The sequence below is a fragment of the Mauremys mutica genome, chromosome 1 (genome assembly GCF_020497125.1).
Source record: "Mauremys mutica isolate MM-2020 ecotype Southern chromosome 1, ASM2049712v1, whole genome shotgun sequence".
Lineage (NCBI taxonomy): Eukaryota > Metazoa > Chordata > Testudines > Geoemydidae > Mauremys > Mauremys mutica.
Window position 1 is genome coordinate 242,186,576 of NC_059072.1, and position 287,020 is coordinate 242,473,595.

Sequence of the window (287,020 nt, forward strand, 5' to 3'; positions counted from 1 at the left end):
GCTAGGGTTAGGGTTCCCATGGGAAGGTAACTTGGAGCTAGTGTTAGGGTTCCTATGAGTAGCGCTTCTCGCCCTAAGGTTAGGGTTCCTATGAGAAGGGCTTCCCGCCCTAGCGTTAGGGTTCCTATGGGTAGGGCTTCGCGCCCTAGGGTTAGGGTTGCTATGGGTAGGGCACTTGGAGCTAGGGTTAGGGTTCCTGTGGGTAGGGCACTTGGAGCTAGTGTTAGGGTTCTATGGGTAGGGGTTCCCGCCCTATGTTTAGGGCTCCTATGGCTAGGGCTTACCGACTTAAGGATAGGGTTCCAATGAGTAGGGCACTTAGAGCTAAGATTAGGGTTACTATGTGTACGGCTTCCCGCCCTAGGGTTAGGGTTGCTATGTGTAGGGCACTTAGAGCTAGGGTTAGGTTCCTATGGGTAGGGCTTCCTGCCCTAGGAAAGGGGTTCCTTTGGGTAGGGCTTCCTGCCCTAGGGTTAGGGTTCCTTAGGTAGGATACTTGGAGCTAGGGTTAGGGTTCCTATTGGTACGGCTTCCCACCATAGGGTTAGGGTTGTTATGGCTAGGGCACTTGGAGCTAGGGTTAGGGTTCCCATGGGTAGGTAACTTGGAGCTAGTGTTAGGGTTCCTATGGGTAGCGCTTCTCGCCCTAGGGTTAGGGTTCCTATGAGAAGGGCTTCCCGCCCTAGCGTTAGGGTTCCTATGGGTAGGGCTTCCCGCCATAAGGTTAGGGTTCCTATGAGTAGGGCACTTGGAGCTAGGGTTAGGGTTCCTATGATTAGGGCTTCCAGCTCTAGGGTTAGGGTTGCTATGTGCAGAGCACAAGGAGCTAGGCTTAGGGTTCCTATGGGTAGGGCTTCCCGCTCTAGGGTTAGGGTTCCTATCGGTAGGGCACTTTGAGCTAGGGTTAGGGTGCCTATGGGTACGACTTCCCGCCCTGAGGTTAGGGTTCCTATGGGTAGGGCTTCACGACCTACGTGTAGAGCTCCGATGGGTACGGCTTATTGCCTTAAGGTTAGGGTTCCTATGGGTAGCGCACATGGACCTAGTGTTAGGGTTCCTATGGGTAGGGCTTCCCTCCCTAAGGTTAGGGTTGCTCTGGGTAGGGCACTTGGAGCTAAGGTTTGGGTTCCTATTGGTAGGGCACTTGGACCTAGGGTTAGAGTTCCTATGGGTAGGGTATATGGAGCTAGGGTTAGGTTTCCTATGGGTAGGGCACTTGAAGCTAGGGTTAGGGTTCCTATGCGTAGGGCACTTGGAGCTAGGCTTAGGGTTCCTATGGGTAGGGCTTCCCGCTCTAGGGTTAGGGTTCTTATGGGTAGGGCACTTGGACCTAGGGTTACGGTTCCTATGGGTAGGTCTTCCTGCCCTGGGGTTAGGGTTCCTATGGGTAGGGCACTTGGAGCTAGGGTTAGGGTTCCTTTGGGTAGCGCTTCCCGCCCTAGGGTTAGGGTTCCTATGGGTAGGGCACTTTGAGCTAGGGTTAGGGTTCCTATTGGTATGGCTTCCCGCCCTAGGGTTAGGGTTCCTATGGGTAGGGCTTCCCGCCATAGGGTTAGGGTTCCTATGAGTAGTGCACTTGGACCTCGGATTATGGTTGCTATGGGTAGGGCACTTAAAGCTAGAGTTAGGGTTGCTATGGGTAGGGCACTTAGAGCTAGCGTTAGGGTTCCTATGGGTAGGGCACTTGAAGCTAGGGTTAGGCTTGCTATGGGTAGGAAACTTGGAGCTAGGTTTAGGGTTCCTATGGGTAGGGCTTCCCAACATAGGGTTAGGGTTCCTACGAGTAGGGCACTTGGAACTCGGGTTATGGTTGCTATGGGTAGGGCACTTGAAGCTAGGGTTAGGTTTCCTATGGGTAGGGCAGCTGGAGCTAGAGTTAGGGTTCCTAATGGTAAGGCTTCCCGCCCTAGGGTTAGAGTTCCTATGGGTAGGGCTTCCTGCCATAGGGTTAGGGTTCCTATGAGTAGTGCACTTGGTGCTAGGGTTAGGGTTCCTATGGGTAGGACTTCTAGCCCTAGGGTTAGAGTTCCTAGGGGTAGGGCACTAGGAACTAGGCTTAGGGTTCCTATGGATAGGTCATCCCGCGCTAGGGTTAGGGTTCCTATGGGTGGGACTTCCAGCCCTAGGTTTAGGGTTCCTAGGGGTAGGGCACTTGGAGACAGCGTTAGGGTTGCTATGGGTAGGGCACTTGGAGGTAGGGTTAGGGTTGCTATTGGTAGGGCACTTGTAGCTAGGGTTAGGGTTGCTATGGGTCGGGCACTTGGAGCTAGGGTTAGGGTTGCTATGGGTAGGGCACTTGGAACCAGTTTAGGGTTGCTATGGGTAGGGCATCACTCCCTAGGATTAGGTTTCCTATGTGTAGGGCACTTGGAACTAGGGTTAGGGTTCCTATGGATAGCTCATTCCGCCCTATGGTTAGGGTTGCTAAGGGTAGGGTACTTGGAGCTAGCGTTAGGGTAGCTATGGGTAGGGCACTTGGAGCTAGGGTTAGGGTTCCTATGGGTAGGGCTTCCCGCCCTAGGGTGAGGGTTGCTATGGGTAGGGCACTTGCAGACAGAGGTAGGGTTACTATGGGTAGGGCACTTGGAGCTAGGGTTAGGGTTTCTATGGGTATGGCACTTGGAGCTAGTGTTAGGGTTGCTATGGTTAGGGCACTTAGAGCTAGGCTTAGGGTTGCTATAGGTAGGGCACTTGGACTTAGGGTTAGGGTTGCTATGGTTAGGGCACTTGGAGTTAGAGTTAGGGTTGCTATGGGTAGAGCACTTGGAGTTAGAGTTAGGGCTCCTATAGGTAGGGCTTCCCGCCCTAGGGTTAGGGTTGCTATGGGTAGGGCACTTGGAGCTAGGGTTAGGGTTCCTATGGGAAGGGCTTCCCCCCTTAGAGTTAGGGTTCCTATGTGTAGGGCTTCCAGGCCTAGGCTTAGGGTTCCTATCGGTAGGGCTTCCCGCCTAAGTTTAGGCCGCCTATGAGTAGGGCACTTGGAGCTAGGCTTATGGATCCTATGTTTAGGGCTCCCGCCCTAGGGTTAGGGTTCCTATGGGTAGGGCAGTTGTATGTAGTGTTAGGGTTCCTATGTGTAGAGCTTCACGCCCTAGTGTTAGGGTTGTTATGGGTAGGGAACTTGGAGCTAGGGTTAGGGTTCCTATGGGTAGGGCACTTGGAATTAGGGTTAGGATTCCTAAGGGTAGGTCTTCCCGCCCTAGGCTTAGGGTTCCTATGGGTAGGGCATTTGGAGGTAGGTTTAGGATTCCTAAGGGTAGGGCTTCCCGCCCTAGGGATAGGGTTCCTATGGGTAGGGATTCCCGACCTAGGGTTAGGGTTTTTTTGGGTAGGGCACTTGGATCTAGTGTTAGGGTTCCTATGGGTAGGGCATTTGGAGTTAGGGTTAGAGTTTCTATGGGTAGGGCACTTGGAGTTAGGGTTAGAGTTCCTATGTGTAGGGCTTCCTGCCCTAGGGTTAGGGTTTCTATGGGTAGGGCACTTGGAGTTAGGGTTAGAGTTCCTATGTGTAGGGCTTCCTGCCCTAGGGTTAGGGTTCCTATGGGTAGGGCACTTGGAGCTAGGGTTAGGGTTCCTATGGGTAGGGCTTCCCGCCCCAGGGTTAGGGTTCCTATGGGTAGGGCACTTGGAGCTCGGGTTATGGTTTCTATGGGTAGGGCACTTGGAGCTAGGGTTAGGGTTCCTATGGGTAGGGTACATGGAGCTAGGGTTAGGGTTCCTATGGGTAGGGCTTCCCGCCCTAGGGTGAGGGTTTCTATGGGTAGGGAACTTGGAGCTCGGGTTATGGTTTCTATGGGTAGAGCACTTGGAGCTAGGGTTAGGGTTCCTATGGGTAGGGCAGTTGGAGTTAGGGTTAGAGTTTCTATGGGTAGGGCACTTGGAGTTAGGCTTACAGTTCCTATGTGTAGGGATTCCCGACCTAGGGCTAGGGTTTTTTTGGGTAGGGCACTTGGATCTAGTGTTAGGGTTCCTATGTGTAGAGCTTCACGCCCTAGTGTTAGGGTTGTTATGGGTAGGGAACTTGGAGCTAGGGTTAGTGTTCCTATGGGTAGGGCATTTGGAGTTAGGGTTAGAGTTTCTATGGGTAGGGCACTTGGAGTTAGGGTTAGAGTTCCTATGTGTAGGGCTTCCTGCCCTAGGGTTAGGGTTCCTATGGGTAGGGTACTTGGAGCTAGGGTTAGGGTTCCTATGGGTAGGGCTTCCCAACTGAGGGGTAGGGTTGCTATGGGTAGGGCACTTGGAGCTAGGGTTAGGGTTCCTATGGGTAGGGCTTCCCGCCCTAGGGTGAGGGTTCCTATGGGTAGGGCACTTGGAGTTAGGGTTAGGGTTCCTATAGGTAGCGCTTCCCGCCCTAGGGTTAGGGTTCCTATGGGTAGGGCACTTGGAGCTCGGGTTATGGTTTCTATGGGTAGGGCACTTGGAGCTAGGGTTAGGGTTCCTATGGGTAGGGCTTCCCGCCCTAGGGTGAGGGTTCCTATGGGTAGGGCACTTGGAGTTAGGGTTAGGGTTCCTATAGGTAGCGCTTCCCGCCCTAGGGTTAGGGTTCCTATGGGTAGGGCACTTGGAGCTCGGGTTATGGTTTCTATGGGTAGGGCACTTGGAGCTATGGTTAGGGTTCCTATGGGTAGGGCTTCCCGCCCTAGGGTGAGGGTTCCTATGGGTAGGGCACTTGGAGCTCGGGTTATGGTTTCTATGGGTAGGGCACTTGGAGCTAGGGTTAGGGTTCCTATGGGTAGGGATTTCCGACCTAGGGTTAGGGTTTTTTTGGGTAGGGCACTTGGATCTAGTGTTAGGGTTCCTATGTGTAGAGCTTCACGCCCTAGTGTTAGGGTTGTTATGGGTAGGGAACTTGGAGCTAGGGTTAGGGTTCCTATGGGTAGGGCATTTGGAGTTAGGGTTAGAGTTTCTATGGGTAGGGCACTTGGAGTTAGAGTTAGAGTTCCTATGTGTAGGGCTTCCTGCCCTAGGGTTAGGGTTCCTATGGGTAGGGTACTTGGAGCTAGGGTTAGGGTTCCTATGGGTAGGGCTTCCCAACTGAGGGGTAGGGTTGCTATGGGTAGGGCACTTGGAGCTAGGGTTAGGGTTCCTATGGGTAGGACTTCCCGCCCTAGGGTGAGGGTTCCTATGGGTAGGGCACTTGGAGTTAGGGTTAGGGTTCCTATAGGTAGCGCTTCCCGCCCTAGGGTTAGGGTTCCTATGGGTAGGGCACTTGGAGCTCGGGTTATGGTTTCTATGGGTAGGGCACTTGGAGCTAGGGTTAGGGTTCCTATGGGTAGGGTACATGGAGCTAGGGTTAGGGTTCCTATGGGTAGGGCTTCCCGCCCTAGGGTGAGGGTTTCTATGGGTAGGGAACTTGGAGCTCGGGTTATGGTTTCTATGGGTAGAGCACTTGGAGCTAGGGTTAGGGTTCCTATGGGTAGGGCAGTTGGAGTTAGGGTTAGAGTTTCTATGGGTAGGGCACTTGGAGTTAGGGTTAGAGTTCCTATGTGTAGGGCTTCCTGCCCTAGGGTTAGGGTTCCTATGGGTAGGGCACTTGGAACTCGGGTTATGATTTCTATGGGTAGGGCACTTGGAGCTAGTGTTAGGTTTCCTATTGGTAGGGTACATGGAGCTAGGGTTAGGGTTCCTATGGGTAGGGCTTCCCGCCCTAGGGAAAAGGTTCCTGGAGTAGGGCACTTTTAACTAGTGTTAGGGTTCCTATTGGTAGGTCATTCCGCCCTAGGGTAAGGGTTGCTATGGGCAGGGCAGTTGTAGCTAGGGTTAGAGTTGCTATGGGTAGGGCTTCCAGCCCTAGGGTTAGGGTTCCTATGGGTAGGTCATCCCGCGCTAGGGTTAGGGTTGCTATAGGTAGGGCACTTGGAGCCAGCGTTAGGGTTGCTTTGGGTAGGGCACTTGGAGGTAGGGTTAGGGTTGCTATTGGTAGGGCACTTGTAGCTAGGGTTAGGGTTTCTATGGGTAGGGATTCCCGCCCTAGGTTTAGGGTCGCTATGGGTAGGGCACTTGCAGCAAGAGTTAAGGTTGCTATGGTTAGGGCACTTGGAGCTAGGGTTAGGGTTGCTATGGGTAGGGCACTTGGAGCTAGGGTTACCATTTCTATGGGTAGGTCTTCCCGCCCTGGTGTTAGGGTTCCTATGGGTAGGGCACTTGGAGCAAGGGTTAGGGTTCCTATGGGTAGGGCTTCACAACCTAGGGTTAGGGTCGCTATGGGTAGGGCACTTGGAGCCAGAGTTAGGGTTGCTATGGGTAGGGCACTTGGAGCTAGGGTTAGGGTTGCTATGGGTCGGACACTTGGAGCTAGGGTTAGGGTTGCTATGGGTAGGGCACTTGGAACCAGTTTAGGGTTGCTATGGGTAGGGCATCACTCCCTAGGATTAGGTTTCCTATGTGTAGGGCACTTGGAACTAGGGTTAGGGTTCCTATGGGTAGCTCATTCCGCCCTAGGGTTAGGGTTGCTAAGGTAGGGTACTTGGAGCTAGCGTTAGGGTAGCTATGGGTAGGGCACTTGGAGCTAGGGTTAGGGTTCCTATGGGTAGGGCTTCCCGCCCTAGGGTGAGGGTTGCTATGGGTAGGGCACTTGGAGACAGAAGTAGGGTTACTATGGGTAGGGCACTTGGAGCTAGGGTTAGGGTTTCTATGGGAATGGCACTTGGAGCTAGTGTTAGGGTTGCTATGGTTAGGGCACTTGGAGCTAGGCTTAGGGTTGCTATGGGTAGGGCACTTAGAGTTAGGCTTAGGCTTGTTATGGGTAGGGCACTTGGACTTAGGGTTAGGGTTGCTATGGGTAGGGCACTTGGAGCTAGGGTTAGGGTTTCTATGGGTAGGGGTTCCCGCCCTAGAGTGAGGGTTCCTATGGGTAGGGCACTTGGAGCTAGGGTTAGGGTTCCTATGGGTAGGGCTTCCCCCCTTAGAGTTAGGGTTCCTATGCGTAGGGCTTCCAGGCCTAAGCTTAGGGTTCCTATGGGTAGGGCTTCCCGCCTAAGTTTAGGCTGCTTATGAGTAGGGCACTTGGAGCTAGGCTTATGGTTCCTATGGTTAGGGCTCCCGCCCTAGGGTTAGGGTTCCTATAGGTAGGGCACTTGGAGCTAGGCTTATGGTTTCTATGGGTAGAGCTTCCCTCCCTAGGGTTATGGTTCCTATAGGTAGGGCACTTGGAGCTAGGGTTAGGGTTCCTATGGGTAGGTCTTCCTGCCCTAGGCTTAGGGTTCCTATAGGTAGGGCACTTGGAGCTAGGGTTAGGGTTCCTATGGGTAGGGCTTCCCAACCGAGGGGTAGGGTTGCTATGGGTATGGCACTTGGAGTTAGGGTTAGGGTTCCTATAGGTAGCGCTTCCCGCCCTAGGGTTAGGGTTCCTATGGGTAGGGCACTTGGAGCTCGGGTTATGGTTTCTATGGGTAGGGCACTTGGAGCTAGGGTTAGGGTTCCTATGGGTAAGGTACATGGAGCTAGGGTTAGGGTCCCTATGGGTAGGGCTTCCCGCCCTAGGGTGAGGGTTTCTATGGGTAGGGAACTTGGAGCTAGGGTTAGGGTTGCTATGGGTAGGGCTTCCTGCCCTAGGGAAAAGGTTCCTGGAGTAGGGCACTTTTAACTAGGGTTAGGGTTCCTATTGGTAGGTCATTCCGCCCTAGGGTAAGGGTTGCTATGGGCAGGGCAGTTGTACCTAGGGTTAGAGTTGCTATGGGTAGGGCTTCCAGCCCTAGGGTTAGGGTTCCTATGGGCAGGGCATTTGGAGGTAGGGTTAGGATTCCTGCCCTAGGGTTAGGGTTCCTATGGGTAGGGATTCCCGATCTAGGGTTAGGGTTGTTTTGGGTAGGGCACTTGGAGCTAGGGTTAGGGTTCCTATGGGTAGGGCTTCCCAACTGAGGGGTAGGGTTGCTATGGGTAGGGCACTTGGAGCTAGGGTTAGGGTTCCTATGGGTAGGGCTTCCCGCCCTGGGGTTAGGTTTCCTATGGGTAGGGCACTTGGAGCTCGGGTTATGGTTTCTATGGGTAGGGCACTTGGAGCTAGGGTTAGGGTTCCTATGGGTAGAGTACATGGAGCTAGCGTTAGGGTTCCTATGGGTAGGGCTTCCCGGCCAAGGTTGATGGTTTCTATGGGTAGGGAACTTGGAGCTTGGGTTAGGGTTGCTCTGGGTAGGGCTTCCCTCCCTAGGGAAAAGGTTCCTGGGGTAGGGCATTTGTAACTAGGGTTAGGGTTCCTATTGGTAGGTCATTCCGCCCTAGGGTAAGGGTTGCTATGGGCAGGGCAGTTGTAGCTAGGGTTAGAGTTGCTATGGGTCGGGCTTCCCGCCCTACGGTTAGGGTTGCTACGGGTAGGGCACTTGGAGCTACGGTTAGGGTTCCTATGGGTAGAGCACTTGGAGTTAGGGTTAAGGTTCCTATGGGTAGGGCTTCCCGCCCTAGGGTTAGGTTTGCTATTGGTAGGGCTTCCCCCGCTAGGGTTAGGATTACTATAGGTAGGTCACTTGGAGCTAGGGTTAGGGTTCCTACGGGTAGGGCACTTGGAGCTAGCGTTAGGGTTCCTATGGGTAGGGCACTTCGAGCTAGGGTTAGGGTTCCGATGGTTAGGGTTTCCCGCCCTAGGGTTAGGGTTCCTTTGGGTAGGGCACTTGGAGTTAGAGTTAGGGTTGCTATGGGTAAGGCTTCCCGCCCTAGGGTTAGGGTTGCTATGGGTAGGGCACTTGGAGATAGGGTTAGGGTTCCTATGGGTAGGGGTTCCCGCCCTAGGGTTAGGGTTCCTATGGGTAGGGCACTTGGAGCTAGGGTTAGGGTTCCTATGGGTAGGGCTTCCCCCCTTAGAGTTAGGGTTCCTATGCGTAGGGCTTCCAGGCCTAGGCTTAGGGTTCCTATGGGTAGGGGTTCCCACCCTAGGGTTAGGCCGTCTATGAGTAGGGCACTTGGAGCTAGGCTTCTGGTTCCTATGGTTAGTGCTCCCGCCCTAGGGTTAGGGTTCCTATGGGTAGGGCAGTTGTATCTAGTGTTAGGGTTCCTATGTGTAGAGCTTCATGCCCTGGTGTTAGGGTTGTTATGGGTAGGGTACTTGGAGTTAGGATTAGAGTTCCTATGGGTAGGGCTTCCTGCCCTAGGGTTAGGGTTCCTATAGGTAGGGCACTTGGTGCTAGGGTTAGGGTTTCTATGGGTAGAGCTTCCCTCCCTAGGGTTATGGTTCCTATAGGTAGGGCACTTGGTGCTAGGGTTAGGGTTCCTATGGGTAGGTCTTCCCGCCCTAGGCTTAGGGTTCCTATGGGTAGGGAATTTGGAGGTAGGGTTAGGGTTCCTAAGGGTAGGGCTTCCCCACCTAGACTTAGGGTTGTTTTGGGTAGGGCACTTGGAGCTAGGGTTAGGGTTTCTATGGGTAGGGCACTTGGAGCTAGGGTTAGGGTTCCCATGGGTAGGGCTTCCCAACCCAGGAGTATGGTTGCTATGGGTCGGGCACTTGGAGCTAAGGTTAGGGTTCCTATGGGTTGGGTTTCCCGCCCGAGGGAAAAGGTTCCTAGGGGTAAGGCACTTGTAACTAGGGTTAGGGTTGCTATAGGCAGGTCATTCCGCCCTAGGGTAAGGGTTGCTATAGGCAGGGGAGTTGTAGCTAGGGTTAGAGTTGCTATGGGTAGGGCTTCCAGCCCTAGGGTTAGGGTTGCTATGGGTAGGGCATTTGGAGCTAGGGGTAGGGTTCCTATGGGTAGGGCTTCCCGCCCTAGGGTGAGGGATCCTATAGGTAGGGCACTTGAAGCTAGGGTTAGGACCTATGGGTAGATCACTTGGAGGTAGGGTAAGGGTTCCTAATGGTAACGCTTCCCGCCCTAGGGTTAGGTTTCCTATGGATAGGGCTTCCCGCCCTAGGGTTAGGTTTCCTATGAGTAGGGCACTTGGAGCTAAGGTTAGGGTTCCTATGGGTAGGGTACATGGAGCTAGGGTTAGGTTTCCTATGGGTAGGTCACTTGGAGCTAGGGTTAGGGTTCCTAATGGTAACGCTTCCCGCCCTAGGGTTAGGGTTCCTATGAATAGGGCACTTGGAGCTAAGGTTAGGGTTGCTATGGGTAGGGCACTTGAAGTTAGGGTTAGGGTTTCTATGTGTAGAGCTTCACGCCCTAGGGTTAGGGTAGTTGTGGATAGGGCACTTGGAGCTAGGCTTAGGGTTCCTATGGGTAGGGCACTTGGAGTTAGGGTTAGTGTTCTTATGGTTAGGGCACTTGGAGTTAGGGTTAGGGTTTTCTATGGGTAGGGCTTCCCGCCCTAGGGTGAGGGTTCCTATCGGTAGGGCACTTGGTGTTAGGGATATGGTTCCTATGGGTATTGCTTTCCGCCCTAGGGTTAGGGTTCCTATGGGTAGGGCTCTTGGTACTAGGGTTAGGGTTCCTATGGGCAGGGCACTTGGAGCTAGGGTTAGGGTTCCTATGGGTAGGGCTTCCCGTCCCAGGGTTAGGGTTGCTATGGGTAGGGCACTTGGAGCTAGGGTTAGGGTTGCTATGTGTAGGGCTTCCAGCCCTAGGGTTAGGGTTTCTATGGGTAGGGCACTTGGAGCTAGGGTTAGGGTTGCTATGGGTAGGGCACTTGGAGCTAGGATTAGGGTTGCTGTGGGTAGGGCTTCCAGCCCTAGGGTTAGGGTTGCTATGGGTAGGGCACTTGGAAGCTAGGGTTAGGGTTGCTATGGGTAGGGCACTTGGAGCTAGGGTTAGGATTGGTATGGGTAGGGCACTTGGAGCTAGGGTTAGGGTTGCTATGGGTAGGGCACTTGGAGCTAGGGTTAGGGTTGCTATGGGTAGGGCACTTGGAGCTAGGGTTAGGGTTGCTATGGGTAGGGCACTTGGAGCTAGGATTAGGGTTGCTGTGGGTAGGGCTTCCAGCCCTAGGGTTAGGGTTGCTATGGGTAGGGCACTTGGAAGCTAGGTTTAGGGTTGCTATGGGTAGGGCACTTGGAGCTAGGGTTAGGATTGCTATGGGTAGGGCACTTGGAGCTAGGGTTAGGGTTGCTATGGGTAGGGCACTTGGAGCTAGGGTTAGGGTTGCTATGGGTAGGGCACATGGAGGTAGGGATAGGGTTCCTATGGGTAGGTCTTTATGCCCTAGGGTTAGGTTTGCTACAGGTAGGCCTTCCCTCCCTAGGGTTAGGGTTGCTATGTGTAGGGCACTTGGAGCTAGGGTTAGGGTTCGTATGGGTAGCGCTTGCCGCCCTAGGGTTTGGGTTCCTATGGGTAGGTCTTCCCGCCCTAGTGTGAGGGTTCCTATGGGTAGGGCACTTGGAGTTAGGGTTAGGGTTCCCATGGGTAGCGCTTCCCGCCCTAGGGTTAGGGTTCCTATGGTTAGGGCACTTGGAGCTTGGGTTAGGCTTGCTATGGGTAGGGCACTTGGAGCTAAGGTTAGGGTCGCTATGGGTAGGGCACTTGAAGTTAGGGTTAGGGTTCCTATGTGTAGAGCTTCACGCCCTAGGGTTAGGGTTGTTGTGGGTAGGGCACTTGGAGCTAGGGGTAGGGTTCGTATGGGTAGGGTACTTGGAGTTAGGGTTAGAGTTACTAAGGGTTGGGCACTTGGAGTTAGGGTTAGGATTCCTATGGGTAGGGGTTCCCGCCTTAGGGTTAGGGTTCCTATGGGTAGGGCACTTGGAGCTCGGGTTAGGGTTCCTATGGGTAGGGTACATGGAGCTAGGGTTAGGTTTCCTATGGGTAGGGTTCATGGAGCTAAGTTTAGGGTTGCTATGGGTAGGGCTTCCCGCCCTAGGGTTAGGGTTCCTATGGGTAGGGCTTCCCGCACCAGGATTAGGGTTCCTATGGGTAGGGCAGTTGGAGCTAGGGTTAGGGTTCCTATTGGCAGGGTTTTCTGCCCTAGGGTTAGGGTTCCTAAGGGCATAGGCGTAGGTTTGCATAACTTTTGGTGGTGTCCAAAATAGTGGTGCCCCCAACCCCCGGCTCCCGCCCTGTAAGCCAATATAAAATGAAGCTACAATGCATCGGCACCTCGTGATTACAAGAGTCAGTTAAAAGTGGAAAGTCAGAAGCAGCACTTGCCTGCTTCAGTATACGGTATTATATTTTGGTGCACCAGTTCTGACAGAGTGAGAATGTTCTTAATGTTTTCTCTGAATACTGTGTTGGTGCCTCAGTTTCCCCTGCAAGGTGCCAACTGAAGGTGTTAGGGACAAAGAGATCAGGTGGCCTCCTTGTCCAGAAGAGACACAAAGGCTAGAGGAGGGAGTGTCAATTTGGAGCTGGCTGGGGAAATGGGGTGAGGCCCAGAATTTAAGTCTAGTCTCCCCACCCTCCAAGATAGACCTGGCTGAGGGGTCCTGTTTTCTGTACCTACAAGCTCTGTTTTAGACTATGATCCTGTCGTCTAATAAACTTTCTGTTTTACTAGCTGGCTGAGAGTCACGTCTGACTGCAGAGTTGGGGTGCAGGGACCTCTGCTTGTCCCAGGACCTGCCTGGGCACACTTGCTGCGGAAAGCGCACAGTGTGGAAGGGCATGCTGAATGCTCTGAGGTCAGACCCAGGAAGGTGTAAGCTTCTTGCCCTGGAGACAGTATGCTCAGTGAGAGGAGGGTCCCCCAAAGTCCTGACTGGCTTTGTATGGAATAGTTCCAAAGAATCCCAGCATCCCCTTCCACACCATGCGCTTCCCAGAAGTCCGCACAGGCACTGACACTCTCTCCTCTGGCTTTTGTCTCTTTTCCAGGCATTAGGAGGCCACCTGATCTCTTTGTTCTCCAACACCTTCAGTTGGCACCTTGCAGGAGAGCGACCCAGGCCATCAGTTGCCCGGAGACAGGGTTTCGGCCATTTTCTGTGCAGACAGCATCACACTGACACTCTAGGGCTCTACAACAATCACACATCCTTATCCCAACATCTAGATCCTTGAGAAATGCATAGGGGAAACTGAGGCACCCACACAGTATTCAGAGAAAACATTAAGAACATTCCTACTTTGTAACACCTGTAAAATAATCAAGTATTGTGCTAAACACAATGATACTCCAAACTGACCACCAAATTTAAGTTGCAAGTTTTCCCCCTCAAGTGAGGGCTCTGGGGTGGCGCTGGGGACGAGGGGTTCACAGTGCAGGAGGGTGCTCAGGGTTGGGGTGCTGGGGGTGCAGGCTCTGGGGTGAAGTAGGGCTGGGGATAAGGAACTTGGGATGCAGACAGGCTGCCCCAGGGCTAGGGCCAGAGAGGACTCCCCCGCTTACTGGTAGCAGCAAGCTCTAGGGGACGGACCCCTCCTCTCCCCTCTCTCCCCCGCAGCACACTCACTCTTCACCACGGTCACTGCATATGCTCCTAGGGACTCTCTCAGGTCCAGAAAGCCCACTCACCTTCCCTATGGTAGGTACCGGGGGGGGCGGGTTTGCCATTACGTGTCCTCCCCCGCTGCTGCCCCTCACCATAGCCTCACTGGGGTTGGGGGATGGGACTGCCCCTTGCCCAGCATGGGGCAGGAGTGGGGACTGCAGGGTGGTGGCTGGTGGGGGGTAGGGTGTCACAAAATTCACCCAAGCCCTAGCTGCTCAGGTCTAGGAAGCTCCCCTCCTCCATCTCCCCTGTGGTGGGTGGGTGCTGGGGAGCAGGGGGGAAGGGGCGGAACTGCCAGCAATGTGGCTTCCTTCCTCCCCTGCTGCAGCCTGCTGCCCCTCACCCTTGTCTCACTGGGGATGGGGCTGCCACTTGCCCAGCATTGGGCAGGAGTGGGGGCTGTTGGGGGAGGGGGTGGATCACAGGGTCAACCTCACCGAAGCCCCAGCAGCTGTTCAGGCGACTGAAGTCCACCACAGATGTCCATCTCCTGGCCGGAAGTCCCCTTGGCATCTCCTCCATGTGGTGCCGGGGGGCGGGGGAGAGAGCTCCGAAGCGCGTGTGTGCCTCCCCTGCCGCCTCCTCTCTCCCTCTTCCTCTCCAGCGGTGCTCCAAGAGGCTGCCAGCGGCTGATCTCTATAGCCTTAGGCAGAAGCAGCACAAGCAAGGGAGAGAGGCACCGGCTGTTTTCTTTCAGGCAGGGAAGCTCCGAGGCGGGGGAGGGCCTGCTCCAGGCAGGGCCAGGGGAGAAACCCAGCTCCAAATATTGGTGAGCACAGCCCTCAACCTTGAATATTCCTGGTGCTTGAGCACCTTGAGCCCATATAACCTGCCGCCCCTGCTGTGAGGCAAAGGAGAAAAGTTGCCACCTGGGTGGAGAATGGAGGTGAAGCAGCTGTGTGTTGAATTCAAACAGGCAGACACAAGGGCTATTATAAGAACTCACCATGGAGCTATGTGGCTGAGAGAGGCCTAGAAAGAGCACTTTAAGTCAGCCACAGAAATGTAGCATGGTGGACTATGCTCTACCTGAAGTTTTGGGAACTATTAGGAATTGTGTGGTATTTGATATACGTTTATGAATATAACACTGTTACTGCACCTATTAATTTCCCAGCGATTGCTGTACATTTATAATTATTACACTGTGTCTGTCACTGATTCTATGAGTTCTGTTCCCCTGCACAATGACAAATAGTAGGCACTTTCAGTAGCGGTAGGCATTCTTTAGCATATGTTGTGAAGTAATAAAGTAGAATTATTTACCAAAAAAAAAAAAAGTTTATTGCACTCCAAAACCAGTGCAAACCAACTCCCCCCCCCGAAACAAAAAATCCAATCATGTGCAATTAAAAACAAATACACCTCTACCCTGCTATAACGAGGTCGTGGGGAGCCAAAAATCCCTACCGTTATAGCTGAAACCCCGTTATATCAGGGTAGTGGTGGCAGGGCTCTGGCGGTGATTTAAAGAGCTGCAGGCTCCAGCCACTGCGGGGAGCCCTTTAAATCGCCGGCGAGCCCCGCTGCTGCAGCCCCGGGGTAGCAGCGGCAGGGCTCCAGCGAGATTTAAAGGGCCTGGGGCTCCCCACATCAGCCGGAGCCCCGGACCCTTTAAAGCGCCGCCAGAGCCCCGCTGCTACCGCGCTATACGCGAACCCGTGTTATATCGGGTCACGTTATAGCGGGGTAGAGGTGTACAATACAAACTAATGAAATAAATTAACGGAACAGAACTTAACAAGGGGAAAGAACATTAATGTCCACTTTGGCTGTACATACAGCAACCAATGGCTCTTAAAGGTCAGTGTATGTGAAGCTGTGGTTCTCATTATCCCTGGAGTGGAGTGGTAGAGGTAGGGATGTGGCTCCTGATGCCATATGGAATGTTGGGGGGTGCTGCCAGAGAAGCCCCATTAGGTCCTGGTGAATCTCCCTCTCCTTTTCCTGCTTGGACTCCTGAGCCTCTCTCTTGTCTGCTCCTTCCTTCTCCATACCGTCTGAAATATTAACTCTCCAGGCACTCTGTTCATGATCTGATGCAGTGGTGGCTTGCAGGATTGCGCTGATCACATCATCTTGTTTTCTCTTCTTTCTCCTCCTTATCGTGGTCAGGCATTCTGTGGGTATGGAGGGGGAATGCTCCAGTGCCACAACAGCAGCAGCTAGAGATAAAACACATAGAGGTATCATTTGACTTGGAACTTCATGACATTTTGATGAAAAAACTAGAATGATATAAAATTAACATGGTGCACATGAAGTGGATTGAAAACTGGCTAACTGATAGAGCTCAAAATGGAACTGTAAATAGGAAACTGTCATTGAGCAGGTCTGTTTGCACTGTTTGCAGGAATAGTTTCTTAAATGCTATTTAACATTTTTATCAGTGACCTGGAAGAAAACATAAAATCATCATTGATAAAGTTTGCAAATGAAACAAAAATTGGGCAGAGGTAAATAACAAAGAAGATCTGGATTACATGGTAAACTGGGTGCAAGCTAAAAATATGCATCTTTATATGGCTAAAGGTAAATGTTTACTTCTAGGAACAAAGCATGTCAGACATACTTACGATGGGGACTCTATCTTGGAAAGCAGTGATTGTGAAAAAAAATTGGAGGTTGTGGTGGATAATCAGCTGAACAAGAGCTCCCAGTGTGAAGCTGTGGCCAAGAGAAGTAATGAGATCCTGGGATGAAGAAATAAGAGAATCTTGAGTAGTAGTAGAGAGGTTGTTTTACCTCTGTATTTGGCACTGGTGCATTCCCAGCTAGAATACTGTGTCCAGTTCTGGTGCCAACAATTCAAGAAGGATGTTGATAAATTGGAGAGGATTGAAAGAAGAGCCACGAGAATGATTAAAGGATTAGAAAAAAATGCCATATAGTTATAGACCAGGGTTTCTCAAACAGGGCTTGTGTAGGGAAAGCCCCTGGTGGGCCAGGCCGGGCCGGTGTGTTTACCTGCCCCTTCTGCAGGTCCGGCCGATTGTGGCTCCCACTGGCTGCGGATCGCTGCTCCGGGCCAATGGGAGCTGCTGGAAGAGGTGGCCAGTATGTCCCTCGGCTACCACCTAGCAGTAGCTGTAACCACGCTCCACTCCACATAAACTGCTGTGGACACAGACCATGGGAAGTTCCACCTCAAGCATTTGACAGGCAGCAGCCCCAATAGTGCCTGATTGGCTCCCTGCTGTATATAAACCCAAGGGGCATTCTAGGGAGTGTCCAAGCAACAGTCTTCTGTAGCTGCCAGGACTGTTCCTGTTCTATGCTTGTGAACTCTTGGCTTGATTTGGACTCTCCTGACTTGAACCCTAAAACCTGACTTGGACTTTGACCATTGGTATTGACCCTGGCTTGGAACTGACTATGAACTCCTTGGCTACTCCTGGCCACAGGTTTTCCCCTTGTTCCTGACTGTTCTTGTTGGGATCCTGACACTTGCTTGTATAAACTGGGGTCCAAGAAAGAGACCAGCAAAGAAGGAACAGAAGAATAAGAAGGAAAGACCTGGAAGAAGAACTCACCTCCAAAACACAGCCTAAGATGAGAACTGTTAAGAATCCTCTGCACAACTGTGACATGCAGCAACCAGAATCCAGATGAGACTGACCTTGACAGGCCAACAGGAAAAGTTTGCCTGCCTGATCAGGCTTGGTGAGCATAGCACTGTATGCTTAGCACGCGTATTCTGCTTGGTAATTAGAAATAAATAGAGGATAAGGCTATTACTGTGTAAGGTTGTTTCACTGGTAAAAGGTTCTGCAAACCTGCAGAAAATTACACCGAGACCTAGGAATTTGGTGGTACTTAAATTGACAGGGTTACACCTGAGCCCAAGGAACAGGGTAAAGGTGGGTGCCCCTAAAGTGTGTGAGTAACTGAGAATTTTGTGTGGGTAACAGTATTGGGAAGGCCTAGCTACCCCAAGAATGATCCTGTCTGAAACCACAGGTACATATTTGGGTGACTGCTCCTCCTGTAATTCATACTGCTGTGGCTATACTTATTTTTAAGTGTGATAGCTTGATCAGAGCTAGCACGGGTATATCTACTTGAGCTGGAAACTACATCTTCCACCTCTAGTATAGAAATACCCTGAGAATAGAACCCAGCTAGCTACACCTCTTGCATTGATTAGAAGAATTGTAATTGTAGTCTAACTTTTTTATAAGTGCTGCAAGTCAGGTGTTTCTGCTATTTAATTTTTATCCTTTTCCCAGACTCCATTTTGGAGTCCTGCCCACTACGAATAGCTCCTGTGCCCTCCTCTGCTGTTGTACATAGCTTACCCATGCTGTCACCACTGAACCTGAATTAGGATCACTAATGACCACAGTTATAAAGATCAACAGTCTTAGTGGACCTGAGAATGCAGCTCTCTTGTTTTTAGCATGTCTGACTTCCATTGGTCTCATACATTGAAATTTCTTCTTGATTTAGTATAAATCAAAGTGCCACAATCACTACCACTCTGAGACTGAGCCAGCACTGAGACAATGTGTTTCAAATTCAAGTAAACATTCTCCATCTGGTTTGAAATCCAGGTCTGACCATGATTATACTAGTCCTACACTAGTGCTGTTGAATGTTCACTATGACCGTGTCCACATTTTGTTTCTAGTCACCTTTCAAGCTCGTGATGGATTGCTAGTTAGGCTGGTGTAGCATAGCCTGAGGGTTCTGGTCTGAGTAAGCACCACTCATACCTGTTGGATACTCTTGATCCAGTTGTCTCAGGAGTATCAGCTAGACCTTCATTTGATCCATAAAACTAGAAAATGTCTTTAAAAATAAATTCAAACTTTCTAATTGAAGGACAATCTTTTTGGAGAGCCAGAATAAAAATAACAAAGTTGGTGGTAGACACACTCTGTAGTATCTTGTCTAATCCTGGCTTGTACAACATTTGAACAAACTATGTTGACTCCTGTACCAAGTAAATGTCAGCAACCAACTTTGTCTTCTGTCTTGTTCCCTATAACTCTTAAATGTGTCTTTGTTTCAAATGATACCATAAGTTGTCCTCTGTTCCAAGTCTACCTTGTCAGCAAAGAGTATATGAAATTTCCCATCCTGATGTACAACAACTATTGCTCAGCTACATAACTGTCAGTGAATCCATCAGCCATCATAGGAATAAACTTAAGCCAAAATTTTCAATACTAGGTGCATAAAATTAGGCTTTTAAATTATACATAGTCACCTAAATGGAGGTGACTGATTTTCAAAAGTTCTGAGCAGCTCCGGTACACACACATGTATTTAGGAACCTAACTTTGCTTCCTAAAGTTTACCAACTTTGACCCTAGCTCTGTGTATATTTTTTTAGAAATTTCTCTAAGGGACTTTGCAATTCCCTTTATAAAATCTTTTACTCCATGAGTATTAATATAGTTTGATCCAAGATTTAGGCCATTTTTAGCCTCCAAGTTGCAGCACATTTCAAAACTCAAATCATGTTTAGTGATTGTGTAAGCAATGTTCAAGAAGGTGGCACACTTTTGGACAACTTCCTGTTCACTTTTAAAGAGCCATCTAGTAATTTCTGTAGACAAGTCTTTTAGACAATGACATATATTCTGTTTTTATGCATATTGCATGAGCAGTGGAGTGGGCATGTACATGTAGGGAATTAATGATAAAGGTCTTATACTTAGGCCTGGTCTACACTACGGGTTTATACCGAATTTAGCAGCGTTAAACCGAATTAACTCTGCAACCCTCCACACAACGAAGCCCTTTATATTGATATAAAGAGCTCTTAATATTGATATCTGTACTCCTCCCCGACGAGGGGAGTAGCGCTCAAATCGGTATTGCCATTTCGGAATAGGGTTAGTGTGGCCGCAATTCGACGGTAATGGCCTCCGGGAGCTATCCCACAGTGCACCATTGTGACCGCTCTGGACAGCAATCTGGAGTCGGATGCACTGGCCAGGTACACAGGAAAAGCCCCATGAACTTTTGAATTTCATTTCCTGTTTGCCCAGCGTGGAGAGCTGATCAGCACAGGTGACCACTCAGAGCTCATCAGCACAGGTAACTATGCAGTCTGAGAATCGAAAAAGAGCTCCAGCATGGACTGCATGGGAGGTACTGGATCTGATCGCTATATGGGGAGAGGATTCTGTGCTAACAGAACTCCGTTCCAAAAGACAAAATGAAAAAACATTTGAAAAAATCTCCAAGGCCATGATGGAGAGAGGCCATACCAGGGACTCAGTACAGTGCCGTGTGAAAGTTAAGGAGCTCAGACAAGCCTACCAGAAAACCAAAGAAGCAAACGGAAGGTCCGGGACAGAGCCACAAACATGCCGCTTCTATGCTGAGCTGCATGCAATTCTAGGGGGGGTCCGCCATCACTACCCCACCCCTGTCCGTGGATTCCGAGATGGGGGTAATCTTAGCCTTGCTTGAGGATTCTGCGGATGGGGAAGATGAGGAGGAGGAAGAGGAGGACGAGCTTGCAGAGAGCACACAGCACTCCGTTCTCCCCAACAGCCAGGAGCTTTTTCTCAGCCTGACAGAAGTACCCTCCCAGCCTTCCCAAGCCACTATCCCAGACAATGAAGCCATGGAAGGGACCTCTGGTGAGTGTACCTTTGTAAATATAAAACATGGTTTAAAAGCAAGCGTTTTTTAATGATTAATTTGCCCTGAGGACTTGGGATGCATTCGCGGCCAGTACAGTTACTGGAAAAGTCTGTTAACATGTCTGGGGATGGAGCGGAAATCCTCCAGGGACATCTCCATGAAGCTCTCCTGGAGGTACTCCAAAAGCCTTTGCAGAAGGTTTCTGGGCAGGGCAGCCTTATTCCATCCTCCATGGTAGGACACTTGACCACGCCATGCATGTAGCAAGTAATCTGGTATCATTGCATGACAAAGCCTAGCTGCGTATAGTCCCGGTGTTTGCTGGCATTCAAGCAACATCCGTTCCTTATCTCGCTGTGTTATCCTCAGGAGAGTGATATCGTTCATGGTAACCTGGTTGAAATACGGGAATTTAATTAAGGGGAGAGACAGAGATCGCTGGGCTGTTTGCCTGTGGCTTAAAAGAAATCCTTCCCTGCATTTAGCCAAGCAGGGGGAGGGAGGGTGATTGGCGCTGAGCTTTTTCGCGTTTGGCTAGCAGCGATCTTCCATGATACCAGCCACGCGGTGGGGGGGAGGGGTAAAGCGATCATCCCAGAGAATTGGATGGGGGTGGTTCTGGTGCTGCACGTTAACAGGAAAGAAGCAGCACTCAACGGGCTTTGCTTGCTATTTGGGAAAGGAGGGCGCTGGATATATGAAGGCTGCAGAAGCCGAAAGACAATGGCTTACCATGGCCGTATGCAAGACAAATTCTGATGCCTGGACCTGTGTCTGTGATCTCTAACACCAAAGCCGCAGGCACTCAATATTAAGATGCAAAATGCGACCTTGTAGTGAGATCACATGTGCTATGTAAGGTGAATAGTGTTGTTCACTGTGAAAGAGTATAACCATTGTTCTGTAAAATGTATCTTTTTAAATACTTCTCTCCCTTCCTCCTGCAGCTGCAAATTTTTCAAGTCTCCCTCCTCCGTCCCAAAGGCTATCTCAGATAAGGCGGCGGAAAAAAAAGACACGAGACGAAATGTTTTCGGAAATCATGGAAGTGACCCGCAATGAAAGAGCTCATCTGAATGAGTGGAAGGACGTGGTATCAAAGTACAGGAAAGATGCCAGTGAACGTGAGGAGAGGAGAGACGCTCGAGATGAGAGGTGTCGGCAGGAAGATCAGAGGTGTCGGCAGGAAGATCAGCGGTGGCGGGATGCAACTCTGGGGCTGCTGTGTGATCAAACTGACATGCTCCGGCGTCTGGTGGAGCTTCAGGAACGGCAGCAGGATCACAGAGTGCCGCTGCAGCCCCTGTATAACCATCCTCCCCCCTCACCATGTTCCTTAGCCTACTCACCCACCAGATGACTAAGAATGCGTGGGGGGAAGCTCCGTGCACCCGCCCATTCCATCCCAGTGGACAGCCCAACCAAAAGGCTGTCATTATTTTGAAAAATTTTTAGTGGCCTTTTCCTTCCCTCCTATCCTCCTCCCAAACCCCACCTGGGCTATCTTGTCAGTTCTCTCCCTCTTTTTATAATTAATAAATAATACATGATTTTTAAACGAGAATGACTTTATTTCCTTAAGAAGCAAGCGGTAATCAAAGGGGGAGGGTGGGTGGCTTACAGGGAATGAGTCAATTGGGGGGGGGGTCATCAAGGAGAAACAAACAGTCACACCATACCCTGGCCCGTAATGAAACTGGTTTTCAAAGCCTCTCTGATGTGCACCGCTTCCTGGTGTGCTCCTCTAATCGCCCTGGTGTCTGGCTGCGCGTAATCAGCAGCCAGGTGATTTGCCTCAGCATCCCATCCCGTCATAAAAGTCTCCCACTTACTCTCACAGAGATTGTGCAGCACACAGCAAGCAGCAATAACAAAGGGGACATTGGTTTGGCTGAGGTCTGAGCGAGTCAGTAAAGTGCACCAGCGCGCCTTTAAACGGCCAAATGCACATTCTACCACCATTCTGCACTTGCTCAGCCTGTAGTTGAACAACTCCTGACTACTGTCCAGGCTGCCTGTGTATGGCTTCATGAGCCATGGCATCAAGGGATAGGCTGGGTCCCCTAGGATAACTACAGGCATTTCAACATCCCCAACTGTTAATTTCTGGTCTGGGAAGTAATTCCCTTGCTGCAGCCGTTTAAACAGAGTAGTGTTCCTGAAGACGCGAGCGTCATGAACCCTTCCCGGCCATCCCACGTGGACGTTGGTGAAACGTCCCTTGTGATCCACCAGTGCTTGCAGCACCATGGAAAAGTACCCCTTGCGGTTTATGTACTGGGTGCCCAGGTGTTCCGGTGCCAAGATAGATGGAACCCATATCCCTAGCGCCCCACCACAGTTAGGGAATCCCATTGCACCAAAGCCATCCACTATGACCTGCACATTTCCCAGAGTCACTACCCTTGATATCAGCAGCTCTTTAATTGCGTTGGCTACTTGGATCACAGCAGCCCCCACAGTAGATTTGCCCACTCCAAACTGATGCCTGACTGACCAGTAGCTGTCTGGCGTTGTAAGCTTCCACAGGGCTATCACCACTTGCTTCTCAACTGTGAGGGCTACTCTCATCTTGGTATTCTGGCGCTTCAGGGCAGGGGAAAGCAAGTCACAATGTTCCATAAAAGTGCCCTTATGCATACAAAAGTTTTGCAGACCCTGGGAATCATCCCAGACCTGCAACACTATGTGGTCCCACCAGTCTGTGCTTGTTTCTCGGGCCCAAAATCGGCGTTCCGTGGCTGGAACCTGCCCCATTACCAGCATGATCTCCAAAATGCAGGGGCCTGCGGTTTGAGAGAATTCTGCGTCCACATCCTCATCACTCTCGTCGTCACGCTGCTGTAGTTTTGCAAGTCCTGGTTCAGCATAGACTGCACGAGAATCCGCGAGGTGTTTACAACATCCATGACTGCTGTCTTGAGCGGAGCAGGGTCCATGCTTGCCGTGCTATGGCGTCTGCACAGTTCACCCAGGAAAAAAGGCATGAAATGGTTGTCTGCTACTTGCACGGAGGGAGGGGTGAGGCTGTACCCAGAACCACCCGCGACAATGTTTAGTCTATAAGGTGCCACAGGATTCTTTGCTGCTTCTACAGAACCAGACTAACACGGCTACCCCTCTGATATTTGTCCCATCAGGCACTGCGATCTCAATCCAGAATTCCAATGGGCAGGGGAGACTGCGGGAACTATGGGATAACTACCCACAGTGCAACGCTCCGGAAATCGACACTAGCCTTGGTACATGGACGCACACTGCCGAATTAATGTGCTTAGTGTGGCCACGTGCACTCGACTTTATACAATCTGTTTTTAAAAAACGGTTTCTGTAAAATCGGAATAATCCCGTAGTGTAGACAAACCTTTACATACAAAGACTGATTTTATCCAAAAGCTTTTCACGCATTCTCAAATTATACATAACATTTCATCTTTTTGATATCAAAGCAATGGATATTTAGCTTTCAATGAGTTCTGGAAATTCATTTGCTTCTCATATTTCTTAACATATTCATCTGTGCCATATACCTTGTTTACTTAGCCTAAGGCCTTTGGTATTACCCTCTGTGGATTCAGGAGGAGGATTTGATATATTACAGGCATTTTTCAAATATATTGTTTAAATCAACAAAGTCTGTGTGTATACAGTTTTTAAACAATTGTGTTTTAAAATAGTGTGTAAATCAAGGTCTAGCTTACAAATTAAATTGCTTGGCTCTGGCAGAGGCAGCACCTAAGTTTGCAATTGTAAAAGTCTGTAAGAAGTATTAGAGCAAGGGTCGGCAACCTTTCGGAAGTGGTGTGCCGAGTCTTCATTTATTCACTTTAATTTAAGGTTTCATGTTCCAGTAATACATTTTACCGTTTTTTAGAAGGTCTCTATCTATAAGTCTATATATTATATAACTAAACTATTGTCGTATGTAAAGTAAACAAGGTTTTCAAAATGTTTAAGCAGCTTCATTTAAAATTAAATTAAAATGCTGATATTACGCCGCTGGCCTGGGATTCCATTCACCTAGGCTGGCAGTGGGCTGAGCGGGGCATGCGACCGGGACCCCGGCTGGCAAGGGGCCGGCAGCCAGAACCCCAGACCGGCGGCGGGCTGAGCGGGAGCAGCGGCCAGGACTCCAGTGGGCTGAGTGGCTCAGCCCGCCGCTGGTCTGGGGTTCCATCCGCCAGCTCCTGCCAGCCAAGGTCCCGGCTGCCGGCCCTGCTCAGCCCACTGCCGGTCTGGGGTCCTGGCCCTGCCCACATACAGTGGGTACCTACCTTCTCCCTGGTTTTAGCCCATTCTCTTCCTCTCTCTCTGCACTGAGCTGAGGGTGGGAGTGCACTGAGCACAGGGGTGGGGGTGAAGGAGCAGGCTGGGGGTTGGGATGTAGGGTCTGGCTGGTAGCTAGAATGAGGGAGGGGGTTCAGGCTTGGGGCAGCTCCCATTTGGTGTGAAGGGTGCAGGTGGGAATGGGGTGGTGGTGCAGGAGCTTCCATTTGGTGCTCAGGGTGGGGATGTGGGAGGTGCAAGAGTCAGGGCATGGGGTGTGTGTGGGGGACCGGGTATGTGTGGGGGATGCAGGAGTCAGGGCAGGGGGATGGAGGTGTGTGGGAAGGGTGCAGAAGTCAGGGCAGAGGGCTGGGACATGTGACAGGGTGGAGTCAGGGCATGGAGTGTGGGGGAGCTGGGTACGTGTGGGGGGTGCTGGAGTCAGGGCTGGGGTCGTGGGGGATGCAAGGGTCAGGGCAGGGGCCTGGGTGGTGTGGGAGGTGCAGGACTCAAGGCAGAGGGGTGGGGGTGAGGGGGTTCAGGAGTCAGGGCAGGGGGTGTGGGTTGGAGTCGTGGGGATGCCCCCAGCCCCCTGCCCTGAGCGGCTCACGGCAGGGGGCTGGAGGTGATATGCCCTAATTCCACCCTCCTTCCCCAAGGCCCCATCCCCACCTCTTATCTGGATCAGCGAGCATGCTGCAGCTGCGGTTCCACTTCTCCCGCTCCCTCTCCAGGGCCATCAGCTATCCGGCCACAGGGAGAGAGGAGGAGGAGGAGGGGCAGGAATCCATCACGCTGGAGGAGGAGGCGGGGGAGGAGGGAGCTTGGCTGCCGGTGGAGGCTGCCCTGCAGCAGCAGTTGGCAGGACCAAGCTCCTGCCTCCGCAGGAGAGAGCGGTGGGTGCGGGCAGAGAAGAGCAGGTTGGGCTGGGCAGGATTTTTAATGGCACGCTGCTGCCTGCCGGTGCCAGGGTCCCGGCTGCAGGCTGGGCAGGGCCGGTGGCCGGGACCCCGGCAGACAGCAGCGTGCCATTAAAAATCGGCTCGTGTGCAGTCTTTGGCACGTGTGCCATAGGTTGCAGACCCCTGTATTGGAGAAAGAGATCAGGGCAATGAAGAATCAGGCCTGCAGCTTGCGTAATTGTTTACATCTGTGCAGTGTATGTAAAACTACCAAATCAGAAAGGTAAGTGTTTTACATCCTCTTTGCAAATGACTCCACAATGCAAAAGGCATTGGAGAATCAAGTATATTGTGTTTTTGCAACAGCAAGTAATCAGCCTATGATTTAGTTTATTACAAAGGCTACTTAAAATTGGTTGGCAGATTAATTAAATTATTGCTTACCTTTGCCTAACTGCCTTTTAGCTATTTGACTGTAATCTCTCTTCTCCCTCGTCAACACAGGCCTCTGATTAGAATACTGTTGAACACATACAAACTGATGCTCAACTTCAGGTATCCTTGGTAGTGCACTTCTTTCTGGTCCAACCCTTTTTTCCAAAGCATTACTTGTGTGGCTGACATGAACAAGTCTTATTCCACTGGAAGCACAATAGTTCTGACCATCTTTTCTTTGTTCTGCTCTCACTCAGGTCCCCAGGCTGCATGCTCCTCTGACTGGCAGCTCAATACTTCTATGCCTGAGGTCATTCAAGTCCACCTCTAGCGTCCTCCATTTTCCTTCTTTGGCAAACAGGCAACTGGATACTTTTACTTCTCCCGATACCATGTCTATACCTTGGGCTTCTGGGCAACAGATTTTTATTCCCACTTTGATCTTTTCTACTTTATTGTTCTGAGGACTGTTGTATTTTAAAACAAACAAATCAAACCCTATCCTACTCCCATCCCCCTTCTCCAATGTCCAAATTACTCCTACATTCCTAACATTTTTCCTTCTTTCTATTTCTCTTCCCCCAAAACTTCTCTTCCCCACCTTCAAGGTAACATACAGTCTGTTCCTGGCTGCAATTGTCTCCTGTTGTGAGCCATCATGTCTCAGTGAAGGCCTCGTCTACAAGAGAAAACTGCAGAGATTTAGAAGCTGATTTAGTTGAACTGGCATAAACCCAGGTACAGATACTCTTAAGCCAAACCAAACACGTTTGCACAAGGCACTTGCACTGATTTAACTAAGTCTGTGCTAAACTGACAATGAAATGTGTTGTGTTTTTTTTCCTCTCACATAGACACTCTGCTTCTTCTACTTGCCTCCATGCTCCTTTTGTTTCCTCCAACTCATGCAAAAAAGTGCATGGCTTTCTTTCTCAGCATCCCTCTTCAGAATAACCTCCTTCTTCCTGGGCATTTGGTTACCTCAGTTTTCTACTTCAAATCCCTGTTTCAAACCAACCCCTTCTTGTTAATTTTCCATGAAATGTGAAATAATTAGGGAGATTTATTGAGGCTGCAAAAGCAGAAAACACAACAATGGAAGATTTTGACTACTCTCATATTAACCAGGTATATCACCTCAGGAAAGGTTGCAGAGATACATTTCTTGACACTACAAAGGACTACTCCAAGAATCAGTTTGTCCTGGAACCAAGAAGGGGAAAGGCAATTCTTGATTTAGTCTTAACGAGAGCACAAGATCTGGTCCAAGAAGTGAATCTAGCTGAATTGCTTGGTAATAGCGACCATAATGTAATTAAATTTAGCACTCTAATATGAAATTGCAGAACTACTGGGATATATAACCTGTTACTTAAATCAGCCTCTATACCAGATGATTGGAGGGTAGCTAATATAAAACGTAACAACAACAACAACAACAAAAAGGCTCCAGAGGCAATCCCAGTAATTACAGGCTGGTAAGCCTAACTTCAGTACCAAGCACATCGGTTGAAACTACAGGAAAAAACAAAATTATCAGACACACAAACGAACACAATAAGTTGGGGAAGAGTTAACATGGCTTTGAGGCATGATTCCTTTTTACAACTATTATATTTTGAGGGCGTCAATAAGTATGTGTACAAGTCAACATAGTGTACTGGACTTTCAGAGAGCCTTTGACAAGGTCCCTCACCAAAGGCTCTTAAGCAAAGTAAACAGTCATGGAATAGGAGGTCCTCCCATAGATCAGTAACAGACTAAAGGTAGGTTGAGAATCACTGCTTTATTCCTATTTACCATTGTGGGCCACAACCAGTGCTATCTGTATGGCCCTGAGGATGTCACATGGGCCACAGCTGCATGCTGAATAAGCTGCAAGCAGCCTGTGGGCCGGAGGTTGAGAACTATTGGAATAAAGGGTTTTCACAATGGAGAGCAGTAAATAGTGGGGTCTCTCAAGGCTCTGCACGGGGACCTATGCTGTTCAACATAATCATAAATGATCAGGTAAAGGGAGTAAACAATGAGGTGGCAAAATTTACAGACAATTTCAAAATTACTCAACATAGTTAAGTCCAAAGCTAACTGCAAAGAGTTACAAAGGGATCTCACTAAAGTGGATGACTTGGTGACAAAATGGCAGATGAAATTCAATGTTGATTAGTGCAAAGTAATGCACGTTGGAAAATGTAATCCCAACTATATACAAAATGATGGGGTCTAAATCAGCTGTTGCCACTCAAGGAGATGTTGGAGTCTTAGCGGATAGTTCTGTAATATCTGCCCAAGGTGCAGTGGTAGTCAAAAAAGCTAACAATGTTAGAAACCATTAGGAAAGGGCTAGATAATAAAACAGAAAATATCATAATGCCCCTGTATAAATCCATGGTACACCCATACCTTGAATACTGTGTGCAGTTCTGGTGACCCCATCTCAAAAAAGATATATTAGAATAGGAAAAAGTACAGAGAAGGAGAAAAAATCATGTGGGATATGGAATAGTTTCCATATTAGGTAAGATAAAAAACACTGGGATGACTTAATTTAGAAAAAAATATGACTAAAAGGGGATATGAAAGCGATGTCTATAAAATCATGAATGGTATGGAGAATGTGAATAAGAAAGTGTTATTTACCCATTCACATAACATAAGAATCAGGAGTCACTCAATGAAATTAATAGGCAGCAAGTTTAAAACAAACATGGGGATGTATGTGGTCATACAACACACAGTCAACCTGTGGAATTTGCTAGCAGAGGATGTTGTGAAAGTTCAAAAAAGGTTTAGATAAATTCATGCAGGATAGGGCCATCAATGGCTACTAGCCAAGCTGATCAGGGTGTCCCTACTGGCTGACACCTACTTGCTTCTGGCCCTGGCCACTGTCACAGCAAGATAACTGGTCTGACCCAGGACAACCGTTCTCATGGTCCATCACTAACCTGCTCTTACCATGACAACTGACCATTTAAAAATACCTCACCAGACATTACTAGGGTTGCCAACTTTCTAATCACAGAAAACCAAACACCCCTGCCCCTTCCCAGAGCGGTGTCCCTTCTCTGGGTTCAGAGTGTGGGAGGGGGCTCTGGGCTGAGGCAGGGGTTTGGGGGGGTTTGGGGAGGGGATCCAGGCTCCGGGGTGGGGCAAGAAATGAGGGGTTTGGCATGTGGGAGGGGGCTCGCAGTTGGGGCAGGGGTGGTGGGGGCTCTAGCTCAGGATGCAGGCTCTGCTGTGGAGCTGGGGATGCGGGTTTGGGACACAGGAGGGGCTGGGGCCGAGGGGTTCGGAGGGTGGGAGGGGGTGTGGGGTGCCATCTCCGGAAGGGAGTCTGGGTACAGGAGGGGGCGTGGGCCCCAGGCGGGCTCACCTCACGTAGCTCCTGGAAGCGGCCCGTATGTCCCTGCGGTCCCTAGGCACAGGGGCAGCCAGGGAGGCTCCGCTTAGCTGCCCCTGCAGCTCCCATTGCCCCCGGTTCCCAGGCAATGGGCGCTGCGGAGCCCGGGGAGGGGGCAGCGCGTGGGGGCCCAGGACACGCCGCTGCTTGTGACGGAGCCAGGGCCGGGCGGCCCCACCAGGCTCCCCCTTTGCCCTGGGACCCCGCTACTGCCCCGCCCCCAGGTCACGTCACACGGCAGGTTCCAGGACACGCCCCCGCCCCGCTCACAGGGGCTGTAACTCGGCGCCCCGCGAGGCTGCTCAGCGCCTAAGCGGCTTTACGGTGGGGCCCACACAGACCCGGCGGGAGTGGGGGGGCGGGCGCTACAGAAACAGCCTTTCCCCCTGCAGCCAAGGCTTCCCCCCTTCTCTCCTCCCGCTCTATGGCTCCGCCCGCTTCGAGACAGGATGTCCCGCCTCCTGTCTACACGCTGATTGGTGGACGGGCTCCGGCTGCCGGCCCCGGGATTGGCCGCGGAGGGCCAGGCTCCTCCTGCTTCCGGTAGGGGGATTGGGTGGGGGCGGGGCGAGGAGTCGGGTTAGAAGAATAGCCCGAGCGGAGGACGGTGGCGGCTGCGCGAGGAGCCGGCGCCGAGGGTCAGTGCTGCCCGCGCGGGGGAGCGAAGCGAAGCGAAGCGGGTGGCCGGGCCTGGGCGCCCCGCCTGGCGGGGGCGAGAAGTCGGACCCGTCCCGGTCCCCGCACTGGGGCGGTGGGTCTCCGCTGTTGAGCGCGGGGGGAGCCGAGCCGACCCCCCCGCCCTCGGGAGCTGCTGGGGCTGGCCCGAGCCCTGCCCTGCCCTGCCCTGCGTGGGCGCCTGTCTAGGCGGCTGTGAGTGGCGGCGGGGGAGCGTTGTAACGCGGGTGGGGGGCGGACGGGTGGACAGGCCCGGCCCGGCCCGGCGGGGGTTAATGGGGGGCGGGAGAGGGAAGGCGCGGGGGGCACCGGCAGAGCCGTGGTGCGGCTGCTGCACAGGAGCCGGGGTCCCCCGGGGCGCCCGGGCAGCGTTTCTAGCTAACTGGGTTGCGAGGTGCGCGGCCAGATGCCCGCAGGCCGTGTGACGGTACCAATCCGAGCAGCACCGTAGGGGATGGTGGTAACGGGCCTTGACTGAGCTTGAAGGAGACGAGACGAGGGAAAGGGGATCCTGTTTTTGGAGAGGAGCATCATAGAAGGCCCCCCCCCCCCGCTGTCCAACTGTGTGTGTAAAAATGGTCATAGCTTTGGGTTTGTCTGCTGCTTGCGTAATCTGGATCAATTATTTATTTCATGCACCATTTACGGGTCTGAGGGGCAGAGGCAGCAGCCCAGGCCTCTGAGGGTGTCCTTTTGGTGCATCAGAAAGGATGTTTTCACCATCAGCGGGAGTGGAAGGTGGTGTTACTTTTTCTTTCCTCCCCCTTTATGCATTGTCAGGGTGTCAGCTCCCATGTGAGATCGGGAAATTCATATTCATATGAATACAACTTTAGAGGAAATGGGAATTCTTCTGGTATTACCAAGAATAACTTCGCATAGCTTGTTTTATCTACTAGATTATTATTTTTCCCCCCCACTGACAGGTCTGGCCACTCTGCCAGCCTGGAGAGGGCTGGAGACTGAAAATGTCTTCTGAACCTTTTTGTCTGGCTGCTCAAACTAGGTTTGATTCCAAATGGCTGAAGACAGATTTACAGGTAAGAACTTTCCTTGTCGTTTTTTATGATAGTATTTTGTATCATGACATTTGGTGTGCACATCAGCAATGTTTTTAAATGTCAGTTGCTAACAAACTGAAGAATCTAACTATGCTGTTGAAAATGGCATGCAGTTTCTGAGCATGCCCTGAGAACTGATCTCAAAGAAGCAATAAAAGCACAGTTTTAATTCCAGTGTAGTCTATATTTTGTTTAAAACCAAGCTGAAGTATATTTTTTTGCTTTTTAATGTCTTTATTCACTGATTCATGTTTAATTATGTAATGCTCTGTGATCTTAAAAAGTACTGTAAATATTTTTAGTCTGTTTACTCTGTGACTATCTATAGTGGATAGCTATAACATGGAAGAAAAACTGTGGTTAAGGAAAACTGAAATCTGATAAAATTAAATTACTTGCACTTTGAAGAGTAGGAACAACTAATTTAAATTTGCAGATGAATTTCTTGGCAATTCTGCTTGGATTATTTATAGAGACTTAAATCGTGGTGTGTGTGGGTTGTCCCCCTCCCCTTTTAAAAAAGCTTCCTACAAGGAGTGCTAATAAGTTTTTCCTGAATCTTTGTACTGTTTTTGACCTGTGGAAAAACATTGTACCTTGTTCAGAGACTTATTATGAAAATGGAATATATAACACTTATCTGTGATGATTGACTGAAAACCAAAACATATGCACTCATGATAAGGCCATGGAAAATGGGAATAAAGATTTATTATAATGTTATAGTTTCTAGTTTTCAAATCCACAGTGTCATTAGTGGTGGTATGTAGAGGTTCGGGTCAGTAAAGCATGTATTTGGGATGGAATGTTCAGTCAATCAAATATGTATATTTTTTCCAGTACTTTACATTTTCAAAGTAATACATAAGAACTGAATCTCAAAATGGGATTGAAATAGGTCCGTCAGTATTATCCTTCAATTACAGATGAGGAAACAGAGAGAATGGGAAAGGTCATTTGACTATGCCAAGATTACGCGGAGTGGCTGAATGGCAGAGCTGAGCCTAGAATTTAGCTATTTGTGTGCTTAAATAAATGAGACTGTCCTGAGGAGCCTGCAATCTGATGAAATTTTGTCGCCAATATTTTCCATCTAAAGTTTAACAAAACCAGATTCACTAGTAGCATGCAACTTTTAGTGGGTTGGTATTTTCACATTGCATTCATTGGAGAAACCTTGTATGTGTAATTCTGTGAGATGACTCGGCTGATGTTGGATATTGGTAGAGTAATTCTCCTCTTTCCCCCTCCCAATAGCCTGCATTGCTACCTGCAAAAACAAACCAACAACTTTTAGCTAAGTTAATCAGTAACAGTGTCATGAATGATATCTAAGATGCTTTTTATTTTTTAAAGAAATAACATGGATGCTTTTAAATGGCCAAGTTACATATATTTCATACCTGAGCTCAAATTTTGAGCTAAGCATCTTGCAGAAAAATTATAGGTTGCAAACATGCATTGTCAGATACAAGAGAATAGTGGAAGTTTGCAGTTGAGAGTGATGGCCTTTCTTTCTGGCCAAATGTGTAATGTCCTTTTGTCCTTGTTTTTTATTTTGTTTTTTGTTTCAACTGTTTGTTTTTTCCTCTGTGAATTGGGAGCTTAGAAATTTCTCTGCTCATGTGATTGATACTGTCTCTTGGTTAATATTCTGAACCTCTTGTGATTGCTGGAGAACATTATCAACAAAATGGTCTTAGGATCTTGAATTTAATTTGAGGTTGTTTTTCAATTGGATGAATTATAACTGTAGTAAGTACTTTTGCTTATTGTGGGAATCCATGTAATGGTTAACTCTTTAATGAGGTATATTAAGAGGAACTCCTAATATTAAGGAACTTAATTTTCGTAAATAAAAGGTAAATCTTTTCATGACAAGAAACCAATTACATCCAAAGTTGTCAAAACAAATTTGTCTTACCTGAAACATAAGAGTAACTGAGAGCAGAGCTACCATTTGTGATGTCCAGATGCTAAACTTGAAAATCAGTCCTTTGTTTCCTCTGCAATCCACTGAAGACTAGTCAGTTGTTGTCTCCAACTATTATCAGACATTACCCCGAACCGTTTGTTAGAAAAGTAATGTACTGATTTGGTCTTTTTAAATTTAGCTATTTTTTTGCTGGCATTACACTGGCTCTGTTCTTGGTGTAATGCCAGCAAAAAATATATCTACATCTCTATATAAAAAAAACTGTGTATTTTTTCTAATTTAAAAAAAATCCTGTATATGGGTCCTTGAAATAGCTTAAGTTCTTTACCTAATAGATCCTGTGTGGCTTTGTCTCTTTCTTAGTGCATGCTGGACTGTACCGGCTATTGAGTGGAATAATCCGATTACTCAAGGGCTTTTATATTGGTTTATTTGGTATAATACTTTTTTCTAACTGACATGATTTATATCACTTTTTTTTAAGGTGAGAGATCATACTCATTTAATGTGCTGGACTCTTGTTGACATCCTTTGTCTCCTGTACATGAAACGATTGTAGAATGGCTTTATGGCAGGGACTCCCAAACTTTTTCGCTTTCCCACTCCCAGGAGCTGGGGTCAAGGGCAGAGCAGGGCTGGGTGGCACTCCCTCCCGTCACCCTGTGGAGGTTGACCTGAACGTTCCTCTGTGCCTCCTTGGAGGGCGGGGGGAAGCATACCACAGTTTGGGGACCATTGCTTTATGGAGTCTTATATGCAGTGTAATAATAGTAATGTCTGACCCAGGATAGTAGAGAGACAAGATTAGTGAGGTAATATCTTTTACTGGACCAACTTCTGTTTGAGAGAGACAGACAAGTGTTCGAGCCACACACAGCTCTTTTTCCGGTCTGGGAAAGGTACTCCTAGCATCACAGCAAAATGCAAGTTGGACAGATTATCTAGAAAAAGTAGTTAGAGGCTCAAAGGGCTGCAAGCAGTCCCATGTTCCATTGCAGGGCTTGAGGATTGCAGGTAGCCTAGTGTAGTTTCCTCTGAGCCTTGAAAGAAGGAGGGGGGATGTCTTCTGAGACCTGTCTTGTTCTATCTGCTGATAATTTACTCTAGCTGTATGGGTTCTTTCTTAAAGCTTGACAACTCTGGCAGGTATTGTGGATTGAAGTCAATTAACCCCATTCTTTGTGGAGATCATTACTTCTTTTTTGCTCTGGCCTGGTGTGAAGTTTGTGCCACTGCATTAAAATAGCCCATATAAACATAACTATGGAACAAATAATTAGTTTAAAATGGGTCGTGTGCAGCCATTTTTTTCCATGCCATAGGACTTCAGGCATGTACAGAACAGAAGGTCCAATATGAATTAGTGAAATTTGGAAAGATGTCAGTGAGATCAGTGTGGATGATACTGCACAGAGTCTAGTTGAAAGTGCCCTATTGTGATTATTTCTCTTAGCCTTCTGTGTGTACAGCCAGGTGCCTCGGTGCGCAAAACTGTGTATATATCTCCAAGGGAGAGAAATAAAAACTTACGTTATTTTTAGACACCTTAGATTCTCATCAGGATATACAAATTGTCATAACGCCAAAGTTTTCATGTACCTTGTAGAACTAGAAGTGAGTTCTGGGTCCCGTTCGAAAGGGGAAAAACGCCTCAGTTGTGTGTTGCTCCTTTTTCTAGCTCTACAGGACAAGAAGAAATTAAACATTAAAACAGTCCAGGAAAACTATCAGCTCAGGTCTTATTCTTACTGTTCCTGGGTCATCATGAATTGTACTTCTGAAGGAGAAGTGCCACATGTGGCATTAGAAGGATGAAAGGCATATGGGCTTTATTTTATTTCTTTTGTAGATAGGCTTTTGAAACTGCTCAATGTTAGACTAAGTGCTGGGTAGATGGAGTAATTTGCAGGTGATGTCTTACGTGCGTGCAACACTGGTCACACCTGTGCAACTTACACACAGAGGAGATATCCACATGCTGTGTGTGTGTGTGTGTGTGTATTGTGACAAAGTTCTGTCCTTGACTCTGTGGGTCCTGCATTTCCTGGCAGATGTTTGCTAGCCTCAGAGGCTCCCTGTGACCCTCCACGTAGCCCTTCTCTCTCTCTAGAGGCAAGGGTCACAGCTTACTGAGCCATTTTCATCATAAGCCAACAATGGAGGTGAGGAGAAGCAATCCTCCCTCGCACAGTCTCTGTTGTCTCCCAATCTCAGTAATTAATCGGGGGGGGGAAAGCCCGGGCCTGCCCTTTACTCTGAGCTCCAGCCCAGGGACCCTAAAATTAGCAGCTATGGTAGCTGACATCTTGGAAATAGGACATGTACAATTCCCTGGGCCACTTCCCCACAGCAGCTCCCCACTCAATATCTCCTTCACCGTTACCTCAGGGCCTCTTTCCTTACACTTGATATGGATTTGTACTGCTTCATTCCTCCAGCAGCACTGCTCCTGACACCTGCATGTCACTGACTAACTGGGAGGCTTTTAACTAGTTCCAGCCAGCCCTTGATTGGCTTCAGGTGTCCCAATCAATGTAGCTATCTCCACTGCCTTCTGGAAGGATCTTAATTGGTCCCAAGTGTGTTGATTAACCTGGAGCAACTGCCATTTGGTTACCATGGTACCAGGGATTTGTTTAGCCTGGGGCTAACATACCTGTTCCTCACTACTTTCCTATAGCCATCTGGCCTTGCCCCGTCACAGTATGTAGAATTTTCAAAGCACTGTTTAGAAATTCCTGTTGTTTGAATATCTGTGGGTGAATGATCTGTTGTCTCTCAGTGGAGGCTGCCATTTAGATGAAACCCTGTCACCCCCCCCAGCAGAAGCCAGGTTTGATGCCAAGTGCGACTGAAAGAACTAGTGTTGCTATTGGCAGTCTAAATAATAGGCTTTCATTGGTAGTATAAGCCTGACTTCCAAGGCAAAGTGATTCTGGCTTACTTGTCATTATCAAGTTGTTAAGATGATGACTGTCTTTGTTTACTAATGTTTTAATTAGATTGTTGAAGTTTCTTAAATATAATATTTTGTAATTAGACAAATAGAATATTCTCTCTTACTACATTCTAGTTTTTCCTTTAACATGTGGGGAATCACATTTGGTAGAGTATTTGCCAGTATTGGGAGATATACAGGTATGTGGAAAAAACTATAAACAGTAACAGGTCATTCACGTTTACTTCAGTCATATGCTTTTAGATATATTTCAAAATATTTGTCCCCTTCTCCCTTAAATTTGAGCCAAGTGTGAAAAGTTGTGACAAAATAAATTGTATCGCCAGGGCTTAAAAAATTTACTTAAGGCTTTGTAGCCCAAGAACTAGTCTTGTTGTCAAGTGTGTTAAGGGTATGTCCACACTGCATCTGGGAGTGAGCCTCCCAGCCTGGGTCCACAGACTTGAGCTAGCGCTTTAAGAATCGCTGTGTAGACATTGCATCTCAGGCTGGAGCGTGGGCTCTGAAAACAGGGTGATGGGATGTGGGGTTGAGAGCCCAAGCTGCCACGTCTGCATAGCTATTTTTAGAGGGCTATTGTGAGCCCTTCTAGCATGAGTCTGTGAACCCAGGCTGGGAGGCTCGCACCCTGATGCAGTGTATTCTTGTGTACCTGTGCTGGCACCCCCTACCAATTAAAGGAATAAAACTGTTATATAGTGTATCTAATAACACTGTCAATTGCCTTTCTATTTAATGTATTTTAAAAATGTTTTAAACATGCCATATCTCTTACATTTGTCATACCTTTTTTCCCTTGACTTCACTCCCATCTCTTTTAAAACCACTATAGAACATGCCTTGTTTCCCCTACAACATTTTCTGGTTTTTCTTTTGCCTCCACGTTCTTATGACAGTCTTTTGCTCTCTTGTCTCACCTTACTTCCCTGCTTTCCTCTCTTGTCCATATCTACCTCATGCATAGAACTTAAACAATTTTAGTAGAAACCCAGTGCCTAGGGGACTAAAACTACTAGTCAAAGCCAGATAAGGATACAGTTGGGAAAGTCTCACATGCCAGCTAGTGGAAAGGGGAACATATAGTGCTTCCTATACTGATACTGTTTTTAGATCCTGCTCTGTTAACTGAATAGCAGTAGTAAAAAGAGTTTTCAGTCTGCTGTAGCTTGGGAAAGCAATGGGCGGCAGCCAAGGTAATAGAGCTGTCTCTTCTTAAGAAGACAGCTTTGCTTCAGCTTACATTCATTTCATATTTGGAAGGCTATTTTTGCAACCATATGGGTGAGAGGTAACTTTTTCAAAGGGGTAACGAACTTTAAGAATTATACTCGTGTCTGAAATCTTTGTACCTGCTATAAATTATGCCTAAAATCATGCTCTTACATTGAGTTCTGTATGGGAAGGCTCCTTTGTCAGCCTGGAACTCCATTGGATTTGGTGAGGCTTCCCTACATCTTTGTCATCCACCTATGAGGATCTTATTGTAGGTATTTGACTTTGCAATCACCAATAACAATTTAAGAGTCTCCTGTGGCAGGATTTTTCAAATTCTGTAGAATACTAGTCTTAGTATGTCTTCCTGTTTAAATCAAAGCTTGGAAAAAGTACTTTCTGGTGTCCAGTGGGAAGACTGCCAATATCATTTAGGTTTCAGAGCAGTAGCCATATTAGTCTGTATCAGCAATATCATTTAGGACTCTAGTAGCATAGTATGAACTGATGCTGTTCTAGTAAGCTTCATGCTTACTCCTCAAGCTAAATAGTAAAATTCAAACATTACAAGTAATTCACTTCGCTGTGGCTTTTCACAGTAAGTGGGGTATGATCCCATGGAGACTGGGAAAAGGAAACAGAAGAAGGGACGAAAAAAACCCCAAAACCAACCATAGAAGAGAGAGACGACAACAAGGGTGAGAAATACAAAAATCAGACTTCAAGAGGCAAAGACAGAGTGTATTGGGAATATCAATGTTGCTTCGCTACCCTTCTCTTTAAAAGAAGGAAAAAAGGTCCTGTTTTTTTCCTCTTCTCCCCCCCCCCCCTTTTTTTTTTTTAAAAGGGTTGATACAAAATATGGTACAGCTGCAAGGAAGAAGCAGGATACTCTTTTTTTCTCTCCGCTTTGCACTGCTGGGGATTTTGGAGTGCTTCCCAGTGAGTAGTTCCTGTCTTTCATAACTGGCCCTTGTTAGCAGGTTTCTGATAATTTTTTCAGGGTGCAATATAAATAGTTCTTTGAGGGTTATGTCTTAATTAAGTTCTTGGATGGGAATGGTTTTGCTGCCTGCTTTGTTTTACTTGCACTACCTACTTCAGTGAAGTTCATAAAAGTAACTTCAGACTTTCATTCTGCCTACAGGGCAGTTTGCTCTTGTGACATGGATTGTTAATCAGCTAGGCCATGTTCAGAGAATCTTGGCAAACAAATCTCTAATCATTGGATTCCAAAACAATTTACCCAACTCCTGTTTATTTCTAAAATAATCCAATTTTTAAAAAAACGTCAATTGAGGTTTTGCATGGGAAAAAATATGGTAAGGATTTCAAGGTCTTATGCAGGTGATGTAGCAGTGTGTCTTCCACTGGGATTAGAAAGGAGCATAATAATTGGCATAAATGATTTGATCTATGGAGTTTATGAAAAGTTAGATCTCCTAAATGTTGCTGCCTTCCTGCTGGAGGACATCTGCCCAAGAGGGGATTCAGGACTTCTCTCAAGACTTGAGAGTTGGAATAGGAGTTTGCACAGAGGGAGAGTAGGCTTCTATATTAGATTTTTAAATTAGTTGTTGTTTGGGCTAAAGAAAATCTATTAAACTAAATAAACATTTTACCTTCTAACTTAAAAAGTAAACCTAGTGCCAGTTAGAGTAAAAGCCTCAGTTTAATTGTGCAGGTTAGATTACCAATAGGTTACAGTGGGGGCTGCTGAGTGTGTAGTGCATTAATGTAGTGCTTCCTAATTCCATATTTCGACTATGGTTGGCAGGTGTGTCCAATCTGGTAGGCTGCGTTTCTGCATTTGCTCCCCCTATCAGTTGCACGTAAATGTTTTGGAAAATGTGGTCCTGAACTCACTTTAAGTATCTTCAGAAACCTCTTTATTCCTAAATGTTCTGTTAATAGAATCATAGAAATGTAGGACTAGAAGGGACCTCCATTAGATCATCTATCCAGTCCCCTGCACTGAGGCAGGACTTAGTGTTATTTAGATCATCCCTGATAGGTGTGTGTCTAACCTGTTCTTAAAAACCTGTAATGATGGAGATTCCACAACCTGCCTAGGTAATTTGTTTCAGTGCTTAACTACTCTTACAGTTAGGAAGCTTTTTGTAATGTCTAACCTAAATCTTTCTCGCTGCAATTTAAGCCCATTACGTCTTATCCTGTCCTCGGTGGTTAAGATGAACACCTTGTCACCCTTCTCTTTGTAACACTTATGTACTTGAAGACTGTTATGTCCACCCTCTATGTTCTTTATTCCAGACTAAAAAAACTGGGTTTGTTTAATCTTGCCCTATAGATAATGTTTTCTAGACCTTTAATCATTTTTGTTGCTCTCCTCTGGACTCCCTCCAATTTGCCCACATCTTTCAAAAGTGTGGTGCCCAGAGCTGGCCAGAGTGCTCCAGCGGAGGCCTTATCAGTGCTGAGTAGTAGTAGAATTATTTCTCGTGTCTAAGGCTACATTTTAGTCACAGGTGGTTTTTTTAGTAAAAGTTTATGGACCCCCTCCCGCACCCAAACCCTGAGCCCCTTCCCACACCCAAACTCCTGCTGCTGTTACTTGGGGGGGGGGTGTGGGGGGTGGGCATGCGTGCGTGCTGGTGGCCCAAGACTGCCCTAGCAGCAGCAGGCCCTGGGCCAGCCACCGCAGAAGTCACAGAGTTCCTGAAAAGTTAGGGAATGCATGACTTCTGTGACAAACTCACAGCCTTACTCATGTCTTTTTCTTACAACACTCGTGCTAGTACGTTCCAGAATGGTGGCTTTTTTTTTTTTTTGGCAACAGTATTGTTTTCTATTTACATTGTGATCCACTATAACCTCAAGATGCTTTTCAGCAGTGCTCCTTCCTAGGCAGTCATTTTCCATTTGGTATCTGTGCAATTGATTGTTCTTTCCTAAGTAGAGTACTTTGCATCTGTCCATATTGAATTGTATCCTATTGATTTCAGACCATTTCTCCAGTTTGTCAAGGTAATTTTGAATTCTAATCCTGTCCTCCAAAGCTCTTGCAACCCCTGTCAACTTGGTATCATCTGCTAACTTTAAGTGTACTCTCTTTGCCATTATCTAAATCATTTATGAAGGTATTGAATAGAACCGGACCCACAACAGGACCCCACTCAATATGCTTTTCCAGCTTAACTGTGAACAAGAGAACTGCTGAGTACAGTTTTTCAACCAGTTGTGCACCCACCTTATAGTAGGTTTGTCTATGCTATATTTCCCTAGTCTACTTATGAGTAGGGTGACCATATGTCCCGTTTAGGCTGGGATAGTCCTTTTTTTTTTTTTTTTAAAGCCCTGTACTGGCCGTCACGATTTTTTTGGCAAAACTCTGCATTTTGCCAGAAAGGTGGGGTGTGACCCCCCCCCAGTGGGACACAGAGGAATGTGCGGGGTGGGGGGAGGGGAGCAGCATTGGGAAAATGTGGTCACCCTAGTTGTGAGAAGATCATGTGAGACCATATCAAAAGCCTTATTAAAGTTGAGATATATCACATCTACTGCTTCCCCCATCCACGAGGTTTGTTTCTCTGTCAGAGGAGGATATTAGGTTGACTTGATGCAGGGGTGTGTGCAAGAATTAAAAATTTGACAGCTTTTGGAGGGGCATGTTCTATGCCCCCGCCGTGGCCATGGGGCTAGAAGAAGTGTATATCTCGCTGCTGAGGGTAAGCAGGGAAGCAAGGGTACGTCTACTACATGCTTGTGGCTTCTACCCTGGTCCCTATGCTACTTGCCTGTGTGCTGCTTTGGTCCCTTCACAAGTGATTGCCGAATGGCACAGGAAAGTTTCCTACAATGGGGGAAGGAACAAAGCAGCTCTGCCAAAGAACCTTCGGCTGAGGATTGTCGAGTACCTCCAGGAAACTTTCCTAGAGATCTCTGGAGGATTCCCGTGAGATCTTGGTGTGCATCAATACCCTTCTCTGTGCAGCTAATCAGTACAGCAGAACAATGTACAGTACACAGAAACACAGCCAGCCTTGTACGTTTCTATACCCTGAACCCACCTCTGCACCACACAAACCCAGGGCCGGTGCAAGGAAGTTTTGCGCCCTAGGCGAAACTGGCACCTTGCGCCCCCTCCGCCCTCCCAGCCCTGCAGCAGCTCTCCCCTGAGGCGCCCCCCTGCGGCAGATTCCCCCCCCCCCCCCGGGGAGCCATCCGGCACCTCCCCATCCCAGCTCACCTCTGCTCCAGAAGTCCTGCTGTTGCGCCCATTGCCGGGCTTGTGCCACGTGCGCTAAGTAGAGCTGCGGAGCTCTGCCCAGCCGCCGGCGCCATCGCCAGCAATGAGAAGAATCGCCTGGGATGGAGTGGCCGCTGCGCTGGAAGGGAGAGGGAGTCTGAGCCGCCGGCAGGCAGCGCAAGGGTTCCCCATGGTCAGTGTGCCGCCGGCAGCCCGAACTCCTGGGCTGGCTGCCGGCGGCTCAGACTCCCTTTCCCTCCCAGTGCAGCGGCTGCAGAAAGGCTTTAAAAAAAAATAATTGGGAGCTTCGCTTTTTAGTGCCCCCAAATGTTGGTGCTCTAGGCAACCGCTTAGTTGGCCTAAATGGTAGCACCGGCCCTGCACAAACCACTTACGAGGCGTCTCCTTTCCTGGTTCTTGCTCACCGGAGAGCAACTGCTGAGACTAGCTAGACACCTTCAGAGTGGTGAAGAGTTCCTGGCTGACTGCCTCACCGGGCGACCCGGCCAGGAGCTCCTCTTCATCAATGCAGGGATACTGTTCAAAGGCAACGGGTAACTTGGATTAGAAAAGGGAAATGTAAAGGCTGAGGTTGTCTGTTTTTCTGTATATCTTGTATGTTTGCTTTTCCTTGATGTATCATCTTTGAAAATGGACTTTATAAACTTTATTTTTGCCACAAGCAGGTCTCTGGTGTGCAAGCTATGAAATGTGAGCGCCCAAGCACACTGATAACTGTGGGGGCTGGTTTCACACATTTTGGGGTGATGAACTAGAGGTGAATGATCTGAGTGTCTTTGTACTTAAGAACTCAGGGAGGACACATTTGGGAAAATTTGGGACTAGAAGGGCTGTTTGTCACACTGCAAGGAGTGACTAGGCTGGTGAGAGTCGGGGCAAAACCTTGTGCTTGTGGGCTGGCTATTGGTGCCAGAGATTGGAACCATAGTTGCACAGCATTAAGGCCACAAGGAGGAGCAGGAGGTGACATAGCCACTTACTGTCTGGGTAGTTCCCAGGACATCAGTCATTGCCACAAACAGTGACACAAAAGAGCATCCTCATCTTTCTGATACACTGCAACCAAAAGATTTTTGAACAGAACTCCAGTTTTTGTGTCTCAGCACTTGGATGTCAGGTGGATAGGCACTTTGGAAATGTTTGGATATAGCAAATGTTCAGGAGAGAATGCTTGTTTCTCTGTGCTGGCTAACCTCATTTCCAAGCCAATTTATGGGAACAATGGTCCTGGGGCTCAAAAACAGATCTGTAGCTGTTCTGTTCTCTGCAACTGACTTGCTATGACTTTGGGCAAATCACTTATCCACTTGGTTGGTTATAATTAGGTTAATACTTCTCTTACAGATGTTGAAAAGCTTAATTATTGATAAAATGCTTTGAGATTCTGAAATGGGGAAGGTAAAGTTTGGCTAGTAGTTTTATTCACCACACTTTAAGAAACTGTTTAACCATGTTTGGTTTTGAGTATTGTAGTAGCAAAACATTGCTGATGTTTGTTGTTTACTGTCCATGGAGTGAACTAGAATTCCAGTGTTAAATTGCTCTGGTTAAATTGAAGGAGTATATCTGGTGTTTGCATTCGTTGTAAACACTTTATCTGTAGTTTTTAAAACACTGTGTCAGCAGTCCTCCTTTCAGTCAGCTGCTTTGTTTATTGCCACACACTATCATATGTCTGTTACACTTAAGTGTTTTTTTTAAATTTCATTTTTTTCAGATAATGAAGCAAGATAATAACTTAAATGCTACTAAAACAACAGCAAAAGCTGTCTTTCTAAAAGCTATCTATGCCTATCTCATAGAGCTGGAAGGGACCTTGAAAGGTCATCAAGTCCAGCCCTCTGCCTTCACTAGCAGGACCAAGTACTGATTTTGCCCCAGATCCCTAAGTGGCCCCCTCAAGGATTGAACTCACAACCCTGGGTTTAGCAGGCCAATGCTCAAACCACTGAGCTATCACTCCCATACAATACCAGCTTTGAAATCAGAGCTTTGGAGCAGACCCCGGAGCTGGAGCGCAGAGCAGTGGAGCTGCAGGTTTTTGCCTGGAGCTGGAGTGGAGCCAGAGCACAACTCCAGAGCCCTGTTTGAAATAAATAAATAAATAACCCAAAACTGACTGTATATACCAAAGAGAGAATTATTCTTTCTGAGCGGGAAAGAATGGGCTATACAGTCCTGTGAGCAGTGTTTTCTTTATGTAGCATATCAAGGAAGTGACTTGAATAAAACTTAACAAGGAAAGTCAAGCGCAGTTGGCCTGTTTTCAGTTTTTTAGCTGAGTTGACAGGATTTTTTTTTTCCAGTACCAATTTTGGATTTCATTTTTTAAAAGAGGATTAGACACTGATATTGGGGGAAACAAATGTTTTGATTGTAAGCAACACCTATAAATGTGTAGTAGAACTTAGTCTTCTGAAATACAGGCTTGCTGTGTTATGAAGAAACTCACAGAATTACTGAAGATATGCATAATGGCATCTAAAGTTTAGAATAAGTATAAATTTAAGGGGGTGAAATTGCACATACTTACAATCCAGAATGATATAAAAATTTAAGTGAAATCTGCATAAAGAGATTGGCAGACCAGAAGTCTTGACCTATAAACAAATAGAAGATAAATATCAGTTTTTGCAACCCATTATATGTGGGTGCCCAATGCCACTGTTTCCTCAAACTAATGTCCTACCCTACATTGTTTTTCAGAAGATTAAAATCCTTCTTTGAAATAACTAAACTGGTCTTTTTTAGGGCTGTCAAGTGATTAAAAAAAATTAATAGTGATCAATCGCACGATTAAACAATAATAGGATACAATTTATTTAAATTTTTGGATTTTTTACATTTTTCAAATATATTTCAGCTACAACACAGAATACATGTACAGTGCTTACTTTATATTTTTATTACAAATATTTCCACTGTTAAAATATTTTTTTTCAATTCAATGTTAGTGCAATGTCTTTATCATGGGAGTTGAACTTAAAAATGTACACTTATGTACCAAAAAAACCCCTGCACTCAAAACCAAAACAATTGTAAAACTTTAGAGCCTACAAGTCCATTCAGTCCTACTTCTTGTTCAGCCAATCACTCAGACAAACAAGTTTGTTCATATTTGCAGGAGATATGCTGCCTGCTTTTTGTTTACAATGTTGCCTGAAAGTAAGAACAGATGTTTCCATGGCACTGTTTTCTAGCCAGCATTACAAGATATTTGTGTCAGATGCACTAAAGATTCATATGTCCCTTCAGGCTTCAACCACCATTCTAGAGGACACTCGTCAATGCCGATGACAGGTTCTGCTTGATAACGATCCAGAGCGGTGTGGACTGATGCATATTCATATTCATTATCCAAGTCAGATGCCACAAACGGAAGGTTGATTTTTCTTTTTTGGTGGGTCAGGTTCTGTAGTTTTCGCATCAGAGTATTGCTCTTATAACTCTTCTGAAAGCATGTCTCCCCCCACCTCCTTCTCAGATTTTGGAAGGCACTTCAGATAATTAAACCTTGGGTTGAATGCTGTAGCTATCTTTAGAAATCTCACATTGGTACCTTCTTTGAGTTTTGTGAAATTTGCAGCGAAAGTGTTCTTAAAATGAACATCATGTGCTGGCTCATCATTTGAGGGTAAAATAGAGCAAGAGACGTGCAATTCTCCGCCAAGGAATTCAGTCACAAATTTAATATACACATTTGTTTTTAATGAGCATCATCAGCATGGAAGCATGTCCTCTGGAATGGTGGCCGAAGCATGAAGGGGCATATGAATGTTTAGCATATCTGGCGTGTAAATACCTTGCAATGCTGGCTACAAAAGTGCCATGCGAATTCCTGTTCTCACTTTCAGGTGACATTGTAAATAGTAAGTGGGCAGCATTATCTCCTGTAAAAGTAAACAAACTTGTTTGTCTTCACGAAGTAGGACTGAGTGGACTTGTAGGCTCTAAAGTTTTACATTGTTTTGTATGTTTGAGTGCAGTTATGTAACAAATCTACATTTGTAAGTTGCACTTTCATGATAGAGATTGCACTACAGCATTTGTATGAAGTGAATTGAAAAATACTATTTCATTTATCATTTTTACAGTGCAAATATTTGTAATAAAAATATGAAGTGAGTACTGTATACTTTGTATTCTGTGTTGTAATTGAAATCAATACATTTGAAAATGTAGAAAAACATCTAAAATATTTAATACATTTCAATTAGTATTGTATTTAATAGGGTGTTTAATAGTGATTTTATTTTTAGGTTAATCGCGTGAATTAACAGTGATTAATTGACAGCTCTAATCTTTATTTAAAAAAAGACTGCAAAAATCACATGACAAAGTTATGTCTTCTGCTTCAGTGAGGGATGTCTGCCCCACCCAGCCCTTACCCACCTGATGCTGCCTGTGGCGGAGGAGCCCCCAACTTCTCCAACCTGCTGCTTCTGCAGAGCAGTAGGGAGAGGCAGGCCCCACGCCAGGGAGCCCGAAGCGGATGGTCACCGGTCTGGAGCGGCAGCAGCTGAGGGCTCCTCTCCACCCCCAGTGGCTGCCTGCCAGTGATGGGGGCAGAGAGGAGCCCTAAGCCATCTACTGGCCAAAATGAGCAAGCAGTGGGCTGGGGGGAGAAGTCAGGGGGTGGAGGGGAGCTGGCAGGCGGGGCCAGGGGCAGAGAGAAGACCTTTCCTCTTATCCCATGGCATCTTATCTTACCGAGTTACTGTGGTTGATGTATTGAGGTCAGCGGAGTGCAAATGTACATAAGAACGACCATACTGGGTCAGACCAAATGTTCATCTAGTCCAGTATCCTGTCTTCTGGCAGTGGCCACTGCCAGATGCCCTAGAGGGAGTGAACAGAACTGGTACTCACCAAGTGATCCATTCCCTGTTGCCCATTCCCAGCTTCTGGCAAACAAAGGCTAGGGACACTATCCCTGCCCATCCTGGCTAATAGCTATTGATGGACTTATCCTGAAGGAACTTACCTAGTTCTTTTTTGAACCCTCTTATAATCTCGGCCTTCGCAACATCCTCTGGCAGAGTTCCACAGGTTGACTGTACATGGTGTGAGAAAATGCTTCCTTTATTTGTTTTAAACCTACTGCCTACTAATTTAATTTGTTCTTGTTAAGAGAAGGAGTAAGTAACACTTCCTTATTTACTTTCTCCATATGAGTCATGATTTTATAGACCTCAATCATATCTCCCCTTAGTCATCTCTTTTCCAAGCTGAAAAGTTCCAGTCTTATTTATCCCTCCTCATATGGAAGCTGTTCCATACCCCTAATCATTGTTGTTGCCTTTTTCTGAACCTTTTCCAATTCCAATACAGCTTTTAAAATTTAATTATATTATGGTCACTATGGTCCAGATATTCACCTCTTGGACCAGATCCTATGCTCCACTTTGGACTAAATCAAGAATTGCCTCTCCTCTTTTGGATTCCAGGACTAGCTGCTTCAAGAAGCAGTCATTTAAGGTGTCAAGAAACTTTATCTCTGCATCCCGTCCTGAGGTAACATGTACCCAGTTGTCATAAACATACAGCTAAGGGTCGCATAAAATCCCTCCTTTACCTGTAAAGGGTTAAGAAGCTCAAATAACCTGGTTGGCACCTTGACCAAAAGGACCAATGAGGGGAGACGATACTTTCAAATCTGTGAGGGAAGGTTTTCTGTTTTGTCTCGTTTTCTCTGGTCAGCAAGGAACCATACCTGAACTAAGCATCTAGGATTACAAATTTTAAGTAATAGGAAGGAAATGCATTAGATTATCTTTTATTTTAGCTTGTGAATTTTCCCTATGCTAAGAGGGAGATTTATTCCTGTTTTTTTTTGTAACTTTAAAGTTTTGCCTAGAAGGGAATCCTCTGTTATAAATCTTATTACCCTGTAAAATTACCTTCCATACTGATTTTACAGAGGTGCTTCTTTTACTTTTTTCTTTATTATAAAGTTCTCTTTTTAAGAATCTGCTTGGGTTTTTAAAAACCCAAGTGTCTGGTCTGTGCTCAACTTGGTTACCTATTTGGTTGGTATATTATTCTCAAGCCTCCCCAGGAAAGGGGGTGAAGAAGCTTGGGGGGGATATTCTGGGGAAACAGGAACTCCAAGTGGTCCTTTTCCTGGATCTTTGTCTAACTCACTTGATGGTGGCAGCATACTGTCCAAGGGCAAGGAAGAATTTGTGCCTTGTGGAAGTTTTTAACCTGAGCTGGTGGAGTGTAAGATTAAAGGGTCTTTCATGTGGCTCTCCACATCTGTACCTCAGAGTGGGGAGGGAACCCTGAAACCAGTCGATATGGGGATAGTTGAAATCCCTCATTGAGTTTATTTTTATAGTCTCTCTAATCTTCCTGATCATTTCAGTTACTATCACCATCCTGGTTGAGTGGTCAGTAATATATCTCTACTGCTATATTCATATTTTTCAAGCATGGAATTACAATCCATAGAGATTCTATGGTACAGTTTGGTTCATTTTAAGATTTTTACTTCATTTGATTCTATGCTTTCTTTCACATATAGTGCTACTCCCCCACCAGCACGACCTGTTCTGTCCTTCCAATATATTTTGTACACTTGTATTACTGTGTCCCATGGATTATCCTCATTCCACCAAGTTTCTGTGATGCCTGTCAGGTAACAGTGTCTACATGAACAACCCTACAGCAGCAGTCCCACAATGTTCCTTCCTCCTCTTTAACTCTGTTCCATAAATTTATTAAGGTTTTAATGTATTTACTTTTCACTTGCACAAAATTGTTTTGAAGATGTTTTTTTAACTCACTAAAACAGTATTGTTTGGAAAATAATTAATGTTTATTAGTTCCCAACATATACTGCAGAATGCTTGGCAGTAGTGAAAGCAACTGCTTACTTGTTGTTGAACACTGACACAACTCATAGGATCAGTCACAAAGTAATAATCATAAATCTACAGCAAGCACCATAAAATGAATAGATGCATTGTCTGTATTGTATTCATTGTAGCTTGGTACACATCTTACAATTCCTAATAGGCCCCCAAACTTCAGGGCCAGGTAGAACACAGTCCACTACAATGCTGTGTATTGTGGTTCACTGTCAAAGTGCTCTCTCAAAGCCACTTGTGCTGTATAGCTCCGCATTGATGTCTTCTGATAGCCCTTATATTTGGCTGTTTAAACTCACCAGACAACTGCTCCACCTCCACCTTTCATCTCGGTGGCTACTTTTTCCTCACAGTTATGCAGGACACAACAGGCTGCTACAACCATTGGGATAGTTTCTCACTGAGATCCAGTCTTATTAGTTAAAATCATCAGTGCCCTTTTATCTACCAAAAGCACATTCAACTGTTGTTTTGCACCTGCTGAGTTGGTAATTGAATCTTTCCTTGGTGCTCAGTTTGATGAGCCAGGAGTGTAAGGAATAGGCTTGGTCCCTCAGGATCACAACTGGCATTTCACCTTCAGTAATGGTAATTTGCTGGTCAGGAAAAAAACATCCCTGCTTGCAGCGTTCTGAAAAGTCCTGTGTTCTTAAAGATGCGGAAGTCTTGCACCTTCCTTCACCAGCCCACATTCATTTTGGGGAAGAGTCCCTGATGATCCGCTAGCACTTGAATAACTATAGAAAAAAGCCCTTTCTGTTGATGGACTCAGTGGCAAGTTGGCCTGTTGCCAAAACTGGGATGTGTATACTGTCTATTGCCTCACTGCAGTTTGGGAACCCTATCGATGCAGAGCCATCCACTATATACTGCATGTTGCCAAGAGTCTCAGTCCTGCATAGCAGGTGATTGATTGATTAATGGCCCTGGACACAGTGGCCTCCACAGTGAATTTTCCAACTCCAAAATTATTTCCTGCTGACTGGTAACAGTCCAGCACTGCAAATTTCTGCAATGCAATTGCCACTTGCTTCTCCACTCTTAGTGCAGCTCTCATTCTGGTGTCCCTACACTGGAAAGCTGTGGTGAGCTTGGCACACAGATCTAGGAATGTGGCCTTTCCCATCCAAAGATTCTGCAGCCACTGCTCGTCATCCCAAGCCCATGTTACAATGTGATCCCATCAGTCAGTGCTCGTTTCTCAGGCCCAGAAGTGGCACGCCACCATTTGCAGCTGCTCTTTGAATGCCAACAACTTTGAGTTGGTCCTCGTTACGTCCCACAGCAATCTGCCCACCAGCAAATTGTCATCTTTTCCTGCGGTTCTTCTTGCAGCCCTGCAAATACTGGAGGATGATATGTCCTGTGCTTGCAACACTCATGATGATGGTTTAGAATTGTGCAGGCTCCATGCTTCTGTCAGAGATGGTGAACAGTGACAAGCCCGGCATTGGTTGGTGAGATTTTCAACATAGATCTGAAAATTATGGGATAGAGAAGGTTGCATGGTGGGAACTTGCCCTCCCAGTCACCCAGAGTGTGACTCATTTCTGGCCACCATGCATTGCCAAAACTTCCCGAAAGCCAGTGCACTGGACAGTGGTGATACCTAGGATACCCCACTGGGATACCTACCCATGGTGCACTCCTGATGAGTATGTGCAGTGGTGATGCAAGGAGCCAAGCGATATGCTAACTGCGGTGGTATTAGGCCGTTGTAACTTGCATCGGCAAAACTTTGTAGTATAGACATGCCCTAGTCAGGGCTTATGCTGAGGCCAGTACTAAACTGAGTCTTGCTTAGTTAATACAAAGCTTGAGAATTCCCTTGAATGTGTTTTGCTGTTGACAGCCGTGGATTCTGCTCTTTCATGCTTCGGTGCTCACAATTCTACTGGGCAGGGAGGAGGTCAGGTGGGGAGGAACAAAACTATCAAATGTAAGAAGTATTGCCCTCTTTTCAGTATTGTAGATGTGCCAGATTGCTTCCTTTTTTTCCCCCTCCAGGTTGGGTGTTAACACAAACATCTTCAAATTAACTGTTAGGGATATTTTGACTTAAATGATCTGCAATGCTTTTTCCAGTATAAAATTCTTAGCTATAACCTCATGTTGAAGTATTCTCTTCTTATAATTCTTCAGAATCCTATTGCCTAGTTGATAAGTTTTGTTTCATGTTCTGGTTGGTTAAAGTGTAATGCTAGAATTTATTTGAAGTCAATATTATAATGCATTTTGAAGCTTTTCCTTCAAAATGAAGAGAGCAGACCCTAGCAGGGTGGTTGAAAGCAAATTCTGTAATGCTGTTAGAAGTCATCTGAAAGTTATTTGTGTGGTGTGCAAACCTTGTATTTGCTTTAAGATTTCAAAGACTGTACCTCTAGGACAACTAAATTGTCTAAACTAAGTGTGTGTTGTGATATTCTTTCTTTTTTTGCTTTGATGAAAGTACTGACCGTGATTTCAAAAGCTTTGTTTGAGATGGTGTGGGCAAGTCTGAAGAATGCTGTACATAACTTACTTTCTAAAATTATTGTTAACAGCTTGCTTTTACACGAGATGGACTCTGTGGCTTGTGGAATGAAATGGTGAAAGATGGAGAAATTGTATACACTGGAACAGAATTAGCACAAAGTGGTGAACTACCTCTAAGAAAAGGTAAGATTTCCCCCCCACTTTTTAAAAATTCATCTTGATGTGTCCAACCCTCAGTTTTAATCAACTGTAACTAACTTTCCTTTATAGTGTTACTGCTCTTGAATAAATAGGAGGGATCTACTTACTAGGATTTATAGGTTACTGCTTCCTCCAATCTGTTCCATTGATTTCTTTTTTGGCTTTTTAGGAATGCGGCCATTCTCTGTTGGCCTAAGAGGAGGCCTTAATTTTCAGAAATGATGACTTGTCATAGTAAAATAATCTTTTTAAAAAAAAAACCCTCATCTGCAGGGTGCAAGGCAGACATGATGTGTGTGGGGTTCCCCCCCTCCCGCCCGGGCGCAGGGCAGAGGCTGGGGGCTGGCTGCTGTTGAGACTTGCCGCCAACTTCTCTCCTTACACAGGTCTGGGCTCGACAAAACCACCACGGAGCTTCTCCTGGGCATGCAGGCAGGGCATATGCCAGCAAAGCGCCCAGGCTCCTTCGCCATGCTGCAGAGTAGACTCTGCGTACACCTGCTATCGGCAGTGTCCACAGTGCTTCTCCACCACGCACCTCCCCTATCTTGAGCCCTCAGTGCCCAGCATCTGCCCCCTCCCCTGCACACAGCTGGCTCCTGCCCCCTCCAGCAGTGCACTTTCGTGCTGTAAAGGATTACATATTGCTCATGTTTGACAATACGTGTACTTTTTTGTATTAAAATAATTCATATCTGAAATTTCTGGAATATACAGCCTTGAAAACTTTTGAAATCACTCTGTTTTTATTGCTGAAAAACACTGCCCATAACTATAATGTCTGGTTTCACTTCCTGCACCAGCAGTTCTAGTTCCTCCATTTTGTTAAGGGACTAATGTCTGCTTATTATTTAAAGAAGTTATCCAGACTCTTGAGTTTAAACACATTGGATTAGCTAAAACAAGTTTATTAACGACAAAGATTTTGAGTGAGTATGAGTGAATAGGCATAAAAGTCAGAAATGGTTACCAGAAAAATAAAGATAAAATGTTTACTAGTATCTACTTAAGAAACTATCTTAGGCCTGGTCTACACTAAGAAGGGGGGTTGAACTAGGGTACGCAAATTCAGCTATGTGAATAGCGTAGCTGAATTCGAAGTACCCTAGTTCGACCTACTCACCCGTCCAGACGCGGCGGTGTTGAACTCCGCAGCTCCCCTGTCGACTCCGCCACTGCCGTTTGCAGTGGTGGAGTACCGGAGTTGACCGCAGCGCTTCTGGAGTTCGAACTACCGCGTCTAGATCAGACGTGATAGTTCGAACTCACCGCGTTGACCCGGAAGGTAAGTGTAAACCTACCCTTAGTTGCAAAGCAAACTCCCACCACATGCTCTAGCAGATTACTGACCAAATTGTCAGGTCAGGACTCCTCTCCTAGAATCCAATGGCTGTTTCCTTTGGTCTTCTCAGGTGCAGAGAATGATGTGAGCAGTGGGAGAGAGGGGTGTCTTGGGGTGTTTGCTACTGCTTTTTATAGTTTGTCTTCCTCTTGAAAACATTTCCAGGTGGGAGGAAGGCAACAAGCGGTCATTGTGAAACGAAACTCCATATTGTTTGCTAAAAAGTGGATTTTTTTGCCCCTGCCCCCTTTCTTGCCAAAGAATGGGTGCTTCGCAGGTAATGGTCCATCAGCCGTATTTACATCTGGCTGAGGCATCTGCTTGCCCTTTGTCTCTGAGGAACTAGTTTGGTCACTCCCCAGACTTATCTGGAAAGCATACTTTAGTCATGATCTCAGTTCATGTTCATAAACCCTTCCCACTGGAAAGCTCTATAAACTATCATTTCTGATATTAATTGAAAGTCCGGTTTATAGTTCAGTTGGTGCGAGGCCAGCAGGCTTCTTACCTGGCTCCCCGGAAGCTGTGACATGTCCCTGCCATTCCTATGTGGAGGAACAGCCTTGAGGGGTTTGGAGTGCGGAAGGTGGTATGGGGCGCAGGCTCTGGGAGGGAGTTTGGTGCAGGAGGTGATAGGTAGTAGGGGCGTGGGAGGCGTTCTGAGGTGCCAGATCTGTGCGGTGCTCATCTTTGGCGTCTCCCCGCAAATGGCGATCTGTCTCTGCTGCTCTTGGTGGGGGGGCACGGCTAGGTGGCTATGTCTGCTGCCCTCACTCCGAGCGCTGGCTCTGCAGCTCCTATTGGCTGAGAACTGCAGCCAGTGGGAGCTGCGGGGGTGGCGCCTGGGGGCAGAGGCAGTGCGCAGAGCTGCCTTGCTGAGCCTCTACCGAGAAGCAGCAGGGACAGGTCGCCACTTGCGGGGAGATGCCCAAGGTGAGCACCGCCCAGATCTGGCACCTCAGAACGCCTCCTACACCCCTGCTACCTATCCCCTCCTGCACCAAACTCCCTCCCAGAGCTCATGCCCCGCACCCCCTTCTGAGCCCCCATTCCCTTCTTAATTAACCAGAATTTTTGATTTACCGGCATCCCTCATTCCCCCAACATGCCGGATAAGAGAGCTTTCACTGTATATCCATATATTTGAATAATGCTGGGTTTCTGTCTGTGTAAGTCTCTGCAGTAAGGCCTGCATAGATCAGGAAGGCGGCTTCCTGGTTTTCATATATTCTAGCCACCTTTGGTCACTTAAGCATTCTATTGTAAAGCTGGGCAGAGCAAGCAGGACTGTCTGTCAGCGCCTCCCTGGGCAACAGTAATATGTCTGTATATTCACCTCTCAAAATTTTATCCTTAGTAGTATTGAGAAGGTGAATTTCCATCCGCCACCTCAGCATACCTGGAGCAGCAATTCTGTCCCATGAATTCACATTCCCTATCAGTGTGAGACTTGTAGGCTACTCAGCTACCTTCTCCTGCCAGGGCTGGCTCCAGGCACCAGCTTAGTAAGCAGGTGCTTGGGGCGGCCACTCTGGAGAGGGGCAGCACGTCCAGCTATTCTACAGAAATTCAGCGGAGGGTCCCTCACTCCTGCTCAGAACGAAGGATCTCCCGCTGAATTGCTGCAGATTGCGATTGCGGCTTTTTTTTGGCTGCTTGGAGCGGCAACACCCCTGGAGCCAGCCCTGCCTCCTGCTCCTGATGAAAGGTTCCTGCCCCATGGCGAGGGGTCTGCCCTGACTGACTATTGCCTGTCTCCCATTATTACCATCTCCAGCCAGGCGCCCGCGCGGCCCCCCCCCTCCCCCCCGGAAAAGCTCCCAGCTGCTCCAGTAACTGAAGGTTAGTTTGCAACAGCTGTGTAATGTCACTGATTTCTGTAAGTGGGTTTACCCCAGACATCCCTGACACAGCTCCTAGGACACTAGATCTCTTTTCCCCCTGCCCCCCCCCCCTCCTCCACCCACCAATCTTAGTTCTGTTACCCCACTCGGTTTGGTGTCTCCTGATTTTCAGGGGGAAGGGTAAGTGACCATTCTCCCCTCACCCACTTCTCCTCTCAGGGGATATATAGGGGAAGTTCCCCAAACCCTGCCGAGGTCCCTCCCACAGTCACGATTTGCAGCGTGGGATGGAAAAGGACTCCCTTTCACACCCCGCCCCTGCAACCTCCCACTGGTGCTGATTAGTCATCCCTGCGAGCCATGTAGCTCTTCTGTCCTGCAATCTGTTCAAATGTCCTGGCTCTAGGTGATCCACTACACCTTGTAAGTCTTGTGGTGGCCCCTCTGCCTGTTTGGCAGGCTTCCTGCTTCTGATATACTTAAAAATGTTTTTTACTATTACTTTCTTTGTGTTTAGCAAGCTGCTTCTCAAATTCTTTCTTGGCTTTACTTATATTTTTCTGTTTTACTTGCCAGAGTTTTTGCTCCTTATTTTCTTCATTAGGATTTGACTTCCAAATTTTAAAGGATGCTTTTTTGCCTCCAGTGACCTCCATCACTCTATTTAGCCATGGTGGGATTCTTTTGGTCCTCCTACTGTCTAATTTTGGTTATACATTTAGTACAATGAATGTGTATATAATTACATATAGACATAATGCATAAAATTAGAATAACCACCACTTGTATGGGTTTACTTTTGACATTAAAACAGAGGCAGTTGTTGCCTGTTAAATTGTTTGTCATGTTGTCCATAGAATATGAAAGCAAGTAATCAATGTAGACTGACGTGAAATACAAATAATTGGAAACAAAATATATACCAGTAAAAAGCGATCTGTAGTAGGCTTACCATCTGTTACTATTATGTTGAAAAATCCTTACCCTTCACTGCAGTTTTTAACAGTGATTTATGGATTTCTAGTTAAAAAGGGTCACCATGTTGTCTAGTGAAATGTGAAACCTAGCACCTGTGGCAGCTTAATCAGTACTTTGTTTCTTTCTCATCTCACTCTTTATGACAGTAGTGCTGTGAATTTGAGGACAGAGTTTGACCTTGGTTCTAGGTTAGAAAGGTACTCTAAAGCAAATAAATGGATGGATCCCTTTTTCAAAAATAGCTTAACTGGTTGAATTTTTTATTTCTTTAGATGATAGCACTGAATGCCAGACTGGATCAAAGAAGGAAGAACAAAATGACAAAGAAAAAAAAGATGAAGAGGAAACTCCACTACCTACTTATAGGGCCAAATCGATTGTTGAGAGTTGGGTGTGGGGTAAACAACCAGGTATTATGAATGTTTCAGTAATTATTTTTATGGCATTAAGTACTTTACATTGATGGCTAATTGGAACAATTAGAACTATTTGGATCAAATGCATATGTTGATTGCATTTGTCACATTAGCTGAATACTTTTGCTATGCTAAATGATCAGTACCAAAATAGTTAATGATGTTAACATTTAAATTTGTCATCTTTACGTTTTGGTGTTAACTTCATTAACATGAACAAGGAGAGTTCACACCTCTCTGAGCTTTTGTTTCAGGTGTGTCCAGAGATTTGGACAGACTTTACTACATCAGTATAGTATTGTACCTTGCACTATGAAGTTAGGTTGTCTCATGTCAACCTATTTGTGCAAGTATCTACATTTAAATTAGTCTCCAACAGACGTAAGCAACCTGTTACGGCGATTGCAGTAAAATCGGCCCCTGAACGGTGGAGAGCCATGGCTGACCTACTGAGGTCAATGCAGTGGAAGTATAGATGCTGTATGATCTGTGTTAACCCCAGTAGTCCTCCAGGAGCTGTCCCACATGCCCCATTCCATTTAAATGCTACTGCCCAGGGATCATGGAGACTAGAGGCTACCACCTTCTTTAATCTCCTCCACATATATTTTGAAATGCCTTTTCCTGATTGCCCACCTCACAGCTCTCCCTTGCGGTTTGTAACTGACCATGCTAGTTGCACGCACTAGATGCGTTCCCCTGCCTGGAGTAAACAGGAGGTGTTAGATCTCTTTGGCTTGTGGGGAGAAGATGCCGTGCAGGCACAGCTACTGATGAGCTGTAGAAGTGTGGATATCTATGAGCAGATTGCATAGAGGATGCTGGCAAAGGGGTATGAGAAGTTTCAGCAGCAGTACCTCATGAAAGCGAAGGAACTATGGCAGGAAGACCAATGTTTAACCTCGTGCTGAGTTGTAGACCTGCTGCTTTTACAATGAACTGCATGCCATTCTTGGTGGAGACTCTACCAGCGCCCCACAGACTGCTCTGGATATTTCAGAAGAGCCCAATATGTAGACCTCTGCCATGAACAGCGGGAAGGACGAGGAAGAAAAGGAGGGGAGGAGACTCACCAGTATGTCCAGTGATGTCACAAGCCATGACCTCTTTGAAACTTCACCACTATGTAGCTAAACCCATCAGCCCAACGCTGATGATGCTGATGAAGAGAAAGAGACCTTGGGTAAGTTTGTGTATGCATTTTCCCTTACAATCTTTAAATTTAAAGATGGCACTGGGCACATGGCCACTTGTGTCATGACACAGGTGTTGATTTTTTTCATTGCTTTACTCATATGGGAAGAGGTAGCATTACAGCAAACAGAGGTGGATGTGGTATGTGCTTTTCACTCCCCTGTTGGGTTATGCAGGGGGCAACGGGGAGCAGATTGTTTATGTACATAAGGATGCCCCTTATAGCCTCCTGAGAGAGCTCGATGAAACTTTCATGGAGATACCCTTCCTTTCCCAAAGGTTTCAACGGATGGCTGATTTGCTTTCTTTCTCTGTGGTAGGCTACTTTCCCTGGCCACCCTGTGATGAGTTTGGCTGGCCCTATTGCAGTAAACAGGCTAGCAGCAGCTGAACCCTTTGCTGTTGTAACCCACAGGAATGAGATCTGCTAAAATCACCATCGTCTGGAACATTCATGCCAATATTCAGTGCCATTTCCCTATATCTAGGGCCCTACCAAATTCACAGCCATGAAAAACATGTTACGGACCTTGAAATCTGGTCAACCCCTGTGAAATCTGGTCTTTTGGGTGCTTTTACCCTATACTATACTGATTTCACAGCGGAGACCAGTATTTCTCAAATTGTGGGTCCTGACCGAAAAGGGAATTGCAGGGGGTTACAGAGTTATTTTAGGAGGGTTGTGGTATTGCCACCCTTCTGTGCTGCCTTCAGAGCTGGGCAGCCAGAGGGGCGGCAGCTGTTGGCCGGGCGCCCAGCTTTGAATACCATGCTGCCCTTACTTCTGCGCTGCTGTCTTCAGAGCTGGGCAGCTGGAGAGTGACAGCTGCTGACTGAGGGCTTGCTTTTGCTTCTGCGCTGCTGCTGGCGGTGGCTCTGCCTTCAGAGCTGGGATCCCGGCTAGCAGCCGCCGCTCTCCAGCTTCCCAGCTCTGAAGGCAGTGCCGCTGCTAGCAGCAGCTCAGAAGTAAGGGAAAGACTCCTTTCCCCCACAACTCCTTTTTGGGTCAGGATCCCTACAATTATAGCACCATGACATTTCAGATTTGAATAGATGAAATCGCAAAATTTATTATTTTAAAAATTCTATGATCGTGAAATTGACCAAAATGGACCATGAATTTGATAGGACCCTACCTATACCCATAGAATAGAGACCAAAATTTTGTTTAATTCAACCAGAATTTCTTGTTTCTGGTGGGCTGTACTCACTGTAGCTGGAACTGGAGAGCAGTGCTGTGCAGAGGTGCTTCAAAGCTGATGTGTCAATAAGTATATCTTACTAAATGTTGTTACGGGAATAAAGGAAGGGAGTTTTGAAGCTGATCTTTCCCTTTCTGTTGTGAATGTAAGTCCAATGATGCCTCCTTTTTTTTTTAAATCAGCAGCAACTGCTTTTTCAGCCTTGTGGGATGCCCCCTGATGAGGAGACAGAGGAGGACTAAGGAGGACATGTTTAGTGAAATCCTGCAAGCCAGTGCTGCATCTGACTGAGCAAAAGACCTTGAGAGCCCTCATGGCAGACAACAGGGAAAAGGACAGAGCAGACAGAAGAGAGGCCCAAGAAAAGGAGAGGAAGATGTACCAGGACATTATGGATCTTCTCAATCGGCAAACACAAATGCTGTAGGTCCGAGTTGACCTACAAGTCCAAATACCCAGACTCCTCACCCTTTGCAGTCCTTAGAGAACTCCTGTGGTAGCAGCTCCTTACTCCCCCTGCGTTCTTCACTCCTCCCTCTCTAAGCCTGGGGAAAACGACAGCTTCACATACACTGATGTGTGAGAACCATGGTTGGTGTATGTTAAGCTACAACAGATTATGTGCACTGAAATGGATAGAAGTGTTTGCTCCCTTTCCAATTTCATTCTCCCATTAATTTATGTTTACAGTTTATATTATATTGCTGCTTGTTTTGCACGTTGTTTTTCTCCAGTTTTTGCTATTCAATAAATTTTCATTTTTTGAAAATAAAATGATCTTTATTATTTCACACCATTTATTGTTGAAGGCACAACGGTATTCAGAGCACCCAGTACTTATGAATTCTGTGGTGCTCTACATTTACAGGTTCAAGAAAACACCCAGTCATATTTATAAATGTAAAGCAAGCACCACATAATTCAAAGCTTTAGTAACAAATATCATCTAAAATGTTTATAAATGTACAGCAAGTGCTATACAATTTCTAGTACAACCCAAAACTTCAGGCCCGGAGAATAATCCAGCACAGAACCCTATTACAGCTGACTATTAAAGTTTTCTTTCAAAACCACCCTCAACTGCTCAGCCCCATGTTGAACTCATGTGTTTGGTTGTTCAGTCAGCAGAGAGCTGCTCCACCTCCGCCCTCCCATGATATACAAACTTTGGCATCTGTACACCGATGTAGCTTGTGTTGACCAAAGTTTGTAGACCATGGTCTTTGTAATCTAAAATGAGGCTAGGATCCTAAAGCAAGGAGAGAGAGGCAGAGGGGTGTGTGTTTAAAATTTTCTTGGTGCGGTAGTGAACTAATCCATGCTTTAGTTCTCATTATAGCAGAGTGAGAACTCTGCTGTAGTTAATGTTAATATGTTAAGGCTTGTCTACAAAATGGAGCTTTGCTAGAATAGCTGTTGTGCTTTAAAATCATACTCTACTTTAATGCAATTCAGCGTTTCAAGTGTAGACAAGTCTTTAGACTGTACCTACTCCTTGTTATGCACATTATTATTGAGCTGTAGTATCGGTGGCTCCAAAGTGAATTAAAACGTATTTTTAGCTTTGTGTGTATTAGATAAAAGTAACAGCTACCTTTCAGGAGTCCTGCCAATTTCTGTGGCTTTACAATTGCTTTTTTTTTTTTTTAAAATTACTTTGCTATTGTTACTGTGTGGTAAACCCTACAGAAATGGGAGAAACTGACTACGTTTTCAAATAGCTAGCCTTCGACCACACAGTTGTCAAGTGCACAGGCACCCAAACTGAAAAGTAGAACTTTTTTCCCTCTGCTCTATTTTATAGTGGTTAGGACACTAGCTTAGGACTTTGGAATTTAGTTCCCTGCTCTGCCACAAACTTCCTGATGACCTTGGACAAGGCATGTAGTGCCTCAGTTCCTCATCTGTAAAATGGGGATAATAGCACTTAAAGATTGCAAAGTGCTTAGAAATCTAGTAATGAAAAGATTTATTTAAGAAATAAGTGGTATTCTGTGCAACAGTAGCCAAAATTTCAAAAAAAAAATTTCAACTGCTAATATGCAGTGGGAAACTTGGAGTTCGGAGCCTGTTTCAAGCGTGGAGATATTTAACGATTGTTATTAAAGAGGGGTTTAAGGTCAGTCTCTTCACTTCTCACAAAATCAGTCAAGTTTACTATGTTGTCAGTGAGCCTTTGCCAATAGTTACTCAATTTTACGATGCACCATTTACATTATAAAACCATTTGTAAGCATTTACAACTGGTGCAATAATATAGCCCCTCCCCCGCCCCCCGCAATCCTGCCAAAGATGTGCACAGGTAGACCCGGTGAACCCGTGCAAAGCCAGTCAGTGCTGATGCAGGGGACGCCTATATGTGTAACTTCACAGGACTGAGACCATATTTACTAAGAGTATAGATAGAAAATGCCTTTTTATGAATGTCTTAGGGGAGTAGTGCTCTTGGCTTCGATCTTACTGGCACAGGCCTGAGTAGGGGAGAAACAGTTTGTGCTTGTTTGTCATTTACATTAAAGCCCTTTACTCTGCCAGAACAGCAGGTAAATTAGAATGAGCCCTTTTGTCAGGTTTTTGGGGCAGCATGATAGATACATATTCGTACAGAACAGTGAGGCCCTTCTGATTAGGGTTTTTGGTTGTTACCATAGTATAAATCTTAAACATTTGTGGTAATGACATGCAAATTTGACTACTCAGTGGCTTCTTACTCTGTTTCCATTTTTCATTCAGTCCTTACTAATCTATGGCCATGGCTACACTTGCAAATTTGCAGCGCTGCAGCAGGGTGTGAAAACACACCCTCTCCAGCGCTGCAAATTGCGGCGCTGCAAAGCGCCAGTGTGGTCAAAGCCCCAGAGCTGGGAGCGCGGCTCCCAGCGCTGTACGTTATTCCCCACAGGGAGGTGGAGTACGGACAGCGCTGGGAGAGCTCTCTCCCAGCGCTGGTGCTTTGACTACACTTAGCACTTGAAAGTGCAAGTGTAGCCATAGCCTAAGTTTGAGAGAGAGCATTTCTAGCTGCCTTTTGCCTTGTTTTCCCTTGGAAAAAATCCTAATTTTATGATATACTAACCCACCCTAATTTTTGTATCGCTTCTCCTTAAAACCTTAGCTTTCATTTATTTTCTAAATTACACTTTTTTTTTGTAATGTTTGTTGAGGTTCCGGTGATGCAAAGGTGTGTATATATAAGTGCAGCTTCTCTCTTTCCTGGACATGAAATAGGAAAATAACATGCTCTACAGTGGTACAAAACCTCTTTTGGGTTGGAGAAGTAGCCTTTTAATCTTGTATTGCTTTATTTATACATTGTCCTCTTTCATTCTTGGTACCCTTACTTTTCTTCAGTCTATTTTGTGCGAGAGCGTGGTGATGGTGGTGTCCCCTTAGTGATAGCATTAATCTGCAGAGTCCTGCAGTGCTGTTAGTTATTAAAGGAGTTGGAAAAACTACAGTGGTTATAGTGCCTTAAAGTCACTAAATGAATCCTGAATAAGGGCACGGCTACGCTTGCAGATGTAGGGCGCTTTGAGTTAAACCAGCCTTCGTAGAGCGCAGTAGGAAAAGCGCTGCAGTCCAAACTGACAGCTTCAAGCACACTGGCGTGGCCACATTTGCAGCACTTCCAGCGGCATTGGGAGCGGTGCATTATGGGCAGCTATCCCAGCATGCAAGTGACTGCAACGTGCTTTTCAAATGGGGTGGGGTGAAGTGTGACAGGGAGTGTGTTGTGTGTTTTGAGGGGGGAAAGAGAGTGGGTTTAGGGGTCTTGTAAGTTCAGACAGCAGCAGACACCCCCCACACCTCTTTCTTTCACACACAGCATTCCACACTAATGGTTGCTTTGTCTCAGCCGGCTGTCAGAAACGGAGCTTTCAAACAGCATATCTATCTTCCTATAGCGAGTTCAAAACAATGAGAAGAGTGGCCACTTGACTTAATGGGATTATGGGACCTCCCCGGAGGCTGATCAGAATGCAGTAATGCAACACCTCGTCCTCATTGGTGCTGCGGGGGTGCAGCAAACATTATTCCACTCGCCGAGGTGGAGTACCAGCAGTGCTGTAGCCGTGGAGTCAGAGCGCTCTACGTGACTTGCCAGTGTGGACGGGTAGTGAGCTCCTTTATTGCGATGTAACTCACAAGTGTAGCCAAGCCCTAAGAATACATATAATACACTGAAAAATGCATTATCTAAACAATTTTTTAGAAATACTGTCAGTTTTCAGTGTTTCCATCCAGCAAATGATGGTAATGTCTGAATTCAATTAGAGGCTTTATATGGCCTTAACTCACAATTCATGTATCTAACCTAAACTTTAACTTAAATTGCCCAGCTGCCTACATAGTGGTGCTCACAAGAGTGTGGCTGTGTTTAATAAACTTTTTAGCACACTTGATATATATTAGCCTATTGCTAACTTACTGTTCTTAAATGGATGTAGTGAACAGAGTACCGTAGCTGCAGTTTTTTGCCCTCTGCTTGTCCTTGTCTTCGTAAGAATATTTATATTTTAATTTTAGAAAAATGTGATGAAGAGCTACATAGTCAAATTAATTAGACACTGTTTACCTTCAAACCTGTTTTCAGGTACTTACATAATACTTGAATAATAATAGGTTATATAGCTCATTACTTTTCTAAGTCCAAAAGTTCAACTTTTCTCCTGAAGTTAAATGCCATTTCAATTTGTAGAAAAAAGCATAAAGCATGCTTTAAGAAAAAGGTTGAAGAAATAAAGCTACAGTCAGTAAGCTAAACTAAGCTATTTTTATTTGCTTTAAATGTAGTTCTCGTTCTGTACATTTACTTGATGTCATCTGACATTAGTCAGTGTTTTCTCTTGTAAAACAAAAGCAAAAATTTTGATACAACACTTTTTCATGTAAAAGCTCAGTTATAAAAGTCAGGAAGAAAGTCCCTAATTCAGTCACGTTACATTTTATTAAATCATGAAATGCTACATATACACAAGGATGGAATTACTTTATTCCAGTTCCATTCAGTTTTTGAAATCGGACGTATAGTTCACATTTTAAATGATTTGAAGCAGAAATACTACTCTTCTATTTGACTTTATTTTTTTAACATCCTTCAGTAGCATAAAATAGAAAAGATAGGAATAAGCAGTAGCATATTAACTTTAAATGAACAAGAAATGTATAAATAAAATAAAACTGATAGCTTCCTTGTGTAGTCAAAACTGGTTTGTACCAGCAGTGACTTAAGTCAAGTGTTTGTAAGCCATTGTTTTCTCCACAGGACTCCAGGGGATTTAAGGTGTATGGGGGCAAGTTTGCTGTTTTTAGATACTAATGTGTCTTGTTTTCTGGTACTGCTAGTAAAGCTAATTGCGTCAGGAAGTCACTTTAGAGGCAGTGCCCACTGGGGAAGATGAGAATTACCAGAATGGATTCAGTGAGATATTGTAGATACACATGTTGTAGCAACAGTTTGCAAATCTGTCTGGATTATGAGGAAAATTTTGTGGAAGTTCCACGCTTTATGGGTTGTTAGTACTGAGTTAATGGACTAAGTCAGAATACCTTATCTACATACAAAATTGTTACAAAAAAATCTGTAATTAAATAATATATCCTTTTATAACCACCTTTAAAATTATAGTAAAAAGGATTAATTAATAGGAAAAATATTGCTCACTTAATATTCCTTCTTTAGGAGAATGAATTTTGTTAGGCTAAGATTCAGAAATACAGATGAGTGGAAGGATGAAGGTCTGTGAGTGCCCACTCTTTCCTTTCCTCACTTATACTCTTACCCCCTGAAGCAAACAAAAACACCCTACCATATTATTGCGGGAAACTAGTAATGCCTTGCAGTCCACTTTATCCTCATGGATGATAATTGCTCAGTGTTCCTGAAGAAGTTAAAAGAAAATGTTCTGTGGAAAATGTTAACATGAACAAGACTTGTCTTATTTAAGCATTTAATCCCATTTATATCTCAAGACAACTGGTATCCAAGTACCTGTCCAGTTTTTCTTGAATTCCAGTAAGGGAAACTCAGCCATTACCTATAAGAATGGAAAATCCGAAGCTTGGTTACCCTTGAGAAAAAATGTCCCTGTTCTGTTTAATTTAAACTTATTATTTAATATGTATTTGCAAACGTAGTCAGATGTTGCTGCTACATTTTTAAAATAGATCTTTGCCAAGGTTTGTCTGATCTTTTGGATACGTGTAGGTTGAAATGTACCCCCGTCATATACGCTGTAGGTTCCTTTGCTAAACTTGGCAATTCAACAAAAGTTCTCAAACCTCTTCATATCAGATCAAACTGAAAGCAGAGATGATCTTATGGTCTACCTGACCTCCCGTTCACAATTGCGCAACATGTTCATGGCAACTGCTTATATGAAAAAGTACTGTTAGAAATGCATTTAATGCCTTGGCAGTCTTTTAAAAGCAATAAAGCTATTGGAAATGAGGAGTATGTATCCTTGAAAAACAGCCACCTATCTGCAGAGAATCAGCAAGTGTTCCGTTGACCACAGTTTGAGAACTTAACTCTTCAGGCTACCATTGTATCTCTCACCTTGCATGTAGTAGTCTAGTTAAGTAGCACAGCTCCAGGATTTGTGAAATAATTGCAGAAGTAAAATGTACTAGAGCGGTCTCTGTATCATGGTCTTGTATGTTTGTGTAATAACTTTTTGTTTGTTCTTCCCTTTCATTCAACGTAAGTTCTTTGTTCTTCTCAGCTGAAATTGAATCATATGTTACTATTAATACAGTATATTTAGTTCTTCAACAGTAATATTGTACATGTTGATATGTAGACTTGAAATAATTTGGTAATAGTAAAATTAATTGCCACTTCCCTGATCATATCCCTAATGTATTTAAATCTTTTTGATGATGAATGCAAGTCACCTAAATGGGAACTGCAGAATAAGTGGAAGATTACACATACACATTTTTACCCATTTCTAATCTTTAAAAAAATTATGCTATTATTAAAACAGAGATAATCACTATTTCCCTCAGTTCTATGGTATCTGAACTTCCTGCAATCTCTGCCAGAATGACATTACAGCTACCATTAGCAGTCTAAAATAGCTGTTTCACTCTTTGCTCAATTTTCATTGCTTTCAAAACTACTGTTGGACTGAAATACTTCATGTATAATCTCTATTTGAAGGTGAATTTTTCTGTAGAAGGCTTCCACAAAATTGAAGCCTTATGAGGCTATGGAAGTATAGTATCATGGGAAGAAATAAAATGTTCTTAAAATTTTGTATTTTAAGTCATATGGATTCACTTTAAAGATCTTGAATCTCAGTGAGGTCAAATGCCTTAAGTTAACTTTACATAAAATAGAATAGAACCTTCACGGTACTTAAAACCTAGACTGGTAACAGTTTCTGCCTAATTAGTTGCTGGCTGTTATCAAAATATCTCAGTATCTAATTTTTTTTTATACATATAGGTTATACCCTGTATGTGGTGCTTTAACATTTAGGAACGAACAGTTGCCATTGTAGTAACAATAGCCTGTGTGTACACAATGGGCACATTGAGAGTAGCACGGCACTTCCTACCATAGTTGCACCTTTAGTCACAGTTTGTGTAGTCATGAGTATTCCAGATTTAGAGTGCTAACTGCAGTAAAGGCTACTTGGGGTTAAATCTGACTTTGTAAAAGCCTTACATTTTAGTGTTGTTTTTTTTTTTAAGAGAAACTGCCCCTGTGATACTTGTTGTGGTGGGATCTGGTCTTCCTCTTGGTGCTTGGGGAACGGAAGTGACCTCCAGCTCTCCTCTGTGGTCACTTCCATGAATTTATCACTTATATACTTTCATTGTTTTTGTGTGTCATTTGGAATAGAAGGACTTCTTTCCTCTGACAACTTATATCTATTTTTTTGCTCTTGGAGGTCGCTTTAAGGGCTGCCCCAATTTATTTAATTTTTGTCAATTGCTAGGAATTATGAATGACCCATTAATTGAATATTACTCTGTAGACCTGCTGAGTCCGGCACTCGATGCCATATTTATATAGATCCTATGTCCCAGGTCAAGAATCATAAAGTAGTGGCTATTCCCTAAGTATATGGCAGAGGGGACAGGCTTCAGAAGTGCTTAACACTTATATTGAAAGAATAAATGGATTTTCCCAAATGTAGGAGTCATCTACTGATGCTTACAAGGAAATCTAAATGAGTTCCCTTCCATGTTGTATCACAACCAGAACTCCTTTGAGCATGTGCTTTATTCTTCTTCCATGACCGTTAAAGGAAGGGTAGGTGGGTTGTAGTTAACAGTATATGGGAAAGTTAGGTCAGGGCATGATTAAATCTGCATATTTAAATCAGCTGTCAAAAAGGCCACGGTTAATAAAATCATCTTAGTAAAATGCAGAAGGGTTATTCTTGGATGGCTATTTTTAATTCACTGCTGCATCTGAGTTAGCCTTTGGAAGCTGATAGGATTTTCTGTTGGGGAGGGTAAGGAGAATACTGATTTTACCTCTTCAGATTGTTTACGAGAGGCAGCAAGTAAAGCTGACATGCCAATCTCAAACAAGAAGTTCTGTTATGATACTCTGAAATACAGAAGGCCATGCACTACAAGATGTTCCCTCTTTGTTTTTGTTTACAAAATAAAGGTTGGGATGCTATGGTTACATCAGTAAGTAGCCAGGCACACAGTCTGTGCATCTAACTTCACAATATTTTTACACTTCCTGTGTTTTGCAGCAGCTTTTATTTTGGTTTTCTTGATTAATGTAGAAGTTTCACATCTTGTAAATCGCCTGCAGTATATGGTATATTTCATGAAAGAAAATTTGTAGAGCACATTTCTAAGGGGACATTTGACAAGGTGTGAGTTGCATAATGGTTAGTATTTAAAGAAGATGGGGTATTTTCCCTTATTTTTCTTTAGTTGTAAGATCTAATTATAGGTGATTATAATTCAGGTTGCTTCTGGTTTTTTGGTTTACTTGTAATTTTAAAAAGGTATTAAAGATGCCAGGATCCAGGGCTAGGAGCATTTTCATGTCTAAATAAATAATGGAGATGAATACATGCAAAATAATTTTTGGGGGGTGGGAGGGAGGAAGAGTGAGGGAATTGAATATACCCACAATGGAAAGGAGAAACCTGAATAGATAATGCTGAAAATGAGGATGGGGTGATAGCGGACAGAAAATTAGACATGATTTTGCAATGTGATATGGCTGCAGAAATGATCATTTGAATTTGCTGCTACGTGTGCAAAGACATCTCACAAAAGAGAGGCAGTCCATAAAATGTACTGTATTGCAAAGACCTGAATTTACAGGGCGATGATACTGAATGAGTGTCATGTAACTGTTACGACTGTAATGTGAGGGGTGTGCTAGATGTATATTGGAAAAGGGCAACAAACTAATTAGGGGTATGGAATGGCTTCCGTATGAGGAGAGATTAATAAAACTGGAACTTTTCAGCCTGGACAAGACACGATTAAGGGGGGATATGATAGAGGTCTATAAAATCATGACTAATGTGGAGAAAGTAAATAAGGAAGTGTTACTTACTCCTCATAACAAGAACTAGGGGTCACTAATTGTAATAGGCAGCAGATTTAAAACAAACAAAAGTATTTCTTCACACAATGCACAGTCAACCTCTGGAACTCTTTGCCAGAGGATGTTATAAAGGCCAAGACTATAACAGGGTTCAAAAAAGAACTAGATATGTTCCTTCAGGATAGGTCCACCGATGACTAATAGGCAGGATGGGCAGGAATGGTGTCCCTAGCTCTGTTTGCCAGAAGCTGGGAATGGGCGAAAGGATTACCTGTTTTGTTCATTCCCTCTGGGGCATTTGGCATTGACCACTGTCGGAAGACAGGATACTGGGCTAGATGGACCTTTGGTCTGACTCAGTAAAGCCGTTCTTATGAATGTTTTGTGAAATGGGGTTCCCCAAACTGCAGATGTAGTTCTGTTAGCACTGTTGTTCACGGCTGTTCACAAACACCATTGCACTGTGGGTGAGGAGTTCTTCTGTGTTATAAGCTGGATTCAGATACTCATAAATTTGTTAAACCAAAATACTTATGTTTGTTACTATGAGCTAGGTAACTGGCCAGGCTGGAGAATATTGCGGGTGCTGTAATTTAGAGAAAAGCAGTGTGAGATGGCCTTTAGTGATCAGACAGTTGATAGAAAGGAAGCCTGCTAAGAAACTTTTTATAACCTTTACTGAAATTTGCCATAGTAATTAAGCATGCTTATACTTGTATTTAAAATATATTTACAGTATGCGTGTTCCTTTCCCCTACTCCCTTGTCATTAGATTGTGAGCTCCTTGAGCCATTGACCCTGCCTTTTCTGTTTGGACAGCTCCGAACTCTTTGTGTGTGTTACAGCATAGCACATATTCAGTCTCTAAACATGTTTTGTTTGGCAGTGTTCTCAAGATATGCTTTAATTTCTAACACGTCTTGTTTTGTAAGCTCAGCAGCCCTTGGCAGTGATCCTGGAGCTTCTGAGAGTTGCTTTATAAATACTAAGAAACATAAGATAACGTATATCAGGACATAAAATGCAAGCAACAGACCTTATATAAGGCTTTTGGCTGCACATAAGAGCACTGTCCACAAGGTCTGCTAGATGATAGAAATTTGCTGTCAAAGTGGTTTATTTAGAACACTTAAATACTTTATACCACACATTGAGACTACATTACTGAACTATTAAGATTCAGATTTATTTACACAAGTAAGAAAATAGTTTTCCATAATAACCTTATCTTTGCTGTTCTACATATCTGTTACTGAAGTGTGTGTATGTAAGAAGACAAGTGAGTTTTATGGAGTAAAGTCAGATTTAGCTGTAATAACAGTAGTAGTAGTATATTCTTAGAATATACTTGCATAGGGCACAGGACATACTTTAAACGGTGCTGTTTTTTGCATTTTTTTAAAATTGCAAACTGAAAAATAGTTGTCTTTGTCGTACTAACTTTTGAGATTTAGAATGCCTGGTCGCCTCAGATTGTTCAGTTTACCTGTTTTCATATTTGTGAACTCGGTTACATGTTGTGTTCATCTTTCTGTCTCACAGTAGTAATACTTTCTGCCATGTTTCTTTTAGATGTGAATGAGTTGAAAGAGTGCCTGTATGTGCTGGTGAAGGAACAGCAAGTTCTGGCCACACAAACTGCCACGACAACTCTTTCGGCTCTGCGGCTGAAGCAGAGGCTAGTTGTCCTGGAACGATATTTCATTGCATTGAACAGAACCGTTCTTCAGGAGAACGTCAAGGTTAAGTGGAAAAGCAGTAGTATTCCTCTGCCTGCTGCGGACAAGAAAAGGTAATGAGATCAGGACAAGCAGGTTGCTCTAGTGCTAGCTCAATTTAAAACAGATGTTAGTCATCTTTTTGTGACTTCACTAATGTGGGAGACCTTAGAACTGGTTTATTTTTCCTTCTGGACTTACATTCAATACCTCTGGTGCTTGTATTATCTCTGAGGCAGTGGCTTTGGTCCTTGGTTGACAGTTAAATATTGCCCCATGTTTCCAATACACCATGTTCCTATGGCAGAAACTTCCTATAAGCTGTAATGCTATTTTCACCAAGATGTTTCTTGTATGTCATTCTAGCTAGCTATGGTCAGGCCTGCTTCAGAATGTACGTCAAGGGAGATCATATGACTGTAATGACATTAGTAGCTGTGTTGTTAGAATATACTTACATACACAGGGCACAGGACACACTTTAAACAGTGCCTGAAAAATAGTTTTCCTTGTCATGCATTATCTTGATACGGGCAAAAAATGTTAAAAGGGAGTAGCTGCAGATATGGCAAAGAAAACAATAACTGAACAAGAAATAGTGGGTAGATATAAATGTACATGAATTCCTAATATGCTTCTCCATTTGTAAGTTTTTGTACTTACAATGCAGTTACTTTCCTGCTGTAAATAAACTTGCTAATTCTAGTTCACAGGCAAGGTGCAAGTGAAGGGAAGGGGCATGCTGTATTTGATCAAGAGTGTGAGGCAGTTCAGGTTGAAATTCCTTTGTTAGTGCTGAAAGCCTTTATTTGATTAATTTCTATATACTCCTCTGCAAGAATGTCTTTAAAGGAAAGAGTACTTATGAGTGATCTAGCAATGATGATGCGCCAATGTCTGGCTGTTTCTATTCCTTGGAAGAAATATTTTGGCCTCAGACATGACTTAAGTAGACCAACACTTTTTAAAAAATCATTCTGTTGAAATTTCAGTATAAAAAATGTAACCTTTTTATTGGGGCAGCAAACCAAAGCAGTCCAAATCCCTGATGTGCAACCAAAAGAAGGACAAGATTGTCATTCTTTCTAAGAGAAACAGTGGGGTAGGGGGTGGTTGCTCATTCTGCAAGTAGAAGGTGAAACTTCTTTATTTTAATGTGATTTCACAAATAAAAATAAAAAGGTTAGTGAATGCTATTAAGAAAAATTAAATGTATGCTTCCTCTTTCTGCAACCAATTATTGAACTTGCAAATAAAAGCATTGTTAATATATGACCCTCATTAAAAAAGTTAATTGGAAAAGAGATTACAAAACTGTTAGAGCTTAGAGGGAGAGACTCCCTAGGAGAAAGAGCTGTTGGGTACAGATTAACACAGGTGTATCAGAGCCAGGTTGAATACAGTGCTGGACAGAAGATATCCCAGATGCAACATCATAGCTGCAGCACTGAACATGACTGCAGGAGGACCATTCAAAAGCTTGTGCTGTTGTAGAAAGCTTATTTTAATAGCTGTCTTTCAGTGGCATTCTTAAGATGGGAACAGTCATGTCAAAATATGTACGAATCCTGGTATTAAAAGTGTAAAACAAAAGTTACAGCTGGGTTTGCAAGAAAACGAAAACTGTTTGGAAAATAGATTGAAGCACACTATAAATGCAACACCATACACTTAGCAGAAAGATATGATTGTGTACATAGAATTACAAAATCACTAAAGGATATTTAACACATTAAAATATTTTAATCTGTAATGCTTTAGGGATTTAAAAATGAACGTATACAATTTTTACTTACTTTTCATCATTTATGCTGTTACCTTTATTGAATTAACTGGGATAATAACCCTAGTCACTTTCATTTATTGTATCAATTTCAACTTGTAGTTCTCTTTCATGAGTACAGTAGTGTTGAGCTTCTGATTTTTTTTATAAAAAGAACCAAAACACTTAATATTTGTATTCATAGTGGCTTTTGAAAATCACCTTGATAATAAGAGCCCACATTTGGGGCCTAAGGTAAATTTTTTTGAAAGATGTTTTGTCATAGAACATACCAGCTCTGAGAGAATCTTCAGGATAATGACAGTTTCATATGACTGGAGTCTTCTCACTAGTTGGTTAACACTAACTCTACATTGGTCACAAAACTGAACAAGTACAACTTTTTAGCCTCAGTAAGGAGGCCTAAAACTAGAGCTTTCTTATCAACCATAGTGGTAAGATTTAGGAACAGGCAACACACGAGATATCAGTCTTGCTTCTGACTTATTTTAAACCAAGGTTCTTGGTGGATGGAGTTGATCTTTTTGGACAATGGAAACGAATCTTGGCTGTTAACATTTAAGAGCATTAACTTTCTCTCTCCAAGAAAGGATTTTGAATTTTTTAATTTTCTTGTCTTAGTCCCAGACCGATAGGCAAAGGTGTAGAAGGACTTGCACGAGTGGGATCCAGAGCAGCACTTTCATTTGCATTTGCATTCCTTCGCAGAGCTTGGAGGTCAGGTAAAGTCCATTTTGCAATCTTATGTTTACCTTATTTTGTATAATTACATGCACAAACTAGGTTTAAAAGAACATTCTTAAGGTCACAAAGCTGAGCCAGAGAGAGATTGAGGTAAAAAGTCCATTAATGTTGGGTGCCCAATTTGAGACATCTAGGACCTGATTTTTCAGAGTAATTAGCATTATGCAGCACTTCATATGTGCAAGGGATAGATCCCATTTAATTCAGTTGCAATTATGAGTAGTCAGCACTTCTACAAATCAGGCTCCAGGGTCTTGAGTCAGCACTCAGAAAATGAAGAACACCCAATTAATAACTATGGTTTAAGTGACTTTGTCCAGCATACCATAGAATTCTGTGGCAGAGGAAGAGATAGAATCCAGTTCTCCAGGGCAGCATTCAACTGCCTTAATAATAATCCATTATTTTCCTTCAAAAAGGTGTAGTGATGTCCTTCTGCTCTGCTTTCTGCTTCTCTGCCCACCTCCAGAGAGGGAGCTAGTAGCTCTGAACCTATATGCAGCCCACTAGCCTGGACATTATCTTTACTCAGCTTGATTAAAAGTAACTGTTTTTAGGGAGCAGGCGATGAGTGAAAGTTAAATGCTAAAACTTTGTCTAGAATAAAAAATAATGGGACAGGCTGGCAGGAAAACTGATGAGACTCCTATTGATGCCTATGATTTAGGAATAATTAGTCCTCCTGTGTGGTTGTGATGGTTAGCTATACAGCTCCTTAAAATTCCAGTCAACATTATTCTGTGAAAATTAATCCATAATATATATATACTTTATACACTTACCAGTTTTGGCGGTTTGTAGTTGCTTTTTCTAAAGTTCATACTCGGAATCATTTTGAGAAAATACTGATGTACCCTTAGCTATCTAGTACATACTGTAAGGTAACTGATATGTTGTCTTGGCTGGTAGGTGAGGATGCAGACCTTTGCAGTGAATTGTTACAAGAATCTCTTGATGCACTACGAGCACTACCAGAAGCATCCCTTTTCGATGAAGGGACTGTATCATCTGTATGGTTGGAAGTTGTGGAGAGAGCTACTAAATTCCTAAGGTCTGTTGTGACTGGGTAAGTGGTTTTTTTGGTTGGTTTGTTTGAATTGACATTGAAGGGCGAGTCTGAATTTTTAACAACTGATGGCCAAGCAAAAATAGTTTCTGGTAAATTGAGCGCTACATAGAGCAGTTTCCTTTTCTGATACCCTGGCATCAAGCAAGTAGTAGACAGACAGGTGTGTGTGTGTGTGTGTGTGTGTGGAGAGAGAGAGAGAGAGAGCGAACGTACCACTTGCTTGATGTGGGCTGTCTCTCTAGAGTATCGCTATCTCAAAATGACCTTGTTTTTCATAATTTTCAAAGAAAATTGCTCAGATGTACCGTGCTTAGGTAACTTAAATGGACTATGTTTAATGTTCAGACTTGGCATAGATATATAATCTTTAATGAGATGTTATGTAAAAGTGAATGAGAATTGCATACTGAACAATACGTTCTCCTTTTTAGTTTAAATTGTACAAAAATATTGAGTTTAAATTGCACTTGAACACACATTCAAATGAACACACATGATCCAGTTTGCATCTTAATTTTATAGAAAATGTTGAAATGGGAAAGCAATGTTAATACAAAACTAATACTACAGACCCGGACTAAAAACTTCTGCCAACACAGCTATGTTGCTCAGGACTGGGATCCTGGGATCCACACAGTAGGTGTGTGGCAGGTCTCCAAAAAGGGCCGTATTTTTGGAGTTGAATGTATCTGACATATACACACCCACATCATATATAATCTGAAAGTTTATTTTATGTACGTTTAGAAGAGGTATGATGTGGCACTGTCAAGTGGTTCTGTAAAGCTATGGTTGAGGTGAAACAGTGGTACCCAAAATGAGTGTTTTTTGCACAGTTTCAGAAATGCTGCAACATGACTGCGACTACAGTTTTTACTGTTTAAATTAATTTGAACACCTTAACGTGGTGGTTATTGGTCAAAGCTACCAAACAACAATGTATTAAGAGTTTTACTGGCTTTGCATGGGCATGTTTTTTCCCAGAAATGAAGCTGTTTAGCATGTGACAAAAATGGTCAATATCACATTTTGCAATATTCTAACATGAAATGTTTTTACATCGCATATTCTCCTGGGCACATCCCACTGGGAAGAGGCCCTGAGGCTGACCCAGGACATGCTGGAGGGATTATATTTCCTGGCTGGCCTGGGAACACTGGGGAATCCCCCAGGAGGAGCTGGAACATGTTGCGGAGGAAAAGGAGGTCTGGTCCTCTTACTCTCTGTGCTGCCGCTGCGACCCTCACTAGGAAAAGCGGCATAAAGGAAAAAAGAAGATATTCTTAATTATCAAAGTATTTCACAAGAGATTATAATAGGTTTCTGTATTTGCAATTGAAATTTGCTGAGCAGATCAGTCTCACTGAAGGTTGTGCACCAGTAGCAGTAGATTGCAGGCCCATAGTTTACACTGCATAGTGGGTAGATATAAATGTACCTGAATTCCTAATATGCTTCTACATTTGTAAGTTTTGTACTTACAATGCAGCATATAGTTTGCCTGATAGAAGGTTTTAATTTGTAAATTGCCTTTGCATGCAGTATTAGCTTCTGAAATGTTCTAGAAACTGGCTTTTTAATTCAGTGACACTTACGCATAGGTCAGCATTAGTGTTAGAGATGAGAATACACAGCTTCATATTATGAATATGGAAAAGCTGTGAGAGAAAGAAGTAGCCTAACAAGAAGTAGTGAAGATTAAGTCCACAAACAAGTCCTTGCCTATGCACTGAAGAGGGATGAAGAGCACGTTACAACTCTTACCAACCACGTCGTCAACAATATGACAAACCCATTTGACCCTGAATCGCATGCTGAGGTGCTTATCAACATATCTGTTGGACTACATGTAATGTCAGGTGTATAGAAGTCTCTGTTGAAAATAGCAGATGTTTATGAAGAACAAATGAAGAAATTTGTGAGAGGTGCACTTGATGTTTCAATGTCAACTGTTCTTAGTCACCCAATAAGACTTATGCTGCCTGTGTCCCTCTTTCATGCTGATGGAACAATGAGAAGAACAGACAAAACTGAACGAGGGCATCAGCTGGAATCTCCATCTGAAAGAATCCATGAGCTAAGAGCATGCAACAAAGGACCTCCAGTGTATATCTGGGATGCCATGGCTGTCATACAAATGATGGCTAGAGACAAATTCCACACATGCGATGAATTGGCTGCTGACTGTTTGAGGCAGGTCCCCAAAGATTTGAAAAGCTAATTCTTTAATCAAAGTTTTTGACAGATATGACAATAGTAACTCTGAAAACTGCAGAAAGAGTGTGCTGGGCAGGGCTGTCCCTAGGGGTTGCGGGGCCTGGGGCGGAAGTGACAGATTCGTCTTTTCTGGGACCGACAGCGCAGGCCAATTGCACCAGCCCATGGGGTCCCCCTAAGCGCAGGGCCTGGAGCGGTTGCCCTGATTTGTCCTACCCAAGGGATGACTCTGGATATGGGAAATATTAGGTGATTGGTGGAGGCCCTGTGCTTCTGTGGAAGAAGTTTCTAAACTTGGCATCCAATAAGCAATCACTTATAAAATTCCTCTGTGAATATATGGTTCAAAATGCAACATAAGCAGTGCTTCTTGCTTTAAGGCTTTTCAAATGGTGAAGGAGCAAAGTGCATCACCAGTAGAAGTGTTAAGTCCAAAACTTATGCAGTACTCAAGAGGAAGTGGACCTAAGAATGCTTCTGGATTCTGTATGTGCCAGTATGGCTTTTGGGTCTCTTGTCAAATGGAATCATAGTAATTAGGTCACCTGATACAGATGTTTTTGGTCTTTGCTGTTCGCTACTTTCCAAAAATGACACATAATGGTGCCTGTTTCAATCCATGTTATCAGCACAGCTGAAAAGTATCGCTTCTGAAATACCCAAGGGAGTTGAGGATGATTATTTTTTTTAAAAAACAAATCTCTGCACTTCCCCAAAAGAGAGTCAATACTTTGCTTCATATTACTCTGCATATTTTCCTAGATATTTTTCTGCCCCAGAAGCTTATAATCATCCTATAAATGTTGACATCATCTAGCACCTTGTAGATACTATAGTTGTGCAGATATGTTTTGTGTTTTCCCGGTGGTTTCTTTGTAAACCTCATGTAATGTGTTAATGCTGCAAACATGAATTTCTGCATCTTCAAGTATTTTTTGTTTTTTAAATAGTGATGTACATGGAGCTCCAAGTTCCAAAGGGCCAGCAAACATTCCATTACAAGACCAGCACTTGGCACTTGCTATATTGTTAGAGTTGGCAGTGCAGAGGGGCACACTAAGGTGAGAAATGTAGCACTTTTCTGCTCTCAAACAAGAGTACCTATTAAAATGTTCTGAGCAATTCTGGGCGTCTAGTTTGCATTAGTTCAGTGTTAACATTTTGATGCAACACCTATGGGGTCCTCTCCGTAATGATTAGAGGTGAAATCCTAGCCCCAGTGAAGTCAATGGCAAACTCGCATTGATGTCAGTGGAACCAGGATTTGACCATAATTTCCTATCATGAAGGGTAATGATGAAGGATGAAATATAGATAGAAAATTAGGGAATACTAAGCACTCATTCTTCAGGGTCTAAGCCAATGTAACTGATGGGGATTAGAAAGAAACATATTTTAGTGAGCAGTCTATTACATAATTTTCTGCTAGAAGACTTCTTTCATATTTCTGTGAATCATCAAGATCTGTCAGTGATGGATTACTGTTCTGAGCCAGAATAGTAATTCCTATGTAGCTAAAATGTTGCAAGAAAGGAGGTGAAGGCACATTAAAACTATATTGAAATACATTTTTGTGGACATTTGGTCCAGATCTTCATCTGGTATAAGTGATATAGTTCCATTGAAGTCAATGGGGCTGTGCTGATTTATACCAGCGAAGGATACTTTTAGTCTGTTCTTACAAAGTTTATCTATAACCACAACTTTTAAACAGATTGCTCAGTTTTCTAAATAACTACTGAATAATCAGAGCTAAAACTTGAACACATACCAAAACTAAAAAAAATCCCAAAATTTCAAAAACTGTACTTCACTTTGACACTTTTTGGGGGGGGAAACCCCTAAACTAAGCAAAACTTCTAAGTGAGCTAGCTTTGAGTAGATTCTGCCTAATACCCTCACACACATACTACTAAACATGCAAAAGCAGCAAAGAGTCCTGTGGCACCTTATAGACTAACAGACATTTTGGAGCATGAGCTTTCGTGGGTGAATACCCACTTCGTCGGATTTAATGAAGTGGGTATTCACCCACGAAATCTTATGCTCCAATATGTCTGTTAGTCTATAAGGTGCCATAGGACTCTTTGCTGCTTTTACAGATCCAGACTCACACGGCTACTCCTCTGATACTTGACTACTAAACATGCACATCTTCTAAAATTTGATTTAATGTAGAACTTCAAATAACTTCTGTAGGAGTGCTTACAACAGGATGATAAACTTACTCTTTCAGCCAAATGTTGTCTGCTGTTATGTTGCTGCTTCAACTCTGGGATAATGGAACAAGGGAAACAGATAATGAGCGATCTGCACAAGGCACAAGTGCACCCCTTCTGCCTTTGCTGCAACGGTTTCAGAGCATAATCTGTAATAAAGACATACCTAACGCCGAGGATGAGATTCAGGTATATGTGTCTTGGTTTATTTATGAGGTATATTCTATCCAGTATCCAATTATTTGTGTCATGTTGCTTAGCAATCAAGTATAGATGCTCATTGTTGCTCTTCTAAAGTTTGTAACTCCACTTTTGTAGTAGTAATTTACACATCAAGATACATATACAGCTGTTGTATTACAGTGTGTACATTTTGCATTTTCTCGGGATGGCAGATTAGAAGTTTGCAGTATGTTTATATAAATATTGCATTTTAGATTTTGTTGTAGAAATAGTTTTTATGTGGTACTACAACTCTGTGTGGATTAATTTTCTTGAACATTTAACTGTTTCCATTAACTTGATTGAAACATCATTTCATTCTTAAATTTTATTGTGAAGTACTGAATAGCACAATTGATACAAAGGTAGCATCAGTTTCTGTTACTGAAATAGTGGCTTACTCAGTGCTAATCAACGTAATTTAACAACGTATTTCTCAGTGTATATGTATACTTGAAATTATTGCTTGCATGAGGAAGGAATATTATATACAGATGCCGAGTCCCTTATTAACTTCAATAGGAATTACAGATGCTGAGTATCCACAAAATATGCCATATCTGTATCTAGAGAAATAAGGGAAAAGAACGTATGGGGCGTGTAAAAAGTACTCTGAACATTTTCCTGTTTTTAACTTTTTTATTTTTAACTGCTTTTCTTTGCTTTCTTAGATGCTGTCCTACTCCCTGAGTCCCAATGAGAGTTTTCTGAGGTACCTGACTTTACCACAGGACAATGAGCTAGCAATTGATCTGCGACAAACGGCAGTTGTGATCATGGCCCACTTAGATCGCCTGGCTACTCCATGTATGCCTCCACAGTGTAGCTCTCCTACATCTCATAAGGTAATCTCATATAATCTCAAATAAAAGGATTCTGTTTGTAGATGGACAATTTGTTTTCTCTTTAAACTATCAAGAAAGACCATTCAATGATTTTAATAAATCATCAGTTTACTTATAAAGAGAAGTGTAACTATTGGTTTTAAAATATTTTCATATAGAGTGTCTAAAGTGAGTTTCCAAAATGCATAGTTGTCTGTTTATAGTAATCTGAGTATTTAACCTCCCTGCCTCTTTTCCTCATGTTTGGCCATAGCCAAACAAGGTATCTGACCAGGGAGGTAAGGTATAATTTAAGACTGAAATCCCTGTGCAGTTAGAAATTTATTCAGAATTTCCGTAATTCAATTTAAAAGAATCCAAAGTTTTATATAAGCAGTTCAGGAGTAATATCTGAACAATCTCCTGTAGTGGATATAAACATGTACAGACTGTACCAAAGAGTTTAATACTTTCATTGGAATGAGGAGACTCTTCTTACTCTTTTTATTTTTGTTTTCCAAGCTACTTTTTGAGCCCTGGGATCTTAGTTTTCTGTTTCCCTTCTTCTTATCCCCTTTTCCCAGTACCACTGGGGTTATCTGAACGTGGCTTATTCTGGAGCCCATTGTTACTGCTCTTTGCATCTGCCAGAGATTTCTACAGAATGACAAGCAAGTCATTCCCCAAAACCTATGGCTGATCCTGCCCCATAAATGTACTATTTCCAGTGCCCATCAAAGTAAATGGTTCAGACCAAATTTCTTAAATGTTTAAGTCAGAGTGCTCTGGTATAGTAGCAATTTAAAGAAACGCCCAAATTTTTATATAACTTCACTGGTTGAAAGATCTTCTCTACATACTTGCTATAAATATTTATGGTATAGTCTGTAGGCCATGTCGGTCACAGGGTATTAGAGAGACAAGGTGGGTGAGGTAATATCTTTTATTGGACCAACTTCCGTTGGTGAGAGAGAGAAGCTTTTGAGCTACCCAAAACTTTTCTTCAGGTCTGGGAAAGGTACTCAGAGTGCCACAGCTAAATACAAGGTCGAACAGATAGTTTAGCATAAGCAATTAGCACAATCTGTTCAACCTTGTATTTAGCTGTGACACTGAGTACCTTTCCCAGACCTGAAGAGAAGTTTTGGGTAGCTTGAAAGCTTGTCTCTTCCACCACCAGAAGTTGGTCCAATAAAAGATACTACCTCACCCACCTATGGTATCTTTTAATTAGATTGTGATGCATGTGAGACTATTTTTAATATCTTATTAATAGGTAAGGTTCATTGATGTCTTACTTTTACAGCTACCATGAATACTGATTGATTGAAGTATTGTTGAAGCAGCATAATTATTAGAAAAAATATCCTGGTGTTTGTGTTTTTAATTAAGTTGTGTAGTGAACTGTAAATTCTTACTTAGCTTTTTGTTGCCGTACAGGGATCTTTGCAAGAAGTCATAGGTTGGGGTTTAATAGGATGGAAATATTATGCTAATGTGAGTGGTCCAATTCAGTGTGAAGGACTTGCCAATCTTGGAGTTATGCAAATTGCCTGTGCAGAGAAACGTTTTTTAATCTTATCTAGAAATGGACGAGTTTACACGCAGGCATACAACAGTGACACACTGGTAGGTGATTTTTACATCCATACTAAGCGTACCGTTTTCTATAAAATATGCTGCTATGAGATTGTTCTTTCTAATCATTCAGATGTGTAATGGAGATATTGTGATGCTGCTAATCTTAAATTCTTTGTTTTTGAACCCTCAGCAGCAATGGTTTATCACCTTTGTTTGCCATCTTAAGAATTTTACCTATGTTATAAATATTCGTTATGGTGCTCGCAACAATCCGGCCTTATGAACAATGCCCTCTTTCTTCTCCAGCGGTATTGCTTTGCCATTTATTTCCATGTAACGTGGCAATTGCTTAGCATGAAGTGCATTTAAACTAATGGATGTTTTGACTACCAGTGCCTAAGCATTAAATTCCCTTTACAAAATTATACTAAAACAGAAAAATATGCAGCTAAGACTATCTGATATGATCAGACAAAAGCCAGTTTAATATATATTACATGCATTATAAGGATGGGACAAAATGGGAGCTCCAGAGCATCCTCTATTTTTCACCAAACCCAAATATTTGATCTGAACTTCTGGCCTGGTTCTCTGTTTTTATTAAATTAATACTGGAATGTATAGTTTTGAAGTAAGGCCTTATTGGGGAAAAATCTAATTATCAAGTTATCTGAGTTTTTTTGACACTCCGAGCAACATAAGTAACTTTTCTTTGTACATTGTCTCTAACTAATTTACAGGGACCACAGCTGGTGCAGAGTCTTGCTTCTAGAAATATTGTGAAGATTGCAGCACATTCAGATGGTCACCACTATCTTGCCTTGGCAGCAACTGGAGAGGTTTTCTCTTGGGGTTGTGGAGATGGTGGAAGACTAGGCCATGGGGACACAGTGTATGTGTAATAAAATACCATTGATTCACCAGCTTAAGCATAGAATGTATTTACAACTATTCTACTTTAATGTTAGAAACTAAGGTAGGATTAAATATGCAGACATTTAATAAGTGTTACTGAAACACAGCCACTTACAGCGAAATGACAACTGGAAAAAGATAACATAGTATGCTATAGTTGTTCAAGTCCTCCAGTACATATGTATCATTCAAAGGTTGATAAGAAATTAAGCAAAGCAAGATGGTTTACAAACATACATTCCTTTAGATTTTGTCTTAATTATGTTGTCATGATTAGACCGGCAAATAGACTACAGTTGTTAATGGCAATGGAAAGGTCTAGCTTTCCTCTAATTTTTTTTAATGGATTTTAGACAACAATGAACATATATGAAGGGAATACCTGCTTAGCTTAGAAAATTCTATTGCATGGCGAGATGATCCAGGAGGTCTTTTAAGGATATTTGTCTTAATTGAATACTGATTTGTGGCTATAGAAAATGATGATAAATGTATCTAATCTGTTACCCAGTGTTAACATAAAGATCTTCAAGAAATCCATCTCCACTTATGAAATCTGACACTGAGTAATCCAAAATGTCTTTTACAACAATCCAACTTCAGGACAACACATGCATGTATTATCAACTGTTAAATTACATCCTTTCTGAATATTTTTTCTCTCCTTTTTAATTAAAAATTCTGACTTCTTCGTGTGCTTGCATATGTTCATTCCACTGTATGTGAGGTGAGTATGCTCCTTGTGCACCGTGGTTGGAGATCTTTTCCCCTTAGCAGTATCCATTGGGCTGGCCCAAGCACTCTCTGTTGCCACACGCCACAAAAGCTGCGCCAATTCTCGGTTCCACCAGTAACAGTTGTCGGAGTGATCTCAAACTTTTGTCATAAGTGCGGCCTTCACGCCTTTATGTATCTATATGCTGTTGTCATTAGGAATTGGTTTGTTAGTTTTAGTGATAGATTTTAGATTTAGGTCTTTTGGGACCAGTTTTTCATCTTTCGATATTGGGATTGGTACTGGAACGATGCTGTGCTCATCAGGTTTTAAGTCCTTCTGGACCTGTGCTGAACGTATGCTGGGCAGTGACCCACACCTGGTTTACTTGAAATGTTTGGGAAAATTCCACGTAAGTGACAAATATTCTTGGCCCAAGTACCTATCACAGATGTTTGCAAAACAGTGACTTGGTCATCAGTCCATACTTTTGCTCTCCTTATGCCATTTCCTGTCAATCCAGGGACCATGCAAATTTCCGACAGGTTGTTCTAGAAACACTGGTCAGATATTCTCCCAGCTCACCTCCACGTTGGTCTGCTTGTGAGTCACCTACAGTGAAATGGACATGTGCAAGCTCTTGAAGAAGAAAAAATGGTTACCTACCTTTCTGTAAGTGGTGTTCTTTGAGATGTGTTGGATATGTCCATTCCATGACTCATCCTCCTTCCCTTCTCTATTGGAGTCTGTCTGGAGTCAACTATGCACGAGGTGCGTGCACACCTACAGTGGAATGGATGTTTTGCAACAAATCTCTAACAATAGTTGCAGAAAGGTAGGTAATCATTTTTTATATTTTTGATAATTTCTGTGCTTATTTCTGGAATATTTATAGTTTCAGAAGGGCACCTATCCTCCCATTTTTCCCAGGCCTCATATGTCTGATCCCAGGAGTCCCTCTTCCCTTCTTATTTACTTGCCAAATCAATTTCAGAATGGTTCAGTGCAAGTGCAAACTGTTGTGTGTTCCCCATTCCTTTTTTTCCTGTGTTAAACAGTAACGTTGCAATGCTCTGTCTTGGCCCAGAAAGTAGGAGTGAGTGTCTTGTTCTGTAGCTGAACTAGTGTTTTCCATGCAGTATAGGGGTGTACTTAAATAGTTCTGTGTTGAATTTGTATCCCAGAGGTGATAAGCACCACTGCGGTGACAAATCCGTACAGGATAAGGGAGTGCTTCTGTCTTGGGGTTGAGATTGGAGGGAAGGAGTTGTTCAGATACAGCAATTGGAGCTCAGTTTTTTTCACAGTGAAGTATAGTGCCTGTGAAAACCACTGGACTGACTTACTTGGAGGTAAAAATACTAGTGATCAGACTTTAGTATGTCACAGGCAGTGGTAGTGTAAACTTCTCCAAGGTGCTTTGCATATTGTGTTTATTATTGATCAAGCTCAACCTTAATTTGCTTTACAGGTCCATTTATATCTTGCTGCCTATGGCAGTCAGTAAGGTTTGTAGTTGTGATTGTGATGATCAGTTTATTTTCTAGCAGACAGGTTACCACAGATCTTTTCACATAATTACTGACTCTTGTCTTCTCTCAAAATAGACCCCTAGAGGAACCAAAGATGATATCTGCTTTATCTGGAAAGCAGGCTGGGAAACATGTTGTTCATATTGCATGTGGAAGCACATATAGCGCAGCCATCACTGCTGAGGGAGAGTTGTATACATGGGGACGAGGGAACTATGGCAGGCTGGGGCATGGTATGTTCCTCTAATTTCTTAAAGCCTGGTGTTCTGTTTGTGAAAATTTTAAATGTATATGTCTCGAGTATTTTTGACAAAGCAATTATTTTTTGTTTGGAAGGTTCCAGTGAAGATCAGACCATCCCAATGCTCGTCACAGGGCTGAAAGGACTGAAGGTTATTGATGTGGCCTGTGGAAGTGGAGATGCTCAAACTCTTGCAGTGACTGAAAATGGTTAGTGGCTAAACTTGCCATGGTTAATGTCATTAGAAAGACATTTGTGGTATAGGTCTTATGCTGAACGTTCATGAAACAAATTTTATAAGAGAATCTCAAACTGAAAGTGCTTTTTCAGAATAGTCTCTAGGTGATTATTTATATTTTAATACGTATTTAAAAATTGAAAGTATTAGTAAAGGAGAAAAGTTAAGCATTAAATTTATATAACTTGCTACTCTTTCCAGATGTATAGTTACTCAGACTTTTTCAGACATCTCTTCAGCTCACCAGCTGTTCTGCTGTATATTCCTCCTTTTCACAAAAATATCTCTTACCTACCTAAACTTCCAGTACTGTTTTTGAGATTTAAACTTTTTTGAAGTGGTCAGAGTACAGTTGTAACACACCCCTCTTGAATAGACATAACTCTGTCCTATGCCTTTCACCAGAGCACCGTTGGCTCCTGCCACTGTGCTTCCATCCAGCCTCCCATTTCTCACAACTGTGCATTTCAATGTAGCTTCTTCCTTCTTCTTGCTGCCTGAGCACCAGCAGAGGCACAGCAGCTTGCATCAGCCAGGAAGAGAAATTGCAAAGAAAATCTTGCTCAGCCCCTGTATCCCTGGGCTGCAACATCCTCAGTACAGGCAGAATCTTCAGAGAATTTAGCTGCCAAATTCTAACAAGTGTGTACTGAGCATGCGTGAACTCCACTATTTTTTTTGGAGACTTGTAATGTGGTCATATTTAGGGGACTTCCAAAAGCTCTAATTTGAATAATTTACTAACTTTTGTCAATATATGTAACTTACCTGAAAGTTCAGTGCAATGTCTCCCTTTCTAGGCCAGGTGTGGTCTTGGGGTGATGGAGATTACGGGAAGCTAGGAAGAGGTGGCAGTGATGGTTGCAAAACTCCCAAGTTGATAGAAAAGCTTCAGGACCTGGATGTTGTGAAAGTACGCTGTGGGAGTCAATTTTCTGTTGCTTTAACAAAAGACGGGCAGGTCTATTCCTGGGGGAAAGGTGACAATCAGAGGCTTGGGCATGGAACAGAAGAGCATGTTCGATATCCTAAACTGCTGGAAGGCTTGCAAGGTAAGTGTAACACAAAATTGGCAATCGCAATTCTTTCTCAACCTAGAAAGTTGGAAAATGTCAAAAGTGCTTAATTTTTGATGGAAAAATTTTCTTTTATCATATTGTATCCTAACTTAAAGAATCTCTCACCACTGCTCTCATGATGTCAAATTGTAACTTACTTGTATTAAACAAGTGTATTTGCCCCCCCCTTGTGCATTTTATCTGAGATTTTACTTCTGTTATTCCAACAGACTTGTTATGCTATTCTATTAAAACCTTTTAATACTTGAAAATTCTTGTTTCTATACTCTTGGCTTTCTCTATTCCTACTGCTTTTCTCACTTAGCCTGACTGAAGAATTTTTGCATGTAAACTCATTTAGGCTCCAATCTTGTAAACATGCACATGCTTAACTTTACATACGTGAATAGAAATGTTGAGAACCATGGACTACTCATGTGCTTAAAGTTAAGCATGTGCATAAGTGTTTTGAGTAGCTCAGAAAAGAGCTAAAAGTTGTTGCCTACATTTTTTAAAAACAAACCTGAAATACTGTTAGGGCAGATGAGAAAAGACAGTATTATGAAGTGGGTTTTACAAATCTTTGTAATGGACATATTGATCCATTGCATTTCTACTGTGATGAGGTCACCTAATTGAAAGAAATTCTGAGTTGTGTGGCAGAACCAATTGACTTCAGCATGTGACACTGTCCAATCACTTTTTCATTTAATAGTGGAAATGCCATCAAACTCTTCTAAATCAACAACTAAGCTAAATGGGTGCAAAATAACACAAGATTTTTGCAGTCTTATACACTTCGGCACTTCAGATAGCTTAAGTCTCTTCAACCTTTCTAATTTTTTTTGGGTAGGCTCTTCCAGTCTATTAAGGTGGAAGGTAGAACTACAGTTTGACATATTTACTCTGCTCATTTTTAATTGTGGTTTTAGTAATTGTAGGTGTTGGTGAAACACAAAAGCTATTCCACAAATGGTTTTTCTGTTAAAAAATGTAATCTTTGTAGTAAGCAAAGTTTAATATTTGTTCACTTTTTGCTATCAGGGAAAAAAGTGGTGGATGTGGCGGCTGGATCTACCCATTGCTTGGCACTTACTGAGGATAGTGAAGTGCACAGCTGGGGGAGCAATGATCAGTGCCAGCATTTTGATACTTTGAGGATCACTAAACCAGAGCCTACTGCTCTCCCAGGATTAGACAGAAAGCACATTGTTGGAATTGCTTGTGGGCCTGCCCAGGTAAGCTTTGAATCTGTTACTCAGGATTTGTCTTCAACTTGTCCGTGGAATTACAGGAGTGTAGTACAGTAATTTAAGTCCTACTTCTCCCTATGGTCTAAATCAGTGGTTCGCAAACTTTTCCAGTCGCGTCCCCCCGCTTTACCATTCACAGAATTTGTCGTGCTCCCCTCCCTCCGCATTAATTGTAATCTGAAACTGTTTTTCATTCTGGAAGGTGGAGGGGAAACACATGAGCCCATTCATTCGATTTAGTGTTTGAGCATCTGACTCAAGCGAGAGGTCCTAGGCTCTCAACTATTATTATATACATTGCCAGTTTGTCTTTTAATATCAATTATTAAACATTACATGAGTTTTAAAATGAGAATCAAAATTAATTTTAAAGACATAGTAGGCCTACTGTAGTTATGAAATTTACCAAATTGTTGAAAATGAGCCAAACTGTGCTTTAATTTGTATGATTGTTTTTTAAAGGGGGAAAAGGTTGAAGTTTCTGCACCTCCCCTTTCCCCTAGAGAGAACCTCTTGCGCCCCACTGGTCTAAGTGGTTCCTGTACCAGCTGTGCCACGTGGATATTTCATGCCACCAGCAGACGGAGACACAACTCTTTTCTCCTCCCCCCTCCCCCCCCCCCCCAGTTTGTTTGTAGTTGCTTCTCCAAAAAGGCCTAGCTGGCCTTCCCTCTCAGTAAGACTTCCTGAGCAATAGCATTTAACAACATTAGCAATTGCTAGTATAAGTCTTAAGAATTAATCAGTCCCAACTTTTCCACCAACAAAATTAAAGTAGGATGTCTGGACTGGCATAGAAGGACTCTGAGAAACATGATAGGAAATAGTATTTTTTTGTGATTGTTGGACACCTTTAGCTGTTGGCAAGAGGGGAGTGCTTGCTAATAATGTAAATGAATCGAGCCCACATTCATCCTGCACCTCATCAAAAATCTGAAAGTCACAATATAGCTCCTGAGCCTAGTTCATTAAATAAAGCACTGGTATCTCATAATAGGCCTATCATTGATTAGAAAGAAAGTAACTGTTACGCTTCCTTTCCATACATAGAGTTTTGCCTGGTCATCTTGTTCTGAATGGTCCATTGGTTTGCGTGTACCGTTTGTGGTGGATGTTTGCCCAATGACATTTGAACAGCTAGATCTCCTATTGAGACAAGTGACTGAGGGAATGGATGGCACCTCTGACTGGCCACCACCGCAGGAGAAGGAATGTATGGCTGTTGCAACCTTAAATCTTCTAAGACTTCAGGTACTGTAGCTTTCTTATGTGTCTGAGTTCTCATTCAGATAAAATGCTTTAGTAAATTGGTTGGAAGAAAATAGTGGCTTTTAAGTGTTTAAAACATTTTTGTTCGCTTAAAATTAAATTGGTATAATGAGCAATTCCTGCATCTTAGTTCCAAAAGGGGGAAAGCTAAGGGTGGGTTTTCAGTCCTAACCATGAATTTTCTTGCTCTCTTGGTTTAATGTTTTCTAAACAGTTCTTGCATTTGATTTAAGATGAACTGTAAAATTAAAATGTAAATTGACTAATCTTGGTTTTGTGCTGAATATACCACTTGCTGAAAAGGCTTTGGATGTTCAGTGTTTTAATTTGCCTTTTTAAAAAATGAGTTTCCTGTTTGGGGCAAATCTGGTACGTCTAGCTTCCTAAAGATGTCATTATGTTCATGATAATACAGAGTGATGTGTACAGGGAAGTCTAGGTAATTTCTAAATTGAGGTAATTATTGCTCACTAGGTTTCCTGAGGTACTGGCTGAGATTAGTGTATATATTACTTGGGTGTAATTGTATTTTTACTTTAGCTTTGCAGTTCATTTCTAAACATTTCCTTGTATTTAGACCAGTAGATGTATTTGTATTCAGTGTCTGCATGATTGACTTTGTTCAACTTCATTTCTTATGTTATCCCTAACTGAAACTGATTCTTTTTCTTTCAGCTACATGCTGCCATCAGTCACCAGGTTGATCCAGAGTGCCTTGGCTTGGGTTTAGGCAGCGTCTTGTTGAATAGCCTGAAACAGTCCGTGGTAACTTTAGCAAGTAACGCTGGAGTTCTTAATACTGTGCAGTCAGCTGCTCAAGCAGTGCTGCAGAGTGGGTGGTCTGTGCTGCTGCCAACAGCAGAGGAGCGAGCTAGGGCTCTTTCAGCTCTCCTACCCAGTGCAGGTATGGTTTAATGATGGAAAACTGTTTGGTGTCTGAATATCTATGTGTTTGTTCTGTTCTTAGTTTCAGCAAAATGAAATGAGCATCTGAATTTCTAGCCCATTAAATGTTTGTTCTGTTTTGTTAGTTTCAGGAAATGAAATGAATGTAAGTCCAGGCCGTCGATTTATGATTGACCTCTTGGTGGGCAGTTTGATGGCTGATGGAGGTTTAGAGTCTGCATTAAATGCTGCTATCTCTGCAGAAATTCAGGTACATTTCAACAATATTACCATTTACCATGTAACTAGAATAAGATGCATATAATACAGTCGTTTACAGGACTTGGTATAAATTCTTTGCAAATAAACAGGCTTACATCAGACAGAGGGCAGTTTTCTTGCTCAGCATTGCAAGCCTCTCTTCCCAGCCAGCACTATCCAAAAAGCGCTCTTAGCTTTTGCTTAGGGTCACACTATAAGAGCTTTTCTGGCTGTCTTTAGCTTTCTGCTGCCATCTTGCTTCCTTCTGTCTGTTTGTGTGGTGTTTCTGGCTGCGTCTGCTCAGACACACACACACACACGCTCTGATACAAAACCTAGACCTCTGTATTTTGCATTCAGCCCGAAGTGAAGCCCCTCCATCCACATGGCTCAGCTCCTGACTGGCCTTGCATTTGGCCTGTATTTCTGGCAGTGGGTCCTATTGTTACCTTACTCCAAAAGAAGCTTAACTGCTTCTTTCTTCTATCTTGAATGAAGGGTGGTTATTGCTACCATCATCTTCAATGAGGCTTCACCTAACCCCCAGCATAATAGTAATTTACAGCTTGCATTTTAGATTTACATATACATTTGATAGTTTAAATGAATAGTGAGTATGTTTTACTATTTTTAAGTGAGGTGTACACTACAGAAAACCACCTGTCAGATATACAGCATCTATTGCTGTGACTTCAGCAAAAGAATGCATAAACATGAATGCCACATGCCAGACTTAAAATGGTCTTTGATCTCTGAAGGACTCTTGCAGAGCAGTTCACTTTTAATCAGGCATCTCAGTCCAAAAACTCCATAAATAGTAAGCAGCAATCTCTGAAACTTGAACTTCTCTATTCTTAACGTTTGTTACAAAGTATGAGTCACACTACCAAAATGTGAAAGCCACTGTTACCGGTAACCTTGTTGAGTTGGAATTTCAATCTGAAACCACCAGATCCAGAACAACAGTCTAGTACAGCATTAAAAACATACTCCCTTAGGCCTGGTCTACACTAGGGTGGGGGGGGTAGAACTAAGGTACGCGACTTCAGCTACGCGAATAGCGTAGCTGAAGTCGAACTACCTTAGTTCGAACTTCTTACCTGTCCAGACGCCGCGGGATCGAAGTCCGCGGCTCCCCCGTCGACTCCGCCACCGCCATTCGCGGTGGTGGAGTTCCGGAGTCGACGGGAGCGCGTTCGGAGTTCGAACTATCGTGTCTAGATTAGACGCGATAGTTCGAACTCCGAGAAGTCGAATGCTACCCGTCGACCCGGCCATAAGTATGGACGTACCCTTAATCTTTAAACTACACATGCTAGGATAGTACTACTGGAGATAGATAAGCTATAGATGTTATGTTCCACTGCACCATTAAAATGCAGCTCATGAGCCCAGATTCATTTGAGTTCTTCAGTAATTCCTACTCTTCTCAAAGATCCATTTTGATGAGTTAGACATGTAGTGCTATTCTTGGGATGAGTGAAATCCTGGGATGTTGAAGAGTTTGCCCATTCAGGCTTTAACTGATCTTTTGAATGAAACCCACCAAAATGGAGAACACACTATATGCTGAGAATGACTGAAGGTGCTTAGTCCATGAGCTCAGAGCTGTAAATAGATCTCGCTTAAGCAGCAAGCTACACAGCATCTGTACTTATAGACAGCATGGCAGTGGTCGAATGCATGAACTGTCAGGGAAAGCCTAGGTGCAGGGATCTTTCTTTTGTTCCTGGGAAGAAAGAAACCTGAGGCCTACCAAATATGCATGTCCTGAGGGAGAGAAACTTGCACACTGTTTCTTTTGTGAGGGGAATGAAACTTCTTAGGGTACGTCTACACTACCCGCTGGGTCGGCACGTAGCGATCGATCTATTGGGGATCGATTTATTGTGTGTAGTGTAGACGCGATAAATTGATCCCCGATCGCTCTCCCATCGACTGCTGAACTCCAGCTCGGCGAGAGGCCGAAGCAAAGGTGACGGGGGAGCAGTGGCTGTCAATCCTGCGCTGCCAGGACGCGAAGTAAGTGATTCTAAGTCGATCTAAGATACGTTGACTTCAGCTATGCTATTCTCGTGTATCTTAATCCCCCCCAGTGATCGATTTTTTTCCCCCCCTCCCAGTGTAGACCAGGCCTTAGAGAGTATCTTCTGACTGCTTTGAAACCAGAAGTAGGTACATTCCAAGATTGCCTACAAGTAATGCAGCAATCTCTCTTAGTTCCATGGCATTAACATGTACTTTGTTTTTCCCTGATCCTGCTGCCATGCAAAGTCTTAAGAAAAATAAATCAAGATTAAAGCAGGTTGACGTAATTACAGTGCCCTGGGGTGTTAAAAATCCACTCCCCTGAGCACAATAGCTATGCCAACCTAACCTCCCGTGTAGCCTCAGCTTAGGTCAATGGAAGAATGCTGCCGTTGACCTAGCTGCTGTTGCTTGGGAAGGTGGAGTTACTACAGTGATGGGAAATCCTCCCTTCCCCTCCTCTGCATTGCTATAGGATGCATCTGCCACATGGCGCTATAGTGGCATAGCTATGGCACTATAGCTGAGCCACTGTAGCACCTGTAGTGTAGACCTGGCCATAGTCTCATATATTGAGCCATTGAAGGACTCCTTTATATGGACCATCTTAAGTGTCTTGAGGACACAGTCCCTTTTTTTCAAAATCCCTACTGCAGTAGATGTACTGACCCTTCATGCACCACTTTTTTCTTAGTCTGTTTTCCTGGCTTATGAGAGAAGTTTTTTTTTAAATTGAAAACTTAAAGTCATAGAGATGCTGCTGTCCTATAGGAAGAAAATCTCTGTAGTATACTATAGTTTGGACACTTAGTGGTCTCCAGAATTTTTTTCAGTTACTCTGACCTTCTCACCATTCTTTGTTTTGTACAGATATACTTTAATAAAGGCCTCTCATTTGCCATTAGAAGAAGAGTGAGGCTCTCCCCCTTTAGTCTCCCATTCCCTGTGAGACGTAGCGTGTTTTTGATTTCCTCCTAGGTCTTATATCTCATGCTGGAGATCAGCCCTGTTCTTCATGACCTGTGTCACTCTGCCTTTGAACTCTGTTCTCTCTTTTATCGTGTAGAGTATAAGTGTTGGTGACAATTACTTTGATCAGAATGTTGGGAAAGCCTGACTGCTCCCTTGGATCTGCTTGTATGCTCTTCCATTAGGATAAAATGGTCCTGTTCATGTGCCTTATTTTTCTTTTCAAGTTTGTATCTTGTCACCACAACTACGATACTCTTTGATTAGTTTCTGCTCTGGATTCAGGGCAAAAAAAGGAAACATGGCATAATCTGAGTGTTCACAGGGCATATTTCAATCTATTCTTCCAGGAACTCAGACTACAGACACCTGTTTCTTCTGAAACAAAGAACCAGGGCTTGCTGGTCCTCCAGATCATATGGGCCAGATACTATATGGCTCATTTAGAGTTGATGCCTACAAAAGAGCAGTCATATGCTGCCCATTTACACACAAAAAAATCTTACCTGTCAATTCCTTGGAGTTTCAGTTTCCAGTTCAGATACCTGCCTTTTTCAGACCGAGCTAAAGGTTTAGTATTAGTATCCCTCTATATTAACATATGAGTTTACCTTTAAAAGACAAACTGTTTTCTTCTCTTGGGAAAAGTTTTCAGTTTTCATTCGGAGTAATCTTTGGAGAAGCTGGTAGAAGTGTGTGGAGCCTAACTGCATGCCAAAATGCAAACTTTTCATAGGTGGCTCTCATAAGTGAAACATGTATAGGGCAGGCATTACCCATTAGCCTGTGTTGCTGGAACAGTTTAGCAAGTAAGAAATTCTCTTTTAAAATAGTATTTGTAAAAATGTGCTAGATGTCTCCATAATATGGAATATGAAATAAACTTGTCTGGTACACTTAGGCTTTGTCTACACTGCACACTTCTTGTGGTGGTGTATAGGGTATGTGTAACTACATGCTGCAATTTAAAGCAAGCTACATCCACACTGGTATGTGGCTACTTGTGCCAATGGAATGCTCTGGTAGTGGGAGGCAGTGAGAAAAGGCTTGCTGGTGGGGAGCTGCCAGAGCCTTTCCCCGTTGCTGGAGCCTTTCCTTGCAGTGAGAAAAAACTCCAGCAGCAGGGAGATGTTGGGACACTGCACTGCTAAAAATAGCAGCATAGAAAGGCAAACACTGTTTGGGTGAGAAGAGAGCCCTGTATGGTACATACCCACCAGGTTCAGGAATATGTTTACTTACCTAAGCAGTGCCTCATGGTCTACGCTGCTATTTATCCCCAAGCGAGGGGGTGTGTAGTGTATATATTCTGCACACTGCTGAAAGGAGTGTGCAGAGTAGATATACCCTTAATCTCATTTGTGGCATAGATGACAGCCATTATGCTGTGTTTTCCTACTGAGATAAATGATTGCATCTATTGATGATGTGCTGTTTGCTTTTAACTTTAGTGTTTTTGTATTGTAGGATATTGAGGCAAAAAAAGAAGCCCAGAAAGAAAAAGAAATTGATGAACAGGAAGCAAATGCCTCAACACTTCATCGGAGCAGGACTCCATTAGACAAAGACCTTATTAATACTGGGATCTATGAGTCTGCAGGGAAGCAGAGTTTACCTTTGGTTCAACTGATTCAGCAATTACTGAGGTATTCTTTGTTCTAAATATGTCATGATATTTTTCCTACAAAAGAAGATCCCTTTAGATTCATCCTATTGTGAAGCATGGAGCTAAATAACAGTTAATGATCCTTGGTGACAGAGTATGCTCTCAGTCTTTTCCCATCAGTCCTTCTGCCTCCTGAAACTAGAACTATTGAACATATGCTTATTCTGTTTACCTTAGTGTAGTTTTCTGGTTTTATCTTTGTTTTAATGGGTAGAAAAGATGAAGACTCTGTAGGGGTCCCTCACTTTCCTGTGGGGAGGAAGGCCACTCTGCATTGCTGTATTGGGCAGTAACTGTAGGGCTTGGGTCGTGCTGGCAGGGCCGAGCCGTAAGTAGTCTATAGTTCTGTGTCCTTCTAACAAGCAACAACAGTTTTGTGCTCTTGCCCCCACCCTCGGGTGGGGCAATGCCCTGAGTAGTCTTTAGCTCGCAGCCCCTCAGCTGGGACTGGCAGTACTTAACGGTCTGGCGCTCTAGCCCTTTGGGCGAGGCAGAGCAGGGATCAGGCTGTAGCCTCAGCTTGTAGGCCAAGGCAGCCAGCAAACACACAGTCTAGGGTTCAGGTAGGGATGAGCATCTTCATCGTCTAGGGAAGCACCAACCGAGTCTAGCATCCTAGCTTGAGGGACAGTAGATTCACACAGGCCTCCTGGCCTAGAGTGGGGAGTCTGCTGCCCCCAGGGTGGGGTGGTAAGGGGACGCGGGCCTGCCCAACTCCACCGCGTCCTAGCTCAGGGCCCTAACAGTGGTGGAGTGGTCCACCACTGGGCCAGCGGGGATCCAGCTGCAACATGCTGACCTAGAGTCAGTCAGCAAGGTAGCCGGACAGTCGTTGGCTGCCCCTGGGCTACTTCATACTTCCTCAGGGTTGGGTACCTCTATAATCCACAGGTCCTCTGGCTCCTCGGGGTACACAGCGGATGGCAGTCCCGGCAACTCGTCTTCAGGCCCAGTCTTCTCTCGGGGCAGGGTGCTGCAGAGTGCAGATTCAGCTCTAGGGTACCACAGCAGAGTGGAGGCATCTGTCTCCTTCCCTGGCTCCTCCTCAACAGAGCTGCCGAGCCATCCCTTTATACTTCCAGTCCCATCCTGGTACTTCCAGCAAGGGGGCGGAGCGTAGTCCCTCGCTCTCCAGTCCAGAGGGAGGTCACTTGGCCTCGCTGCACTCTGCAATAGGTATTTTTAGATCTAGGGAGAGCTACTGTTCGTTTGCTCTCAGGCCTTGTGGTACTTCGTCCTCCGCTGCAGAGTTCATAATAGAGAAAGAGCAGAACTAACAGCCAGGTGTTCCACAAAAATGCCAGCAATATCTTTGGAGAAAGATATTAGTAGCCTTACTTCTGATACACGTCAATTCTAGGGCTTGAGGGAGGAAGAAAGTTGGGTGTTCGAGTCTTACCACTATGTGGGAGTCTCAGATAAGCAGGGATCCTAGTTTTCTGTGATTTAAAAAAAATCAATACAATTCTCTGATAAAAAAACAACATAAAAATCTGCATTTTTCAGCAATTAAAATGAAATCTGTCAGCAGGAGCCCTGCTGCCCTGGGCTGAAGCATCGATTTCCCATATTCCTGGGTGTGCGCTGGGGGGAATGGGATTCTACTGTATGTTTTTATTTTTACAGAGAATCTTCAGTTTTTACATAGTGAAAAAATGCAAATTCTGCGTTTTTCCATGTTTTCCTGTGGGAAGCTGATTTCTAGGATCCCTGTAGATAAGTGATCAGTGTAGCAAGCCTGGTCCTTGTTACCTCCTGTGAGCCACACCAGTACTTTGTGGGCTAGCAGAAATAAAGTTTGAGAACTTTTACAACACTCATCACGTTGATGTGATTGTGTAACAAGGAAATCATTCATTCATAACTGGAACTCTTAAAACATATGCCACTCCACAGCTTTCTTCTATATAGCATTCTATTTCACATTGTTCAGATCATTAAATCTTTTGCTTCATAGTAAATTGTGGAAATAAGGGTGGGGTGGTTGAGTCCCATTTACAGAAACAAACTAATATTCTTGGAACATTACCCCAAATAAAATAACATTCTCCAGTGAACCCTCGCATAGGTGTCTTAATTCTCAACAGTTAGAGAAAATCCCAGCAAAAGCTTAATCCTGTTTCTCTAGGCTATTTGAAACACCAGCTGCCCTTTTAAAGTGCTTAATAATGCTTTTATACCAATTAGGAACATCGCTTCGCAGACTATAGCCAAGCTAAAAGATGTGGCTCGTCGCATTTCTTCCTGCCTGGACCACGAACATTACAGTAAAGAGAGGTCTGCTTCTTTGGACTTGTTGCTGCGTTTTCAGCGTTTACTTGTTAGTAAACTTTACCCAGGAGAGAATGTTGGGCAGGTCCCTAATACATATGGTAAGTTATTTAATAAATATAAAAGGCTTATGCGTTGTTTGTAATACCTGTGCTACCAAACAAGTTTGCTATTTACCATTTTCCTGTTTGACAAAGTTTTGTAAATTGAGATACTGTTTCCTTTGCTTCATGGCCCACCTGTTTGAGAGCTGTTTTTTCTAAACAGTTTACCATTTAAGCAGATTGAAACATAAACTGTAAATATAAACAGAGTAGCCAAAACATATGGTACAGGAACATCAGCAGAAAATGGAAGATTCTTTCAGAAAGCTATTAACATTTAATAAATGTAAGTAAAATTTTTGTCAAAGAAAATTTAAAAGGTGTGATTGTACCCTATTTAACAGGCCCGATTTTCAGATTTGGTTGTTTGTTGCTTGAATACAGATTTAGGTGCCCAACTATAAAGTAATAGTTTAGATGCCCAGAATATGTAGTTAGGCACTGAAATGGAATTTAGACTCCCAGGTATGAAAATTGGGACTATAACAGGGTAAAAAAAAGAACTAGATAAATTCATGGAGGATAGGTCCTTCAGTAGCTATTAGCCAGGATGGGCAGGGATGGAGTCCCTAGCCTCTGTTTGCCAGAAACTGTGAATAGGCGACAGGGAATGGATCACTTGATGATTACCTGTTCCGTTCATTCCCTCTGTGGCACCTGGCATTGGCCACTGTCGGAAGACAGGATACTAAGCTAGATGGACCTTTGGTCTGACCCAATGTGGCTGTTCTTATGACTGCTATTTTAACTGTTAACATAGTGAAGCTGGATTTGTTGTCAAAAAGGTTAATTGAAACTAGTTCTTTATATTGATATTTAATTTCAGTGACTTGAATTCACCTAGAACAGATGAATTAATCAAGAACAGTTTTTAAAAATCTGCTTTGTAGGTGGTACAGTAACAATAACTGTTTTGTCCTTTGTTATGAAAGGGGGCTAGTCAAACAGCAATCATTTATTTTTAATTATTATTTTTTTGCCTTTTCCAATTTAGAGAAAATACAGCTTTGTTCAGATCCTTGTTGGAGAATACAATTTTATATATTGATTTTACAGGCAGTGACTCTGTCTTTATTAAAGTGGACTATAAGTGTGAAATATTGAGCTGTTTGAGATTATTTTAGTTGGATAGTTCCTTACATCAGAAGTGTAAACTAGGAATGATTATGCTTCTGTTTGGTGATAAATTTGAAAGTTCCACTTTTACTTTTTTAAATCTGTTTCATTAAATGATGACTGAAAGTTTTTGTAATGTCTTCAGTTCTGTAGGATATTAAAGCACACTGTAAACCTTGCAAGCTACAGAGAGCATTCCACCACTAAACCATAATCCCTTTAGTATGAAATAGTAATTAACAGTGCATAGCAATATTATTCTCAAGACTAAAAAGTACTACGAATGTAAGCAATGCCTGACAAAACAGATTCATTCCCTGTTTTGAATGTCTTGGATGATTTTTGTAAGAAATGAATTTTAAGAAGGGGTTTGAATGAGGAGAGAAGAGAGTGTTTGATGGGCAATGGTTAGAGGCATATTCTGAGTAAAGAGATAATTTAATGGAATGGTACAAAGCCAACTGAATTGAGAAGGAGGCAAAGGAAACAGCATATAGTAAGGAGATAGATTTAGAATAGCCCAAATGCTTTAGTACAAAATAATAAATTAAAACAAGTTGGAAATCTTACATGGAAAGATTGTAATTATCCAAATTGAACTTTGGCTTGGACTCTGGTTTAAACACTCACCTTATACTTTTGAAAACTTCCATGGGATTTTAATGCCAACTGGTATTACATTAACAAAAATGGTGGCCGCTGCAGCAGAGCACATCCAAAACATGCTGGCTCGCTGCTACAATGTTGACTTGGCGGGAAGGAGGACACCTACTAAATTGGTAGCAGAACTCCTAGCAGTGTCAAAGAAAACTTCTCTGGAAGTTTGCCTCACACCAGGCTAGAAATGGCCTTACTTAGTTTAGGAGATTTAATGATATTACAGGTCCAGATGTTATGGTTGCAGGTTTTATTTACATTCAGATTGGTCTGTGCTCTTAAAAAGTCAGTATCTTGGATTTAAGCTTAATCCTAAAAATAAATTATGCTGTTTTCTTAATTGAATGCTAATATTGAAGTGGTGTTTGATGGGCTTGTAAGTACTATATAATCCAAAATGCAGCTTTTAGTTTATTCACTTAAGTAGTTACTTTGATTATTCTCTGTGCCCCTCCTTTTTTCATAGGTCCTGAGCTTCTAGGAGTTGGTTCTCTGCTAAAGAAATACACAGCACTTTTGTGCACACACATTGGTGATATACTACCTGTGGCAATCAGCATTGCATCCACTAGTCATAGACATTTTGCAGAAGTATCTCGGGTTGTGGATGGAGATTTAACAGGTACCTTTCTTTTTCTCCTGGAAAATCAATTTGTAGGCAAACATTCCTAGTACATATCTCTCCAAATTAAAAAGAGAAGATGCAAGGAGGGGCAAGTTAAAGGGAGAGAAAAAACATCACTTTAAAGTAGTAAGTAAAAAGGAGAATAAACTGCTGTGACTTAGGTCAAAAGTGGCATACATATATCTGTCTCAACTTCAGTGTGAGTATTTTCTGTTTTCTAGGTGTTCTCCTTCCAGAGTTGGTCGTTTCTATAGTGTTGCTTCTCAATAAAAATGCTGGACTGATGCAGGAAGCGGGTGCTATTCCTCTGTTGGCTGGCCTTCTAGAGCATCTGGACAGATTTAACCATCTAGCACCTGGAAAAGAGAGAGATGACAATGAGGATTTAGCATGGCCCGGAATAATGGGTATGTTCTATTCTATTCACTTAAAGCAGTTAAAACACTTAGTTGAGGTTTTACAGGAAAGTTTTCTGAGTAACTCTAACACTCTTCCAATATTTAGAATTCTCTCGCATGAAGCAAAGCACCAGAAGCCTTTTTAACAGTTATGTTCTTGAATTGTCTTTAAATCCGACACTTTTACATTTCCTTGTTTTATCAAAACTATTGTCATAATAGTGTTTACTGTGGAAAAAATGATTACATTATGTCAATGATAAATTTGGCATGATTTAATTGCTATATAAACTTGTCTGTCAAGCGGAGGGTGGTTTGTTGATTTTGATTCTTGAAGTAATTTCCATAATCATAGTTTAAACTATCACTGAAGATGAGAGCATTTGTTTAAAACTATAGAGGAAGGAAGGGGTGGTGCTATAGTAGGTGGCTCAGAGTATGGCAGATGCACATTGGCGCAATGGATTTTAGCTCTAGTGAACCGGGGAATCACAGTGGAAAAAGGGAAAAGTGTTATCCTTGTGCCTTATGGTTTAATAACCCAGGACAAGAACACAAATGCCCCCTTCCAAAATTTAAAAAAGCATTAAATAAAAAAATAGAAATTTGGTTTGTAAATGGATCCAGTTATTACAGTGCTGAACAAGCGAAAACAGAATATGGGGCAATAAAGGTAAAAGTTAAAACGGCCAATAAGACCCCACTCAGCCCAAGCTGCTATGGTAATGGCAGTATTAAATATATTGCAAAAAAAAAAAAAAAGCTAATATAGCTATATTTGCTGACTCATACTGGGTGTGTAGAGCAGTCGTCGTTTGGCTCCCAGTGTGGGCAGCCAAAAAAATACACACCGGAAATAAAAAGCCAGTGGTGTATAAGCAATATTAAAAACAGGTAGTAACAATAATACAACCACCCCCCAACCTATGTAACTCATGTTAAAGCACACCAAAAACCCAGCAATCACTTTTTTTTTAAAATAACCAGGCCAAAGTCCTGGCTAAACAGGAGGTGATGTTAATCAGTAAGCACTCTTTGCTTACACACTTCACAATCCTCCAGACTTTTAGCTCTTTACAACCCACTCTCATCTCCCACACCAAGAGTTTGTACTCTTTGGAAGCATAGCTGCTTCTAATTTGTGTCTTTTTCACCATAAATGGATGAGATGCTCCACTGAGTGCTGGTGCTGTGTCAATCAGAAGCTGATAATTTCTCCGAAATTTCTTCAGGAATTTATCTAAATTCTTTGCCTAATGCAATGGTAGAAGTCATTTTGTGTTGTGCTGACCAGTGTTGTGTCTTGGTCTACACAATTTTGAGCTTTTTGTGGTACATTTTGTCTCTCCCTTGTTGATTTTTCTAGATATGCCTGTTGCAAATTTATTTTCACTTGCATGACAGTTTTGAATTCGGGCTGCAGCTGTGTCTTTACCACAGAGTTCTTTTGTTTCCCTGTGGTATATGACTAGAACTCTCTCCTAATGGACATTTCTGCTATCAGATGAGTGAGGGATTGCAAGCTTGAGGCTTGTATGGCAATAGTGGGAGAGACTGGCAGTGAAACGTCTGTATTGTTATTGACTGCTGATGGTGCATGTATCTCCTTAAGGTCTGTCTTATTTATTAACTGGCAAGCCCCTGGAGACTTTCTGAACTCCTTCTCCCAAGGCACTAGTAGATCATTGTCCAGAATAGAAATAACAGGCTAGCAATCCTTTCTGTGCATCAGCACACTAGAGAAGTTCTCACAGTTGCCAAGCAATCTCTGTATGTATTCTCCTCCATACTTCTGTGCCTTGGGGATGGGAGTTTGTACCAGTGGTTGTCATAACAGCTTCCTTGACTCATTCAGGAGCAGGCACTGGAGGTTTCAGTGATAATCTCTTGACATTTGAGCACTGATGAGAACAAGTGCCAGTGGTTACTGTTAAACCTAACATGGTAATGGGGCTTTGTCTTGAGTACACCTGTATGGAGCTACCGAAAGAATTGACCAAAAGACACCCTTCCTTCCTTGACACATGCACTCAAACGACTCACGGGGTCACAGTGCACTTTGAGGAGGAGCATAACAAAAATAAGTATTTGCCATTACACGTCCTTCTGACAAAGTTCCAGTACGTTAGGTGAAATGTTTCTCTCCTTTGATAACAGTTGTTGGGCTAAACCCCAGAATACCCGTTTGGTATGTATATATACAGTATGAGGAAAAGCACATATGTGGAACTCAGTGTTGCTGTTATCCCCTTCCTTCCCACCCAGCAGAAAAATGCCTAGAGGAGTCTAAAGTTATTGAAAACTTTTGTTTTAACATCCATGCAGTACAACGTTTTGGTCAGCATCTGTTTTTTTTAATTTAAAAAAAAAATAGAAAAACTTCTGTAGCATTCTGAGCAGTGTATACATGCCTCACTAGTGCCATTTGTGCCAGTGCAGTGAGCTGGTGAACTGACAGATCTCAAATAGTAGCTGTCAATGGAGAATCATGGGTGCACGTATAGCTAGTGGGCTTCCATACGGGTCTGTTCCAGGCCCGATGATGATCAATACATTTATCAACAATCAGGAAGTAAAGTGAAAATTTGTGGATGACGCAGATTGGCACGAAGATTCAGAGTGGTAAATAATGAGGATGGGGCAGACATGCAGAGCAATCTGGATCACTTGTTAAGCTGAGTTCATTCAAATAAAATGCATTTTAATACAACCAAATGCAAGGTCATACATCCAGAAATGAAGATGCAGGCCATACTTTCAGATTGAAGGACTGTATCTTAGAAAGCAGTGACTGAAAAGGTTTATGGATCTTAGCCCTGGTCTGTACTATGAGTTCAGGTCGAATTTAGCAACGTTTGATCGCTTTAACCCTGCACCCATCCACATGACGAGGCCATTTTTATCGACTTAAAGGGCTCTTAAAATTGATTTCTGTACTCCTCCCCGATGAGGGGATTAGTGCTGAAATCGACCCTGCTGGGTCGAATTTGGGGTAGTGTGGATGCAATTTGATCGTATTGGCCTCCGGGAGCTATCCCAGAGTGCTCCATTGTGACTGCTCTGGACAGCACTCTCAACTCAGATGTACTGGCCTGGTAGACAGGAAAAGCCCCGTGAACTTTTGAATTTCATTTCCTGTTTGGCCACTGTGGCGAGCTGATAAGCACAGTGACCATGGAGTCCCAGAATAGCAAAAGAGCTCTAGCATGGACTGAACGGGAGGTAGTGGATCTGATCGCTGTATGGGGAGACGAATCCGTGCTATCAGAACTCTGTTCTAAAAGACGAAATGAGTAAGCGCAGCCAGACACCAGGGTGGTTAGAAGAGCACAGCAGGGTGTTCTGTGCATCAGAGAAGCTTTGAAAACCAGTTTCATGACTGGCCTGGCTACGGTGTAAAAGTTCTGTTTGTTTCTCCTTGATGAAAACCCGCACCCTTGGTTTACTCTACTTCCCTGTAAGCCAACCACCCTCCCCCCTTTGATCTCCGCTTGCAGAGGCAATAAAGTCATTGTTTCAAATTCATGCATTCTTTATTAATTCATCACACAAATGATAACTGCCAAGGTAGCCCGGGAGGGGTGTGGGAGGAGCGAAGCATGGCGGTGGGGTAGTTGTAGGGGCATCCCCTAGAATGGAAGGCAGCTCATCATAGAAGCGGGATGTCTGGGGCTCTGACCCGGAGTGACAGTTTGCCTCTCTGGTTCTTTGGTAGGCTTGCCTGATATTCCAGGCAGGACTGAATCTCCATTAGCCGAAACTTAAAGAAGGGAATGACCTGGAGTCACTCCCATTTATGTCCGGGTGCCCCTGACCGACCTCACCGAGGCCGGACAGGAGGAACCAGGAGACCGCAGCAGATGGTACAATACAGCTGCTAACTGTCTTTGCTAACTTGCAATGGCAAGGAGCTGCTGCTGTGTAGCACTGCAGTAACGCGTCTGCCAGCAGCACCCAGGAGACGTATGGTGACAGTGAGCTGAGTGGGCTCCATGCTTGCTGTGGTATGTCATCTGCACGGGTAACCCAGGAAAAAAGGCGAGAAACGATTTTTTGCCATTGCTTTCGGGGGGGTGGGCCTGACGACATGTACCCAGAACCACCCGCGATAATGTTTTGCCCCATCAGGCATTGGGAGCTCAACCCAGAATTCCAATGGACAGTGGAGACTGCGGGAACTGTGAGTAGCTACCCACGGTGCAACGCTCCGAAAATTTACGCTAGCCTCGGTACTGTGGGCGCACTCCGACTTAATGGTCTTAAGTGGGGACACACACAATTGACTGTATCAAATCGATTTCTAAAAAATCGACACATTAAATCGACCTAATTTTTTAGTGTAGACATACCCTTAGTGAACAACTCAAAATGATCTCCAGTGTGATGCTGTCACAACGAGGGCTAAGGCTTTCCTTGGATTGAAGAGGGAAGTAGGGAGGTGACTTTTACCTGTGTATGTGGTATTGGTGAGAGATACTAGAATACTGCATACGGTTCTGATGTCAACATTTTAAATAGGATTTTTGAAGAACCGGAGAGGATATAGAGAAGAGCTATAAAAAGATTTGAGGCTGGAGAAAAATCCTTTGCAGTAAGAGATTTAAGGACCTTAGTAGTTTAGTTTATCAAAATAGAAGATTGAGGTGACTTTATTACAGTGTATAAGTACCTCCACAGGGAGAAAAATACCAGGTACACCTCTATCTCGATATAACCCTGTCCTCAGGAGCCAAAAAATCTTACCGCATTATATCGAACTTGCTTTGATACACCGGAGTGTGCAGCCCCACCCCCCCCAGAGCACTGCTTTACCGCGTTATATCCAAATTTGTGTTATATTGGGTCGCGTTATATCGAGGTAGAGGTGTACTATAGGGACCTTTTAACCTAGCAGAGGAAGATATAGCAAGAACTATTGTTTGGAAGTTAAAGCCAGACAAATTCAAATCAGAAATAAGGCATGCACTTTTAACAGTAAAGGTGATTAACCATTGGAACAAACTACCAAGGGAAGTGGTGATTCTTCATCTCTTGTTGTCTTCAAATCAAGATTGAAAGATAAGTTTAACTCAAACACAGATTATAGGGCTCAATTCAGGGGTAAATGGGTGAAATTCTGTGACCTGTTTTATGCAGGAAGTCAGACTAGGTGATCTAATGGTTCTTTATGGCCTTCAGGTCTATGAATTTCTTTCCATCCTCTGTGCTTGCTCATAGTGGTATCTAAAAATGAGGTTGGACTTGTTCATTCTCTGAGCTTTGGAATAGCTAAATGATCCAGGCCTGAAACAAGTACTTTGACCTTGTTTTTACTGACTTCTTCCACTTGAAAACTGCCTGTAAAGTGTCAGATAATGGCATCCCTGTCCAGTCTAAATAGCACTGTGCTACCAGCTGAAGTCATCTTGTGGCATTCAGTGCTTTCCACACTATCAGAAAGGGAAGCGAGGGGTAGACAAACCTGGGATTTGCTACATCTCTGTGCAGGTGGATTATATTGTCTGTTGGGGTGCGTTTGGTATAAGTATAAAGCTTATGGAAGTGTCTGCCTGTTGCATTTGTGGGTGACAAACTCCAGGATGAGGGTCTAGGATAACCCTCCACTCCCCCTCACCTTCACAGAATGTATTGTTTTTAGGATTACCCTAGTGCGATTTTGTTATTGTCAATGCTAGTTTTAAGAAACTAAAATGTGTGTTTTTTGTTTTTTTTAATCAATAGGTTCATTTTTTACTGGCCAGAGCTGCAGAAATAATGAGGAAGTAACACTTATACGTAAAGCTGATCTAGAGAACCATAATAAAGATGGAGGCTTCTGGACAGTGATTGATGGGAAAGTGTATGATATAAAAGATTTTCAGACCCAGTCTTTAACAGGAAATAGTATACTTGGTGAGTTTCAACTCTTGAATTGTTTTGTTTTAAAATTAATTGCCTTAAGTAGCTGTTTAGATATTATAGAACTACTGAATATTCTTTTTTTCTAGCTCAGTTTGCAGGTGAGGACCCAGTTGTTGCTTTGGAAGCTGCCTTGCAATTTGAGGATACAAGAGAGTCGATGCATGCCTTCTGTGTTGGCCAGTATATGGAGGTAGAAATAATATAATATACTTTGTAGCACATCATATGTAGGATAGTAAACTATCGGGAGGAGTAACCTTTTCAGCCTGTAGGATTGATACCAGTTTTAGTCAAGGACCTGAAGCAAAAACTTGGGTTACAAATGACTAATTGAGAGAGACAGTATTGCACTTAATGAAATTTAACTTATGATTGTATTAATAGTTGATTTCTTCAGAATGTGTTTATAGTAATAAAGGATAGTTTTGTTTTGAAACGCTTATTGGAATTTACTTTTAGCCTCAATTTGATATTTCTTTTGTTTAGCCTGACCAGGAAGTGATTACAACACCAGATCTTGGCAGTCTGTCATCACCTCTCATAGACACAGAAAGAAATCTGGGCCTTCTTCTTGGACTGCATGCTTCCTACCTAGCAATGAGTACACCGCTTTCTCCTGTGGAGGTTGAATGTGCCAGTAAGCAGAACTTATTTTCAATTAAATTAGAAGTAATGGATTGTGTACTGTACCTCTGCATGCTTCCCATAATATGCTGGACCAGACTATTGTAAAAATAATTTAATCAGGAACTTAGCATGTTTGTTTGTTTTTTTTGCCCCACTTTCTTCTGGACATAGCTTGAAGACTTTCTTGTTCTTCTTACCATTAGAAAACTCTTAGTAAACGAAAAACTTTTTTTCTCGTTGTTTGGCTGTTCCTCCCAGTTTTCTCTTTCTGTTGCAGACATGCAGCTCTTTTTCATCTTGGTTTGTGTAATTGATTCACTTTTATTCAGATGATTAAATGCCTGTTCTTTTGTGTATTTCCTCGCTTTGTAGCTTTCAGAACAGTGTGTTATGTTCTCTCTTCCCACTCTGATTTTTTTGACAGCAGATGAAGTGAGAGAAGGAATCCTTTATGTATGCTTTCATTCCTTATCCCCACTGCGTTCCCTCTTCAATTTCTTATTTTTCTGGATTTCTTCTAAACCACTTTGGTTTACTGGTCTGGATTTCTGCTTTTAAAAGTAATTTCTTTAGTTTGTGTAAGGGGGCCAACCATGAAACGAATATTGTTTTTGCCACTTGAATTCAAGTACTGTATATACTCGTTCATAAGCCAGATTTGTTTTAGTAAAAAAGGGAAGCATCAGAGAAGGGGGTTGGCTTATGAACGGGTATAGAGAGGGAGAGGTGGGACACAGCCCATTCCCCCCCAAGAGAGGGGGCAAGGAGAGGCAGCAGAGCCAGAAGGGAAGAGGCAGGGCCAGAGTCTCTCCACTTCTGGCCACGCTGCTCTCCCTCTAGCCTCCAAAGCAGCTGCAGCTCCGGGGCTGGCAGGCTGAAGCCACACTGCTCAGCCCCGCCTGCCAGAGCACGCTGCAGCCATGCCGCCAGAGCAGGCTATGGCCGCGCCGCCTGGCCCGCTGGGGCACACTGAGGCCATGCCGCCTGGTCTGGCCCGCCGGAGCAGGCTGTGGCCGCGCCGCCCAGCCTGCCGGAGCAGCTCCAGCCAGGCCAGAGACATCCTCTCCAGCTAAGGTGGGAAGGGATGGGATGGGGAGAGTGTGGGGGTTCTGGGCTAGGGGTGGGGTCATGTGGGGGGTGGTCACAGGTGTTACTCCCCTGACCCCCGGCTTCTCCCTTCCCCTCCCTTTCCCCCCCCAAATTTGCACCACCAGTTGCTGTCCTGGCCCATCAGGGTAACTGGTGGGCCGGGACGCTTTGTTTACTTAGGTTTACTTCTGTGCCTGTGGACACTCAAGGTAAACAAACCATCCTGGCCCCCCAGCAACTTATCCTGATGGCCCGGGAGCCAAAGTTTGCCAACCCCTGAATTATAGGGTTGGCTTATGATGGGTCATAAAAAGTTTCCATTTTTACTTCTCCATCTAGGGAGGGTTGGCTTATAAACGAACCGGCTTATGATTGAGTATATACGGTACTTCAGCAGGAAAAAAAAGTTAGTCTTTTGTCTACAGTGCTGCAGAGTTATGCATTTGAGTAGTTCAGTTGACTTCAGTGGGGCTACTAAAGTGCCTACACATGTAAGACGTTATGGGATTGAGACCTTTGTCTTGCAACACTTATGTCAAACTTTAGTAGACTTGCATGCTTCATATACCCTTCTGTATGAACTTCTGGGACTCATCGTGAGACTCCGTATCATGCTATTTGTCCATTCTTGGCCAAGAACATGAACAAGATTCAAAGAGGGACTTGCTGATTATTTGGATAACAGGAATATTTGGAGTTTTAATAGTTAATGATAACAAGACTATTGGAAGGGAGGTTAAATCTCATGCTTCAAGGTTTAAACTGATTTCTTATTATTAGGGGTTAGGGTGAGTCCTTCATGGGGTGGAAGAGCAGATTATCCCATGTTGGCCTACTGTGGGGTTTCTTGCACCTTCCTCTAAAACATCTGGAGCTGGCTGCTGTCATATTGGACCAGAAGGACCATGATTCTGATCCAGTATGGCTGTTCTTAGAATAGTTGCTAAGACCTTCATGGCTTCATCACAGCTGATGGCCTCAGGTGAGAAGTGGCTCCCTGTAGTGGCTTGGTTAAGATGTTACCGTATTTAATTTACAAATAATTTGTCAATTGTTTTTTCTGCTTAAACTTCACCAAGTAAGTATGAAAGTCGTCTTAATTTACTCATGTTTGCAAGTAAATTTCATCTTTTGTTTTAAAGAATTATTATTCAGTTTAGTGACAGATAGCTTTCCCTGGCAGAAAGACTTACATCTGTATTTTGTTTTCACTCTTGTTAGAATGGCTTAAGTCATCTATCTTCTCTGGAGGCTTGCAGACCAGTCAGATACATTACAGTTACAATGAGGAGAAAGATGAAGACCACTGCAGTTCACCTGGGAACACTACCCCAAACAAATCAAAACTATATTCACATCGACTAACCTTGAGTGACCATTCACAACCATTTCTGCAAGCCATTGCAGATAATAATATTCAGGATCACACTGTGAAGGTAACATTTTTAGTCCCATCTTTACCAGGAAATTGTTTAAATGTGGCCAGCAGCAAGCCCCCTGAATTGTTGCTGGAAACAATTTAAAAGCTGCCATAAGTGAAACAAAAGTGTTTTCAAATGTTGTTACAGAAAGTGGAGTTAAGAACTGGTAGTGAATTGAAATTGCTCTATTAAGCACACATTGTGTAAGTGTTGAAAAACACTTTTGTTTCACCTTTGGTAGCTTTTAAATGGTTTTCAGCAACCGTTCAGGAGGATTGCTTTAACCTTTGGCACATTTTCTGTGAAAGGGGAAGCAGAGAGTTGGAGTAAAGCAAGTCTTCATTGTTGCTGTTATGCTGCGAAAAGTACCTCCTGCAATTAACTTGTTGTTCCTAGTCACAGGTTAGGCTGGGGTAATCAGTTATTTTTTTTGTCCAAATTTCTAGGTCAAGGTATAATCAAGGTCCAGACTCTAGAGAAAATAATACAAAAATAATAATAATGATAATAAGTAAATAAGATTTTGTGGTCTGTTCAAAAGAGTCTGGCGGTCCAGATTTGACCCACGGTCCACCTTTTGACTACCCTGGGTTAGGCTGTTCAGTGTCAAGACAGTCATTAATACATCCTAGCTAACGTATGATTCAATTAAAATTAATTTCTGTATGCAGTTTTTCTTATGAATTCCAAGTGATTTAAACTTAATATTACATGAAAGGAAATTGAATATTGTCACTTAAGCTTTAGTGACACTGTAGATCATGGTTATTACCAGTTGTACTAAGATGGAATTGTCTCCCAGTCAAAGTGTGGAGGTGCTGTGTACTTAGTGACCACATCTGTACCCATCTTTCTTGGTTATGTAGTCTCTTGCACTCTCGGTTTTAGATTTTTATGTAGTTGTATAGTTATTTCTTAGTAGATATAGAATGATTATGTAAATCTTGTGCTCAGATTGGTTACTGCCCTTGGTACACCTCAATATGCCCACAAGTGTCCATCTCCATTTCTAACCCCATGATTCCTATTGAACCCCAGAGTCGAGATATAATTTTGAAATATTATTCTTGGGAGAAAATATTTAAGACCGGGTTCAGGTGGCCTGGTAAGCTGGAAAACAGGTCAGAAGCTGTTAGGACTGTGCTCATTGTTGCCATGTTGTGTATGATGAGAGCCCTCTGATGGGCTATTGTCCTCAGAACAGGAGTGACAGTATGGATTGCTGTTTGGTATAATAGCTTGTTTGTACTTCTAGTAATTAGGTGACTCATATCCTAGACTGAGAAATATCTTGGCTATGGCTTCTGAATGTATTTAGCCCAGGATATTACTGAGTTTTCACTTGAATGCTGGCTGTAGTGTTCTACATTACTGTACTTGAAGAGTTAGATAGTGCTGTTTCTTTGACTTTAGTGTTTGTTTGCAGGACTTTTTATGTCAAGTAGAGAGGTACTGCAAACAATGTCACTTGACAACACCAATCACATTCCCTCCTGAGCATCCTGTGGAAGAAGTAGGACGTTTACTCCTATGTTGTCTTCTAAAACATGAAGATTTAGGTAAGTAGACTTAGCTGTTCCAGAACACTTTAAAAAAAACAAACAAAAAAACTAATTTAACTCCCACTCCCCTCAATCTTAGAAATAGATAGTCTTAGTGTGTTTTTTCTCATTAAGGTCATGTGGCATTGTCTCTAGTACATCCTGGTACCCTGGGAGTTGACCAAGTCAAACACAGAACCTTACCGAAATCTGTAGTAGATGTATGTCGTGTTGTCTATCAAGCAAAATGCTCGCTAATTAAGGTAAGCCTCCAACCACCTGTGTCTAACTTCTCTTCAACCTTAATTATTAAAAATGACAATTGACTCCTTTAAATTTTATTCCCTTATTAAGTTTATAATCTCTGTTTCTGTTCCTGTTTTAGACACATCAGGAACAAGGCCGCTCCTATAAGGAAGTTTGTGCTCCTGTCATTGAACGTTTGAGATTCCTGTTCAATGAATTGCGTCCTGCAGTCTGCAATGACATCTCCATAATGTCAAAGTTTAAACTTCTGAGCTCTTTGCCCCGATGGAGGAGGATAGCTCAGAAGATAATTCGAGAGAGAAGAAAAAAAAGAGGTAAGAGAATAGTGATACTGTAGTAAAACAAAATAAAAGAACCAACTTCACCTCAAAGCTTTGTACATGTAGGTACACTTCTTTGTTAGGACAATGAGGATGCTTGGGTTCTGTTGAAATATTGGGTCTACTAGTTTTTTTACTGGATTTTGACAAACTTTTGTAAAGAGATAAATATTAATTTCTGGAGACAAGACATGGTGAATTAGTCTAGAAATTCAGGTTAGAGTGGTGCTTGTTTCCTGCTTTCCCGTTCATTTAAAAAAACCTGTACATCTCAGTCTGACTGAGTTTGGCTTGACATAGTTTGACTTCAAATGGGATCCTTTTTCACGTAAAATGATTTGATAAATGATATATAGGTAGTGAGTTACATTATAATCAAATTATAAAATATTACTAGCATTGTCTTTTAAAGATTCAAGGTTATCATAGAACATACCAAAACCGTCACTGTTCTTGATAAAGTTTGTGCTTAATAAAGATTCCATGCTTCAAATTTGAATGTAAAGGTTTGGAGATTTTCTGTATGTCTGTGTAGTACTCTAATCATGAAGATAATGAATTTCGCACTTCTGAAAATTTCATCCTAAGTCCAATTTTCAAAAGTGACTGACTTAGAAGCCTGTCTTGCTGACAGTCCTTCATGTTTGAAAGTGGGACTTAGATCCCTAAGTCACTAAGTCACTTTTGAAAATTTTACCCATAGTACAGGCATAATGTATGCAGAATATTATATGTTGGACCCTACTATTCAGTAATGAAAATAAAATATGATCACTTTGTATGTTTTTGCAGTGTAGCATTTTCTCATCTTAATTTTCTTGAACATATTGATTGACCAGTTTATGTGTAATCATTGTAGCGGAAGTTGCATACTAAAAGATAAAGAATAGTTGGGGAAATTACTCTGACTAGATAATGTTGCATTGAGTATTGGAGAGCATACCCACAGTTTGTCTCAAGAAACTATGCTAGAATAATTGAATAAACTTGGAGCATTGAAGTCAAAATTCTTCTTTGAGTGATGGTCTCTATTGGATTCCACTGAGGGTTATGCACATGCACCATGCACCTGGAGCCAGAGCTTTAAAAAGTAGTAGTTCCGTTGGTCCATGAGTGCACCCTTGTTCCGTCTCATGGTTTCGACTGAGGTGATAAGGGGTGGGACAGACTGACCACACCCTCAGTTTCTTCTCACTGCTGCGTGATCCAAGTCAGAGCTTCAGCTGTTCTCTTGTCCCTTGTGACACACTTTCTGAAAAGACTGTTTTATTCTTGTATATAGTTAGCATTTTATTATTTTTTATAGTATTTTTTAGTGTTAGTAATAGTTTCCTTAGAATCTAAGGACTTTGTGATGCTGCTTTGGTGGTTTCCTGTCTTCCCTCCCACCAGCAGCCACACTTGGATACTGGGTTATGCTGAAGATGCCAGCGTTCAAGATCTGTGCTTCCCGCCCTTGCTTGTTTTCAATCCACAGTTATCACTAATGCTGCTTATACTGCTGGGGGAAGCCCACATCACATCCAGGTGCAGTATCTGTTTCTCCTTCCCTGCCCATAAGCAGGAAGTCCAGGCTCTCTACCTCAAGAAGCACCTCATGGGAGTCGCCATGAGGCTGCAGTCAGATCCAGGCCATGGAATTCACCCCACTACATCATCCTGAGCACTCGAGGAGTGCACCTTCTACCGTGGATCTCCAGTCTGGATCCGCTGGTATCTTTGCTACAAACCTCGTGTCAAGGCCAAGCCGTGAGGCAAGGAAGCATGTGCATAAGCATGATAGTAAGTCTTCCTCAAGGCCCAAGAAAGACACTGCTTCCTCCCTAAGTTCTGGCCATGGAAAAGCAGCGTGTTCCAAGGCCCACAAGCACAAGAAGAAGTTGCATAGAACACTGGACCTGGTCTCTAAGCCTCATACCCCTTCTTCATCGGTACCGCCAAAACCGTGGGGATCGTCTGTGCTGAGACAGCCTTCTGTCCCCATTCAGTCTCTGGTTCCATCTGGAATGCATGCCACTGACACCAGGGAGACTCAAGTTGGCTCTTGGACATCATGAACTTTTTGCCTTAGATGAAGTGAGATCCGTATGTCTTCCAGTGCATTCACCTCCAAAGAGACTGCTTCCCTACTCTGGACTTACCGCCTTCAGGTCATGTTCATGAGCACTGCCTTGCAACCCTCTTGGTCCTGGTGGCTCTGCTACTTGAGCAAGGATCCGACTTCTTGGCATTGGAAGATTCAGATGGGGCACATGGTCCGCTGCTCCCGTACCAATGGTGAGAATATCCAAAGGTTCTGCCAGTCCAGTGGCAAATCCTTCCTTCGCTTAGCCCAGCTCCATGTGGACCGCCATAGCAACTCAGTGGGCCAGACAGCAGCATCCATATTCCATTCTGACTGACAAGGAGTGTAAGAGACTGGACGTTCTGGGTTTTAAGGTCTATTTGTCAGACAGCCGTCAGTTCTGCATCTCTAATTATCTGGCATTACAGGCAAGGTATGACTTTTTTGAATTATGGCCAGTTAGCAGAATTTATGGACAAGCTTACCCAGTAGGACCATGCCCATTTCCAGGCTATTTTAGAGGAAGGCAAACTGGTTGCCAAAATGATGTTGCAGGCTGCAGTAGATTTGGAGGATGTGTCTTCGTGCACTATGGGCACAGGAATTATCAAAAGACTCTTGAGCAGGGATATCAAACTCAACTTACCTTAGGGCCAGTCCTCAAATCCTCCCAGCGGGCCAATGTCACTCATGCCGCCAGAACCTGCCCCCCAAAACTCTGCCCCCCCACTTGCCTAAGGCTTTGGGATGGAGTTTGGGTGAGGGAGGAGGTCTGGGGTAGGGGATTGGGGTGCAGGCTCTGGGAGGGAGTTTGGGTGCAGAAGCGGTGAGAGGTTGGGCTTTGGGAGGGAGTTTGGGTGGGGGAGGGGGTTGGGGCAGGCTCTTGCATGGCGTTTGGAGGCTGGGGTGTGTGGGGATGGGGTGCAGGCTCTGGGAGGGAGTTTGGAGGTTGGGGGTGGTGGGGATGGGGCGCAGGCTTTGGGAGGGAGTTTGGGGGTAAGAGGGGGAGGGGTACAGGCTCTGGGAGGGGGTCAGGGATGTGGTGCTTACCTGGGGCTCCAAGGTGAGGCGGGCTGGGGGGCCTTTGCGGGCCCCTGCCCCCAGGCACCGCCCCTGCAGCGTACCATTGGCCACAGGGGTGCTCGGGGCAGGGGTAGTGCATAGAGGCACAGCCCTGCCCTGGGCCACAGGGAAAGGATGGCAGCTACTGGAGCAAGCAGGCAGATGCTGCTCAGCTCTGCTGCGCTGCCGGGGCCCCTGAAGGGGGAGCACCCAGGGGGTGGCAGGTGGGGCCAAGGGAGAGACCCGGCCCCAAAACTGCTGGAGCCCCGTGGGCTACACTGGGGAGGCTCGTGGGCCACAGATGGCCCGCAGGCCGGGAGTTTGAAACTCCTGCTCTAGAGCCACCTTGTGATCTCTGGGCATTTATACACCAACACCCAAGTGAAAATTTTATCGGACATCTCCTTCACAATGACACAGAGCTCCTCAGTTTTTCTGTCGGTGGTCTCTATGAGCCTCCCTACGAGCGTCAAAAGACTCCACAGCCATGTCCGCCTGGCCTGTCAGCACAGTCCTTGACATCACACAATTAATTTTTACATAAGCAATATTTCTGAGTGCATCTAGAGAGCTGTCAATCACGTTGCAACCCACCATTCTTGCACCCCACCCCTTCGGGAGTCATCCAGCCTGGAGTGCGATAACAATGGACAAGTGGGTCCTAGATGTCATTCGACGTAGCTATATGATTAAGTTCCTGACACTATCTCATCCATATCCCCCGTCCTGATCCTGCCTCTGGGACCGCTCTCATGACACTGTCTTCGCCCTGGAGGTGGACTCCCTCCTACAGAGACGGGTGATAGAGCCTGTGCCCACAGCCTTTCAAGGCACAGGGTTTGTCTCCACCTGCTTCCGGGTACACAAGAAAAAGGGAGGATGGAGACCAATCCTAAATCTCCATAGTCTCAATCACTTCATATGCAAACAAAAGTTCTGTATGGTGATGCTTGCATCATACCCTCTCTAGAAAGAGGCATGTGGTTTACAGCTCTCGATATGCAAGACACTTACTTTCACATAGATATTCACCCAACCCACAAATGATTCCTGAGATTACAGTGGGCCCTCAGTGCTTCCAGTACAGAGTTCTATCATTTAGACTCTCCACTGCTCCATGGGTCTTCTACAGAGTGGTGGCCTACCCCTGGTATCAAGAGGTCCTCATCTTTTCTTATCTTGACGACTGGCTGCTGGCAGCATGATCCAGATATGAGGCTCAAGTATATACTTTCCTGCTGCTTTTACTCCTCTCTTCCCTGGGGATGAGTGTAAACCTCGAAAAATTGACGTTGGACCCCTGGAGTGCCTGGAGCTCATTGGGGCATGCATTGACATGATCTCTGCATGTGCCTACCTTCCATGGGACAGGTGCTTTTGTGACCTCCAACCCTTTGGTTCTGGCTGGAACTTACCTTTCCCTTCTTGACCACATGGTGGCGTGCACATATGTCACTGCCTTTGCTCGTCTTCGCTTCTGCAGTCTATAGCTTTGGCTACAGAGAGCCCATTCTCTGATGTTCAACATAATTAACACCCTACTGACTTCTCCCCTCCCCCATCCCCTCCAGGTTCTTTCCTCCCTTTGGTGGTGGATGGACCCAGATCTGGTTTGCACCGGAATACCTTTCCTCCCATCCTCCCCAAGCATGACAGTCATTATGGATGTGTTGCTCGACAGATGGGGCACACACATGGATGAACATGACATGGACACTATAATCTCTTTTCAGTACATCTAGTATCAGTGCTTGTTTTCACTGAACAGTTAACTCAAGTTACTCTACTTGAGGTAGCCTAGGCTAGCGCAAGTGAGAGTGGCTGTATTGTGAAACAACACAAGCTACATAGCTATGCTAACTGTAACCTGTAGCAGCATCCCCACTGCAGCACATATCTTCAACCTGTAACTTGTGATGGGTTGCTTAATACGAGTTTAAAGCACCACTTAACTCGAGCTAGAGATTTTTATGTGTAGATGTGTCAGGTTAGAGTCTACACTTGTTACACCTTGAGATACCACTGCAGTGTTAGCAAGCCCTCAGTAAGCACTTTACTTAGTTTCATAATTCTAGGTCAGTGGCTCTCAACCTTTCTAGACAGTACCCATTTCAGGAGTCCAATTTGTCTTGCGTATTCCCAAGCTTCACCTCACTTAAAAACTACTTGCTTAAAAAATAGATATAAAAATACAAAAATGTCACAGCACACTAGTCCTGAAAAAATGTTTACTTTCTCATTTTTACCATATAATTGTAAAATAAATCAATTGGGATATAAATATTGTACTTGCGTTTCAGCTTATAGTATATAGAGCAGTATAAACAAGTCATTTTCTATATGAAATTTTAGTTTGTACTGACTTTGCTAGTGCTTTTTATGTAGCTTCTTGTAAAACTAGGCAAATGTCTAGATGAGTTGATGTACCTCCTGGAAGACCTCTGCATACTCCCAGGAGTACGCGTACCTCTAGTTGAGAACCACAGCTTTAGGTTATATAGTTGCTGTTTGATAATAGTGACTGAAAGATCAATAGTCCTCTCTGGGAACATATCTTCACATCTGACAATGTGACCAGTAGTGGGAATTATTGGATGTTTGGAACAGATGTGATAACTTATTTTAAATACTCTAAGACAGGGGTTCTCAAACTGGGGGTTGGGACCCCTCAGGGGGTCGCAAGGTTATTACATGGAGGGGCGGGTCGTGAACTGTCAGCCTCCACCCCAACATTTATAATGCCTCCAACATTTATAATGGTGTTAAATATAGTAAAAAGTGTTTTTTTAATTTATGGGGGGGTCGCATTCAGAGGCTTGCTATGTGAAAGGGGTCACCAGTACAAAAGTTTGAGAGCCACTGCTCTAAGGCAAGTTGGATGAGTTGAAACACTGACACTTTGTCCATTATTTTGATACTTTAAGAGTTGGATGTGATTTGAGTCTGTTCTTACACTCTGACATCCTGGTATGAGTCTTATTTTATTTGATAACTTCCTATACCTTGTATTAGGTTTAGAATCCAATACTTCCATTTTCTGATGTTTTGGATGGCATTGAATTGGCTCAGTGCAATCATAACTTTTATGAGAAATGTGTTCACAAAGCTTCCACTAAGAACTTGGCATGAATAATCTATTTCACAATATTACTTAATCCTCAAATGTCTGTCTGATTACAGCAGCTCAATATATTCCTGGCATTAGCTTTTTCAATTATGTTGATTGAAAAAACTAACGCTAGTAGTTGTGGGGCTTAATGTATTGTAGAATACCTTCCTTTTTCTTGATCTATGAAGGCTTCCAGCAAAAACTAGTGTGTAAAAGAGTCAGTTGATATTTAGAAGATGTTTTTTCTAAATATTTAAATTATAATTTGAGGATTATCTGTTTTATGCACCTTGCCAAATGGAAAAATACACCAACATCGAAACACCAACATTTTATCATTCCTGTTTCATGTTATTTGAAATGAAAATTTCTTATTACTTTTTTGTGTTTAATTCAACAGTAGGTGAATTTTGGCACAAATTTGGGAATATCTTTTTAGTGGGATACAGTTTGTCATCAGGGAGTCTGACAAACTGTAGCATAGTTTTCAGAAAAATAAAGTAGTAGATTTTTAGTTACATAGTAGCTGGAGAACTGTACCTATTATACACCTCTACCTCGATATAATGCTGTCCTTGGGAGCCAAAAAATCTTACCATGTTATAGGTGAAACTGTTATATTGAACTTGCTTTGATCCACCGGAGTGCGCAGCTCCGCCCCCCCCGGAGCACTGCTTTACTGCGTTATATCCAAATTCGTATTATATCAGGTGGCGTTATATCGAGGTAGCGGTGTACTAAAATAATTTTAGGCTGATCATAGTTTGAGTTAAGATATTTATTGCTTCTAGGTTTTACCACACCACTCAAGTAGCGTTAACACAGTCAATAGTAGTATCGTGCAGTTAATATTTTATGTTGGTTAAAGATGCAATCTGAGCAAGTAAAACAGCTTCCCCCCCGCCACCCATACAACCACATGATGATGATGATTGCTAAGCAAGTTCAAAGGCTCCATTTTGAAATAATGTGTAATTAAACAGTTCTTGACGTGCACGCTTACATAAAAAAATTCATCTACCCTTAGGTTAACCATTATCTGTGTATGCAAGTGTAATGCATTTCCCAACTACTTGTTTCCAAAGCCTTATGAAAAGCAAAATACCTTGTGTTTTGGGTCACTGATTTTTAATTTGAGTTTGTTCTGTTTGAAACTGTCCTACATTTTCAAAGTTGTTTGTTTAAATCCTCTTATGAGTCTAGAAAACTTAAGTTTTTAATGGCAGAGTATGTCAAAGATGGCATAATACAAACCATCTGCAACAATCATTTGTTTTATTGGTGTGTTTAAATCAAGTGGACACCTTTTAGAATCAGCTTTTTTATTTTTACTGTAAAATAGAATAAATACATGATTATCTTAACATGCAAATCTAAATCTTTCCAATATAATTTTTTATTTATTTCTAGTGCCAAAAAAATCTGAATCTGCTGATGTGGAAGAATCCAAAATTGGAAATGAGGAGAGTGACTTAGAAGAGTCATGTGTTGTACCCCATAGTCCTGTGTCTGTAGATAAAAGGCCCATACCAGTCAAGTCACCTAAGGTAGAGTATCCAGCTATTGAATTTCTCTTCTAATAAAAGAGAACTATAGGAAAAAAAACCCTAAAACAGTGAATAGCACGATATCACAGTCCAGTAATTCTGGGAGACACATATGGAATAATTTAATTGTCAGCTTAATATCAAGTACAGAACGGCTACTTCATGTTTTAATTACATTTGTAGTATAGTTTTAAAACAAGCTTGTATGCCATGAACTCTGAATCGCCAAAGATAAGCTTCCTCCATCTTGTTATTTAAAAGAACGTTTAACCCCTTGACTTCACTTCAAAATAAATCAAGCTAGTTGCCTTGTCCCTTTGAGTTCCAAGGCATTTGAAATGATGCTTAATATATCTGAGCATGGTATTTATTACACCAATATATGAATCTTTTCCTTAGTTTGAAGTCTGATTTTAAAATATTTTTTTAATTTGGATATTGGAGCATATACAATACTCTCAGCTTGTTTTCTTATTGAATTCATTTGCTTAATTTAATACTTTTTCCCAATTAACAGGATAAATGGCAACCACTTCTGAGTACAGTTACAGGTGTTCACAAATATAAATGGCTGAAGCAAAATGTGCAAGGCTTGTATCCCCAGTCTGCTCTCCTCAACACCATTGTTGAATTTGCACTGAAAGAAGAGCCAGTGGATGTAGAAAAGATGAGAAAATGTTTATTGAAACAGGTAAAATGAGTAAAAATAGGTTTTCATGCTTAAGTAATTACACAAAAGTTTATTGATTTGTTGATTGATTTTATTGATTGCAGTTAGAAAGAGCAGAAGTTCGTTTGGAGGGGATAGATACAATTCTGAAACTGGCAACTAAAAGCTTCTTACTCCCATCTGTGCAATATGCTATGTTCTGTGGATGGCAGAGGCTTATTCCAGAGGGGATCAATATAGGGTAAACAGGCTTTTTCACTTTTAATATGTTTCTGACTGGGAACGGGGGAGAGAGACTGTAAAATAATCTTTTTTTTCTCCCGTCTCCCCCCTTAAATAAAGGGAACCGCTCACAGACTGTTTGAAGGATGTTGATCTGATCCCACCATTTAATAGAATGCTACTGGAAGTAACTTTTGGAAAGTTGTATGCGTGGGCTATTCAAAATGTCCGGAACATCTTGTTGGATGCTAATGTCAGATTTAAAGAACTAGGTGAGCTTTAATCTTAGCCTTAGTCTTCTGTTGTTGAATCAAAAAACTCTGGTTTGAATATAATTGATTTCATGTACTAGCTGACATGTGTACTAGCACGTTTTAATGTCTTGCTCTTTCTTCATACTGTTGAGTATTTTTATAGAAATGTGTTCTTTTTCTTTTTCTTTCCCTCTCCCCCAAATTAAGCTGAGTTTCCAATATTTAAGAGAATGTTCTTGGTTTCCTGATAGGTTACAGCACTTAAATAACCAGTCGCTACTCTATATGTCTTGGAACTTCCATTTTGGGGGTTCCTTAAGTATAATTATTTTAAACTGTTTAAATTTATAATCTATTTAACTGTAGCTCGTATGCATTAATTTGCTCTGCATTATTAAAAATTTACTTAAAGGTATACTAATTCTGAACTAGGTATCCAACCTGTTCCTCTGCAAACCATTACTAATGAGAATGCTGCCGGACCAAGTCTTGGGACCATTCCACAAGCACGCTTTCTGTTGGTCATGCTCAACATGCTGACCTTACAGCATGGTGCCAACACCTTGAACCTCCTTCTCAACTCTGGCATGCTAGCATTGACACAAACCACACTGCGGCTAATAGGTATGAAATCTTCCAGCTTTTTGTTTGTAAGAATGTATGTTTTGAACAATGAATTATTTCACAAGTTTTAACTTCCACTGCATTGTAAGTAGAAGGACAGCTTCACTGGTTAAGAACTGGTGATCTGAGCCACTTGGCTATACTACTGCCCAGTCTGTAAAAACATGTGCCAGTGAAGTAGAGGGGGAGGTGAAAAGCTTAGGTTGACATATGCGCCTTATCTCATCTGTGACTTGATGAGTATTATGAATAATCTATCGTTGACAGTTCTCGTTACAGTCTCTGTGAGCTATATGAACACGTTAAGTGTTTTAACAACTCCCACTATATTGTTTCATTCAGTTTGTTGCTGTGGGAGCTTTCCCTCTATATACAGAGATTGGAGGTAGTTTTAGCATTTTGGCTGGAAGCTTCATTCACTTGATTCTTCATAAGAACTTGTGCAGAATTAGGTATATGATAGTTGAAGAGATTCTGCTTTGGTTTCTCTCTCTCTCTCTCTCTCCCCCATTCCCCTCCCTCCACGATAGCAAACAGTTATTCTGACAAGTTTATTTAACCCTTTCGGGTCCTTTTAAAACTACATGGACAGCAAAGGAAAAAACTGTTTCTGGAGCATTCCTTTCCATGCAGCCATTGCCCCCACTACTGTTGCAAAGCAAAACAGAAAGTGTTCTTTTAAATATGAGGTGTTTTATTTGAAGTACTGCTTCAGCAGTCTCCAGTGGTGGAATTATGCCATTTCTATTCATAGTCTGCAGGGATTCATTTTGTTACACCGAGTGCTGGGAAGGAAGGCCTCTCCAAAGCAGGCCTCTTCAATAAAAAGTAAAAATCATACTGTTCATCTTTCGTTCTTAGCAGATGGTTAACACAGGCAAATATTGGCAGCAAAAGCTTGCCTCCTTTTAAGATCACCCACTGGAGAAAAACTTCATATTTCTTGTAAGGCTAAACATCTGCCATTCTGAAAGACATTCCCAATTAATTGGGGAAAGAAGTGACTGTCTCTCCTGAAAGGAGCTTACAGAGCTGTATCTCGAGGTACTTTCTCTTCTGCTCCCAGCATCCCAGTTACCTGTGGATGAACAGAATGAGGGCTTATCTTGGTGAATATATTGCTCCTCGGAGAAGTTTTCTTTCTTCGGTGTATGAAGACCTATAAATGGTTGTATTTCTCCCTGTAGTGCTCCCACTATGTAAGAACGACTCAAGCTGAGGAATTAAATATTAGACATCATGGAAAATGTCCTCCTTTCCTAAGTGCAGAAAAATTAACACTACTTGTATGGATTCAAAGCAGGAAGAAAAGGAACAATTATTTCATAATTCTTCCTTTATGGACATTCTAGCACTTTCCTCTGAAGTGTTTGATGCTGGCTACTGTGACCTGAATCAAGCTACCAGAGTAGATGTAAACATGGAAATTGCCATACTAGATTAGACCAGTGTTGTAACATATAGGCAGACTACTGAAGGTGTAGAATCAGATTTGAATGGGGAAAAGTCCTGGCAAGAGTAAAAGTCAACTGGTAAACAAAAGAACTTATATTGAATCAAGGCTCTAAAGCCTATATAGATGTGGCTTCACTAGCTAATGATGGAGTTTCTATTGAGTTCTGTTTTGGGGTCTGTTCCCCAAATGATTCAGTAGACTGGGAATTTGAATGCCTGGTGAGATGAGAGTGTGAAGTTTCTCTGGTTTGCCTATTAGTCTCACTGGGCAGCCATGTCATGGTGGTGTGAGACTTGGGGAATACTGACCCACATATCCATGGGGATATTATTTGATTTTTTCATTGTTTCAACACAAAGTCTCAGGAGCTAAATCTTCCATAGCTTGATGTCTTAAATTCTGTACTACATAAGCTTATTAACTTGCTGGTAAATAGTACCTGAAGGCATAGAGTCAAGTATCAGGGTAGTCTGTATCCACAACAACAACAACGAGTCCAGTGGCACCTTAAAGACTAACAGATTTATTTGGGCATAAACTTTCGTGGGTAAAAAACTCACTTCTTTCCACGAAAGCTTATGTCCAAATAAATCGATTAGTATTTAAGGTGTCACCGGACTTCTTGTTGTTTTTTGGAAGGCATAGAGGCTCACTCAGTTAAATAACTCACTCTCTTCATATAAAGAATTCTGTAAGGCAGCAATTTGGCCCTCAGCTTTCACCTTTCTCAAGCACTGCAAGCTGGAGCTGCATGTGCCTGAGGATGCATCCTTTGAGGAAGGCATGTCCCAGTCAGTAGTATTAAAAAAAACCTTTGTACTCTTCCTTGAGAAATGAAGATCACTCTTCTAGCCTCCTTTGTTTTACTTGCCCACTCCCCACTCTCCTTCTGTGTTTATTTTTCACTGTTTGCTACGTCTCTGAGATGATGGACAGAATAAGGTAACAAGACAAAGAATGGAAAACTTGTTACCCATTGACTTTTTCCCCCCTTAAGCTGGACCTGTCCATACTTTCTAGGATAAGAATCTGTCTCCTATTTAGGAGAGTGTGTGTAGTTTAATTGTTATTTCATATTAGGGTTTTGTACTGCAGCCCATCACTGTAGTATCCAAACGGTTTCCCTACAAAATAGATTAGCAGTAGTAGAGTTCTCAGTGGGATTCATGGACTCTTGCTTTTCTTCCTTTTTTAACGTTTGTGTCATCACTTATTGTTTTGTTATGACAGTCCTGGTTGAGGAGTTAAGTAGGCAGAGCTTGAGCGCAGAGCACTTGAATTTCTGGTCTCAGTACAGTGATGGATTGTGGAGAGAGAATTTAAATATATGAAATTTCTTTGACTTTTGTCTACAAATGGTAAATTTAAGATATTGAAGGCTCACTTCCACCAAATGACAACCAGGTTTATGTCCTGTTGCATTAATTTCTTCTCAGATAAAGACTGAAATTAGAGTCTGGGAATGTGAACCCTTAAATGTATAGGTTCTTTTTTCACTTGAATGATCCCAATTCCCTTTCTCCTTCACTACTGCTACATTTGCTTTATATAAAGGCTAAATACTACCTGCTCTTTTCTCCTCCTCCCCACTTCCCATGAAGTTTCCCCTTAGCTGTGCTTCCAGCTCTGTTCACTAGGAATGAGACTAGTTTTCTTCGAATTTTTTCACGATTGTACTACCAGCTGAACCTCGAGACTAGCATGTACAGATTTCTGCTTTCATGTAGCTATATTACTCAGCAACATATTTGCTTGATCATATCCTTACCAAAAGGTCTGCAACTATTTTCTAGTCCTTTCATTGGACAAAAAATAGTGGGAAAGACCTGTGTAACACTTTCTGCCCACTAGGCCTGCTTGGATGCTGGACTAAATCACCCTAATATCTCTTCCATTAGTCTGTATTATTTTAAACAAAGATAATGTATGTTGTTATAACCCCTTTATTTTCAAAAACCTAATTTCATAGTCTCTAAAGCTGGAATGACTGCATCACTTGTTAACTCTTGTCTTCTGAATACTAACTTCTCATTTTAAGTATTAATATGACACATATTGTATGTTGTAAAAGGTTTTTAATTGGTGCAACAAAGGTCATGTCTTAAGTTTCAAGCTATCTTTGTTTCTTATGGATGTTTCCTTTAGGGCCTAGTTCTGACAACGTTGAAGAAGATATGATTGCCGCTTCTCGAGGAGTTTCTGCCACGGTTTTGGAAGAGTCAAGGAAAGAAACCACACCAGTTCAGCTTCCTGTGTCTGGGCCAGAGCTGGCAGCCATGATGAAAATTGGTACCAGGGTGATGAGAGGGGTGGACTGGAAATGGGGTGATCAGGTACAAAATTCTGTTCCACTTTCGTTTTGTAATATGTCTGGTCAAGCTACAGACAGTATTAATGGACACGTAATGTGAATTATATCATTTGCAGGTTTTTAGGTAACAAGACAAATATTTAACATGACACTAGGTCTCATGTCTATTTGTAGAGTAAATTCTTTTTCACTGAAACTTTTTTCTCTATAAATCACCATTTAAAAGGAAGCAGGATCAATGGTGCTTGGGTGCAGCATCATGGAAGCTCATCTGGTTTGAGGAACTTGTACAATGTGACTTTTAAAAAAAGTAGATACATTACTTATCGCTGATTGCCGTCTGAATTAAAAATCATTCTAATCTGAAAATGTTTAAAATGAAACTTCTATTATATGAAAGTGAAAAAAATCTTAAGAGTTTTGAGAAAATACTATGGGTTATTTTGTTTTACTGAGCACGTGCACACAAATTTGGAAGAAAACTAGTGAGAAATTGTATAACTGAGTTATTCCATTATTGGCATAGATTTGAATTGTTGGTTGACTGAGCTTCTCTGTTCTCTCAGGATGGGCCCCCTCCAGGTTTGGGTCGTGTGATTGGTGAACTGGGAGAGGATGGCTGGATTAGGGTTCAGTGGGACACTGGCAGTACAAATTCTTACAGGATGGGGAAGGAGGGAAAATATGACCTCAAACTGGCTGAGCCACCACCTGCAGCTCAACCCACAACAGAAGACTCTGATACAGAGGATGATTCTGGTAAGAAAAAGTACTTTGTTAAAATGGAGGCAGACGTCTATCTGTATCTTCAGTGTTAGGACTTCGTAAGATCAGCAAAACTCATTTCACAACAGGAAAAAAAAATTATCCAAAAAGCTTTTTCTTTACTTACCTGGCATAAATTTATATATGGCTGATGTTCCGTTTCAACATAGAAAAGCTATTTTGAAGGGATGGGGAGGTCAGTTAGTATTGCATCTGCTGAGCATGCATTTGGGAAGGAGGGGTATACTGTCCAACTGCTGTGATTTCAGTGCTGTATCATGGCAGGCACATCTGAATATGATGATGCTAATTCTAATGTAGGAATGTAATAAAGATTCCTAGGATGTGTCTTGGTTGTCACATATCTTGTATTTCTCTCTTTTTGACGTGTTGGTTATTATGGGGAAAATGATGCGCTGGGAAGAGCTTGGAAACATCCACAAGTACTACATGATGACCTGCAATTTATACCATGGTGTTTGAAATATAGGATGCTTTCCATGATAAGAGTTGTAAAAATCATACTTCTTCAAGTAGTGTCTCGATGGGTGCTCCACTTCAGGTGTGTATGCGTGTCTCAAGCACTTGAACAAAGATTTTATGCTAGCAGTGCTTGTTTGGCCTACTCATGTGCCCTATGCCTCCATGTGCCAGACACCGAGGCCATATAGGAATGCATGGGCGAACCAACGTCAGTTCCTTCTCTACTGCGTTGGCCTGAGACAGAGCTCTAGTGTGCCTGTCTTGAGCGTGCCTCTGCTATTTTGTATTCTTCTTATAGTTGTTTAAGATTTACTTTAATATAGTTTGTTGTTAGTAGTAGTTATAGATAGTTAGTAACTTTTAGTAGTGAGAGGATAGGTTTTTTTGTTTTTTTTCCCCCCTCTTCTCTTTCTCCTTAGGGAGCCTTGTCTTCCTGGCAGGGTGTACCTGGCTTGCCAGGCTACAGAAGCTGCCTTTCCTGCCAAGAGGCTTTACCTGTGATTGGCAGCCACTTTAAGTGTGTTGGTTGCTTGAGGGAGTATCATGTCTCCCAGAAGTGCAATTTCTGCCTAGCCCTCAAGTCTAGGGCAAGGAAAAACAGGGAGATTAAGTTCAGACTGTTAAGGATGGAGTGGTCACTTAAACAAGTATCTGAGTCAGGTTAGGAGCTTCCCACCCCCCCCCCCCCCCCGGGTACATCTGTCTCAGCCCCTTTGACCTTGGCACAGACTCCCCATAAGAAGGGGAGGTCGTTGGAAGCTTCTGAGAAGGCTCCCAAAAAGAGGAGTATGGACTCATCTGAAGGAGCCTACTATGAAAAAGCTTGGGTCTCCTGTGAGGTCTATGGTCTCTGAAGCTTCAACCTCTTGGCTTGTTACTGTGGGGTGAAAGGACTCCCCTTCTGGTACCAGCAGAACTGGAAAGCCCCAGAACTCAAGACAGAGACATGACACCGACAGAGCTTCATTATGTTCTAGCAGGGACAAGGAGGGGAAACATAAGCACCTGGGTCTGGTACTGTTGGGCTCAGTCCCATAGTTGGTACCTACCCAGTTGGCACCCTCGGTACTGACAAAGCAGTGGCAGCAGGCTCCATCAATGCCCACATCAGTATGCCAGCAGCGATATTATCCGCTTCAGCCACCACATCGGTACCGATTACTTACTTGGCACCGCAAGAATTTAACTATGCAAGTAACAGATGAGCTGATCTCAAGCCTGCTTCCTTTCCTCAGTACTGCAGGACTCTCTGCCCTTTTTCTTTGGGGCCCTCAGCATTGGATGATGTTGAGGAGGATGGAGGGGACATCTATTTTGGTCAAGGATTCCCCTACGTATCCTATCAGGAACCCATTGTTTGACCGTCACAGGGAAGATCGTGACCATTATCAAAGGTGGTGGAACCAATTCTGCATGCCACTCCCACTCCTGTATGGAGTCCCCCCAGTGGGATATATTGGGATCCCTGCAATATTTACTGATAGCAGGTCTCCAGACCACTAGTATTGTCTCAGAGAGAGACTAGGCTTATTCAATCCTATCCTCTCCTCCCCTGCACAGAAGGAGACATTTGAGGAACGGGAGTCCAGGGTGGCTAAAGAGGCAACCCCTCAAACACCTATTTCATTCTTGTCTTCAACTAAAGCAGTTACACCTACACCACCTTCCATGGCTGATGATTTTCGGCAATTTCAAGACCGAATAAGCTGGGTAACTGACTCTCTTCAAATTCCACTCGAAGAGGTCAGGGATTCACAACACAAATTGCTGGATCTTCTACTGTCAGCAGTGCCCTCCAGGGTGGCGTTACCCATCAACAAGGTGCTCCTGGATCCAGCTAAGACTGCATGGCAAACACCTGCTACTATTCCACCAAAGTGTAAAAGGGCAGATAAAAAGTTTTCTGTTCCCCCTGAGAACTTAATATCTTCTTCTCCCACCCTGGCAGTGGATGCAGTAAAAGAGCAGGGTAGGCAACACTTCTCAAGTTCTGCTCCACGTGAAAAGGACCATAAGAGACTGGATCTATTTGGCCAGAAGTTCTATTAATCAGCAACTCTGCAGTTCAGAATTCAGAGCTGTCAGACTGTCATGGTCAAATTCAGTTTCACAAACTATAATAGACTGATGGCCTTTATTGAACACCTGCCACAGGACCATAAGGAACAATTCTAGTTCAACATTTCAGAGGGCCAGTTATTGGCCAGGACCACTCTTCAAGCATCCATGGCTGCTGTTATGTTCAGGGTGTCATGCCTCTAGCTCCTGGTGTTTTCAGGGAGAAATACAGAACACTGCTGAGGACTTCCCCTTCAGTGGTTGTAGGCTTTTCTTGGAGACCAAAGATGGAGGACACTGAAGGATTCTAGAGCCACTTTACATTTCTTGGGCATTTATACACCTACAGATAAGAGCTGTTAAGTAGGTCACAAACTATCCAGAGAGCACCTTCTGCTCAGTTCTCTGGATTCCATAGATCCACTGAGCTCCCAGAGGAAAAGACATACATTTCAGAGAAAGTGGGCCATCCAACCTTTCTTCATGATCACCCAACCATCTTCTATGCAACAGTTTTGATGGGTCGATCGAGGGTTCAAATCCTCCCGCATCTCTGGTTTTATAGCTGTGTTCATTTGCCCACCACCCTCCCTTTGGAGAGAGATGCCTTTCCTATTTCCAACATGCCTAAAGGCGGATTACTATAGACAAGTGAGTTATAACATCCATTTTACATCATTCCCTCCCTTCCACCCTCCCCTTCCCTCTTCAGGGACCCCTCTTATGAGCTTGTGTTGAGAAAGAGGTGATCTTTTTCTTCCAGTTAGGAGCAATAGAGCTGGTCTCCTCTTCACATGGGCAAGGGGTTTTACTCACAATATTTCCTTGTACCAAAGAAAGATGGAGGGTGGAGATTGATTTTAGATCTAAGACTTATAAACAAGTTTATAAAGCCTCACAATTTCAGGATGGTGACTTCTTTCACTGGAGAAGGGGGATTGATTTTTCAGTCTTTGACCTACAAAATGCCTATTTTCATATCACAATATACCATTTGTACAGGAAATATCTGTGATTCTCTATAGATCAGGATCAGTTTCAATACCAAGTGCTTCCCCTTGGTCTCTCCTTGGCCCCAAGGATGTTCTCCAAGGTCCTGGCAGTAGGGGCTGCTTACCGCCAATAAGTGGTGATCCTTGTCTTCCATTACCTTGACGACTGGCCACTCAAGGGCCATTTTTATGAAGCAGTGTTTTCTTCCACCCAGATGGCCCTTGCTCTTCTATGAGTTGAGTCTACAGCTAAATGTAAGGACATCCACATTAACCCCCATAAATAAGATACAGTTTATAGGGGCTTCCCTGGCTGTCAACGAGTTCAAAGCTTGCTTTCCCTTAGATAGGTTCATAACCGTATCAGGTTTGAGTGGAATCCTTGCACCACTATAAGAAATTGTCTTCAGCTCTGGGGACACATGGCAACTTGCACTTTTGTGACTTATGCAAGGCTATGCCTCAGCTGCTTTCAAGATTGGCTCAAAATGTCCTGTTCTTCAGTAAGACACACCTTGGACAAACAGGTGATGGTTCCTATTTAAGTGAGGAACTCCCTGGATTGGTGGAGAGATCAACTCAATGTCTGTGAGTGTTCCTTTCTGTTGCCCAGCTCCATCACTAACTTTAACAATAGGTGCATCATTGTGGGGATGGGAAGCTCATCTCAATGCTTTCGTGGCTCAGGGGAGATGGACAACTCAGAAACAAATCTCCACATCAATCTGTTGGAGTTCAGGAATGCCTGCTTCCATTTTCTATTTATCTCCTCTCACAGGATGTGGGTTACACATTTCACCCCAACCTAGGAGTTCTTCACCTCTGGGCATGGTTCATAGAATCCAGGTTAGAATTCTCCTGCTCTGAGGAAGTGCAACAGGTGTACTAAATAGATGGAAGAAGGCAACCCTTACTATTTACTTGCAACAATGGAAGAGATTCTCCCACTGGTGCTTCCTCCCTGAATCTGTGCCTCGTTCAGTCTCCTGGATATGAAGAAATCAGGGTTATTAATTAGCTCAGTTGAGGTCCATTTAGCCTCAATATCAGCCTTTCATCTGACTATGTAGCGAGGTTTTCCATATTTGCTCATCCTGTATCATCTAGGTTTATTAAGGAGTTGGAACTTTCTATCCCCAGACTAAAGACCCCATCCCAACCTGGGACCCAGTCATCTTATGAAACATCCATTTGAACATGGCAACCAGTTCTCTACTCCATTTATCTATGAAGACTGCTTTTTTAATAGCCATCCACTTGGCCCATAGAGCGTGGGAGATTGGTGCCTTAATGGCAGATTTCCCCCACCCTTCTTCAAAAATAAGGTTTCTTTCTGCCCACATCCTAAATTTTTGCCTAAGGTTTTCTCAGAGTTTCACCTTAACCAATCTATTCGTCTATCAGTGTTTTTCCTGAAGCCACATATCTCTCTGACGGAGTCCTGTTTTCATACCCTGGATGTTAAAAGGGCGCTCGCCTTCTACTTGGATAGGACCAAGTAATTTCAGAGGTCACCTAGGCTGTTCATCTCCTTCGTGAATAGATCCAAGGGGTTGACAATCTCTGCTCAGAAACCATCCAGGTGGATATCTGGTTGTATTGTCACTTGTTATGAGACTGCAGGCATTCATCCTCATCCTCCTCAAGGAGTGACAGCACATTTTAAGTGGTCACAAGCAAAATACATGGCATTGCTTTAGAAAATACTAGTGTCTGATATATTTAGGGCTACTACAGGGGCTTCCGTACATGCATTTTCAAAGCACTACGCTTTAAGCCATGCTGTCAGATCTGATGTGGCCGTTGGTACTGTAGTACTGTCTTCAGTTCTGGACCCAGTTCCAATGCTCCCTCCTTCCTCTGGGGAAACTGCTTGGAAGTCACCTGAAATGAAGCACCCATAGAGACAGTACTTGAAGAAGAAGAAGAGGTTACTCACCTTGTGCAGTAACTTCAGTTCTTTGAGATGTGTCCCCTTGTGGGTGCTCTACTCCCAATCTTCCCCTCTGCTTCAGACTGTTCTCTATGGAGACATTGGAGTGGAGAAGGGATTGAGGGAGGTTTGCCTGCACATCTCTGTATAGCCTCAGTGTCCAGTGTGAGGAGGCATAGGGCATGTGTGCGGGCCAGACCGGTACTACTAGTGAAAAATCTCTAATCAAAGGTTTGAGAGTTGCATGTGCACCTGAATTGAAGCACCCATAGGGACATACATCTCCAAGAACTGTAGTTCTTTTACCTTTTTCAGAAAATTTTGTTTCTTGTGTTAGTATGTTACTAAAGAAATTAATCTTTTGTTTCTTGCTCCAGAAGGAGAACAAGCTGAAAGGAATCTTCACCCCACTTCCACGATGCTGATGAGTACCATGAACCTGTTACAGACGCTCTCTCTCTCTGCTGGAGTCCATGCTGAAGTCATGCAGAATGAAGCGACCAGAACTTTGTGTGGATTGCTTCGCATGTTGGTGGAGAGTGGAACGATAGATAAATCAAGTATGTGTTACATGACAGTCTGACCAAATAAACCCATTAGTTTTCAAGCGGTATATCTTACCTGATTTTGCAGTAATTCCTTTATTTAATTCCTAATCTTCTAAGGTCAAAGTTCAGTAACACATTTAGACCTTCTCAAAACATCAATTTCACTTATTTGTGGAAAAATCACAAATTGTTTGGTGGATAGAATACGCATTTCTCTGTTAGGGCTGGTGTGCCGCATACTATACAAAGTCCAGACAGTCCAACCTGTAAATGGCTTCCATTATAAGGAAACTTAAGTCAAAGAGGACTTTTCAGGTTGGGAAGGACAGCATGACTTTATAATCAGGGGAATCATAAATTTGATGATATACATCATCTTTATATTAACAAGTATCACAGGGGTAGCCGTGTTAGTCTGGATCTGTAAAAGCAGCAGAGAGTCCTGTGGCACCTTATAGACCAACAGAGGTATTGGAGCTGTTGCATCCGACGAAGTGGGTATTCACCCATGAAAGCTCATGCTCCAATACGTCTGTTAGTCTATAAGGTGCCACAGGACTCTTTGCTGCCTTTATATTAACAGTAACTTTAAGCAAATTTTCCAAAATGTACATAATTGTAAGGTAGTTTAGTCACTGTATGGGTGAGAATTTGCTTGCAATAGATATTCTCTCTTTCCTGGAGTATGCCAGAAATTAATTCTTAATGGACTTCAACTAAATTGGAAGTCAGTTAAGTAACTTTACATTTAGGGGCAATTTTGTAGCAGAGCTTTAAGATCTGTCTAACAAAGTGGACTACTTTGAGAAATTGTTGTACAGTTGACAGAAAAGTCAACTGTTCATGTATTTTTATTTCCAGCTTCGTTGCCAAATAAGTTGGTTTATAAAGAGCAGCATAGAAGCTGGTGCACGTTAGGATTCATTCGAAGTATAGCACTCATGCCTCAGATGTGCAGCACGCTTAGCACATCTCAGTGGATAACTTTGCTAATGAAAATTGTGGAGGGGCATGAATCTTTCACTGCTGCATCACTACAGAGACAGGTAATGTGTTTCCAGATCATTTTCATATGCAGTGAATTTGGCAGTTTTTTGTCTTGTTACAGTACAGTTTTAAAAGTAAACAGTTTTGAAGGTGCCTTTTATTTTCTTGAGTTAGAGGAAAGGTACTATCAGAATGTTCTTGCTTTAGAAATCATCCTGCAAGTTAACACTGCACAGCCAGGTTATGTAAAATGTTGTTCAATGCAAGAGAGAGGGTTGGTTGGCTACTGTGGGCCTAATAGTAAAGGTTGCTAAGAAGAGAGATGAACTGGCTATGCACGCAGTCTCTCTAATCACCACAGACCAGTTAAAGAAAAATGAACAAATTCAAACTATTTTAAATAAAATAACCAAATTGCTTAGCTTGTCTGCCTTTTTTTATTGGCATGCTATATCTTTGCATTCATGTTGGTGATAGTGAGTGATCTAAAACAGCCTGGAGGAAGGGGTTACCAGTCAAATATGACACATCAGTGTACAGTTCTATCGCTTGCGTAGCTTTTCCATTGTAAATACATTTCTTCTGTACACAAGATTTGAATGTATAATTCTCCACTAATGGTTCTTTTCTGTTGCTTGCATCTTCTCAAGGGTAGCTCTGTCAATTAACTTAGGGCAGGAATATACAAACATGATTCTGATCTCTTCCTCAATCTGATAAATTTAGGCTGTGACTTTCTTTCGGTATATACCAGAGGCAGTTCAAATGCGCTCATGCAGGATTTAAGTTGTGTTCTCACCCCTATGAGATTCTCTGTATCCAGCCAGCTAAACATAGTGGTATTTCAACTCTCCAACTTTACTCTTACCTTAATTTTGAAGCCAATTTTGGGGCAGTAGAGAGCATTTCTTCCTCCTCTGCCAGGGGTTAGGGACAAAAACGAGTGTTTCCTCAGCATGATAGAACAAATGGAGCTGCAAAAAGCCTCCATTTGTGAGGGGGCCCTCTTGGGAGCTGCAGAAAGAGAGCCCTCATGCATTGGCTCCATGACTGCAGACATCATTCTTCCACGGAAAGGTGATCAGTGTAGATAGCTTGTGGTAGGCCACTGTTTTTATATGCATGACTCAAAACTTATCTAGAGACACCTCTGTGAAGGTGGATCAGTCTTCTCTTAGTGTCCATGGCTGCTGTTTGCACTCTGGTACATTACATCTTACATTATTAGGCTCCTGTGCCTTCACTGGGATAGAGTTAGGGTGTAAACTAATTCACCCAAAAATGTGTATTAGTCTGACTGCTATTGGTTCTCATATTTGGAATCTAAACCACATCTCTTTCCCCATCCTCTCATTTCAAGTATCCTGTTCTGTTACTTCTTTGTTTTCAAGTCTTATGATGGTGATCTTACTTTTTGCCAATCTGTGTGGAGCTCTGTGTGCTTTGATGCTCGGCTGTGTTAAATTAGGATTGCCAGTTTTGATTGGACATATTCCTGGAGGTTTCATCCCATGGCAGTCTTTAATTAAAGATTAAACTTCAATTCCTGGAGTCTCTGGGACAATCCTGGAGGGCTGGCAACACTATGTTAAATACAACTACTACTAGTATTAAATTAGCACAGTTCCTCTTAATATTGATGAATGGGCAAACAAGCAAGAAAATAACTAGGTAGCTATGGACCATGAAGTTTCAGCAACCAACATTGTAGAGAAGAGCACAAAAGATGGCTAGTAGTTAAGTCTTTCATCTCCATATAGATATTTCTAATTCAAATGTCCTTGTTTTAGACCCCTGCTCCTATAGAAGTTATTTGCTGAAATGACTTTAAATAAAATAACACTGATTCTAATATCTCCTTTTAGATCCTTGCTGTGCATTTATTAAAAGCGGTACTTCCATCTTGGGACAAAACGGAAAGATCAAGAGACATGAAATTTCTTGTGGAAAAACTATTTGGTTTCTTAGGCAGTCTACTTAGTACTTGCTCTTCAGATATCCCACTACTCAGAGGTAGAGCAATTTTTTCCTTAATGGTTTAATTTGTTTTTCCTGTCGTAAATCAGCTACTGAGATGCTGCTATTTCTTTTCAGAATCTACTCTGAGGAGGAGGAAGGCCAGGCCTCAAGCATCTTTAACTGCAACTCACAGCAGTACTTTGGCAGAAGAGATAGTGGCACTGCTGAGGACACTCCATTCACTAAGTCAATGGAATGGACTCATAAACAAGTACATCAACTCTCAACTAACCTCCATCACCCACATCTTTGCAGGAAAACAGTCAGAAGGGGTAGTTTCCACGTTTTAAAATTAGCTCATTTTTCTATAGAAGTGTTAATTTTTAATGTTTTAAAATATTAAAACTATTTTAACAATGTTAAAGCTTAATTTTAAAACTATTTTATATAAAAATTATTTTTTGTATTGTAACTTTCAGCTGGATTGACTATATAATTTTTTTTTTTTATGAAGTAGATAAAAGTACTAGTTTTCTCCTTACAGTTAACTTTACTGTTCTTTTTCAGAATGTTTTAGAAGACTACTTCACAGATTCTGAGAATCCAGAGGTGGGAGGCTTAATGGCTGTACTAGCAGTGATTGGTGGAATAGACAGCCGCTTGAGATTAGGTGGACAAGTCGTTCATGATGAATTTGGAGAAGGCACAGTGACGCGCATCACACCAAAAGGAAGAATCACCGTTCAATTCTATGACATGCGAACATGTAGAGTGTGCCCCTTAAGTCAACTAAAACCGGTAAATGCACCTATCTTGGGTCTTTACTATTACAGAAAGTGTGAAAAGTATGTTTTTTTCGTGAAAACAGAAACTTAAGTTGGCTCGGTTTTACAAAGGAGAATAGGCTAGTCTGACTAATGAGTGGGATGTGTGGTATGAAAAATTATTTGTTTAGGGAGTATACATTTGCCAGTCCCACAATTGTGCATTTTAGTCATGCTCATATGCAAATCAGATGCAAGTCTTCATGCATGTCTTTGCAGGGCTTTATCTTCATTAGAAAAAAATATAATAACTCAGTTTAGCTGTCTTCACTAGTTAAAAAGGTGTGCGAACTCAGGGTTAAATCCTAGTGAAGACAAGGCCGCTTTTAGTTTTCATGTTAATAAGCAAGTTGAGTTAAAGACTAGGATACACCATAGTCTCATAGTCTGCTAATTGGTGTGAAAACTAGAAACTGCCTTGTCTTCATTAGGATTTTACCTTGAGTTAACACACCTTTTTTTGCCTTGTGAAGTCACAGCATAAGATGCTCCCATGCACTTAAAGCCCCAATCTGTGTTGCAGTTCACGCTCATGCTATCTGCATTTCCTTTCTGACGGTGATGCTCAGATCCCTCTACTTATGACTACAGTCCTAGCAGTTCCTTTATTTTCTTAGTGTTTTTAGAGACAGAACTCCTCTTCAATTGTTCCAGTTCAAGAGTAATTAAATAAACACTGGTTATCCTCTTAAAATATAAACAATCCATAAATTTTTATGCATTTCTAAAGATTTGAAAAATGTGTAACTTTTTGGTTCTTTTAGCTTCCAGTAGTGGCTTTTAATGTGAACAACTTGCCATTCACTGAACCCATGTTGTCTATCTGGGCTCAGCTGGTAAACTTGGCCGGAAGTAAAATAGAAAAACACAGAATGAAGTCTCCCAACCAGGGTCTTTCAGGTACAGTTTCCTGTTTGTCATACATTAGCCCTTCTCTGGAAAATATTGCAAACATTAAATAGATATTAGGAAGGTACAGAAGTTCTGTGGAAAGTTGTTTTGTACATGGTCAGCATTGATTAGGAAGTGATATATGAAGGCTCATGCTCCACTTTGGAGTAAGTGATAGTAAGAGTTGTATGTTGGAGAAACACATGCAAGTACTCAAGGAAGTGCATTGATGCACTGTAGAGGGAATCCAGTTTATATCTTGGCTGCAAGAATGGCTGCTGTCTATGATGTAAATGTAGTTTGAGGCTGGAGTCTTTGTTGTGTATTGAATTGTCTGAAAATAGTTGATGCACCTGATATCTATCTAGTCTGCTCTAATCTGTTGCATTTTAAACTCTGTGTGTGTGTGTGTGTGTATGTGTGTGTGTGTGTGACTTAGTGCATGTCAAGCTGTGGTGTAAATACACAATAGCTGTGTGTGAGGATCCCGCTACTGTGCACTAAACATTTCCTACTGTGCATTGGTCATACATCAGTGCATGGTTGCGGCGTCTATACAAAAAGTGTTTGGTGTGCAATACATTAGTGCACTGTAGAATAGCACCCCAGATTGCAACCCACTAACTGTTCATCTAGACAAACCTGAAGTCCACCAACTGCATGACAGCTGGGAGGCACTGTCTTTGTATTGACATCTGGAGTAGGTCCAGTGTGGGTTTCTTATAATGATGCACTTAAACTTTTTATATTTTAGTCCTTTCATCTTGTGTGAGCTTACCATTCACGACTGTCAGTACTAAAAATGTATTTTTGTGATGGGATCATTAGATTGTAAAAATAAATGTTTGCTTATGTTACTTTGAATACTATTGCTTTCTGGTTAATGGGCATTTAACGTTTTTGATAGGTCAAGTGGATTTGGATCTGCTGAGATGCCAACAGTTAAAACTGTACATATTGAAAGCAGGTCGAGCTCTGCTATCTCACCAGGATAAATTAAGGCAGATCTTATCTCAACCAGCTGTACAAGAGGCTGGATCGATTCCCACAGGTATAGCTTTTTAGTGTACAAGATGAATTTGTTATCCTGTCAGCCACATGCTTTGCAATATTTAACCTCTTGCTGATTATTAGTCTTCAAAATAAAATGTCATCTTCAATGTCCTCTCTAGTTTAAAATGTAACTAATATGTGTGGTTATGGGTTGTGTGATGTTAATCAGCAACTATACCTGATGAGTATGTACCTTGCATGTTGTGGTGTGAGGACGGAACTCAGATTTTTGGCCTCAAAGACTCAGAGATGATAATTTAGAAATAGTTTTTGAAAATATTTACTGGTCCTGAAAGTGTTATCCTGTTGTTTCTAGATTAGGCAGGCAAAGATTTTGGATGCTAAAGTGTTGATCACCTAACTTATGACTCTTACATATTTAATATGATTCTTTAATATTTTTTTTGTTTGAATACACCTCTGCCCTGCTATAATGTGACCTGATATAACACGGGTTCGCATATAGCGCGGTAGCAGCGGGGTTCTGGCGGCACTTTAAAGGATCCGGGGCTCCGGCTGCTGCGGAGAGCCCCAGGCCCTTTAAATTACCGCTGGAGCCCTGCTGCTGCTACACCAGGACTGCGGCAGTGGGGCTCCGCCGGCGATTTAAAGGGCCCGGGGCTCCCTGCGGCCAGAACCCCAGGCTCTTTAAATCACCGCTGCAGCCCTGCCACCGCTACCCCGATATAACGGCGTTTCACCTATAATGCGGTAGGAATTTTTGGCTCCCCACAACCACGTTATATCGGGGTAGAGGTGTACTAAATTTGTAAACACTTCTCAGTGCTACCCCAAAATTTAAATAAAACACATTTGTACTCTTGTTATGGCTCCTTCTGTCATCTTCAAAGTGGTGATTGATGTCTTAAGCAGTTCCTCTTTCTACTTCAAGAGGAGCTACACACTGTGGATTGAAATTAAGTGCAGAAAATAGTGGTTTTAGGGGATGGTGGAGAAAAGGAAGTCTAATGTCTATTGCACTTTAATTCATTCGGCTCCTCTTAAACATGTGGATGAGAACTGCTCAAGTCATCACCAGATGTCCCTTCTTAATTCACTGGGTTATGGAACACAATGGAGAAAGATACTCTAAAATTTTAAACTTGGATATACAGTCGAACCTCAGAGTTATGAACACCAGAGTTACGAACTGACAGATCAACCACACACCTCGTTTGGAACTGGAATTGCGTAATTAGGCAGCAGCAATAACCAAAAAAAGGAGAAGCAAATACAGTACAGTACAGTGTTAAATGTAAACTACCAAAAAAAGGGAGGGGGGAGAGTTTTAAAATTAAAGATTTGACAAGTTTCTGTGCTTGTTTCATTCGAACTAAGATAGTTAAAAGCAGCATTTTTCTTCTGCGTAGTAAAATTTCAAAGTGGTATTAAGTCAATGTTCACTTGTAGACTTTTGAAAGAACAACCATAACATTTTGTTCAGAGTTATGAACATTTCAGAGTTATGAACAATCTCCATTCCTGAGGCGTTTGTATCTGAGGTTCTACTGTATTTTGTGCAGTTGCTGAGGTTTTACAAATATTAACATTCAGTAACCAATAAAAGAAATGAACATGTACACCTCTACCTCGCTATAACGCTGTCCTCGGGAGCAAAAAAACCTTACCATGTTAAAGGTGAAACAGTGTTATAGCGAACTTGCTTTGATCCACTGGAGTGCACAGCCCCGCCCTCCTCTCCCCCCCCCCCCCCCCGGAGCACTGCTTTACTGTGCTATATCCAAATTCGTGTTATATCGGGTCGCGTTATATCGAGGTAGAGGTGTATTAATAAATTAGGTAACCAGCTTTATCACAAAATTCTAATTATCATCTTGCTTTCACTTTGCTTAACTGATTTTTTTAGCAACTGATTGTTCAGTAGTTACAAAAAAATGAAGATTAATTCTTTATGCCTCCTGAAAGCAGGGTTTTAAAGATTTATCTGATTGTATAGAGTAACGATTGTTGGTTCTGTGGCTCCTGTGCTAGCATCTGCTAAAATCATGTTGAAACTCAACTGAATGTTGGAAAAGGCAAGATGATCAGATTGATGTCATTTTAAAATTTTATATCCTCTAATGTGTCAGAGGTAGAAACAAGTGCTATATTAGTAGTATGGGGAAAATGGAATGCTGGGAGATCTCTATTTTATTTAATATTTCTTTGTAGTCTTTTCTGGTTTGAGAGAACATCAGCTATTACTGGTTTGAGAGAACATCAGCTATTAGCTATTACTAATATAACATCAGCTATTATTATTTGGGCACCAAATGTTGAGTCAGTATATATTTAATTCCTTGCATCTACTACTGGAGTGATGGGAGAACGTCTTTCAAAAGTACAGACTCCAAACCCAGTCAGTCAAAATGAAGTGCACTCTTTTGGAGGAGTGGTGATCTCTGGGGTCATAGACTATTCTTTTAATGACTCTCCCTCTTGTTAGACTCTGGGTGGAGCCCTCTCTCTCCCTATCAAACATGCTCTTACCATCAGTCAGAGGGGGAGGTAACTCAAGAACTATACCAAGTGTTCTCCAAGAGCGTAGTATGCTTCCTTTGGTGGTAATGTCAGGGCTGGTAAGATAAGAATTCAAGGTTAATAGTGCATGTCCACTATGCCAAGTGGCTTCTGCCAGACTAGCTCTAGATATGGTAGTAAAGTTAGTGTTTGACTAGAAGTTTAGCTCCTTTGAGGTTTGTGTTCAGGAAATGTGCTGTATTGCACATGCTTCCTTCTAAATGTACACCAAAATTTGAGATGGAATGTGGTGGACATCATTCCTTTGTATATTTGATCCACAAGACACTTTAACTCAGTATAATTTACCTTATATTAATTGTAACTTTATTGACTAAAACTCACTTGTTTATTTCAGAGGATGGAGCAGTTGCATCGCCTGACATAGGAGATATGTCTCCTGAAGGACCTCAACCTCCCATGATCCTCTTACAGCAGCTTCTGACAGCTGCTACCCAGCCATCACCTGTGAAAGCAATATTTGACAAACAAGAGCTTGAGGTACAATCCGTGTTCTTTCCTCATTTAAAACGTTCTACTGAGCACTCTAATTCAAATTCCTATTGATGACTATTATTTTATACTCTTCTCATTTTTCAAAGATTCTGTAAATGAAGCTGAACATTTACTGGTGTACAGTACATGTAGATTGCTAGTTCTGCATAGACTTCAGTGTGTGTTTACTTGTCTTCATTTAGGCTGCTGCTTTGGCAGTGTGCCAGTATCTAGCTGTGGAGTCCACTCATCCTTCCACTCCACTGTTTGAAGACTGTAGCTCCAGTGAGGCCACAACACCCGTCACAGTGCAGCATATCCGACCTGCAAAAGTGAAGAAACGCAAGCAATCTCCCATTCCACCCCTCCCTATTGTAGTTCAGCTTATGGAAATGGGATTTCCTAGGAAAAATATTGAATTTGCACTGAAGTCGCTCTCAGGGACCTCTGGAAGTGCTTCTGGATTACCAGGTATTTTACATAATTGCCATGAAATTAACAGACTAAAATGATACTAGTATGGAGAATTTAAACCTCTGTATGACATACCAAAGAAGCCCATATTAATTTGGATGGCTCATTGTTTTCTCTGCTAGGAGTGGAAGCCTTGGTTGGTTGGCTGTTGGATCACCCTGATGTCCAGATTACTGATCTCTCAGATGCTGATACTGTGTCTGATGAATATTCAGATGAGGAGATGGTAGAAGATGTGGAAGAAGCTGAGGCTGCTTGTCCTATTGTTAGTATTTACAGTCATTCAAAAATTGATTTAAAAATATGCTACATAGATTTCAAGATGTGTAATTATATCCTTTTCTTACAAATTTGGATAGCGTAAGGGTGTCATGCTACCCCCCATCAAATCTGTTCATCAACAGTTTTAAGTTTTGAAAGACCTGCATCTATAGCATTCCACTTCGCTTTTTTCTTCAATACTGAACTGTAGACCATAACTACTGGTCATATATTTCTTATAGGAGACTACACTTGTGAATTTTTACAGTAGACAACACACTTGGCTAGTGCATTAACAAGCATTTCAGTGTCACCAGTGTGTCAGATAGTTCAGGCTTCAGGAATGATTAGAAACGTTCAGTTTAGCCTATTTTGGAAACTACATCAACCTTGACTGAATTTGAAGTTTAGACATTTTTAAAGTGTCTCTCCTTCTCCTACCCCAGTGATCTGAAAAATAAAAGTATGATACTTTGGCTACTCAAAGCATGACTTGAATGGCACTGAAAGCCACAAGTGAAATCACTTAATTTTTTTGTTTATAAAAACTATGTTTTCAAAGGCAAAGACCATCAAGTGGCCTATCAAACTAACAATGTCACCCATCGCAGTTCTGAATACGAATTGCACTATTTTTCTGTATGCTCCCAGGAAACCTAAATCTGTGTATCAGAGGTTATATCAGTAAATAGCAGTCAAGAGGAATATCTGCAGTATTCTTGGTTTCCTCAGATTCCTGTGTCTAAGATGTACTGGCTTGTGATTGGTTTCATAATCACAATAGCAAAGGATGCATACTATTTGAGAAGACGATAAGCCCTGAATTTAGTGGTAAATTATCCGAATTGGTAACCTGAGTAAGTTTATAGTTCTATACATTTGCCTTTAATGTGCCATTTAGAACATTTACTCTTAGTGCTGAAACAACAATAACTTTCCTTGAATTGTCACTGAAAATGAAAGTCTTTCCTGCCATGTTTTCTTTAGATGATGCCTTCAGCTCTTGAAAGAGAGAATTCCCTGAGAAGAGTAGTGTGACCCCATTTATTAACGTCGGTTCTGCTAACCGGACATTACAGTGTATACAATACAAAGCATATTTATAATCTCAAAGAGTAAAATAAATAAACAATGTCACCAAAATGTCACCCACCATTTCTTCACAGGAAAAACTTATGGAGGAAAAAAATGTAGATATATCAACAAGATTTAGTAGGTGGCTTAAATTAAAAAGACTTGTTTCCTCCCCCCTCTTTGTTTTTTGAGCAGTTTTTGTAATAGTAACTCTTTGGCTTGTTTCAGGAGGCCTGGAAACTTGCTATTACTCAGCTTTCCCACTGATTCTGGGTACTAAGCCACAGTCTCAAGTGCAGCAGACCGTAAATGCTAGCCCTCTGTGAGTTGAATCACAGAGTTATCCTGTTTCCGTGTTCTTTATCTTCACTGTCCCTGCAATGTGCTTATTTCTCTCCACTGAAAGCAACTACACACTTTTAAAACTTCCTTCTTTTTGTTGCATGTGTTCTTTTACAGTCTAGTGGTGCTGTTGTTACAGAGAGCCAAACATACAAGAAACGAGCTGATTTCTTAAGTAATGATGATTATGCTGTGTATATACGAGAGAACATTCAGGTAAGCGTGGTGGTGAAAGCTGTGTGGAATGTTACTTTTCCCTAAACGCTCCTTTAACTGCAGGCTTTATGAGATTTTATGATCTTGTTTTGTCTAGGTGGGGATGATGGTTAGATGCTGCAGGACCTATGAGGAAGTTTGTGAAGGAGATGTAGGTAAAGTTATTAAATTGGATCGAGATGGACTACATGACCTCAATGTGCAATGTGATTGGCAACAAAAGGGTGGCACTTATTGGGTCAGATATATCCACGTTGAGCTTATAGGTGAGTTGAATATTCATTAACTGCTGTTTAGTACAGTGGTGGCCAAACTTTTCCTGCTGCGCCTCCCCTTACCAGCAATGGAATCTGTCCATGCCCTCGCTCCATTACTGCACAGTTGGCTCAGCAAAGCAGCTTGGGCTGAAGGTGGAGTGAGGAGCAGAACTGGGTATGGGAAGGAGCTGGGGCTAGAGGCAGCACTGGCCTGGGGGTGGAGAGGGAATGGGGGCAGAGCAAGGGGTGGGGTGGAGCTGTGGCTGGGGCCAGAGCTGGGTTTTGGCTGGGGCTGGAGTGAAGTTGTGGCTGGGGATGGAGCTGGGCTGGGGGTGAAATGGAACTGTGGCTGGGGTCTGAGCTCGTCTGGCAGCACAGCAGGGCTGGTGGCACTCCTTCCCCAGCCCCCATAGGGGCTGGCCTGGGCCCGCTGTATGTCAACCCTCTTCTCCCCCCCCCCCCCCCAAACATTTGGAGGGTGTGTCCCACAGTTTGAGGACCACTGGTCTAGTAAGTATCTGTACAGTATGTCAAAGGAGAATGCAAGCTTAAAAAATAACGTGCTTATTTTTTAAACTTATAGGATTCCCACCACAGAGTTCTCCTTCTCACATTAAGATTGGCGACAAAGTGCATGTGAAAACCTCAGTTACGACACCTAAATACAAATGGGGATCTGTTACTCATAGGAGCGTGGGGGTTGTAAAAGGTAATGTAGACTTCCAAAAATGAGAAAAAAAAATTACACATTTTAAACTATATGAATATTATTCTTGCTTTATAAAATGAAAGGAAGAGAAACTTTTGGCACAGCAGCAGCTGATATTGCTCTGCGGAAGACTGTATAATGATTAAAGAGACTATAGAGACTTTTTGTTGTTGTCCAGTGTAAGCTGGAAACACAAATGCTCTTCTGTCCCCTTTTTGTTAATACTTTGATCTGCGTTCTCAAAGGTACTTTTACACATTAGAACTGGTGTGTGGTGGTGTCTCACACCCAGCTCTAGTAGAGCTTCCCCAGCTGTGGACACTCACTAGGCTGTTGTGTTTGGAGACCACCTCAGTAGGACCTGTGCGCTCTTGAAGCCTCTTGAGCCTGAACAGAGTCAAGGCACTGCCCCTGGCTGGGGTCTGAAGGCACGCTCTCTGAAGGTGCAGATCCTTTGTCTAGCACCTCTTCTGAGAAACGAGATCCTGTAGTCCAACTACCTAGCCCTTGGGACCCGTGCTGACTCCTCAGAGCTTTAGAACACACAGCCAGAACTCATGTCATATAGGTGCTCAGGGTTTACAATTTAACTCTTCATGGGCATGTGACAGTGAAAGCCAACAGACACATACACAGGTAGATTTTGCACAGGATTCTAAACATCATTACTCTTTACTTAGCCTCATGAGCAATACAGAGCTCTAGACTAAATAATAAACACAGTTATACACATTTTCCTATCTGTTTCTTCATCTACTTCAGAGTTCTTTGAGTGATGGTCCCTGTGTGTATTCCACACGTGGGATGCACATGCGCACCATGTGCCTGAGTCCAGAATTTTTTTGCAACCAGCATCTGTTGGCTCGCACATGCAATGTAGCTCTCCTTGTGCTCTAAACCGAGGGCATAAAAGGTGGTGCAGGCCAATGCATCTCCAGTTCCTTCTTACTACTTTATGGGTTGAGTCAGAATCTTTGGTGTCTTTGGCTCTCTTTTTTATACTGTCATTGCTGTAAAATATTGTATATAATTAGGTTTTTGTAGTTTTAGTAGTCTTTATAATATAGTCCAGCATAGTATAGTTAGATAGTGCTTTCCCACGTTTTCTTCTTGGCAACTTTTTCCCCTGAGAGCTCTTGAATTATGTCCAGGGTCCTGAGATTCAAAAACTGTATTTCCTGCCCTCGCTCCTTTTTGGTGATTGATGAATATCAATGTTGCCTCAATTGCCTGGGTGAGGCTCATATTTCTGCCAATTGCAGCACCTGCTGCTCTTTTCCCCGCCAGAATTCATGAGGATGTGGAATGACTGGCATCTGACGGGCAATTCCTATGAGAAAGTCCAGTGGGTAACCAGTGTTCTGCTCAGCCTTCTGCAGGTGTCTGGATCAATCGTGAAAAATTCACATTGAAACCCGTGAGATATTGTACTCGAGCACAGCAAGAGGTTTCAGGCCCCGAGTGCTCTCAGACATCAAGTCACTTTCAGACCCAGAACATCAATCAGAATTTCTTTCCCTCCTTGGCCACTTCGCCTCATGCACACACACAACACCATTTGCCAGGCTTAATCTTTGTTGACTACCAGACAGGTTTCTCTCCATGTATTCATCAGAGAAGGGCAACATAAATGGCAAAGTTCCAATTCCACTCAGGGTTTTAGACTCTTGTCTAATGCAAAAATCAAAGAAGGTTCGGGTAGGGATCCCTTTCTTCACACTGACTCTTGAGGCAACCATCGTTAGCTGCACCTCCCTCCTGGGTTGGGGTGCTGACATGGGTGAACGCACAAGGCATTTGGACCCTGTGGGATTCCATAATGCATCCTGGAATTCTAGCAAAATGGAAGTGTTTCTCCTCTTGGGCTCAGCTCCTCTTGTTGCCCTGCTAACAGAGTATGTACTTATCTTTTCAGTCTTAGGGTTTCACGATCAGTTTTCTGCAAGTGCATTTAGCAGTTATCTGCGCTTTCCATCCTCCAGTGGATACAACTTTTACTCATCCTGACACAACTAGATTTCTGAAGGGCATTCTCAGATGCTTTCCACCATTAGTGAAGTTCACATCTGACTGGGACCTCAGTTTTGATCTGTCGTTTCTCACTAAACCTCCCTTTAAGCCTCTTAATCACATGCTTTATGATTTATCTGTTCATGAAGGTGGCCTTTCTAATAGCTGTAATGTCAACCAGTAGAGTCAGTGAGCTGGAAGCACCCATGGCTGACTCACCATATACTGCCTTCTATGAAGAAAAGGTCTTGTTATGACTCCACTCTAAATTCATTCCTCAAGTAGTTTACGAGTTTCATGTCAGTCAGGCTAATCCACTTACCAGTATTTTTTCCAAAACTGCATGCCTCAGATGAAGAGAGATGGCTGCATTCTCTGGATGTCCAGAGGACTTTGACCTTTTATCTACAAAGAACAAAGAATGTTCGAAAAACACCTAAACTATTTGTGTCCATAGTAGAGCGATCAAGGGGTCAAGCTATACTGATGCAGAGACTTCAGAATGAATCTCAGGTTGTATTACTCTATTACCAACTAGCTTGTATTCCCCCTCCGGAGGGGTTGAGGTACTCCTAGGGGAATTCTGCCCCCCCCCTTAAAAATTCCGCATATTTTATTTGTCAAAATAACACTATATAATCACGCCAGTTTCAATTATTTTGGTAATTTATTTCAAAATACCTATCAGCAACTGTCTGTAACCATACAGAGACAAAATTCCTCCAGTAGAGAGTTAAGGAAACCCCTTTGATAACCCATTTCCTGTTTCTCTATCCCCTCCCCCCAGTGCCCAGCAGAGGGGCCAGATATCTACATCCTCTGCCCCCAGAACCCAGCTGCAGGGCACCCCCTAGCCCAGACACCCGCACCACCTCTCCCCCTCCCCCCCAGACCCCAGCTGCTGCTCCTCTCCAGAGCCACTTGCACCCTCTCCCATCTAGAGCCCAGGGATCCAGAGGGAGAGAGAGCCTGATGCTGTGTCCCAGGCTTGACGGAGATTCCTGCACTCTGCCTCTTTCCTTCAGGGCATGCTGAGAACCGCACCTGCTGGAAACCCTCCAGCTCCTTCTCCCCCTCCTCCTAGCAGTGGCTTCTAATTTCAAGCTGGGTTCTGCCGGGTCCAACAACCCCTACTGGCAGCCAGCAACTCGTCAGCCCATTTCTGTGGGAGGAAAAGGAAACTCTGTGCAAAAAACATTAATTTCTTCGCAAATTCGGCATGCGCAATGGCACAGAATTCCCCCAGGAGTAGGTTGAGGGCTCATTCTACTAGAGGGCAAGCTACTTTGATTGCATCTCTGAGAGATGTACCACTCCTAAAGATATGAAGAGCATCTACTTGGAGCTCTTTGCGTACTTTCACGAGACATTATGCTCTGGTCCAGTGAGTGGTACTACAGTCAGCTATCACTTGCATCCTTTCACCTACCCCCTGTCTGTCTACTGCTTGTTAATCTCCCATGTGTTGAACACACATAAGGGACCATCTCTTGAAGTAGTGGAGGTTGCTCCACTGTAACTGGAGTTTCTTCAGATAGGGACCACACATCTTGTACTCCGCTACCGACTCTCCGCTGCAGATTGTTTGAATTGTGGTAAATACGCGAAACTGGAGAGGCATTGGCCCACACTGCCCTTTATGGCTTTGGTTGGGAGAATGAGGAGAACTACGACACACATACGGGACAATGGATGCTAATTGCAGAAAATTCTAGACTCAGGCACATGGTGCGCATGTGTACCCGCAATGGAATACAGATAGGGACCACGTATTGCAAAGAACCTCCAGTTCCAGGTAAGTAACTTCCATTTCTTTGGACTTGGGCAGAGCCCTCTGGGGTGTCCGGGGTCCCTCTCCTGCAGCTTATGGCTTTCCTTCAGAATCCATGGAGTCTCTGTTCCTCCATACATCAACTAACTTTCTCTGACCTTGGCTGGTCTTCACAGGTAAACAAGACATCATTGTTACAGAAGCATGCCTGGTCTCATTCCCAAAGTTTCCTTTGTCTGAGTCATTTGACTTTTTCCCCCTATCTACAACTACTTTCTTTGTTCTGCTGCTTGTGATTTTTCCACTCTCCTCCCTGCATATTGAGTTGGAGGAACTACCTTCTCCCAACTTCAGCCAACGCATTGTTCCTAAGACGTTTTTACCTGAATAAGCAACCATTTAAAGTTTAATGACCAACTATTGTCCCTGGTCTGGCAGAGGTGTCCTTCAGTCCCTGTCAGCAATTGGCAGGTTATATATCCACATAGAGGTATTCCATGATACAACAATTTCATAATATCAACCAGAATTTATAAGTCGCATATAGATAGATTCCTCATATTGTCACAGCTGGTTCTTGAGTTATTTAGAAATAGCTGTACAACTTCCTTCATATTGAGCCAGAAATATTTTTTCTCTTTAAGCGAGACTTCTCATTATGGGAAAAGTTGAAAATAGGAGCTAGATCTTGTCTGACTTCTGCCTATAGAAGTGGATGACAACATGATAAAGAGACAACAGATAGGAAGGTTAGATTATGTGAAAGGATAAAATATGACTAATATCATAAAAGTGGCTTGACAGAATTTGTTTTTGATATCCGTTGAAATTATAAAAAAAACAATGTTTTAGATTTTTTTGATTTTATCTATTTAAATTTTCACAGTTGTGGCAAAGTTATAAATTTAAGCATTTTTTTTCTATTTTTATCAAATTTTCAGTTGTGGGAAATTTTGAGAGGGTCAGACAAATACTTAATGAGAGTAGATTTTGAGATTCAAAATGTTAGTTTTATAACCATTAAAACACAAATTGTCAACATCATGTCAAAATATACAAAGTAAATATCCTTAAATCAAACTCTTAAGTTCTCAAGCAGCATTTTTCTTTCTTTGCCTATCAGTATATTTTGATAATTGATGGAAATAATTTTTTTTGTTGGTTTGTATGTGTACAGTGAAATTGACCTTTACTGATATTTACTGATACAAATTTAATCCTTCCAAGCATAGTCGTGCCGTTTCTTTCCTTTGAGAAGCTCATAAAATTCCTAAACTGTGCAAGTTAATGTGTGCATTAGGAAAAACAGGTAACACAACTATTGTTTCAAGTAATGTCATGAAGGAACAAAGGTAGGCCACAGTGCAAATGTTAAATAAGTAAAAGCTGGCAAAACAATTAAATGATTTTTATTTTTTGATTACTGCGACTAGAGAGATGATTCCATCGGAATAAAGATGCATTCTGAAATAAATGCTAACCTCCTAGAAGGAATTGCTTATAAAAAGCAATTTTGGCTAGTAGACTGTAGCCACTTCTAATTAATTTTTTAGATTTTTTCACAAAATTATCTGTCTCTGCATGTCACAGCTTTTAGTGCCAATGGAAAAGATGTCATCGTAGACTTCCCTCAGCAGTCTCACTGGACTGGTTTATTGTCAGAAATGGAATTGGTCCCCAGCATTCATCCAGGGGTCACGTAAGTTAGTTTTCATTTCTATCATTTCTTGAACCACTTGGTATATAACTTTACTATTATAACTGAAATTTCTTAGATAAGTATAATAGACACTGTGTGCAGTTTTGTCCACAAGCTGAAGGGACTGTGGAGGGAAGGAATAAAGAAACGTCTTCATTTATGAATGCTGTTACAATAAATTCTGTGCCATGAGAATCTGTGTAACAATATAATATATCTTATAATTTTTTTAGATCAACCATATTAATTGTCTCTTTGTTAAAATCAGGTGTGATGGCTGTCAGATGTTTCCTATCAATGGGCCTAGGTTCAAATGTAGAAACTGTGATGACTTTGACTTTTGTGAAACCTGTTTCAAAACCAGAAAGCATAACACCCGGCATACTTTCGGCAGAATAAATGAACCAGGTATATTTCAAAACTAGAAATTGCTGACAATTTAAAATGCATTAAATACTTCTTGAAATCATGTTTTTAGGCTTAATTTTATTACATTAGGAAGTTTAACATTGTAACTAGCTTACTAGGAAACTAATTGTTTAGTACAAATTAGGACCTTATGTTGCAGTTCAATACTGAATGCATCAGAATGCCCCTTTAAGCTTTTCTGTGGGTAATTCTGCATGATTAATTTTGATAGGATCCCAAGTAAAAATTTATAAATGGCTCTTATTTGTGTGCTAAATGATATTTAAAGTAGTGTTAAGTGACAGTTACTCTCTGTTATGTCAGAATTGAGTTTGCAACTAGAGGGGGGGAATAAAATGAAATAATGACTTTATCTTACTGCCCTCCACTGCCAATCCAAACACATCTATAGCTCCTTCATGACATCAGATAAAGTTAGTGCACCTAGGTTTTTTGCAGTTCCTCTTCAAAAGGAGCATGCCAGCTCAGCCCTTAATTGCTCTAGAACAAGATTGTGACCTTAAAAATGGATGGAAGTTATTCCTCTGCATGGTCTGGAGACTATTCAGAGGTCTGAGAAGCAAGGGCACCCCTCCCAGTGACCAGTCAGCTGGTAATCCACTAAAATACTTTGCTTCTGAAGCAGGAATAGGCACACAGAGCAGTTCTGAGCTCCTCTGTTCCTGATTAATATTACTACTGGGATCTACAATGAGTTCTTTTCTTTTTAGATTTTTCTTTTCCCCCTTTCTCCCAGTTTGTCTGATCTCATACCGTTTGACTTTGCCTTTCTCCTTCTGATTCTCAGGTCAGCCAGACCTTAATGTTTAATGACATATGATTTTTCCCTCCTTCACATTTCCAGGCCTGGTGTGGATGTGGAGGTGGCTAAAGCAGATTCTCTGCTGATAATCACTAATATCCAGTGCACACGAAAGGACAGGTGACTCATTAAAAGACAAGGTCTCCAGAGGGATCTGACTTTCCTGAACTAGTTCTCCTATGGGGAACCAGTTGAGAGAGAGTGACCTGAGGCCTTCAAAGTACCTCTACTAAGAAGCAGTTGGTTACTATGGTGATGGGAGCTAATACAGAACCATAATATAGAGGGATCAGCATCTGTGTATCCTTTGTGTGGATGGAGAAGGTACACTATTCTTCAGAAGGGATAAGTGGAAGCTGCTCCAAAACCACTACCATCTCAGAGGCCTGAGTGGGGTCTTAGGTGCTACATCTGTGCCTTTATCATTAACATCCTCAGGAGCCACCATGCAAGACACAGAGGATATGTAAACCCAGGAACCCAGCTTCTGCAACATCCACCGCCACTTCATACTCTAACCCCCAGGTGAAGAGGTTTTTTTTATGGGACTGTCAAGACCCGTGTCCCTTTATTTATGCCTTTTCATTCCTCTGTTCAGATGTTTGGCTGTCGTCTTACCCAATTTTCCAAAAACTGGAAGGCCCTAACCACAGACTAATAAACTAACTTTGTGGTAACTCCTGCCCACAAACCCCCTTTTCAGTTCCTCTTCAGGGACCACTTTCAGAAGGAGATTTTATAACAGGAGGTGAACTTCCTGCTCCTCACGGGAGACATAGGAAAGGTTCCAATTCAACACCATGGGATTCTGTTCTCCTTCTTAATCCCCAAGAGGAATGGAGGATGGAGATCAATTCTCCATCTACTTCACTTAAACAAGTTTATCCAGTAAGTAAAATTCTGCATGATATCTGTGGTGTCAATAATTTCCTTGTTAGAGGAGGGCACATGGCTCGTGTCTCAACATGAAAGACACTTTTTCCTATAGATGTCCATCCCAGCCCACTGGATGTTCCTCAATTTCCTTTTTGACCATGACCAATTCAGAGTTCTCCCCTTCAGTCTGGCCACAGCACAAAGGGCGTTCACAAAAGTTTTTTTCAGTGGTGGCTGCTTGGATGAGAAGAAAAGAATTTAGTCTTTGAGTGCCTTGACAACTGTCTTCTCACATCCACAGAGCAACCTGTGTTCAGTTCAGTCTTTTACCTTCTCTGAGTGTCTGCCTCGATTACGAAAAATCCACATTGTCCTTCACAGGGTGCATAAACTTCGTAGGAGTGACATTAGACTTGACTACAGCAAGAACACATCTACCTCTTGAAAGATTTTTAGGTCACAAGCATTCTTGTACACCAGCTCACTATCAGACACAGGACTGAATTGGAACTTGTCTTTCCCTCCTTGTCCACATGGCTTCATGCACACATGGACACAGACTTCATCTTCAATGCCTACAAGCGTGGCTTCCCACTATGTACTCACAAGAGAAGAGCACCATAAAGGACAAGGTCACAATTATGCCCAAGGTATTAAGCTCTCTTCTCTGATGGACAAAACCGGAGAAGGTTCAGGTAGGGATTCCTTTTCTCACACCAACAAATGAGGCAACCATTGTTACTGGTGCCTTCCACTGAGTAGTGGTGTGCGCATGGGCAATCATATGTCACAAAGTGTCTGGATTCTGGGAGTCCAGAATGCACATCAGCTTACTAGAACTCAGGGCAGTGTGTGGGGCCTGCGGTGCCTTCCTCCCACTCATCCAGTCCAAACATGCTTGGATAATGATGGACAATATGGCAATAGTGATTAATATAAACAAGCAAGGGAGAACAAGATCTCTCTTTGTGTGCATAGAGTAGGGGTGGGCAAATTTTTTGGCCTGAGGGCCACATCGGGGTTGTGAAACTGTATGGAGGGCCAGGTAGGGAAGGCTGTGCTGCCCCAAATAACCTGGCCCCTGCCCCCTCCCACTTCCCGCTCTCTGACTGCCCCCCTCAGAACTCCCGACCCATTCAACCCCCCACCTGCTCCTTGTCCCCTGCCCCCCCTGGGATCCCACCCTTATCCAATCCCCCCTGTCCCCTTACTGCCCCGACCCCTATCCAGACCCCGACCCCTGACATGGCCCCCGGGACTCCTACGCCCTATCCAACCCCCTTGTCCACTGCCCTCCCCCCCCGGGAACTTCTGCCCCATCCAACTGCTCCCTGTCCCCTGACTGCCCCCCTGGACTCCCTGCCCCTTATCCAACACCCCCCACTCCCCGCCCCCTTACCATGCCGCTCATAGCGGCAGAACTGGAAGCTGCACCATCTGGCCAGAGCCAACCATGCCGCCGTGCTGCCCGGCAGGAGCTCGCTGCCCAGAGCGCTGGCGGTGCAGTGAGCTGAGGCTGCAGGGGAGGGGGGACAGCAGGGGAGGGGCTGGGGGCTAGCCTCCTCAGCCGGGAGCTCAGGGACCAGGCAGGACAGTCCCGCGGGCTGGATGTGGCCTGCGGGCTGTAGTTTGCCCACCTCTGGCATAGAGGCAGTCATCCTCTGGAATTGGTGGATCAAACATTGCATAATCCGATCAGTTGCATACTTACCAGGGATGCAAAATCTACCTGAGCAGACATTTTTACGCAAGTCACAAATGGGTAATTCACAGTTTGGTTCTCAACAATGTCTTTGCTCAGTGGGGAATGGCAGCCTGGGACCCTCTTGCCTCACAGGTGAACAGAAAACTTCCTCAGTATTGATCCACAGCAGCCCTGGGCAAAGACTCATTTGGAGATACCCATCTGATGTTATGGAAGGGTCGCTTGTAGTGTGCCTCCCTCCAATTCTTTTGGTTATACAGAAGTTCCTCCAAGACAGAGCTGGAGTCGTTGTGATTGCACGCAGCTGGCCAAGACCGTTCTGATTCGTGGATCTGTTAAAGCTCTCAGTGTGACCATCCAAGAACATCCCCATATTGCCAGACCTTCTAATGCAACACAGGGGCAAGGCCACACACTCCAGTCCAGGACAGCTTCAGTTCAGAGCCTGGTATTTGGATGGGCATTGGAGATAGAAGGTTTGTGTTCCAGGAGGGTGCAATTCATCCTTAACCAAAGTAGAAGTCTACAAGAATCTGTTACTTACCTAAATGGAAGCGTTTCTCTGCTTGGACCCATCAAAGCAATTTGTATCTGGACTCCACCGGAATCAATGCTATCTTAGAGTATCTACTTACCCATAAGTCTTTGGGTTTTTGTTCAGTTCCCTTTGAGTTCATTTAGCAGCAGACAGTGCTTTCGATACTCCAGTGGATAACTGTACAATCTTCATGCACCCTACAACAACCAGAATTTTGAAGGGGATTCTCAGATCCTTTCTTCCATTGGTGAAGTTGGCACCTCAGTGGCCTGTAGTTGGGTTCATCTTGTGACAGTCAGACATACAACATACATCCAACACCAGAGAAGATCGGGGAAAAAAAAAAGAAAATGTGACTACCACAAAAATGGGCATGAGGACTCATGGATATGTGTAGTGCTTGAAACTATTTTTAATTCCTTTTTAAAAGAACTACACTTCAGGTTGTGCCCTTTTAATGGGAGTAACATGACCAAATCCTCATGCTTCACTTCCAAATATGTTTTGGGCTAAATAGTCTATCTGATAACTATGTATGTATTTTGAAGTCTGATTTGAATGTTTGCTCTTGTCATAGTATTTTTTTTATAAAATGTAATTTTCTTTCACAATATATGGTTTATAGTATAACTTTTTGAACTAAATAGGTCAGTCTCCCGTATTTTGTGGGCGTTCTGGAAAACAGCTGAAGAGACATCATAGTAGTCAGCGAGGAATGCTACTGGATGACTGGTCACGAATTGTTAAGAATTTGAATGTGTCGTCTTCTGTGAATCAGGCTTCACGTTTGATTGATGGCAGTGAACAATGTTGGCAGTCTTCTGGCTCACAAGGAAAGGCAAGCTTGAGCTATACTTCTGAATGCTATGCCAACTCTGGCACACAGTATTTTGTTTTTTTTTGTTTTGTTTTTTTAAAGGCTTGTAGTGCATCTTGTAGTTTTTTTATGCATCATCTGTCATCTCAATGTTACAAATACAGTTCGTCTAAAGTTTATATTTAGATGTATGTGTTCCGCTCTAAATATGATTTTTAAGTTTGCTAAGATTTATTCTTCTCAATTGTTTGTAATTCTTCTGAATTATAGTAAAGTACTGGCTATATAGATAAATAACAGTAAGTTAACTATTTTTATTTTGTGGTCAAGGGGATTTTCATTGAATGTGTGACCACTTATTTTCTAGCACTGGATTCGTTTAGAGATTTTCCCTGATGTACTTGTCCACAGACTGAAGATGATAGTTGATCCTGCAGACAGCAGCTACATGCCCTCTCTTGTTGTGGTTTCAGGTACATGAAATTTAACTGTATTCAAAAGTAGGTTGTTTTTTTAACACACTTTTTTTTAATGCTCAAATATTGATTATTTAACTTGGTAAAGTGTTCAGATAGGCGTAGTATTTAAGTGTGTTGTTGGTACATGGCCTTTAAAATCAGTTTATTTCAATGTTCTACAGGTGGGAATTCTTTAAATAACCTTATAGAGCTAAAGACAATCAACATTAACCCTGCGGACACCACGGTGCCTCTTCTTAGTGATTGTATAGAGGTAAGTTTGAGGAGAAGCTCTCAGATGGTCAAACTGGAAATGTATCTTGCTGTAAGAAGTGTCCATGTGTACCTTTTGGTTATTGCATTATTATATTTGATTTTTTGTTTTCCCAATATGTTGGTGCTTATAATTAACCACAACATTGGCTTTTTCATAATCACTGTCCATGTGTACAATTACTAGTCTTACGAGTACATACCAGTGAAATTATAGGTTTTCAGTTTAAAAGCCAATGCCTCAGAACCAAGCAAACAATACATGTACCAGGTTTTTTTCAAAGGTATGGTTGGAAGTACTCATCTGCTCGGTGGCAGAAGTGGAGTGGCTATTCTTCAGCCTCCGGAGACAAATCTGGACTGTGGCCAGTTGCTGCAAGAAAAGCACAATATTAGTGGTAGATTGGAGGTGAGATCATTCCCAGAAATGAAATAGTCTAATAGCAAACTTCAATCATGCTGAGAACATCCATATCCATTAAATTGCCACCTAAATAGGGCAGAAAACTAGGACCTTTGATTTATCTTACAGAATCAACTTCTAAAACAGACGGAACTCAGCAATGCAAATATCTTAAATTCTCCATGTTCCATAAACTTATAGACCCGAAAGATTGCAATTACTTCTTTCTTCTTTAGTATCACAGGTATATTGAGATTGCTATAAAGCAGTGCAGAAGCTCTGGAATAGATTGCAAAATACATGGTCTTAGCATACTGGGGCGTATCCGGGCAGAGGATGAAGATTTGGCTGCAGTCCCTTTCCTTGCTTCTGATAATGAGGAAGAGGATGATGATAAAGCCAATACTGGGAGGTAGGGAACTGGAAGAAAAAATAAACTTACTATCTTAACCTTAAACTAGAAGAATGTCAGCACTGGCTGTGCAACTCAAACGACTGGATTATTTTATTGTGTACTAGAGAAAAGAAAACACCCAGGCTCTAGTTTCAACAAGTTTTACAATTAAGACATTAGTTGATGTATACCTTTTGTCTTTCCTATGTGATACTTTCCTATCCAGTGATAACAATTTTTTCATAGTTTTTTATTTTGCCGCCTCATGCTGAAAAATGCTTTGATTTGTTAAAAACAGCTAAAACTCCATTTATGAGTAGTTTCAGAGTAGTGGCTTTAACTGTATGATATGTCCAATATACAATGTAGAATCCTGCAGTTCTGTGGGTTTCTTGCACTTTTAAAGGACTTTCACTGAGCAAACTATTAAAACATTTCTTTTATAGCAGGTATAAAGTTAACATAGTGATCTCAGAAAATCACAACTCTGAAGCTACACTGAGTTTAATTTCACAAAGAGAGAATATTTACATTTCAAAATGTAAAACAGATTGTTAAACCTTGACCTGTGTTTTATATTTTATCAAATGTCACAGTATATAGGCTGTGGAGCTGACATTTTTCTATTTTTGTCAATGTACCCAGTCTTGTCAGGAAGAAGATGGCAGGGCTGGAATCAGCAGCTACTATAAGAACCAAAGTTTTTGTTTGGGGACTGAATGACAAAGATCAGTTGGGAGGACTAAAGGGTTCTAAGGTATCGTCTTTGTTGAAAAAGTGTTTGTGTAAAACACAAAATCTCTGACAAAGTTAATAAACCAGACACTGAATTCAAAGTTTTTAAGGTCCATTATCAAACCCCTCGAGGACTAGACATAATGACTTTCCAGGGCTAAAAAAGCATTCAAATTTCTGTCACTGGCAGATTGAGAAATTGGCTTTTAAAATTACATTTTCAGTTCCAGTTTGATTTTTAGGAGCTGCCTTCTTGAAGCTGGTGACTTCTCACTTTAAACTCCAGCTTTCAAAGGCTAGAAGATTATACTTTTAACTCTGAAAGATCGTAGTAGTCAATAACTTGCAATCGTGTACCGTAGAAATGATTGTTGCAGAGATGCTTAGTTTGTAGGTCAGTACAAATTATTTCTACACCAGGAAACTCACAATTTTACAGTGGTGCTGGTTCAGTGATCCAAAGAAAGAAAATGAATTACTGACCCTTACTAGTATAATCCATTTTAATGAGAAAAATTATTTGAGGGGAAGTTTCAAGTAAGTGCATCTTCTCAACCTGGCACTCAAGTTCTCCCTTTACACACCTGTTTGGTTTTTTTGAGGAGTCTGCAGTATGATTTAACGTGAGAAATGTGTAACCTATTTAATCCTTTAAAGATGTCATTACTTTGAAAATTCAGTTGAGTAAAAGGAACACTCCTATTTTAAAATAAGAATAAAAAAATTGATCTACTTGTTTGTTTGCAGAGGTTCATATAGGATTGTAAAAATCTACAAAAGTATTATATTCTCTGTCCATTCCAAAGTAAGCAGTTAATAACAAATGCAGTTCCCAGAGTTACTCATATTATAGTTGACACTGATGCCAGTGCACAGATACATAACTTATCAATTTAGAAATACAATTTGGGGGAGAAATGATTTTTTCCCCAGTTGGATCCTGATTCCAGTTGCCATTAAAGTCAATGGAATTCTTCTGTTTGACTTCAGTGGGCTTTGGATCAAGCCGTAGAGAAAGACAAAATTAGTTGGAAAATAAAATATAAAAACTTGAAAGTTTCAGAAGCCAGAAACCTTTTAAAAGTAAACAGCATCTCTTTTTGTGGTAAGGATAAGCTGCCATAACAAAAACCAAATGCAAACCCTCAGCCTTTCACTATGTTTTATCAATTATCCTTCAGAATTTTTTTTCATTAATTGTAATAGAGAAGTCCTTTTAGTAACACAAGATTTTTTTTAGCTGCATATCAGTAAATAAATATTTACTTCACTAATATAGGGAGATATTCCTAATGTTAATATACACCGCTACCTCGATATAACACCACCCGTTATAACACAAATCTGGATATGATGTGGTAAAGCAGTGCTCCGGGGGGGCGGGGCTGCGCACTCCTGTGGATCAAAGCAAGTTCAATATAACACGGTTTCACCTATAACGCGGTAAGATTTTTTTCGCTCCCAAGGACAGCGTTATATCAAGGTAGAGGTGTATGTTAATGATGAACACTTGGAAAAGTGTCAGCCTTTGTTTATATAAAGTCAGCCTGACAAAAGACTTAATTGTAATGAAGGGGTGTATAGGTTACTTTGTCACTGTTTTTCCGATTACAGCTAATCCATATCGTTATGGAACTTTACTTTTGGATTAACTGCAATTTAAAGGATACAGAGAAAATAAATTCTGCCAATGTGCTCATATATGTTGATTTCCGATACGCTGATTGACATTTAGAGTTTGTTTACTCAAGAAAATTATAGTTTAAAAAAACCCAACAATTTATATATCCTACTGCACCTTTTCCTTGTGGTGGTTACTTATTTATCTTCGTTTTATATAACACACTCTTCCCTTGCTTTAAGCACTTGATCTGTTTCAATTAACTAACTAATTGGTTATCTGTGAGGTGTCCAGATAATGGGGTAGTGAGTGCCACTGAAAAGCTAATAAATACAATTTTATTAATCACTGGTTAATTAAATTAGATAAATCAGTTTATCATACTAGAACTTCACTGCAAAGAACTGGTTGCCTTGTACAAGTAACGACTTTTAAATCTGATTTTATCCAATAATCTCTCTCTCTTCTCCAAACACTCTAGATCAAGGTTCCTTCATTCTCTGAAACACTTTCTGCCTTGAATGTAGTACAGGTAGCTGGTGGATCCAAAAGCCTTTTTGCAGGTAGGATAACTGTGCAAGGTTTCCCATCCCTCCCAGCCCCAAAATAAAAAGTAAAAATATTTTCTAAGAGGTAGGAATAAATTCTCATTTGTGAATTTTTTATTAATGGAAATTTAAAACCTTTTTTCTTTTAGTAACTGTAGAGGGCAAAGTGTATGCCTGTGGAGAAGCCACTAATGGAAGACTTGGTTTAGGCCTATCCAGTGGAACTGTACCTATTCCCCGACAGATTACAGCTCTCAGTAATTATGTAGTGAAGAAGGTGGCTGTTCACTCAGGTACTGATTCTTTACATTTCTCCGTGGGAACATAAACATTATGTACTTAAGCTTAAAATGAAAGTAGTCTCTTGTGCACTGTTCTAGTGCAGAGGATATAGAATAGAGCCTTTAATACAGGAGTACTGGCTGAAATTCTATGGCCTCCGTGAAGGAGGTTAGACTAGATGATCTGATGATCCCATCTGGCCATAGAAATCTGTGAATTTAGTCTCTTAATTTTTTTGACCTATAAAGTTGTGGTATCTTTCTGAAAGTTAAATTCAGAATAATTTCTGATTTTTCATAGTGTAATTTTTGGGTCAATCCAGTGGAAATATTTTCCTATTAAAAATGTTAGCTAACTCTTTCACTTTGGAAAATAGTTACTTAAGCGATTTGTTTTCACTGAGGGAAAATGTTCACCCTGGATACTTTTTAAAAAAAGTAAAGTTATAAAATAAGTTTTTTCACCTTCTCAGTGGACCATGTGAAAATTAATGCTTTTGAATATATTAAAGAGTTACGGGGTGAAGAGCGTAGCACTATATTAAATTGCAGCACCAATGGGATGTTTCTTGGCTTTTGCTTGACTTCTGCTGCCCTGTTGACTATGTGCACATTCTGGTCTTCCATACTGGAGGGCGAAGAAATAAATCTTTACTGTTTGAAACTTGCAGTTTAAATCTTTGCAGGTGGCCGGCATGCTATGGCTTTAACTGTTGATGGGAAGGTATTTTCATGGGGCGAAGGAGACGATGGAAAACTTGGCCATTTCAGCAGAATGTAAGGATATCATTTCTATTAGTACCTTGAAATAGGAAATATTTCAAACAAATGATATTGAATCAGCGCTAGCAAGCAGTGACAGTATTTAAATATATTAGTAATAAAGAATTGTGTTACAAAAAGATTCTTCTGCAATACATATATCAGTTTTGTATGTTGCAAATTAAGCTTTTATTGCAATTTCAATAGTTTTAAAGGGATACTCAAGTTAAAATTAATATAGCTTTTTAGAATTAGATTTCTCTGAATGCGCAAGGTCAGTGTTTAATTCGGTGTCTTTTGTATATTCATTATTGAAAAGTTACGTGAGAGGCAGCAGGAATATTGATTGTCAATATGCACTGGGTGGTGGTGGGGGTGTTGAAATGCCTGCCACAGCCTGATAAGGTTACACTCATGCTCTCTAGAAGTTCTTCACAATTTTCACATCAGTTTCTAGGTAAGAGGCCCACTAAAGTTTTTTGTATGGTTGATAAAACAAATTAAAGCTAAAAGTGCTTTTTCCATGGTGAATTGGTGCTGCCGTACCTGCCTGAGCTATGTTTCATGTCAAGCCCTTTCTCTATTATATGGCAATAATTCAAACTCGCATTAGTAGTCCTAGTGTCAGGATCAGGTAGGCTGTTGTGATGTATTAAAATTTTTATGCTACTTGAGATTGTTGATGGAAGATGCTTTAGAATTGCAGAGCAGTATAGTGGACTCTGATACTACACTGTAGTGTACTGTAGACAGGCCATAAATAAAAAGAAGTTGGTGCACCATTAATCTGTAAATCTAATATTTCCAGATATCTGTTAGCTTGAAATGTTTTCTGGCAGAAGCTGAATTAGAAGCTGAGTATTTGATATCTCACTCAAGCTAAGCTACTTGTGTGAAATCAGATATTTTATTGAAGCAGTAAAACAAAAGTACCAACATTGTATTTGATACCAACAACCCACACCATACCATCTACTTAAGTCATTATTGTATTATTTATTTTGTAGTCTAAGTATGGTGTCTTTAAAGTTGCCAAAGGATTTTGTAATTCTATCTGTTTCTTTTGACGGTGGGCGTGCTTTTTTTCAGCTAGGGAGTAGATTTTTTTCTCCTGAAAGTTTTTCATAAATTTCAAACACTTTTTAGCAAGGAAAAATGGAGAAAAATAGTTTTATACTCACTTTTTGTGGGAAATTTTCAAGTTATTTAATATTAACATATTCAATAGAAAATTGAGAACTATACAGTATGAAGATCAGAGGTGTTCTTAGGATCTTTACACAATATATAGAAAAATACAGCATGTGCCTCAGAGCTTGAGTCTCAGAATAGACATGACTCAACAAGTGTGTGGGTGACAAACAGAAGGGGAGAGTTTGAGACAAGGGAGGACAAAATATGGCTTTATTAGTTCAAGTATAAGCACATATATTGTTTGTTAGATATTTTCTTCTATTTATTAAATATAAGCAGAAAATATTCTTGACTAGTGGGCATTGCATCCATGCTGCTGCCTGCATGATGTCCCCCTGATAACCTTGCACCTGCCAGGCATTGCTGGGACAGTGGAAGGACTGGGTCCTTACTATTAAGGTTGAAGTTTATTTCTGCAAAGCCCTACTTAATTTGTTTAGAAATGTTAATAATGGTTGTAGCATGTACACCACATTAGAAAACCTACTTAAATTAAAACTAGACTATGAATTCAGTGAGCAGGTTGAATTTAACAAAAAGACATTCTACTTTCTCAGGCAAATGCTTCAGTGATATTCACAAGAAACATCTTCAGTAATCTAGCAGACAGCTGACAATGAATGTTTGTTTGGTCTGGTCCCTTTGTGAAGAGCAGAGCTAGAAGAGGAATGGGTACCTCTTGCCTCATTCTCTGGCTCCCTACGCTGCAGGGTGGAGGCTCAGCCAGGCGTACAACATTCTATGCCATCCTCCTCCACCCTATGCAGAGCAGGACCAAGAGATCAGAGGCCATGCTTCTGGGCTGGCATGTAGGGTCTGGGGCCCTCCACTTTTGGGACTGAAATGGATTTTGCAAAAAATATTTGGCAGATACTGAATATCTTTTTTCAGACAGAATTTGTTCATAACTTTGTATTCAAAACAGAATTTCAGTATCTTTTTTTGAAGATGTGTCCACAGGAGAAATACAATCTATAGAAACTTCTAACTGATAACACTGGATTATTACAGCTGACTATTTTAAATATTTGACTTTTTACTTTCTCTACCATTAATTTTCATAAATAGCTCAGCGTGGGCAATGAAGACAGATAATTCAGTTTCACTTTTTAACATACACATTTTAATCTGTTTATCTTTCTGGTTCTTCATTATCAGGATACTGCAGTGAGTGTGTGTTATGTAACATTTCTTAAAAAAGATATTTTCAGTTGAACTGCATTAAAAATAGTGGAAAATGAAAATGTTTTCAGCTTTTTAAAAGTTTATTTTTTACCAAACCTACATTTTCGGCCTAAATTGATTTGAACAATATACCTTTAAAATAAATAGAAAAATAAATTAAATCCATGACTTAAAGTGAAACATTGAAGTCTTAAATATTAGCATTAGGGCAGATTTGCTATTCAGGTGTTTAATATTACATGAGGCATTGGAGCATTAGGCATGAAATATATTGCATGACATCACAAAAGAAGGTGATAAATCCTTTTATTCTATCTTTAGGAATTGTGATAAACCAAGATTGATAGAAGCATTGAAAACCAAGCGTATCCGTGATATTGCTTGTGGCAGTTCTCACAGTGCTGCCATCACATCTAGTGGTGAACTGTACACATGGGGCCTTGGAGAATACGGCAGGCTGGGTCATGGAGACAATACTACACAACTCAAACCGAAGATGGTAAGTACATGACGTGTTTCCTGATTGTGGTGGTGTATATGTATGTATATGCACAAGAAGAGAAAATAAAGGGAGAAATAAAGCTAAGAATCCCAAAGCAGTTTGTAATGTGAGCTTAGAGGTATAAAAAACAAAACAAGTCACAAATACTTTGTAATTACTGTGAAACTTTAAAATATACTTAATGTTTTTGAGGCAGCATGCTTACTTTTCTGTGTGTTATAGGTTAAAGTGCTTCTTGGTCACAGAGTCATTCAAGTTGCTTGTGGAAGCAGAGATGCTCAGACTCTGGCTTTGACAGATGAAGGTAGGAGTATCTTTCTTTAGCAACTTCATAGCATATGGGAATATTGTGATCATAGTCTAACATACTGTTTGGTTGGTGTTACTAGGTTTGGTGTTTTCCTGGGGAGATGGTGACTTTGGAAAACTGGGCCGAGGAGGAAGTGAAGGATGCAATATTCCTCAGAACATTGAAAGACTAAATGGCCAGAGCGTGTGCCAGATTGAGTGTGGGGCTCAGTTCTCTTTGGCACTTACCAAATCTGGAGTGGTGTGGACCTGGTATGTCAAGGTTGCTAAGAAATATTTACAAAAAATTTCAAGGCATTTGAGTTGTGTTGATTGCTACAGACTGGCTTATTACATCTATGCTTTGTGCACATGTTTAATTTATTCTAAAACATCCTATTGTTTCCACTCCCTCCCTCTGCACACTTATTTGTACACCCACCTGTTTCATTTTGTCTATTAGAGTATAAGCTCTTTGGGGAAGGTACTGTCATTTACTAAATCTTTACAGAGTGCCTGTCATAACTGGGACCCTTGCCTGGTTGGGGTGTATAGGTTTCAGTGCAATAAAAATAAATAGAAATAAAGATTATTGTGATAAAAGAAGTTGAGTCCCTACTTAACTTGCAATATTGTGGAAATTGTGGATTCCGCAGTTTTTGACTTCCAATGCAGTTTTGATAGTGGGAGCCCTACTGGGTGTGAGGCTAACAGTGGGGAGCAGTGGCCACCTCAGGGCTGAGGGCTGCAGCTCCCCTTCTCAGCCCTGGGTGACCACTAGTGACAAATTGTGGAAAAGTAATAATGGACCTTATTACTGAAAATAGTAAGGTCCATTATTCTTTTCCACAATTTATGGAGATATACCTATCTCATGGAACTGGAAGGGACCCTGAAAGATCATTGAGTCCAGCCCCCAGCATTCACTAGCAGGACCAAGTACTGATTTTGCCCCAGATCCCTAAGTGGCCCCCTCAAGGACTGAAGTCACAACCCTGAGTTTAGCAGGCCAATGCTCAAACCACTGAGCTATCCCTCCCCGTTATCCTCTTCCATGGCTTGTCCGCAATTGATCTGCAATTTTTTGACAATCATCCCACAATTCAAGTAGGGCCTTCTATATATCGTCTGTGAAATAATATATCTCAGTTCCTCTTGGTTCTTATGTTAAAGCAGTGCACTGCTGCATCTTATATATGTTCTCTAATTACAGAATGATTGGTTGTGATTCCATTGTTAGGGATTAGTTTTTCCACTTAAATCAGGGATTCAGCCACTTTGTGTAGAGAATACAGCATATTCTCCTCAATATTAGAATACTCGTTGAGTACAGAATGAGAATTTCCCACCTGAGAACTTACAAGTGAATTGGTTAGTTAGTTAAAGTAAAAATTATTAAAGATAATTCATGAAACTTAAAACTCAGAAGATACTTTTTGTTACCAATGTTCTCAGTAACAGAACAACACAGGCTTTTCAAACATCCCGTTTGGTTAAATTGAATTCTTATGTACAGGCTATATTTGAGAAACTTAACTTTAGGATTGTTCTTATTCTTCATAATCTAATTTTTCTTCTTCAGCACAGGCTGATGAATAATAATTTTCTATAGTGAATTCCACAACAATCTTCTGTCTTTTCAAATGGTTATCTTCTGTTGTTCTTGACAAGAGTGAAGCTAACAGTGCCTTTATTAAAGATGTCCTCCTTCAGAATGACCACTGTCCCCTATTGCTCTCAATGTGTTGGGAAGCCAAGTTGCCTGTGGGCCACCATTTTCCCTTCCTGTATTGACACTGCAAAGAGTTGGGAGACGGGGAAAGAAAATCAAATGTCTTAAAAAATAAGTTAAATCTAAACTGGGACTACAAACACTAAAATATTTAATAATCATAACGTGATTATTGCATGACATCACTGATAGGCAAAGTTAAGCTTGTTTGTGTGCCTCAGCTGTACATTTCCATACCTAGCATGCTTGGATTTCTTTTAAGTTTAACTCTGAATTTCCTGGGTTTGTAGTACTTGTTTTGGGGGGTAATTAGAACATCCAAGTAATTTTTTTTTATCCTTATGATACCGATATGTATTCAGTTCAGTTGTAACATAGTTTTTATCTGGAAATTACTATTGAAGCTAAGGATATTTGGAGATACTTGATTTCCAACAGATACTGATCACTGTTACGAAATACAATGGGGAAAAATGAGAATTGTTACCGCTAACCAACACTCTTCATTTTTTTTTCTACTCAGTTGATACTGTTGGTAATATCTTGAGGTATTGCCATAAAATAGACTGAGTAGTGCAATGTTAATGGTGTCTCTCAGACAGTTGAGGAAAATTTTATATGTTGGTAATAAAAGTAACCTGTGTTTGAGGCTTGTCTGAAGCCTCAGTTATGTAAACAGTTAAGCACATGTGCAGTTTTACTCATGTGAGTAGTTGTCACAGTGCATGTCCTGTGTTTATATAAATTGTAAGCTGGATAGTGATTTTAATGAGTTAAAAAAATACAAGTCATTTTTAAGTACACCTCTACCCCAACATAACGCAGTCCTTGGGAGACAAAAAATCTCACCGTGTTATAGGTGAGACCGCGTTATATCAAACTTGCTTCCCCCCCCCCAATTCCTTGTTTCCTGACCACCCCTTCCAGAGACCCCCATCCCTAATCACTCCCAGGATCCCACCCCCTACCCAGTCCCCCCGTCCCCTGACTTCTCCGACCCCTATCCACACCTCCCCGCCCCCTGACAGGCGCTCACTGGCAGCGGCAGGAAGTGGAGCAGCCCAGCCACAGTACGCTCCACCCTGCCAGCTCCCAGCCACGGCACTCCACTTCCCACTGTCGGTGAGTGCGGGGAGGTTGGGGAAAGGATGCCCTCCCTTCCCCCTACTCACCTGCAGCGGGAAGCAGAGGGACGCGGCCCCAGCCTGCTCCACTTTCCTTGCCCCGGCCCCAGCCGTGTCACTGGGGGGTGCCTAGGGAAAGGTCCCGCACTTACCTGCGCTGGGAAGCGGAGCGCCACGGCTGGGAGCTGGCAGAGTGGAGCTGGCTGGGGCTGGGCTGCTCCACTTGCTACCGCCAGTGAGTGCAGGGAGGTTGGAGAAAGGACGCCCTCCGCACTCACCGTCGGCGGGAAGCAGAGCGACGCGGCCCCAGCTCGCTCCACTCTGCCACCTCCCAGCCACGGCGCTCCGCTTCCCTCCACAGGTGAGTGCAGGGAGGTTGGGGAAAGGACACCCCCTGTACTCACCTGTGGCGGGAAGCGGAGCACTGTGGCTGGAAGCTGGTGGAGTGGAGCGGGCTGGGGCCAGGCTCCTCCGCTTCCACCGCTGCTGGTGAGTGCGGGGGGGATCCCTTCCTCCAAGGCCTCTTCCACGAGCGACACGGCCGGGGCGAGGGAAGCAGAGTGGGCTGCTCCTGGCCCCCTGCTAATCCCTCGGGCCCCCAAAAGTGCCCTCCCACAACTCCTGCCCCCCAGATCCTGGCGGGGAGTCCCTAACAGCCCCTGAGACCCTCTGCCCCTTATCAAACCCCTCAGCCCTGGCCTGGCCCGACACCCTTAACACGCTGCTCAGAGCAGCGTGTCAGAGCTTTACCGTGTTGTATGTGAACCAGCGTTCTATCGGGTCATGTTATATCGGGGTAGAGGTGTATAAATAAATTTATAATAGTAAGATATTTCAAAACAGAAAGAATGAATTTTATGCAACCACAATACTTCCCCCAAAATAATAATAAATGGTACATTTTTAGTATTGAGGCCAATGTATGAAAAATTGTAGATTTTTCGCTACCCTCTAGAGACAAGTCTTTCCAAGTCAGGTTTCAAGGTCATTATCAAGAAATTTGCATTGCTGTTACGTGTTCTTTCCCTTTGGATATATAAACCATTTCAATTTGCAAAGGTGTAATGGCAAAGGATTGCACTGTTTGGAACGATATAATTGCCTGGAATTTTACAATTACTTCCTTGTCTGTTCCAGGGGCAAGGGGGATTACTTCAGGCTAGGTCATGGCACTGATGTTCATGTGCGAAAGCCACAGGTTGTGGAAGGGTTGAGAGGGAAGAAGATTGTACATGTGGCTGTAGGTGCACTTCACTGCCTGGCTGTCACTGACACAGGACAGGTAAGTTACTCTGGTCCAGAAAAAACTAGATATTGAGGCAATGTAATGTAATAAAAGCAGTAATATTTGTAGCTTTTTATTTTATTTAATGTTAATTATACTACAGTGGATTTGACTCTGGTGTCTACAGTCTCAAACCCAATAGATTATCTCTGTTTGTTCTAGATCTAGAGGTCATAGGAACACATGAAACCATAGACAAGTAACACACAAAATCACAAGAACAAGATCCACTATCTTTTAACAGTTTTATTAAAGTTGCCAACAAAGTTATAAATGTCACCGCATATAAAATTCCTAAATATATTCATGCACCAGTTATAACTACAGACAGACATACCCATATCATCCTACATGGTGTTAGAGTCTGATGTCTTTCCCATGGATTGATCATCAATACGGGGATGGTCCCTGCTGGAGGTTTCCCATAGGAAGTTCAGTTTTCCCTCTGTGGGCACCTTTTTTTATAATGTGATTCTGTCTATACCTACCTTCTGCGCATGTACATGAAAGTGTCAGCCCTCTCTTTCTTATTGTTCTGTGTCCCCTAGAAACATGAGGAAGCCCGAATTCAATAGGCTGTGTAGGTTCTCATTAGCACTGATGTACCACCTGTATCCTGTGTCTAAGGGTATGTCTACACTACAAGAGTAGTTCGATTTAACTTAGGTCGAATTTGTGGATTCGACCTTATGAATTCGAATTTGTGTATCCACACTAAGGACACTAATTCGACTTTGTGAGTCCACACTAACGGGGCAAGCGTCGACATTGGCAGCGGTGCATTCTGGGCAGCTATCCCACAGTTCCCGCAGTCCCCGCTTCCCATTGGAATGCTGGGTAGAGCCCCCAATGCCTGCTGGGGGAAAAATGTGTCGAAGGTGGTTTTGGGTAACTGTCGTCATTCAACCGTCACTCCCGCCCTCCCTCCCTGAAAGCGCCGGCGGGAAATCTGTTAGCGCACTTTTCTGGTCAGTGACAGCGCGGACGCCACAGCACTGCGAGCATGGAGCCCGCTGCGATCATCGCTGCACTTATGGCCGTTGTCAACTCCTCGCACCTTATCGTCCACCTCTTCCACAGTCAGCTGCTGAGAAATCGGGCGAGGAGGCTCCGGCAGCGCGGTGAGGACATGAAGTGTGAGAGTGGCACAGACCTCTCACAAAGCACGGGATCCCGCGCCGCGGAGATCATGGTGGCAATGGGTCATGTTTATGCTGTGGGACGGCGATTCTGGGCCCGGGAAACAAGCACGGACTGGTGGGACCGCATAGTGCTGCAGGTCTGGGATGAATCACAGTGGCTGCGAAACTTCAGGATGCGTAAGGGCACTTTCCTTGAACTCTGTGACTTGCTGGCCCCTGCCCTGAAGCGCCAGGACACCCGGATGTGAGCAGCCCTGAGTGTGCAGAAGCGAGTGGCCATAGCCCTCTGGAAACTTGCAATGCTAGACAACTACCGGTCAGTAGCGAACCACTTTGGCGTGGGCAAATCTACCGTGGGGGTTGCTGTGATGCAAGTAGCCCACGCAATCGTTGACCTACTGCTCTCAAAGGTAGTGACCCTGGGAAACGTCCAGGTCGTCATAGATGGCTTCGCCGCGATGGGATTCCCAAACTGCGGTGGGACTATAGATGGAACTCACATCCCTATCCTGGGACCAGGCCAGCCAGTATATTAACAGAAAGGGCTACTTTTCAATGGTGCTGCAAGCACTGGTGGACCATAGGGGACGTGTTACCAACATCTACGTCGGGTGGCCGGGCAAGGTTCATGACGCGCGTGTGTTCAGGAACTCTGGTCTGTTTAGACGCCTGCAGGAAGGTAGTTTCTTCCCGGACCACAAAGTAAGTGTTGGGGATGTGGAGATGCCTACAGTGATCCTCAGGGACCCAGCCTACCCGCTAATGCCCTGGCTCATGAAGCCCTATACAGGCGCCCTGGACAGTGACAAGGAGCTCTTCAACTACCGGCTGAGCAAGTGCAGAATGGTGGTGGAGTGTGCTTTCGGACGTCTCAAGGGGAGATGGAGGAGCTTACTGACTCGCTCGGATCTCAGCGAAACCAATATCCCCATTGTTATTGCAGCTTGCTGTGTGCTCCACAAAACCTTTATGGCGGGATGGGAGGTTGAGGCAAATCGCCTGGTTGCTGATTACGCTCAGCCAGACAGCCGTGTGATTAGAAGAGCCCAGCGGGAAGCGCTGTGCATCTGGGAGGCTTTGAAAGCTAGGTTCCTCAGCGAGCAGGGTAACCTATGACTGTCCAGTCTCTTTACAGAGAAGCTGAACCTGCCCCTGTTTCAGTTACTATTGACTTTTTTCAGCGGTTACATACCCCGTTCACCAGGTTTCCCCTTCCAACAGACGTTTAAAAATAAAGTTATTGGAACATTTTTAATTAACAAAGTTTTCTTTACTAACGAATTCGCATTAAAGGGTTCAAACAGGGACGCAGACTGTGGTGGGTACGGTGTGCAGTGATGTACAGACCGCTTCTACACTCGAGGACTGACAGGCTCCTGCTCCTACAGCGGTCTCTGGGGAGAGGACGGTTACAGGAGGGTGTGCAGGAAGGGGTGGGTTTGCAGGAAGGGGTGACGGGTGTGTGGGAAGGGTGAGTAGGTGTAGGGGGATGATGGCTCTGGCTGGGGCTCAGGGCATCGGAGAGGTTCATGGCTAGGGTGGAAGGGCATGGTAAGGGCAGCCTGCCTTGCCATTTGTGGATGCCAGGTGTTCGGACCCTTGGGCAGCATACACCTCCCAGACTGACCTGGGGCAGCAGACACCTCCCAGAGTGACCCGGGTGCCTAGTGACTGCACTCTGTGTGTGACCTGCTGTTGATTCTGCCCCCATGTCTGTACCCTGGTAATGGTGGCTGTCCTATGCAATTAACAAACCCCTATCTCCCCATCACACAAAGTCTTCTGCAAAGAAACATGACGGAAACAGTAATGAACAGCAAACTATTTTTAATACTCAACTACACAGTTGGGAGATGAAACTGGGATTTTGGATCGGGTGAGCCAGGAAGGGAAGCAATTCTCATACTTTAGGGAATGAGAGCTGTTTGGTACATGAGCGCTCTGCTGGGGTGGAGTGACAGTTTTCACGGCCCCTAGCACCTCTCCTTCTTGTGATTTTGGGTGAGGGGGGGACAGGACTTTGTGGCGGGGGAGGGCGGTTGCAGATATAGTTCAGGGGGGCTCTCTGCTCCTGCCTGCGGTCCTGCAGAACATCCACAAGGCGCCGGAGCGTGTCCGTTTGCTCCCTCATTAGTCCAAGCAGCGTGAGTCGCCTGCTGGTCTTCCTGCCGCCACCTGTCCTCCCGTTCGCTGTGTGAGCGCTGCTGCTGAGAGAGGGTCTCCCTCCACTGGCTCTGCTGGGCCGCCTCGGCTCTGGAGCAGGCCATCAGTTCAGCGAACATCTCGTCCCGAGTCTTTTTCTTTCGCCGCCTAATCTGCGCCAGCCTCTGTGAGGGGGATGCCGGGGCAGTTCGGGAAAAAGCCGCAGCTGTGTGATGGGGAAAAAGGAAGTGATTTCCTTGCAAAGATGCATGTTTGCGAACACTGAACACAGTCTACTCAGTTTCTGTGAACAAGACCATACAGGGCACCTAATCTCATGTGCTCTCAGGACAAGTTCGAATTTTCGGCATTCGCTTTCATTGCCTGGGGTCTTGCACTGGAGATCGGACAAGCGTGGCAGGACAGCAGAATCCGTGTAGCAGCCAGGCCTGGTAAGCCGTAAACTTTAGGCTGCTTAAAAGTTAATGGATAGCGGTGGCCTCCTGCTGCAGGCAATCTGGAAAGCATAAAGTCTGACCCTGTTCCAGCCCCTCGCGGCTGTCCCCGGGAAAGATCCCTGTATGCTTTCCCTCTGCAGCCTCCAACACGTGGCTGTTAAACGACGGTCATTGTTATGCAAAGGAAAAGTCAAGCATTCACAATAGTAACATTACATTAATTCCCCTAATTAGATGCAGCAGTCGCCGAGCGAGATCACCCTGAAGCGGGTCACTAGGACAGACAGAGAGCGCATGCTGCGTGAATCCCTGCACAGACCAGGGCCCTATGCTGCCATGCTGGTGGAGGCAATGCTCCCACTATACCTCAGGATGGCCTGGCGCGGAAGAGTGTGCTTCCACGGAGCACCTAATAAGGCACCTCTCCCCAGGAACCTCCTGCGTAGGCTTTTCGAGTACCTGTACAAGAGCTTCGTGGAAGTGTCCCAGGAGGATTTCTATTTGATTGCTATATGTATTGACCTTCTTTTCGTATAGTTTTTATTCCTGATTTAAAAAAAATAAATGTTTATATGTTTATAGCACTTACCGACTGATCCTTCCCCTGATTCAGAGTCCGGGTTAACGGCCGGGGAGGATTGGTAGGGGATCTCTGTGAGGGTGATGAAGAGATCCTGGCTGTCGGGGAAAGCAGTATTGTAAGCGCTGTCGCCTGCCTCGTCCTCCACAAACCCTTCCTCATCTTCCCCATCCGCGAACATCGCCGAGAAACTGCCCGTCGACACTATCCCATCCTCTGGGCTTGGCTACACTTACGGTTTGCAGCGCTGGTAGTTTGCAGCGCTGGTCATCTACCTGTGTAGGAGCAGCGCTGGTGTGTGGCCACACTCACAGCTACCAGTGCTGGTGTGTGGCCACATTTGCAACATTTGCAGCGCTGCTGGGAGTGCTGCATTATGGGCAGCTATCCCAGCATTCAAGTGGCAACAACGTGCTTTTCAAAAGAGGGGGGTGGAGGGTGGTGTACTGTGACAGGGAGCGGGGAAGAGAGAGAGAGTGGATTTTTGGAGCCAACACTGTGTGTTAGTTTCCTGAATTGAAAAATCACAAAATGTTCACGAACCCTTGGTCTTAATTGCAAACAGCCTGCCTACAACGCTGTTTCTGTCAAGCAAACATTCACTCCCTGCCTCTCATTTGATCGTTCACAGCCAGGTACAGATAGCTCCTGTTTCCTGTGATCAGTGTTTGTTTTTTAGATAAGCAGTTCAAGCTCCGATCGGAGTTCACAACAAAACAAAGAGAGGCTGCATAACAAAACAGAGTAATTTAGTTAAAAGCTTTCTGGGATATCTCCTTATTCCCTGGAGGCCAATAAAAGCGCTGGTGTGTGTCCACACTTGATGAGCAGCGCTGGATCACCAGTGCTGCAATCGCTACACCCCAACCTGGCCAGGTGTACAGCCAGAGCTGCAGCCAGGGAGTTGCAGCGCTGGATGTGCCTTGCAGGTGTGGACGGTTACTAATTGCAGCGCTGGAAAGCCTCTACCAGCGCTGCAACTTGCAAGTGTAGCCAAGCCCTCAGAGTCCACGGTCACTGGTGGGGCAGTGGTGGCAGACCCACCGAGAATGGCATGCAGTGCCTCGTAGAAGCGGCATGTCTGGGGCTGGGCTCCGGAGCGTCCGTTTGCCGCTTTGATTTTTTGGTAGCCTTGTCTCAGGTCCTTGATTTTCACGCGGCACTGCGTTGCATCCCGGCTGTATCCTCTGAGTGCCATGGCTTTGGAGACCTTCTCGTAGGTCTTTGCATTCCGTTTTTTGGAGCGCAGCTCCGAAAGCACAGACTCATCGCCCCACACAGCGATCAGATCCAAGTCTTCCCGGTCAGTCCATGCTGGGGCCCTCTTTCTACTTTGAGATTGCATGGACCCCTCTGCTGGAGAGCTCTGCATCGCTGCCGGTGCTGCTGAGCTCGCCCCGATGTCCAACCAGAAACTGAGATTCAAAATGGCCAGACAGGAAAAGGAATTCAAATTTTCCCGGGGCTTTTCCTGTATGGCTGATCAGAACATCTGAGCTCGGACTGCTGTCCAGAGCGTCAACACAGTGGTGCACTGTGGGATAGCTCCCGGAGCTACTAAGGTCGATTTCCGTCCACACATAGGCTAACTTGACATAGCCATGTCGAATTTAGCGCTACTCCCCTCGTCGGGGTGGAGTACCGAATTCGAACTAAAGAGCCCTCTAGGTCGAATTAAATGGCTTCCTGGTGTGGACGGGTGCACGGTTAAATCGAATTAACGCTGCTAAATTCGACATAAACTCCTAGTGTAGACCAGGCCTAAGATGCGTATTGGAGACAAGATTTACTATTACAGCATTTTATAATTTAAAATTTAATCTTCTGGCTAGACTAGGGTGGGCAGACTTTTTGGCCTGAGGGCTACATCTGGGTATGGAAATTATATGACAAGCCATGAATACTCACAAAACTGGGGTTGGGATGTGGGACGGGGTGAGGGCTTCGGCTGGGGGTGTGTGTGTGTGGGGGGCTCTGCGGTGGGGCCAGAAATGAGGAGTTCAGGGAATGGGAGGGAGCTCCAGGCTGGGGGAGAGGGTTGAGGTGCGGGGGAGGGGGTGAGGGCTCCAGCTAGGGGTGCAGGCTCTGGGGTGGGTCTGAGGTTGAGGGGTTTGCAGTGCAGGAGGGCACGGCAGGCGGCTCTGTGCGTTGCCCCATCCGCAGGCACCACCTCTGCAGCTCCTATTGGCTGTGTTTCCCAGCCAATGGGAGCTGCGGGGGCAGTGTGCGGAGCTCTTTGACTGCCCCTAAGTGTAGGAGCCAGAGGGCAGACATGCTGTTGCTTCTAGGAGCCCGCGGGGCAAGCCCCAGACCCCACTGCACGGTGGGAGCTTGAGCACTGAATTAAAAGTCTCATGGGCCAGACACGGCCCGCAGGCCATAGTTTGCCCACCCTTGTTGGGCTAGATTTTCGCATTATTACTAGTTGGTACCTCTTTTCCCATAAATTTAGGGCATCAGATTATTCCTCTGTCATTTACTTGTCAGCATTTCTTGTCTCCAAGGCCTAAAATGGCTAAGCTAAAATCTTGTAGGCCTCAGTCTATGGGTTCTTGCATTTCAGCTTGTCTAACTTGTATCTAATACATGATTCCTCTAAATATGGATCAATCTTATACTTCTATAATCCTACAAATGAACTCTAGTTAACATACAATGAATATATATGATATAACATGTTGATTAATCATAACATCACACAATAAATGGATAATAAACTAAAACCATTGGTTAACATACTTATTGAATGGAATAAATATTCTTTATAATATATTCTTTTACTTCTCAAAGCACTGCACAAATACTAATGCGATTGTCACTTAGAATTTTCTTGCCTTCATATATTTATTAAATCTTAACTGTCATCTTAATATAGCTTTTGCATTTTTGTTCCTTATTATTTATGGTAACATGGGATGTTTCATAGACAGCCCCCTGCTTTTCGCTTCCTAAGATCCAGAAGCAATCATGATACTGTGACAGGACATATTTCTGCTCTATATTGGGTGATAGCATAAATATCATAGTTACGCAGAGCCCCAGTAAAATCCATGTTCAAGTAATCCCGTTAACTTTATGTACACCCAGAATAATGAAATAGTACATGAATCTGCTCACAGAATAAAGCTCATATGTGCTGTATTAGCATATGTAACCTAAAAGCATCAGCTGTTAAATATGAAGGTGGTAGGTACTCTGGAAATATCTTAAATTAGTAACGTAAGTCATTTAGAGATAAGATCCTATCGTAGTAATTTTGAAAATAACTATATGAAAGACTCAGTGAAACAAAGTAACATATAGAACTGTCCGTTGGCAGGTTTATGCTTGGGGTGACAACGATCATGGACAACAAGGCAATGGAACTACTACAGTCAATAGAAAACCCACTCTTGTACAGGGTTTAGAAGGCCAGAAAATTACACGTGTTGCTTGTGGATCTTCCCACAGTGTAGCATGGACAACAGTGGATGTAGCTACACCATCTGTTCATGAGCCAGTACTCTTCCAAACTGCTAGAGACCCTTTAGGCGCTTCTTATCTAGGTAATACAAAGCTTGTGTTTATTTCCTTAACATTTTTAAACAATATTTGTGGATTGGGGCGGTGTTGTAGATGTGTATAGATGGACGGGTGTGGGGGACGAGGTGGCTGTGCAGGATGAAAGCCATTGAAACATACTGATTTGCTGAAAATGGAGGAAGTGAGAAGAGAACAAGACTTGGGAAGCTAAAACATTGTATGCCCTGAAGCTGAGGAGTCATACAAAAGTTAGCGCTAGTTTGAACTTTTAAATGTCTTAAACTGTTTGTCAAAGTCCAAAATGCATTAGCAAAAAATGAGATTCTTCTTGGACTGTAGACTTTTGTCTTTTTTTGAGCGGTGGATACAGTGACTATCGTGTTGGGGCCTTGCCCTGATTGGGGCTTTTGGATGCTAGCATAATATTAAATTTCTGTATTATATGCCTCTTACAAATAATAATTCTTGATGCAAATGTTATCTTACCTATTGATTTCTAAGACAAGTAACCACCATTAAAGAGGGAGGCAGCATTCTATGATGGCACCTTCCCAGTTTATCAGAACCAAGATTTAGTCAGACTTGCATAACAAAAATGTTCTATGTAAAATATCAGAATATTTTAGCTGTTTCTATGTCTTTCAATCCATTAGCTATCTTTTACCTGACAGAACTGCAGCAATAACAGAGCTTTATAGATGTACAATATATATAAATAGAACTCAAGTTATCTGCTAATTTTTTGTCCAAGTAAAGCTTATTTTAGAGGCCAGTAGGAAACTAGTGGTGTTGAGGTGTCTCCATTCTCATGAGTAAGTTTTAGACTTACTCACTGGTGGGAGGGACAGCTCAGTGGTTTGAGCATTGGCCTGCTAAACCCAGGGTTGAGTTCAATCCTTGAGGGGGCCATTTAGGGAACTGGGGTAAAAATCTGTCTGGGAATTGGTCCTGCTTTGAGCAGCGGGTTGGACTAGATGATCTCCTTAAGGTCCCTTCCAACCCTGATATTCTATGATTCTATGACTCTGTTTTACATGAAAGTCGTTGCTGACCTAGGTTTAGTATTGGGTTTCATATCAGAATTACAGGAATTGTGGCTAAGAAACCTTTCCAAAAGTATCATTAGGCAGGTATCAAACAAAAGCAGTTATTATGCATTATAGTCTTTTTTTTAAAAACATGTCTGACTCTTTTTCCCAGGTGTCCCATCAGATGCAGACTCTTCTGCTGCCAGTAACAAAATCAGTGGTGTAAACAGTTCCAAACCTAACCGCCCTTCCCTCGCTAAGATTCTTCTGTCGCTAGATGGGAACCTTGCCAAACAGCAAGCATTATCTCATATATTGACAGCATTACAAATCATGTATGCCAGGTAGGCATGCCAACATTGTTGTATTTTACAGGGTGAAGCATAGATAGTGAGCTACTTCATACATTTTCTCCCTTATACCAGGTAATCATGGGTATAAAATAGGGCTCTAGCATGTATGCTTTAACTTCATTTTAATTTCCTTTTAGTGTTCACTTGAAATCAACTTGTTGATACAGGTTTTCCTGACAAGACTGTCTTATGTGGAACAGGAAACTCTGCAACAAAATATTAGCTTATTTAAAAGTCTCATGTGAGAGTGCATCATCCAAATAAGAACAGAATGATAGCTTTCCAAAAGTGCAACTCCCAGCAATATTCTTGTTATATACCTTGCAGCTGAGAATGTTTATCACAGAGCAGAGGGCTCCTTTTGAGATTGCTCATTTCTGTTTATAAAGACAGGAGAAATATTAGTGGAAAAGAAACTTGTGGAAGACTTTGGTTTAAAAATCCCCAAACTCTGTAGGCATCTGTAACTATCTCAGCTAAGTGTGAGTCCTCCCATATGGAATGGAAGTAAACTACCCTGTAGACTGCAAACATTGAAAACCATCACTTTTAGTATTACTCTAGCTGAATAACAGGACACTTTTCTTCCAAGGAGAGGATTTGGTGGTCCTAGTGTAAGTCTTTCCTCAACAGTTTGTTCATTTTTGATTTAGGGATGCAGTGGTTGGAGCACTGATGCCTGCAAGTATGATTGCACCAGTGGAATGTCCTTCTTCATCCCCGGTCCCACCACCAGATGCTGCTTCTACAGGGAGCCCTGCCAATGGGGAAGAGTGTGTGCTAGCAGTGGATGTTGAAGAGAGACTGAGTCCAAATCCCTGGCAAGACAGGAGAGGAGAGGTAAAATAAATAAAATCAGAATCAGTTTTGCTATCAGAACAACAATTTTGGAGTGCTGAAACATCCATCAACAATAACACTGTGAAGTATTTTCCTTTATTTAATTTGACAGTAACATGTAAGAACTTTACTTCAGCATCAGTCTAACTTCTAGAATCAATGCCATGAAGTACCTGCGATTTGTCAGCTGTGCCTGATTATAATTGATCAATTCACAAGTTTAGAGTCCAGTGAATCAGATAAAAACATAAGGAAATCTCTCACCATGTTTTAGACCTGATTCAAAGATATTGGTGTTCTCTTAATCAGGTATTGAAACAGTTTAAGAAGTAGAGGTAAATTTATAAACTGGATTTAAAAAAGAACAAATGACAAGATGAAGAGAATCATCAGTGTCTAAATGTTATTTCAAATGTAACACATAATTGTAACCTTATTTCTATTGTGTGATGTATTGAAAAGAAAGCCAGATACAAACATACTGTGTGTGTTCTTCAGTGTTAAAAGGAATAGTAATAATAATTTTGTCACTAAAGAGGATACATCTCCATTTCCCCCATGCTGACATACTTGTTTGTCTCATCCAGCTGTTATGTCTTGTCTTTTAGGTTGTAAGCTCTTTGGGATAAGAATTGTCATCTTACTGCATGTTCGTACCTAGTGCAGTGGGGCCCTTATTTAGGGCTTGTCTTCACTACGAGCTAAATCAGCGCTGCTGCGATGGATGCAGCAGCGTCGATTTAGCGAGTCTGGTTAAGAAATGCTAAGTTGATGGGAGAGCGTCTCCTGTTGAAATTGCATGGTGTAGACATTGCAGTAAGTCGATGTAGGTTATGTTGACTTCGCTTATGTAGTTTTATGTAACTGAAGCAGCATAACTTACATCGACTTAGTGCCATAGTGAAGAAAAGCCCTTAGTTCGCCAGTAGGCACCACTGCAAGGTTCATACAGGGACTGGATTTCTTGAATAAGATGCTGCTGTTTTTAGGCATCTCTTTTCTGAGCACAAACTTATTTTTAAAAAGTCTAGTTAAGCTTGTTTAAACACATGCAATATCTTATTGCTCTGCTATCTGGTTAACTATGATATTTTTTGACTAGGTTGTTTCTTCAGAAGATGCTGTGACCCCCTCTGCTGTAACTCCCTCAGCTGCTGCTGCCTCTTCTCGTCCTTTCATTCCAGTCACTGATGATCCTGGAGCTGCCAGTATCATAGCAGAGACCATGACGAAAACCAAAGAAGTAATATTGCTAATATTTTTTAAGATTATAGGTTTTATTATGTATCTCCAGCAAGCAATTGAATTGTTCTGGTGTTTGACAAGTTATGTCATCAGATGAAAAAAAAAAATTCTGGTGCTACAGCAACTGCCATATGCATGCTGTTTTACAGGAAACTCAGATTCTGCAATTATTTCTAAATTCACTGCTTAGTATACATCCTGTTTCTTGTTGAGAATGTAATACAACTCCGTGTATGTAGTTAGTTAGCTTTGTGTAATGCAAATGTATTTTTTATGGTGCTAGGTAGAGCTGGTCACAAATTTTTTGAAAATTTTTTCCCATCTAAAAGTGCTGTTTTGTTAAAGCTGAAATGTTTCATGAATAAGTATCTTATTTTTACAAAAATTTAGTTGGGAAGGTTTCTTAAGGTCAGGATGAAATTTCTGGAAGAGGAGAGAGGGACTCGAGAATAACCAGTAGCCTCACGTGGGATGTGGGAGACCCAAAGGAAAAGGGGAGAGAGGGACCCCTACCCCAAAATAATCAATAATGGTCTGGTACTTAGGGCACTCACCTGGGATGTGGGAGACCCAGGTATAAGGGCAGGTCTACACTAGAAGCGCCAAATCAGCGCAGCCGCAGCACATCCAGTGAAGATGCTCTATGCTGACAGGAGAGGACTCTCCCATCGACATAAGAGAGGTGGAAGCTAGGTCCGCTATAGCATTGGTGTGGAAAGCTCTTAGGTCACTGTAACTTGCGTCATTCAGAGGAGTTTCTTTTTCATACCCCTAAGCGACGTAGGTTAGATCGACTTAAACGGTAGTGTAGACCTGCCCTATGTCTTAGTTTCAAATTCGGCAGGGAGTTGAATCTCATATCCTAGGCGAGTGCCCTAACCACCACTGAGTTACTGGTTATTCTGGGGTTGGTAGTCTTGTGTTTTTTTCACCCTAAAGTTCGAACGGTCTCATTTCAGTTCTGATGTGGAATGAAAACAAATTTTTGAAAGCTTGTTTTTTCTGAAATGAAATTTCTGTTTTCCAGCCAGCCCTACTGTCTAATGCATGTAAAAGTATTGTTTACATAAGTAGGCAGTAATTTTTATAGTATACTTCAGCATGGCAAATTTTTGTTTAGTAAATGCCCCAAATGATGTAGTGAAGTGATCCCTAAATATGCAATGCTCCTAAGCCTTGCCTAATAAGCATTGGTTCATAAAATCAAGAAATAGTTGATATTTTTTTCCTTAGGACTTTGTGCTGAGGATTTGACAGTCAGTCATCTATTACGGTTTTGTGGCTTGATATTCTGTATTTCTCTTCACATTTTCCCTTTTAATTAGTTAGGGATTTCACAAAATAGGAGCTGAACACTTGTTAACCTACCACTACTTTCTACTAGTCAAAACTGTGAATACGGCTGATAGATGTTTATTATTGAGCCCCTACTTGAATCACAGGATGATTGTCCCAAATTGCAGCTGAGTTGCAGACAAGCCATGGAAAATCACGGAAAAGTAATAATGGAGCTTATTATTTCTGGCCCTGCTCCAGAGCCTGCAACCCCAGCCAGAGCCCTCACCCTCTCCTGCACTCCAACCCCAATTTCGTAAGCATTCATGGCCCACCATACAATTTTCATACCAAGATGTGGCCCTTGGGCCAAAAAGTTTGCCCACCCCTGTCTTAGGGTCACAGTATTAAATTTCTGTTTCTTGGAGTTCTTGCACATGCCTGTTCCCCTGCAGGTGTAAGCTTGCTCAGTTCACTAGCATTTGAGATTTTTCCCTCAGCTGTACCCATTGGTATGGCACATGTGTCCTCTGCTGCATTGTGCTGCTGCATGATGGTCCAAAGGGTAGACCCAACTCTCATCTCTTCCTTCTTAGCACGCTCTGACAATCATCACAGGTGGTAACTTGCTACCACAAGTGTTTCCCTCTTTCTGAGTCTTTTCTGTTGTATATGGTTGGCACTTGTTGCGTCGTCTTACTGAAGTGTAGGTTTATATTTTTATTTTACTAATGTATTTAGTTTACATTTTGGTTCCCAGTGGTTCTGGGTGTCGATGCCCAGTGCTGTGGCATGCCTCAGTCCCCAGACTTTAAACCAGTGGTCACCAACCGGTCGATCCTGGACACTGTCCCAGTCACCACACTGCTCCCAGAAGCGGCCAGCACAGCCCTGGAGGAATGGGAGGCAGGGGTCTCCGTGCACTGCTCCTGCCTGCAAGTGCCCCCCCACAGCTCCCATTGGCCGGTAATTGGGGAGCTGTGGCCAATGGGAGCTGTGGGGCGGTGCCTGCAGAGAGGGGCAGTGCAGGTGCCCCCCCCCCCGGGGGCCGCAGGGGTGCATTGGCCACTTCTGGGAGTGGCGTGGGGCTGGGGCAGGCAGGGAGCCTGCCTTAGCCCCGCTGCGCTACCGACCGGGAGCCACCCAAGGTAAGTGCTGCCCAGCAAGAGCCTGCCCCCCCTCCCCCCTCCCAGATCCAGCACCCCAAACCCTCTCCTGCATCCCCTGCCCCAGCCATGAGCTCCTCCCAGAGCTTGCACCTCTCACCCCCTCCTGCACCCCAACCCACTGCCTCAGGCTCAGCCCGAAGTGCCCTCCCACACTGCAAACCCCTTGGCCCCAGCCTAGAGCCCGCACCCCTTACCAAACTCCAACCCCCTGCCCCAGCCTGGTGAAAGTGAGTGAGGGTGGGGGAGAGCGAGTGATGAAGAGAGGGGAGATGGGGAAGGGATGGGGTAGATCCTGGGTTGCCCTTAAATTCAAAAAGTGATCTTGTGCGTTAAGGTTGGAGACCACTGCTTTAAACCTTGAAACGCATGCAGGAAGCTGATGCCGATCAGGGACCTGCACTCCAGGTTCCTGAAGTGCCTCAGAGAAGCACATATCAGGGACAGATGTGAAATCTGCAGGGGCTTGAAACCCAGAACTAACAAATACCAGGAGGTCAGACTAAAACACCTCCTTATGGATGCAGCCCTTCCCAATCTTCAGAACCTTCCTGCTCGAGGTGGGCATTGAGTGCCTTTACTTTGCTTAGGAGTGCGCCTCCTGGCATGGCAAAGTCCCAACATTGATCTCCTTCTCCGGTACTGAAGAAGAAACATTGGAAGACTGCACTGAGGAACGGCATTGCCCAGGAGATTGAGGTTGCCAGCACCAGTGTCCAGCAGCCAAGCTGAGAAGCAGGGTAGAGTGCGCATAGTGCCAAGCAGTCTGCCTTCGGGGCAGGTAGAACCTTAGGTGAGGTTGTTAACTCAGGTACTGATGCTGTTGAGATTGACTATAAGGAAGCACCATCTTGTTTGGCAGTGCGTCCTCTTTGACTCAGCAGCACCAAGAGAGACTCCTGGTGCTGTCAACTCCCGAGACTGATGTCATGGCAAGTGATCAGCTGAGTCTATTGATACTGGTGGTTCAAGAAACACTTCACCCATACCAACAGACACCCACAAGGACTTGCTGACTGCTAGAGTTCAGCACCAAGTACCATGGGCACCTTCGAATGGTCTGGTACCCCTTCGTACGATGCAGTTGAGGGGCAAACTGACTATAATTTCTCCAGTGCCATCCTCTCCAGACTCCCAACACTGCTTCCCAGCACTGAGAAGCACGGCACCTCCCTCATTGAATGACTTGGGTTCGTTGTCTGAGTCAGAAATTGGATCTTATGTGTTACAGACGTGTCATGTAAAACATCACTCTGCTATGAGAAGTTTTCACTGCTGGTATCCAGTGGAGGCTCCATGTTGGTTCATCAGTAGGGAGCCTTTGTCAGGAAAAAATTGGACTCCAGTGCCATATCTGTAACTCTACTGGAGCCAGTGTGGGTTTCCATCCAGCTCCAGTTCCTCTTCTCCCCCTCCCTGTTCCAGTAGGTACTGTGATCACTCTTTGCGTTGAGATCTGCAAGAAGCCACTCCTGGTACTGAGCTCGGTTATCAGACTTGAACAGTCTGCCCCAATTAATCTCACTTTGGAGGAATTGGGAGAAGCGCCATTTCAGCTAGCCTTGGGTTACTCCTCCTCATCACTTGATCAGGTGGTAGTGTCCAGTGTTTTCTCACCGTTTCTGGATGATTATGGGGCCCATCAGAACCTCCTTAAGAGAATGGCTTCCACCCTGATATACAGATGGAAGTAGTTCAGGAGAGCTCAGGCAGATTGGTTGACATTTTGGCATCTGTGGGGCCTTACTGAGTGGCGCTGACCATAAATGAGGCTATTCGGGAGTCCACTAGAGTGTTGTGGCAAAAACCATCTTCCCTGCCTCACACAGCTAAGAGGACTGAAAGGAGGTGGTATGTTCCCTCGTGGGGATTTGAACATTATTATACACCCCCACCTTGCCCTTTGAACTGCCTGTTCTCTGTTTGTTTCTTCATCTTTCAAGTTAGCCAGCCTTTTTGGTGGCAATTATCTCTGCAAGAAGAGTGAGGGAATTGAGAGCCCTGGTATCTGATCCATTAGGTATCTTATACAAGGAAAAGGTATATCTTCACCTTCATCCAAAATTTCTCACCAGAGTGGTTTCTCACGTCCATATCAGTCAGGCAGTATACTTACCAACATTCTTCCCCAATCCTCATTCTCAGAAGAATGAGGAGAGACTCCACACATTTGATGTTAAGAGAGCATTAGCATTTTACTTGGATAGGACTAAACCATAGGCCATCTTCATAACTGTTTGTGGCAGTTGCAGGCAGGATGAAGGGCATTCCGGTCTCATCTCAAAGAATCCTATTGTGGATTTCCTCCTGTATACATTTGTGCTACGATATGACCACTGTAACTTCCCCAGACAGCATGCTGGCATGTTCAACGAGATCTCAGATGGCCTGTGCAGCCTTTCTAGCTCATGTGCCTGTAGTGGCTGTTTGTAGAGATGCAACTTGGTCATCAGTACATATCTCTGATTCTAATGCCGTCTCTCAACAGTCTAGAGAAATCAGATTTGGACATTTCATCCTTCTGTCATTATTCAGGTCGACTCTGATTCCATCTCCTGATTGACCTGCTTGAGAGACACCCGAAACAGAATGAACATGTGCAATCACTTAAGAAAAATGGTTCCTAACTTGTTCTGTAACTGTTGTTCTGTGAGATGTTGCACATGTCCATTCCATGACCCACTCTCCTTCCCCTCTCTATCTAAATCTGTCTGGTAAGAAGGAACTGAGGAGGATCAAGGTGGCTCTACCCTTTGTGCCATTGTGCAGCAGTAGGAGGCAGCAGTGAGTGCATGGGCTGCCCTGATGTGCGGGGGTACCTCCAAGGGAAAAGTCTGTAATGCTAGTGCACTGGACGTGCACACATCTGAAGCAGTATGGACATGTGCAACACATCTCAAAGAACAACAGTTACAGAACAGGTTGTGACCATGTTGGGTTTTTATAGGCAAGTTAACTCAGTTTGTTGTATAAAATCTTTCTTCCATCTTTCTTTATTATATATTTCTTGAATTTCTCTTTCAGGATGTAGAAAGCCAAAGTAAAGTATCTGGTCCCGAACCCCAATACTTGGATGAGTTCACTAGTCTTTTAGTACCGGATGACACACGAGTCATGGTTGACCTGCTGAAGCTTGCTGTCTCCACCAGGGCTGGTGAGAAGGGAAAGGATGTTCTTTCCGCTGTGCTGTCTGGAATGGGCACTGCGTACCCACAGGTCAGTCAAAGTGATTTTTGTTGTCTTACTGTATTTTAACTCTCCTCCCTTCTTTCTCATTCTGTTGAGGTGATACCTACTCATTGAAGATATAGGTTCAGAAGATGTAGGTTTTTACAAACATAAAAACTAATAATTATCTTATACTAATATAACAGTCCATAAACCTTTTATTGGAGTACCAAATGAATATAGCTGTTTGCTGTAAAAATTAATGAGAGTCAATATTATAAATTTCCCAGGGGTTCTGAACCCTTTTTTCCCCAGAGGCCCCCCCAACATGCTATTAAAAACTCCAGGACCCAGCGGAGGTGGGGGGCTCTCGGGGCAGGGACATCTATTTTGGGGGAGGGAGGCAGAGGCCAGCAGGGCTTGAGCCAGCTCCGTGCGAGCAGGGGCGTAGCTCAGGGTGTAGGGAGGGGATAACTAGGGGCTGTGTGCAAGTATGGGGGTAGCTCAGTGTGCAGGGAGAGGCTAGCTAGGGGCTATGTGCAGGCATGGAGGGTAGCTCAAAGTGTAGGGCAAGGAGTAGTGTAGGGGCTGTGTGCTGAGAGGGCTGCCCTGCGGTCCTGCTTCCCGGAGGGCTCTGCCAGCCATGGAGCTGGGTCCCCCCCACCCAGGTGGCTCTTACTGCCTGCCTCTGTGGGAGCAAAGGGGGTTGGGAGCTGAGGGGGCAGCTTCAACCCCGGGCACCAGCAGGAGATGAGGGGCAGCTGCCTGCTCCATGTCACCAGCCAGAGCAGTAGCTGTCCCGCTCTGGCTTCCCACCGCTGACCTGGCCAGGGGGCGGGGAGAGAAGGAGATGGGGGGCAGGGAGGGAGCTGCCCTGCAACTGCCCTGCTCATCCGCTGAAGTCTGGGGTACGGGGGTCAGCGCCCTCCATATCCCCCAACTCTGCCTATGGGCTCAGAGCTTTTTCCCCACGGGGAGCACCAGGGCTCGGGGCTCCAAGATTCAGCCTCACTGCTCCTGGCTTCAGCTCCAAGGGGAGCGCTGGGGATCAGAGCTTCAGCCCCATGGGGGGGTGCCGGGGATCGGCACTTCAGCCCCGTGCCTTCTGGCTTCATCCCTGTGGGGAGTGTCAAGGATCAGGCTTTGGGTTACAGCCATGGGGCCCCGTAGCCCCCTTGAAAGGGCTCATGGACCCCTGGTTGAGAACCCTGGGTATTAGCATATTTTAGCATTCAGTTATCTTAACACTTACCTTTGATGTTTTCATTTGTTTGTTTAATGGGCATTTTAAACTTATTTTTCTTGCCTGTTTTGGGTTTAATGTGATATTTGCTTCTTGTTGCATTGCTCTAATAACTGAAATAGAGGCTTATTTCATTTATTCATACCTTTTCTGTTGGAATATTGGAATGTAATTGACAAGACACCAAGAAGGATGGGGATCATGGCTTACTCTTGTTATCAGTTTTTTCTAGAAGACTGAATTGTTTTCTTTATGAAGATATGTATAATCAGTAGAGATGTATTTTTTTAGGTTGCTGACATGTTGTTGGAGCTGTGTGTTACAGAGTTAGAAGATGTGGCTACAGACTCGCAAAGTGGCCGTCTTTCTTCACAGCCAGTGGTGGTGGAAAGTAGCCATCCATATACAGATGATACTTCAACCAGTGGCACTGTTAAAATACCAGGTACAGAATTCTGATAAGATTTATATGAGATGAGAAATTATCCATTCAGTTACTTACATTATGCAGATTTGCAGGAACAGACACTTAGATTCAGTTTACAATCATCCATTTTGAATCTTCACTAAAATGTTTGAGTAAATTGGGTAGTTTTAACATACCTGTTATAATAAAAAATTGTACGCTTGATGATGATAACCTTGCTTGAATTTGTTAAATGTACTCTTCATGAATTCAGGTTCTCTGGGCAGTACTGGATTTGGTACACAGCTGCTCTGCAGCTGAAGATCACATCTAATTTTTGTTTCATTAGGACATTGGGAACAGCTTGCCCATAATCACATAGTAAATTGTTATCAGGGCCTGAAATAAACAAATTTCTTTGTCCTTGGCCTTAACTATTAGACTATAATTTTTCTTTGTGCATTGTGGTTTCATTGTGAATTGATTTAATACTGTCCAAAAGTTAGACTTCTGATGCCGTTAGCCGTTTTGCCTCAGCTTGCAGGTACATGCTCTGACATGCTTTAACAGATCACGTAAGGTTTGGAGTGTCCTGAACAGTGTCATGTACAGTTGGCCCAAATTCATGGGTGGTGTGTGGATCTATACTATGTAATACTTTCAAAGAACATTAATTACAGGCAAATAATTATCTTAATAGAAAATAGCTACGTTCCAGCTTGATCAGCATAGAACAGTTCAAACAGTGTTTTAATTCACTGGACTTTTAAAGCTTACATTTTCCCCATTTTACTTATTGTTTAATTATATAAAGTACTTTGTTACTTGTTAGGTGCTGAGGGACTCAGAGTAGAATTTGATCGCCAGTGTTCTACAGAGCGACGCCATGACCCTCTCACCATAATGGATGGAGTCAACAGGATAGTTTCAGTCCGATCAGGTGATAAGAATCAAATGTTATATTTACTTTATTTTTCTTAAGTGCTTAGTTTATCTTACTGTTGGATGAAATATACTTGTATCGCAAATGGTATAGGTTTATTTTGGGTGGAGAATAGGCTAGAAAAATACATATCAAATATTGTTTTACAATGTTTTTTAATTAGCAAAATTTAAAAAATTTAAGCAGTTGTCTCAATACATTAGATTATTTTTGAAACACGCATAACTATAACTGAAACACATGTAGATTCTGGTAATTATTTAACAGAAACAACTTTTAATATTTGTGCATATATGCAAAGTAATTTCTAAAGTGCAAATAAAGTAGTGTATTTTATAGAAGAGTTTCAACCTTAATCTGCAGGCTAAATTATTTTTGATAGGCTCCACATTTAAAATCTGTTTTAACATTCTAACCTCTATGTATAAAGACGAGTATAAGCTGGCAGCATGTGGTAATTGTTTTGGGGCAGGATTGAAACGTACTCTTTAATTTGCTTTACTTTTTAATTTGTCGCTTGTTAATTCTGTTGTGATTTGTAAAATAAGTTTTCCTGCCTGTACCTTAAAATTAAATGTAAATGCTGATTTTACTGTTACATCCCCAAATGGTTCCTAGTATGTGTGGTGTACAATTTTCTGTATAACCAAGGTATTTATTTTTAATGAATCTGAACATAGTGTGAAACAGTATTTTATAACAGGAATGCTAGATGGTTTTTTTTCGTTGTAAGAATTTTAAAATTCTGGAAATACGGGTTTTACTACATTAAAGGCAAATCTTTCTGCTCTCAAGTGCTCTAAATAAAATCTGGCACAGACTGGAGAGTTTTTAAATTCTATCACTTGCTCTTTCTTCCTTTCCTCTTTCTTTCATTTCTCCTCCTCCCTTCCCTGGATCAAACCATATATCCAGTATCTGTCAGTTTTCTTGTTTCATTTACTCACCCATGTGGTATTTTCCTTTCTCACTCTCATCAAGTGTGCCATTTAAAGTATGGGCAAGCTATGGATCATGATGGCTACCATTTCTGCTGACCCCTTTCTCCAAGAGCAGAAGTCCATTTTATGGAGCACTTTGAATCTGTATAGCGGCATGGGCCTTTTGGTGTCCACCATCTCCCTGAACCAAGATTATTCAAATTGGGACATGGCGTCTGAAAGTAGATGTAAGGAGCAAGAAGTCATGCCTTCACATTGGATCTCATATCAGTTTGGGCATACAAGTTTATAATTATTGTTTTAGTACTGTATTTAAGTTGCTTAATGGTGGTTGTGACAGGCAATATTGTGGACAAATCTCATTCAGTTGAGTTCAATTTTATTGAATTAAGGTAAATATCTTTGGAATTCATTGTATTAAAATGTAAATGTTTTCGTACTGTTGTGAGATTATGTGGAACTTCTTTAGCAGGAAGACAAGATTTAATGCAATCTCTGGAAGATATTAGGAACGTCAAAGGGCTTTTTGGGACAATACATTTGCAGTAGGTTTCCTAGGAAGTACATGGGGGTGAGGGAAAGGCAAATTCTCTCTGAAGCCAACCTTTTGAAGCTTTGCACTGGGAGGAGAGATCCTGTGTGTACTAATTACGTGCTTCTGGAAATTCCAGGTCAGAGTCCTCTGAACTGTGTAAAGGGTGGACTAATCATGTTTATGAAGGTGCTTGTTCTGAGCTGAAGCTGTGATGATCTTGTCACCACAAAGAGAACCCCTTGGGTGGGGTGTTGGGCTCTGGCAGGAACAGTCCTTCATGTTAGAAGTGGGGTGATGTCTGTTAAGCTTATTAGCATGTGTGTAGGTTCTCTTATTGTTTTAAATGTTTTCTCTGTAGGACTTTTATCTTAGGAATGAAATAGGCTTATGTAAAAAGAACTGTTTGGTACTTTATAACTATTATCAGTCTCTGCAGAGAGAACAAGTACTGAACTGAGAAAGTGGGAAAAGATTCTAAATAGTGAATTCATTTTGTATATTGTCATGGATTGCTTGTTGCCAACATTTTATTTTTTCCACAGGAAAGTGGACTTTCAGAAATGTAACTTACTTTGGTATTAAAACACCTGAAGGCATCTCTTAGATGACAATTTAAGTTGAGCTTTTCAAGCAGGAACAAAGTTGTGTTGTCAGGAAATTGCTTCTTGTCTTGGATTTTTAGCTATTTTTATATGCACGTTTATGTGCTTCATTTACAGATCTATCTTTTTCTTCTAGGAAACATTCATTTAATGCTTACAGCAACTAGCATCTAGTAGCTATATGATATTTTATGGATGACTGAAGTAATCATTAATCAGTATAGATGAAAATGTGTGTATGTATTATCCCACTGTAACAGGTCGTGAGTGGTCTGATTGGTCTAGTGAATTGCGAATTCCGGGAGATGAATTAAAGTGGAAATTCATCAGTGATGGCTCTGTGAATGGATGGGGATGGCGATTCACAGTTTATCCTATCATGCCAGCTGCAGGTAAGTCATAATATATGGTAGGAGGAGAGAGTTGGGTAATCATAAGCAAAGGTTGCAGTGTCCACTTATACATGTTTATTTAGAATAGAGAATACATCAACAAAGTAACAAGATACATAAATAAGTGAAGATACAGTTTTGGCATACTCTCCTTAGAAAGATGAGTATCTGGATTAGAACTACAGTAATTCCTCACTTAACGTCGTCCTGGTTAACGTTGTTTCGTTGTTACGTTGCTAATCTATTAGAGAACATGCTCGTTAAAAGTTGCGCAGTGCTCCCTTATAACATTGTTTGGCAGCCACCAGCTTTGTCCACTGCTTGCAGGAAGAGCAGCCCATTGGAGCTAGCTGGTGGGAACTTGCAACCAGGGTGGACCAGCAGTCCCCCATCAGCTCCCCTAAGTTCCCTTTACGGCACCTGCCCAGCAAGCTATCAATTGCCAGGCAGTTCAGGTGTCCCTGCCCCCACTGCCATGTGCTGCTCCTACCCTCTGTCTTGGAGCTGCTCCCGGGAGCCTCCTGCTTGCTGTGTAGGGGATGGTGGGGAAGAGGGGTGCTGATGTCAGGGTGTCCCCCTCCCCCCACTCCTGTACCCTATCTCCAAAGAGCGGGGGTGGGGAACAAAACAGGGCTCAGGATGGAGGGAGCTTGCTGGGAGCAGCTGCTGTCTCAACTTGCTGATCTATTTAAAAAGGCAGTGTACTTAGAGTGGGGTCAGCGTACTTAAAGGGGCAATGTGCGTGTCTCTCACACACATGCACCACCCGGCACTTTGGAAAGTGGAGAGAATGGTGCGCTCCAGTGGGATAGCGTGGGTTCATCATCACATTTAGTTTCCGCAGGGAATGTTTGCAGCCACTGCCATGCGTCTGTTGTGTCTCCTCCCTTCATTCGTGCTGCCTTGTAGAGTGTGAGGCTACATTAACAACAATGTGTTAACCCTTGAGGACTCAGCCGAGCGCGTTAGTTTATCATTTAGCAGCAAGACATTCGCTGGGAAATATCCCAACCTCTTCCACCCTCTGACTCCACCACCTCAACCAAGCTTCACAATCATCGTTGCTGTATACAGTATTAAATAGTTTGTTTAAAACGTGTGTGTGTGTGTGTGTGTGTGTGTGTGTAAATGTAAATATAATGTCTTTTGTCTGGTGAATTTTCCCCCCCCTGGAATCTAGCCCCTCTTCTCCCCCCCCCCACCCCCAAATTTACATTAATTTTTATGGGGAAAATGGATTCGCTTAACATCATTTCACTTAAAGTAGCATTTTTCAGGAACATAACTACAACATTAAGCGAGGAGTTACTGTACTTGTTTTATAGTGAGTGTTGAAGGTGTTAAGATCTCAGGCCACTTACTAAGATTCTCATGATAACTAAATGACTAAAAAAGCTACCAATTTTTTTCACAGGCCCTAAAGACCTCCTTTCAGATCGCTGCATTCTTTCTTGTCCATCAATGGATTTGGTAACATGTTTGCTGGATTTCCGCTTGAATTTTGCTTCCAATAGGAGTATAGTTCCTCGCCTGGCAGCGTCACTTGCAGCATGTGCTCAATTGAGTGCCCTAGGTAGGTGCAAATTTAAAATGAAGTCTGTTGATTAGGCGTAAAAATGATACTATAAGCAATTTAAGTTTTCTTTTTGCCATTTTAGCTGCTGGACACAGAATGTGGGCCTTGCAGAGACTACGGAAGCTGCTAACAACAGAGTTTGGCCAATCTATTAACATAAATAGGATTCTAGGGGATAATGATGGAGAAACACGAACTATGGTAAGAAGCTCAAATTATCAATAGTAATGTCTTGCTCTAATTTGTTAAATGTTCAAATTAATGTAATACTCATGAAAGGGGCCAGATGCAGCTGTGATGACTGAAATCTGTGGTAAGCTACAGACGGGGAAAGTACAGGTGGGCAGTTAGCTTCAAATTTATTCTGGAGGGTCTTCATTTAAGAACAAAAAACTAGTTCATACTCTGTACCATCTACTTCTTTGCATCTGGAATTGCCAGTAAGGGTGGTGTTTCATATGGACACATGCCTATTAGGATCTGGACAGAGCTCATGTTCCACACTGGTTATCAAATTGCAATTAATTTTCCATCACAACTACCCTAAGAATTTCCTTTTTCTACCGTTGTATAATAAGTGTATAGATTAACTTTGCCTTTTGCTGTTTTTTTTTCCAGAGTTTCACGGGCAGTGCTTTAGCTGCTTTGGTTAAAGGCCTTCCAGAAGCTTTGCAGCGGCAGTTTGACTATGAAGATCCTATTGTGAGAGGTGGCAAGCAGTTGCTTCACAGCCCTTTCTTTAAGGTAACAAGATACTAATGTTGGATAATTAAGTAGCATGGTTCTGTTGGAATTTTATATTAGCAAGCATGTATGGTAAACAAAGTAAAATGACACTTCCAGAAAACTGCCACATTCTACATCAGGAACATCCAGTAAAGGGTCCACTGAGTGCATGCTTATTTCCAACTGGAGCTTAGTGTCACTGAAGTAAATCACACCTCTATTGCACCCAAAAAGCAATATAGTTCCTGAACTTTTTTGTTTTTATTTATTTTTGCAGGTGCTTGTAGCTCTTGCTTGTGATCTAGAATTGGACACACTTCCTTGCTGTGCAGAGACACACAAATGGGCTTGGTTCAGAAGATACTGTATGGCCTCCAGAGTTGCTGTTGCTCTTGATAAAAGAACTTCATTGCCTCGCCTTTTCCTTGATGAGGTACTGCAGAAATATTTTCATATGGGGTAGCAGAACATGTGGGTGTGTTAAAAGAAATTAATAATGAAGCTCTGTATTAACAATATACTTAAATCTGAAAATAGCTGAGATTTAAATACTCTTATGCCAAGTGTTAAGTAAGAGTAACTGGTATTTTAAGTAATGGTTGCTAATCCAGCATAACATTGCAGGTGGCAAAGAAAATCCGAGAATTAATGGCAGATAATGAGAATATGGATGTTCTCCATGAGAGCCATGATGCCTTTAAGAGAGAGCAAGATGAACAGCTTGTGCAATGGATGAACAGGTTATTATGTTAATCTGCCATAATGTTTTGGTCTTGTGACATTCTAATTTAAGTGTTAGAATGAAAAGGTGAGCATATCAAAGCTTCCATTTTCAATCTTCTACACTTTTCCTTTGTGTTCCTTTGAATTATCTGCAGGAGACCAGATGATTGGACCCTTTCAGCTGGAGGTAGTGGAACTATTTATGGTTGGGGTCATAATCATAGAGGACAGCTTGGAGGTATTGAAGGGGCAAAGGTGAAAGTTCCAACTCCATGTGAAGCCCTTGCCACACTTAGACCTGTGCAATTAATTGGTGGTGAACAGACTCTGTTTGCGGTGACTGCTGATGGAAAGGTAAGGGTTACAATAAAGAACTGTTCAAGTTAGACTTCCCTGGCAAATGTCAGCCTGCCAGGGTGAGTGGGATTGGTTGACTCAGTGTAAATTTTGCAAAACTTTTATTTAAAAAAACCCAAAACTAACCCACACACAACTGCCAGTACTGACAGGGTGAACTAGGAACCTAGTATAATAAAATTCTCTACTCTACGTACAGAAGATGATACCAGCTCTAAGCTTAGAGAGCTATGCTGATTTTAACACAGACATCTGCTTCTGAACAAACGATTAACATTATTTTGAATGTCTACTCTTATTGATGGGAATGCTGATGTGCTTCATGTTTGTAGAATTGTTGATCAATAGTTTAACTTAATGAGGGAAAGGAATTCAAGCCTTTCTTCTGTCTAATTTGTGTGATGTAATCAAAAACAAGGAAATTGAAAATTAAAGTTGAAATTGTGGGCTTAACAATTTGCTGTATGATAGTATCCCATAGACATTCAATATCACACTATGCCAGTCAAATTCATGAAATATAGACTGAAAGGGAAAATTTAGTTGAGACTCTTAATTTTTTTCTTTACTTAAACCTAGTTTGTGTAAACTAAATTTTTGAAGGTAATTTAGAAAATTACTTTCTACCATGTAAATGCATGTAACTGACTCTTAAAATGTCGGGGGCATACGTAGATATTATTCAACCTTTTGGGACTGTGGTGCGGCTTTGCCGTGGTTCGTCTCTCAGCGGGGCCTTGGGGTATCCCACCGCCTCGCTCTAGTCCACCGGCCGTCGGCTCTGTGGCAGTGTGGGATGGCCAGCACACGGTCAGGGGCTCAGACCTTTAAGCCGGGCGCTGAGCCAATAGTTCTATATCAGAAGGTCCTAGCCTCTCCAGGCCAGGGAGAAGGGGGAGTCTGCCACCCAAGGAGTAGGTGGCAGGGGGGACGCAGGCCCTCCCACTCCACTGCGTCCCAGCCCGGGGCCCTAGCAGCGGCAAAGACTCGCTGCCGTCAGTGGGGATCCTGGCCGCAACACACTGACATAGATTCAGGCAGTGCTGCAGCCAGACTGGGGTCGGCTGCCCCCGGGCCACTTCCACACTCCCCCTCGTAAGGTACCTGAGTCGTCGTAGCGTCGCCGGCGGTCTCAAACACCATCGGTTCCTCCGGGTAAGTAGCGGATGGTAGGCTCGGCTCCTCCTCGGGGTAGCGGGCCAGAGGCAGGCTCGGCTCCTCCTCGGGGTAGCGGGCCAGAGGCAGGCTCGGCTCCTCCTCGGGGTAGCGGGCCAGAGGCAGGCTCGGCTCCTCCTCGGGGTAGTGGGCCAGAGGCAGGCTCGGCCAGTCCTCCTCTGGGTAACGGGCGAGGCGTAGGCTCGGCCAGTCCTCCTCTGGGTAACGGGCGAGGCGTAGGCTCAGCTGGCCCAGTGCGGCCTCAGGCTGGCCGCAGCCTTCTGCTGTCTCCCCCGAGGGAGCTCAGCCGCAGACGTCTGGTCTCTGTGGCGGCTGGGTCTCAACTGAGCTCTGCAGGTGAGCTTTTATACTTCCGGGTCTGCGCCATGACCTCTGAGAGGCAGGCGCAGGACCCAGTGGCTCTGCCCATGTTGGTGTTAGGGGAGGCTCGTCTCTCAGCGGGGCCGTGGGGTATCCCACTGCCTCGCTACAGGGACCATAAAAGCCTGTATGTCAGTACTCTTTAGCAAGCCTACAGAGTTTGCACTAAAACATCATTTCAAAATGGTTCATGGGGAAAAAGCTTATATGAGTATGGAACAGCTGCTCAAAACTAAGTCACTTGGAAGTTCCCTCTTCTCCCCATAAGAGAAGTTTAGCTTATATACTAATGTAGCTTTCTCATATCAAGTGTAAAGACAAAGGCATTTGAGTTTTGATATATACAGTTACTCTAAGTGTATATATTCTGTACTTTCCAGGAAAGAAAATTCAGATGTGCAAAGAATGTTTCTGTCCTTTGTGTCACCAAGGAAGCAATGAATACTAGAATCCAATTAATTGCACTGAGTGTATCATGTAGTTTAAATGAATGTTCCTATTCAGGAAGTTAACAATATAAAATACTTTTTTTTTTTTTTTCATTCATTGAAGCTTTATGCCACTGGATATGGTGCAGGTGGCAGGCTTGGAATTGGAGGGACTGAGTCAGTTTCCACACCAACATTACTGGAATCCATTCAGCATGTGTTCATAAAGAAAGTTGCTGTGAACTCAGGAGGAAAGCACTGTTTGGCACTATCTTCAGAAGGCGAAGTTTATTCTTGGGGAGAGGCAGAAGATGGTAAACTGGGTCACGGAAACAGAAGGTAACATTTTGAAAACCTTTTATGTTGAAATGTTGATGCATATGTATTAATGGGATTTATATAGTTGAAGCATTGTACAAATATTGTCTATCTATAGGTAGATCAAAGTCCTAGCTTTCCATACCTACTCAAGAATTGGGTTTTTTGAAACTAGAGAAGCCAGTATAATAGTTTAATAAAATATTTTTAGGGAAAAAAAAGTAGTCAATTTTTGTTTTTTGTTATTGGCTATATATTGTATTGTAACAAATCCATGGCTGCCTCAATGGGTTGCACATTCTGGATGTTTGGAATTTTATGGCACTACAGGGATTAAAACTAAGATTCTGCTGCTCCAGAGGCACAAGCCCCATACTGCTTGAGCTGAATGAGAAACTCCATTCTCTGGTAGAGGTGCAGGGATTATGGTAGAGGGCAGTTCTGATTCCATCTGGTAGGGAATCGTAGTACATTTTACACTAGTAATTTCATCACAATATGTTAAATTGTATTTTTAGTGAACATTGATTCATTTTTGGAGATAAAAGTTTTGACTCCTTTGTTTTAATTAAGCCATTACTACTGTATTGGTTTTATCTGGGAAGTTATAGTAGGACAAATTAGCTGAAATGACACAAAGGAGTCTGAACAGTTTTGAGGTGTTTAAGTGATACTTCACAGTCTAAATGAAAATGTTAACAGTATGCTTGCACAGTAAGTGACTATATGCTTATGAGCCACAATTATGCATAAGACTGCGATTTAATCATAGAGGTAATGGAATCCGTGACTTCCAGAGACCTCCATGACTTCAGCCAGTGCAGGTTGGGAGCTGCAGGGCCCCTGCAGCCTAAGGAGGAATGGAGTGATGGTGGGAGACCTGATCCACGCGGCTCTCTGCTTCCACCGGTGGCAGGGAACCCCCACCGCTCTTTGCCTCCATGGGCGGCAGGGGACCCCTGCTGCTCTCCGCCTCCCTGGGGGAAATGGGGACCCCCGGAGCTCCGAGCTGCCAGAAGAGGGGGACCCTGCAGCTCCAAACCCCCACAGGTGGTGGGGGTCCCTGGACCTCCCAGGCCACCCACAGCTGCTCAGGTTCCCCATTTTGTCATGGATATTTTTAGTAAAAGTCAGTTTAATAAAAATCTTAGCCTAAATTATGCACATGGAAACTCATTGATAAAATATGTTGGTAAATACTTCTAGCCTGTGTGAACCTATAAGAATAGGATTATTCTGAATGTTGTTTTTCATACTTATTTTCTTTAGGAAAATTACCAGAAATAAGTAATATTTCAAAATGAGCAAAAGGATTCCAGAGAGTTGCTAGTTATGTATATTACTTAATTGGAACATTTTATTCAATTTTTTTTGTCTGTTCAAACTATTCTATTTCAGTCCTTGTGATCGTCCTCGTGTAATTGAGTCTCTGCGAGGGATAGAAGTAGTTGACATCGCTGCTGGTGGAGCACACAGTGCATGTATTACTGCAGCAGGGGATCTTTATACATGGGGAAAGGGGAGATATGGACGCCTTGGGCATGGAGATAGTGAGGATCAGTTAAAACCCAAACTGGTGAGAAGATATTGTTTGAATTAATCACCTGCAGTTTGAATGTCTGTTCTAAATATTTTGCTTTTTAAAATTTTTGCATATAAAGAATAAAGGTAGAAATGTTTAGAGAAAATGAGAATGAATTTACCATTTTGTTTTAAGAGATAGGAATGGGTTAAATAAAATGCAACGACAAACTTTGCCAGCAAGCACTAGTAAAGGAACTGCATTGCAGCAGAGGAACAAATAAATGCAAAGCGTGCAGCAGCAGCTGATGCTCATAATAAGGGCTGGAGCTGGCCATTGGAACTCATCCACACACACTGCTTAAAAAAAATTGACCTCCCATACAAGAAACAGAAATAATTTCTGATTGTCTAAACAAAATTCAACCGTCCAAATAGGCTCTGTCCCTTACTCCAGTAAATAAAATGTGTCACTTCCTCACCAATAGCTCTTCTGCTGTAAGTCCTACTAGTGCTTCCCTATTCTTTCTGAAAATGAGCAGGCATTTCCCTCTATCTTATGCATGCTACTCCCTTTTCTTCCCTTCGCTCCCCTCTTCCAGCTTGAAAAAAATGTCTGTCGATGAAGTGATAAGCAATAAGAACAATTGCAACTGATTTTTGTTGTTGTATAATTGTGTACTTAATTCTGGGAATCCAATACTGAAATACTATTAAGAGAAAAATGTTTTTGTTAACCAGTATTGTTAACGGTTATGTTGTTAGAGGAGTTTCTAAAGTAAATATTCATGATGGATGTAGATGTGTGTGTTTTGATCCTTTCTGAAGAGGTTTTTTTAAAAATGTATAAAGGACATTATTTGCAATTTGGAATAAAAAAATAAATCCAAGAAAGTTAGATATCCTGATTAGCTGGCTAGCAATAATTCAGACTTCACAATCTCATGGTAACTAGCCTTTAATAACTTAAATTTAGATTGTTAGTTCTCCTACAGAATTACTTGACACTTGAACTGACAGTTCATTTTATCATCTGTACTCGACTATTACATTGTGAAGGTTAGCATTTCAGAAGATACAATGTTGACTAGTTTCATACTCTTGTTTGGATGCTTGAATATTATAAACCAGCAAATAGCTATTTGCAAACATGCATTTTTATTCAGTTTATGTAATACACGATAAAAATCAGAAACCAGAAATTGAAGTTCATAAAACCTATTCCTTGGTTACCTTAAATATTTCAGCAGCAGTTTTTTCTATTTTTTTTTTGTTAAACTGTAGTGAGAATTTACTTGATCAAAATAAAAGGAATAACCCAACTATTTAAAATATATATGGTACATTGTTAGTCATCTTTTGTTGGGGTGAAAATACTAAACTTTCCTTGAGTGTCCATGACTTCATTCATTGATGTGGTCCTGAGCTGTTAATCACACCCTCAATTCTCAATAAAGAGTTCCTGCAAGTTGACTGTTTTTATTTGACTTACTGTTTGAAATTAAAAAGTTGAGACTTCTTATTGTAAACAAAAAATGGTGACTGTCTTTCAGGTGGAAGCATTGCAGGGCTATCGTGTGATCGACATAGCCTGTGGTAGTGGAGATGCACAGACATTGTGCCTGACTGATGATGATACTGTCTGGTCATGGGGTGATGGAGATTATGGAAAACTTGGGAGAGGAGGCAGTGATGGCTGTAAAGTACCAATGAAGGTATTTATATTTTACATCAGTTAAAACACTCATTTTAGAGAAGAGTAATGAAAAGCGAGTTACCACTTTGCAGAAGATTCCCCTTGTCTTTAGAGAGAAGGGTTTTCCTGGTGGTTTCCACGGAGGCAGCTCAGTTAGGCACACTGACTAGTAATATAGCCTTGTGCTTGTATGTCTGAGTTACAAGGGTTGCACTTAGTTTTTCTTTCTCTTTCAGCAATATTGTTGCTTCCTGTGGTATTCCTAATTTTAAGTTTAGAGAATCTCTCAAGTGAGTAGAATCTCCTGACATCTCCACAGGCACATACAGTATATAAATTCAAAGATATGGTACCAGTAAATGGGGTGACCCCAAACCCCAGAAAGGAACAAAAATTGATTAAGCTCAACATCCCATTTTGTTGTAATTTGCTACATATGAATGTATAGTTGACTTGGAACGTCTTAAAATATTGAGTTGAAGACCGTACAGATATCTGATATCATGAATAATATTGCTATATGGTGGTAGTGCTGTTATTCATATGTTAAATATCCTTATCCCCTAGACTGAGGAGAGGAGACAGCAGAGTATGCTATGTAAAATTTTACCCATTTCCCTGATCTTGGCTTTAAAAAAAATATTAAAAAATTAAGATTTAACTCTAATTTTAAACAAAACTTAAAAACTGGAAGGAGTGAAAAGTTTTGCAAAATATGACTTGTGAACAGCATATATATTGAGTTCAGTTAAAGGTGCACATACAATACTGCAAACTGCAGAAAGGCTGTTCAATCAGTCTATCAATCTGTCCCGCTATGTATTTAGCTGTGACACACTGATTTCTTTTTCCACACCTGAAGAAGAGCCCTGTGCCGCTTGAAAGCCTGTCTCCTCTGCCAATAGAAGTTGGTCCATTAAAGATATTACCTCACCCACCTTGTCTGAGTCAATCTAGTTGCATTTAATCCTGTTTTCCCAGATTGATTCCCTCACAGGCCTTGGAGTGGTTAAAGTGGAATGTGGATCACAATTCTCTGTGGCTCTTACTAAGTCCGGAGCAGTATATACCTGGTATGTGTTTTGAATTTGCAGTAAATATTAGGGCTGTCAATTTAATCACAGTTAACTCACGCAATTAACTCAAAAAATTAATTGTGATTAATCACACTGTTAAACAATAGAATACCAATAGAAATGTGTTAAATATTTTTGGATGTTTTTCTACATTTTCAAATATATCGCTTTCAGTTACAACACAGAATACAAAGTGTACAGTGCTCACTTTATATTAATTTTATTACAAATATTTGCACTGTAAAAATGATAAAAGAAATAGTATTTTTCAGTTCACCTCATATAAGTACTATAGTGCAGTCTCTTTATTATGAAAGTGCAACTTACAAATAGGTAGATTTTTTTTGGTTACATAACTGCATTCAAAAATAAAACAATGTAAAACTTTAGTGCCTACAAGTCCACTCAGTCCTACTTCTTGTTCAGCGAATCACTAAGAGAATCAAGTTTGTTTACATTTATGGGAGATAATGCTGCCCTCTTCTTGAGTACAGTGTCACCTGAAAGTGAGAACAGGCGTTCGCATGGCACTGTCTTAGCCGGCATCACAAGATATTTATATGTCAGGTGTGCTACAGTGCTGGAATGTTAGCACTGAAATAATGCGTTAGTGGATAGAATGGAGGAGAGTTGGTCAGAGTTATATGGCAGTTTGTGTATGTTGTGGTGATGTCTAATTAATAATGTATGTATATTACATATTTATATATGGTATACAAAAAAGAATAAACATCTGTGATTGTGTAAGCAAAGCCACATCAATAGAATAGGAACAAAGGATGATATGAGGGTTTCCCTCTCACTGCCTCACATTTGACGTATTTGGAGACAGAGTCCTAGGTTGTATACTAAATATTTAGTATAAGTTTGGTTATTGGTCTATGTGGAAAAGTATTCATGATGATGAATTCACATTTGGCCTATATTTGTAAATCTTAGCCTAAAACACTAGTTTCTGGTATAATGGTGACTGAGTACTAATTGGTCTTTGGTCCCCAATCTACTAACAACCAGGTCAGCTTTTAAAGTTGTCCAGTCTTACCTGAAGACGAAGTATTATGATTTTTATCGTGTTAAATTTTACAAATCTGAAAAAGTCCTTTTACAAGTGTGTGGTTGGGGAAAAATGTTGGTACTAGTTTTGTTATCTATATGCAGGGGTAAAGGAGATTATCATCGATTAGGCCATGGATCTGATGACCATGTGAGAAGACCTCGACAAGTACAAGGGCTGCAAGGAAAGAAAGTCATCGCAATAGCTACTGGCTCTTTGCACTGTGTTTGCTGCACTGAAGACGGTATAGCGAATAAATATTTTAGTCGTTCTTAATAAACTTTATTTTGAAAAATGAAACATTTAAAAAAAGTCTGAAATCTGATGGATCAACATTTTTAATGGGTCACAACCTGCCCTCCTTTTGTGCACTGACATATTTGCATACTTCCCAAGCAACAAATCTCGGTTTGTGTTGGTGATCTAAAAGGGCATGCATACAATTTCAAGGTTTTCAGTCACATAGTGGGAAAAAAATAAAAGCTAAGTTTCATAAAACGTTTGAGATGCTCTAAAGAAAAACATATAGCGTTAACAGTAATTGCAAATTTGTTGAGCTTTAAATGAGTGCACTAAGCTTTTCTGTTACCTAGGAAGTCTCTTCAACTTGCTGAAATGTTTAACTTCGTAAATGAAGTACGGAAGCAAACAGTCGTGTCTTACAAAGCAGCTTACTTTCATTTTAGTGTGTTGTTTGAATTATTAAATGTTTCTTCTAGTAGATTTGTTTCTGCATTTAATTAGCAAGTTTACAAAAATGCTGGTGAAATATTACAAATTAGGCATGCACGGTGGCTAAGCTTTCCTTTAATTTCACCAGTCTGGTCTGCCATGGAACCATCAAATATAGACAGCAAGTAGTGTTTTCTATCACTGTAATTCTTGTCCTGCTTCCCAATTTCCTCCTTGTGTTTTAGATACTTAAATGAGTTTGTAAACCGGGCAGTGGAAATGTCTTTATACATGTTTGTACTGCAGCTAGCATAATGGGGTCTCAGTTCTGATTGATTAGTAATTCTGGGTGTTTCCTTCATGGAGATGATAATATTTTTTGTTTGTAGCGGCTTGGAGCCCTAGTCATGGATCAGGACTCTATTGTGCTAGCTGCTGTACAGAGAACAAAAAGGTGGTCCCTGTCCCAGTGAATTTCACAGGAAATAAATTTGCTTTTCATTCTTCTTTCTGAGGAAAGTAAACATGTTTGTGTTGGTTTAGGTGAAGTGTACACGTGGGGAGATAATGATGAAGGGCAGCTTGGAGATGGGACAACTAATGCTATTCAAAGACCCCGGTTGGTTGCAGCACTTCAGGGTAAAAAAATAAACAGAGTTGCCTGTGGGTCAGCACATACTTTAGCCTGGTCGACTAGTAAACCTGCTAATGCTGGCAAGCTTCCTACCCAAGTAAGATTTTGCTTTAGTAAAGTTGGATATTGAAATTTAGTTAATGCAGTTATTAAAACTTTGCAGTAGCTGTTTTTCCTTTCTAAATGCATAGTTCTAGCTTTGGATCAAGGCTTTAATTGCTTTTTGTTAAGATCTCCCTCTGTTGCTCCTGTCCCTCTTCCCAAATTCAAATAGAGGGATTCCACTATTCTAGGCAGAAATAACTTTTGTCTTTTAGCAACCATCATTAATTTAGTTTGAAAGTCAAAAGAAATTCAAGTGCGGCTTTCAACTAATGCTATGAAAGTTTGATGACTTTTCCCCCCTTTGTTTTAGTGGAACTTTCATTGCTCCCTTTGGGTTTGAAAGGCCACTTTTTAAATATTTTCCTTCACTTTTTCTTCCACCACTATAATGTTGATGTCACTCCATTGCTGCTCTTGCCCATCATGTACAATAGACTGGATCAGATGTACAGATAAGAGTCCCCTATAGGAGGACTTCTAAAATCTGAAGAGATAAAAATAATTACTACTTCCACATTCCAAAGTCACATATAATCCTTTTAAAATCTTTTCAGTTTAGTGATGCTAGAAAAATGTTTTATATATAAGTGAACTCATGCTGTCTTTAGTGCTGACAGTCCAAAATAAGCAAATATCTTAATTTCTTAAAACCAAAATAATCTTGTATTCCTTTACTTAATAAATTATTAATCTGTAAATTGTTCCGTGCACATACAGAAACTAAATGTGTTCAATCTTAACAATATAATTGTTCTATCATAGGTTCCTATGGAGTACAACCATCTACAGGAAATACCAATAATTGCATTGAGAAACAGACTGTTGTTACTGCATCACATCTCTGAACTATTTTGTCCTTGCATTCCCATGTTTGATCTTGAAGGACGCCTTGATGAAACTGGCCAGGGACCCTCTATTGGATTTGATACTTTACGGGGAATTCTGATATCGCAGGGAAAGGTATTTATCAGGATTTATATTTGAATTTTCAAAGACCATCTTAGATTGTGGTAATTGTAATTATATACATTGCCTAAATATTGTCTGAAGAAAATGGAATAGAGCTTTGTATCTTAGCTCATGCATGAGCAATATAAATAATACATCATAGTTATAATTTCAGGTGGCAAGTGGAATTTGACAACTTGATTATCTCATTCTGTAGGGAATGTGTAGGCTGCTGCTATCAGTTAGTTTTTAAATTTTAAGTCTTCTGTTCTAATTTAGTTGAGTTCTCCTAGAATATTTAGTAGAACTTACCTTGAGAGAGTAAAACTAAATGGACTTCTTCCAAGGAGCAACATTGGTTTTTGAATTTCAGATGCAATGACTTGGTGTTTAGCTAATTGATACAATGGAAGTGTGCAGTGATAAATGCATTTCAGCCTGAATGAAGTGAGAACATGAACAGTCTCTTGTGCTTTATCTGTTGAGTAAAAGAGAGTGGTGCTAGAATCTGCACTAAATGTCAGTGTCCATGTATCTATGCTTTACAATGTCTATGTGCCTTTTGAGAGAGTTAAACTGTAAAACTTGAAGGCTCACACCTTTGGGTGGAGTCGGGGAGAATGTGTGTTTAAGCAAGGGGCGGGGGGAGTCAGTACTGGACCCAGGGACCAGGCAGCTGGACAGCAGGATCCAGCTCTCAGGAGGATGAAGGTGAGTTAATTTACGTGGTATATATGGGCCCAGAGAGCCAAAGGTGTTAACCCACTCACTTGCCAACATTAAATAGTTTTAATGTTCAATAAGATTTTGGGTTTGGTAAACAGAAACTACAACCTGCCTAGTACCATGGAAGACTCACCATAAAAAAAACTTTTCATCTTTTATTAAGATGCAAAAAGAGAGAAAAAGCATTAAAGCATTTAAAATGCAAATTATTAAATAAGATTTCAATTTAAACATTCCTTGTTCCCTTTCCCTTTAGCTGGAGAGTTTTTAGAAGGAAAAGCCCTCTTGTTTAGCAAAGATAGAAAATGCAGCTTCTGTCTCTGATGTTGATTTTCACTTGCAGTCTTACTGCTGGCAAAACACAGCTCATGGTCTTATCAGCCACTTGGAGACCTGGCAAACTTGTACCAGCATTGGGGTGTGTAGGGCATTGTTTTAGCTGACCTTTCTGGTTACAGCGGTGTTGCAAAATATGCAGTTTTGGTTGACTAAGACGGGCTCTTATTAGACAGAAGGAAAAAAGGGGAGAGATAGGAAAGAGAAGAAATAAGGTGGGGAAGGAAAAGGATGTGGGTCAGAGAGGGAAGGAGAGACAAAGTCTCTCGTACCAGGTGCTGTTCAGGATTCAGCCAGAGTTGATGAAGGTGGCAATGTCATTTGGCTTCCTCTCTCTGGCCTGGTCAGGGCATCTTTCAGGATCAGGGTAAAGGAGATGGTGGGGTGTCATCCATGATAGTGAAGCTTGTTCCTTCCCCTTCTCTCATCTTTCAATTAGCCAGTGTTGCAGTCCATTAGCTTTCCCCCCAAAGTCTCTTTTTGAGGACCCCAGAAAGGAGGGATGGACAGAATTGCCCGTCCACTTATTATTTTGTCCACCAATTAGGCCTAATTTCTGACACACTAATTTTGGTGTACTGATTTCTAATCTCTCACATCTCTTGTTTATCAGGCATGATCTTAACATGGTCCTTGAGTTCTATCAGTAGACCTTGCTGAGTGGACTAATTCAGTTTTTGTCTCCCTTTGTTATCTTTTTCCATCAACCTTTGTTGTTACAGGTTATTGTGACATTTTATGAACTTTCAGTCACTTACCGTTAAACTCACAATTAGGGTAAATTTGTAGTCCCAGTTGTCCCAACATTATGCCAGACATAGGGTCTGCAACCTGAAAGTGTGTCTAGGGACCCAAAAATGGGGCAATGGCTGGGCTTTGTCCAGGCTTCACAGGCTTGAAACACCTGGAGAGAGACCCAGTGGCTGGGTCATTTCACAGCAGTCTTGTGTGTGGCTGTGGGGAACACTCAACCACATCTGACAGGCTTTTCCTAGTAGAGTGACACTGCCTAAAAATGAGAGGCTGTTTAGCAGAATCAAATTTTTGTCCAGAACCAGCCTTCATACCACCCACTTTATTTTATTTTTTTTTAAAAAGGGCTGTCTGTTGCTGTAGGGTGCATAGGATTTCAAACAATTCTTCTCCCATCTGGTGCCAGGATCCTGGTAGTAACAACTTCAATTGAGAGGACCAGGTGAGGACAACAGAAGCACAGTCCCAGAGACAAAGCCAAAAAAGCTCAACTTGCTTGGGAAGAAAGAGCTACTCCACATAAGTTTACAGATGAGAATTACAAGGTGGTTCTCTCTAAATATGACTTTTTGGAAATTTCCTCGGAAATTTCTGACAAACTTCCCAAATAGCCCAGGGAGGAGTTCTTCAGTCATAGTCCAGGACCAGCTTGTCACCAAAACATCTCTTCAAACAGGTCTCAACATGATCCATGGCAATGGCTGTACTAACGAGAAAGATCTTATGACTGCAAACTTCTGGCATCCCTAAAGAAGTGCGGAAACAGTTAAGGACCATCCCTTTGAGGGGTGCAGTCTTTTTTTTTCAACGGGAAGTCTGAGGCCTTGCACACCCCTAGGGATTTTTGTGCACCCCTGAGATATTTAGATGTTTACATGCCTGCCCCCAAAAAGAAAGATTGTAGGCCTCCACCTTATTATTGGCTAGCTCCTAATCCATCTAGGAAGAGGAACAAATTCCCTAGCTGAAGATTGTCCTCACGTTAATCCAAGTAGCAGATTTGACTACTTCCTTGAGAGCTCTAGTTGTTCAAAACCTTCTCAACCCATCTCTTCTTAACTTGGCAACTGCTTATCTGTCTCAAGAGAGTCCATTCCATTCTCTCCCTGTGCACCAACTATGCTTTTATCTGACAAGTTGGAACATGCCTCAGATTTCTGGGGCACATGGCATCCTGCATGTGCATGACTTCGCATGTCCCACTTCAGCTGCAATACGTGCAAAGCTGGTTGAAGTCTGTATATCATTCAAGCATACATCCGTGGACATGCTGATTCATATGCCTGCGCAAGTCCTCTCATAATTAAGCTGGTGGATGAGTCTGGAAAATGTCTGCAAGCAGCTATCCTAATCTCCTCCTTTATCATCAAAGACATTAATGACAGATGCATCCACCATAGGCTGGAGGGCAAACCTGAATGGAGTGCATAATCAAGATCTCTAGTCCACTTGAGAGGCAGCTCTTCATATAAATGTTCTAGAACTGAGGGCCGTTTACTGTGCATACCAAGTTTTTCTTCCATCTCTCTGCGGCATCACCATACAAGTAATGATGGGCAATATGACTGCAATGTTTTATCTCAAACAGGATGGGACAAGATCAGATCTTCTGTGTTTGGAGGCAAGCCAGTTGTAGAACTTCTGCAGGCAAAACATCATCACCCTCAAGTTCTCAGACCTTTGATGGGTGCAGAATGTCCTCCCGGTTTGCCTCAGCAGGAAGTTTGTTGGAAATCATGAGTGGTACCAGAAAAACTAATCAGTGTTCCAAAGATGGGGATTTCCCACCATGGATTTCTTAGTGACCAGACACTAAGTGCAGCTGCTTCTTGTTCCATGGCTCCATGACAGATCTATTCCTACTGCCCTGGGAGGTGGGAGGAACAGAGTTCCTGTACGCATATCTCTAGTCTCACTGATTCTCAGAGTAATCAGAAAGCTGATGGAATACTCCATGATGATTCTCATAGCTTTAGCTTGGCCAAGACAGTATTGGTACTTTAGACTTGCAGAATCTGTCAATCCAATCTTAATTCACATTATTTGTCCTCCAGGACATAATATTGCAAGATTACAACCAGGTGTTGCACACTAATCCATGCAGCTTCCACCTCATAATGTAGATACTCAGTGGCTAACAGCTGCAGAAAATCTGTTATTAGGTGGTTTGAAATGTGTTAATTGGTAGGGAGCATTCCACTAAAATGACCTCCCTCGCTAAGTGGAAGAGGTTCTTGATCTGGACATATTGCCACCACTTGTCTCCCTGCACATTGCAGATTCAGGACCTTTTGGAACTACCTGCTATAACAGAAGGAGTCACATCTGTCACTGAGTTTATTAAAAGTCCATCTGGCAGCCATCTCAGCCTTTCATCCATTTATTCAAGACTAGTCTGTTTATTTCTCACTCTGGCTGGGAGATCCTTGAAAGGACTAATTAGTCTACTCGCTGGTTAAAACTCCACTTTCCTCTTGGAACCTTAATTTAATCTTGTAAATACTCATAGGACCACCCTTAGAGCCTTTAGCCATCTGCTTCCTTTTGCATTTGTCTGCTAAAACAGCATTCTTAATAGTGATATCATCTAGGAGAGTAGGTGAGTTTCAGGCTTTGGTATGAACCCATATAAAATTTTTTGTATAAGGACAACATAGCCTTACAGCCTTATCTGAAATTCCTATCAAAAGTGGTGTTGGAATTGTGTTTAAATCAGGTGATACATCTACCAGTCTTTTTTCTTAAACTGCACGCCTGTAAGGAGGAAGAGAGGTTGCATACTTTTGACATCTGCAGGGCTTTATCTCTTTACATTGACAGGACTAAACTTTTAGGCCCTCTCCTAAACTGTTTGTATCTTATGCTGAAAAAAATGGGAGGATAAATGGTCACTGCCATGAGGGGATATCAAATTGGATTTCTTCATGTATACAAACTTGTTATGACTTTGCAAATGTCACCCCACCGGAGAGAATTATTGCTCTTTCTATGAGGGCCCAAGCTGCAGTAGTGGCCTCCCCAGTAATGTCCCTATTAGACACCTGCAGAGAAGCAGTGTGGTTCTCTGTTCACATGTTTGTTTGATACTATGCGACTGTAGAAGCTTCCAGAGCAGGCAGACACTTCAGAAAACATGTTCTTCCATTCTTGTTTAAGTAACTTCTGAGTTTCCACCACCATTGGACTGCTTAGTAATCACATAAAGTAGAATATATATGTCTACAAACACTCCATGAAGAAAGAGTTATTTACCTGTACAGTAACTGTGGTTCTTAGATTTGTTATACACATATATATTCCTTAGTCCACCCTCTATCCCCACTACTTGGTGTCTAATGTCATCAGGATTCCAGTGTGAAGGAACAGAGAGGGTCGGGTTAGAGGCAAGAGGACATGCAGGGTACATGGACAACCCTTACTGTACTGCTGCTTAAAGTCTCTGTCTTGAGTGTGCCGAATTCATGTGTTCCACTGAATTTTATTTTTTTTCTGTAGAAAATACATTCTGCCCCAGAAGTGCTGCAGTTCTGCCTTTTGCCCATCAGAAGCTGCGGTGGTGCCAGAACAACAACCTTCATACTGCTGCTGGCTATTCTGGCACCACCCCAGCTTCTGGTGGGCAGAAGGCAGAGCGGCAGCACTTCTGGGGCAGAACGTATCTTCTGTGAGGGGGAAAAAATTCTGTGCATGCACAGTGGCACAGAATTCTTCCAGGAGTAGTAGTTCATCACAGCACCCTGCCCATGGATCCAGGTTTGGACATACAGAGTAGAGTACACAGGGCTGCTGGGGTGTGTGTCTTAAACTGGGGTTCAGAATGGCTAGTGGGGGGGACAGATTGGGGTGTGGGCTCAGAAGTTTATGGGGTGATAGCATTGAGCCAGGGGCTGAATGGGAGTCAGGGTGCAAGGCCAAATTGGGATGGGGGAGCTTCAGGGACACATGGGGATGGGGGAGAAGGAGGCTGCAGTGACCCATGGGATGGGTGTGTGGGGACAGGGGCACATGTGCCTGTCTGAATGGGAGAGGCTTTGGGTCAGCCCAGATGTACACGGGGGAGGGTCCCCAACTCCCTAACAATCTTGCTGCTACCTCCACCCCAAAAATCCTATTCCAGACTTCTCCTACCCCCACCCAACAACCCTCCAGGTTCACTCCTGGCTCCTTGCTTCTCTATCAGATCCTCCGTTACCCCTGATTCCCCCAGGCCTTTGCACTCCTTATGACAGGTGCGGGAAATACAGTTCCGTATTGTAATTTACATGAATTACTCAAAGTTCTGTATTAATATGCCTAGTAAAAATTACCAGAATCTTTTTTTAGTCTGTATGGTTTCAGACATACTTGCTGACAGATATTTTGAAATAAATTACCAAAATAATTGAGACTGGCATGATTATATTGTGATGGTTTGACAAATAAAATATGGAGAATTTTGCAGAATTTTTAATTTTGATTTAATTTTAATTAAGAATTCCCCCCAGGAATAATAGCTGGAAACCAGTCTGGCTCACCTGTGTGTTAGCACTGTTAAAATAGGTATTAGATTTATAAAAATGCATGTAGTGTTTAACGTGGGATACAGATATTATAATGTAATATTAAAGTGTTTGCTTGGTAACTATAAATGTATTTACTCTGAAACTGTAAACCTAGTCAGGAGAGAAGCATTACTAGTTTACCAAAAGAGGTGTCATCTCCTGCCTAATAGAAGAAGGCCCACAGACACCAGACAAACTGTTGTGGAACAACAGTGGACAAAAGACTTAATTGATTGCTCTCTTCCACCCCTTTCCCCCCTGCCACACACACCCAGGAAGAGATGTACGCAAGCGCTTGTTGCATCAGCTTGGGGGGAAGGGAATAAAAATCTTTGTCAAGAAGAAATTATCTCTATGCTGCTTGAACTCTGAAGGGCGAAGATTTCTAAGCATAAGCAAGGGATCACCAGCTTCTTAGTGTGGGTTGGCCCTAAAGGACATGTAGAGCTTTCATATTATAGCAGCTTATATTACCTTTTGGAACTAATACTATAACGTGTGTGTGTGTGTCTCCCCCATCCCCATGTGTCCCTGCTTTAACCTGGTAAATAACTCTCATTTATTTTTCTTAGTTAATAAATCTTTAGTTAGTTTATTATAGGATTGGCTACAAGGGTTGTCTTTGGTGAGAGAACTAGGGTGAAATTGACCTGGGGTAAGTGACTGGTCCTTTGGAACTGGGAGTAACCTGAATATTGTTGTAATTTTTGGTATAAGGGGCCACCTGTCAAAAAAGCAAGCTTGCTTAGGTGGCAAGATAGACTCGAGTGTCCAAGGGGACTGTCTGTGACTCCATGGTAAGGCTTTTACAGTGCTTGAGGAGTTCACCCTTGATACTTGGTTGGTGAAATCTAAGTATAGAACTCACAGCCAGTTTGGGGTTTGTGCCCTGCTTCTTCACAGTCTGCCCTGAGGTTGGTACCCACAGTCCTGAGAAACTCCAGACAGCTTGACACTAAGGAACAGTTTCTTGTGCAATCTATTCATTGTTATTGATAGGATCTTCCTGAGGGGTAAGACAGCAAGATGCAAGTTTTCTTGTTCTGTGGTAAATTTCTGTTGTATTCCCCACCCCCATCCCCCCGAGTGGAATTAAGCATATGTTTAAATCTGAAATGCCCACAGATTTAGAATTGTATTGTAATTTTTGCACTGCTCTATGATGTGTAATTTTTTATATTTTTATTTTTTAGGAGGCAGCTTTCAGAAAGGTTGTGCAAGCAACTATGGTGAGAGATCGTCAGCATGGACCAGTTGTAGAACTCAACAGAATACAGGTAACGTAACTAAGCTGTGATTGTAATGTGTGGCTAACTCTGGTGTTTATAGTACAAAAGCAAATGAAATTAATTATGTGCTCTTATAAGGACTGCTTCTTTAAGTGAGTGATCCTCTCATGGACTACATCCCACCAGATTTGATTCCACAGCTTTCCTTTGCCAATTACCCTCAATCATTAAACAAAGCACTGTATGTCTACACAGCAGTGTAAGCCTAGGCCCAAGCCTGACACCCCGCCCCCTTGCATCCACACACCATTTGTGCTAACCTACGGCTCGAATCTAGGGTCCCAGGACCCTGCAGGGCTGGAGGGTCCAAGCCCATGTTAAGCTGTGACCTAGAGTCCAAGCCCTATTGCTTTCCTGTGTGCACATGGCCCCAGTTTGACTCGGGTCCCAGTAGATTTCCAGATGCCCCAAGGATCTCTGGGATACAACTTGCTTAGTTCTCTCTATGCTGACAGTATGTGGTGCAGTCTGTTGTACTCTATTGCAAATGGAAGCCACATCTCCCTTTGCAAACAGCAGCAGCTCAGATCAGCATTAACCCATTGTCTGCTGAACGCTGGTCTGCGAGCATGCTATGAGAGAGCCTGCAGGGTTTTCAATGGAGATGGATCAGAAGACGCTATTTGCAAATAGAGCTGCTTCCTGGTCAAAGTGCACAACCAGGTTTTCATGCATGCTGCCCGGTCGCAACCCTGCGCACGCAGTCCCAGAGGGGGCCTGGGAGCAAGGGCAGGAGAGCGGAGCGGGGGACTAAGCAGATGCCCTGCAGGTACAGGGAGTGGCAGAGCTCTGGGCTCTGTGCAGCTGGGGAAGGATGAGTCCAGCGCCCCTCCCGCTCCCTGCAGGGCAGCCACTTGGTCTCTCTCTGGCCCCCTGTCCCTCCTGGGGCTGTGCATGCGGGGGTGTATAGGCAGCGTGCACTGTCAGGGCGGCGTGTGGGAGCCAATCCTAAAACCTTCCCACAGCATCAGTGTCTCAGGCTCCTCCTCGCTGCTGTCCTTTAGCAGAGAGCAAAGGTGGTGGGGCAGAAGTGGCTCCCAGTTGCCAGGGTGTTGGGAGTCATCACTCCCCCAGCTGTGCTGAGCCTGGAGCTCTGCCACTTTCCCTGCCTGCAAAGCAGCTGCTTGATCCCATTCTGCTCTCCCCCTTGCTCCCAGTCTATCCCTCCCCCACCTTCCGGGGGCTGCATGTGCAGAGGCACCCAGGCAGTATGCACTGTGAGGGCAGTGAGTGGGAGCCAATCCCGAAACTTCTCCTCCTGGGAATCCCTTATGCCCGTCTTCCCAGGTGTGGCAGGGGCAGGAATAAGGGATCCACAGCGGATACTGGAGCACACTGCACTCCAAGACCTGGTGCTGCACTTCTCTGCTCCACGGCAGCCAGGCTGGGTGTGGGTGTGGGTGTGTTTTTCCTCTGTAACTTCAAAAGAGACAAAATAAAAAACCAAACAAAAACCCCTTCATTGAACAGCCCAGTTTAAAAATTAAGAATCACAATATTTCATGTTAATAGTTTGACAGCCCTGGAGACTGGCGTCCTAATTATCCTCAGAGCAGGGGCAGCCAGTGTGACTCAGCCTAGAAGAGGAGAGCCCAATTCTCAGATTAGATGGCAGATCAGTATAAAGCCTTCTAAAACTGCAGCCATTCTATTGAGACAGCCACCAAAGGAGCTAATTATGCAATTTAGGTACCTGTGCTTCTTGTGGGCACCTGAGTCCCATCCATCGCACCGTCACAGTTAGGAGTTTTCCCACAGTGCAATAGGTTTGTAGGTCTAGAGTGTCAGCACTGAGTGGGGGGTGGGAGTGCTAGGAACCGGCTACTTTGGTTCAAGCACAGGTCAGATAATCCCTTAACCTAGGGTTAAAATGTCGGATAGATGCTCAAGCCCAGGATTCCCTCACATGGGTCAGCTGACTCGAGTCCCACGAACCATAGGATACATTGCTGTGTAGACTTACCCAAAAAATCAGAAAGACTATTAGAAAGATAAAATAAACTTGGTTGAATGTACTTATTTATGTCTATTGCTCTGTGTACTCTGGCACGTTAGATTTACATTATGCAGCATGGGATCCCTTGTGTACAACAAGGCTGTATTAATTTCTGTGGCTGACTGGCAATTATGTAGCAATGCCAACTGATCAAATAATTTGAAAGCCTGCTTGGCTCTTAAGAAGTGAGGAAAAATGATAGGAAAGGGTAGAAGGAGCTGAACACTGCTTTGGAGGAGCGGGGGTTGTGAAGACATTCAAGGATATGGATTTCTAAGGTGAAGGGATGATATCATCCATGTCTAGATCCTAAATCCTGTGGGAGTGGAGCTCCCCTTTGAATGACTAACGGGCTGCACATCTGAGGAAATCTTCTGCCATGACCAACTCTAATCTTACAGGAGCATAGCTCTGTGCCTGCACAATTTTGGAGCCCTGAATGACAGCTGTATTTACTATAACCATCTCCTACTCCCTTCAAGATCTTCAGTCCTTCATTCTGCTATAAGCCACATTTCAGTCAGCCACACAGTGCTGATCTCCTGTAGACCCCTTAAATAGCAGAATAACAAGCTAAAGTTTATAAAATGTGAGGGAAATTGCCATTTTGTTTAACTTTGTGGCACAGATTTATACATCTTGGCAAAAAGGTATTTTTTTTGGACATTTGTGTTTTTGCTTGATTGTTATATGTGGCTGGCTATCCTACCCTTCTTCCCTCACCTTCCTGTTGGCAACTGCTGTTTTTTCTCCTCTCTCTGTGTAAGATTTCACATTTATTAATACTGATTTCCCCCCACGTTGTCTACAGCCCCCAGTGCTCTAATCTCTCCAAGTCACTTTGTAGCTTGGTTATTTCCTACATTGTCTGATCCCTCCAATTGAATTTACACAGAGTGCTTCCAGATCAGAGCTATAAGGCAGCATTTTGGGATACAGAATTGTGCACTTCCTTTTTAGTAGGTTTAAACAGTTTGTATGTGTGGCAAAGGACGGGGCGGGGTGATGGGGGTGGGATAAGCCCAGTAGACAAAATTTCTGGGGTGGACTAAAACTGTCAAGACATCTTGTGCTTGACAGTGTGACAAGCACATATGTGGACTATCTCGTGAAAATCCAAGAAGTTACATAATATGAAGAGAAAATGATGGATTCTGATGTCTGTATACCCCTACATTGTCACATGAGTTTATCTTGATTTTGCTTACATGACTGAAGCTCATTTTAAAATGCCCTCAAGTATTAAACTCTTGTCCTTTCCTGGGTATCACATGTGGTCACATTGAGGGAAGTGGTTATTATGAGAGGATTCTTTTCCCCCGTCATTGATGTTGACAAATGTAATGCCAAGCCTTAGGCCAGACAGGCCTTTTCCGCAAATATTTCTGTAACATTGAATAGTAAAGTACTGTTTCACTTAAACTGACTAGATCTCAAACTTATATAGTCCTTTTGCTTTTTGTCCTTTCATGTTATGGTACATAGTGTAGAAAGTTGGAAATCTAACTTTTTATGGAATTAGATCAACCAAATTACTTTTTTTAAAATTGCAATGATCTGACACTTTTGTTAATGAACAGAAATATATTCTGCTTTGTTTATACTCTGCTGCCTCATCACATTATGGAATTCTCTATAAATATTCAAAGGCTTTTTGCTAGCCCACCTCTCCTGACATAATGCTATGTAATATAAAGAGAGTGCTGCAGCTTTGAATTTTTTTGAGAAGCTTGACTAAGAGCATCTTCAGCTTAGCTTCCTTCTACTAGTGTTTACTTCCCATACTCTCAAATTACCTTTCAGTAGTGCAGTTTCCTCATAACTTAAATGAGTAAGGTCCTATTTGAATCATGGGATGGTTGTCCAAAAGTTGTGGTTGAGTTGTGGACAAGCCATGGAAAATCGTGGAAAACTAATAATAGACCTTATTATTTGCAGTTATAAGGTCCATTATTACATATCCACGATTTTTCCCTGTTGGCTGCCCGGGGACTCAGAACGGGGGCCTGGAGCTGACAGTGGCTACCCGGGGCTGTTGTTGGCCACCTCGGGCAGCCAAGGCTCCCACTTTCAAAATTGTGGTGGAAACCTAATAATTGCAGTATTCACAGTTTCCACAATATCATGAATTATGAAGGGATTTATAGAGGAGGCAATAGCATCTAAGATGTTTGGGTTCACTTCCTCATGCCTGTTGTTATTTTCATTGTGGAGTAGGTTAATGAAAACAGGGTTTTACCCTGTCCTTCCAATCTTCATTGAGCTTGGATCCTTAGACTCAATCCCACCTGAAACAAACTGGTAGCTGCAGGGTCCCACTTTGTGTCAGGGCCAGAAGCATTATTCTAGCCCAGAGGTGTCATAGATGTGAAGGCTAGAAAAGACCATTATCTAGTCTGACCTCCTGCATAACACCATCCATAGAACCTCACCCAGTAACTTCTCCATCAAGCCCATAACTTCAGTTGGAGTTTTTAGAAGCATCTAGTCTTGATTTAAAGACTTCAAGTGATGTTGATTCCATCACGTTACACTAGGTCAGACTAATAGTTAATTACCCTCACTGTTAAAAATTTTCACCTTATTTCCCATCCGATTTTTCTAGCATCCAACCATTGACTGTTGTTGTAATTATTCCTTTTTCTGCTAGATAAAGAGCCATCTATTATCAGAAATCTCTTACCCATATAGGTACTTGCAGTTGGTTAAGAAGTGACTTGATCACATTCTCTTGGACAAACTAAATTGATTGAGCTGCTTTAGTCTCTTAACTATCAGATATTTTCCAGACCTTTATAATTTTTCAGCATCCTTTTTGAAGTATGGAAACCAGAACTGGACATGGTATTACGGTACTGGTCTCACTAATGTGGTCAGGATCAAAGTGATTTGAAGGAGGGCCGAGTTTACTTATTGTCCATGGGTTGGGGTATAAATTAAGGACTTAATACTCCCCTCGATTCATGCCTAATCTCCCACAGATATGAGTGAAAAGTTTGCCATCACTACACTTGTATTTATTATTTATTTGTTCAATCCCTTATTGTGAGTGCCACTGATGCGAACCCTCTCCCGCCTTTAGGCTGCCACTTCTTCTGGCCTTGGTTCTCTTTCCCCTTTTCTGTTTCTCTTCTTTATTTGTGAGGCTCCTCTGTTTTTCCCCCCTCTACATTTTCTTCCCTTCAACAACACCAATTCCCACGCTTAATTCCTCTCTTGATCCTAAAATGATCATTAATAGTTAAGGTTGACACTGCAGTGGGACATGTTGTCCTTTGACATTTAAATGAGATTGATAGGAAACAGGGAGTTCCTCCCTCTGAGTCATTGTTTCAGGCTTTCTGCAGATCAGTTTACACTCAGTTCGTTTTTAAAAGATTATCTCTGCAGAGGGCTAGAAAAAGTATTTTTTAATGAAAGTTGAAATTTCCACCATCTGAGGTTGGCAAGGCTACATACAAACAAATCATGAGAGCTGGATCCATCCCTATTCTAGCCTTTTCCCTAAAACATTCATAAATGCTACATATTCCTAAATGATCTGGAAAAATGGGGTAAACAGTGAGGTGACAGAGTTTACAGATGATACAAAATTATTCAAGATTATTAAGTCCAAACCTGACTGCAAAGAGTTACAAAGGCATCTCACAAAACTGGTGACCAGGCAACAAAATGGCAGATGAAATTCAGTGTTGATAAATGTAAAATAATGGACCTTGGGAAATGTTGTCCCAACTATACATACAAAATGATGGCGTCTAAATTAGATGTTCCCACTCAAAAAAGAGATCTTGGAGTCCTTGTGGATAGTTCTCTGAAAATGTCCACTCAATATGCAGCAGCAATCGAAAAAGCTAACTTTAGGAGCCATTAGGACAGTGATAGATGATAAGACAGAAAATGTAATGCCACTATATAAATCCATGGTATGCCCACATGTTGAATACTGCGTGCAGTTCTGGTTTCCCAATCTCAAAAAAGATGTATTAGAATTGGAAAAAGTACAGAGAAAGGCAAGAAAAACTACTAGGGATCTGGCACAGCTTGCATATGGGAAGGGATTAAAAAATCTGGGGCTGGTCAGTTTAGAAAGGAGGTGACTGAGGTGGGATATGACAGAGGTCTATAAAATCATGAATGGCATGGACAAAATGAAAAGAACATAACACAAGAACCAAGGGTGAAGTTAATAGGCAGCAGGTTTAAAACAAACATAAGAAAGTACTTCTTAACATAACACCCAGTCAACCTGTGGAATTCATTACCAGGAGATGTTGTGAAGGCCAAAAGTATAACTGGGTTCGAAAAAGCATTAGATAAGTTCATAGAGGATAGATCCATTAATGGCTATTAACCAAGATAGTCAGGGATGCAATCCCGTGCTGTGGGTGTCCTTAAACTTCTTTCTTCTTACTAGAAGCTGTTACTGGACTACTTGATAAATTGCTATGTTCTGTTCACTCCCTGTGACGCATCTGACACTGGCCACTGTCGGAAGACAGGATATTGGGCTAGCTGAACCGTTGGTCTGACCCAGTATGGTCATGTTCATTCTTCCCCCGTTGCCTCACTTTTGCTTTGGGTGATGGATCAAAAGGGCTGAGGTGGGGAAATGTCTTGGTAGGAGGCAATAGTGGAAATTTAAACTGATTCTGTCTCCTTGTGCCTGGAGGAGGATGGGGCAGTTGGAAGAGAATGTATGGTAGTAAGAGCCTGGCAGGAAGGGGAGATTTCAATTTCAAATGGCCCAGGGTTTTTTAAATATGCACTTTGGCCCATCAGTGTTAGTCTGTGTAAATTCCTTGCCATAGGTACAGTCTTGTGTGAGTACAGTGCCAAGCATGTCAACAATACTCAAACAATTGTTATGGTCTGATGTAACACAATGTGGTACAGCCACATTATAACATGCACTTGTTCACTTGTTAGGTAAAGCGTTCTAGAAGTAAAGGTGGATTGGCTGGTCCTGATGGTACAAAGTCAGTGTTTGGTCAAATGTGTGCTAAAATGAGTTCCTTCAGTCCAGACAGTCTTCTACTACCTCATCGTGTTTGGAAAGTAAAGTTTGTTGGTAAGAATAACTTTTTTCTCAACCCTACTTCCCCCATAACCATATTCTTTTATTCCTTTTGGGAGATGGGGGGTGGTATTACAGCAGAGCATGGGGGGAAAAAAGAAAATGCTTAGTATGTTCAGCAGTGCAAAGGCCATTTTCCAAGAAGTTCAGGCCCCATGTTTAGGTTTTGTCAAACCTTGTATCAGTAGAAATGTTTCCATCATGGTAATCTCAAATTCCAAAGATAATGAACTTTAAAAATCAAAGATGCAGATTTCTAACCCAAATGTAACTCTGAAATTGAATCTGGCTCACAATTTGCATTTTACTTTGCTTTAATGGTGAAAAGTAAACTAGATTAGGATGTTGCTAATAAACTTCCAATCTATGGCTATATTGACATTTTTAGAACTGTATCAAAGTGAACGACTGTTTTAAAATATTCCCTAAGAACCTTATGTTCACTGAATCTTTTATTTTTCCTGCCATCCTCCTGCTTCCTTCTTTTGCCCAATGGTGACACAGTAATAATACCTGGTAGCTTTAGGAGAGAATACGGTTTAACCAGGAGTTTAAAAATATCATAATATAAATTAAAATAGGATTAATTGAAACTACTGTTAATCAAGGTCATGTTGATTAAGCAGAGTAATTTGTTTTGTTTTTTTGTTGTGTTCTTAAATGCTAGCTTTGCAGTCCACAGATATTTTAAAATGTCTGGTAACGCTTATACAAGGTTGTAAAATAATCATATCCATCAAGGAGGAAACTATATTACAGAACCAAAATTTAAAATGCATTAAATTATTTTATCAATATGACAATGCAGCTTTTAAATACAATTTTTCTATTTATCTATCGCAAAGGAGAGATATTAATACATTTAATTCAGGACTGCATTTGGAAACGTTCTTGAAATGATCTGCATGTTTAAACCAACTTTTTGTTTTCACAAGGCGAGTCTGTGGATGACTGTGGTGGAGGTTACAGTGAATCAATAGCAGAAATGTGTGAAGAGCTCCAGAATGGGCTTACCCCTCTCCTCATTGTGACCCCGAATGGAAGAGATGAATCTGGAGCAAATAGAGATTGCTTCCTGTTAAACCCTGCTGCCAAGTCTCTCTTACATATGAACATGTTTCGTTTCCTGGGTAAATTTCTTAGCAGCACTGTAATAACTTTACCAAATCTTTGACCATGAGAAGTGTGTAGAATTTAAAACATAAATTAAGGGGAGGGGGATAGCTCAGTGGTTTGAGCATTGGCCTGCTAAACCCAGGGTTATTAGTTCAATCTTTGAGGGGGCCATTTAGGGATCTGGGGCAAAAATCTGTCTGGGGATTGGTCCTGCTTTGAGCAGGGGTTTGGACTAGATGACCTCCTGAGGTCCCTTCCAACCCTGATATTCTATTATTCATATTTTTTTACATGTCCAGGTGTGCTGCTGGGCATTGCTATCAGAACTGGCAGCCCGCTAAGCCTCAATCTGGCAGAACCAGTATGGAAACAGCTGGCAGGGATGAACCTAACAATTGCTGATCTCAGTGAAGTAAGTATGCAGTTCTTGATCATAGATCTAGGGTCATGTCTACCTTATGGGGACTGTTCCAGCGCAGCTGTGGTGCTGTAGCTATCCCAACATGTACCTGTAGTATAGATGCAGTGTGTACACTGTCTTAAGGGATTTTTCTGAACTACAGTTGCTACATTGACAGAAGCATTTTTCCGCCGATCTGGCTGTGTTTACTCTGCGGGTTAGGTCGTCAATAGCCATGTTGCTCAGAGATATGGATTTTTTTTACACTCCTGAGTGATGTAGCTTCATGTCCTTAATTTTAAGTGTTGAATAGGCCTAATTTACAGAAAGCGAGAGAGAAGTTAGCATAAGTTCTCTACATGAGACTGACTTTCTGCAGCTGTAGCTTGTTGCATTTTGACTAACCTTTTTAGCTTTGAGACAGTGTAAAACTCTGTTTTGTCCTTAAAGTTAGAAATTTAAATCAATTTAAGTCTTATGAAAAGAGTTAAACTAATTGTTTGAATTACAGAACACAGTGAAACCTGTCTTAAGCTATCACAAAAGGAAATGAGAAACTGGTTGCTTAAAGGGGACTTTCTAGTAAAGATGGATCAAAATTGTACACACAACGCTCCTGAATTGTTTGGAGTGGACTTCTAGGACAAGAAGTTGTGTGGTGTAAGGGATGGTCTTTTATGCAGTTTAAGTGTATTGCTACCCTTATAGTAAAGGCTAATCTTCACAGGTACACTTCTGTGTATTTCTGCACTTTAGTTTATGTTTCTAGAAGGAAACCAGGCAGGAACTCCACAGCTTTGAACATTTAAAAGTTGAGATGCTTTTATGAGGAACAGTGTGGCCCAGTGGGCAGAACACTGGACTGGACTCAGAGTCAGGAGACATTTCAGGCTCTGCCACTGGCCTGCTGGGTGATCTTGGGCAAGTTACGTCATCTTTCTGAGTCTGTTTCCCCATCTGTAATATGAGGATAATGATACTGACCTCTTTTGTAAAGCTCCGGTGAGATCTAAAGACGAATAGCACTATATAAGAGACAGACACTTTTATTAGGATCTTTGTTACAAGAGCAGTTCCTTTCAAGCTGCAGTCAGCAGAGAAGTTTTGTAAGGGCCATATTATCTCAGCTCACAGCAGTGCTTAACAACTTCACAGCACCTCATTCATACGTTTTCCCGGGTTCTTACCTGTCTCGAGTCAGTTTTTTACTGTTAAAAAAGATGTTTTTTCTTTCGTTGATATGCTTTGAAGATGCCTGTAATAGTGTATGAATATTAGATGTTCTCCGTTTGCCTGATTGTTTTTGTTTTCTGTATGGTTTCAAGGACTTAATTGCAACAGGAGCAGTAGCCCTTTAGTTACCAATCCTTAAAAGGACAGTGCAGGTGGTTAACTGTCTGGCTGGCTCTATTGGGGAAAGGTTCCAGCATGTAATCCCAGGGGAACTTTCAAGCTGGAAAACTCAAACAAAGAACTTTGGAGCAGATAAAAAAAACTGAGCCCCTGAGCTTGAAGGTGTAGTGGGAAAACACACATGCAAGGGGACTGCAGGAGTTGCAGACTGTCCCCCTCACACTGAGGTTGGGATACCTGCCTAAATTTTAGGTTAGACAGTTAAACATGTAGACAGTTTGTGTTACCATCCTTTAGCTTTTGTTATGATTTATTCCTGTGGTTCAAATTAAACAATACTTTGTTCTGAAAGGGTTGTTTTGGATCACTGTTTTCATACTGGTCACAGGAAAATCTTGCAGGTCTTGAACCCAGTCAGGCCTGCTGAGGAATGATGAGTTACACAGGGTACTTTACTTCATGATCCAGTCTGAGAGTGGGAGAACCACAGGTTTCTCAGTTCTGCCCCAGGGAAGTAAAGTGCAGGCCTGACATCTGGAAGAGGTGCACTCAGACAGAAGGGGTCAATGCTGCAGCTAGCCTTGAACTGTGACAATACTGGCCCTGCTTTGTGCATACTGTTTGTATTGTTGTTGCTCCCAGAATGCATTATCCTTTTTCTTATCTGTGTCAGGTTGTCTGATGCTTACTGCTCTGAGAATTGACTTAACATGTTGATCCTTGTTCTTGTCAAGCAGGACTCCTGTGAAGTGTTGCAATGTTCTTTTGAGAACAAGGGAATAGTTCATGTGAGGCACCCATAAATCTAATCTCAGTGGTGTGATCTGGTTTCTTGGCAGATACTTTTTCCTTTCCCTTTTTGTTGGGGGGGAGGGAGAAACTGGACCACAGAAATTAATGAGGTTTCTTGCAAAGTACCATACTACATTGTTATTTAAAAAGCCAGTTGGATGATTGCTTTCATGTCAATTATTAATTCTGGGTAGTTGGTGTGACTAGTCCCCCTTGTCCTATCATGAGAAACATTAGTGTGCCGTATGAAAAGTACACAGAGGTGAAGAATAAATAACTTCAGTTTTAGCTCATGGATTTGTTTTTCTTTGAAAGGTTGATAAAGATTTTATTCCTGGGCTTATGTACATTCGAGACAATGAAGCTACTTCTGAAGAGTTCGAAGCCATGAGCCTTCCTTTCACAGTGCCAAACGCAAGTGGTCAAGACATTCAGTTGAGTTCCAAATATACCCATATTACACTGGATAATAGAGCTGAATATGTGAGACTGGCAATAAACTACAGGTTCGTTGAATAACTTCACTTGTTAGATTTAAAGAAATTGTGGGAATTAGAGAAGTGTTGCTTTTATGCAATGTCATGCAATGCAGTGCTCTGGCTTCATGTACAGTATTAGCCAATTTTTCCCCTGTCATTATTGTAGAAATCAATATCCTTTGAGAAGGAAAAAATTGAATCATTAGATCAGGCATATTGTTGAGAAAATAAGAAGGGATTGTTACAAGCTGACAGTGGTGGCCGAAACTGTCTCTTGTCATCTTGGCTTGCCCAGAGGTTGATCCAGTCTCCTCTGGCGTGGGCTTCACAATAGTTGTCCATGTCTGTCATCTCCAGCCTGGCTTGCTGTAATGTGTTCTACTTGGGCTTATCCTTAAAGTCCTCTCAGAAGTTCCAGTTAATGCAGACTGTCATTAGTCTCCTTTTAATGCAGAGCAGGACCACAAGAGCCTGCTACATCTGGACTCCAATCTTTCCCTTGGCTTTCTATTCAGTTTTAGATGCAAAATTGAAATGGCAAGTTTTGCCTCTGGCAGTTGACTTCAGACTTCAATTGTTTTAAAATGTAATTTTAAAATGTATCGTCTAAGGGACAACCTAACTAAATTCTCAATCACTGAGGGACAATTTACACTCATTCCTATATTTGCTTTCTACAACCAACACTCTGCATAATTTTACATGAGTGATGTACCTGAATATTTGGATGCTAATATCTAAACTATATTGTTAAATATATTAATCTTATTTGGATTATTGCTGATTATGTACTATATGTATTGTATTACTTTTAAACCAACCTTTGTACTTTTGGATAATTTAAGCACTATACCCAGATATACAGACACTCTCTTTTCTTAACCTATGTATTATATCATTTTAACATTAGCTTTAATAAAATTTTTATCCTCACTTTTCAATCCTTGCCTAATGCCATCTAACCTTCACATGTGAGGCAGATATACTCCAATTTGGCTGAGATGTGCTTAGGTCAAGATAAGAGTGTGGGTAGGAAAAGTAGCTGGAAAGGTGGTTTTGTGGCCCTGGATTTTGGGGATGGTCTAATTTACCTTGCTTACCCATGGCTCACATAGGGCTTTTCTGACAGCCAGAGTTTGCCAGGAATAGGAATACCACATCCCTCTATGATTCCCCAGTTTGAGTAAAATCAGCCTGGACTGTTATCTTCTGCTCCACCCTCATCTTTGTGCTGGTCTGTTCCTCCATATAATTAGATTGTCAACTCTTTGGGGCAGAAATGGTCGTTTCATTATATACGTACACGGGGCTTTTAGCCAGAGTTTTGCAAAAGTTAGGTCCATCTTGCTGGAGATTGCATGGGATCCTACACACAAAATAATCATAATTAAAGATGGAGCATTTGTTTTTAATATAGTGTAATCCTTTAATATAGGATAACTTGCGCAGCTTTCATATTAGTAGTTAATCTGACAGTAATTATATCCAACTTCACCAAATTGTGAACCTCCTAAATTGGACAAGAGCATAGAAAAAAATCTTTAACAAGAACGGAGAAAGTTTAACTAAGCTTTTTTAATGTGAAGACAGCGTAGTCATTTTACAGCTGGCATTCCCACATACTTTCATACTTCATGTGCAGCTAAAAGGGATTCCAAAAATGGTGAAATTCTTTCCTGCCTAGAAAACATTAAGCAAATTCCAACCTTGTTTTAAAAACTAAGGCCAAAATTTCTACCCCCGAGTGCCTAGTTAGGCTCCTGAATCCATATGTAGACCCATAATAAGTGTTCTAATCTTCAACAGCACTGAGCAGCCAGAATTCTGAAGTCAATGGAGCTGGAGGTGCTCTGCACTTCTTAAAATGAATCCACTTTTATTTAAATAACTATATTTGCATTTAGGAGCTGAACTGGGCATCCCAGGATGTGAAAATGTTGTCGTCCCAAATGCTTATTGATTAGTATAAATGAGGCAACAAATTGGCGTAATTAAGAAATGATTTTTGGACAGTAATTTTAATTCACAATGCAAGCTGCTCAAAGGATCACGATAAGTGTTCACTGAAACTTATTTCCGCTGAAATGTCTTTCTGCAGGCTTCATGAATTTGATGAACAAGTTGCAGCAGTTCGGGAAGGGATGGCCCGGGTTGTTCCTGTTCCTCTTCTTTCACTCTTTACGGGATATGAACTGGAAACAATGGTATAGGTTTTCTCATTCGCTACTTCTGCTGGATTGATGATGTAAAATTAGGCCATTTACTCGAGTCTTATTGATCCAACTCTCATGTTTAGTAAAAACATGCAGTCTAATTATAGTAGATTGCATGTAATTTGTAGGTGAAGGAGAGGAGTAGAAAATATTTATATAGTTGTCCTATCGTACTTTCACAAGGATTACTTTTTATGCAATTGGGCAGTGTGATGTGATAGATTAAGTGTGGAGCTAAGAACCAGGAACTGCTGAGATCTGACATTTGACTTGGAAAGAAATCATTGAAAGAGCTGTTGAGGGCTAATTCAATTTTGTACAGCACTTCAAAGTTGTAAAGTGTTAAGTTTAGTACTGCAGTTGCATAAAAGGAGGCTAGTCATTGTCCCTGATGCTAAGCCTCACTGTTTGAAGGAGTTAATAGACCATAACTAGTAGATGTTTGGAATGTTCATTTTGTCATTGAAAAAGCTGATTAAACATTTTGATGGAAAGAAGGGAACAAATTGCTTTTGACTGATTTCTAATCAGTTCTTTTTCTTGTCTTCGTGTTCTATTTTCAGGTATGTGGAAGCCCAGATATCCCACTTCACCTTTTGAAGTCTGTAGCAACATATAAGGGAATTGAACCTACTGCCTCCTTGATACAGTGGTTCTGGGAGGTGATGGAATCCTTCTCCAATACAGAACGATCTCTCTTCTTACGTTTTGTATGGGGCAGGACAAGGCTACCTAGAACTATTGCAGACTTCAGAGGCAGGGACTTTGTTATTCAGGTAAGGTCAAGAGACCTGCAGGTTGGTAATGAAGGAGTGGTGGCAGACAAGAAAATGTGCTAACTTCACTAAGCTAGTTTAATATCAAGTTCACCTTAGAGTTTATAGAACTGTAGAGGATGCAAAATGCATAACTAAGCAACAAACTTTCATTTAAATATTGCCCTTGGTCCAACTCACTATTTCCTGTGCTGGGCAATTGATTTTTTTTTTTAAAATACCCTCCTCCAATCCCCCACTCCCTGCCTATTTTGCTTCTTTTGGTGAGTTTCCTCAGTAGTAATCAGCCCTGATTTTGCTAGTATTCACTTAAGAGACCCGTTCTTATCAGATGTTTCAACTTAATACACTGAAGCTATGTTTTTAGCACTAGAGCATTTTTTATATTTTACCAGTTACATAGCGAATAGTTGGATTTTATCTAGCTTGTTTCTTTAGCATATACTATTCATTTCTAATAGCCTCATACTATATAGAACAATGTTTTTGATTTAGTATGAAGAAGATGTATTTGACTTAGCAGCTATTATTTTTAAGTGTCTTCTTAACATCAGGGTAAATATGTGGGGGTTTTATTTATTTATTTATTTTTAATCCTTGTCTTATTTTAGTATGTAATCTCTGTGTTGTTGAACAGTAAAACTAATGGCTTGTTCCTGTTGTCTGACAGGTTTTGGATAAATACAATCCTCCAGACCACTTCCTTCCTGAGTCCTATACATGCTTCTTTCTGCTGAAACTGCCCAGGTATTCTTGTAAGCAGGTACTGGAGGAAAAACTGAAATATGCCATTCATTTCTGCAAGTCCATAGACACTGATGATTATGCCCGGATAGCACTGACAGGAGAGCCAGCTGCTGATGACAGTAGCGATGATTCCGACAATGAAGATGCAGATTCTTTTGCTTCAGACTCTACACAGGATTATTTAACAGGACATTGAAGCAAGTAACATAAGAGACAAATATGTCACAAGCACTGAGGCATGAAACGCCACTCGTGGCATTTGAGCAAAGGAGTACAGAATATGTATAACCAGAGGAATACTAATCTTCTGAACGTGGGGAAAGCTTGTTTGTTACTCACAATAGGAATAATGGAGTATAACTTAAGGCATCTGCTTAGAATAAATGGCACGGTATATGGGCATTTAACATTTATTTTAAGAGTTGAGAGTGTCCCCCATAAGACTGCACTACATTTAGAAGCTTTGTGTTTACTAAAGTGTTGTAAATGTTTATATACATATGGTAGTGCAGCATCCAGAAAAAGCAGTGAAACTTTTAAATTGTGGGTGCAATAGATTTTTTTCATAATAAGTGTTTGTGTTCTGTGTAACTTCTTGATTGTATATTGGAAATACTGTGCAGCAGCTGAATAGTATTATAAATATTTCAATTAACTTTACTAGAAGTTTGTTTATTAAACTTTTTGAACATTAAATTATCAGTATTCCTTGAAATACATCTATAGGTAATTAAACGAAAAAGGCCATTAGGTTCACCTCCTCTCCCTGTTTGTATATTTTAGCTTATGCATTATGTATCTCAAATCGATACCTTTCTGTGAACAGCATCATAATTCTTATCATGGGAAGTGTATTGTATATAATTAATTTGTGCCATGTATATGCAAAAATTATAATTTCCCTCTAAATAAAACTTCAGTCACAAAGACTTTAGTATGACTTTTTATGGTAATATGTAGCGGGTACGTAGAAGAGAACTGTAAAATGGTTCAAATCTTTAAGGCTGTATCTATGCCAAGTTCTTTTTCTGTAGCCCAGTGTCTCCTACATTCTGCTACACATGGGCTCCTCTCCTCCTCTATGCAGCTTCCAGAGATGAGCCAAAGCTGCATCGCCTTGGCTACGCCCAGTTCTCCCACTTGTTGACAGATCTTCTGCCTCTGCAGCAGCAGACAGTGGTGGTTCACTTAGCTTCCATCCCTTTTCTTTTGACTTCATTGCTTTGGGCATTTTTCAGGCAGTTTGAATGTTTTGCTTCATGCTTCCTGTCCATCCTAATCTAGTGTCTGAGCAATGCAGTGGTCACAACCACCCAAAGCCCCTGCTGCAGTTCCTCCTCACTGGGCTCCCATGCCCCATTGCAGGCATGGCAGAACAACTGCACAAGCATCAGGCAAAGTCCAGAAAGCTTCTTTGCATATAGAGCACCTTCTCAGGCTCAGCAAAAGGCAAATGATGCCCTGCTTGCTCCTAGTGAGCCAGCTACCCCTAACTCTGCTAGGGCACAGAGCTCTGAGTCACAGGCATGTTGAGTCCCCTACCCACCCAAGTAGACATAACTCCACCACAGAGAAACCAACCAAGAGACAGACCAGAACAGACAGAGACTCTAAGGACAAAGAGGACTTTATCCAACCTGCCCAGGCAGGTAAGTCCTGGGGTAAAACAGGACCACAAAGATAACCCTACTGGGATTCTGGTCCCCACCACAAGACCTTCCCTGGGCAGAGATGCTGGGCTCCTAAATAGCCCCCTGCCTTCCCAGTCTGTATTAGATCCCATACCCAGGAGAGTTGGACTTGGATGAGAGAGAGACCCGGGGAGGGAGGGAGGGAGAGCTCTCTAGAGGGATTTGGCTCTGTGTAAAGCAAGTCCCTAGAGACCACATTCTGGCCATGCTCAGGCAGCCACACCTGCAAAGTGTGCCAAAAAGTCAGAAAAGCCCAGAAAGTACAAAAATATCCAGAAGGCACTTGTCCTTTGAGTCAGCTGCTGCCACCTCTACCAAGAAAGGAGAGCTCTTGGGCTTGGAATCTGAGCAGGACTCAGGTAAAATGAAGCAAAAATTCCCCCCCCCCCCTTTTTCCCTGGAGACCATGTGCAAAAAGTTTGAGGCCATTCAGCCCTAAGAGACTTTACTATGATACTTGTGGTGATCATAGCTAGGCTCAAGTCACTCACCTATACCCCTTTCTGGATGACATTCTAATCAGAGTGCCGACCTAGCCTGTGATCTGTAACCACAATGAGAACTCCAGACCTCCTGGAAGCCCATGGTATTGTGATAAATACCAAGAAAAGTTCCTTGATCCTATCATCAAGGATAACCCACCTGGGAGTGGACATAAGTATGTCAGTGGCAAAGATCTAACCATTACTTGACCGATTCCAGAAGATCCAGGATCTCATTGTCATCCTGTGCAAGTGCGCCAAACCTACCCTAGCTTGGTGCCTTCAGCTACTGGGCCTTCTGGGGTCCTGCATAGGGATCACCCCACTGGCAAGATCCCATATCAGGCATCTCTAGGCCTTCCTTCTGAAAGTATGGGACCTCTCCCTGGAACACATGAAATCAGGCGATGAGCCCAAGCCAGGTGCTGTAGTCCACTTTCTGGCACGATGGACAGTCCCTGGAAACATCCACAAGGGGGGCTTCCCTATGCCTTCCAGACCCTCTGGGTCTCACGATCGATGCCAGCTTGCTAGATTGGGGAGTACACTTGAGACTCAGAATGGTGCAGGGTACCTCGAGCGCTGAGAAGAGGAAACACAGCACAAATCTCCTGGAGCTCAGAGCCATCAAACTGGCTCGCAGGAGATTCCAGAGCTACCAATAGGGCAGTCATGTCCTGGGCCAATCAGACAATATAATCACAATTTCATACATAAACAACCAAGGAGGAACAGGGAGCATATCTCTTAAGTGCAGAAGTGATGGAGATAATAGAATGGGCAGAAAAGATCCTCCCTTCCTGAAAGGTGTTACAAATAGAAAGGGAGCTGAATCAGAAAGCAGACTTGCTTAGCAGATGCACAGTCAACAACTCAGAATGATACCCGAACCAGGAAGTATTCTTCCATCTGATCAGGCATTCTGTTTTCCCTCGGTTAATCAGTTTGCACATTGCAAAAACACCAAATAGCTGAAATACTTCACTAGGGAAGCAGATTCCAAGTGCAACAGGGTGCCAGTTCCCATGGACAGGTAGCCGCAAGGCCTGTTACGTGCATTCCCCCGCTTCCATCGAAAGCAATGTAAAGGATAAGGTGGGAACAAGCAAAGTTGATTGTGATAACTCTGTATCGGCCAAGGAGGCCATGGTTCTACCATCTGGTAGAGCTGAAACTGAATTCACTATTACAGCTGCCACTCAGCATCTTTCCAAAGCACTTTTCTCCACCCAGATCATCTTCAATTGAGAAGCCTGGTTATTGAAAGCCTGTCTTCTGAAGTGGTCAGGATTTTGCTAGTGTCGAGGATAGTATCCAGGATAAAAGCCTGTTCCATCTGGACCAAGTTTAGCCTTTGGTGCCAGGAGACCAATGCTAGTCCAAGAGATTCTGGAACTGGATCTACCTTTGACTTTTTCTAAGAAGATATGGATTAAGGTTTTCAGCCCCACACCACAGGACACCAGGTATCAGCCATTAGAAGAGTTCTATCTGGATCTTTGGGCTTTTTGGAACAGAATCCCCAGGTAGCCAGATTTCTCAGAGCAGTCAGGCTGGTCAGACCAGTCGTCCCTAGTTGGGACATACTGCGGGTGTCGAAGGCCCTAACCATTCACCCTTTTGAGCCTCTCTATATCAGCCTTGTATATCGCCATCAAAACCTGTTTTCTGGTTGCCATCATATCTGCTAGTCGAGTTTCAGAGCTATCTATATAGGAACCCTACTATATGTTCCATGAGGACAAGGTGGTACTGAACCCCCGGGTTCTTTTTCCCATCTCTTGGAAGAGATTATCCTTCCTTCTCCCTAAAGCCACAGCACCTGACTTAGAAGCTGTGGCACACTTTAGATGTCAGAAGAGCACTGAAAAATCTATCTCACACTCACAGAATCCATGTGGAGGTCAGGCGCTCTGGGTGTCTCCTTTCACTCAGAATGTTAAGGGCTCAGAGTCTCGAGACTAGATGGCTCAGACTATGTGTTGTTGATGCTTACTCAGTGTCAGGCACTCCTCTTCCAGAAGAAATCAGGGCACAGTTCACGAGATCCATGGCCACCTCAGGGGTCAAATGAGCATGTGCCTCCACTGTAGAGATACACGGAGCACACACGTTGTCATGGGTTAACACTTTTATCAAACTATGAAGTGGATTTTCTGTCTTCCACAGAAGCCGCTTCCAGCAGGAACATGCTCCAGGTGGTGGTCTTGTAATGGCCTTGCCTTTTGGACAATCCTCAGTGCGGTGGGGAGTCTGTCTCTCTCTTTTTCAGTTTGCCTTTTCTTGTTCCTTACTATTCCTTTCATTGCTCGCTACTTCCATCAGTAGCTGAATTGTAGGAGACGCTGGGCTACAGAATGGAAAATTTCTTACTTTGATAATTTTCTTTCTGATAACAGCATCTCCCACAATTTGACTCACCCAAGATGGCTTTCTGTCGAGTCAATATTTTATTTAGTGTATTTACCCTGCAGGGAGTTGACCTGGCTTATGTGGTTAATGAGTTGGACATTAAGGTTAGTTATACATTTTCTCTGAGTTTTTCACCTAGCTTTGGAATGACTTACTTGTTGGCAAGTGGGAGAAGAAGGCACAGTCTGCACAAGCTGCACTGCAGCTTTGAACCATCTCCAGAAGCTGCAGATAGGAAGAGAGCGGCCCATGCATAGCAGAATTGTGGGAGATGCTGTTAGCAGAAAAGAAATGACCAGGTAAGAAATTTTCTGTTCTGAAACTTACCACCATTGTAAATGCTGGTGCTGCTCCACCTGTGGTAGCAATGGTGGGTATGTTAGTGTAGGCGGGGCTGTAGGCTGCCACCACGGTGTTAAAAACTGTCATATAAATTGTTTCAGAGCAAGTCTACACACCATGGTGGTAAAATACCAATGATAACCAACACCTTGTTTATGCAGGTACTCCCACCATTGTCATTGCTGGTAGAGGTGACTCCATGTTAGCAATGGAGGGAAAACTCTAGTATAGATAAGGCTTAAAGCACCAGCCAGTCCCAAGTCCCTTAAGACAAGTAGAAGAATAAGATGAGGACTCTCAGGTCTTGTCTATATGTACAGCAGTGCAGATAAAGCGCTTTAGTGAAGATGCTACTAAGCCAATGGGAGAGCTTCTCCTGTTGGTGTAGTTAATCCACCTCTACAAGAGGCAGTAGATCTGTCCAGAGGTTAGCGCTGTCTACACTGGGGGATTGGTTGTTATAACTACATCACTCAAGAGTGTGGCTTTTTCATACCCAAGTGACATAGTTATACCAATGTAAGTTTGCAGTGTAGATCTGTCTTGCATAGCACCTTATGCCTGAGGAATTTAGAGCACTTTGCACAAACATTAAGACCCTGAAATGTTTTGTGCTTGCGGAGATCTCTGTACACCACTGAAATCAATATGGCTCCATGCAGGTACAGCCATTCTCCAGCAAACAGTGAATTGCAGGATGTGGTCTTATGTCTCTGAAGTAGGAAAGTAGATCAGCTATAGCTATGGTAAAATAGCAACAATATTTTCTAAAACAACCAGTTAAGGGTAAACTTAGATCAAGATTAAATCACCAATATTTTATTACTAGGATTCTATCTTGAAGATAACTGGGTGAAAATAACTGCGTTTTTGGTTTGCTGGAAGTTTTGGGGGAAAAAATGGTTTGGGTCAAAATGAAAATGAGAAATTCCAAAATTTTCAATGAATTGGTAAAGTCCATTTTAGGTCAAATGAAATGTTTGACCTAAACATTTTATTTCCAGGTAGTTTTAAAGGGCTAGATGCAGGAGAAGGGAGGTGGTGAGGGTGCCCTCTTCTAGCTTTTAGCCTAGTATTTAGAGCAGTCACCCAGGATATGGGAGACCCAGGTTCAGTTTCTTCATCTGCCTGCTGTGGAGCAAGGAATTGATCCTGGGTCTCCCATCTCTGAGGGTGAGTGCCCCAACCATCAGGTTATAGAGTCATTCTCTGTCTTTTTGGCCTGATGATTAATCATGTATCCTGGTGACTGCCCTAAACAGTGGGCTAAAAGTTATAAGGATGGGGGTGCACCTCTGGTTTTGTGAATGGCACCCAGTTCCTTTTTGAAGTTTGAACATTTTTTTGGCCAAAAAAATTATCTGGCTAATTCTTGTTAAATTTGCATATAGATTCAGGTCAACCAAACTTTTTTTATTTTATTTTATTTTATTTTTGGGGGGTGGTAATGAATAAACTATTTGTCCAAAAAACTTGCCTGGTGCTAATATTGAGTGGATAGATATTATTGTTTACCTTATTACTAGAATCCAAAATACGCTTTTTTACCTTTACATTAACTGCTCTTTGTTGATACCCTTATTTGGCTCTTATTTCAACTCCCACTCTCCTCTGAGCCGTTTTTATGGCCATCAAATCACTTTTCCTGAAACTTACACTTTCAGTTATTTCTAGAGCTGGTTGAAAATTTTTGCACTTTCCGTTGAAATTTTGAAAGGTTTTGAAACTTTTGACTAACTGCAGTGATGTCTGACACCCTTCAGAATGATATACAAGATATCCGCTTATTATAATTAGGAAGTCAAATTTCACTCCGTTCTTTCATAAACTGGTATCTTGCTTGTAAATACAAAAAAACCCTAATTATGAGTCCCAGATATTGAAGTATGCATTCCTAAATATACAAGGATCTCTGTGTGTCATAGGAAGCGATGCTATTACTAAAGTAGAGGAAGGATTCCATTTTCTTCTCTCCAAATTGTAGATGTACTAGTAATTTTTCCCCCAGAGAATCACCCTTTGGGCTGACATTTTTTATGCTTGAAATTCTCAGTTCAAAGAAATATATTTTTGAAAGTTTGACAAAAATGTGTTCACCTGTTCTTGACTGAAGTAGTGGCTAGAATTTTTGGACAGATTTGAGGGCCCTTGAACTGTTCCTTTCAGCTTCTAAGCATTTAAAAACCATATACTGTGTAAACACAAAAAAAAAAAACAGGAGTACTTGTGGCACCTTAGAGACTAACAAATGTATTTCAGCATGAGCTTTCATGAGCTACAGCTCACTTCTTCGGATGCATAGAATGGAACACACAGACAGGAGATATTTATACATACAGAGAACATGAAAAGGTGGAAGTACGCATACCAACAGGAAGAGTCTAATCAATTGAGATGAGCTATCATCAGCAGGAGAAAAAAAACTTTTGAAGTGATAATTAAGATGGCCCATAGAAGGTGTGAGGAGAACTTAACATAGGGAAATAGATTCAGTTAGTGTAATGACCCAACCATTCCCAGTCTCTGTTTAAGCCTGAGTTAATTGTATCTAATTTGCATATTAATTCGAGTTCAGCAGTCTCTCTTTGGAGTCTGTTTTTGAAGTTTTTTTGTTGCAAAATTGCCACCTTCAAGTCTGTCACTGAGTGGTTAGAGAGGTTGAAGTGTTCTCCTACTGGTTTTTTAATGTTATGATTCCTGATGTCAGATTTGTGTCCATTTATTCTTTTGCGTAGAGACTGTCCGGTTTGGCCAATGTACATGGCAGAGGGGCATTGCTGGCACATGATGGCATATATCACGTTGGTAGATGTGCAGGTGAACGAGCCCCTGATGGCATGGCTGATGTGATTAGGTCCTATGATGGTGTCACTTGAATAGATATGTGGACAGAGCTGGCATCGGGCTTTGTTGCAAGGATAGGTTCCTGGGTTAGTGTTTATGTTGAATGGTGTGCGGTTGCTGGTGAGTATTTGCTTCAGGTTGGGAGGCTGTCTATAAGCGAGTACTGGCCTGTCTCCCAAGATCTGTGAGAGTGAGGGATCATCTTTAAGGATAGGTTGTAGATCTTTGATGATGCGCTGGAGAGGTTTTAGTTGGGGGCTGTAGGTAGACTAGTCCATTAATGGGACTAAATCGGAGGGCCCAGATAATCTTCATCCAAGAATATTAAAGGAACTGGCACATGAAATTGCAAGCCCATTAGCAAGAAATTTTAATGAATCAGTAAACTCAGGGGTTGTACCGTATGATTGGAGAATTGCTAACATAGTTTCTATTTTTAAGATCGGGGGAAAAAAGCAATCCTGGTAACTATAGGCCTGTTAGTTTGACATCTGTAGTATGTAAGGTCTTGGAAAAAATTTTGAAGGAGAAAGTAGTTAAGGACATTGAGGTCAATGGTAACTGGGACAAAATACAACATGGTTTTACAAAAGGTAGATCGTGCCAAACCAACCTGATCTCCTTCTTTGAGAAGGTAACAGATTTTTTAGACAAAGGAAATGCAGTGGATCTAATTTACCTTGATTTCAGTAAGGCATTTGATACGGTTCCACATGGGGAATTACTAGTTAAATGGAAAAGATGGGGATCAATATGAAAATTGAAAAGTGGATAAGGAACTGGTTAAAGGGGAGACTACAACGGGTCGTACTGAAAGGTGAACTGTCAGGCTGGAAGGAGGTTACTAGTGGAGTTCCTCAGGGATCAGTTTTGGGACCAATCTTATTTAATCTCTTTATTACTGACCTTGGCACAAAAAGTGGGAATGTGCTAATAAAGTTTGCAGATGACACAAAGCTGAGAGATATTGCTAACACAGAGAAGGACAGGAAGATCTGGATGACCTTGTAAATTGGAGTAATAGTATAATAGGATGAAATGTAATAGTGAAAAGTGCAAGGTCATGCATTTAGGGATTAACAACAAGAATTTTAGTTATAAATTGGGGACACATCAGTTAGAAGTAACAGAGGAAGAGAAAGACCTCGGAGTATTGGTTGATCATAGGATGACTATGAGACGCCAATGTGATATGGCCGTTAAAAAAGCTAATGCAGTTTTAGGATGCATCAGGCAAGGTATTTCCAGCAAAGATAAGGAGGTGTTAGTACCATTATACAAGGCACTGGTGAGGCCTCATCTGGAGTACTGTGTGCAGTTCTGGTCTCCTATGTTTAAGGAGGATGAATTCAAACTGGAACAGGTACAGAGAAGGGCTACTAGGATGATCCGAGGAATGGAAAACCTGTCTTATGAAAGGCCAAGCTCTTTGAGTCTCTTGTTTAGCCTAACCAAAAGAAGGCTGAGGTGGGATATGATTGTTCTTTATAAATATATCAGAGGGATAAATATTAGGGAGGGAGAGGAATTATTTAAGCTTAGTACCAATGGGACAAAAGAACAAATGGATATAAACTGGACACTAGGAAGTTTAGACTTGAAATTAGATGAAGGTTTCTAACCATTAGAGGAGTGAAGTTCTGGAACAGCCTTCCAAGGGGAGTAGTGGGGGCAAAAGACATATCTGGCTTTAAGACTAAGCTAGATAAGTTTATGGAGGGGATGGTATGATGGGATAGCCTAATTTTGGCAATTCATTTGGCAATTGATCTTTGATTATCAGCAGGTAAGTATGCCCAGTGGTCTGGGATGGGATGTTAGATGGGATGGGATCTGAGTTACTACAGAGAATTCTTTCCTGGGTGCTGGCTGGTGAGTCTTGCCCACATGCTCAGGGTTTAACTGATAGCCATATTTGGGGTTGGGAAGGAATTTTCCTCCAGGGCAGATTGGCAGAGGCCCTGGAGGTTTTTCGCCTTCCTCTGCAGCATGGGGCACGGGTCACTTGCTGGAGGATTCTCTGCAGCTTGAGGTCTTCAAACTACAATTTGAGGACTTCAATAACTCAGAGATAGGCTAAGGGTATGCTACAGGAGTGGATGGGTGAGATTGTGTGGCCTGCGTTGTGCAGGAGGTCAGACTAGATGATCATAATGGTCCCTTCTGACCTTAAAGTCTATGAGTCTCTAATGTGCCACAAGTACTCCTGTTCTTTTTGCGGATACAGACTAACACGGTTGCTACTCTGAAACTTGTGTAAACATAGTGCAACTTACCACTAAGCTCTTTCCCAGTCCCTAAAGTGTGAAATGCCAAGATATATAGAGGATCATGCATATATTTGGAGATCACAAAGCAGACGGAACAGTGTTTGAATGAACTGCTTTTACTAAACTTAATGATTTACAGGTAGCATTAGCTGCATTTGTTGCTGGTGAACTGCAGCAAAATTTGACTTAATAGATTAACTCTATGGGAAGCATTTCCAGACTTTGATCATCTTTTTGGCTCCATTCACTTCTATAAAACTGCATAACAAAAACTCATGCAATTTTGCCCTGAAATGCTTGGGTATCCCGCATTTCCAACTAGTGCCATCAAAGGTGACTTAGTTCAACTACATGCATCCGATGAAGTGGGTATTCACCCATGAAAGCTCGTGCTCCAATACGTCTGTTAGTCTATAAGGTGCCACAGGACTCTTTGCCACTTTTACAGATCCAGACTAACACGGCTACCCCTCTGATATTTGTTCAACTGGGAAGTTGTTGGCTTCCACTGGAATTATTTTTTAACAGTGTAAAACATACTGTTGGACTCTGACAGGCTGAAAATCCTGCTCTTCAAGACCCATTCTGAATGCTTATTTCTAGCAGCAGCCCAGTAGCTGCAGCAGTTCAAATTGAGACCTATATTCAGATGGTATTCCATCCCTCTCAAATGGGCATCTAAGTCTCTTAGAGCTCTGAAGAGAGCAATGCGATAGGAACAGAGGACCTCTGCCATCACTAGGGTCCTACACTGCAGGAGACAGTACAAGTTTTGGAATCCATCATTATGTATTGCAGTGATGCCTAGAGGCTCCTGTCAGGATTTGGTGCTCCATTGTGCTAGGCAGTACACAAACATGTAGCCCATGCACAGAAGAGCTTACAATCTAAGAAAAGTGGCATACACAGGTAGGGAGAGATGAATACAATCAAATATATTTGCATTTTTTCACTGCCCCAGAGTCTAGACCTTGTGAAGTGATTGACGACTTAGTGTGTCTTAATTAACTTGGGCTTTCTCAGGTATTGAACCTAACCATTCTCCTGTCCACACAAACAACCCTCTCACCAGAGTTTAGTGCTTTCAACTGAGGCTACCTAGTCCATTCTGGGGGACAGGCTTAAGCCTGAATGCTGCTTTCACTCAGGCTGATTACCTGCCTGCTTTGCAGTATGGATGAAGGCTGAACCACTTGGGTGCAAAAACAATGAGGAGTCTTGTGGCACCCTTAAAGAGTAACAAATGTATTAGAGCATAAGCTTTTGTGGGCTATGACCTGCTTCTTCAGATGTATGGAGTGAAAATTATGTATTTATGCCTGCCAACTGTAATTTTCACTCCATACATCTGAAGAAGTGGGTCATAGCCCACAAAATCTTATGCTCTAATAAATTTGTTAGTCTTTAAGATGCTACAAGACACCTCGTTGTTTTGCTGAAACAGACTAACACGGCTACCCCTCTGAAACTTGTCACTTGGGTACAGATAGTCTTCCAGTGCCTTCCCACAATTTTGCTCCAGGGTGTCCAGAGGGAACACACAAGTTCTCCCTCAATTCATTGGGAAAGCATCATAGAGCCTCTTATCTTACTGAAGTGCAAAGAACCATGGGATCTGATCCCAGAAGTGCTAGTGTCTTGTATGGGTGAGTATAGACCCAGTAAATCAAGTATGGCTTTGCAGATTGACGTCTCACACCTGATCTAGGCCAATCCAGGCGCTTAGATGCAGACACTGATCACTTGGACTAACTCTGTAGTGAACACATGCATGTCAGAGCAGAAGCCAGGTAGGGGAACAGCAAAGTACTCATTTAGCTGAGGACCCCAGTTGAGCAGATCAAATATACATTAATCAATCAGACAATTAATTAGGAGCAGATCAGTTAGTTAAGATGATTGAGATGATGATTGATCTGCTAATTAAGTGGTTATTGCTCAGAAGACAATATGGCATTTTCATGAGGTTGCTGCAAGTCCCCAGGCGAAGTTGTACCAAGTAGAGGATAGTGACTCAGCCAGCAGATGAGTGAAAGTTTGTGGTTGGGATCAATCCCTTCCTGCTGGTCCCCATGCCTGCCCTGCTTGAGAGCCTGGGCAGGGAAGATGTCAGTGGCACTAAAGCCCACTGGTGCATCTGTAAGTGAGGGATAGAGGGACTATCCACCTCCCCTTACAGCTGGTCCCCATTGCTTGATCTACTTATGGATTTATTTGATGCTTTAGATAGTTATAAGAAATAAAACTAGACTTGGCAGTGGAAATTCTCCTTGTTTTGTAGATGCAGCTGCCATGACAACTTTCTCAGCCTCTGTCTAATGGGTTAGAAATATCTCTGATTTTTTTTTTCTTGATCCAAGAAAACTTATGTTACAGCCCAGAAGATGCACTTCCCAAAGTCACCTATATAAAAAGTACAGGGCAGATACAGTATGTGATGTGCGACATTGTGGCATGTATGGCGTACTTCCATATGTGGCGATAGCTAGCCCCCTACCCCAGTAATCCAAGTGGTGCAATCATTTTACATACTTTCTTTTGGGTCCTCAGAAGTATTTTTTTCTTTTAGTTTTTACAATGGTCATTCTTTCTTCCCACGCTACAGACATAACACTTATTCTTGAAATATCACGATTTTAAGTTAAATATTTTCCAACAGCTTTTACTCTAGTTATTATGTAGAGCAGCCCACTGAATTGGGTTAATGAGGTATGTAATGAATAAGCTCTTGAGATCAAAGAATCTTTTGTTAGAAACTACTGATTTTTTATCTTGAAAAGGCCGCTTGTTTTGCAAGTAATTGACTGTGAAACTGACCCATGGTTATGTGTAAACGACAGTGTAAAAAATCTATTCCTTTTGTCATCTGGCTTTTAGATGGCTTACCCATTAAGAAGAAAAACAAGTTGCTCCTTTAGCTAAACACAAACCTATTGTTTGCAATGTTAAGACCTCACCGTTTTTTATTTTTGTTCTTAGATGATGTGTGATCCCTCGGCTTTAAAATATGCCACCCAAGTTTCTAATTTCCTTGAAGTATTTTAAGGGTGCTCAATAGGAAGTACTTCCTAAAAAGCTGTCAGTTCTATGGGTATGTCTACACTATGGGATTATTCCGATTTTACAGAAACCGATTTTTGGAAACAGATTGTATAAAGTCGAGTGCACGCAGTCACACTAAGCACATTAATTCGGCTGTGTGCATCCATGTACCAAGGCTAGCGTCGATTTCCGGAGTGTTGCACTGTGGGTAGCTATCCCATAGTTCCTGCAGTCTCCCCCGCCCACTGGAATTCTGGGTTGAGATCCCAATGCATGATGGGGCAAAAACTGTGTTGTGGGTGATTCTGGGTAAATGTCATCAGTCAATCCTCCCTCCGTGATAGCAACGGCAGACAATCATTTCGCACCCTTTTCCCTGGATTGCCCGGGCAGACGCCATAGCACGGCAACCATGGAGCCCGTTCAGGCTTTTTTCACTGTCACCATATGTCTACTGAATGCTGCTGACAGACGTGGTATTGCAGCGCTACACAGCAGCATCCCCTTGCCTTTTGCAAGTTAGCAAAGACGGTTACCAGCTCTACTGTACCGTCTGCTGCTTTTCAAGTTGACAATGATGGTTACCAGTTATACTGTACCATCTGCTGCTGTCATGGGTGCTCCTGGCTGGCCTCGGTGAGGTTGGTCGGGGGTTCCTGGACAAAAATGGAAATGACTCCCCAAGTCATTCCCTTCTTTAAGTTTTGTCTAAGGCAGAGTCAGTCCTGCCTAGAATATCAGGCAAGCCTACTAAAGAACCAGAGAGGCAAACGGCCACTCCGGGTCAGAGCCCCAGACATCCCGCAGAAATGATAAGCTGCATGCAATTCTAGGGGGTGCCCCTGCAACAACCTCACCCGTTGCTTCCCTCCTGCCCCACCCCTCCTGGGCTACTGTGGCAGTTATCCCCCCATTTGTGTGATGAAGTAATAAAGAATACACTGACTTTATTGCCTCTGCAAGCAGAGATTGAAGTGGGGAGGGGAGGGCAGCTTCCAGCTGCCATGATATTCCAGGCAGGAGTGAATCTCCATTAGACAAAGCTTAAAGAAGAGAATGACCTGGAGTCATTCCCATTTTTGCCCAGGCGCCCCCGGCCGATCTCACCGAGGCCAGTCAGGAGCACTCATGAGACGACGATGACGGATATCAGTCATACTGTACCGTCTGCCGTCTTCAAGGGAAGGGAAAGGGATGCTGCTGTGTAGCGCTGCAGCACCGCGTCTGCCAGCAGCATCCAGTAGACATACGGTGACATTGAAAAAAGGCAAGAGAGGATTTTTTTCCCTTTGCTTTCACGGAGGGAGGTGGGGGCAATGACATATACAATGAACCACCCGCGACAATGTTTTTGACCCTTCAGGCTTTGGGAGCTCAGCCAAGAATTCAAATGGTTTTCGGAGAGTGCGGGAACTGTGGGATAGCTAGAGTCATCAGTCGCCCCTCCCTCCGTGAGCGTCCATTTGATTCTTTGGCTTTCTGGTACGCTTGTCTCAGCTCCTTAGTTTCACGCAGCACTGTGTTGAGTCCCTGTTGTGGCTTCTGTCCATCATGGCCTTGGAGATTTTTTTTAAAATATTTTGGCATTTCATCTATTGGAACAGAGTTCTGACAGAACATATTTGTCTCCCCATACAGAGATCAGATTCAGTAACTCCCATATGGTCCATGCTGGAGCTCTTTTTTGATTCTGGGACTGCATGGTCACCTGTGCTGATCAGCTCTCCATGCTGGGCAAACAGGAAATTAAATTCAAAAGTTCGCAGGGCTTTTCCTGTCTACCTGGCCAGTGTATCCGAGTTCAGATTGCTGTCCAGAGCGATCACAATGGTGCACTGTGGGATAGCTCGTGGAGGCCAATACCATCGAATTGCAGCCACACTAACCCTAATTCGAAATGGCAATACCGATTTGAGCGCTACTCTCATCGGGGAGGAGTACAGATATCGATATTAAGAGCCCTTTATATCGAAATAAAGGGCTTCGTTGTGTGGACGGGTGCAGGGTTAATTCAGTTTAACGCTGCTAAATTTGAGATAAACTCATAGTGTAGACCAGGCCTAAGGATCCAAGGAAGGAAACCGTGAAACGTATCGGATGTAATTAATATGTTTAATCTATTCATTCTCTTCTGTGAGCTTTATCAACAAGCTTTAATTCTGTATCTGACACATTTAGGGAGGGATGTCCTGCAGGTGGTAAGAAATGAAACTACTATAATATATTTCATAAGAGGGGCAAGCATATCTCCAGTATGAGTTTCTAAAGTAGTATACTTACTGGGCTTTGCTTTCCAAGTCTGAGTTCAAAGTTTTAAAATTGGTTGTGTGCTGCAGAACCTTGTTAGATGTTAATTCTTTTGGTACTTAATTCCAAGAACTAGTCCATTTGGGTCCCCCATCCATTTAGTTGAAATGTCTATATGCGTTCATGACTGACAAAAAGAAAATCAGTTGGAGAAATTCAAGCTGGCCTTCTGTTTAAGGCAGAGGACTGGGATTCAGGAGATACGGGTTCTGTTCACACAGACTTCTTATCTGTGCAAATCAGTCTCGCTGTGTTTGTTTCCTCAGGTTACATCAAGACTCAACAAGGTCAGAAATGCACTCGGTCAATGCAGAAAATCCAATTGAGTAAAAGGCTCTGAAAATCAAAGTTCATGTCTTCCACAGAAATGCTCATCTCTAATAGAACAGGATACTGTTTTGATGAATGTGATCTCTGCAAATTTCTTCTAGGGGGCCAATGACTAACAAAATTCTTTACTCCCTCCTGCCAGCACGCTGTTCAATAGGAATTGGCTGGTCCTCTGGATATGCTGATGGTCTAAGTGAAGAACTAATGTAATTTGTGAGAAAAGATGCTCATGGTGACAGAAAACTCAAACATCAACCATTAAAATAGGCTGAAGATGGCAGGCACTAAGCAGGAGAAGGTACAAACAAAAGCCAGGGAGTAGTCAGAAAGTTTCTTGCCTTGGTTGATTGTCATATTATGCTACAAAAACATGGAAATAAGGTGGTCAGCATGAAAAGAATACATGCAAGAAATGAAACTGCAAATGCAAACATATATGTTTATAACCAGATTAACTTCAATCCGGGTTTTGTTTTCTAAAATTGTGAGTTAGAGAATGCAGAGATTAGTAGGAAATACTTTGAGCCAGTATTAGTTTACACTAGGTAGCTACACAGAATGGTCATGTGCTTAATGTGTGTTTAATGACATATATTTTATGCAGTGCTTTGAAAAAAAGGAGAATGGATGGAAGCTTGGTTAGAATTTGCATATGGGCTGTTAAGTTTAAAAGATACTAGTATGACATGCATCTCTGTATGGGGGATGAAGTGCTCCTCTCATTTCTTACAGAAGGTCTGAAAACTGCTGTTAATGCTTTTGTGAAAACCATGTAATAGGAACTGTTTCTGCAGATGCCAGCTCTGGGCTACATGTGAGGTGCCTTGCAATACCAGAGCTGTTCTAAAGCTGTTTCATTGTTAGGGGCCCAGTGCGCATCACCATATTGATCTAACATTCCTCCTGCTACTATAAAAGACTGGGCTCCAGAACAGTCCTCTGTTCCTCTTTGCATTGGCACAAGTGGTCTCAGAATCATTTTCCTCATGTTTGAGTAGTTTATTTTAGTTCAAATTTAATTTCAAGCTTCAGTGGTGGGGGAAAAGGGGGCGTTTCTAGCCTCATGGTTGTGGACATGACTTAGAAAAAGTCACCAGAGAGTCACTGATGGAGTGGCATGTGTCTTAGTCTGCAGACAGCCTGGAATAGAAGAATCCTACCAGTCACCTCCCTCTCATGGCTCTGCTGGGCCTGTGCTGGCAAGAGTTGATACACAATCCTCTGCTCAGGTAGGAGGGGGCGAAGTGTTCTCGCCTCTGGAACTGACCACAGCCAACCAGAAAAGAGGAGACACTCACTGGGAAGTAGGAGTCCCCAACTTTCCACTAGGTGGTGGTCATTTCCCCAGGGGCCGGCTCCAGGCACCAGCATTGCAAGCTGATGCTTGGGGCGGCAGTCTGCAAGGGGCGGCAGTCCCTGCTGTTTTGCCCCCAAGCAGCGCGCCGAATTGCCGCCGCGGGGGACGGGGGGGGCGTCTGTGTGCCCTTAGGGCAGCAGGCGTGTTTCTGCGGCGGCAATTCGGTGGCAGCTTCTATGTTTAGCTGTCCTGGGCGGCTTGAGCTAAACATAGAAGCTGCCGCCGCGGAAACGCACCTGCTGCTGTAAGGGCACAGGGACGGCAATTCGGTGCGCAAAGCGGCAATTCGGTGCGCTGCTTGGGGCGGCGAAAACTGTAGAGCCGGCCCTGCATTTCTCCCCCCCCCCCATTAACCTATCAGATGACTTGTGTGCAGGGGGTGGGCCCTTGTGGTGACCACCACAAGCAGGGGAAGGATCACATTGGGGCACTGAGGTGGGGTATACCAAGAGCCTGGATTATGTTCATCTGGCCTGATTGCGAGAGGCATCTGGACAAATAGGAAGAAACAGAAGGGTAGTTGGAGACGAAGGAAGCATCTAAGAGTATTTAGCATTTTGTTTGTTTAGACTAGCTTAAGGACTACATTTTCTCACGTGGCTGGACAGTGTCTATCACGTTTGGGCTCCTCACTGACTCCTGCAGGCTCTGGCTTGAAGATCCAGTTTAGCATTTAAGATTTGAAGAGTGTGGGGTGAAGTAATAACCACCTGCTGGTTGCTTTTTGCACAAACTTTTTTTTCAGAAGACTGGTATCAGATGAAAAAAAATTTCCTTACATCTTAAACTGGCTTAAAATCATGTGCATGCTTCATAAACTGAACATGTCATTTTCATAACAATGATGTTTGAGCTGTAAAAGTTGTCAGTGGCTCTTTTCCATAGTAATATGTCAAGCAGGCATGATTTCCCAAGGAGACGCTCCACAGAGGCCCAGGGTTTTGCACAGCAAAACTTTATGAATGGTTGTGAATCAAAACAATGTTCCTCTGTCAAGGAAATGGACTTTGATTTACTCTGTATGCTAAAAATTACCAAAACTAGTTCTTAGTATTCTGTCCCAAGAGATCTAATTTTGTCCAAGCTTTAGAATTGAGTTTGTGTGGAAGAGAATGTTTTCTGTTTAAACACAGAAATTAGAGATGAGGGAACACCTCTTTGCTACGCCATCTCCTTGATGATGATGATGCAGGATTCATTTTCTTTAGAATATAAAATTCCTCTTATAAGTAGTTAAAAAGCAGTTGTCTCCAAACTGTGGAGGAACATGGCAGAGGGAGCACCACACTCCCAGCCCCGCTCCACCCCCAGTTCTGCGCCATCTCCAGGCCAGATCCACCCCCCAGCTCCATCTTCAGCCCAAGCTCTGTTGCTGAGGAAGCTTTAGCTGTGCAGTAATGGAGGGGACCGCAGACAGATTCTGCTAAGGGGGGACTTGACTGGAAGAGTTTGTGCACCCCTGTTATAAAGGGTTAGCATATGATGAATAGATGTTTTATTAAGTGGTGGTTCAACTGTCTGAGCCCACCGGGTTTCTTATAACCATCTGTCATCTATGATTGTTGCACTTATAACCATCTATAATGTACTACTTATTTCTGTAATATGCTTATAACATCTATTAACCTTTTATAAACAGTTTATAAACAGATCCTTAAGTTGAAGCGTGATGCAATATTCTACTCTTTCATCCAATATAGTAGTAAATGACCTACCTAAACAATGGGCCTAATACAGTGCAGATGGCATAGTGATCTTTGTGTTGTAATCTCAATACTCACTTTACCATCAACAAACTTTCCAGTCTTCTTCTTATAAAAGTAGTTGGTCATATCCACTATTCTGGGTGTGGTCAGTCCTGAAGCACTTTTCTGACTGCATCTCCCCATTCTATTATCATATTAATATAATATACAGTGTTATGTTTTTAAGGTTGCTTTTTTGGATGGCCTCTCTCTTTTTATAAGGGACTCTGAATTCTTCTGCTCTTTGTCAGCTCTCACTTAAGGGATTAATAGAAAAGCCAACAGGAAGCCTGCAGAGACGAGCAGATGTTTCATGAATAGACCACTGGTTTTTTTGTTCCCTTCATATGAAATAATCCATTTAGCATCTCCTGGTTGTGTAATCTCCTCAGCATCTATGCCATATGGTGAATCTAGGAAGCTAGTCAGAAATTCATAAAAGGTTTTCAAAGTATTATGTGAAGACTAATGTAGTTGAATTCAGCATTACTGGGAATGGGCCATTTAGCAGGCTTGCTCACATTGACATGATGAGATAATTTCCCACAGTATTGTCTATTTTAAGCAACAGAATTTCCTTTTACTCAAAGAACTAAAGTCTAGAAATTCTGAAGCCACAAGCCAGTTGATATATTGACTTCTGAAAAATGCTTCTTTCCTGCCCGCGTCACCTGTAGAAATTGTGGCCTTGCTTTGACTAGAATTTATGATGTGTTAGCTATCTTGCCATATCTAATGCATTCTAAAAGTCGAGGATAGACAATGTGTCTTTACCATATTTGTAAATGTTGGATTAAAGGCTGTGGAGGAGGTTAGGGGCAGTGTACCTTGTCTACAGTGGACTTATAAAACATGTCAGTTATCATGCATTTTCTAATGTGCTAACATTAGACCTTTAAACCCTCATGTAGACAAGTCCTATATGGAATACATAAGGCTGGTTGTTTGTAATGGGGAAAGCCATATTTGGGGGGAAGGGGGAGGGAAAGGAAAAGCCAATTCTGAACGCATGGTAAACTTTTATGGGAAATTATATCTGCAGTGTTGTCACTGTGTTGAGCTATACATAAAAGCTTTTCATATTACTTCAGAGAGCTCAGAGCTGTCTCTTTCATCAGCAGAAATGGGTCCAATAAAAGATGTTACCTCATGCATCTTGTCTCATGGGTAACTGTGACACTCAAGTATCCTTTTGTTTTACAATAAATTGTTTTAAATGACTGTGTCCATGGGGCGTTATTCTGGAATATCTATAGCTCTTAAATTCATACCTTCCCTTATTCCAGAATAATTTCCCCCTGTAGATAAGGTTTTCTTGAAAATCACATCAGCTGGTTGATGAACCATAGGGTCACGACTACGCTTTGACAGCTAAGTCATGTACGCTTTGACAGCTAAGTCATGCTGCTTTTGACTTCTATACATACACACACAAAAGGGAGCCAGCTTACATACTGTCCAGGCACTTGAGATTAAAAAAAACCCAAGCATAACTACAGTGAAGTACTACAGTCTAAAAGATGCAGAAGTAATAGCTGTGACAAACATCCTTGGTCAAAGACTGTGTAATAAAATGTAATGGAAGTCCCTTATTCAAGCATTGATGTAAAATGAATAAAGATCCAACAAAGACTGAACAGCAGAACAACCACCACTTTATTAGCCTTTTTCTGAGAGAGGATGATCACAAGATTGACATTTTTAATTGAGTTCCTCTTGTTTTAATTGCAATACAGTACAGCACACATTGTATTGTACAGTTTTGGCAAATTGGAGTTGAGCTGTATTACTTACACAATAGGATGTTTATTTTAAACAGTAAATGTAACACTGGCTGGTATAAGTCACAGCTAAGTGCGCCAATCTCGGGCCAGCCTGACAGAAAACAGGGCTTGTTCCCCAAACTGGTGGTATAGTCTATCATAAGATTTCACCAAGCCAATAACAAATGTATTATTATGCTTCCAAAATGCTATACTAGTTGTTATGAAGCCACAGACATTCCCCCTTCAAGCCCTCTAGCCCCTCATGCACCATCCAGACAAATCAGACTTCTGTGGTAAATGATTATTAAAACCAGAAATCACATATTTGGTTCTATCGATTCCAAAGATGCTCATCCCAGGTCAAAATATACTTCAGATCTTACCCAAAAACCATGCTGGTAGCCAATTCTTTAGAAATTAAAAACTAATGGTTTATTAATATTTTTTTTTAAAAGAAGAGGGTTTATTAAATGATTTAAAGTGAATCATATCCGTTATAAGTATCAGAGGGGTAGCCGTGTTAGTCTGGATCTATAAAAAGCAACAGAGTCCTGTGGCACCTTATAGACTAACAGATGTATTGGAGCATAAGCTTTCATGGGTGAATACCCACTTCATCAGATGCATGTAATGGAAATTTCCAGAGGCAGATATAAATATGCAGGCAAGAATCAGTCTAGAGATAACGAGGTTAGTTCAATCAGGGAGGTTGAGGTGTGAACACCAAGAGAGGAGAAACTGCTCTTGTTGTTGGTTAGCCATTCACAGTCTTTGTTTAATCCTGAGCTGATGGTGTCAAATTTGCAAATGAACTGAAGCTCAGCGGTTTCTCTTTGAAGTCTGGTCCTGAAGTTTTTTTGCTGTAGGATGGCTACCTTTAAATCTGCTATTGTGTGTCCCGGGAGGTTGAAGTGTTCTCCTGCAGGTTTTTGTATACTGCCATTCCTAATATCTGACTCTTTTTACGTAGGGACTGTCCAGTTTGGCCGATGTACAAAGCATAGGGGCATTGCTGGCACATGATGACGTATATAACATTGGTGGACATGCAGCTGAATGAACTGGTGATGATGTAGCTGATCTGGTTAGCTCCTGTAATGGTGTCGCTGGTGTAGATATGTGGGCAGAGTTGGCATCGAGGGTTTGTTGCATGGATTGGTTCCTGAGTTAGAGTTACTATGGTGTGGTGTGTGGTTGCTAGTGAGAATATGCTTAAGGTTGGCAGGTTGTCGGTGGGCGAGGACTGGCCTGCCTCCCAAGGCCTGTGAAAGTGAGGGATCATTGTCCAGGATGGGTTGTAGATCAGTGATGATGCATTAGAGAGGTTTAAGCTGAGGACTGTAGGTGATGGCCAGTGGAGTTCTGTTGGTTGGTTTCTTGGGCTTGTCTTGCTGCTGGAGGCTTCTGGGTACACGTCTGGACCTGTTCATTTGTTTCCTTACTTCCTTGTGCAGGTATTGTAGTTTTGAGAATACTTGGTGAAGATCTTGTAGGTGTTGGTCTCTGTCTGAAGGGTTGCAGCAAATGCAGTTTTACCTCAGTGCTTGGCTGTAGATGATGGATTGTGTGGTGTGTCCAGGATGGAAGCTGGAGGCATGAAGGTAGGCATAGCGGTCGGTGGGTTTCGGTATTGGATGGTGTTAACATGACCGTCACTTATTTGTACCATTGTGTCTAGGAAGTGGACCTCCCGCGTAGATTGGTCCAGGCTGAGGTTAATGGTGGGGTGGAAGCTGTTGAAATTGTGGTGGAATTCTTCCAGAGTCTCCTTCCCATGGGTCCAGATGATGAAGATGTCATCAGAATAGCATAGGTAGAGAAGGGGCATGAGTGGACAAGAGCTGAGGAAGCGTTGTTCCAGGTCAGCCATAAAAATGTTGGCATATTGTGGGGCCATGCGGGTGCCCATAGCGGTACCACTGGTCTGGAGGTATATATTGTCACCAAATTTGAAATAATTGTGCGTGAGGATAAAGTCACAGTGCTCAGCAACCAGTTGTGCTGTGTCATATACGTTACAGTTGATTTCAGAGTTTGTAGATCAGGATAAGAGCCATGATGTTAAATCTGCCAGTTTGTAATAAGTCTGGTTCACCGAAAAGCTTGGGGACTCCCAGTCCATTGTTCATAGCTTCCCTTTATTAGAAATCAGTCCAGAGATGTGGAGCAAGAAAGCGGCAAGGAGATGTCACAGTCTCCAATTTATACCCCCCAGTTCATGTGCATGGAAAGTTACTGTCTCAAACATGGAGTCAGGGAAACACATGTTCTACATGCCTTTGCTGAGCCATCCATTGTCTACGTGCTCTCTAAGGCACCCTCGGGAAGGGCCCCTTGGAAGAGTTGATTGTCCCAAATGGCCCCTCAACCATGGCTGGCTGGTCTTGATGTACATCTGTCCTATGGGTGTTACCTAGGAACACAACATGTTTGAGGTACAAACACACAGCAAAGATCCATAACTTCATAGACAATGATAATACACACATGTAAACAGGATAACATTGTTCAACAAATCACAACTTTTCCAGTGATACTGTATAAAATTGTATAAAATTTATCACAATTGTGCAACAGTGGTGATACAGAAGTTGTACCTTAGTGTAAATGTGGTCAGGCAGCCCCTGCGCCAGCTGCTGCTGGGGCAGTCTCGGGCCACCGCCCCCAGCAGCAGCAGGAGTTTGGGTGAGGGGCTCAGGGCTAGGGATTGGGGTATAGGAGGGGGTGAGGGCTCTGGGCAGTGCTTACCTCGTGAGGCTCCCTGGAAGCGGCAACATCCCTCTGCTCCTAGGTGGAGGCACGGCCAGGGGTCTCTTCATGCTTCCCCCGCTTGCAGGCACCGCTCCCACAGCTCCCATTGGCCGCAGTTCCCAGCCAATGGGAGCTGCAGAGCTAGCACTCGGGGCAGAGGCAGAACAGAGATTCCTGGCCACACCTCTGTCTAGGAGTGGAGGGAGGGGGATGTTGCTGCTTCCAGGGAGGTGTGGAGCCAGGTAGGAAGCCTGCCAGCCCCCCCAGCACCAGTGGGGGGTCCCAGCCCCCTAAGCACTCGGGCCACCCCCCAGCACCTGCATCGCCCCCAGGCCACCTCCCCTCTTCCCTCCCCCCCCCCAGATTTAGTCAGGGGTATATAATACAAGTCATGGACAGGTCACAGGCTGTGAATTTTTGTTTACTGCCCAGGCCCTGTCCATGATTTTTACTAAACGTGCCTGTGACTAAAACATAACTGTAGCTATAGTTAATCATGTCTTTGCAAACCGAAGGCTGGATTCTGCCAGTCTTACTTTGAGTAGTATTAAGAGCTGGTGTGAAGAGCTGCTGGAGGCAGCCATTTGCAGCACACAAGAAATTTTGTAGGTCCTGCAAAACACAAGAACTTTGCTATCTATTCTCGAGCGCCCTCTACTAGCACCTTATCTGTTAACTATTTTCACATATACAGATAGAGCACTCCTGTGACAAGTATAGTATTCTCCACATTAGCCTGATTTACTCACTCTGAAATCAGTCGCAGAGCTGGATCCTGAATGATTAGGGACAAATCACCATACAATCACTTCATGCAAATCATCCCTTCAAAGAAACCATCGAATTGTCAGTCGCTGAGCAAAAATACAAATGGTCTTGTCTTTGTTGTGTCCTAAAATACAACATTTCATGACAGGTTTTTCTGGGTGCTTTTTGCAAGCAGAGATAACCCCCCTATGAAAATGATTTTCTGTTAAATGTATTGTGGGTTTGTAAAGGTGAATCCCATTGGCTTCATTTATCATATGCTTTGGAATTGCTCTGTGAATATGTGCATTCTGCCACATCTTCAGCCCTGTGTGAAATACCGGTTAGATTTGGGTATGGATTTATGTTGTAAATGACTACTTTGTATCACTACCCTTGAGACACGGAAAGAATGCAAACATGATAGGGCTCCAGGATGACTTCCCCCTCCCCTCTCTTTATCCCTTCTGGTTCAGTACATAGCTCTTTCTTGGCTGGAAAGTCTGTCAGGAATGCAGAAACCCATGTCTTGTGCTCTAAGCTACATGATTCTCTCACAACAACCAGCCTGTGAACAGTCGTGTCACTCCCTGATGTTTACACTAAAACTACAGTTAGGACTTATTTTAGAACGCATGAAGGATGATCTCACCTAGATATTTTTTCATATGAGCAGTAATACAGCTGCATTAATTTACCTGGTAGGTGATTATTAGAGATGGGCTGAGGAAGCCATGGTTTTGCTTTGTAAAAACTGACCGTTAGCTCCTAGCTTTGCAAAACTGAAACCAGGGCTAGTTTGGGTCCAAATTCTATTTATTCCAAACCACCCAAGTTGGTGAGTTCAAAGGTGGTTACAGATAAAAACCTTCTGATCTGGGCCAATCTCTAGTTACCCCTTGTTTCATTGGACTAACTTAAAATATAGCTGAAATTTTAATTAATTCAAAGTATATCCAGTGTTCCCTCTAATTTTTCCCATCCACGTTTGGAATCAATTTTGTTATGTGCACCAATATGGAGGTGATGTGGGGGGGGGTTGGGGCCAAGGGATTCAGGTGTGGGAGGGGGCTCAGGGCTGGGCCAGAGGGTTGGGGTGCAGGGTGGGTGAGGGCTCCGGCTGGAGTGTGGGCTCTAGGGTGGGGCCTAGGGTGAGGAGTTCAGGTTATGGGAGGAGGTTCAGGGCTGGGGCAGAGGGTTGGGTGCAGGGGGGATGGGACTGGGGATGAGGGGTTTGGGGTGCAGGCTGTCCTGGGGCCACAGCAGGGGGAGAGGGCTCCCTCCAACCCTCTCTCATCGCAGCAGCCTGGGGCCAGGGGAGAGGTCGCTCTCTGGCTGCGGCAGCTCCAGAGCTGGGGGAAAAGCCTCTCTCCCTCTCTGCGGCAGGTCTGGGGCTGGGGGAGAGATGCCTTTCCCCGCTGCAGCCCTGAGCACTTGCGCAGCCCTTAGGCTGCTGAGCCTAGAGGGAACTTGGTATATGACATAACTTTTTACTATATTTATTACTCCTGGGAGAATTCTGTGCCAGAAGTTTAAAAATTCTGCACAAAATATTTTAAAATTCTGAATATTTTATTTGTCAAAATAACACAATATAATCAAGTCCAACAGGTTTTTTTGTGGGGTGCAGGGGGAGGTATTGTTAGGGAATTGGGGAACTTCCCCCACACACTCTGGCTAACCCCAAGCCTCTCCCATTCAATCAGGCACATCTGCCTCTGTCCCTGTGTGTCCCTGCACTCCTTGTGGCCTTGCAACCCCTCTCAGCCACCCCTCCTCCCCCTGTGACCCTGTACCCCCTGTCCCCATGTGGCCTTGCAACCCCTCTCAGCCACCCCTCCTCCCCCTGTGACCCTGTACCCCCTGTCCCCATGTGGCCTTGCACCCCCGCTCTGCCACCCTTCCTCCCCCTGTGACCCTGTACCCCCTGTCCCCATGTGGCCCTGCACCCCCTCTCAGCCACCCCTCCTCCCCCTGTGACCCTGTACCCCCTGTCCCCATGTGGCCCTGCACCCCCGCTCAGCCACCCCTCCTCCCCCTGTGACCCTGTACCCCCTGTCCCCATGTGGCCCTGCACCCCATCTCAGCCACCCTCTCCCCTATCTCCATGTGGTCCTGCACCCCCACTCCCATTCAGCGCCTGGCTCAATGCTGTCCCCCACTAGCTCCTGTGCCCCTGCCCCAGTCTGTCCCCCCAGTAGCCTTTCTGAACCCCAGTCCGTTACTACTCCAGTAGCCTCTTCCCCCCGCCCCCCAATCCAGTGCCTCCTTTCTTGGTCCCGTTGTCCGGACTCTGTGAGGAAAGCAGCTTCTCCTCCTCCCTATCTGGGGCTCGCTGAGCCAGCTGCCCTCTCTTCTGGTGCCACAGCAGCCCCTGGTGGGTGAAAGGTGTAAATGAAGCGCCTCTCTGGCAGAATGTATTTTCTGCAGCAAAAAAATATCTGCGGGGGTCATGAATTCTGTGCATGCACAGTGGCACAGAATTCTCCCACGAGTAATTTGTGAGCTGAGTTTTCATGATTTAAAACTGGTTTTCAGTATATTTTTCTTGCAAAGTCTGCCCTTAGCACAGATATTAGTGTGCATGTTTTTAGTAGTACACGGGCAACATGTTAACTGCAGAGTTGTCTGAGATGATGCAGTACAGGTAAGAAGTGTGTAAGTGCTTTTTTTCTATTGCTGTTGCATCATATTACTGTATTTCATGGTAACTTTAATGTCAGAGAAATTAACATCTTATTTTTTACGCAGCCCTGTGAGTCCACCATAATCTTCCGGTTTTCAGACGTCCTCACCATGATTGGTTGCTTGCATAGATTATAAAACCAGAAAGGACCCTTATTATAATCTATTCTGATCTCCAGTATAACAGAAACCATGAAATTTCATGAGCCCAATAACCTGTGGTTGAAGTAGGGCACATCTTCTGACTTCGTTTATGTGTATTTTGAACGGCTTCCTCTAGTTTTCTCTTCCTGTTTCCCTTGCTATACAGATTTTTGGTTATTTTTCATGTATTATGAAATCCATCAACTTCTCCTGACACCGAGCCTTGTCCAAGTTGTCATCTTCCACCCATACCTTCAGCCATAAACTTTATCTTATCAATAAGCCTCATTCCTCCCCTTTTTATACCATTTGTGATCCTGCCCACACTGACTGCTCTCTGGTTATATTTGAATACATTCTCCACTATTTTCCCACCTAAAACATTGTCTCTTTATTCCAACAAGTATCTTGATCCCACTGGATTTTCCACTTTGAGGTTTGCTTTCTTGATCCTGTGTTTTGGTGCCTTGTGTCTCCTTCATTCTCCACCCTCTTGATGTTTATCTCCATTCTCTGCACTGTTCTTGAACCAAAACTTGCCCTATCAAGTCACACTGTTTCCCTTGCTATACAGATTTTTGGTTATTTTTCATCTACTATGAAATCCATCAACTTCTCCTGCTAGGACTTCATTTAAGGGGCCAAGAGCGCTTATTTAAATGTCTGAGGATTGCCATAGGAACATTTAAGAGGCAAAAGCATAGATTTAACTCTGGTGAACACCACTAAGGTGTCCATCAGATTAGTAATATTGGGTAACTATCTATCCATACCTTTATTTTTAACTACGTGTATTGTTAAATTGCTCTTTTTACAGATGAATATCACAGGCAACATTTCCTCCTTTGACTTTATTTTTTCCCCTGGGCTTCTACTTAATTCCTAAAACTTATTTCTTCTGTAACACAGTATATCCCAGTGCTGTAGCTAGTGAAACCATTATGGAGGTGGATACAATCATGGCTGTACAGTTGAGGTTGAATGAGGTAGCTAGTATTGGGTGGACCCTTATGAAAGAAATAATCTACCAATACTTGAAGGGTGCATATACTAGATCCTAGATATCTTCATGTTAAGTCTACAGATGACCAAATTAAACCAGGTACCTCTGCATGATGGGGTCATCTGTTATTTTCTTAAGGTTTTTACTACCTTACAATGAGCACTCATCCCAGGCTCTTGACACTGTGAATACACAAACTCCATCCATTACTCCCAGGTCAAATACCCCAGCAACAGTGTAAATAAAACAGTTTAATTTGTACTCGCACCTGAGTCCACCCTACCCACTAACACCTCCTATCCTTATGGGTAAGGGAGAAAAGTTAGATCACCGTGGTCTGCTGAAAAGGCCTAACAAACTTGGAACACTGGAAAAAAACTATTGATGACATGGAGATCCTGCAGGAATTTAACATTCTGATGTCTGCCTCAGGTCTTTGGAAACTGAAAATAAAGTTACTCAGGGCCTGTCTACACTAAGTTATATTAGGTTGACATACAGCCACCGCAGTAATTACACACTATCGTATCCACACTCCCCTCCTGTTGGTGGTGCGCATCCACACCAGGAGTGCTTCCACTGACTTAAGAGGGGCAGTGTGGGGGCTGAGAGCCTGGGCACTCAGCTCTGTGCAGCTCCTTGCCAGGAGCACGGCAACTCCCCATACTCTCGGCTCCCTGCTCTGCGCCCAGAAGCAGGCTGGCTGCCGGACTCCCGACAAGGAGCCAGCAGCCTCAGGGCAGCATCCGGCAGGGAGTGGGGAGCCAGGAGCCCAGGGGCAGCCAGGCTTTAGCTGGAGCTCCCTCACCCACCCTGGGGTGACTGCCCGAGCTGTGACTGGCTTTCTCGTCAATTTCACAGCTCTAACATGGGAGCCGTGATATTATTTTTTGATATTAAAATACTCTCTGGGAGCCCTTTTCATAAGCCCCCATCAGAATTAATGTTTTCATTTTTGAAAATATTTAACATTGGTTTTTGAGTTGAAATGCTGATGCAGCCGTTGGTTCAGTGTTTTCTTTTCTTCGGGATCTTAAACCCGTCAATATAGTGTCATCGATCTGTTCAACAGAATCAGCCTGGCTGGCCAGCTTCTTCAGAGATCTCCTGCAGCTCTCATTCAGCAGCTCCAGACTGGCAGTATCTAGGATCTTGGAGACAGACTCCAACATGGGAGCCATGAAATTGACAAGAATGACCATCAACAGCCGATGTACGGAACGCAGTGTCTATAGGAACACTGTGTTGCCCTAACTACACCGACACAAGCCCTATGCCTCTCGTGAAGATGGAGTTATTATGTTGGTGTAGTAGGGCACTTACATTGGAGGGAGCAAGGCTGTAGTGTGTACACAGACAGAATTAGGTCAACGTAAGTCGCTTTACATCAACCTAACTAATTCTTCAAACATGAGTGCTTCTTTAGGGAGACACTGTAAAGGAAAACTGTCATTGCTCCTTAACAGATAATTCTCCAAGGCAAAATGTCAGTAACTTCATTTTCATTGTGCAGCGTATATTTTAGGTTATTCCTTTTTTTGTTGTACATACAGCTTGATACACACACGTATTGATGCAACACCCCTCCCCCCCTTTTTTTTGGGTTGCCTATGCTATACAGATATTGACTATTGTAGACATACAGGGTTATAACAGACTGAAAAAAAATTAGATAGAGGAAAGTGATTAGATTTCCTGCATTCAATTCTACAGTAAAATCTATAGGTACTTGAAACATCAATTAGAGGAATGAAAAAGTATGTCTCAATTTTTTTTTGTACTAATGGTGGAAGGAAGTGACCGATGCTTTAGTGTTTTCTAGTGTAGAGTAGCTAAATCAGCTGTTCTGTAACTTTTTATTGCGACTTTAACAGTAGAGATAAGTATCTTAAAACAGGCCTTTTTTGCTGTACTCAACTTGAGTAAATTTTTCCAGCTTACTATCAAAACTCAGGCATATGTGAAGTGTTTGCTTAATAAAGCTGACAGTGATCCATTTACTCATTCTCTCACTGCCCTTTGTAACAACTGGCTCAGTATCAGGAAGAGCTTTGTTGAGGCTGAGAATACTGGTGGTGGTAGTCAAGTGCTAGCTCCCAACTGGAGCGGTGTGCGGGGTGGGGCGGGGGGGGGGGATGTGTCACATGATAGTAAATCTAGGATCTCTTGCTTCATTTATGTGTGTGCATACAATGTTATGGTCACTCCTAGATCAAGGGATGCTGTTATTAGCTGATTGCAATTCCTCTCTGACCTATTCACTTAGATAAATAAACTTTCCATTCAGAAAACACCAGGCATCTTGCTGCTCACTTAACCGAAGAAGCTGAGTTCATTTTAAAGTCTTCCTTTTCTTTGTGCAATCCATTTCATTTTTGAGTCCTTTTCTAATAATAAAAGAATCACTGCAAGAATTCTGCAAAAAACACCAGGTAAAAATGCAATTTTTCTAAAAAAAAAAGTTGTTTTAACAGAAAAATTATCCAACTGTTCTAGTAATCTGGGGATAAGAAGCATTTTTAAAATGTACAATTGAAAAAACTTTATTTAAAAAAATAATCAAGACTTGGAAAATAGTACAGGGTTTGATTAAGTGTATTTTAGCATTTATATACATTTGAACATACAGTACTTTAAAACTCCACAGGATACACTGTGTTAGCTGTTTAATTGTAAGCTGTTGCTTTTAAATATTAAGCAATATTTACAGTAAGTGTTGCTATTGACCTCTTTACTTATTGATTAAGATGTCAACTTTCCATAGAACATTGAAAAGATACAAAGTTTAGGTCATTTATTTTAGTTCGTAGGAAATTTCATTTTGCTTGTCAGATTTTAAAACACTAACTTTTTGCCCTCAATGTATTATGCCTGCAGACGAATGATAGAGCTAGTTCAGGCATATTTTTATCGGGTTATATATTTTGCAAGATAAACTTAGTATCTTTAAAACATAAATTCAGCTCTGTTGTGATTGTGCTGCAACTAACAATAATATTGTATAGTATGACTACCTCTGTGAGCTAAGCAGTATAGAATTATTTAATTTGTTTTAAACAACCATATAATTGCCATCAGCTTTTTTTCTCCTTTTGTTTGTTGGACTTGATGTATGGCTCAATTGTGGCATTTTGCATTTTGGCTCTAGTTGCAGTGTGCTTTTGTTACTCAGCTTTCTTGAGTAACGGCAATGGAAAGAACAGTTGCTTAGACTAGAAATGTGTTACTCTGCATGGATTGATCTGTTTTATGCCCCAGAAGTTAAGCTGGTTACAAATTCCTTTTTTCCAAGAGCTCTGGGTCGTTTATAACTTAGCTGTGAAAATTCAGATCACAGTTCATACTGAAACTATGTTTGAGGTGTGAACCTGTGAGAGACCCTATATAAAGCAGAATGTAACTTTGTTTTTTATGTAGTGTTTGTATAATTATAAACTTTCTCTGAGTGGGGAAAACACTCTAGCGTTACAGATTAAACAAATATAGGATGAACCGCAGCAATGCACTGCAAGTTTAAAGGAATAGGATTCAGTTTAAGGATAAAAATCCTTTTGTATTTTTGGATAGATGCACATAATGGAAACATTTATTTATTTATATTGTATTTATATATACTTATTTTCTGGTATTAGCCCATGATGGCAGAAATCTCATGGAAAAAGAGTTGATCTTTTGAGATGCTACCATTCAAAATGCTGACAATCTGATATCAGCTCCTGAGATTTTAGCACCGAATCTGAATCCAAAACCTATACCTGATTCACCTTGAATGTGAACTATCAATCAGTCCTCTGTATAGTTCATGGTAAGACCAAATAAGCACAGGGATTTAATGACCAAATTTGCTTGGGCATTATATATGAATTCCAGCCACTAATCTCAAGAGCAGAATTTGTCTCCCATTTCAAATCTTTCTGGTTGAGTTTTGAGCAGCAGTGGAAGGAAAGAAAAGGGAGGAAGGAAGAGATTTGAAACTGATGCCCAGGAACAGAAAGTGGAAGGGGAAGAGCATCAAAAGAGGTGGCTTGTTAATGGATTTCTCTTCAGAGGGCATGTTAAATAAAGACACAGCCTATCAAAAAGAATATCGAGAAACTAGATGTTAGAAACTTAGCAGTTTAAACTGTATTGTAGAAGTAGTGTGTCCAGTTCTGGGCACCATGTTTCAGGAAAGATGTGGATGAATTGGAGAGAATCCAGAGAAGAGCAACAAAAATGATTTAAAGGTCTGGAAAACATGACCTCTGAGGGAAGACTGAAAATACTGAATTTGTTTAGTCTGGAGAAGAGAAAACTGATGGTGGGAGAGGGAAAACACAACAGTTCAAGTACATAAAAGTCTGAAGAAGGAGGAGGGAGAAAAATTGTTCTTGTTAACCTTTTAGGATAGGACAAGAAGCAGTGGGCTTAAATTGCAGCAAGGGCGGTATAGGTTGGACATTAGGAAAAACTTCCTAACTGTTAGAGTGGTTAAGCACTGGAATAAATTGCCTAGGGAGAATATAAGAACATAAGAATGGCCTTTTGGGTCAAACCAGTGATCCATCTAGCCCAGTATCCTGTCTTCTGACAGTGACTAGTGGTGCTTCAGAGGGAATGAACACAACCGGTTATCATCAAGTGATCCATCCCGTGTCACTCATTTCCAGCGTCTGGCAAACAGAGGCTAGGGACACTTCAGAGCATGGTTTTGCATCCCTGTCCATCCTGGCTCATAGCCAGGACCCATTGATGGACCTATCCTCTATGAACTCATCTTGTTCTTTTTTTAATTCTGTTATAGTCTAGGCCGGGGTGGGCAAATTTTTGGCCTGAGGGCCACATCGGGGTTGCGCAATTGTATGGAGGGCCGGGTAGGGAAGGCTTTGCCTCCCCAAACAGCCTGGCCCCTGCCCCCTTTCTGCCCCTCCCACTTCCCACCCCTGACTTCCTCCCTCAGAACCCCAAACCCATCCAACCCCCGCTGCTCCTTGTCCCCTGACTGCCCCCTCCCGGGACCCCCACCCCCTATCCACACTCCCATCCCCTGACAGCCCCCCTAGGACTCCCACCCCCTATCCAACCGCCCTCTGCTCCTCATCTCCTGACCACCCCCTCCTGGAACACCACCCTCTTATCCAACCTTGTCTTTGTCCCCTGACTGCCCTCCCGACTCCAATCCACATCCCTGCCCCCTGACAGGCCCCCCGGGACTCTAACTCCCAACCCTTCCAGTTCCCCATCCCCTGACTGCCCCCCGGAACCTCTGCCCCATCCAACTGCTCCCTCCTCCCTGACTGCCCCCTAGGACCTCCTGCCCCCTTACCAGCAGCAAGAGCTTGCAGCCGCAACACCCGGCCAGAGCCAGCTGCATGCCCCACGCTGCCCAGCAGGAGCGGCGGGCCAGAGCACGGCCCACGCAGCAGTGTGGCTGCGGGGGAGTGGGGACAGCAGGAGAGGGGTCAGGGACTAGGCTCCCTGGCTGGGATCTCAGGGGCCGGGCAGGACGGTCGTGCGGGCCGGATGTGGCCCGCAGTCTTTAGTTTGCCCACGTCTGGTCTAGGCCTTCACAACATCCTCTAGCAAAGAGTTCCACAGGTTGACTGTGCATTGTGTGAAGAAATACTTCCTTTTGTTTGTTTTAAACCTGCTGCCTGTTAATTTCATTTGGTGACCCCTAGTTCTTGTGTTCTGAGAAGGAGTAAATAACATTTCCTTATTTACTTTCTCCACACCTGTCATGATTTTATAGACCTCTATCATATTCTTCCTTAGTTGTTTCTTTTCCATGCTGAAAAGTCCCAGTCTTATTAATCTCTCCTCATATGGAAGCTGTTCCATACCCATAATCATTTTTGTTGCCCTTTTCTGTACATTTTTCAATATATCTTTTTTGAGATGGGGTGGTCAGATCTTCATGCAGTATTCAAGATGTGGGCGTACCATGGATTTATATCTTATCTTTGCTTTTCCTAATGATTCCCAACATTGTTAGCTTTTTGACTGCTGCTGGACATGAGGCGGATATTTTCAGAGAACTATCTACAGTGATTCCAAGATCCCTTTCTTGAGTGGTAACAGCTAATTTAGACCCGATCATTTTATATGTATAGTTGGGATTATGTTTTCCAATGCGCATTGCTTTGCATTTATCTACATTTAATTTCATCTGCCATTTTGTTGCCCAGTCACCCAATTCTGAGAGATACCTTTGTAACTCTTTGCAGTCTGCTTTGGACTTTAACTTTCTTGAGTAGTTTTGTATCATCTGCAACTTTTGCCACCTCACTGTTTACCCCTTTTTCTAGATCATTTATGAATATGTTGAACAGTACTGGTCTCAGTACCCACCCCTGGGGGACACCATTATTTACCTCTCTCCGTTCTGAAATGGACCATTTATTCCTACTCTTTGTTTCCTATCTTTTAACTAGTTGCTGATCCACTAGAGGACCTTCCCTATTACCCCATGACAGCTTACTTTGCTTAAAAGCCTTTGGTGATGGACATTGTCAAAGACCTTCTGAAAGTTTAAGTACACTATATATCACCCTTGTCCACATGCTTGACTCTCCCCCAACAAATCATGTTCATCTATGTGTCATAATTCTGTTCTTTTCTATAATTTCAACCAGTTTTGCCTGGTACTAAAATTAGGTTTACCAGCCTGTAATTGCTGGGATTGCCTCTGGAGCTTTTTAAAAAAAAAAAAAATGGTGTCACATTAGCTATCCTCCAGTCATCTGGTACTGTGCAATCTCAGTCACTGGAGATTTTTAAGAGCTGGTTAGACAAACACCTGTCAGGGATGGTCTAGACAATACTTAGTCCTGCCATGAGTGCAGGGGACTGGACTAGATGGCCTGTCAAGGTCACTTCCAGTCCTACAGTTCTAGGGTTCTATTTAACTAACTGTTGGAGCATGGTACGTTACAATGGATAAAAGCCTTTCCGTACTTATTCAGCACAATAAAACAAGATTTCTATAAATACCCAGGAATATTTCTGAAAAGACTCAAGAAAAATAAAAGTCTAGTGAAAAGATTTTCATGTCTGGCTGCTTTTGCCAGACTATATTTTCCATGGTGGATTAACTTTGAACTACCAATTAAAAGTTATTGCTAAATCCTGTTATAGCAGAAAGCAATTAGGTTCTTAATCTTAAGATTTTACAAATGTGTCTCTTTCAGAATGGATTTTTTACTTTTATTGCCAAGTCTTTTGTAAGTTACTGTCACAGGGTAGCTGCAAAGCCAGTAGGTTTCCTTGTGAGGATAATAGTGGTGGCCAGTACAAACTGTGCATTACTTTAAATAAAAAAAAAAAAGGAAAGTGAGAAAAGGGGATAGATAATATTACTGTAGTAGTGTGTGTCTATTGGTACAATGATGACTTCATGTCTTGTTCTGAAGCATTTAAAATCCTTGAAATCTGTCATGCTTTGAGAGAATTATTGCAGTTTTCAGACAGCATCATTTGGAACTAAAGGCTGGATACACTTTACTGCTATGAAAATTGTGAGTTTTATCAGCTTTGTTCTTCTGAAACCAGACAGACCAAGCCTCCTCCATATTTTACAAAGGAGTCTTAACACTGCCAAGGTTGATAGATCCAATGTTTAGTTTACCTTAAAAACTTGATTTTTTTTTTAAATTCCTGATAGTTATGGGAAGTAAGGACTATGGTACTGCAAAAATCCTGACATTTTCCAACAGCCACCAAACAGTATCACTGGCAATAACACATTCCATATTTGTCAGAGTTCCACCTTAGGCAAATACTGCACTATCTAAGAAACTGGTGTGTGGTAACTGCTGGCAGATGCTTTTCAATGGTGATTGCTTATGCTCATCACTTGCTTACACCTGTATGTCCATCTCAGAAACATAGCCACGATTAGAAATAGAAGTGAACCACTACCATTTTCAACTGCAAGCGGAGTAAGAAAATGTTCTGAGTTCATTAGAAAAGCTTAATTGTGCCACCACAATTATGCATTTCTTAGAGACGTGAAAGGGAAATACTACGTTCAGTCATAAAATCAACATTTTGACTCTTCTCATGTTCTTCGAATTTACATACTCACCGCCTGATCATACCCCCATAAAGTTAGTGGAACTATTGCCATTGATTTCAGTGATCAGATTACTTTTTCTATTAATTTACTTTGAATGAGGTCAAAGCCTGAGATTTGTTCTTAAAGAGATCACTCTCATGACTGATAGGTAAAATGAGATCAGTGACACTGATGTTATTGTGTGTCTGAACATGATTCCGGGCACAACAGAACACCCTGCTGTCACATTCATGAGTGTTTTAGAGAATTACCAAGTATGCTAGACACCTCCGGGAGCCTGGCGGTAGAGTACTCTACTCACCACAGGTGGTGCTTCCTCCTGACAGTTCTGGGAAATAGCTCTGCCAGGCCAACGCCCCTTCCAGGGGTTACACTCACTCTTTCCCCCTTTATGGCCCCTCTCTCACATCAGGAACTGCAGCATCCTCTTCATGACTCAGCCCTCCGGCCAGGTCACTGTGTGCTTTCCCCTTGCGGGGATGTGTATTGAAGTCCCTGCTCACCAGCAACCTCAGGCAGTCCTCTCATTCACTACCCCATGTGCCATTCCCTTAGTGGCTGGTAGGGAAACCCGGGTTCCCCACCCCCGCACTCTAGGTTCCTGCTCAGGGACTCTCTAAACAGCAGTCAAGGTGTGGCTGCCTCCTGCACCTTGCTGTCTTTCCCTCAGTCTCTTCCTTATCTCCTACCCCTTCCCATTCCTCTGGGTTTGCCAGTCTCTCAATTCCCTCCCCCCACAGACTAACCACGCACTACTTGTCTCTATAGCCCCCAAACACACTTCCCTCCTCCCAGGGAGTGACTGCAGACTACCTCCCTACAGCCTCCTCTGTTTTGAATTTCATGTCTTTATATAAGCCCCGTCTGTTCCCCCGCAGGTGATCTTCCCTAAGTAGCAAAGATAACCTCATTATCTCTAGCCTGATTCTTACTTGCATATATATATATACCCGACTCTGGAAATTTCCACTACATGCATCCGACGAAGTGGGTATTCACCCATGAAAGCTCATGCTCCAATACATCTGTTAGTCTATAAGGTGCCACAAGACTCTTTGCTGCTTTTACAGATCCAGACTAACACGGCTACCCCTCTGATACTTCCCTAAGTAGGGCTTTCCTCCCAGGCCTAATTCTCCCAGATTGCAGCCTAATTGGGTGATTGGGCCCACTTGGCCCAATTCTGCTCTTCCAGGGCCAGTGTTGGGAGTATGACCCATCATAGGCCTATCCAGTGTCTACTTAAATCAACTCGTGACCTTCTACAGAGTTCAGTGGGTTTAGGATTGAGCCCATGAATTACAGTATATTTCAATAACCAAGACAAAAGCAGGGAGGTAGAATGACTGGATAAAACTAGACAAATCCACACAAGAGATGCTGATCTGAAGCCAATGGAAAGACTCACGTTAGCTACATTGGATTTTGGACAAAGTTCTAGATGTATCTGTCCTCTGAATGGTGTATGTACTAAAATTCTCTTACCATTCAATATAAGAAAGCAACAGCAAATACATATCTGCCCTCCTATAGTCATAGGACACATACTTTTAGCTTCGGTTTGCAAAAATGCCATCTAATTAACAAATGTAGCTTGCAGTATAGTATCTCTATTGAGTTTCAGAAGTCTCATTTTCTGCTCATTGCATTTTAATTATTTGCATGCTGATGCTGGTTCTCTTATTCCACTGGGAGGGTTAATTGCTGTTTTATTTGCTTGACCTATGAAATTACACAGCACTTTATGGATGTTACAATTCAGGTCTGTTCTACTAACTTCTTTGACCTGAGCTGCTTATAGTGGAGTTTCACTTTATACTTGGATTATTAAGAACATTTAGTTTAATTTAAAAAAGAAACCCCATCTCCTACCTTTCTGTTTTAATTAATTAAAGCATCGTGGCATAATAAGACCTTATAACCTTGTAATATCAGATGTGACAGCTGCATTGATTATTTGTTCAAGAGACGGGGCTGAGCTTAATTTGGTTCTTCACATAAAAGTGCAGATCCTGTTTTCTCTGCACATCCAAAACTATTGTCTTCCAGCCTGGATCAATAGGAGCTTTTGTTTTCATGGAGTGCAGGATTTGCCCCTGTTGTGCATCCTGTCCCAACTTGGAAGCAAGTCACCAAGGATTTGGACTTGTGGAATGGGCTGTTTCGCTTTTTGGGAGGGAAATGAATGGATACAGACTTGAGATATTCCTTCTTAGTCTCATTTGATTAATAAAGACCCTGATCCAAACCTCATTGAAATTGCTGGAAAGTCTCCCTCTGACTTCAGTGGGCTTTAGATTAGGCTCAGTGTGCACACAGTTCCTGTTGACTTTAAAATAGGATGGGTAAAACAGAAAAGCACCAGCGCTCTCTCTCTGTCTGATATCCCCTGCACCAGGGAAGTAGTCCAAGCACAACCCTGTGTTCATGTTCTCAACCCTAAGTGTGCTTACAGTCAACTACCTAACCACTGCTAGGCCACATCTTCCCCACTACATGGCTTTATTTTGCTTTACAGGCTAACTATACTTGATCCATCTGCTCTGAAACACAAAAGAAAACTCACTGAAATGACACCGTCTCCATTCCTCTTTTAGCACAAGAGCTGGAGTATGTGTTAGTGCTATTAATTTTGATTGAGGCTGTTTTAAGTTCTAAAATACTTTCAAGCTACTGGGCTAGAACAAACTCAGAAATTTGCAGTGGATCTTTTCCTTCTCCTAAATATTCCCATCACAGATCTTTGATTGCTGATATCATTTAGTTTCTTTTGCTTCAATACTGTTGATTGCAAATGTATTTTAAGTAACTGCTAAAAAAGTCCATGCAGAATTTAATGGGGACGAACTCACTATGTTAATGTAACTCCCTCCTGGGATCCCTCTGAACAAAAAGAGGTTGTCCTTGGTGTTGGGCTATGTCATGCAATGTTGTCTTCCATTGTCGACCAGAGGGTTAGTTAAAACCACTTACCAAATCTTATTTTCACTTACCAAACCAAGGAAGATTCTGAACAAAGGATTCCAGAGGCAAAAAGCTAGAGCTTTCTTGTACTTGTAAGGATTGATTTTTGCATCATTTTTACAGTTTCCAGTAAAGAGGTCTCCTATAGTTTGGTCATACATCTGACATTTATTTAGTGTTCTACAAAATATGGGGATCAGTAGTCAAGTTGAGCTAGGTATTTCATGAACAGAGGGTCTTCAAGGTTCCCTTGCAGCTCGCTATTGCTCTCTTGAACAGAGACAGTCAATTGTGTTGCATTTTGCTGTGGCTTTAAAACATGGAAGTGTGCTCCTTGTGGACTTTTAACTCAAGGTGAAAGTAGAAACTTGTGACCAATGAGCAGATCCAACATACAGGGCCACACACTTGCCATTGATCCATGTGCAAAACTCCAATTGATGATAATGGAATTTCTGCTGTGGATTCAGGGAAGTGTGGCACTGAGTGTATTGATCATATTCATGTCAGTAGCTGCTTTCTTACAGTAACAGAAGAACACACTCTTTGTAGCTGCTTGTTTAAAAACAAAACAAAAACACACAATTCCCCCCCAAAACACACCCCACATTTGGATACAACTTTGTCTGCAAGTTTGCTCATTTCACAGAGTGAATCATGAAAATAATTCTTTAGACATTTTGTTTTGATACATTTCACAAAACTCATAGATTTTTCAGGAATTATCCACGCAGCTCTAGAAACAGGGCAACTTTCAGAACAAAATGCTGGAGAGTAAAATAAAACTAGAAATAAAAATTTCAGGGACATTGTAGTTATGTCAAACCCAAATGTTGTTACAAACTCGGGTGATTAAAGTAAGGTACTCCTTATATGAAATCCAAGTTTGCATATGGAAATGCACAGGTAAGGCACCCAATCAACCTTAACTCTGCCTTCTAGTGACACCATGCGATTGAGGCATTTTAGTGTCGTTGGTTCCATATTAGAGGTAATTGATTTTTAAAGACAATTAGGTTTTTTTTCCCTATTTTCCTCCTTCATGGTTTAACTTTAGCTCATAAACTGATAAACAGATTTGTAAATTCTCCGGTAATTCATTCTGTAACAACGGCTGGAAGTTTGGGGAGGATGCACTGTATTTTTCCTACATAACAGCGGCTGAATCCCTGGTTTCAGTGCAAAATGGAAATCAACTTTAACTCTGGAGTTGCACTGGTTTCTCCATATTAAGAGAAGAAAATTTAGCAAGACATCTAATGCATGGGAACCCTGTGAAGGCTGGGTAATCAAGACGCTTGTTGTGCTTAACTCAGCCAGAGTTCTTTGGCAGAAATCTCCACCAGACAGGTATCATTTATCATCAAAGCTGTTCATACCATCAGTGTACATAAGATGTATTGAACATTTCAGGAAGTAGTCCCTGTTGTCTTTAGGAACATGTGCAGAAGAGCTGGAGTTTAAGGGGGCTGTTTAAAGCATCAGCATGGCTTGTGATTGTAATATATTTTCTTTGACATTGTATAGTAGACAAAGCATTAGGATTAGATACCTCCATATATCCTTGTCAACCATCTTTTGGAACAAGAGAGATGGTGAAAGTTTATCCACAGAAGGGGAAACTCATATTTTAAAAATTGCTACTTGCAACTGGCCAGTGATGAAGCATGATACGGGTAGAGAGCTTATTACACAAACCTTGTTATAAACACCATTGGTAGAATGAAATAGTGTCAAACAAGCCATTTGACCATAGATATATTCATTAGCTTCCAGTGAAGCAGGCTAATGTAGAAGAATACTCGACTACGTGCAGTCAGGCTGGGTTTACCATCTGTCAGAGGCTGAAGAGACTTGATCAGAATTGTTTTTCACAACCCACTTGCATTGTGCTTGTGTGCACTAGCTGGTTGACTTTGTAATTTCATAGTGTATGAAATGGGGTTAATTTGATTACAGAGTTGTTCAATCCCACAAATGCAATTTTCTGTTGCAAATTATTTTCTATGATGCATTAAACTGAGATGCTCAGCAATACAGGGAAGAGGGGAGAGGGCAGGGGAAACCACTTTGAATATCTCCCTGGATGAACAATCCCCTTCTGTCTGGGTTGGCACTGGAAGAACTTGCCGTTTGCAGATGACTCTTCATGTGATGCCTTAGTTTCTTAGTGTCGGATATTAGTGTAGGTTATTGTAACGGTGGGAGCTATGTAAGATCATCTCAATTACCAACATCCTCATGCAGTGGTTTTCATATCCAGCTGCTCCTCAGACCTCTCCTTGTCTAACCAAGAATGTTAATTACAATCTTTGGAATTTTATGTAAGCACTGGACTAGTCAGCTGAGAAAGTGTCAGCCAAAATGTTATCTCCACCATCATATGTAGGTCAGGCTCTGTTTCTTGTCTGATTTTGTTTTGTTGCAAATGACATGATATCGTATGAAGTGAAAATACCCCTGTGGTGAGTCTCTCATAGCACGCAGTGCTGCAGTTTTGTCCTGTGACTGGCATTTACAGTGATGAGAGATACAGGATAACATTTTTAAAAGGTCTTACGTGACTCTGGTACCTCAGGTCAATTTTCAAAACTGACTTGACTTAGGTACTTAAGTACCTAAATACCATTGACTTTAATTGAGACGTAGGCTCCTAAATGCTTCCATCTTGTCTGAAAATCAGACTTGGGCTCCTGAATCACTTGGGTACTTTTGAAAATTTTACCCATAGTCATGTTTAGTGTAATAGAAAACTGAATAGCTGGTAAAGGGAATGGTCAATTACCAGCTTTTCTTGTAGATTTCCTATTTTTAGACTAGAAACTTCGGTATGGAGACTTTGTGTTTGGACAGTGACTAGCCCATTGTGAGCGCTTCCGAAATCCAAATAATTTTCCCATCTGTAAAATTAGGGATAATAAATAAATGTGAACTTAGACTGAATGAAGCACCAGCTGTTAAGAGCTGACTGTAAAAAGCACACACAAGAATAAGTTCTGCATATTCCTGAGTGCCTTGTACTGGCAACTGATTAACTATTTTCATGTGTACAAACATCTGCTTTAAAGCACTCCTGGACCATTATTCTTTCTATAAAGGACTTTCAGTTAAATATATAGACTTTGAAATCTTCTGGTTGTGTGGTTTTATTTTGAGTCCTTTCCTTTGTTTGCCATTTGCCCTCAGAAGATTTCTGCACTGCTAGATTTTCTGGCATCAGCTTTGCCAATTCCAAAAGGTTGCTAGTAGATGAACTCCTGTCATGGTCATAGTCAGCTTCACCTGTATCTCCATACATCTGGGGGGACTCACCTGAGTCACCCCTTGACAGGGACGGCTCTAGACATTTCGCCGCCCCAAGCACGGCGGCACGCCGCGGGGGGCGCTCTGCCAGTCGCTGGTCCCGCGGCTCCGGTGGACCTCCCGCAGGCGTGCCGCCGAAGGCTGCCTGCTTGCCGCCCTCCTGGTGACCGGCAGAGCACCCCCCGCGGCATGCCACCCCAAGCACAGGCTGGGGCCTGGAGCCATCCCTGCCCCTTGAGAACAGCTGTTGCTTGGTTGTTCTTAGGCAATGGCAGTTGTGGTGGCAGGCTTGTCCTTCTACTTCTACAGTGCATGATAATGGTGTTAGTCTTTGCACACATGTCCCTGCCCTCTATCTGGTGTCCCTGTCATTAGGCACTGGCTGTAGTTTACTAGCTGTCCTTTTTAGAGTTCAGAGAGCTCCTTGGTTCCTCTGTCATAGTAGTATTTGATTTGCTGTCATTGCTATTTAATCTCCTTCTTATCCACTGCTGGATAAGTTCATTTGGTCTAGGCAGTAGAATCCCTGTTTGATTGTGGGACATGTAATGCTGTGCTGGCTGCTTCCCAGGCCTTCTGTTCGTAGTCCTCCAGACCAGAAATACTGTCCTCGGGTCTTTAATATCCCACTTTTGAATAGTTTCTTAGCAGCCTTGACAGCTGTCCTTTGTCTGGCGGTGATGCAATTAGATCCATTAGACTGGATGAGTCATGTTCAAATTTTGTTGATACTGCAAACTCCTAATAGGCAAACTGATGTCCATGATCTGTATTAACATTGTCTGGGATGGCATGCCGAGCAAATAGAGTTTTGTGGCATTCAATAACAGAGGTTGCTGCTGTGGCATATGAAGGATCTATTTCCCAATAATCTGAATAGTAATCAGCTATCACAAAGTAGATGTGATTTCCCAATATACATAAGTCCAGGCCTACCTTGCTTGATTCAACAGGTATTTCAGGTAATCGAGTGCTTCTCTTTGTTCATTTGCTAGGGATTCATTGCAGATACTGCACTGACTACTGAAGTCTTTCACCTCACTGCTTATGTTTGGCCAGTACAGGACATCTTGGGCCTTGTGTAGACACACTTTTAATATCAATATGCCAGAAGTGTATGCTGGCTACCTTTTCAGAGTGGATGTCTTTATAAAGGCAGTAGGGTAATAACACCATTTTTTACTAACAGTTCTCCTCTGTACATCCAATATTCATGAATACTGAGTGGCATGTCCGTCCTTCCTTCCTGTCTGCCCATCCTTACATAGTGACTGTTCTGAGTGCTTGAAGCACAGTGTTTGGGTATGTCTCTGTATCTACAGACCCTGATAATCCATCACACAAAGGGGTTCTGTCCCTCAAGTGATAATTGTGGAAGTTCATTAATATTCTTGGGAGACATCTTGGCGCTAATAACAAAGGCTTTTTGAAATTGGATTCCAAAGGTTTGGGGTCTCTGTCCACCTGCATATGGCCACATATGGCCAGGAGATATTGCTCAAACATGGTGCATGCAAAAACTATGGCTGGGCCTTCCTACTCCATTTGAGTATAGTTTCGCTCTTGTGGAGTGTCCTGGAGCCAAATGCTACAGGATGACAATTTTGTAATAATTCTGCTCCCAATCGATATTCACTAACATCACAGGGAATGGTTCTAGGTTCCTTTACATTTAGAGTATTTTAGGACAAGATGGTTAGTGCTACAGGGTGAGCTGGCCCTTTAAAGGAATTGGGGCTTAACGTCACCTATGCCAGGCCTAGCCACCTCCCCAGGTAAAGAGAGTGACACCAGGAGTCATGTGATGGGAGAATGGGACTAGAATCCAGGCGTGCTGGGCAGGAGTGTGGCACAAGGAATAAAAATTTGATTCCTTTTGGGGGGCTGGAGATCACTCTCCCCACAGGACCCCACTGGGGACCCTGTGCTCCGCCCTCCTACCCAGCCCCACCACAGGGCACCCTGTGCTCCCACCACCACCAGGGACCCTGTGGTCCCTCTGGACAGACCCCTTCCTGGCCTGCCCCACTCCCAGAGTCTGTGCTTACTGCCACACTGCTATTGGTTAGGAGGATTGTCAGTCCGTATCATCGCAGCTGCTAATTGATGGAAGTAGAGAATGGGGCGGGGTGGTGAGCTCTGGAGAATGCTGGCTCCTGGAGGAGGAGATCTGGCTGCCCAGCGCTGCAGCTAAGAGGTCTGCCTTGGCAAGCATTGCGAGCAGACCTCTGGTATGAAACTTGGGGGGCAGGCGCTCCCCCACACTGGGGCCAGAGGAGCTCCCTTTCCCTCACAGGGCCAGTGGAGTTCTGTGCACCTGCCAATTATTGGGGGGGAGCGTGCCACTGCTTGCCCTCCTTTGTGCACACCTCTGCTACTGGGGATTATAGAGGCAGGCTGAGTTCAGTCAGAGAATTCAGGGAGCCTGTTGGGAAGAGGGCAGGTTGGTGACAGCTCTCCACAGCTCCGAGGTGGAAGGCCTAGGAAAAGACCTGCAAAGGGCCAGGCCTCAATTGAGGGAGCTGGGAGAGAAGCCTGAGCAAAGAGGGCTGCCTAGGACTGCCAGCCTGGGGAGGAGCCAGCCTCTGCAGAGACGGGACTCAGATCCCTGCACCAAGGGTTGTGAAGCAGATAGAAGGCTAGATGGAAGAGTTTCCTTTTGGACAATATACTAATAAATGAGACCCCTAGAAGGGACGTTCTTCGACCCATGAGAGCCTATATGAAGTTATTGGGGAGCCCAAGCAGTAGACAGGCCTGAAACCAGACTGGGTAAGTCCCTGCTACAGTTAGTCACTAACTTTTTGTATCCATGTAAAAGCATCTTGCTGTTGGAATTCCCAGCACCGTACATCATCTTTATCCATCAGTCTCTTAAGGGCCTGATATGAGAGAGATGTGATAGGAAGTTGGATAGATTTAATAAGTCCCCCAAAGCACTTTATGGACAGGGCATGTCCTAAACTGCTCAAATCTTCTGAGATTTTAAGTCTTCTGTGGTTAGATGTCCAACATATGCTAGAGCTGAGAGGGAGCTTTTTTACTTTCCATTTGATTCACTTGATGTACAGTAACTCCTCACTTAAAGTCATCCCAGTTAACGTTGTTTTGTTATGTTGCTGATCAATTAGGGAACATGCTCGTTTAAAGTTGTACAATGCTTGTCGTTTGGCGGCCGCCTGCTTTGTCCACTGCTTGCAGGAAGAGCAGCCCATTGGAGATAGCTGGTGGGGGCTTGTAATCAGGGTGGACAGGCAGCCCCCTATCAGCTCCTGCTCCCCTAAGTTCCCTGTGCTGCAACTGCCCAGCAGGCTATCAATTGCTGGCATTGAGCTGTCCCTCCCCTACTGCCATGTGCTGCTCCTGCCCTCTGCCTTGGAGCTGCTCCCAGAGACTCCTGCTTGCTGTTCAGGGAGAGGGGGAAACGGGGGGCGCTAATGTCAGGGTGTCCCTCTCCCCCCTGCTCCTGCACCCCGCTTATCCCATTTCCGTAGAGCAGGGGGTACACACGACAGGGTTCAGGATGGAGGGAGCTTCCAGGCAGCAGCTGTGGTCTCAACAAGCTGATCTAATTAACAAGGCAGTGTACTTAAGACTGGGATCAGCTACTTAAAGGGGAAATTTGCATCTCTGACTCTCAGACGGTGTGTCTCTGTCTGCTATGCTGTCTCCCCTCCCTCCATACCTTGTAGAGTGGGGTTACATTAACAACCAGTTAAACCTTGAGGGCTCAGCCGAGTGCTAGTTCATCATTTAGCAGTAAGGCATTCCCTGGGAAATATCCCACCTTCTGACTTCACCACTTCAACCCAGCTTCACAATCATCATCACTGTGTACCAGTATTAAATTGTTTGTTTAAAACTTAGTGTGTGTATGTGTATGTGTGTGTATATATATACTTTTGTCTGGTTAAAAAATTTCCCTGGAATCTAACCCCCTCATTTACATTATTTCTTATGGGGAAATTGGATTCACTTAACATCGTTTCACTTAGTCGCATTTTTCAGGAACATAACTACAATGTTAAGTGAGGAGTTACTGTACCCTACTGAGCAGTGCTTTCAGGTTAAAATCATCAGCAGCATTAGCCTCTTGAAGGGAGTCTCCACAACCAAATATTAAGATGTCATCAACAGTTATACCAACCTCTTCAAGTTCCTCCAGCACTTTATGCTGACCTTACTGGTACACTTCTGGTGCCAGAGAAATGGCATTCACAGCCATTGATAACTGCCAAAAGGAGTCCAGAAGGCTGTCAAATAGTTGATCTCTTCATCGTCTTATCTGTAAGAAATTATCTTTGGCATCTAAACAGGAGAAGATCTTTGCCTGTGTGAACCTTGCAATATCTCTTCAATTGCTGGTAAAGAATAGTGGGAAAGTTTAGAGCTTTACTGAGGTATAAGAAGTCAATATGTTTTTTGGAGTTTGCCTGTTTTTTTTTAAAGTACCATATTGCTGATCCAGCCTGTCAGTTCCGTAGCTTTCTCTAATACTCCCATCTTCACAAGACTGCCAAGCTGTTTAAGTTCCTTCTTCAAAGGAATTACTATTCTGCTTGGGGCATGTTGTTGCAGTTTCACCTTAGGGTTGATTTCCACAGGAAGATATCCCAGGTCTTTGAAAACCCCCAATATCTATTATTTGTTCCTTTGTTGAGAGGCATGTGGCTGGAACTGTCTCTTGCATTGTCACTGCATTATCTACCATATGTGAAAATCCCATCTCGTCACTAGATTCCTGTGAAAGCAGAAGTGCTAGTGGTGTTTCAGTTATTTCCCAGTTTAGTTTGTGGGGCTTGCTCTTGTGTGGACATGTTGCTGAAAATTGTTCCAGGAGATGTGCTAATACGTCACTGTAGAATTTTAGTCTGCAGTTTTTTGGTGGATTTATTTTTGTACAATTGCAGTGACCCTTAATGCTCATTGCTTTGCAGGTAGAGCCACTGTCAAATTGACATTTCATCTGAGTGACATGGGGATGCTTGAAGTTTTAGTTGTGCATAACTGTGTCCTTTGCTCTTCACAGCCATGCAGCCACTTCATGCAGTGGTTGGTAAAGACAGACTCATCTGAGAAGGTGTCATTGTCACGCCCTATCTGGTGCACGTTTATAGGACTGTTTCTGTCTCATCTCCATATGCTGCAGAATGTGTTCTTTTCTTGCAATAAGCACATACATTGCTTGCCCTTCTTTTCAGACCGCTGCTCTTTCTTGTTTCACAGTATGTCTCCACAGAAAAAGCTGTGCATGGGTTAGCCTACCACAGATGGCTTGAGTCCAGGGAGCATGGGTAACAACAGTAGTGAAGACAGCAAAGCAGGGGCATCAGTGCCGGTAGTACAAGCCCGGCACGGGCCCTGGGTACGTGTTTGACTCAGTAGCCTGCCCTGAAGCCCATGCTGTGCTGTCTTCACTGGTATTGGTCTCCGCGTTAGCTGGATTTAAGCTAGCAGGGTTAGGCTAGCCAGTGCACAACTTTTGCTGTGTAGACAGATCCTTAGTCTGTTTGCCTTTATTTGTGTGTGGTGTAGTATCTTTAACTATTTCTAATGCTTTCAATGTATGCACTGCTGTGGCAGCTGCCTTAAACAGCACGATTAATTTCTAGCTCTGTCACAGCAACTGTGCTCTGGCTTCATTATCTCTGGTGCCTAAAACTTTAAGTTCCTCTGCCAATATGTCAAATTTGCACTGTGAGGCTCACTGCTGCAGCCTGGTTGCATATATTGGCCTGTCGTTTCAGCTTCAGTTTAATCAGTTGTACTGAAAGTGCGTCTCTCAGATACTATATTTCTCTTAGGCACAAAGTGTGACACACTGGCTCCACTGTAGTCAATACCAAAGCTCATGTTGACTTCAGGGGGACCAGGATTTCACCCAAAGTATTTTTCGATAGCATCTAAGATTTGAATTGCATCTCCCCTTTCTCCGCCTGCTCGCTGTAAGTACTGACGGATTAGGCAGCAAGCCTTTATCCATTTCTGTATTCCGTGGAGCTATTTTGATTGTGTTTTGTCCAGCCTCACAGCTACTTCATAGCTTGGTCATGAGGCCCTGTAGAATCTCCAGTTTTCACAGATACCCCCCTGCCATTGCTTCATGGCAGTGAGTGGAATATTGCTCATAATCACTGGCAAAGTGACTGCCTCTGGTCAGCTACAGCAAAGAATTAAAGTAGGAGAAACTTTGTCTGACAGCATGTTGCGAGCTCCGTGTAAAATGCAGCACACAATAAGAATTTGCAACGCGCAGCAAGACGGTTTTGTTAGTCCTACAAAAGGCAGGAATTGTACTGCATATTCATGAGTGCCATCTACTGGCCCCTTATTTATTAACGATGTACAGATAGTTCTCTTCTACAGAGCACCCCTGTAACAGCTACTAAAGACAAATGTATCACTATTTACTTAATAGAGGGGCTACAGTCAGTCTAAATTTACCTAGGCCAGTGGTTTTCAACCTTTTTTTCTTTGAAGGCCCCTAAACAATTTTGAATGGAGGTGTGGCCCCCTTTGGAAATCTTGGACATAGTCTGTGGACCCCTGAGGGGCTGGAAACCACTGACCTAGGCATAATAGCATCTGCCTGCACAGTTTTTCTTTGGAAATAACAGATGTGCACCAATGATGGTCCTTGTCAGCTAATTGTTGTTGGGCTTTTGGAACCTTCTGATTTTGAGACCACAAAATATGTGTTATTGTTTTGACTATAATTCCACCCTCTCTGCCCACTTCTGCTTAGTGTGAGGATAGTCACATAGACATGTGCTTGCACATTTTCAGTTTAAAATGCACGTCTAATTCTGCACATGGCTATCTAGGTATAATAATGATGCATTCATAACATTAGCAAAACTTCTGTCTGATCATTTGAAAGCACTTTAGAAATTATAGTGCTCCTGGGAGGTAAACCTTACCCCCATTTACGTATGGGAAAACTGGAACAGAATTTCAGTGATTTGCCAAAGGGCAGCCAGGAAGTCTGGGACTTTGAACAGAACCGAGATCTCTTGACTCACAGTCCTGTGTTTTAACCACCATATTTCCTCAATACATGCATGCACATTCATGTCCTAGCTTTTATGCATATACAAGGCAGGCGATATTTAAAAAAAATCAAGCCTTTAAAGTTTACAGTATCTCTATCCAATCTTGAATTTTATGAAAATTCACTTCACTTGTCTAATATCTCTTCCTAGCGAACTTTTAAAACAACTTGACTTCAGGATATTGTGTGTATAATATATATTTATATTAAAAAGTAGTCTGCTCTGGACTTTTGCCTGTCTTATAGAAATTGGTGCTCACAATAGGTATGGTTACTCCAACTAAGGTAAAGGGAGGAGGAGGACTATGTGGGAAGTTTTTCCATACTTTGCTTATAGCTTGAAGTGGAGGATTACCTATGCTGGTGGCCAGGTTTGGTCAGGGGAATCGTCTTGCTTCCATCTGGCAGAATGAGAAATATCCCATTGTTTTGGAACCTGGATGAAGTGAAATTCATGGAACAAGACTCAATCCAAAAAGGTCATCTCCATTTTGATCTGACTCGTGCTGGGGTGGCTGTTAAATTCTCCAACATAGATGGCAGAGTGTGGGGGATTACGAAGAACATTTGGGATAGGGCCAGGGTTGGTTAGGGGCATGTACACATTTGCCACTTTGAAATGACTCTCTCGCAATATCACAGAGGTCTGAGTTAGATAGGAGTGGCTGCATGTCAGTCAAATCTGCTCCAAGATAGGTAGCATGCTTATATGTACTATGCACAGAGTAACACTCAAAGTCATGATATTGGAGGTAAGGAAGCTGTCAAAAAGGGAGTTGGCGCATCTCCTGAAGGAAGGCAGATTATATCCATGTTCTATTTGGAGGCTAGGGACTGAAGGCATTTAGCAACTGAGACACCTTTAATGTTTAGTTGAAGGATTTACAGGGATGGGCCAATGTTTTAAAAATTGTTAAAGGTTTCAGAGATCTAAAAGGAGCAGAGAAATAATTGTGTGGATTTTTTTTAAGCAATTTTCCCCACATCAATAGCCATTTCTGTTACCTCTGTTTTTAATCAAATTATATTTTTTAAATCTTTGCAGAGCTTGTGCTCAACATTCAAGGTTAGGAACAAATTTCAGTTGATATTGATAATTTATTCATAGATTCACAGATTCACAGACTTAAGGTCAAAAGGAACCATTATGGTCATCTAATCTGACCGCCTGCACAACGCAGGCCACAGAATCTCACCCACCCACTCCTGTAACAAACCCCTAACCTATGTCTGAGTTATTGAAGTTCTCTAATCTGGAAAATAAACTGTCATCTTGAGATGATTAATTGTAGGATGCTGTGACCAAACGCATCCCTGTATTCACACCCTAAACATTACTGTAATAATCTTTCTACAAAATGTGCCTTGTGAGATATCCCTTGAAAACTAATTACTCACTAGTCAATGTCATGGTGAAATGTATGTATTGACATTATATATAGTTATGAATTCCCCCTATATGATGATGGTAGCACATGTTCAAACCCACATAGCCCTGATTAGGCAGGGGTGGTTAAGCAGGTTTATGCTAAACAAAGGAATGTGTATTTACCTCAATTTACCTGTAAGCAGTAAACAGGGTCCTTGAGACAGCAAAGGGAGACAAGGCAAATTGGCATTTCAGCATGCACAGGGGGTAAGAAAGAGCATGGGGCCTCCTTCACCCCCAGACTCCATGTCTCTTTCTTTACTGTTTGAATAAACTTTGCTTTGAGAGGTAATCCTCAGAAGAATCCACTTCAAAGGTGACTGGAGTATAAAAGTGAAGGGCAAAAATACCTCATGGTGTCTCTGTCTGTCTGTCTGTCTGTCTCTCTCTCTCTCTCTCTCTCTCATTCATTCTCTTTCACCTGAGAAGACAAAGGAACCAGCTCTTTGACTTTGAGGGAGAGGGAGGGAGGGCATCCTGACCTGGGAATCTCATCAGCCCTTTTGCTGGGAAATGTGATAAGAATTTTTACCTTGAATGAAGTCTAGTTTAAGTCTTAGCTACTAGAAAGCGTTTTCTCTTTATTACTCTGGTAACCATTTCTGACTTTAATGCCTTGTAGTTGTACTCACCTTAAATCTGAGTTAAATACACTTGTTTTATTTTTTAATCAAAACTAATTCAGTCTTGTGTTTAAAGTGAGCTGATTAGTAACTCCATTTAAAGTAGCAGGCTGTTGCCAATACTCCTTACAGGGGCAACAGACCAATAATATATGAACTGCCCGGCAGAGGGCTGGATAGTGCTGAGCCCACGTTTTGGGGAAAATGTGGGAGTAGGAACATGTTGGGTCACCCTGAAAGTAGGAACTGAGGCTGGTGGAAGCCAGATCTTGGCTCGTGTTGCTGACCAGCTGCTGGGTCAGAGTTGCGGGACTAGGACTGCATCTTAACACAGACACTCAGGGAGGGACCTGTATGCTGTTTGTGAGCAGCCCAGGTTGGGAGCTACAGCAGCAAAGCATTGTGAGGCACCCAAGGTTGCAGTGGTGACACAACGCCTCACTGGTCTGCATTGCACCCCAGAATGCTCAATTGTAAAGCAAGGTTTTCATAGAGTTTAAAGCAAGAAGGGGCACGCAATTATCCAGTCACCCCTGTATTTAGCTCAATAACTTATGTTTGGCAAAGCATATCTTCCAGAAAGGGGTCCAATATTCATTTGAAGATATTGAAAGATGGACAATCCACCATTTCCCTTGGTGGTTTATTCCAGTGGTTAATCACCCTCACTGTTAAAGTGCCTTTTTCTAATTTGAATTTGTCTGGCTCCAGTTTCCAGTCATCGGTTTCTCTTTCTCTGCTAAATTAAAGACTCCTTTTACTCCCTGTTGTTTTCTCACTGAGAAGATACATATATCTGTCATAAAGTCACTTCTCAGTCTTCTTTTTTTGATGAGCTAAACAGAGCTCTTTAAGTATCTCAAGGTAAGGCATTTTCTCCCTTCCTTGAGTTGTTTTTGGGCTGTTTTCTGTACCCTCTCCAGTTTATCAACATCTTTTTTAAAACGTGGAGATTAGAACTGTATGCAGTTTTCAGTAGCATCGAAAAATGAATCGAGGCTAATACAAGGATATTGAAAACAGCTGCTCCTCTAATTAGTACACTGAGTACCATTTTATTGTCTTGTTCCAAGTTTCAGAGTATCTATTTTATTACAACACAAAGAGGAGATACTTGGAACAAGAACATAAGATGAGAGGTTTAAATCAGTACGAAGTAGCAGCTGCCCTTAATAATTTAAAAAATGAAATAAAATAAAATAGAATATTTCACCTATAATGTGACATAAAATGACATAATGAAATAATGTAGTAATATCAAAATTAGATATATAAAATACATTTCAAAATGAAACAAAGCCAAAACAAAATGTTCAAAACAATATTTTTTTCAAAATTTCCATTTCATAGGAAACTTCAAAAATAATGGTTTAATTCCAATTTGGAACAAAAACAAAATTCAAAATGTCAAACTTCCCTTAAAATGGAAATTCTGTGTTATGATCATCTCTAAGAATCAGGGTCAGAAATCACTCAACTACATTGTGGAAGCCTCTATTTGTAACAGTTAGAAGCCAATCCAGTGCTCCTGCTTCACAGAATTTTCTTTTAATTCAGACTGGAAGGAAAATAGCATTCAGATCTACATTGAAGATGCTCTAAATATGATGATCATTCTCACTCATACATTGTTTATAGAGCTGCCATTACATTATGCAACTGTTCTCCATAACTCCAAGGTTCCAGTGTTCCAACCTTTCGTACATCTCAAGGTGGGGACCTGACTTTGTTTTATACTCTTTGCTATACCTTCTAAGAACTGACCCATAGGACCAATTCTCTGGAAGTAGTTTAACAGCACAGAAATTGATCTCGCCGAGCAAAAAGCTTATTCTGCATCTACAGTTTATTAGCAAAACCCACATTACCAAAAATAGGCTTAACCTCCTGAAAAAATGCACTGATCAACAATACAGAGGGAACTTCTGCAAGTTGTGGTGAGCATATATAAAAATCTTGGGACTTCACTACAACTTTGGACTCCAGAGATATTTGTTTTATGTTCAAGTAAATCTCTATCGGTCTGCCCAAAATATTATTAGTATTTCATAGTTACATTTGTAATGCGATTAGATGGATATGAAGGAAAGTTAATCCTTTAGATTTTTAATTGCCACGTTAAATATGTAAAATGACAACACAAAGCATTCAAGTATACAGAGAAATGTAATGTTATACAGTTTTCCATTTACCTTAGGTAATGTTTGTAAACATAGGCAATCTTATAACTGTTCCTCTGATTTTTTCCATGAATGCAAGAACAACAACAAAATGAATCCAGTGTGATATGAAATCCAAATATGGCCGGTGCATTTTTGAAATGCTGCATCTCTATGGGCACAATCACAGATTAAACATTTTAGGATGAGTCGAGTGATTCTTTGTCCACACTTAATCTTTCTGTATGAGTTGTAAGGTGAGATTTTTTGATTACAACATAGGGATGAGAGGAAGAAAGCTTTGTATTTGCGGGAAAATTACTGTTGGTAAATGTATTCAAGTAAAGTAATTTATTTGAGGGTAATTGGCCTGATTTACATGTACATTAATGCCCCTTTACATCATTCTGGTTGTGTGAAGGGAATGTAAACTGGATCTAAATGCGATTTACGCAGGGCCGGTGCAAGGATGTTTCGTGCCCTGGGCAAAACTTCCACCTTGCACCCTTCCCCCCCCCCCAGACCCCCGCCCTGAGGCGCCGCTCCCCCCCTCCACCCTGAGGTGCCTCCCTTGCGGCAGGTCCCCACTCTCCGCCCTGAGGCGCACCCCCCCACCCCAGCTCACCCCTGCTCCGCCTCCACCCCAAGCACGCTGTTGCTGCTTCACTTCTCCCGCCTCCCAGGCTTGTGGCGCCTAAGCTGATTGGCACCACAAGCCTGGGAGGTGGGAGAAGTGAAGCAGTCACGGTGTGCTCGGGGAGTAGGTGGTTCAGGGGTGAACTGGAGGGGGGAGTTCCCCTGCGTGCCATCCCCCCACCTTTACTTGCTGCAGGCGGCCCTCCCCGTCCTCCCCTGCCCAAGGTCCCTCTGCCTAAATGCCGGTGGCGACCGGGGCGGCCAAAGATCCAGCTGCCGCGGTTGCTGCTGAAGAAAATGGCGCCTCCCAAATCCTAGTGCCCTAGGCAAATGCCTAGGTCGCCTAAATGGTTACTCTTGCTTTAAGGCCCCTTTGCAAACAGTGGGAAGGGACCTTTGTGTAAACAAGAATCAGAACCAGTGGCTTTGCCTCCCTTCCTTTCCATATTTTTACTCCATCGCACAACATGTGAACAAGGGATCACTCCACGAAGATAACGGCAGGTACTAAAAATACCATAAAAATACATCTTCACACAGTGTGTAGTCAGATGGTCCAGTTAACTGCTGTAGGAAGTTGTGGGGTCAGATAATGTTATGACCAATAACAACTAGTCTAACTAGAGTAGTTGTTGTAGGTCCCAGGATATTAGAGAGACAGGGTGTGTGAGGTAATGTTTTATTGGGCCAGCTTCTGTTGGTGAGAGAGAGAACCTTTCGAGCCACACAGAGCTCTTCTTCTGTTCTGGGAAAGGAACTCGCAGCAAAATGCAAAGTGGAACAGGTTGTTTAGCATAAGTAGTTTGCGTACATGTAAGCAATCATTCAAGGTAGACTGGCCTGTGAACACCTCTGCAGTCACAGGACAAAAAGACAGGGTTAGTGGCGTGCATTACAGATTGTTGTCATAAGCCGTAAATCCTCTTCACTCCATGATTTTTAGTGTCTTAGCAGAATAATGAATTCAAGCTTGTCTTTTGAAAGAGTTGTGCAGGTTTGCTTTGAGCATGGGGACTGATAGGTCCCTTATAATATATACTAACTACTTATGCTAAACCAGTGGTTCTCAAATTTTGTAACTGGTGACCCTTTCACATAGCAAGCCTCTGAGTGCGACCCTCCCCCCATATAAATTAAAATCACTTTTTAATATATTTAACACCATTATAAATGCGGGAGGCAAAGCCGGGTTTAGGGTGGAGTCTGACAGCTCACAACCCCCCATGTAATAACCTCATGACCCCGAGGGGTCCCGACCCCGAGTTTGAGAACCCCTGTGCTAGGCAACCTGTTCCACTTTGCATTTTGCTGTGACCAGTGTTGCCAACTCCACGTAGCAGGAAGTCTCCAGACAAACCCTGAAAAGTTGCTAGATGTAGCTGGTTTTGAGTGCTTAAACTCAAAAGGAGTAAAACATGTCACTGAACAAAATTTCCCGAGAATTCAACAGAGAATTATACATACACACACACACAGGCGAGTATAGTTGCAAAATTATTCACAAGCAGCTCAATAGTATTAGTAAAATCTATTCCATGCTTTTCTTACTACATTCTGTTGCACACCAGAAGCAACTACAACTGTACACTGTCATTAGGAAGGCGCCTTCTGCTCATTGAGAGGGAAACTGTAGCCCTCTGCTCATTGGGAAGGGCGCTCTGTACACTGCAGCCCAGGTTGGCTGGGGTTGGTTAATTTCAGCTGAGCCTCCCTTTCTTGCCAGCCTGGATTTGAGCCGGTGAAAGGGAGAGCCCAGAGCCAGAGTGAGGAGGGCATTCACCTGACCTGAGCTCGGCGCTGCAGGGAGCCAAGAAAGTAGATTTAAAAACAAAAATCCGCTAGCCAGACCCCCTTCCCCTTTCTCCCCCCAATTCTTCCAGGGTTTCATCTCTGAAAATAGCTGGGCAGCTCATCCCAGGCCAAGCCAGGGGAAGGAGTAAAGGGGAACTGAAATCAAGCTAGTTCCACCTTTGATCCTGTAGTAAGAGCTTCATTCCTGGAGGCACAGTGCCCCCCCATCCCATTGGGGCACATGGCTCTGTCTCATCCCACCCACCTTCCACCCGTGTGGCTCTCCTCACTGGCTAACCTGCCTCCGCTGCCCAGTCCACTTCATTAGCCATCTTTCCCTGTATCACAGGGTGTGCTACGTACTACAGAGCAGCAAGAAAGAACACATTGGATAAAAACAAGCCCTGGCTAATGTGAATCTCTCTCCAAGTGCGCCTGGTTTTAGCTAAGTATTTAATTAGCCTCCACAAACTTCTTTTCCTCGCCTGCAGATTATAGTGATCTCAGCCCAAGAAGCCCTGGAATGTGATTCCTTCTGAGAACATGCTCAATTGAGACGTAAGGAGGTCAATTGGTGTGCAACAGAATGAGCATGGAATGGATTTTATTAACACTATTGAGCTATTTGTGACTATACATATTGGTAACTTTCTCTGACTATCACTGTAATTGGCAAAGAAAGTCGCTAGATTCATCACTAGTCACTTTGACACTTATTTTCTTACTAGGGAAATCGAAAAGGCACTAAATCTAGTGACAAAGTTGCTAAGTTGGGAACACTGGCTGTGACACGGGGAGTTCCTTCCCCACACCGGAAGAAGAGCTCTGTGTGGCTCGAAAGCTTGTCTTTCTCACCAACAGAAGTTGGTCCAATAAAACATATTTCCCTGCCTCTCTAATATCCTATCTCTCTGTCTAACCAGTCACAAGTGGTCTGATCCTGCAAAGTGTGGAGCACTCCTGTGTGGCTCAAGAATTGCCTCCAAAGTTTGGGTCTGTACTTTCCAAAACTCGGAGTTGTTTGCACCTGCAATCTGGTTGGAGCCCATCTCTAATATAATGTTAGTTATGCATGCTACAGGCAATTGTGCCTCATCTTTTAGGTGGATCACTGCAGGGGTCAGGAAACAAAGGATTTTTCTCTCAGCTAGTTATAGAGTATTGCAAAGTTGCCAAGTGCATTATGGGAGTTCTTCACTTTCTTTGGCAGCATCAAAGATTTAAAATTGCAAATTAGTCCAGGGAAAAAAGTCTGTCTCTCTCTTCTCTTCCTTAGTTCAGCCTGCACAATATTATATTGAGCAGTTCAAGTCAACGTTTTAGATCGGAAAGGATTGTCATGTGCCAAAAGCGCTTAGTGTTCTAAAGCCAAAAATACTAAAAGGGAAATGGATGGTATGTGGCTATTCTTTCATCCAAGCTTCTCTAAAACTGCTGCTTAAGAAATTCATTTTTTTGCTTCAGAAATTTTGGAGACAAGCTGTGTGAAGGTACAGTATTCATTAGGAATGTTAGAAGGCTTCACTACTGAACTTGCTGCCTAGAAATACATTGTCTTTAACAAGCTTTGCCTAGTAATAGTTTTTTGCTATTTGCATTCTATTAGGATGAACTGACTAAAGATGTTATTTTCTATTTGTGAAGCAAACTTGGGCAGTAGAGTTTCCCTTCATTAATGGTCTCTGTCCAAAGGCATGTACTGCAGCCTGCCTTCCAGTCCCTCTGCTTGGGTCCCTGGAAGAAATTGCTGGTCGAAGTGTGTTCACAGTATGTGGGGTACTAGTTTTTAGCCATTGTTATGAAATTCAAAGCAAACCAAGTTTGTACTCTGTCTCTGTGCCTGACTGTTACATGTGCAAAGGAGACGTGACACTGCTAGTTTGCATTGACATATGCAAGACAGAATTAATCTTTCATGGAGCTGGTGCTTGGACTGTGGCCCCACTCTGCTTGGCCTCTTTCTCCTGAGGCCCTGCCTGCTGCTTGTATGGGGGAGGGCATAGAGGAGTGAGTGAGGGGTAGGGCCTTGCGGTGGAGTGGGGGCGGGATTGGGCACCGGTGCCCCTTCTGAGTGTGGGCGTGGTGCCATTGTAAACCTGGTACTGAACATATACAATTGACAGCTGTGGTCATGGTGGGCAAGACTGAGGGTTTTTAAATTTTATTTCGAAGAGGGTTTATTTAGAGTCAATATTTTTGCTGTGGCAAAAGAGCAGAATATGGAGGTTGTTGGCAAAATGTTTCCTAGGCCTGGCAAAAAGTGGCTGAGGGTTGACCCTGCAAGTTCCTTTCCTCAGTTCTTTTATACAAAACATAAAACAAATACACTAAGGCACCCAGTTTTCACATTATAGGGCAACTTAGAGAGCAGTATGAAGGATTTTTTTTCAAGGTACTTAAACAGTCTATCACCACTAGTGTGAAGGGGGGAGCATAGCTAGTGTTAGTTTTCTTGTGTCACTAGGTAGTACAAAACAAAACACAGACAAATGTTCAAAGACAAAAACTCCCCATCCCCTGTGGGCAAATGCTTTTGGCAAAGCAGTCACCTCCATGTCTGCTCTGTGAGTATTTGGCCTCAAAGGCAACCTGCACAACAACAACAAAAGGGGAACCTGGGGATTTAAATTCATAATGCTGCTAGGCATTAAAAATCATGGACTTAACAGGGACGCTGGTTTCATGGCTCATTACAACAATCATAGAAACACACATACTGTACCCGCTAACCCTTAGTGGCCCACTTCAAGCCCCTTTTTGCATAACAATCTAACCCTTATTGCCCCATCCATCTCAAATGACCTCCTACAACATGGGTTTTCCCTTCTGCGTAACAATGTGTCCCATCTTGTATTTATCTGAGACACGTTGATTTCTTTTGCCAGACCCGAAAAGCCCTGTGTAGTTTGAAAACTTGTACCTTCCTCCAACAGAATTTGGTCCAATAAAAGATATTACCTCACCCACCCCTGTCTGTCTGTCTGTGTGTCTCTCTCTCAAAAAATCACTTTTAGTATTAAGCTGCTTCCCAATTATCTTTCCAAATGGTATATGAAACCTCCACAGTCACTGACAAATCAAATGTCTGTGTTTGTGCCTCTCTCAATCAGTATTTATGCCTGCAGAGAGAAGGGAAACAACTCAATAAAATTAACACCTTTAGCGGGGAGGGATAGCTCAGTGGTTTGAGCATTGGCCTGATAAACCCAGGGTTGTGAGCTCAGTTCTTGAGGAGGTGACTTAGGGATCTGGGGCAAAATCAGTACTTGGTCCTGCTACTGAAGGCAGGGGGCTGGACTCGATGACCTGTCAAGGTCCCTTCCAGTTCTATGAGATAGGTACATCTCAAATTATTATTATAACATTTTTGCAGCAGTATAATCCTAGACCAAAGGTCCCCAATCTGGGGGCACACCCCGCTGGGGGGAGGTGGGCACGGCTGCGGCCTGGGCCAGTCCCCACAGGGGGCAGAGAGGGAGTGCCACCTAGCTCTACTCCTGGCCATGGCTGCTGGCCCCCACCGTTGGGGTCCCGCCTGCCAGCCCCGCGCCAGGGCCTTGGCCCCCGGCTGAAGCTCTACTCCTGCTCCTGCACCACAGCTATGGCCCCAGCCTTGGCCCCCTTATCTTTGTCCATGTCTCCCTCTCCTGGAGCCCTGGCCCTGCTCCTAGCTCCGGCTCTGTAGAAGCAGGTGGGGTGTGTGTGAGGTAAAAAGTTGTGTGACCACTGTCCTAGACTTTAGCTTTCCTGAGTTAAAGCAATAAGAAGCCAGTCTTGGTATTACTGAGCCCTCTGGAACAGTTTCAGTTCCTCCTCCTTCACCTTCACGGCATATCCCCACTCTACCTATTATTTCTCATTTGCTATCAAGAAGTCAGCTTCTGCCTCTGTTCAGCTCAGGATGCCAGCCTCTGTCATACACTCCTTAAATTTACAATCCAGCATCTTTGTGCTTTGTGCTGCCCCTCATGCTTGGGAGGCTGTCCCCATAAACATCTACAGAAGTAACTCCTCTCACTTCAGATCCCTCCTCAAATCTCTCCTTTGCTGTGAGGCCTACAAAAAACTCTACAATGGCTAGGCTATGTTTGTTCAGTACCTAGCTGAGTAGGGGAAAGAACTCCAGTCTCTCTTCTTTAGTTTGGTGCTAATGTCATGCTGCTTCATCACCTCAGCCTGGGGACTTCCTTGGTTGCTGGAATACAATTTCAGTTGCCCTGTCAATATTAAGATGTTTTTGTTCCTTTTTATCATACTGATGGTTGTGGAAATTCTCTTGTTTATATATTTGAAATTTCTATGTGCATAAGTATTTAGGATAAAGTCATAGATGACACGATTCCTACAGAAATTACCACAAACTTAATCACTTTCTGCTCAAAGTGAAAAGTGCACTTCTTTACTGTATCCTTCATAAACAGCACATCACATGCATATGCATGCCAGCCAACCAACCAACCTGCAAATATTTCCCTGGGAGAGCACTGGAGAGGAGGAACTGTATGTGACAGATGCTAGTCATATTACTTAATGGATAGTTGGAATGCATTCAGATATTGCCGTGGTGGGTGCAACATAAGAATCTGAATAAATTAGATGAAAAAGATCTCTTATGAGCCTGGCTGTGTATTCACTAGAATTTTCTTAGTGACCCAAAAGATGATGGGTGCATCTGCGACTCCTATTCAGAACGTATTCTACAGTTTATTAGATCACACTATAGGAAAATTTTAGGGATACTTGGTAAAACTTTCACAAGAGACTAAAGTTCCATTTTTTAAAGTGACTCAGGCACTTAGGAGGCTAAATTCCATTGACTTGCAAAGAGACTTTGGCTCCTAGGTGTCTGTCACCTTTAAGAATGGGACTTGGGCTCAGGCACTTTTGAAATGTTAACTTTTAGCCTAAATTTTTCTTTGCTCAATTTTATCCTATGACTCCTAGTTACACATCCGTTAGGCCCCTGAAATAACTCCTCTCCTTTCCTGGTGGGGTGTTTTGCCCATTAATCTGCATTTGGCCAAACTCTTCATGTGTAGAGCTTTAAATCTGTTCTTTGAAGTCAGTGGTGGTGTTTGTAGGGCCGGCTCCAACTTTTTTGCTGCCCCAAGTGGCGAAGAAAAAAAAGAAAAAAGAAAAACCCAATTGAGCTGCTGCCGAAGAGGAAGAGAGGGACTGAAGGACCTGCCATTGAATAGCCACCGCAGACCCGGACGTGCCGCCCCAATAGCGGATGGAGCGCTGCCCCTTTGTACTGGCCGCCCCAGGCACCTGCTTCCTTCGCTGGTGCCTGGAGCCGGCCCTGGGTGTTTGTGTGCTGATCTGAGTTTAATGCTGTTTATTTTCCCTTTTGTGGTTCTAGTGTGCCCTGAGCTGTACATAGCAGACATGCCCCCCCCTCACATGGGTAGGGGCATCAGATTCAGGGGTGGGAATTGAATGTGACTCCAACTTACTACCTGCTTTCTTGGTCGTGTCTCCAGCTAGTGATTATAAAACGTCCCACGAATATCTCACAGTTAAAGGTTTTCTGCTTTTATTCAGGTGTTAGAAGCTTGTGATTTTATTGATGAAGGGCAGGAGTTTGATCTCACTGACAAATGTGGCGGTGTGTGTCTATGTGGAGACAGCTCTTTACAAGGGCATTGTGAGGGGCTCTGTGCTGGAGTGTTCGGTGGGGACCGGAAGAATGGAACACTTCCCTACCTAGAGTGTGAAGAGACAGTGGAACTGCTCAGTATGTGCCACAGCCATCTGAGGGTTGCCGTAGCCCCCGTAGCTCACGTACCTGTTCTTCTGAGGGAAAGGACAGTAGGTCTGAACTCACTGGGCTGACGCCTTCCCCTTCCCAGTTCCCCTGTGTGCTTGGATGCCTTGAGCCCCAGTGCAGTTGAACTTTGCAGCATGGGGTGGGCAGACTCTGTATCATCCCAGCATCCCTCCCCGCAGGACACAGTAGAACCAAACCATTTTTAGGACCTTCATAACTGTGGGGTGGGCAAGTTTTACCTCTCATCAAATATCCCTTCCGAGCAGGAAGTCAATGTTTTAAAACCTCTGTTCTATGCATTCTAGGGGCCTGATCCAAAGCCCAGTGAATGCAGTGGAAAAGCTCACATAGGCTTCAACAGGTCGGTCCTAAGACTATAGTAAGCTGGCTCACATGCCACACATTCTGAAATGTTTATCTTGGAATTACATTTTCATGAGCTATAACTCTTCATAAAAAAATCAGTTTGACAAATCAGCAGCTGTACCTTAGTCTGGGCTCACAGTCCTTGAGGAGTCCTCTTTTGTAAGAATTTCTTTGAAGCGGTGAAATTACTGAATTTGTCTCTGCTGTATCATGAAGCATTGCCACTAGCAACACTGAAACACCAGTTTTTGTTGATGCCTCTGTTAATTTCTCTCCCAATATCCAGTGTTGCCGGCCTGATTCTGAATGGCACAAACTGAGTCACTTTTAAAAATGGGACTTTAGTCTCTTGTGAAAGTTTTACCAAGTATCCCTAAAATTTTCCTGTAGTGTGATCTGATAAACTGCAGAATACGTTCTGAATAGGAGTCGCAGATGCACCCATCATCTTTTGGGTCACTAAAGAAAATTCTAGTGGATACACAGCCAGGCTCATAAGAGGTCTTTTTCATCTATTTTATTCAGGTTCTTATGTTGCACCCACCATGGCAATATCTGAATGCATTAAGGCAAGTTTATTTAAAATGTAGAACTGATAAGAGTCTGGGTGTTGGAATTGGGTGAGTGCACTATCCAGTTTCCAGAAATGTGCTTTCAAATGGCGGTCTCATTCTGTTTCCCCTCTGTTTGCTCACCCCACCGTTTGTCAAGCTCTGATTCAGACAGAGAACTATGATTAGATGATCCGTTGGGTTTCCCCCTCAGAAAGAACTAAGGGTTGCTGGCCCCAGCAGTAAACCTGGGCATGATCATTGAAATGGAAAGCAAAACTTCTATAGAATCAGAACTGGGACCAATGTGGGAAAAGGAAACTAAATAGAAACCAACAAGGACTAACGTCAGTGGAGCTACTTTGATTTACAGTAGCTACTCCTGAGGGCATTCTGCGTCAAATATAAAAATTCTGTGCACAATATTTTAAAATCCTGCAAAATGCTCCAAATTTTATTGGTTAGATAAATGTGGAGGCTCCAGCAGGGCATTGGGGAGCACAGGCCACTGGCTGCACAGAGGTGGGAGATCACTGTGCAGCTCTTCCCCCGGGACACAGATGCAGCAGGGAGGCTGCACCCAACCCCGACCCAGCGCAAGGACCAGGCCTGCCCCTCCGTGCCAGGTGCACCAGGCATGAGCAGGCAGGCTCAGCAAGGCAGGATCCACGTGTGGAGGGGAGGGGCTTAGTGTGGGGGGATCCAGGTGTGGGTTGAGTGGGTTCTGTGTGGGGCAATTTGGGTGCAAGCAGCTCAGTGGGGGAGCTTAGTGTGGGTCAGGGGGTGACCTGGGTGCACAGGGGCTTATTGGGGGGTCTCAGGGTGCAATGGTAATAGGATTCTGCAGGGGGATCCAGGTGAAGGTGGCTGGGGCTCAGCAGGGGGGTCCGGGTGTGGGGAGCTCAATGGAGGGTCCAGATACTGGAGGAGTGGGTCTCAGTGATGTGGCTCATCAGGATGGTCCAGGTGTAGGGGGAGTGGGGCTCATTGGGGCGGGGGGTTCTGAAGGTTTGGCTCAATGGGAGGTTCTGAGTATGAGGGGGTCTGGATGCATGGGGGTTGGGCCAATGGGAGAGCAGCTCCCTGTACAGGGATCTCTCCCCTTGCAGCTGAGAAGTGATGGGTTCAGGAAGCAGGGGTGTGTGTGTGGGAGGGGAGTTTGCAGAGCTTCCTACAGCTGGGGGAGAAATCTGGAGGTGGATCTGACCTGGCCCCATAAGCTGTGTAGGGAAGTGCCATCCTCCCCAGCCCAGCTTGGACTAGCAGCTAAGCCTGGCACAGGGTAGGAGCCACCAGCCGAGTCTTCCCCAGTCCCGCCCCTTCCCCACAGTGATTTACCTCTCTGGTGGCTGCCCTGGGCACCCGAAAAATACTGCTGGGGAGGGGCCCATGACCGCTTTTGTGGCTTCCCTTTGCTTCCCCATCAGAAAGTCATTTTTCTGCAGGGAAGCAAAGAATTCTGTTGGGGACATAAATTCTGCACATGGGCAGTGGCAGAGAATTCCTTCAGGAGTAACTAGTTGAGAAATTTCTTCCTGAAATGCTTTGCTATTTGCAATGGCTGTCATTGGAGAAAATTGTTTTAGTATTGTTAATTGTTTTATAAGATAAGAAAAATTCTATCCCTGTGGCTTATTTTTGCAGGTTATGTTAGTATAAGCCCATAATAGGGGAGCCAAGCATTTTCTGAATGTTGCTGCTGAATCTTTCAGCATAGAAAGGAATTAATTTATTTTTTTAAAATGAAACTTTGTTTTCAAATGCTGAATATGGAAGTGGAAGGAAATAAAATACTGAAATATTCCATTGGGGAAAAAATGCCTCTCACATGGATGAAATATTTCAGGGTCTGCATTAATAAATGATTTAATAATATGATTAATTTTATCTAAAGAAGTGGCAAGACTAGATTTTTTTTCAATCTGTGTATTATAATGAAACGATTCTCATTCATTTTTAAAAGCAACATTATGCATTGCAAGGAGCTTGTTTCATCAGCTGAAACAAATACTGTACCAAAGAGCTATGATTTCATGCATAAACCCTAGAGCATTTCACAAAACAAACTCCACCGTCTGTTTGATATTATGGCAT

The 287,020-nt window shown here is 42.9% G+C and overlaps 1 protein-coding gene and 1 long non-coding RNA gene across 2 annotated transcripts; one reads left to right on the plus strand and one right to left on the minus strand.

Annotated features, from left to right (window-relative positions):
- Positions 1-29,456: 29,456 nt before the first annotated feature.
- On the plus strand, positions 29,457-223,239 carry HERC2 (HECT and RLD domain containing E3 ubiquitin protein ligase 2). The gene is made up of 93 exons (XM_045004994.1): positions 29,457-29,529; positions 30,493-30,606; positions 50,381-50,495; positions 54,950-55,087; positions 68,600-68,819; positions 71,150-71,250; positions 72,182-72,338; positions 75,509-75,619; positions 76,795-76,966; positions 77,671-77,844; positions 79,264-79,452; positions 80,145-80,296; positions 82,642-82,799; positions 82,903-83,016; positions 83,846-84,097; positions 85,148-85,341; positions 86,407-86,607; positions 87,301-87,529; positions 87,657-87,781; positions 92,236-92,414; positions 94,622-94,806; positions 97,049-97,204; positions 97,429-97,614; positions 103,327-103,497; positions 103,593-103,696; positions 103,993-104,143; positions 106,444-106,658; positions 108,070-108,202; positions 108,320-108,447; positions 108,570-108,765; positions 116,418-116,554; positions 117,072-117,245; positions 117,329-117,465; positions 117,567-117,718; positions 118,133-118,324; positions 121,926-122,113; positions 122,658-122,850; positions 128,700-128,882; positions 129,732-129,916; positions 131,723-131,870; positions 131,952-132,148; positions 132,384-132,614; positions 133,405-133,540; positions 134,439-134,582; positions 137,463-137,605; positions 137,803-138,070; positions 138,196-138,338; positions 139,868-139,966; positions 140,064-140,232; positions 140,807-140,932; positions 146,304-146,412; positions 146,681-146,820; positions 151,410-151,600; positions 151,947-152,052; positions 152,220-152,311; positions 152,950-153,125; positions 153,753-153,864; positions 155,945-156,026; positions 156,161-156,304; positions 156,979-157,069; positions 159,755-159,932; positions 160,158-160,239; positions 160,325-160,496; positions 164,217-164,361; positions 172,006-172,231; positions 173,409-173,580; positions 174,243-174,429; positions 175,532-175,672; positions 181,140-181,331; positions 182,818-182,971; positions 183,765-183,872; positions 186,214-186,345; positions 187,760-187,918; positions 188,004-188,122; positions 188,540-188,665; positions 188,925-189,080; positions 189,272-189,387; positions 189,526-189,724; positions 191,816-192,030; positions 193,408-193,585; positions 195,084-195,245; positions 196,208-196,299; positions 197,461-197,600; positions 198,572-198,759; positions 199,530-199,727; positions 207,265-207,348; positions 214,286-214,427; positions 215,369-215,563; positions 215,849-215,961; positions 218,410-218,600; positions 220,672-220,777; positions 221,350-221,562; positions 222,233-223,239. Exons 2-93 carry the CDS (start codon positions 30,535-30,537, stop codon positions 222,503-222,505), a joined length of 14,520 nt encoding a protein of 4,839 aa, XP_044860929.1. The 5' UTR covers positions 29,457-29,529; positions 30,493-30,534; the 3' UTR covers positions 222,506-223,239.
- Positions 31,254-35,147, minus strand: LOC123363711. Its single transcript, XR_006576871.1, has 3 exons — positions 34,947-35,147; positions 34,163-34,243; positions 31,254-31,897 (listed from the first exon to the last, which is right to left on the minus strand). It is a non-coding gene; the product is annotated as an uncharacterized LOC123363711 (long non-coding RNA).
- Positions 223,240-287,020: the final 63,781 nt, after the last annotated feature.

Coding starts and splice junctions, on each gene's coding strand:
- HERC2 (XM_045004994.1), top strand. CDS start 30,535: ATGTCTTCTGAACCTTTTTGTCTGGCTGCTCAAACTAGGTTTGATTCC. Junction 83,017..83,845: donor TCTTGCAGTGACTGAAAATG/GTTAGTGGCTAA, acceptor CTCCCTTTCTAG/GCCAGGTGTGGTCTTGGGGT. Junction 174,430..175,531: donor GGCAAGACAGGAGAGGAGAG/GTAAAATAAATA, acceptor TTTTTTGACTAG/GTTGTTTCTTCAGAAGATGC.